General features: G+C 40.8%; 1 protein-coding gene and 3 long non-coding RNA genes across 10 annotated transcripts; 2 read left to right on the top strand and 2 right to left on the bottom strand.

Moving 5' to 3' along the window:
• Window positions 1-24,007: 24,007 nt before the first annotated feature.
• LOC149864703 (uncharacterized) lies at window positions 24,008-30,525 on the top strand. The gene is made up of 3 exons (XR_016442604.1): window positions 24,008-24,331; window positions 27,957-28,027; window positions 29,510-30,525. It is a non-coding gene; the product is annotated as an uncharacterized LOC149864703 (long non-coding RNA).
• Window positions 30,526-51,878: 21,353 nt separating this feature from the next.
• LOC149864704 (uncharacterized) lies at window positions 51,879-97,115 on the bottom strand. Its single transcript, XR_016442237.1, has 3 exons — window positions 96,983-97,115; window positions 60,280-60,355; window positions 51,879-57,208 (listed from the first exon to the last, which is right to left on the bottom strand). It is a non-coding gene; the product is annotated as an uncharacterized LOC149864704 (long non-coding RNA).
• Window positions 97,116-97,417: 302 nt separating this feature from the next.
• Window positions 97,418-207,369, top strand: SATB1 (SATB homeobox 1). 7 transcript variants are annotated; one of them, XM_090046582.1, is made up of 12 exons: window positions 97,418-97,551; window positions 118,976-119,211; window positions 123,030-123,206; window positions 123,897-124,023; window positions 124,752-124,875; window positions 150,089-150,200; window positions 152,777-153,231; window positions 163,350-163,562; window positions 173,754-173,909; window positions 202,671-202,874; window positions 203,384-203,479; window positions 205,650-207,369. In XM_090046582.1, the coding sequence occupies exons 2-12, from the start codon at window positions 119,001-119,003 to the stop codon at window positions 206,142-206,144; spliced, it is 2,370 nt and encodes a 789-aa protein (XP_089902708.1). In that variant the 5' UTR covers window positions 97,418-97,551; window positions 118,976-119,000; the 3' UTR covers window positions 206,145-207,369. The 7 variants fall into 7 exon arrangements, with proteins under 7 accessions (XP_089902708.1, XP_089902711.1, XP_089902709.1 ...); XM_090046583.1 differs by lacking the exon at window positions 97,418-97,551 and adding an exon at window positions 115,733-116,331 and having other exon boundaries at window positions 205,653-207,369; XM_090046581.1 differs by lacking the exon at window positions 97,418-97,551 and adding an exon at window positions 115,736-116,331.
• Window positions 111,549-115,530, bottom strand: LOC149864706 (uncharacterized). Its single transcript, XR_016442236.1, has 2 exons — window positions 114,577-115,530; window positions 111,549-114,042 (listed from the first exon to the last, which is right to left on the bottom strand). It is a non-coding gene; the product is annotated as an uncharacterized LOC149864706 (long non-coding RNA).
• Window positions 207,370-288,358: the final 80,989 nt, after the last annotated feature.

A 288,358-nucleotide genomic window follows, 5' to 3' on the forward strand; every position in this document is an offset into this window, starting at 1 on the left:
TCGTGGGGTTGTCTAGGTAGCGGTTCTGGCTGGGTGCTGCTAAGGGTAGGACAAAGTGTAGCCCACGGTGCTGCAGCAGTAGAACTCATTTCTGAGCCTGTGGACAGAGAAACCAGAGGAACCAGAATGCTGGCTCCACTGCTGCCACTGTATAGTGGGGAAAAAGAAAAAGCAGGAGAAAGAACTGTGGATCCACTGCAAGGGAAGGCAATAGAAAATATAGGAGAAAGCAGACCTCTTTCTCCTCTTCTCTTCCACCCCAGTAGGAGGTGCATGGAGGTGCACGTGCACCCCCTGAAAGTGTTGGTGTCAGCCAGCATTCCCAGGCAGAGGGGACGGGCGAGAGCACTGGTGTCCCCCCTGAGAGCACCGGCCAGGGAGTGGGGCTCTTCTGGAAGTGCCAGTGCTCTGCCGGAAGTGCCAGCAGTTTGCCCAGAAGTGCCAGCGGCACACCACTGCCACATGTGGGTCAGTGGGATCAGCTGCGGGGGTACTCCTCCCAGTCAGCAGGATCAGCCCAGGGGGGACTCCCCAGCCAGTGACTGGCCACTAAGGAGGCAAGCGGCCTCCCTGACTCAGGAGGCACCAGTTGCCCATGCCCTTCCTCATCTTTTCTCTATTAGTCCCTCTCATGTCCTAGAATCAACCTGCTACAGAACAGGCTGAATTTGTGTAGAGCTTTTCGTCTAATCACATTGCAACCCACCTTAGGCTTATATCTGCAGGGTAAGAAACATTACCGTAAATCTCCTCAGCAGAGTGACATTTCTCATATGTGGCTGCTGGTCTGCTTCTCCACTACCTTATCTGAATTTTTTTCCTCTCCAGGAAGAACATGAGCCCTCCCACCATTTCGTTCCCCACCCCCAAATGATGCTTTAACAAAAGTAAAAATGGACCCAGTCAAAAACTGAAAAAAAGCTAGCAAACATTCATTTAAATAAAAATTCTAGATTTATTTTAGCAGTTGTTTGGACCCTCTTTGTGCATTTTCTGTGACTATATGTATGAGCAAATTTCTGTTTGTAGGAATGTCCACAGAGAACTAAAGCACTATGAATAACCACCTGAATGTGTTTAAGGGACAGAAACCATAAAGAACATCAATTATACAGCATGAACATTGAATTGTGTAAACAATTTTCACCTGGATTTTACTTGGGTATAAATGACCACAGAAGGGTTAAAGCAGCTCACTGATTCCCACATTTTTTTCTGGTTTATAGTACGACAGATTCACTTAACTCAAGGGTTAATCAGTAATAAAGAAAATGACACCAGCCATTTTCCCTCATGCTTTGTCCATTATACACATGACATTTAATCTTCTATGTAACATTAGCCATCAAACAGAAGGGACAGGGTAACCTGGCTAATATAAAACCAGTCTTTTCTGGCATCTTCTTTTCTCTGGTAACAGGATTAAATTAATTGACTGGTGGTGTCTCTTGTGCAATATGTCCAATCTCTAGAGGGTGTTACTGTTTATACAATGGGTGTTGTCCCATAAATATGACCCATTATAATGGTATACTTTAGTTATTTGGTATGCTAAGGTGTCAGCTAGCCAGTCAGGAATTAGAATACTACTCTCTAGATCCTTAGCTGATATATGTCATTGCTACAAATTAATGGAGTTATACCAGCTTGTCCCATCTGGGGATTTGCCCTCAGTGAAAAGCAAAAGGAGGGAAAGATTCACCAAGGAAAAGACAAAATAGGATTGCCAACCAAGAAAATGAGTAGTCAGAGAATGAACAAACAGACAGATATGGTTCCAACTACATCACACCCATAAGATAGTTTCCAGGATTCCTGGCCTCATACCTCAGGCATCTACTGACCGGTCCTACCAGTATATGCATACACAAATCACTGTTCAGGTACTCCAGGGCCCTAACTTTGAAGATTGGCATAAACAATATTCAAGCTACAAGCTACAAAGACAGTTTGAGACCATCAGAAGTCCGTATGAAAAAGTCTCAGCTAGATCAGGGCCTGTTCCACAAATGGACACTACTAAGCCTACAACAATGCCATCACAGACCTGTGACTTCCCTCCAGCAATAATCTCACTAAATCCTCATGAATTATATAAACTCATATTTAGGTGAGAATCATCTGGGCATTGGCAAATATAGTACAGAGTAGAGGCCTGCTCTCCTTCAAACTTCCTAACATGAACAAACTCTCCAGGACAAGGACTCACCAGTGATTTTACAGCTATAACCCAGTGTGGCAGTGACCCTTGATATTTCAAGGTACCATCTCTAGCCACTCTTCTGGCTTCCCTTTAGAAGAGTGAGTCAAAATGTCTAAGTACTACTGGGGCAGACAGTCCCTTGCTCTGTTTCATCTTTCTCACTTTAAAACGTTGCAAGTCAAGTAGCTTAGAGCAGTGAGTGTTTGTGAACCAGTGGAAGCAGACAGAGTCCTTTGCTGTTCCTTTTCTTTTTGTTTTTCCTTCCCTCCACAAAGTACCAGTGCTGGTGTTGGTGGCTATTGCACAGAACAGCTGCCTGAGTGATATCACATTCAAAAGGAATTTAATCCCTGCCTAAACAACCATTCTTGTTCTTCCAGTTCTCCTTTCACACTGCTTCTTTTTTACCTCCACCCCCTTGGAAAAATTTTAGTTTTCAAGGTGGGAGCTTAGTATAACGAACAGGTTTTTCTTCCCAGCTTATTCATTATTCCATATGTAAATGCCAGGTTTTGGGTGAAGTTGTTCTATACAGCTGTAAACATCAGGGAGCCTGGCCTCTGAAAGTCTGCCATTTTTGGACACAAAATCATTTCCACGTAGACCCTGCCTGAGCAGTGGTCTTGGGCAGCCCAGCATTGTCCCCCAAGACCTACATTAAGGACCCAACTATAGAAGTGCAACCAGCAAAATAACCGCAACTACTCTTAAAATGAAATTAGATAGCATTCCATTAGGTAGTATGAAATACAGAGCCAAAAGTTCATAATAGCTAATGTATGAGTTCATTGATATCTATAATTGCCATGCTAAATGCATGGATGGAGGGTGAGTCAGCCTCCATGTTAACTCACCCTACCTCTGTGACGAGACTGGTCAGAAGATGTCAGCTGTGATGGACACCATCCTCTGGGAACTGGACTGAGACAAACTCCTCTCACTATAGGTTCTGAGATAGCGTTGATCTTCCATCCCTGGCTACCGACTGACCTGAATTGAATCTGAACTACTGAATTAGAGGTGAAAGAGTGTTCTTTACAAACCTCCCAAACCGTGCAGTAAGAGAAGATTTTTTTGTTCATAACTTTAATTTCAGAAACCCCCTTTTTAAGGCATGCCTACTGACTACCCAGTGATGCTGAATTATTCTGTAAACATGTTTTTAAACATCCCATTCCCTCTCCATCACCACCTCATTCTTGCTCTTGGGAATGAAGGATCTTTTCTCTGACATTTTAAAGCATTAAAGAAGCTCCAGGGCTGAAGAAAACATTTTTCATGTAATCTTTGAAAACTTTAGTTGTCAAGGAGACTGAGACCTCAGCGACCAGGTAAGGAGGTCTATGCAGCATATTAAGCCTTGTGAAAAGAAGGCACAGGGATGCCAGTTATACCTGGAGGCAAACATGCTAGGTGAGTCAAAAGCACCCCGCTTCCTGGCATACCCTTTATTATGCAATTAAACAGCAACATTATTTGCTTCTCTTTGGATGGTGCCATCTATTGAGTAAAACATTATTAAAGCACCTCATTCAGATGCTATATTACCTTAATCAATCACCAGATTGAGGTGCACTCTGGAAATGCCATTCATAGGAATGCTGCTTCTCAGGGAACAAAGGGTCCAAGAGCATATTTGATATAATTATGGGGAAAAAATGACAGCCAATAAGCAAAACACACAAAAAAAGGTGCTCTCCTCAATTCCAGGTGAAAAGGATAGCATGAAATGAGTCTCCCCTCTCAGGTACTATTTCTGTTGCCAGAACAGAAGGCCTTGTACAATACATAGATCCCCCTGTGGCTGGTCGCTGAGCCAGGGGAGTGCCGGGAGGTCCCCCAACATGCTCCCTGGCAGACCCTGAAGTTGACCAGAGTAATTCTGGTCCACTTCCGGGTTCACCGCTGAGCACATGGAGGGCCCCCCACACTCCTGTGGGATGGTCCATGTGTCCCAGCATTGCAGCATGCACAAGCCGTGCCTGCTACCTCAAGGTATGTAGAAAAAACTTTTAAAGCTCTGTCTATGTCTGAAATGCTGATTCTCCAAATCAGCATCGAATCTTCAGATTCGGATTCAGCCGAATTGAATCAGGGACAGTGATCCAAATCAAGTAATCGAACCACTGTCCCTGATTCAGGCCAAATCCGAATTGAACAGGGCCTGTTTCACACACCCCTACTGAATATATACTAGTCACAATCTAACAAACCATTAAAATGGCACCAATTCACTGAACTAGAATTTAGAACACCCAATCTAAAATTAGTAAAGCAGGCCTCAAACAGCAGTGGTCTCTTGATTTTGAAAGGACCCTGTCAAATACTGTGTTATAGGTTTTTAGCTTTCTCTTCTCCATTGTTTATAACACCCTCTCCAAGGCTTGCAAAATCGTTTTTTCTCTTAACATTGATTTTTTTTCCCCTTGTGTGTTAAATGGAGTTGAAATTAACATGGCCGTTTTTGTTTAACAACTAGAAATTCAACTTGTGAAGTGCATTATCATGCCAAAATATCTCTGTTTGTGCACCAGCATCGATTGATGTCAGCGCAACACTAAGAGTGAAGAGTGTTCAATAATAGCTTTGGAAAAGGCTGCAAGGGAAACACAAAATACTGTTCCTGCACCCCTGGCCCCCTGGCCCTTCCCTCACCTTCCAGACCTACAGAAATTTGGTTATTTAAAAACATGCACATATTTTGTTGGAATGTCTACCACCCAGAAAAAGGGGGGAAAAATGGATTGTTAAGAAATGACACTGCCCAAATAGTGTGCGGTGTTTTTTGAAATAACGCCGTTTTCCCCTTCTTGCTCAGCACATTTCTCTGACACCGTCTTCATGTGCTCTCTACCTCATCAGCCCATAGTTCTGAGATCTCTTTTTAAGCATAGTCTATGGTGAAAATCTTTGAGCCAATTATAATTTCTACCTCACTAGGTGTGTCTGCCTAGCAACAAACAATTACAAGGGTGGACAAACTCATACTCTCTGGGAGAGCAGAGGTAAATAACCAAAAAGTTGGCTAGAGCAATGATGAGGGGAACTGTGGTGCAGGAAATGTCAGCGGTATTAATATCTGTTCCTAAATTAGACCAGAAAACCTCATGGGGAGAAGAAAAAGGGAGAACAAACAAATCTTATCAGTCAAAAGGCGATTGCTGATCCATTTTGAACCCAAAAGGATGGTCCAGACTTCTGGAGAAAGCCAAGTTTTTTAGTGATACCAAAGCTTATCCAATAAAATGGCCAATGACATGTAATCCTTCTCACTTTGGAGATTCCAACTATTTATCATTGTGCCCTTCTGTAAGTGCTCGAATTGCATTGCCTATATTTGCCTTCAAGCAATTCCAAGTGATTTTATATTTAAACTTCAATATCTACATCTCAGCTTCACAGGTGACAGCTTTCATGGAGTTGTTTTGAAGACATAACTGTAGACTGTAAAATTGCCTATGTTTCTTCCATTTATAAGCTTTTAGAGTCACATTTTCTTTCTTCTTTTCTTTTTTTTGCTCATCATTTAAATAGTTAAAGGATTCTAACTGACAAGCCAACCTCTGCTACCAGGCCTACCAGTTATGGATATTGCTGTGGTCCATATATATATATATATATATATATATATATATATAAAATATGTGTGCATATTCATTCTTCATCAGCTGTCTTAGCAAACTACAAGCTACACTACCTGAAATAGTGTCTGACTTCTGGCGTTCCTGTACTGCATTTGCAAATTGGGCCAAGTTCTGATCCTAGTTACCTCTGTGCTACTGGACTGCTTGGGTGTAACTGAGAGATGCGTTGGTCCCCCATAACTTTCATAACTCCATCATTTTAGCTTCATTCTGCTATTCTCATCCACACTGAGGAGCTGGAACTGAACTATGGCACTTAGGGCAAGTGCCATAAGGAGAGGAGGAGTGTGAGTAAATGTAATACCCTAATGGGGTGAGTGCGGGCTGCAATGATTACACCAGCATAAAATCAGGGATACGTTTTATATTTTTACTCTTGCTGACAGAAGTGGACCAAACTCTATCATGTTCCCAATTTCAGCAGTGTAGCTCAATGAAATAGAAATTGTTGTCCCAAATAAAATCTCCACACTCCCCAGCATATTTGTTTAATTAAGAACAATATTTATTATGCTTTCATTTATTGTTACTCAGCAATGTTTCTACTCAAGAGGTCTACCTATGGCCCATATATGAATATATCCAAAAGGTTTCCTTAAAATACTTTTCTGACCATTGATATAATCTCCTGTGCAACCTCTGTCAAATCCACTTACTCATCTGCTACTTGTTCCTCTTCTTCAGAGATGGGTCTGGTGAGACATAAGTTATTTTGACTGACACTTTCATTTTGTACTGAAATACAGATATCTAATTGGTAAAATATTGCGGAACTAAGAGGACGTCATTTGAGATTTTCTTGTACAGTGATGGCCAATCCACAGCGTATGTGCCACAAATAGCATAAGCAGCCTGTCTGTGTGGCAAAAGGCAAATCAGGGAGGGAGCAGGGAACATAGGGCACATCTGTACGTGCTAATAATGCAGGATAAATTTACTCTGCGGTAAATTTAGAGTAATCTGACCCATGCATACGTCTACACATGCAGAGACTTGGGAGATTTGCTGCTCATGGCAGCAATCTGTTCCAGCCCCTGCTGGTCCTGCACTGGCCCCCTGCAGCAGCCAGGAGAAGCTCTAGGCTCCCACTAGGTGCTAGCTCAGGGGCTGGCAGGGAGCTTGGGGCCAGGAGACAGCTGTCTCCTGGCAGGGGCTGGGACACTGATCCCTGCCCTAGGGAGATGCCTGCTGCTGTGGTGGGCTCTAACACCAGAGCCTGGGTGGTGACAATTTACCCTGTCCCGGCAGCAAGGAGCTCCCAGCTGCAGGGCCCTGGCTGGGAAATAAGGATCTCTCAGCCCAAGCCCTGTGGCTGCAGAGCCTGGGTTGGGAGATAAGGTCTCCCAGCCCAGGCCCCATGACTGTGGGGCCAAGGCAGGGAGATAAGGATCTTCCAGTGCCCACTCCATGATTGCAAAGTCGGGGCTAGGAGCTCCCTGCTGCCAGGGCAGGGGGACACAGTCCCCATCTGGGCTCTGGTGGTGGAGCCTGGCTCACCAGCAAGCAGCTCCCAGGGGCAAGGAGCAATCTCCCACCCTCTGCTGCCCAGCTGACCAGGTGTACATTTGCTCTCGGTCAGCCATCTACATGTGCAATACTGCAAGGTAATTAATTGAGAGAAAATTTGCTACTTGTATTTACAGGTAGCAAATTTACTGGTGATTAAAGCAAATTACTGCACAGTAAGCATCTGCACATGTAGACAGTGATGCTTACTGTGCAGTAATTAGCTCTAATCTCAAGTAAAGCACCTTGTGTAGACGTGCCTACAGTAACAGATACAGCTAAGAGCAGAGCCGCAAGTCAAGCAAGGAACACAGGACAGAGAGAAGAAAGCAGAACAATAGATTAGTCTGAAGAAGGGGATCAGAGTGGTCCTCAGGGTGGGTATCTGTCTTACCTTTGTAGTACGCCTGACAAAAAAGTTGCTCTCCCACTTGTCTATTACTTTCCATTTCAGCTATATATAAAGTGTACAATTCTAATAAGAATATTACTGTAACTGTAAATTATTTTTTGAAGATAGCAAGCTGAGAAAAGACTATGTTTAAGATTTGAGGTCTTTCCCATAAAACTTAACACCACAAAATGCCCCATGTAGTTTCATATATTCTAGGGTTGGAAGGGACCTGAGTAGATCATCTAGTCTGACCCCCTGCCATGGCAGGAAAGAGTACTGGGATCAAACGACCCCAGCAAGGTGTTCATCTAACCTCCTCTTAAAAACCCCCAGGGTAGGAGCCTGCACCGCTTCTCTTGGAAGCTGGTTCCAGATCCTAGCTGCCCTGACCGTGAAGTAGCGCCTCCTGATATCTAACCTAAACCTACCCTCTGCCAGCTTGTGACCGTTATTCCTGGTCACTCCTGGCAGTGCTCGGAGGAACAGTGACTCCCCCAATGCCTGCTGATCCCCCCCTAGTTTATAACAGGCCACTAGATCCCCCCTCAGCCTTCTCTTGTGGAGGCTGAACAGGTTCAGGTCCTGTAGCCTCTCCTCATAGGGCCTGCCTGATCATACGAGTGGCCCTCCTCTGGACCCTCTCCATGCTGTCCACATCCCTCTTGAAGTGTGGCGCCCAGAACTGGACGCAGTACTCCAACTGTGGCCTGACCAGTGCCGCATAGAGGGGGAGGATCACCTCTTTGGACCTGCTTGAGATGCATCTGTGGATGCATGAGAAGGTACAGTTGGCCTTCCTGACTGCCTCCCCACACTGCTGGCCCATGTTCATCTTGGAGTCAATGATGACTCCAAGATCCTTTTCTGCCTCTGTGCTGACAAGAGGGGAGTTCCCCAACCTATAGGTATGGTGCCGGTCGTTCCTCCCGAGGTGCATCACTTTGCACTTGTCTGTGCTGAATCCCATCCTATTCTCATCCACCCACCCTTGTAACCTGTCTAGGTCTGATTGTAGCCTGTTGCTTCCTTCTAGTGTGCCCACATCCCCCCACATCTTAGTGTCATCAGCAAATTTGAACAGGGTGCTTTTTACCCCCTCGTCCAAGTCACTGATGAAGATGTTGAACAGTGCAGGCCCAAGGACCAAGCCCTGCTGAACCCCACTGCCCACGTCCTTCCAGGTTGAGAAGGACCCATCTACTACCACCCTCTGGGTACGGCCCTGCAGCCAGTTGGCAACCCATTTCACTGTGTGGGTGTCAACACCACAGTCCCCCAGTTTCTTAATGAGAACGGGGTGAGAGACAGTGTTGAAAGCCTTCTGGAAGTCCAGGAAGACTATGTCTACTGCTACCCCTGCATCTAATGATTTGGTGATCTGATCGTAAAAGGCCACCAGGTTGGTTGACAGGACCTGCCACTGATGAACCCGTGTTGGTTGCCCCTAAGCATGCGGTCCCCTGCTGGCCCCTCATTGATGTGTGCCAGAATAATTTTCTCAAACAGCTTGCCTGGGATTGAGGTAAGACTAACCGGCCTATAGTTTCCCAGGCCCTCCTTCTTCCCCTTTTTGAAGATGGGAACCATGTTGGCCCTCTTCCAGTCCTCCAGCACCACACCAGAGCACCACGAGTACTTGTAAAGCCATGCCAGGGGTCCTGCAATGACCTCGGCCAATTCCTTAGAACTCTAGGGTGGAGATCGTCTGGACTGGCTGACTTGAATACATCCAGTCCCTCCAGAAGTTCCCTAACTAGTTCCTCACTAACCCTTGGCCCAGGTGTGCCTCCCCTGGGGCCCGAGGGGGGCCCTGCAGGGAGGTGACTGTTCTGGTCCCTACTTAGGAAGACGGAGGCAAAGAAATCATTAAACATGTTAGCTTTGTCATCTGGTGTGACGACCAAATTTCCCAACGCGTCCTGCAGGGGCCCGGAACCTTCTTTTTACCCCTTATGTATTTAAAGAAGGACTTCTTATTGTCCTTAATCTGGGAAGCTAGTCCCAGTTCCATCTCTGCCTTGGCCTTCTTGACTGCCCCTTACATCCCTGAGCGACTGCAGTATAGTCATCCCTGGTGATGTCCCCTTCTTTCCATTGGGTGTACGCCTCCCTTTTAGCAAGGATACATTCCCAGATGCTTTTGGTGAGCCATGGAGGCTTGTGTGCCCTCCTGCTCCCTTTGATCCTCATTGGGATTACCTTTCTTTGGGCTTGGAGGATCGTCTCCTTAAGGAGTGACCACTGTCCTTGGACACCTGGCTCCCCTCCCCTCTGGGACCTCAGCGCTTCCCCAACTATCCTCCTTAGCTCATTGAAGTTTGCCCTCCTGAAATCTAGGGCTGCTGCCTTACTGCAGGCCTTTGCCACCTTGTGCTGGATGGTGAATTCCAGCAGGCAATGATCACTGTCGCCCAGGTGGTCAAGTGCCCGCAGCCCACTCACCAGGTCATCACCCGTGGCCAGCACTAGGTCCAACAAGGTGTCTCCCCTAGTGGGGCTGTGCACCTCCTGGGTTAGATGGAGGTCCTGCACTCTGTCTAAGAACGTACGTGAGTGGTCAGACCTGGCTGACTGCTCTTCCCAGGAGATGTCCAGGAAGTTCAGGTCCCCCATGACTACCACATCCTTAGACTTCACTACCTCTGTGAGCTGGCCTAAGAATTCCTGGTCAAGCTCTTCTCACTGGTTGGGAGGTCTGTAGTAGACCCTCACCGTTAAGTCCCTTTCCCCTCGACTGCCTTGTACTCTAACCCAAAGCACTTCAGTAGTTTTTATAACTTTTAGAACTGAGGATTGATATTCACTTGAATAAGAATGTAGGGGGACTGGAACAGAATAGTGCAGGGGTGGGCAATTATTTGGGCCTGAGGGCCACACAGGGAGTTTTGATGTGGTGTCATGGGCTGGGTTAGCACAACTCACCAAAGCTCCCTATGGGGCTGTGGGTGGGCAGGGAGCCCCACCTGTGGGGGGAGGCATGGGAGTGTGTGTGCAGGGTAGGGGACTGTTTGGATGCTAGGTCCCATAGAGCTGGCCAGGGGTGAGGGGAGGGATGGGGGCTGGGGGCACATGCAGCAGAGCTCACCTAGGTGGTAAGATTCTTGGCTTCCCTCCTAGTTGTCCGAATGGGATTGAGACGTACCTGCTCCCACTGGGGCAGCCCATGCCACTCTTGTGCCCATGCCACCAGCCCAGCCCCAACCAGTGTACAGCTTCTGGCAGGGCTGTTCCTGGTGCGTCTGCAGCTGGCCAGATGCTGCTCTGCTCCCCTTGACTCCAGCAGCTTCCTTGGTCTTGCCCCTGCTGCAGTGCTCTGAGCATGGGGCGGGGATCTTTATCCAGGCCACTCCAGGCTTCATCCAGGCCATGTGTGGGGCTCTGGCTCCAGCTCCTGAGCACCTTCCACCCACTCTGCTCATTTGGCACAATGAGCAACCAACTGCAGCCAGGCAAAGCAAGTGGAAAGCAGCCAGGAGTTGGAGGCAGAGCACAGGATCCACCTGGTTAAAGCTCCCCCACAACCACACAGAGCAAGCAGCGCAGGAGCAGGAGGAGGAGTTGCTTCTGGAGGCGAGGGGAACACAGTAGCACCCAGCTCTCTGCAGCCACACCAGGAACAGCCTCACCAGAAGCTGCATGCTGGCCAGGGATGGGGATGGGCCGTGGCATGGGCCGGAGCATAGCATGGGCTGTCCCAATAGAATCGGGTGGGGCATAGCCCCATGTGGAGCACCATGGAGGCAGCCATGCATTGGATCCAGTCAATTGATGGGCCAAATCTGGCCCACAGGCTGCATTTTGCCCACCCCTGGTAAGTGTTACCTTTCATGGTAAAGAATGGTTTCTGTTACATGACTTTCCAGTCTCCCTACAAAGTTAAAAAATGGTATTTTAATCACGTCTCTACTTAATTTTTCTCCTCCCTTTGGGGTGCTAAAGGTGATACTGTTTCCTGATTCTTGTTAATTATTCTTCTTTTTTCTAGCCCAAATCAATGAAAGCATCATAGCAGCTTTCATATTAATTATTAGATTTTTCTCCTGACTTGGTTTAGACATCTATATTAGAAATATGATTGATATATTAACATCATTAATTACTTATTTGACCCATTAATTCTGTATATCAGTACAGACCTAATTGAAACAGCCTACACTTAATCCAGGATCTCATTTAACCAATCAAAAATTAATTTTTGAAAACTCTTGATTGCTGAGCTTGTGTGATAGAGAAAAACATTGTTCCCACTTTTTACATCTGTTTAATGTTCCCGGCCCTCTTTCAGGTTCCAGATAGACCCTCAATTCAATGCTCAAAAGGTTTGCATCAGACCTGTTTTTCCCTCCTAATGCTGGCAACTCTTTGCAATTCTTATTTACCCCAGGTACAGCCAGTTAGTTATCAATATGAACAAGAGAAGGGAACAAAATAGGAAAGAGACAAAAATGGGAGAAAAGACACCCATTAGAAAAATGAACCTTAAATAAAATAAAAATAAACCAAATACATTTCTTCAATTTCAAGCAAAAGAGAATTTTAATTTAATTTTTCTACGTTTTAAAATAAAACAAACGTTCTTCATCCTTACCAAATATATTCTGCACAAACAGAATTCTATTTTGAAACAGCCCTAGTTCTGAAGGAAATGTACTTTCTAAAATAGAAGCTAAATATGGTTAACATTATTTCAGGTACTTACAGTTTAATTCTGATTCAAATTTAAAATATGCACTCAAAATGCTTTTCAAATTATAAATTTATACTGTAGTTGTTCCCTACTATGAGTAAAGCCAATCATTATAAAATCCGACTACTATAAATAATGTTTATTCATGCTTTCATTTTTTTTTCCTAAAGGCATGACATTGAATTCTTTAGACCAACACTAACTTCAAAAGACAGAATTAAGGAGTACTTTTACCTTGTACCATCATGGATATGTTCACTACTGACATGTTATATATATATATAAGATCTCATAATGCATTACTTATGGACTTGTGAGAAGAGCTGTCACCAGGGAGGAATAGCTTAATGAAATGACATGTTCTGTCGAGGCATCTAAAGTGCCTGCCAATCCTTTTGTCCTATATACTCTAATTAGGAAAAGTTCTTTGGCAATTTAACTGTTTACTGTGATGGGTCTAAGTTCTGACTCATACTGACTGGCTAGAACATGCTGAGTATCACAATCCTAGCCAATCAGTTCAGATGAGGGCTCTATCCTCTTACAAGTGTCTTCCAAAGACCATGACAGAGACAGACAAAAAAGAGGAAAAGCTGCAGAACTGCTTAAAAATGCTGAGGGTCATAGTCACTGCAGGTGTATATAGCCACACAACTTCATTAATGCCAAATGCCAAGGTTATTTCCCATTCATCCTCTACACCAGGACAGTGTTTTCATCTTCTTCTCTCAGATTATTACTTCTAACCAGTCATTACCCTGGATGAGAACGTCTGTATTGAGCACACCCAGATGGTATCCCCTGGATATTAGACCCGAGCTATAAAAGGTAGAGCATCCAAAAAACAGGTCATCTAAAATGAGTGGACACAACTATAAAGTTTACCTACTGCCATGATCATCCATGCTGCTCTGCCCTAGCAAACCCCGCTTCACAGAGGCCCATTGTCTTCAAAGGTAGAGGCAGGTTCAGGTATCCACCTGAAAGATCTGATTCAAACCTGCACCTTGTTGTCTCTTTTCAGTTTTCTGAAAAATTCATCTCCAAAGAACCTCAGAAACCAGGTTGTGTTTTTGCAGATTTGACATCTATTGTTCATCATGTGGGATGGAGAGAGAAATAGGGCCTTGCTTTCAGCTCTTCACTGTACCAACCAACTACAATCAGGGGTGTCTGCAATATGTGATCTGCAATTCCACTAAGTCCCTTTAGAAAGGGATCTTGCAATCTCTCTTTAAGGAAAGTCTTCAACTTTTTACTGACCTCTACTCAGACTAGTGACTTGATGCCACCAGCTGGCCTACATGGGCTTGTCTACACCACTTCAAACTGTGCTATGGAGGGCTGCCATGAAAACACACCAGATGAACTTACTCTCATTCTGTGCTTCCTAAATACCCAAGAACAGTATCATAACTGCTCAGTCCTGGGCACCTGTCAAAAATCACACTGAAAAGTAGCACTGAGTGCTCTCTGGATGCACACTGAACAATGGCTACGTGATATTTTTCATAATTTGGCACAGAGAGAGAAAGAAGGTGAGAGAAAGAAAGTGGGCAGGGCATGTTTTCAGTTATGCTCCCTAGGAGATTTGAGCAGTGCCATACTTAGACTCCTGGCTTCCCTAGGTGAACTTTTAGTATTGGGCCCCTCTTCGCTAGAGATAATGATAATAATCATCATAAAATTACCATTTTCAGGCCCCCTTTCTGTCCAGGCCCTGGGCAGCTACCCAGTTCACCCATACCTGCATCAAGTCCTGTATTTGAGGACAGCCTAGATTTTGTCCTTAAGAGTGGGAAGCACTGGATTCAGAGTTTAGGATCAGATGAACCAGACCTGCATTTTTTTTTTCATATGACAAGTTAGCTTGACCTCTTGCATAATGTAGGCCAGAGAAGATAGTCAGTACTTTGTTCATCAGACCCATAACCTCTGTATGTTTACAGCATAGCTCCTAGTAGGAAGGCTCTCACTTCAGTGTGTTGCTATGTTCTAATTTTTTGTCACAGGGCGCTTATGCCGTGCAATGAATATCTGGTCTGTGCTTCATCCTGTTCCAGTGCGTAGCTTAGCACTGAGCAGAAGTATAACAAATGAAGGTGTAAGAAGGTCATGTCACTTTACAAAACACCCAAACTCTTTGCCTTTTTTGAAAGTAATTAATGACAATGCTTACATTTTCATCTTCCCCATGATCTTGCAGTTATATAACTCTCCTCCAGCCTAGTGTTTGCCACGGGTGTTTGTTTGTGTTGGAATAGAATAGCAGGCGCACACTATGAAGTGACACTTGTACATAAAAGCACTTTCAGGCATTTATAATATTTACTGTAGGTCATCAAATATATCCCCTGCTGTGAAAGAGTGCCTTTGTTGTTCTTAGACTCTTCTTTCTCTTGTTTCATCTTTCACAAAAAGAAATACCCTTATCTGTGCTTAACCACTCTAACAGAAACTGTAATCTTCAGCTTTTATCTGTATTGTTCTTGGGGAAAAAATACATCATTCCATATGAGCAGAGATAAATCCAAGAAAAATATGTTACAAATGCATTAATCTACAACAGTGCGGCTCTTAAACATGTTTTGTGCAGGTTTCAAATCTCTCCATTGTTTGTCAGAGCCAAAAACAGAGTATAGTCTTATAAAGATCACAATGTGGCTTTTTTTTTTTTTAAAGGTAGATTAATAAGTATGCTTTTAATGCAGTCAATTTTCTATCTTGACACTTTAAGGAATATTCTGGGTAAAGACAAAAACAGAAAGAAAACAGGTGTTATTAGGTTCTCAATCTGTAACTGTGCAGCCACAAAGTGTGTACATCTTAAAGCTACAGAGAATTGTCACACTTAGTAAGGTAACTGTATTCCTAACTGGCAGGAAACATCACCTAGTATTCACAGGAGTGAACTGGCACAAGCACATGGCTGCAAAGATGGTTCTGTACCACCTAAAAATGGTAGAGGAACAGTATTCCTGTAGCAACTTAACTAGCTTTATACCTCCAGAAATAGTGTAAACCAGCCATAACAAGACCAGGAATTTGGATCATACCTCTATAATTAATAATTTGCTATAGATCTTGTCCATGATTTAAAGGAAATGAGTGCATACCATTAGAGTGAGATTTAGATGAGTCATATGCTCACCTGAAGGAACAGTGGAAATTGATAGATACTATCTACTTTTAAAACACTGACCACATCTTCAGGGCCCTTTAAGGTAGTTGAGCTGTCTTCAGATGCTTGCTGAAACTGTGAATGCTGAGCATGTTGAGAATCTGGGCCTAAATCCTTTTTAGTTACCAGAATCATGGTTTATAAACATCCCTTTGGACACCTATTTTTGAAAATCCTGGCTTTTTCCCCCTTTTAAAAAATATTTATTGAGCTCCTAATTTTTTATAAAAGTATTCGAGTACAGAATTACCTTATCATTTATATGGCCCTTTCAAACTTTTGAATCCAGCTTTTCCTCTTTGGTCATTTAAAAAAACAGTTTTTACATTTTTACTTCTTATTATTAAGTAAAGCGTTTTTACTCCAAAATAAAAACAAACAAATAGTTTGGCACAGCATTTGCATGATTTATAAAAAGCATCACCTCAGTGCCTGTTTATCTAATCAGAACACATACACGGTAAATAATAGAAAGGAGGACCTCTCCTGATCTTTCACAAACAAAGCTTAATATTTTATCACCCAATCATGTCCCTCTTCTCAATTTATGGGGCCTACTAATGGAGCAGAAGATTATTTACAAAATCATTCAAATGATCACTGGGCATGTCTACACATTCATTAATGCACTGTAATTACAGCGCATTCCACTTAGTACCTGTAATAACAGGTACTAAATTAATGCTCTGTAACTGGCACTATTGCGCAGCAGTACCAGCACATATTTTTTTTGTGATTTTAATGCGCAGTAGACAAATTCTACTGTGCATTAGCTCACTAGCATAGTTTTTGCCTGCTGTGCTAACGCTCAGTAGAATTACTCTACTGCGCATTTAGCATCTCATGTAGATGTGCTTACTGAGTCTGAATAATAAATTCCGTGGAAATGGGAAACCCCGAGAAGATTTTGTGGAAATCCATCACAGCCAAGAAGTGCTAAAAAGCAGAGTAGAATAGAAGCAAAGGAATGCTGACCTGGCATTGGGAAAAGGTTTCAGTGCAGATTGGAGATAACATCCTTATTACTCTCTTTGAAGAATACAGAGGAGCAGCTTCTGGTGCCCTTACCCATTTTCAAGAACACTTTACTCCACAAGAATTTGCACCAGCTTCAGTAAGACCAATTGTTGCATAAAGTATTATACAACATGGTGTCCAAATCTGGTGAGCTAGATAGACAAAGCAAAGAAACTGGCACTTTTAATAGCACTTCTATAAATATCTAATAAAATAAAAACAGGACTGTAAACATGATAATATTACTGCCATCATATTATGAATCATATTTTTTTAGAAAGTACTTGGTGCCAAAGTAGTTACCTAATGTTCTGCTGCTGGTGATCCAGTAAAATCATGATCATTATTATAATGTTCATGGTTATTACATCAAACGCGTTCAGTTCTGTAAGAAACTAAAAAAAATCCCAACAAACCATGGTATCAATACATTATTTTTTCACACAATAGATTAAATTAGCCCTTGGTTACTTTTATATAACCTCAGCATTACACAAATCAAACTGACAGCAAAATAGGACCCACTTAGCATATCTATTTCTGCATATATTCTATTGAGCTAACCATGTCGGACTAGATTTTGCGTATTCAGAAATTCTTTGTATTGTAAAAGTATGTTTTTTCCTGCCCCCTGCTTCAGTCCCTTTGGGGGGGAAAAAGATGAAGCAAGTAGAAACAATGTTAATTATGTTTTGCATGCAGTTTAAGAATGGGCAGGAGGATGGGGAGGCATGGAAAACAAGTCCCTACAGAAAATGTGTTGGGGGTGGCAGCGGAGGGGGGAAACAAAGTTTTCCTGAGATGGATAGAACTTTCTGTTCTACAGCCTTCCAAATGAATGGTTCAGATGTTGTGAACACAATGGATAGTAATGATGATTACTTTTGCCAATGCCTATGGTGATGCTATAAGCTAATTATATTAGTCATTTACGCAAAGGCAAAGATGCATTTGATAGCTACTATTTGGAGCAACAATTCAGCTTGTTGAGTCACTATTAAGTCACTCCTGGAGCCAGATGCTGATACCCAAGAGTAAATCTGGATCAACTGCTTTAAAAAGCAGCTCATTTACTCCATGCTTACACACCTATAATAGATATTAGAATGTATCCAAGTTTGTTTTTGAGCAATTTTAATAGGTAAACGAAGTCAAACTGGATGAAATTAAGCTAATGTACCAGCTGTATTTCACAAGATACATGTAAAGTTCTTGAAGTCATTGGTCCCATTTTGTTTCATCTATACTGATACATTAGCTAGGAGTGTACTTGGTAGCCGTGTTGGTCAGAGACAAGAAGATATAAAAAAAACTAGAACTCTTGGTTCCAAAATGATACCTATTAGACCAACTGGGAAACAGTAGGAAAATTGTCCTTTTCTGCTGATGCATTAATTACAAATTTTGTTTGATCTATATTTGCATATTAACTACACAATACTGAAGTTAGTGACCTTATAATAGATGACCTGTAAACCAGATGCATAGTTCAGAATGGAAAGGAGATGCCAAGCAGTCATTTGGGACTTTTAATGAGGAGATTCTTTTTTAATCCTTACTGAGTTACCTAAATGACCAGCAACTCCCACTGTCCACAACAGGAGCAAGGAAGGGATCAGACATCCTTCTATCCTGTGAATTTGCTAAGTAACTGTAGTGGTAACTTTTCAGGCAGTAGCTTTTCACACAATGAAAATTAATACTGGATTAATTTAAATACATCTTCCCAAGACCTTGCTAGAGTTCTTATTCTTAAGCAAAACCACAGTGTTCAGGGGAGGGGAGGGAAAATGGGCTAGCATTGTGATGACCTGGCATCCCGTGTCTGGGTTGGATAGTCTAAGTTAGACAAGATTTGCAAGTCACAGAAAAGAGAATCAGGGAGCTGAGTATAGATCCCTGACTCCAAGGCTCCAAGCAGCTGCTCCAGCCTATAGAATGCTGAATGAACCCTGTTCCAATGGAAGGCAAGCTCTGTTCCCCCATGCCCTTTCCTCACCATGATAAAACCCCACCATCCTCAACATAAACTGTATGAGCTACCTCTGTGAGCTATACACCAACAATTTCTCTGACAGTAATAATGCCTGATAGGCAGAATTCATTCCTTGTATAGTGCCTGAGTGGTGCAAAGAGTTAGATCTCAAAAGGGAATCTCTCCCTTTATATCCACATTATATTTATCTGACATAAACTACTTCTAATGCTAGAGTAGAATAGGGCACCAATAATAAAAGAATGAAATTCTGGAAGGCTCCTGGACCACTGTAATTCAACTTCTGCAACCTAAATTCATCTCTTAATTTTCCATCCAAAGAGCAGTACAGACCACGAGTCCTTCATGATTGACTTTCCCAATGGTATAAGTGCAGAACCATCTATTCAAAACTACCAAGCCCCAGCATCTTACCACTCCGAAACTAAATCCTGATATATAGCATCTCTGTGTCTCCAGGATGTCTGAGATAATTTACCCAGTCTTGAATTTGATTTTTCAGTATTATTTAATAGAGTTACTAGTCTCAGACAAATTAGGATTATGCCCATTAAGAGTTCTCTCTTCCTTTTCAAAATTTCTCTTACCTTTCCTGACATCTTGACCCAAGTCTTTCAAACTACAGGCAACCTGAAAGTCCCAGCAAAAGAACAAGACCGATATTTATACACACAATAAATAAAGTCATTGTTAAAATAAAAATCTATTTTAATCTCTGGAAGCACCAGCATCACTGACCATTCAACATTTGTTGCTTCGGAAACTACTATACATCATTGCCTGTTTTCTACCGTTCGGTTCTGCCCTATAACCCTAATTCCACTGCTACTTTTCCTGGAAGGGTCGGTTTAGCTGCTTGATTCCTTTGAACTCTGGCTGACACTAAATGTTTAGAGGTGGATGAGTAGTGACAATAACATAACACACCTTTTCTAAAGGAATTACGTTTTCAAGGTCAGTTCCAGGAGCTTGAGTTTGAAATGCTATCTATGTGAATACAGATTAGAGGATAGGACTTGATTCTTGACCTGTGGGCTTTTTGTGTCTGCTAATTTTAAAAGACACTTTAAAGTTTCTCCTGGAGGATCTTTCTTGTTGTAGTACCTTTTATCTGAAAAAGCATTTGATGTCACTTTTGCTTCAGAGAAATCACTTTTTGAGTTTGAAAGTAGGAAGAAGATCCCTCTGTTGGATTGCTTTGTTGCTGGGTCTTTGTGAGTAAGGAACTTTCAAAAACTAACTGTTCATATTTGTAAATCCCATCTGTTAGACAAGGCTGTTAGGTGTTTTTTGAGTGGCCATTATGATGTGAAATTCTATCTAACACTTGCCTGTATGACACTAGCACCCAGTAGTGCTCTTACAGTTTGAGGTCCATCAACATTTTAATCAAAAATCTAGTCTTTCCTCTGTGTCAAGATTCAGTCTCATTCAGACATACTATATACTATTTAAACAGTCTCTCTGACACCACTGATACTTTTATTTAAAAGTAAAATATACAAAGTTAAAACAAACACAAAATGTATACCCTTTTTTGCACCTTGGAAAATAGTCTGTTCTCCACCCTGAGCCTGCAAAAGCCCAAATGCAGCATTTTGTGTGTAATAAAGACAACCTGCAATGATAAGCACAAATATTATCCATGCAAGAAATTTTAAATGCCATAGGATTCATACAGTTAATATAAGTGATTCCTACTTCGTGACTCTTTATTTCTTATGTCAATTTTCAAGCATGAAGTGGGGACAAGCATCAAATTTATAGGGACCCTGGGTTATTTTGAACCTATAATGAGGAACAATTAACAGGTGGGCCTAGCTCTGTTCAGTTTTGAGTTTAAGATATTACTTCAGATCCATTTTTATTTCAACGATATTTAAATAATAAAATACAACACTCAGAACTGTCTTCCCATACTGAGGGTGTGTCTACACAAGATGTTTACTGCGGAGTGGACTAGTTAGCTCCACAGTAGATGCCTTGTGTCTACATATGTGGCCCAATTAGGCCACAGGAAACTAATTAACTCCTCAGCAGGCTAGCACTTGTAAATACAAGTACTACCCTGGTGCTTATTTTTTTCATGCACAGCAGTGCACACTTAGATGCTGATGGGGCTGGCTGGAGCATAAAAGTGCTCCAGTGTGGGAGCTGCCTGCCAGCTAGCCCTGCACTGGAGCACCCTCATGCCCCAGCCAGCCTCTCTGCAGCACATTGAGCTGGGTTGGAACAACCCCAGGCTGGCAGAGTGACCCCCGCCCCCTGCAGCTGCTCTAACCCAGCTCAACATGCTGTGGTCTCAGGTGCATGTTCAAATGGCACACCCAGGAACAATAAACTCTGAAATTATATGCGCCAGTGTTTATTGCTGCCATGCTAATAACACATACAGACACTCCCTGAGTTCCCTAATAAAGACTTACTTGTGAATCTCTTATTGATGAGAAGTTACTCATCTGAATAGTCTCACTGATACTTGCTCAAGTAAAGAATAAATACAAATGGATGAAAGTATCAGGAATTGGCTCTGTCAAATGCCTAAATATTAAACAGCTCAGAAGAGGGGAAATTTATTTTGTACCATTCACACTCAGTGGATGCTGAAAAAATTGTTAGTAACAGCACAACATGATTGGTTTCATAGATTTCATAGACATTAGGGCTGGAAGGGACCTTGGGAGATCACTGAGTCCAGCCCCCCCACCCAAAGGGCAGGAAGTCAGCTGGGGTCATAGGATCCCAGCAAGATAAGCATCCAATTTACTCTTGAAGGTGTTCAATGTAGGTGCTTGAACCACTTCCACTGGCAGACTGTTCCAGACCTTGGGGGCTCAGACAGTAAAGAAATTCTTCCTTATGTCCAGCCTGAAACGGTCTTGCAGGAGTTTGTGACCGTTCGACCTCGTCATCCCTTGGGACGCTCTGGTGAACAGACGTTCCCCCAGATCCTGGTGTTCACCCCTGATAAACTTATAGGTGGCCATCAGATCACCCCTGAGCCTGCGCTTTTCCAGGCTAAAAAGTCCTGTGGCTCTCAGCCTATCATTGTAAGATCTGTTTTCCTGACCTCTGATCATGCGCGTGGCTCTCCTCTGGACTCTCTCAAGCTTCTCCACATCCTTTTTGAATTGTGGAGCCCAAAACTGGATGCAGTACTCCAGCTGCGGCCTCACCAAGGCCGAGTACAAGGGGAGAATGACGTCCCGGAATTTGCTCGAGAAGCATCTATGGATGCACGCCAGCATTTTGGTCACTTTACTAGCCGCCGCATCGCATTGCAGGCTCATGTTCATCTTGTGGTCAATGATGACCCCCAAGTCTCTTTCTTCTGTAGTGCTAACCAACGTATCACTGCCGAGCCTATAAGGGTGCTGCAGGTTTTTCCTCCCAAGGTGGAGAACCTTGCATTTATCGGTGTTAAACACCATGAGGTTCTCATCTGCCCATTTGCTGAGCTTGTCCAGGTCAGCCTGGATCACCTGCCTATCTTCTGGCGTGGATGCTTTGCCCCAAAGTTTGGTGTCATCGGCAAACTTGGCCAGTCCACTCCTGACTCCAATGTCCACATCGTTAATGAAGATGTTGAACAGTATGGGTCCCAGGACAGAGCCTTGAGGAACCCCACTGGTCACAGGGCACCATGATGAGTGACTGCCATCAATCCCAACCCTCTGGGTCCGACCACAAAGCCAATTTCCCAGCCAGCGGATCGCGGTGGAGCCAAGGCCACAACTGGGCAGTTTGGCCAAGAGGTGATCATGGGATACCAGATCAAAAGCTTTTTTGAAGTCAAGATATATGACATCAATCTCTTCTCCCTTGTCCAGGTGATAGGTCACCTGGTCATAGAAGGAAATGAGATTGGTCAAACAAGACCTACCCGCAACAAACCCATGCTGGCTGTCCCTTAGAATGTTAGCCTGGGCCAGTCCATCAAGGATGGCCTCCTTAATAAACTTTTCTAGGATCTTCCCCAGGATAGAAGTCAGGCTAATGGGCCTGTAGTTAGCCGGATCCACTCTCCTCCTTTTCTTGAAGATCAGCACCACATTGGCCTTCTTCCAGTCTTCGGGCACTACACCAGAGCGCCAGGAGTTTTCAAAGATCCATGCCAGGGGCTGGGCTATGATGCTCGCCAGCTCCTTGAGTACCCTGGGGTGCAGATTGTCAGGGCCAGCTGACTTGAAGGTATCCAGCTTCTCAAGGTGTTCCTTCACGAGGTCAGCATTGATGGAGGGTAGGGGATCCCCCTCACCCAGATTTCCCTGTCCCATAGCAGGCATGAGCATCCTGTGTGACTGATGAAAGACTGACGCAAAGTACCTATTTAATAGGTTGGCTTTTTCCTGGGCTTCAGTTGTCAGTTGCCCCATCTGGTTTAGCAGGGGTCCAACATTGCCCTTGCTTTTCCTCCAGCTCCCCACATATCTGAAAAAGGACTTTTTGTTGTCCTTGATGCCTGAAGCTAGTTGGAGTTCAGTTGCAGCCTTGGCTTTCCTGGTTTGGTCCCTGCAGGACCGGACCAGCGTGGAGTAATCTTCCTTGGAGGTGAATCCCGTCCTCCATCCTTTGTAGGCTTTCCTTTTTAGCCACAGTAGGTCCCCTGGGTCTCTGGAGTGCCAGGGGGGCTGCTGTGCCTTCTTGCTGCCTTTCCTCCGTGTTGGAATAGATTTAGCTTGTGCACTGAGGATCGCTTCCTTGAGAAGCAACCACTCTTCTTGAACTCCCATCTCCCTGGGGTCACGGTCCCTGAGGGCCTGACCGACTAGCCTCTTGAGCTTATCAAAGTCGGCTTTTCTGAAGTCAAACAAGGAAATTCAGAACCTGATGCAGAGCTTGTTGCATCTGACCAATTATGGTGATTTTGGTGAGTTTTGGATCAGGGCCAGACAGAAAAAACTACCTACAAAATCTAGCCCTTCACAAGAAGAACTTTTGCTAGTGGTTGTAGCATCAGTCTTCAGTATTTCAATGCTGGGATACATGACTTTTTTATTATTCTGTGGGAAAAAAGATCATTATACAAAAACTCTGGGAATAGAACACATTAAAATCAGTTAGTTTTATTTAAAACAAATTTGTAATAACTAATCAAAAAATACAAATGGGTGAGAGAGGTTAACTGGCTCTGAAACATTTATTCCACAAGTAATTTTATTACTATTGAATCCTTGCCAGCCAGAAAACACCTAGAGGCTCATGTTTCACACCCAGTTTTGTAGAGGTGAAAAGGTAGAACATTCTGCCTTAACAAGTATGCAAAGAGCAACTTCAAGTGGAAACATGTTCAGCACCCAACCCCAACTGGCTCAGGCACAGGGAGACTCTTTATAAAAACTGACTTGCTAGAGCAGCCCCTGAGATTCTCAGCTGAGATCTAAGCAAGAACCCTGTTGTTCTGTAAGCAGGACACAGATATAGAAAACTTCAGTTGTTGCATGAAGGACTCTACTAACTGGCTAAGTGCTTTGCGTGGCAAATCTGCTAAAAAAACAAAGCATTCATAGAAACAGTTGACAGATCTATATTTTAATCATTTGGGATAAAACTATCCTTTCCTAAAAATTCTATGGTACAATAACAGTTGATCTTTTACAAAGCAAACCTTATCATGATCAGTCTTCGCCAGGGGAAGGGGCTGCTTCGAATGGAGAGGATACTTCACCAGCATGCAGTGTGACAAGAGGAAGGGAAGCCCAGGTAAGCAACAACGTCCAGTGATCAGGAGGCCACAACTGTCTTGGGAGTGGGAGGGAGATACATGCACCCTCAGGAGGCCTCAGGTGCCTCTATACTAATGCTCATAGTATGGGGAGTAAGCAGGAGGAACTGTGCCTCCTGATTGCAAGTAAGAACCCACACTTAGTAGGGCTTACAGAAACCTGGTGGGACCCTACCTACAGCTGGGCGGTGGGCATTTGGGGATACACCCTATATAAAAGAGACAGGACAGAGAGAAAAGGTGGCGGGGGTTATGCTGTATGTCAAAGAGCACCTCACATAATCAAGAATTAGCTTTGGGGTAGAGGAGGGGTGAACAGAGACACTATGGGTCAAACTACAAGGGGGGCATAGTGAAAGGGACCTTATGGTGGGTGCCTACTACAGACCACCCAACCAGGGGGAAGAGCTGGACCAGGACTTCTCCAGTCAGCTTATGGAGGTGGTTAGGTCAAGGGATGTTATTGTCATGGGTCATCTAAACTACCCAGTCATTTGCTGGGAGGAGCAGACAGCCAGGTCTGACCACTCGCGTAGGTTCCTGGCTGTATTACAGGACCTTCACCTTATCCAGGAAGTGCACAGCCCCACTAGGGGTAACGCCTTGCTGGACCTTGTCCTGGTTATGGGGGATGACCTGGTGAGGGGATGCAGGTCCTTGACCACCTAGGCAATAGCGATCATCACCTGCTGGATTTCATTATCCAACACAGGGCATCAAGGGCTCATGCCAAGGCTAAAGCCCTTGACTTCAGAAGGGCCAACTTCAATGAGCTTAGGAGACTAGTGGAGGAGGCACTGAGGGCCCAGAAGGTAGAGGAGATGGGAGTCCATGAGGGATGGTCATACCTTAAGGGGCAATCCTCCAGGCCCAAAGGATAAAAGTGCCTGAGAGAAGCAAAGGGGGTAAGAGTGCTCAGAAACCCCCTTGACTCAGCAAGGGCATTCAGGAATGCCTGAGGACTAAAAGGGTGGCGTATAACCAGTGTAAGGGAGGAGCTATCACCAAGGAGGAGTACTCCTCCTCAGCCCATGAGTGTAGGAGGGCTATTAGAAAGGCCAAAGCAGAGATGGAACTCAGGCTAACATCCAGGATTAAGGACAACAAAAAGTCCTTTTTCAAGTACATTGGGAGCAAGAAGAGGGCCCCAGGCAATGTAGGCCCCCTGCAAGATACAAACGGTAATCTTGTGGCTACTCCAGACAAGAAAGCTGATATTTTTAACAGTTTATTTGCCTCTGTTTTCTTGAACAGGGACCAGGATATCCCACCTACGAGAGGTAGGGACAATCTTGGGGATAGCTCTGTCAGGCCTTTGGTCAGCGCAGATGTAGTTAGGGATCTTCTGGAAGGGCTAGACATTTTTAAATCTTCAAGTCCAGATGCCCTCCATCATGAAGCCCTTGGCCTGGCTATATGAGCACTCATGATCATCTGGCCAGGTGCCGAAGGATTGGAAACTGGCTAATGTGGTCCCAATTTTTAAGAAAGGGAGGAAGGAGGACCCAAGGAACTATCGGCCTGTAAGCCTCACCTCGGTGCTTGGGAAGATCTTGGAGAGAATCATCAAGGAGCACATCTGTGGGAGGCCAGCACAGAAGATCATGCTCAGGGGCAATCAGCATGGGTTCATCCAAGGCAGGTCCTGCCTGACCAACCTGATTGTCTTTTATGACCAAGTTGCTAAATCCTTGGATGATGGTGTCACTGTGGACGTAGTCTTTCTGGACTTTAAGAAGGCCCTTGACACTCTCTCTCACCCCATCCTCATCAATAAATTAAGCGACTGTGGCATTGTTGCCTGTACAGTTGGATGGGTAAAAAATTGGCTGATGGAGCGCACCCAGAGAGTAGTGGTGGATGAGTTGTACTCAACCTGGCAAGCTGTGAGCAGTGGGGTCCCCCAGGGCCCACACTATTTAACATCTTCATCAGCGACTTGGACAATGGGGTGGAAAGCACACTGTCCAAGTTTGCTGATGACACTAAGATGTGGGGTGAGGTGGACACACTTGAAAGGAGAGAAAGGCTGCAACTAGATTTAGATAGACTACAAAAGCAGGCAGATGAGAATAGGATGGGGTTCAACGTAGAAAAATTCAGGGTGTTGCACCCTGGGAGAAGGAATCCACAGCATACATACAGGCTGGGGAGTTCCCTTCTTGAAAGCACAGAGGCGGAAAGGGATCTTGGAGTCATTGTTGACTCCAAGATGAACATGAGCCGCCAATGCGAGACCACAGCCAGCAAGCATACCTTGTCATGCATCCAAGGGTGCATCTCGAGCTGGTTCAGAGAGGTGATACTCCCCCTCTATGCGACTTTGGTCAGGCCACAGTTGGAGTACTGGGTGCCACCCTACAAAAGGGATGTAGCCAGCCTGGAGACGGTTCAGAGGAGGGACACCCGCTTGGCAAGAGGGCAGCAGGAAAGGCCCTATGAGGAGAGACGGAGGGACCGTAACCTGTTTAGCCTCAGCAAGAGGAGGCTGAGGCGGGACCTGGTGGCTGCCTACAAACTCATCAGGGGAGATTAACAGCAAATAGGTAGAGCCCTTTTCTCCCCAGCACCACCTGAAGTGACAAGGAACATTGGTAATAAGCTGATGGAGAATAGGTTTAAGTTAGAGATCAGAAGGCAATATTTTAGTTAGGATGGCCAAAATCTGGAACCAGCTTCCCAGGGAAGTGGTCCTCACCCTTACCTTGGGCAAATTCAAGAGGAGGTTGGATGATCCCCTGTCTGGGGTCTTGTGAAGCCAGCATTCATTCCTGCCTGTGGCAGGGGGTCAGACTAGATGACCTGTTCAGGTCCCTCCTGACCCTAGCTACTGTGAAACTATGAAACTATATGTCACCCACATACAATCATGCTGATCAGATGACCAAGGAGGAGCACCTAGTAATTCTTGTTGTGCTTGTCTGAAATGACTGCTGTTTCCTTGGAGTAGATTGGCAGGTTTTGAGACAATCAAAGAGCTTATCTTGTTCTATTACAATGACAAAACTGTTTGGATGCTGCTCTGTTAGGGCGCAAACAAGCATTTGCAAGACCGGGCTCAAGTTTAGGCAGCTTAGTTTAAGCCACCTAAACCTGAACTGGGAGTGACATGTGCAGGTGTTTGCTGGGAGACATGCGAGCATGCCAGAGGTAAGTTCGGTACTGGCTAGTCTAGGGAGAACCAGTGTATGTATGGTGGGGTGGCAGGTCAGTGGGGGGAGGAGGGGTAACTCAATCCAGGGGTTGTAGTCAGCAGGGAGCAGAAATAGCCCTGTCAGAACTGGGGAGGAGGGGAGGATAAGAGTAGCACAGCCTCAGAGCTGTGCTGTAAACACATGCAAGCATTCATTAGGTCAGGTTAACTCTTACTAGATTGAGTTAAGACTTTATCTGAAGTTGATTCACTTCTAAAGTGAACTAACTTTAGATTGGGGGTGCCATTTTTAGGCCAACCTAGATCCTGTGAGCATTTGTAAGCTGGGGCGTTTAGATGATCCTAACCTTGGTTAGGATCTAAATGTAATATTTGTAAATACCCTTAGCTTCTTCCACATATGTGTAGAGGTACACTAAATTTTTTTTTGGTTTCCTTTCTCCCTGTAGTTATGCCTCTTGATTATTGTGTTGGATGATGACTAATCAAGCTGGATACAATTCTAATGACCAAGGCTTAAGTAAGCAATCAGAGAAGCTCTTGAGATATTACCTGAATTCTGGGCATGTCTACACGAGACACTTAACCATGGAGTAATGTAGTTTACTGCACAGTAAGCATGTGCCTCTGCATAGTAAAAATGCTTAATTGTGAGTAAATTTGCTTTTTGCAAATGCAGGTAGCAAATTTACATGCAATTAGTTACTGCACAGTTATGCACATGTAGAAGCACTCTGGGAGCAAGTTTGCTTCTGGATCAGCCCTGTCACTAGGGGGCCAGCCTGAGGATAACCCCAGGACTCTGCACTGGCATTCCCTCCTGCCCCAGGGCTGGGCTGTCTCTATGACAACCCATGCCTGCAGGCACTCAGAGCCCTGGGGAACACCAGCAGGGAGACTGAGGCTACTCCAGGCCCCTGTGTACCTTGAGTAGGCCACAGGACAGCTTCTCTAGCCTGCCTGCACCTTGGCACCACTGCCTGGCACTGCACTGCTATGTGGTTGCCAGGCCCACACTGTCCTAGCCTGCAGGTTGCTCCAGGCTGCTGCAGGCTCCAGCCAGGCTTGCCAGCCCCCAAGTCTAGCTGCAGGTAGCTTCTGGCTTCTGGGGCCAGCTCCACCTGCCCATAGACCACACCCAGAAGTTTGCCCTGAGTTCGTAGGTGCTGTGCAGCATTGCCTGTGCCACACAGCTGCCAGTCTTGAGCCAGGTCCCTCCGCTAGGCACTGCAGGCGCTCCCCATCCCTGTCCCTGCCCCTGCCCCTGCCCCCGCTTCCCACCTGGCCCACCCACACTCCCCTGGCCCTGGGTTCTGCCCCTCCCACAGCATTCAGGGAGGCAGAAGACAGTGCCAAATTTTATTGAGTAACCCATGCCCCTGTAGTGAGGCAGGCACAGGCCTCACACATCGAGGAACGCATTAATGCTGGCAGCAACATCCTCCTCAGATGTGGCAGACAAGGATGTGTAGTGTAGCTACAGATAGCCCTCCAGGCAGTGGCAGAGGTTGCGGGGCAGTCCAGGCTTGCCCCAACACCATCATAGCTCAGGGTCCCATACCAGGTGCACAGGTGTGCCCTAGGCCCCATGGCCACGAGCAGCAGCAAGGCATAATGGGTACAGCACCCCTCAGTTCACACAAACAGCTCCTCATGCACCACCCAGGGCATGTGCAGCAGGGGCACACTTGGGGTGCAGCAGCAATGTGGGAGGAGGCTGGACACAGGTCACCTCCCTGGAGAAGACTACTGCAAGGATGGTGGGGGCATGGGCAGCCAGGACCCAGTGGCCCACCAGCCCCAGGTGAATGAGTGGGGATGGAGGACTTGGCCAGCAGCCACCTACGCCCAGGTCTGCCAGGCCAACTTACCATGGGCCCTAGTCACCTGTACATGTCCAACCCCCAATCTGAGACCAGCACTGTACAGCCCCGGTACAAAGTATCTTATCTCTGAAATGTTGCAAACTCTTACAAACAGCTTCTGGCTCATGTTTCTACAGGGCCTCCAGCTGTGCACGGGGGAGAGGCTACCCTTGGCATCCAGGATGCAGCCTTAGGGTCACCACCACCCATAGTTAAGGCCTTGTGGATGCACCAGCTCTGTCAGAGAAGGACTCTGGACAAGACCCTTCTTGTGGACTGCTTGGTCACAGCATCAGACTGGTTGGTCGATGCTCAGGCCTGTCTGGTAGAGGATGTGCTGTGCCAAGACAGGTGGAAGGCAGAGGACATCACCCACAAGGAGGCACAGGACCAGTGCAAGAAGATGTGGGACCAGATGGATTAGGAGTTCCAGGTGCAGCTCCTGGCCCTGGAACATGAGCAGGTGAAGGTCCTACAGGAACAAAACACCATCCTGGCCTGCGCAATGCAGGCCCCAGACAATGACCAACAGGGGCTGGACACTGTTCTGGCCCTGGCAGTCACTGTGCTATCCACTGTCCCGTCCCCAAACCTAGCCCCACTTGCTTGCTGGCAGCCACCCACTGCCCATCAGCAGGCCCCAACCTGGGCCTCGGAGGAAGTCCTATGCTGCCTCCAGCAGCTAGAAGCCCTTGTCCTGGCCTCCACTCCAGGTCCCCCACTGCCCAGATTCCTCACCTGGGCCCAGCCCTACCACTCACCCCACCTCCATAAGGGTCAATCAGAGCCAGAGCAATCTGCAGTGGGGCCAGGACCACACATTAGTCACGACCTGCCAGAGGGGAAGCCACCCATGCTGAGGGAACATCAGCCATTGTTGCCCTTGGGTGAGTTCCCCCCCTGCTGCATTCGTTGCAGTGTGTGCACCCATGAGGGTGCAGCCAGAGGCTCGGGTGCTAGCCACCTGTCCCTGGGCTCTGCCCCCTAGTTGCCCCTATCCCATGGCCCCCCACTGCAAGACAGCATGCAAAGGACATTGAAAAAAGTTTTCACAGAGAAAAAAGTGTTTTATTGTTGGTGGGTGGGGTGGATAGTGGAGGGGTTCTGTTTGTTTAGGGAGGCTCTGTTTGTTGGAGAGGAAGGGAGGCGCTGTTTTTTGGAGAGGGGAGCAGGGGTCTGTTTAATGTGAGGGAAATTAAAACTTGATTTTCTGAGACATGTCTTCTGAGCACAGTGCTGGGGGTGGGGGGTCCATGGGAGGCAATACAAGAGGGCTAGAGCCAAGAGAGCTGGAGGAGTGGTCAGCCTGCACCTCCCACACCTGGTGCCCTGGCCTCTGCTGGTGGGTGCATGGCTCTTCTGGGGGCTTTGTAGGGGAGGGGGCAGGGTGGGGGCTTCACTGTCACGGTTGCCACAGGAAGTGCTCCTGCTGCCAGGCATCCTTTGAGCACCATGCCTCCTCCACCCACACCTCATGGATGAGCTCTCTCACAGATGTTTTGCAGCACACAGGCTGCGATGATGACCCAAGGCAGGTTATCCTCAACTTGAGGCAGGTGGTAAGGGTGCGCCAGCAGCCCTTAAGGCAGCTGAAGGTGTACTCCACCAGCGAGTGGGTCCTGCCCAGGCAGTGGTTAAAGTGGACCTGGCAGAGGTCCAGGTGGCCAGTGTAGGGCTGCATTACATACGGTAGGAGCGCTTAGGCAGTGTCCCCAATGAGGAGGGGTGGGACTACCATGGCACCAATCTGCAGGTCTGGCACCCCCAGCATGAAGTGCCCACTTTCCACCAGGCCCGGGAGTCTGGAGTTCCTAAAGATGCGGGTGTCATGGGGGCTGCCCACTCAGCTCACATGGTGGTCCACGATGGCCTGGAGCACCACCGAGTGTAACCCCCCTCCAAGTGTAGTAGGGGTGAATATCATGGGGCAGGCAGGTGATGGGGATGTGGGTCCCATCCTGGACTCTAATGCATTGGGGGAATCACAGGCACAGAACCCACAGCCACTGCCAGGGGTCACGCACACGAAGCACGGTGTCCCCCAGCACATCCTGGAGGGCACTGCACACCTCCAGAATGGCCTCCCTGGCGGTGGCCTTGCCCACACCAAACATAATGCAAGCTGGCAGGTGTAGCCAGCTTGAGCAGGGTGAGGCCCAGGGAGCTGTTCACAGGGAGGGGCACCTATAAGGTGGTGTGCTGCCACTCCAGGTTGGGCTGAAGCTACTGGAGGAGGTCCCAGAAGTTGGCCTGGATTATGCAGATGGCCTCCAGCCACTGCTCATTGTCCCAGGTGAGCTGGGCAACATGCGACTACCAGTCATGGTTGGCCTGCCAGGCCCAGAGGTGGTGGGGCTGGAGGCCCAGAAGGGCAACAGCAGCCCCCACAGTGGTATCCTGGAGCCCATCATCAGCATCCCTGCCAGGTCCAACCAGGCTGACAGCATGGAGGTGGCAGGTGCATGGTGGTGGCCCTAGCGTGGCACACAGTGGGCAGGCAGGCAGTTGCTGCATGTCGTGGAGCTGGAAGTGGTGAGATGGCCATGGGCCCGATGGCAGTTGGCATGGCAGGCCAGCAGGGCCAGTAGGAGTGCAGGGTGCTGGTTGTTGCTACCAGGACCAGGGACAGGAGCAGCCATAGAGCAGGGAGGCAGAGGCAGAGGAGAGCACTGCCACGTGCTGTCCCTGTACTGCACACACTGCTCCTGGCCAGAGAGCAGTGAGTGGGGCTGACTTTTCAAGAGGACAGCCAGCTGCTGCTGGAGGCTGGAGTTGCCCCCGGTGGTGACAGGGGCCCACTGCAGGGCCCTGGCAAGTGGAAGCAGACTGGCAGCAAATCCCTGCATACGTAGACATTATTTACTTGTGAGTAAACTGGTGCCACAGGAAATGCATGTCGACATGCCCACTGGTCAAATCCCTGACTCCCTTTCTTCTATAGGGTTCCAGCCACAGTTTTCTCTTCCTGTCTAGAACCAAACCTATACTAACACTAGAAATTATAATTAGAGCTTACCAATAATGGTGACAGAAAAACGTACAGCCATGAATTATGTGTATATAATTGAAATATTACTATAATGTTCCTAATCTTACCATCACCATTAAACATACCACAGCCATGCTACTAACGAAGTTAAAAATATTGGCATCACACATTTTTCCTCACACTTCTTCCTGGCTAGTTCCTTGAAGTGGAATGATCACCTATTGAACACGACTGATGTGATCTAGAAAGAAAAAGATTTTCAAGTCACAAAAATATACCATATTTCCCTCACTCAGGCTCCATCTACACACACAAACTGTTCCAGCCCTGTGTCTGAGAAAGATCACCAAAGCTAAGACTGGTCATCTTCTTCATATATGTTGCTACATTCAATCAGAGAACAGAAACAGAAGGTGACCAATCACACAACAAAATTCTTGAACCCTGAGGCTTAAATGCATTTGCAGGACATATTTATTGTATAATTTTAAATTGTGAACAAATTAAAAAAAAAAGGATGAGCAAATAATTCACAAGACAGTAAAGGGTAAAATCCATTGAAAAAACTGCTGTAAGTAGTTCATCCAGACTGTAAATGGTTCATACGTGTACATCATGCATTATTTATATACAGATGTGTGAGTATGCATTATGTATAACATATATAATTTGTACCATACAGCAAGATGGAGCCTAATTCTCCATTGTTTTACACCCTGTGAATTGATTTGCACTTGTGCAAAGTGAGCATAACTTGATTTCAGATTTCATCAGATTATCAGATTTTGGCAGTCACGCTGGTGCATTTAAGATCCATTATACACAGGTACAACTGGCCTAAGCACATTGTCATACAGTTCACATTGTCAGTTTCCTTTACTTGAGTATTCATGATCAGACAAAGGATATAGTCAAAATTAATGTTTAAGCTATAAATAGGAAGTGGAGAGAAAAATCAAGCTGTGACTTATTATGATAAAGAGATTTTAATATTATAGAGAGAGATAGTTTATTCTTTGTAATCATTTGTTAGCACTCTGGACACATCATTTTTCATCATGTTCTTTGAATGAAAGAAAAATACATTTTATAAGAATCCTCTATGCTTATATTATAGCTTCATTCTCTCTTTATAACCTTCTGGCTATCCACACGCTTCATAGTAGAAATTATCTGCCAAAATCACTTAATGTTGGAGACATCTTGGGACTGCAGGAAAAGTCCATTTTATAGTCTGTCTTTATTTCTTCCTCAATTTCTTTATTTTTCTATCAAATCTCAACAGCAGATTCCTCAATAGTGCCCTTGAGAATCCACACGAAAAAAGCAGGATTTCCATTGACTGTATCTCAGGCAAATGTTTCAAACATACTCTGAGGATCTTGTAAAGCTTCTCTAATGCAGTGTGGATCATGCAGGTCTCAAAATGTTTAATATAATCTCTCCAACTGTCCACCCTGGAGACCCAAAAAACCCAGGGATGTAGCCCTCCCCTAATTTTTGGAATTCTGTAAATGTCAGGGCTAAGCTTAAATTCATGGGGGGGGGAGGATTTTAAGCAAGTTTCTTGACCTTTTGTTGCACAGAGATTTTGATTGATTTGAATCAATCATTTGAAAAGTTTATCATCATAATATGTCCTGGATTATTCATAGTTTCTTGCCTATAGTCACCCAGCTTTGACCTTTAAAACTGGTAAAAAGCTGTGGCTTCAATCTCTATTACTGATATGACCCAAGACAAGTTCGAAGAAAGTGAATGGGTGCCTCTTAGCTTTAGTGCTACTGGCTGCAGCCTAAGAGGCCACACCTGCCAAGTAATAACAACAACCCATACTTGTCTTGGCGCACCTTTAATCAGCAGATCTCACAGCACTGTGCAAAGGGAAATACATATCATCATTTTCATTTTTCAGAAGAGGAAACCGAGGCACAAGGTGAGCAGTGACACTTCCAAAAGTCATCCAGAGGCCCTGTAGCAGAGCTGGGACACAAACACAAGTTTCCTGAAACCTGGTCATGTGGTCTTAACTACAGATCATATAATCCGGCCACACAAATGAGTTACTGTTGTTTTATTTAGTCAGTGGGTAAATCAATAAACTGAAAGTAAGGTATTCATCCATTTTAATTTTGGCTTTGACAGTAACTCCATTTGTGGCCTTGGTCAAGAATTTTTTCATAATAAGCTAATGACAGACCTTTCTATTTGGAGTGCAATTTTTGCAATTTGTTTCCTCATTTTCATGCCCGACCAGGTTTTGCCAATCTAATATTTGTCTTTCTAATTACCAGGGATCCTAGTTTTCTCTGTTTAAAAATCCCAAATTCTGTGATAAAAAAAAATCCAAAATTCTTTCATTTAAAAACCCCAAATTCAGGTTCTTTCATGATTAAAATGAAACACTACTATAGAGAGACATTAATTGAACACAATGTTTTATTAATATATTTACCATTTTAAAGCCATTTGGAAACCTACCAGTGCCTAAATCATTATAATATAATAAATTCTAAACACCTATATACTTTGGTGTTTGATTTTTTTTTATCATGGAAAATCAGAGCTCCCCGTCCCCTTCGTTCACTAGGACGCAGGTCCAGCTGCGGCTGTCCCCACCAGTGCTTTGTGGTCCTGAGCAGCCTTGATATGCTGATATCCTGCCCCTGCCCTTTCCCCTCACTCCAAGCCACAGCCTCCCCAGCCCTGCTGACCCACAATGCCCTGCTCCCCCCAGCCCTGCCGGAGAGGGCCCCAAGCTGTCCCTCGCTCCCCCTTTCTCTGCCAGGACTCACAGGATGGTGGGCTGTGGGGACACAGTGGGGATGGCCTCCAACATGAGGTACATGCAGCACACCTCATGCAGAATTCTGAAAAGAAAACCCAAATGCTGAAGCCAGAACAGATTTTCAGTAGCATGTGGTTTCTTCAGTATACTTCTATGGCCCAAACACAGAGCTTATTTCACTTTCCTTCTAACTGGATACTTACACACTTGGAGGCCTATCTAAAGCACACTAAAGTCAATAAAAACGCTCCCCTATGATCTTTGGGACAGCAGCACTCTAGATCACATGATACCATAACTGAATCTATTTCTTACTGCAATTTCATACCTTCTTTTTGATCCTCAAAAAGCACTTGACCAGTAAGCTATTAATTCCAGAAAGGGTCATCTTCATGATGTTTCTTCCTCAAATATTCTTCCATATTCAAGTATTCTTCAAAGAAATGAACCTAACATACAGATAGATGAACCAGAATGAAATGTTTTAGATGCCCTATAATTGTAGCCAAATATCATAGAATCGTAGAAGTAGGGCCGGAAGGGATTTTATAGATCTTCAAGTCCGATCCCCTGCCAGGGCAGGAGAAAAAAAACTGGGCTCAAATGATCCCAGCTAGGTAGGCATCAAGCCTCCTCTTAAAGACCCCCAGGGTAGGAGCCAGCACCACTTCCCTTGGAAGTTGGTTCCAGATCCTAGCTGCCCTAACTGTGAAGTATTTCTTACGGATGTCTAATCTAAACCTACTTTCCAACAACTTATGGCTGTTATTCCTTGTTATGCCAGGGGGCGCTAGGGGAAACAAGGTCTTTCCTGAACCCTTCTGGTCCCCCCCTAGTGAGTTTACAGACTGTCACCAGGTCCCCCCTCAGCCTTCTCTAGTGAAGGCTGAACAGGTTCAGGTCCCGCAGTCTCTCATTGTAGGGTCTGCCCTGTAGTCCCCGGATCATGCGGGTGGCCCTCCTCTGGACCCTCTCAATGTTGTCCACATCCCTCCTGAAGTGGGGCGCACAGAACTGGACGCAGTACTCCAGCTGTGGCCTGACCAGTGTCACATAGAGGGGGAGGATCACCTCCTTGGCCCTGCTTGAGATGCACCTGTGGATGCACGACAAGGTGCAGTTAGCCCTTCCAATCGTGACCTTGCATTGTTGGCCCATGTTCATCTTGGAGTCAATGATGACTCCAAGATCCCTTTCTGCCTCTGTGCTCTCAAGAAGGGCATTTCCCATCTTATAAGTGTGCTGCTGGTTACTACTGCACTTGTCAGTATTGAAGCGCATCCTGTTTTTGCTAGCCCACCCCTGTAACCTATCCAAGTCTTGCTGCAGTCTTTCCCTCCCTACTAGCGTGCTCACCTCACCCCAAATGTTGGTATCATCAGTAAATTTAAACAGGGTGCTTTTCACCCCGTCATCCAAAACGCTGATAAAGAAATTGAACAGCGCGGGCCAAAGGACCGAGCCCTGGGGGACTCGCTGCCCACTTCCCCCCAGTTCGAATATGACCCATCCACCACCACACTCTGAGTGCGACCCTTCAGCCAATCTGCAATCCATCTGACTGTGTAGGCATCCAATTTCTTAATGAGGATGGGGTAGGAGACCATGTCAAAGCCCTTGCTGAAGTCCAGAAAGACTACGTCCACAGCGACACCTGCATCCAAGGCAATCAGGTTGGTCTAACATGACCTGCCCCTAATGAAACCATGCTGGTTGCCCTTGAGCATCATCTCTGAGGGCAGCCCATCACAGATGTGCTCCATGATGATCTTCTCAAAGAGTTTCCCTAGGACTGAGGTAAGACTGACAGGCCTATAGTTGCCTGGGTCCTCTCTCCCCCCTTTTTTAAAGATGGAGACCATGTTGGCTACCTTCCAATCATCCAGCACCTGGCCCAAGCACCATGAGCGCTCATAAAGCTGTGCCATGGGCCCTGCAATAACCCCTGCTAGCTCCCTTAACACCCTGGGGTGGAGAGCATCTGGACCCGCTGATTTGAACACATCCAGCCCCTCCAGAAGCTCTCTAACCCGGTCCTCCCCAACCTGAGGTCTGGAGGCGTTCCCCTCGAGTCCGTCTTGCATCACTGTGGGGAAGTCTCAGTCCCTGCACAAGAAAACAGAGGTGAAGAATTGGTTAAAAAGGTCTGCTTTTTCCTCTGGTGCAACCACCAGATTGCCCAGAGGATCTTGCAGGGGGCCCACATTTCCCAGTGCTTCCTTCATCCTCCCTATATATTTGAGAAAGGACTTTTTGTTATCTTTGATTTTGGATGCAAGTCATAGCTCTATGTCTGCCTTAGCTTTTCTGACAGTCCCCTACAGGCCCGAGCAGAGGAGGTATACTCCTCTTTGGAGATAGCACGCCACCTTTTTGGCAATCACCACATAAAGAACATAAATATATCACCACATAAAGAACATTCCCAAATGGGATGGGAGGACTTGGAATTCTACATTTAATAGTTTTTATTAGATTTCATAGACATTAGGTTTGGAAGGGAGCCAAAGGGCAGGAAGTCAGCTGGGGTTAAATGATCCCATCAAGACAGGCATCCAAGTGTTTCTTAAAAGTAGAGTAGTTTCTCTTGAGTGTTTCTCAAGAGTAGATGCTTGCACAACTTCTGAGGGGAGTCTATTCCAGGCTTTGAGGACTGGGATGGTAAAGAAGTTTTTTCTTATGTCCAGCCTAAAACGGTCTTCCTGGACTTTATGACCATTAGACTTTGTCTTCCGTAGGGGTACCCTGGTGAACAGACATTCTCCCAGTTCCTAATGCACACTCTTTATATTCTTATAGGCTCCCACCAAGTCTCCCCTCAGCTTCTCCTCATAAGGCCTGCTCTCTTGACCTCTGATCATGCATGTGGCTCTCCTCTGGACTCTCTCAAGCTTCTCCACATCCTTTCTAAAGTACAGAGCCCAGAACCGGATGCAGTACTCCAGCTGCAGCCTCACCAAGGCTGAGTAAAGTGGGAGGATGACTTCCTGGATCTTGCTTGAGATGCATTGGTAGATGCAAGCCAGGGTTTTGTTTGCTTTGCTGGCTACAGAATCGCATTGGTGGCTCATGTTCATCTGATGGTCAATCATGACCCCCAAGTCTCTTTTGGTCATGGTGCTAGTCAGCTTAGCACTGCCGAGCCTATAAGCATGTGGATCTTTTTCCCTGAGGTGGAGCACCTTGCATTTCTCCATGTTGAATGCCATCAGGTTTTGATCTGCCTACCTTGCAAGCCTGTCCAGGTTGGTCTGAATTGCCAGCCTATCCTGTAGTGTGACTACAGTTCTCCATAATTTCATGTCATTAGCAAACTTAGCCAGTCCACTTCTGATACCTGAATTCAGATAGTTAATAAATATATCAAAGTGCACTGGTTCAAGTACGGAGCTGTGGGGGATGCCGCTTGTCACCATGCACCATGTTGACACAGTTCCATCAATTATCCCTCTTTGGGTCCAACCACAGAGCCAGTTCCCAAGCCATCAGACCATAAGGTTGTTGAGGTGGCAGTTCCCCAGTTTAAGCAGGAGGACTTCATGGGAGACCAATCCAAAGGCTTTTTTGAAGTCCAAATAAATATCAACCTCTTCTCCTTTGTCCAAGTGATACATCACCTGGTTATAGAAGGAAATGAGGTTGATCAGGCAAGACCTACCTGCAATGAAGACATGTTGGCTATCTTTCAGAATGTTGCATTCCATTAGCCTATTGTTAATGATTTATTTAATGATTTTTTCACTATCTTACCAGGGATTGAGGTCAAACTGATTGGCCTGTAGTTCCCTGGATCTTCCTTCCTTCCTTTCTTGAAGATAGGCACCACATTGGCACCCTTCCAATCACATTCCTCCAACAAGGATCAGGTCAGGTTGATTACATATGACTGGCATTTGATACCACAATCCTAATCCTTTCAAAACTCCATGGAATTTTCAAATAATAGTGATATCTCATTATTTCTACTGATTGTGCCTAAAAGAGTATGTTAGAAACAGCTTTTCAAATACACACAGCAATGTAACATCTAAAAACTGATTGCATCATTGCTTATATGCCCTGGCTAGACATAGCACAAACTACTTACTAAATAAAACCTCTAAGAAATACTGCCCAATCAATCCTTGGAATAAGCTGATTATAGACTGAACCAATACACCCCTCAGATTCCCATTATTATCATTTTGGGTGGACTACACCCACAATTTGTGGACAGTTCAGAAAAATCTCAGCTACAACTACAGCTTATCTCCTTCATAAAAATGTGTGTAAATGTACATACAGGAACAAACCCTTATGTAAAGAAGCACAGACTGTTTAAAGGAAAATACCTTTAGCACTAGTGAAGCTTGCCAGTGTTCCTACATGTATTGTATTATATCCTAAGTTACTAACACTAAGCAACCACTCTGCACAGGTGTAATAGTGAACATGAGTGCCACTGAGAACTGTGAAGTTTCTTGATACTGTATATCACCACACAGAAACACCTGTGTTAAAAATAGATTCATGCTAATCCACTGTGAAGTGTTCCTTAGTCTTTAAAATGTTTCATTTCTTACCTGGAGCTGGTTTAATGGCTACATTTTATTTTGCTGTAAAGAAATGGCATCAAAATGCCTTAACTTTTTTTTTTTTTTTTCACTCCTATGACAAGATACAGTACATCTGCTTAATTACATACCCCTGTATATCTGCTTTTCTGTATCCCTGTAAAGGCACACTTAAAATGAAACAAAATTATAATAAAAATGTCTTCAGATATGAGTGCACACTGGTACATCACTGGCCCCTGGCAGATGTTAAAATAATGGCAATACTGGGAACTGAGGAATGCTATGCCCCATCCCAAAAATCCACCTCCTACAATGCCAGATGTGATGTCAGGATATGTGATGTTTGGGATGAGGCATAAAATTCCTCATATCCAAAGTGCATGACTGCCAGGGCAGAACTAGGACCCAGGGCTGCCCCCAGTCCAATGCCATGAATTGTGTAAGGGATGGCTTTGTCCCAGACCAAAAGGCTGACCAATATTCAGTGGAAATCAGGCTGGGGTAACCCCAGGACCCAGAACTGTCCCAGGCCTGATGCCAACAATCAAGTGATTCTTGACATTAGTCCCAAAGAGCTCTGGGTCTGGACATGCCACATGTTCAATTTAAGGCACCATGCAAACCAGCTACAAAGATGTTCTACATTGTGTGTGTATTATTTTGTGGGTTGGTTTGCCATTTTATGGCACCATAAAATGGCTGGATGTGTGACGTGCTGTAATTTATTGCATGATTAATATGTTGACCACACCATGAATGTAATGTCTGTTTTTTAACAGAACTTGCGTGTGATTCTGCCCTCTAATGACAATGGTTACAGGGCTGCATAAGTTTGTGTGATCATGTTGCTCACTCAAATCAGTAGGAACAGAGCATGCTTAGGTCTTCACTGGAGACACTCAGCACCACTATGAACTGGATTGTAACCCAATGACAGAATGGGAGAATAGATTTACTGATAATTGTAACAAGCTCAATAGTGCTCATTAACAGGTCTCCAAACGTCCTCAAACCAAGGTGAGAAAGACTTCTGAAAAATGTGAAATTGGTCCAAATGCATTTAAATCCATCTCAGTTTCCAGAACTTTTAGTAGCAAGATGTATTCTTTAATCTCAATGCAATCCAAGCTAATCTGTCACTGGGACTGATTCTCTGCCATTCTCTTGGTCCTTTGTGATGGGTGAGTGGTCCAAAGGAACTGGGATCTTGCTGCAGTTGCCCAAATTGGTATTTCTCCATCAGGGGAGAATTCACTGCTGATGTAAAATCCAGTTAGCCCTTCCATTAAACGTCTACTTCCACAGCATCACAGTGGACACATTTGGGGAAGAAAGAGACATAAAGAAGTGTGGAGGGGGTAGAGTCACCAAATTATGGATGCCCTGTGGTCCTCTAGGGACTTGAGTGGATGTCATAATTTAGAGAAGCCCAGGATATTTGGATATTTGACAATAACCTTGTATCAAACATCTTGTATTAAATGGAGTGAGGAGAGAGCACCTGGGTGACTGTAAATGAGCCTGGGTTAACTTGAGAATCAGAGAACTGGCTATAGTTCCTTCTCTATCCTTTGTGCTGGGTGGATCTCAGCACAGAAGAGAATCTGACCCACATAGTTTTTCCTCTGTGTATAATAAAACATCTCTCTCTGCATATGCAATACCATCTTAGACCAAAGAAAAGCTATCAACAATCTTTCTCCTATGAATAGCACATTCTTGATCCTCATTCACTACTTTATCCACCAGCTGTTTTAACTGATTAGTCAAAGGCACACTCCTTGTTGACATCAAATATGTGGCAAAAACAAGTGTATAAATGAATAATTATTTCTAACACTTGCAATGAGATTAAGTGCTTATTGGATTAGGAAAATAACAGGATTTAATGGGGTCATTTATGCTATGACTCTAGCATAAAGATGTACAGTGCATGCATACACATCAGATTAATATTTCTATTTCCATGCCCATATAGCTATAGCCATTTAAATATTTTATCTATTGAGCACTAATAGATTTCTGTCTCTTTCTTTTTAATATGCTGAAGATAAATGTTCCTGTGTGTCTGTGCAGTGAATATCATGTGCATATTACAGAGTCATGCTACTGACACAATTGTTACTGGCACTGCTAAAAAGACACTTTTCATTATAAGGCCCTATTTTCAGTGACTTATAACTTTTCCAAAGCCTTTGTGGCTGCCCTTTTTATGCATCTGTCAGAAAGAGAGGATATATGCCTCTCTCTCTGCTTTTTTCTACTACATTCATTTTGAGCCATCATGTGATCTAACTGCCCTTATGAATGTCAGTATGATTTTATAAACTCTCTGTATGTTTCTACCCTGACTAGCTTTGTATCGGGTGCTGGGAGCGCCTGCCATTATTTTAACATCTGCCAGGGGCCACTGATGTAGCACTATGTGTTTGTATTTGAAGATACTTTCATTCTAATTTTGTTCCATTTAAGGCATGCCTTTGCGGGTGTACAGAAAAGCAGACATACAGAGGTATGTAATTAAGCAGATGTACTGTATCTTGTCGTAAGAATAGAAAAAAAAGTTAAGGCATTCTTACGCCACTTACAGACAGGGTGCCTATCTGTAAATGAGATGGCAACCCATCACCAATTAAACAAGACTTAATAGAATATGGCAATATGATGGGGTGGCTGTAGCCTAATAAAACCATTTTTTCCCCCAACTCAGGATTCCAAAAGAATCATAAGCAAAAGATCATCCAATAGTGGACCTTGATCGTTTGGCAGGGGATGGGTTGTGGAAATGGCAAAGGGGACTGAAAGATAGTGGGGCTCACAGAAACATGGTGGGACCCAATGCACGACTGGACGGTGAATATCAAGGGCTATAGGCTGTACAAGAGGGACAGGTCAGGGAGGAAAGGTGGGGGTGTGGTGCTCTATGTCAAGGAGGAATACACATCCTCATCAAGTAGCACAAGGTCAGAGGAGGGGCACATTGAAGTGCTCTGGGTTAGAATACAAGGAAGTTGAGAGGAAAGGGACTTAACGGTGGGGATCTACAGACCACCCAACCAAGGGGAAGAGCTAGACTGGGATTTCTTAAGTCAGCTCATGGAGGTAGTTAGGTCAAAAGACGTGGTCATCATAGGTGACCTGAACTTCCCAGACATCTGCTGGGAAGAGCAGTCAGCCAGGTCTGACCACTCACGTAGGTTCCTAGCCGAAATACAGGACCTCCATCTAACCCAGGAGGTGCACAGCCCCACCAGGGGAGACGCCTTGTTGGACCTGGTGCCGGCCACGGGTGATGACCTGGTGAGTGGGCTGCGGGTGCTCGACCACCTGGGCGACAATGATCATCGCCTGCTGGAATTCACCATCCAGCGCAAGGTGGACTTCAGGAAGGCGGACTTCAATGAGGTAAGGAGAATAGTTGTGGAAGCACTGAGGTCCCAGAGGGGAGGGGAGTCGAGTGTCCAAGAAGAATGGTCATTCCTTAAGGAGACGATCCTCCAAGCCCAAAGAGAGGTAATCGCAACACGGATGAAAGGGGGCAAGAGGGCACAAAAGCCCCCGTGGCTCACCAAAAGCATCCGGGAACGTCTCCTAACTAAAAGGGAGGCGTACACTCAATGGAAGGGAGGGACCATCACCAGGGAGGACTATACCTTGGTTCCTCAGGGCTGCAGGGGGGCGGCCAGGAAGGCCAAGGCAGAGATGGAACTGGGATTAGCTACCCGGATCAAGGGCAACAAGAAGTCCTTTTTTAAATACATAGGGGGCAAAAAGAAGGTACCAGGTAAAGTGGGGCCTCTGCAAGACATGTTAGGAGATCTGGTCATCACACCAGATGGCAAAGCTAACCTATTTAACAATTTCTTTGCCTCCATTTTCCTGAGCAGGGACTGGATCAGCCCCACCCCCCCACTGGGACCCCCGCAGGCCCCAGGGGTGGTGCACCCGGGTCTAGGGTCAGTGACAATCTAGTTACGGAACTTCTGGAGGGACTGGACACTTTTAAATCAGCTGGTCCTCACAATCTCCACCCCAGAAGGCTGAGGGAATTAGCAGAGGTCATTGCGGGACCCCTGGCATGGCTTTACAAGCACTCATGGTGCTCTGGTGTGGTGCCAGAGGACTGGAAAAGGGCCAATGTGGTTCCCATTTTCAAAAAAGGGAGGAAGGAGGACCCAGGAAACTATAGGCCAGTTAGTCTTACCTCGATCCTGGGTAAGCTTTTTGACAGAATTATCCTGGCACATGTCCACAAGGGGCCAGCGGGGGATGTTGTGCTTAGGGGCAACCAACATGGGTTTATTACAGGCAGGTCCTGTCAAACCAAGCTGGTGGCCTTCTATGACGAGGTCAGAAAATCCTTAGAAGCAGGGGTAGCAGTGGACATCGTCTTTCTGGACTTTAGGAAGGGCTTTGACACTGTCTCTCACCCCATTCTCATTAAAAAACTAGGGGACTGTGGCATTGACACCTAAACAGTCAAATGAGTTGCTAACTAGCTGGAGGGCTGCACCCAGAGAGTGGTGGTGGATGGGTCATTTTCAACCTGGAGGGATGTGGGCAGTGGGGTCCCCCAGGGCTCGATCCTCAGACCCACACTATTTAACATCTTCATCAGTGACTTGGACGAGGGGGTAAAAAGCACCCTGTTTAAATTTGCAGACGACACTAAGATGTGGGGGGATGTGAGCACGCTAGAAGGGAGGAATAAGCTGCAATTGGACCTAGACAGGCTACAGGGGTGGGCGGATGAGAACAGGATGGGTTTCAACACTGACAAGTGCAAGGCACTGCACCTGTGGGGGGGAAGAACCAGCAGCATACCTACAGGCTGGGGAACTCCCTTCTTGTCAGTGCAGAGGCAGAAAAGGATCTTGGGATCATTATTGATGCCAAAATGAACATGGGCTGACCGTGTGGGGTTGCAGTCAGAAAGGCCATCCATACCTTGTCATGCATCCACAGACGCATCTCGAGCAGGTCCAAGGAGGTGATCCTCCCCCTCTATGCGACATTGGTCAGGCTGCAGTTGGGAGTATTGCGTCCAGTTCTGGGCACCGCACTTCAAGACGGATGTGGACAACATGAAGAGGGTCCAGAGGAGGGCCACTCGCATGATCGGGGGGCAGGAGGGCAGGCCCTACGAGGAGAGGTTCAGGGACCTGAACCTGTTCAGCCTCCACAAGAGAAGGCTGAGGGAGGCTGTTTACAAACTAGTCAAAGGGGACCAGCAGGCACTGGGGGAGTCCGTGTTCCCCCGAGCACTGCCAGGAGTGAGTAGAAATAATGGTCACAAGCTGGCAGAGGGTAGATTCAGACTAGACATCAGGAGGCACTGCTTCACAGTCAGGGCGGCTAGGATCTGGAACCAACTTCCAAGAGAAGTGGTGCTGGCTCCTACCCTGGGGGTCTTGAAGAGGAAGCTAGATGAATACCTTGCTGGGATCATTTGACCCCAGTACTTTTTCCTGCCATGGCAGGGGGTTGGACTTGATGATCTCTTCTGACCCTACCAACTATGAAACTATATAAAAGGCTCACGAGCCTGCTTGAGCAGTCCTCTCTCACGGGCCAAAACAGAAGCATGAGCTAGAGAAGTGAAGGCAAGAGAGGAGACTTGAAACCCCAAAAAGGAACTGACCAAATCCCAAAGGATATCCAGGAGTGATGAGGCAACTGAAGAGGGGAATGGTGAACGGGTGTTCCACACTAGCATAGATCTGCATAGTTCTTGTGTAGCTAAAGTAAAATGTGTTTGATTTAGAAAATTCTCTAGAGCCTGTGTTTCCTAGGTTTTAATTATCACATGTTCTTGGAGAGAGGAACTAAACTAAGTCTGCAACTGTCACTGAAAAAGTCTAGGCTGAAAGACCTGGCTGGGGTCTAACCTGGGAACTGGAGGAAATGTTTAAACTCTAAAGTCTAAAAGGAGTGAATGGAAATGAGAAGCTTGAGAAAAGCCCGGATGGGAGATGCTCATCTTTTGGAACCTTGTAGAGATCCTCAAGATGGTAAATGTCAACCAGGCTGCACCATCACATCACTAGACAGAAACAATGAGCTAAACACTGGTTTTATGGACTCCATCTTAAAGTCATTATTTAAAAGAAAAAAGAAAAACATGTCAATGAAGCTTAAGGGATTTGGTCCTATCACTTTAAAAACAGAATTATAACATTTACTTTACAATATTTATTTTAGCTTTCTAAGGGAAAAATCTGTGAACAAGAAAGATGAATAATCAGCCATCCTATGTGGAATAGCTATTACCAGAATAAGAGAATGAGGCCTAATTTACCTCCTTGCTGTTAGCACAAGAGTGTACTTCATATAATAACATGAATGTATATGAACAAACTCTTCCATGGTTATGGATGACAGAACTCTGTTCTTTAAAATTTATATCCAACTTCCTTTCAGCTTTTGCACAGAGCTGAAGGATTCTCTCTTTTGTTTGCATCCTAGAGCCCTGATTCAGCACAGCACGTAAGTACTGATATGTGCTTAACTTTTTTAAGTGAATGAGAAATCTGATGAGGACTATTCACATGTTTAAAATAAGCATGTGCTTAAACAATTTGCTGAACCATGGTCTAAATAGATTCATGTATCACATGTATAATTTCTGTCAATTTGTATTGCAGGTCCTACTCTTCCCCCCACTGAAGTTAGAGGTAAGTTTTCCATAGACTACAGAATACATCTTCTGGTGCTTGTACATCACTAAGCATATCATTAGCTTACACAAAATAATAGTAGTTTGATCAAAGGCAATTAATTTCAAACATTTCAAGTCTTTCCTTATCAGAACTCAAGAAGTTTCAGCTCATGAAAGATCTGCCATTAAAAATGACCATTTTTTCCTGATAATAAAAAAAAGATGTCAGACACAAAACAACACCAAACGAAACTGTAGGGGCTTTTTCTCCACCACAGCACATGTCTGCTATATACAATGAAATGAAGTATGTGAGCTGCTGGTGTACAGTATAAGACTATATAAAAAAGAAAATGTTACACTGCTCGTGTAACCTTTGACAGTAAGTTTCCTTACAGCTACCATTGTGTGGTATTTAAGGTTTGGCCTTTATTTGCAGATAGAAGGAGAAATTTCTGGCAAGAGCAAAGCCAGTCCATGCAGCTGTTTTATGAGTTTTCCTCACAAAGCCCCGCTGTTCATATACTTCAGGAAAATTTCTTGGGTGTTTGTTATGTTCTCAGATAAATCAAAAATATCTTACAGCAAAACTTCAAGATAGGCATGTACTCATGTGAAACAATTAAACACATATGCATATATAGATATATCTGTTCATCCTTCGAACTCTCCCCACACCCATTAGATCATTTTATGCCTTGCTTAATCATTTGAATGCTCCCACCTTAAAGATAATATCACAAGGGGACTGGCATGTCTGAAAAAGTATATCCTACCCAACTCCAGCACAATACATTAAAAAACATGCTCAAATTATTATTAGTGACAGCAAGTGATGTGTTCACCACACTCTGAGACTGCCATTTAATCTGAACAAAGACAATTGCGTGCAGTCAAATATGTAACTTTATTTCTTCCTTTTTTGATTTTTTTATTTACATTTTCTCCCTCTTTCTTATTAAAATAAAAACTAATATAAAATTATAGACTAATGAAAAATGTTATATAACTGACATTTTGAATGAACAGATGTTGGGAAATGCATAGATTTCCCATAGCGAACATGACCCAGCCATGGTATAGAGAAAAACTAAAATTAGTGTACTATACAACAACACAAAATACTGTGTACTGTGGGATTAATAAAAGTTGCTGAGGATGCACAAATTAGAATTCTTGACTTTGTGTATTTAAAATCTTATCTAAGATGTTGAGTTAAAGCGTTCTTTTTCATCTTGCCTACATATACCATTTTTACAGGCTTTCCCTCAAACTCAAAGATGCAGCCATTATGAAAATCTGTGAAATCTCTGTTTTATATGCTGTTTCATTACTGTGTGTATGATAAACAAATAATGTAGATATTAAGTAAACACATGCATCGAAGTGAAAAATAACTAGGTTGGTATGCTCTCATTCTGGACCAGAATGAACCTAAAAATATTCTTCCTTTCTCATCCTGTGGTACAACTAAATTGAAAACTTCTTCCAAGTTGCAATTAGCCTATGATGCTGGGACACTCCACTTTCAGCTCTCCTTTTCTTACAAAAAAGGTAGCTAAATAAAAACATTCATAAAATATGAATAAATATAAATACAATTATCTAATGTAGCTTTTCTTCTTTTCATTCTTCCATGTTTCTGTTTAGTTCTTTCACCCCCATACCTTTCTATTTTTCGTTCTATAATTTTTCTCTAAATATTTGCCTCTCTCTTCCTTCCTTGCATTATCACTTCCTTTGCCAAGCTTTCCGTATGTGCTCTCTCCAATATGCTACCCACCTTCTTCCTCAAGCCACTTATAAAAAACACTCATTAAGTCATATGTAGCATACCATAACAGACTGCTGGGCAGAAGGAAATATTCTCACCATCACCAGTTCAGTGGCATTTCCCTTCTCCACAGCAGCTACCCACAAATCATGAAGATCTGGTGCAAAGTCTGAGTGTTTACTTGGATTCTTCACATATATTCCTCCAGATATTCAAATATTGGCCATAACAATCAGAAATGTTTCTACCCAGGGCTATCTAACTTAGATTTAGTCACAGAAACTCATTCATTCATGACTACTAGCCTTCAGTAGGGTTGGAGTGTTGTAGCTGTGATGCTCCAGGCAATGTACAAAGGGCAAGGATTTTTTGTGCTTTTATTAGATCAAATGTATAATTAAGAGAGCTGTTGGGCAAGCTTCCTAGCTTCAAGTACCTTTCCTTAGCAGATCTGAGGAAGGGCACTTGATTCCCAAATTTTGTCTGACAGCTCTTCCAGTTACACGGTTGCTCCAGTAAAAGATACCACAAAAATCTTTTTCTCCAGGTTGCATTAGTTACACTTAATATGTGAAGAACTGAAAATAACCAGCCTCAGGAACGCTGGTTTAGATCACAGCAACCCAGCCACTGAGCCATCGCCCCATTGCTCAGTAGTCTATACTTACTTCCTGTTGAAAGGTTAAACTTAAACTTTGGCCCTTATCTGCACTGCCATATACAGGATTGACTCAAGTTAAATGTGTGATTACCTCATTCTCCTTGACTACAATCTTTCATGTTGGTCATTTTCCATGATAAAAATGGAACTGCCAGTGTCAAAACTGAAACTTGTAAGTGCAAGGGCAGGGCTTTTGTGATGGCTAGCCTTCCTACCAGGAATTCATTTTCAGATGAATTCAGGAATACCAAAGACTTCACTAATATCAGAGCAAATCACAAACCCTGCCTCTTCAGCTGAGGCTTTTGAAAATAAAATATTTGCAAAATGAACAAAATGTCATGTCCACCAAATGGAAAGTGAGACAGAAAACAACATGTGTATACTGTAAGTTTGGGAGGCATTACATGACACTCTGATGAAGACTATATAAGAATTTGTAATAGAGAAACAGACTGACAGACAATTATTATAACATATTCACATTTATTGCCAACAGCATAGATGCTGCAAGTTGCTCAATCTCATTAATCATAATGTTTAACAGAAATGTGTCCATGATCAGGAAAAAAGTGAATATGTTAGATGACTCAAACCTCTGGCTCAGATTTCCTGTTTTAAATATGTACAAAATCCACACAGACCCACGCTTGTGCAAATCAGTCACATGCAGGCCAATCACAAAAACCCTCATATGGATCATTCTCCCTCCTATATGTCAGTCAATGAGTGCTCTGACTGATTTTTAAAAAAAAAAGCAAACCATAAACACTGCTTAAGTACAAGTTATTTGTGTGACTCAAAAGGTATGGGGATCAGATACTAGATTTGCATAGATACTATTTTCCTTAATGCCTTAATGATTCATAATTATTTATTCATTTTAGTAGTACAAAAATTCATTTTAGTAGTACAAAAAGTAAAACCTATGAGCCAGTCAATAAAGGAATGTTTGGTTGTAATTAGGGGGTCAGATTTCAGATTCAGGATTTGCTTTGGTTTTGGTTTAGCTTGAACAAATTGAGGTTAAGTGACAAGTGATGTCACAGAGCTGAAAGACATGATGTATGATTTGATACAATCATAGACCTCAAAAAACACTTTAAAATGGAAGCTTCAGCTTCAGATTATTTTTTCAATACCCCAGGGCATCTACAACCTCCATTTACGAGAAGGTTAGCATTTGGAGGGGTTCTGTACCTCTTGGAATCAGGTCCCTAAAATTTTGGTGCCATGAGAATAGAGCATGTCCTAAAACAAGGGTGGGCAAAATGGCAGCAGCCAGACTCCATCTCTAAGCAGCCCCTGTCTGCATAGCTGGGGCTCGTCTCCATGGAGATCCCAGCCACAAGGCTGAGGTTGCCATGGAGACCAGCCCCAGCTGTGCTGGCAGGGCAGGGGGCTGCTCTGGAGCTGCTGGGATCTTGCAGTGGGGGAAGCTTGGTCCGGGGCCATGGCAGAGCCATGATCTGCAGCCTACACACTCCAGGCTCCCACCATCCGCTGCCTGTGCACCCCTGCCTGGAGCATGCAGGCTGCAGATCATGGCTCTGCCATGGTCCCAGACCAAGTTGCCCCCACCTCAAGATCCAGGAGGCTCCAGAGCAGCCCTCTGCTTTACCCTGCCTTGCACCCTGGCAGCGCAGTTAAGGCCAGTCTCCATGGCAACCCCAGCCTTCAGCTGTCAGGTGCAGCTGTGGCTGGGGGCTCCATGGAGATTGGCCTCAGCCATGTGGGCAGGGGCTGCTGGGAAATGGAGTCCACTGCTGGCCAGATCCGGCCCATGGGCCAGACTTTGCCCACCCCTATCCTTAGAGATCTTCTCCTTGTCTAAGTGCATACAGTCAAAAAGCCAGAGGCTGGATTGATTCAATCTATGCAGGTTAGTCTATGCTGTGTAGATCGAACCAATAAGCAAGTGAATAGACATTCACTTTTGATTCAGAAAATGCAGCCACATGCCTGCAGTGGCTCAAACTAGAAGCAGGGGGGTACTAGAGCATACCTCTCTGCTTGGTTAGAGTAGACAGCTTGGGCCAAGGCTAGCCTGCTCACCCTGAGAGGGGGAGCCTATGGGGGAGGTGCAAAGCATCCTAGGATGCTGGGGGACTGTGAGTTAACTTGAATCTGGAGGGGAACTCAGACAGAAGTTCAATAAACAAATTAATCAAATAAGTCTGATACCACATCCATCCAGGTTTATGGATGTAGTACTTAACTACTGTCTGCACTCAAACCAGTTTGGGCCATTTTGAAAGCGGTTTATGTGCACTGAACTTCTGTTGTGTTACAGTTTTGAATCGATTTCCAGTTGCCTATACCAGCTTATGTGTAATTTCCGTCCCGAGGCCCTTCAGACAGAGGTTATTGTTTTAATCCTTATGATTCACCTGACACATCTGTTAATGAAATGTCTTATATATTGTATGCAGCTAAGAAATTAACAAGCCAAGAATAGAATGCATCTGATGTCAACTGTGGAAATCTTTAACATTTGTCAAGCATGCAGATGTTGAAGAGCATTTCTTTGTTTTATATTAAGGCTGCAATCATGCAAGCCTGAATCACATAAAGGCTGACGAATCAGAAACCTTCTCCCCAATCCCTTTGATGGGATGGTGCAAATCTAAATGAAAGGTCATGTTTGTGCTACTAGGGTTGGAAGTATGGCTAAGCCCTAGGGTAAACCTTTCATTTTTGTCAGCCCCTTCTCTGGCTTCTGTTCAAAATGCTGCACCCAAATGAATCTTCCACTCTTGCTATCATTAAGTAAGGCCACTGCTCTTGGATACTGTCCCCAAGAAACTGGCAGAATGTACTGAGACAAACCTGGATGATGCAAACCTAACACCTGGCTAATGATTTCAGCTACCAAACTCCATCTAAAAAAGCAGGCTCTTTATTTTAAAAAGATACCCAATTCTTTCTTTAGTATTTCAGCAAAAGTGGGAATATATTAGGTATTAGGTTTGAAAGAACTACATTATATTATTATATCATTTATTTTGAATACAGATACAATAGTGGTGGAGAGGAAAGCTTACATTTGTGCAGAGAGGAGAAAGAAAGACTGCAAGGGAAAAGCAGAAGTCCTTTAATTAACGCCAATCTCTGTGAAGCTAAGATACCTTAGTCAAAAATAAAACAGCAAAACAGACTAGGGTATCAATCTGATTAGATACAGATACATAAACTACCCATACTTGCTACTTGCCTCTTGGAAATCAGTAAAACTAATGGAATTGTTACAATTACTAATGTGAACAGGATTAGAGAACCAAAGTATTGTCACTTTAAACTCAGGAATCAGGGCGTGGAGCTGTTTCTCTGGTGAACTGTTTCTTGTCAGATCTATACTTTGGATGATTCGTTGCTTGAATAAAGTAAACTGATAGTGGGAATATGAATCCTTAATCTCAAAGGCAGCTGTATTTTAAAATATTTTTTAGCACTTCATGATGTATTTGCTTGTATCAGGAGATTTTGCAGTATTTAAATATTTAAGCAGGGTGAGAAAGTTCATTTCAACCTCAATGACAGTCAAACCCCATGATATGCCCCTTTTGTAATGCAAGCAGAATCTTCTGTCTAGAAGTAGTTTGTGTCACAGGGGTGAGACAAAAAAAGAGTTTGATTCTGACTTTCCAAGCCCATAAAATCTTTGCAATATCTCTTATTTAGGTTCTTAGTCACCCCACCCATTTTCTACTATTAAACATTTATTTTGCAAACTAAGCCACAAGTATATTTGCTTACAAACTAATCAGCCATTTCTGTGTTTAAAATCTATGCAGCTGCCGATATTTATCTCACTTCATGAGGCTAAAGGATGTTTAGTCTGATCACAGGCCTAAATCTAATTGCAGTTTCAGCTAATGTCTTCCTTTTTCCTGGGTACAGCTTTTAAATTTGCTGTAGGGGTGTGTCTGTTCTTCAGTAAAAGAGAGAATGAACAAGCTCCTATAAAATGTGACAGAACAAGAAACACCAATTTGTTTTCTCACCTCTTGCAGCCTCTGGGAATTCAGTTTATGCTCGGGTCATTTTGCACTGAGCCATCTTGTGGCACATAAAAAGAATGACAAGCAGATGTAAAACAGCAGATGAAGACTCATTTTTTACACTTCACACACTTAATTTTTTAAATTTGCTACTTTTTATACTGTTACCCCTTTTCTGTGATATCCTTCTAAAGCAGCAGGCCCTTTCATTTATGAAGAGACATAATCATCACACCTCTTAATCTTTCCCACCACTCAATATTTACAATCTATTTTGCTTACCCATTTGTGATGTTCTCACATGTACCAAATATTTGACAAAAGCTTGAGGCAAAATCAGTGATGGTGCACATTAACTTAAGCTTCTGCACCTAAAATACTGAATGGAAAATAAGGGCAGAAAAATACAGCAGAAAAAAACTTTTATTTGGGCAGTGTAAAATAAGGTCACTTTCTACTTAACTTAATTGGCCTATACTGTGGCTTTTTAGCCACAATCCTTGGGAAAATGGGCAGCACAGACCTACCACAAGAAGGTCTCTTTTACAAGACTCTTCCTTATGAATGCAATTGTTTGTTAGTGTACTAGCTTCACTCTGCGTGACACTTCAGAAGGAAGGGAGCAGTCCAGGACCTGACCCATTCCCAGTCCCATTTTCTCTCCCAAACAAGAGCACTGGGTTTGCTAAGGAAATCTTCCTTTCCTTTCCACCAGTCATATAGGGGCTACTCATACTGTGCCTTATAGCAATGTGAGTTTTGCCAAGCAAGACCTGCCCGAAGGAAAATAATATTTCCAAGAGGATATAATTTCATGCTCAGCCAGGTAAGCAGACAAGATGGCAACACATATTGCATATATGCTTCATATTTAAAATACTGACAAACAGTTTTATGGATAGATAACAGAGCTAAATCCAGAATGGGGGAAATGAAGTCAAACAGAGTTTTATCTGCATAAAAGTGGTGTGATTTGGCTTTGTTTTCTTGATCCGAAATGGCAAATAATTGTATGTAGGTCATGTGGTATGTGCAGGTGAGTAGGGACATATGCAGGAGGGCAGTGCCTGGATCTTCTCTACTTGTGTCTGATTTCAAGGGGTCCACTCCATAACCTATTAAAAAAACCATGCAAAAAGGAAACAGAAACCAACCTATTCTCTCCAACCTGCTCTCTATGAATTTCCCCAGAATGTTTGCAGTCAGCTTCTTTGTTTGCAGAAGCTAAGAGCTCAAGGAAATGGGAAATTCATATTACTTGCTCTTCCAGTGTCAAAGTCAAGTACCCAGAAGAACCTGCTTTTCCAGTATCAAGTGTGACAGATGACTCTTTGAACAAGCAAAGTTAAAACAAAGATTCTCCGTGAAGCAACTCCAGTGAGCTTGAGGAGGGTGGCTGAAACTGGCATATAACTAGTAAATTGAAATGTTAGCTTCCTCCTCCTCCTTTCTATACATAACATACATGTAATATTTCAAGATATACATTCCATTTTACAAAGTGAGGCAGACTTGTGACTGTCCCTAGCACAGACTTGCAGAGAAGTAAGGCCCTTTCCCTCTGCCCCTCTCTCTCCTTTACCTCTCCCTTACGTTGTAGTAGGGAAAAGCAGACCCTGCCTACCAAAGCTCCAGCTCCCCAAATAGGCGAGAAAGGAGACGATGAAAACAGAACGGAGCTTTATTTCCTTGCCCCCTCCTCCCTACACTTTAGTCAGCATGGCTGAGTTAGCGCAAGTGGGAAATACTCTGAACTGTCTTCAAGGCTATGGTTAATGGGTTGGGTAGTTCGGCTTTTATAGCTGTAGTGTACAAGGAGCAGTCCAGGCCCTGACTCCACCTCCTCTCTGTCCCATTTTCAGAGTCCTTCCTGAAATGAGTCAGGTGTGTCCTGCAAGGTTCAGGTCTTGGCCCCGTGCTGTTCAACATCTTTATCAAAGATTTACCAGTCTGGCCAAGTTTGCAGATGATACTAAGTTATGGGGAAAAGTGGTCACACTAGGGCATAGACTGAGGATCTAAGCAGACCTGGACAAACTGGAAAGGTGGGTGGAGCGGAATCGGATGCAGTTCAATAAAAATAAATACAGAGTGCTTCATCTGGGGAGAAGTAACCAGCAAAATGAATATAGGTTAGGAGGAGATGTCCTGGCCAGCACAGTGTCTGAAAGGGACTTTGGTGATGGTTGATCACAGGATGAACACAAGCTACCAGTGCAATGCTGTAGTCAATAGAGTTAAGAGCATACTGAGATGCATTAGCCGATGTGTCACAAGCAGGGCTGAGGAAGTGATATTTCCTTTCTACTAAGCGGAGACCCCAGCTGGACCTTTTGAGGTCCCTTCCTGCCCTTAATTTCTATGATTCTATGTTTCTATGATTCATGCCAGTCTTTGGTGTTCCTGATTAGGAGTGAGGAGGCAGGGGTTATTTAGTCTGGGGTGGTTAGGGTTCAGAGGGAGACCAGGTAGACATGCCCTTTGTTTCTCTGTGCCTCAGTTCTCTATCTGTAAAATGGACCCAAAAGCACTCTCCTGCCTAAAGCCTGATCTCATATTAATTCATACTTCTCTTTGCAACATCCATTATCCTGATATAAAATTGTACAATTTATAGTCAATTCTACTGTAGAAATGTTCATGGAGACTAAATTCATAAATTATAATAACAAACCAGCTCCTGTCTGCATACTGTGGAAAAGGGGGAGGTGGGGAAAGATGAGAAAATCCCTTTTGGGTTTCCCAAGAGATCATCATAGGGGCTGAGCAAACTCAAAGCTCGCTAACCTCTGATGAAGTAGGCTGTAACATATGAAAGGTCATCCTTTTCTGAACAAATTATTCTACAAGGTGCCACCTTCCCTTGCCTTCTCCCTATCTTACATCATTATTATAGCTTACAGAATTCAGCAAATTAGTTTGGATTTGCATACCGTTTTTCTGCATTTTGAAGTTCTCTTTTCTCTAAAACAGAACTAAGTCTGTGAGATGGTGATGGGAAAATAGCTCCAGATCTCTGTCCTAGAAAATATACCAGCTAGGTCTCTCTACAACATGTAGGCAGTCCTGTTTCATTAGGCTATTTCCTTTTTCTTGTCTCTACATCATTTATCATATTGTACTCAAATCTGTTTTCCCATATTGCTTTCTCTCTCTGCTCCATTCCTTGCCTTTTAATGATTGGGCTTTATACTTGCTGTTTCTTTTTCAGTCTTTCCAATGCAGACCAAGAAGCAAATAGTATTTCACAATTTAAAATGATGTTTGAATGGGTCTGTAATTAGGTAAAATGAGTTCACCCATCCCTAGTTGTTTTACATATAACATTTTCTTAATTGTGAGACATACCTTGACAGAATCCCCTTAATTAAAATGTTCAGCAAATGGAGCTGATGATATCTAGCTCTGTGAATCTACACAGCACTGTGTATACAGTGGTTGGGTAAAAATTAGAGATAAGTTGGTAAAAATTACCTTTTCAGCTACAAAGTAGTATGCTACACTGTACTTGGCTGCCTTCTGATGTACTCAGATACTCTTAGGCTCACTTAATTATCCAGAATTACTTTGATTCACAGTCACTTACTAATGTGTGACTTGGGGTACTATCCTGTTACACACATTCTCTAAATATGGTTCATTGTCTTTAAAAATTTTAATTTCCCTTTGATACCATGACTTGCATTCACAGACTTCTTGTGGGTTATAGAAATTACCTAAGGAAGACTGCAAATATCTTGGTAATATTATTCAGCTATAGAGGCAAATAATATATCTTTTTTTTATACGGGCAACCACTTTAGTAAGCACCAGTGGGTTTTGCAACCTGTTTCCTGACATGTTTCTTTAAAATCCAGACATTATCTAAACAAAAATCCAATGGAATTATACTCTGCTATTGCAGAGTCTCTACTCAGACATTTTGATTTAATAAAAAAGTATCAATGGAAAAAGCAATCATGCAATAATTAAAAGTTTACATTATTATGTCAATGGCCTCTAACCACAGATAATCTGAACTTCTTGGGAAAACTTTGCTTAACTGACACTAAACATGCCAGTTGCACAATCCTGACAAATTTATATCAGCCATTCTTAATAAACATGAAAAGACAATTAGCACATCAAGAAAGGAAAAACATCTTTGGTGTAAAACTTTCTGTGAACTTCTCTGTAGCTGTAGCAGTTCCTCTTCCCATTTTTTGAATGGGTGCAATGGACAACTTAGAAGGTACCACATCTAGAATGAATGGTGCAGCTGTTTGGAGCTGCAAGCAGCAGCTGGGCTGGGTTCAACTGAGTTCGTTGATCAAAAATCCTGAAATGACTTATTCCTGGAGGTTTACTTTAATTTCGCTGTTTGAAAAAGTTCCATCTTGAGCTTATGAGACAGGAACTGGTAGTCATTTCTGTGATAGAAGAGAAGTTTACAGTTTGCTCAGCAAAAGGTTTAGGCACTGATGTATCTGAATAATATTGGTCACCTCAGTACTTAAGAACCCACTATTGTTCAGTTCTTTTAGTTCTGTGGAACTGAAATTAATATTAATCTTGAAGCATCAGAGTCTTGGATTCCATTTTTTGGTAACACTTAGAAGCCCTGATCAGAACCTTAATAAAAAGACATTTCCCTGACACAAAGGTCTCACACAATCTACCTATTTTTGCAAATAACCTCTCGGTGCACAGGCCTTCCCTTGAGAAGTTATCAATCTAAAGACCTGATCCAAAGCCTGCTGGAGCCAATGCAAAAGACTTCCATGGACTTCCATGTACTTTGGATCAAGCCCTGATTTCAGACACGCTGCAATAGTGAGTTGCAACAAAACAAAACCTGGTCATGGTGATTTTGGATAATTTAAAAGATTAATCTTCCCTCCAGGTTACGTTGAATTTTATAAACTGCAGGCTTTAAAATCAGCAAAAATATAAGTCTACGTTCATATGCTCAAGAACTAATTTCAAGTGTGAATAAGATAGTTCCTCCTACCCACTTTTCATCTGTTGATGCCCATAGAACACGCATACAGAGAAATTCGTTCATTTTATGTGAAGAAAACCTGATGCATTTCTCTTTGTAGCAGCCCAGTGAGTTATTGACTTCCGGTTTCTTATACTCTGCTACTTTGTCCCTATTATTTTGCCTGTGCCTGATTTTTCTTAACCTGCAGGTGTCTAAACTTTGTATTTGTATTCAAGAATTAGGGATCTTTGCTTGCTTTCACAATCCTGAGACAGATTCTCTACAGTGTACCCTTCTCACCCATTTCCTCCTTCCCCTATTTGATAGTAAATGTAGGTAAAGCAATGCAATGTGCTGAACTCATACAACAGAACGTTAGCCTAATTCTAGGCAGTACCACAATGACAATAATAGTTCCATGAAAGGTATATGGGAAAAGCTATTTTAAAAAAATGTTTTATGCTTGATTATTGCAGTTCAGTTTGGAACATTCTTATGAAGTTGTGTAGATGTTGTTTCTGTAAACTCATGCTGTAAGTTAAGCATATACATATGTGTTTGCAGGAACTGGGCTCTGAAGAGTTCCCCAAACATTCTTGAAATTCTGCCTTTTATTGATAAAGAATTAAGTTATGTATTTGTACATTACTTTCCCATGGAGAAGCAAAATATAGAGACGCCATTATTTCCTGATATGTCTACACAGATCAATGCAGTTGTTTCTCAACAAGTGAGTTCCAATAATACAGTGGTGTTAGTGTAAAATTCAGCCAGGGCTAATTTAATCTGCTTCTCAGCAAAGGTAGCTTGCCAGAAACTAGTTTCAGCATCTCTCTGTGGCCCTGCATTGTACTATTGAGATATACTCTTATTACCAAGATGGTTCAGCTGCAGGAAGAAACCCGACTGTCACTATTAGTTTAGGAAATTCAAGTTTCACCTACATTTACAACCTGAAGTTTTCATTTGAATGTCAACAAGTTTGTTATTTCTTTAAGAGGGAATTTATTTCATGCCATATTTATACGAAAAATTAATTATTTCTGTCTTAGACTACTTCTAAATGGATGCAGTAAAAGGTTTAAAGTACCCAGAGATCTCAAGTCATACCATGATTATAAAAATACCAGCCTCTCGGAGAGATACTGTAGTAACCAACTCTTTATGCCCATTATGTGTATTAAATAGGGTCCCAAAGGATATATTTTCAGCTACGTCACAGGGATTTAGTCATTTGGTTCCCATTACTGCTATAATGGATGTTGCTTGGTTAAATAACTCTTGTGCATTCTACTCTAAATTCAGTCTTTGAACAGTCACAAAAGGCAAACAATAGTTAAACTGAAACCTGAGATATGGAAACCCTTAAGGTACATCTCCACTGCAAAGCTGGCTTAGGTAATCAGTAGGTTAGCCTATAAAGGCGTGAGCAGCCACACTGCAAAGTTTTACCAAAGTCGCTTTACATCCACTCGGGGGGGGGGGGGGCGTGCGTGTGTGCGTGTCTGTCCTTCTTGGTTGTTTGTGCCCTGTGGTTCTTTGTGTTGCAGGAAGATTAGCTGCTCTGTGGTTCTTTCCCAGTAACTAATGAGAGAACTTGTTTATCTTTCTGGGCACGTGGAGAGGGGGATTGTGAGAAAGCATCAGAAGACTAGCAGCATTTGTGTGATTTAGTCTACATCTTCACTTCGAAGTGGGCAGGCGGCCTGAAGGCAAGTAAAACCCAGACTTTGAATCATGCCTCCCTGCTAGCTGAACTCACCCAGGTTGAAAGCATCAGTAAATTTAGGTGGGATACTGTGTATGGATGACTCACTGAAGGGATACCACCCAAGCACGAGTTTAGATAAACCCTGTGTAGTGGCATCTCTCTACTTCTGTCCTTTCACTTCTTCATAAGCAAGCATGTCAGAATTTGTTCTTCATTGAAGTAAACATGTAAAAGACATAATTACAACACAGGTTTAGTCCTGACCTGCAACTGATTCTATAGATGAAGCAGGAAAATGATGATATAAAATAAATGTACACCTTCCTTTTGAAAATTCTGAATGGCAAAAATGCTTAGTGTTTCAAATAATTTTATTTGTACCAGATCACTAAAAAGGTTTATCAACCATATCCAGAAGATTAAAAGTTCCTGAACCAACATGCAATTGTATTTTATTGTGTATTTTGTTCTCTAATTTATAAGTACACAATGAGCAGCTGCTTACTGCTAGAGCTGGCCCATTAATTTAGTTTAACTTCTTGATCAGGCCCCCAAAAGGATTCTGTTGTTGCAGAAAACATCAACAAAGAATGAGAGAGTTTACCTCAAAAGTAGCTCAATTCACAAAGCTCCTCCTTCCTTATCAAGTTGATCCAAATGCTGAATTTCCAAAAAAATATATCAACAATCTTCCCTCATCATTTTACAAAACAAAAGACAGAAATTGTTTTAGTACACCTATCTCCACCTATGAATGCATGTCTGTACACATCTTCGTAAGTCATAAGCCATTCCTATTTTTTTACCTGACTATCCTAAGGCTTAAGTATGATCCTTCTGGAGACTTTGGAGATCATTTTTCATCCTTCTCATAAAACGATTCTAAAATAAATAAAACAAAAGTGATTAACCATCTTATCAGAGAATGCACTACAATTAAACCAAACGTGCATTCTGCTGCTTCAATTCATAGATTTTTAAAGTCAGGAGGGACCATTATGAAGAGGATTTCAAGTTTGTGGAGAATAAGTGAATTAGGCTTTGAGTGAGAAGTAAAAAACTGACATTATATTGACAGGATCCTAAAAGTGCGAGACTGCTTATTTTATAAAAAAGAGGAGAGACTATCTTAATTCTGAGAACGTATCAAAGCTGTCTCTACATTGCTCAAAAATTTCTAAATAACAGAAATGCAAGTGCGCATCACATACAAGTGAGATAAGCAACTCATGGAAGGAAGTAGATTATCTACTGATAAATGTCTGTATAACTGCTTTGCAGGAATGGTTGTCAAAGTCAATCCTCAATGCTATCCAAAATAGAATAGATAAGAGGTCATGTGACAGTTACTTCAGTAAAATATTGGATAATGCTAAAACGTGTATATAAAAGATGTAACTTGGTCACTTTCACAATATTGCATGTTGCGCCACTGATGCTAGGAATAATTTCTTAAAGTACAGACAGAAGTGACAATTTCCACCTGATCTGGCCACAGAATGTAATTTATAGCTGTGAGCAAACACAAGCGCATAGCTGTAAACATCTTAAAAAAATGGCTGACTGGGTGAAAAATCTGACTCTTCATTGCAGATGCAGGGGGATACAGTTGTGATATAACTCTTTAATGAAACTTCTCTTCAACCTTTGTAATTCAGGAAGCTTCGGGCTTATTTTATCATTTTTCCCTTTACATCACAATCTGTTTATCTAGACATCTCTCCCTGCTCTGCTCTTGGCTAAAAGAGAGCCATCATCACTGCCATTCCTATTTTTTTCCTATGTTGTTTTCTAGCAGTGTCTGCATGCAGGTGAAAAATGTTGCCCCTGAAGAGTTCTTCATGGAAATGGTATGTGGCAGGGATTTGTTTGGTTCCACCAATGGTCTGTTACAACAGGAGTAACAAAACAATTAGTACCGGGAAAACTTCAAACTACTACAAGCCCTAGATGAAGCTGAAAAGTTTTATCCCTATCTGAACTTTACTCTGTTATACCCACACCTTCCTCCTCTTCTCCCTCGATCTATAGTCGTTATTCTTGCCCTATCCTTAACCCAACCTTTGTTTCTCTTCGTTTCCAATTTTCTTTGGCCTACTGCTGAAAAAGTCACTTTGGCATGATTGTGATGTCGAGATTTATCCTCAGGCCCAATATGTTCTGTTGGGTTCCAGCCCAAAGTTCTGTCGAAGTCTTATGTGATAAGATAGTAAAAACATAAGAAAGGAGAACTCAAATAAGGATCTGTTTTACATGAGGTTACAATTGATCTTGTGGTTTTTTAAAAAAAATATAAGAAGGTCTAGTTTTATAGCAGGTTTATGTTTAATCTGGTATAATTCTCTTCAGGTCATGGTGATGGTTCAAAAAAAGTCAAAGGGAAAACATTTTTTTTAAATCTGAAGACAGTTTTTTTCCTTAAAACTGTTTGTAAAGTCCATGTAATCACTGAATACTGCTTTATAATGCACCTGAAATGAAACCTTTTTGGCTTGACAGTGTACTCACTGTCTAGTAATGCGCACCCCATTGTGATTTACAATTGGTTTTGGATTAGAGCGCATACATCTAAATAGGAAATAGTGGATTCTGGCTAGCTCAGCCAAAGACTTCTCAGCAGGGTTAATTAGACTGCATGGAACTCCATGCCACTGCAAATTTGTACAATGCACTGTTGTATGCAGTATAGATGTATCCTTACTTTGACAAACCTGACAGAGTTATCCCAAAAAGTGACAGTTAGCGACAGAGATTTTTTTCTAAATTACATTAAGATTATTGGCATACTGAGCTTATCAGTATGGCTAACTAGACAAACGCTGGACAAGTGGTGATCCAATTCCTCCAATGTGATCTCTACTGGCAGACCCTGCTAGCTAGTGGAGGCTCCCACTGACTTCATGAGCCTTCCACACTGAGTTTACAGTTTGCCAACATGGATCAGATTGCAAGGTCAGGCTACCCTACTGAGATGTTTCAGAGCTGCATTACTTTTGGATGTTAGATACTATAACATAGGGAAATATTTGAGTGTTACGGGCCCAGCCCATTCATTCAAGCAGATGCACATGAGCTGTTGTCTTAGAGAATGGGAGATACTGCCCCCACCTCCCTATTACAATCACTCCTAATGGAAAAAGGACATAACAATGGGGAGACCACGTATAATGTTGGGTCTAGGTGTCTAGGTTTCTTTAATCCATCCTAGTCTCTCATATACCACATCAAATCAGCATGGTGCAAGGTACCAATGGAGTCCCGCAGGACTCAGTGCTTTAGCCAGTACCCTTCAGTATCTTCATTAATGATCTGGATCTTTACAATCTGATCTTTATGAGCACTCATGGCGCTCTAGCCAGGAGCCAGATGACTGGAAGAAAACCAACATGGTCCCCATCTTTAAAAAGGGGATGAGGGAAGACCCAGGCAACTATAGGCCCATTAGTCTTACTTCAATCCTGGGGAAACTCTTTGAGAAGATTATCAAGGAGTACATCTGTGATGGGCCAGCAGCAGGGATGATGCTCAAGGGCAACCAGCACAGTTTCATTAGGGGCAGGTCCCGTCAAACCAATCTGATTGCCTTCTACGATCAGGTCACAAAAGATTGGACACAGGTGTTGTGGTGGATGTAGTCTTTTTGGACTTCAGGAAGGCCTTTGACACTGTCTCCCATCCATTCTCATTAAAAAACTAGGTGACTATGGCATTGATGCCTACACAGTCAGATGACTGCAAATGGGCTGAAGGGTTGGACTCAGAGGGTAGTGATGGACGAGTCTTTTTCGACCTAGAGGGAAATGGTCAGCGGAGTTTCCCCAGGGCTCAGTCCTTGGGCCTGCACTGTTCAATTTCTTTATTAGTGACTTGGACGACGGGGTGAAAAGCACCCCATTTAAATTTGCTGACGATACCAAGATTTGGGGTGAGGTGGGCACGCTAGTACGGAAGGACAGATTACAGCAGGACCTGGACAGGTTACAGAGAGAACAAAAATAGGATGCGTTTCAATACTGACAAGTGCAGGGTGCTGCACTTGGGCAGTAGGAACCAGCAGCGCACTTATAAGATGGGAAACTCCCTTCTCAAGAGCACGGTGGCAGAAAGAGGTCTTGGAGTCGTTATTGACTCCAAGATGAACATGGGCCAACAATGTGAGAACATGGTCAGTAGGGCTAACCGTACCTTGTCCTGCATCCACAGATGCATCACAAGCAGGGCCAAGGAGATGATCCTCCCCCTCTATGTGACACTGGTCAGGCTGCAGCTGGAGCACTATGTTCAGTTCTGGGCGCTGCACTTCAGGAGGAATATGGAGAGGGTACAAAGGAGGGCCACCCGCTTGATCCAGGGACAGCAGGGCAGACCCTATAAAGAGAGACTACAGGACCTTAACCTGTTCAGCCTGCACAACAGAAGGCTGAGGAGGGATCTGGTGACTGTCTATAAACTCACTGGGGGGGACCAGCAGGATTTGGGAGAGACCTTGTTTCCCCTAGCGCCCCCTGGGGTAACGAGAAATAACAGCCACACCTGGTTAGAGAGTAGGTTTAGACTAGACATCTGAAGGCACTACTTCAGTCAGGGCAGCTAGGAGCTGGAACCAACTTCCAAGGGAAGTGGTGCTGGGTCCTACCCTGGGGGTCTTTAAGAGGAGGCTCGACATCTACCTGGCTGGGGTCATTTGAACCTGGTTTTCTCTCCTACCCAGGGCAGGGGGTCAGACAAGGTCCCTTCCGACCCTATTTCTGTGAATTTATGGATTCGGGCATCAGATCCGACTGGCAAAGTTTGCAGACAACACTAAACTATGTAGGAAGGCAGTCACACTGGAGGACAGGCTAGGGATACAGGCCAACCTGGACATGCTTGCAAAGTGGGCAGACCAAAACTTGATGGCATCCAACATAGAGAAATGTAAGGTACTCCACCTTGGGAGAAAAAAAAACAGCATTATACTTACAGGCTCGGTGGTGCTACTCTAGCTAGCACCTCAGCCAAGAGACTTGGGGGTCTTGACTGACCACAAGATGAACATGAGCCACTAATGCGATGCCGTGGCTGGCAAGCAAACCAAACTCTGGCATGCATCCACTGATGCATCTCAAGCAAAACCAAGGATGTCATTCTTCCGCTTTACTCATCCTCAGTGAGGCCACAGCTGGAGTACTGCGTCCAGTTTTGGGGTCCCCACTTCAGGAGGGATGGGGATAAACTCGAGAGAGTCCAGAGGACAGCCACCCACATGATGAAAGGCCAAGAGAGCAAGACTTACAAGGAGAGGCTGAGGGATATAGGACTCTTCAGCCTGGCAAAGAGGAGGCTCAGGGAGGACTTGGTGGCTACTTATAAGTACATAAGGGGGGTGCACCAGGATCTGGGAGAACACTTGTTCACCAGGGCTCCCCAAGGGATAACTAGGTCTAACATTCACAAACCTCTAGAAGACCAATTCAGACTCAACATAAGGAAAAACTTCTTTACAGTCAGAGTGTCCAAGGTCTGGAACAGACTCTCCCCAGAGGTGGTGCAAACACCTATATGGACTCTTTCAAAAGGCATTTGATGTTTATCTTGCTGGGATCATTTGATCCCTGAAGACTTCCTGCCTCTGACAGGGGATCTGGACTCGATGATCTCACAAAGTCCCTACCAGCATCCAAGGTCTATGAAATCTATGAAATCTCATGTCTCTGGTCCAACAAGTACCTGTTTATATAAATCTGAACACCTCCAAACAGGAAAGACAGAAGACCACCTCAAAATATACGTGATCTTGATGACCTTTGGACACAGAGCTAACACATTCCAGTTTCTGGTCAGAATAGAGACTTGAAACTGGACACATCCCAGGCAGTTGTTATAACAATATGTGGGCAAGTGGCTTTTCTAGATTTTCCTTAAATGCTTTGTCATGTTTTTGTCTTGTCCTGATGCAGAATGGGGAAATTTTTAAACTGATCTTTTTCTGTGGGATAGGAAAACCGCCTGCTCTAATCACAGTGCAGTGAGGCTCTCTCCCTGGGAAGTGAGCATCTGCTCCCACCTCCAGATATGGGCCAGCAACACAGTCCGGTAAGCAGGGCTGATCAGTCTGAGGCCTCTCCTCCTTCTCACAGTTTTTTCAACATTGTGCTTCCCAAGGCACAGTAAAGGCACAAACTTTTCATGAAGACCTTTGTGCTTTCTTGTACTACTTGCCTGCACTTGCAGGGCCAGTCATAAATTGGTCCTCTATGTATAAACCCGTACTCTGGCATTCTGATTTTAACTGTATACATGACATTATCATGACAGTGAAGTATGTGATATCTTATTATCATAGTCCATGCTTCACAATGTTTCTTTTTCACTGGGAGGGACTCTTTTTTTTTTTTTTTTAAACTATGGTCCCTGTGTACTCTGCACAAAGGCCAGAAATAACATGCAGTGTGCAGCAGAGAATTCCATGACTCAGGCACTTTGATACCTCAGACACCCATGAATTAACCTACACATGCCCCTTCTTAAGTCCTGGCAAGGCTGGGAGTATGTTCTGTACAACACAAAGTGCCTGTAGGCAATTCACATTGGGTTGCTATAACTTAGAGCAGCTCTCTGTGCTACCTAACTTATACTATTTCAGCCCCTACCCCTTCCCACAATTTAATCCTAAGGCCCCAAAGCATATCATAGCCACAATTGGCTTACTATCCTAAAACTCTGTGGGGGGTATGCTGTGCCTCCTAGAGGCACAGACCAGAATCTCACTTTTTGGAGGGAGGGCAGGAAGATGGAGAAAATTAAATACATTTTGATAATACTCATGAAAACCAGAAAGATAATGACTACTCTAGACAGTGCTGGCAGTCATTGTACAAACTTCCCCACGCAACATTGCCAATCTATCTCACTCCTGACTGTGACACACCTGCTTGCTAAGAGCTGTGCTTCAGTTTGCATTATATTATTGGCTGCCTATTGTACCAAATGCTTGTTACTGTGCTATTTTATATTCTGAACTGAAATGTGCTGTGGAGTGGAATCAAACCACCACATTCCCTTCACTTGCAAATATAAACAGCCAGATTGAGACCTGTGGCTCCAAATGTAAAGGACTAATGCATTAAGCTGTGGTTTAACTCCTTCATTGTTCTTCTACATATTAAATAAAAAACCTGAAGATACACACTTCTCCTCTTGTAACCCCAGAAGTGATTTAAAGAACAACATCAAGAGTATAATGGTAGAAGAATTCAGTTAGAAAATGGACTGTAAGCAAATATTTTATTTTAGTATTACTATGCAATAAATGTTTACATAAACAGTGATCAAACAGTATAATTTAAAAGAACAAAAACAGCAGACCCATTGTTGTAGGAAGGTTTTGATGGCCTAAAATTAAAACAATATCCCATGCCATGACAATTTATGGTTTCATTTATAAAACCACTCTTCTTATTAACTTTCAATCTTATTTACTGGGGGTAAGCAGGAACATACCAAACAGGAAAAAAAAAAGCATACAAAATCATGTCCTGTGGACCTCAGGATTATGGCCCAAGGGACACATTTATTACTATTGTTGTAGAGCACGTGATAGGTTTAAAATGGTCCCATATTTCAAGAGCGATGGGGAGGGTAAGACAAGACTACTTAACATGACTGCAGTTCCTAATGTAAAAGTGTCAGTGTGCTGAGTATATTCATAATGTGTTTATTCTCATTACAGTTTTCAATTTGTCAGTACTTTACTGGCATGCAACCACAAAGCATGGACTGCTGTTGCTGGTTAACCTTGTTATTGCAGACAAGTTACAAGTCCTGACAAGAGTTTGATAACTGTGCCTACTTATTGTAAGCCATAGATGAGGAAAGGGTAGGAGGTTCAAAGTAAGCCATGCTTTCCTGTATAAGTTCCCATATAATCATTCAAAATTACCGTAAATATAATAGCAGAAGTGCTTGACTGTCATTTTGTTATTATAACATGAGGTGAGAAGGTAATAAAAATTGAATCAGATGTGATGCTGCAGTATAATATAGGGTATTTAGGTCCTGCAAATGTATAAACACATATGTGGCTTTCTTCAAGTGTTTGCAGGATCAAGACTCATTTATTCATAGTTTCATAGTTTCTAGGGTCGGAAGGGACCTGAGCAGATCATCTAGTCCGACCCCCTGCCATGGCAGGAAAGATTACTGGGGTCAAACGACCCCAGCAAGATGTTGATCTAACTTCCTCTTAAACACCCCCAGGGTAGGAGCCTGCACCACTTCTCTTGGAAGCTGGTTCCAGACCCTAGCTGCCCTGACTGTGAAATAGCCCCTCCTGATATCTAACCTAAACCTACCCTCTGCCGGCTTGTGACTCTTATTCCTGGTCCTGGCGGTGCTCGGAGGAACAGCGACTCCCCCAATGCCTGCTGATCCTCCTGACTAGTTTATAACAGGCCACAAGATCCCCCCTCAGCCTTCTCTTGTGGTGGCTGAACAGGTTCAGGTCCCATAGCCTCTCCTCATAGGGCCTGCCCTGTTGTCCCCTGATCATACGAGGGTCCCTCCTCTGGACCCTCTCCATGCTGTCGACATCCCTCTTGAAGTGTGGCGCCCAGAACTGGATGCAGTACTCCAGCTGCGGCCTGACCAGTGCCGCATAGAGGGGGAGGATCACCTCTTTGGACCTGCTCGAGATGCATCTGTGGATGCATGTCAAGGTGCGGTTGGCCTTCCTAAATTCATATAATATTTCCTGGAAATGTCCAGAACATGACCATCTGATAACAAGTTGGCAGGTGGGGAGTATGCAAAAAATCTTTACTCCTCTTACTCACTGCCTGTTTCTTTTTTCCAATCCACCTTTTGCATCCTGTCCTGAACTTGCATTGTAAATCTCTGGGACATCACTTCTTTTTTCATTAATTTTTCTTATTTAAAAAAAGACAGCGATGAAGTTCTGATTTTCCACTGAGGTCAGAAGCAACTATAATGTAAACATTATTTGACTAAAAGCTTTAAAAAGTTTAAAAATACAAGAAAAGAAGGTAAGTGGTTTAGTCTATTCCTTTTGAGCAGGCTATATGCACTTTAATACAATGCTCACCACTTATTGGGCTTACTGGACAGTTGTCAAAATGATAAGAACTACTGAGTCTGCATGACATAGACAATGTACATGTCATAGCAGAAACACTGACTGTGCTTGAATTATCATTCAGAAGTATGGAGATTGAAGTAATCAGCCATATTTGCTGGAGATAAATGGCTCTTTGCATTAGGGGTCTGCAAATAAAGCACAAAGGGCAACACTTTGAAATGTAGAAAGATAGCCCCCTCAAAAGACACGTCCTGATTTCCAGAGGTGTTGAGCACTAATAGTTCTCATTTATCTTAAGAACTGTGACAGCACTTCAAATACAGTATAAATTTTCCTAATTTTTGAGAGTATAATGTTTGCCGTCCAAGTTTTAAAATGTTGACTATAACCAAATTATTTTAGGTCCCAGTAATTGCCAGTGAAATGCAAAGAGTGCAAGATCAGCCCTCAACTACCTCCTGCAAAAGATCATTTGTGCATCATTTCCAGGTTCAATCAGGGTACTGAGAGAAGCAGTGTAGCCATATGCTGAGCTAGGTAGTGTGATCTTGCTTATTACTATAGACCTATACTCATTATTGCCTCCCTAACATGAAAAGTGAGCATATGGGAGGTAGATGGTCAGGGTTCCCATTCTAATGCAGCTATTTTTCCATATGTTTGAAGCTCCTGCCCCTTCACCCCAAGACAAACAACTACTCCCATGAAGTTTGCTGGACAGATACAACATGTTATCCATTGATTTTGGAGAGTATTATGATCAATGATACCAAACAACAGAATGAGAGTTAGCTGATAAAAGGCAGGGGGCTTCGGACTCTCCTGAAAGAAATAAAAACTTATTCTCACACATCCTTATTGTTCCATATAGAGGAGAGAGACAGTGAATTCCTCTCTCACTTCACACTGAAAAAACTGATTTACAAAAGAGCAAATGCCTATATTATCAGATATTTATAGGGTTTTAGTCATGAGATTTGATATTAAGTCAATGGACGCTACCCAGTTAACAAGTTTTAATACTCATTAGAATGGTTTAAAAGGATAAATATCTAGTGTGATGATATTTATGAGACTAGCCCCTTTCTTTAGTTGTACAAAGAAATTTAAATCTATATTTACAAATCAGCCAATTAGAATTAAGTCACTTCCTCCTCACAAATCTATTTTAACCATCTATTTTTAAACTTATAATATAATCAAAGTTTCCCAACTTGATGATCTTTATTTCTGCACCTATGCAATGCAGTTCTATGAGTAGGGCAAACATCCAATGACTTCAGAATTTTACTTGTGAAGACCTATTGTATCAATTCTTACGTTTTTAAAATGGCAGAAAATTTAGTACTGCAACTAAGGTTGGAACATACAGAAGGGGTGCAAAAATGGTGGCAACTGCTACTGCTGTTGGTCTGACCTAGCCTGGCTACTGCCACTGCTGCCACCTTGATTGTTATGTCTCTGAATAAAATCCTCTCCTGTTTCTAAAATTTAGTTTATGATAAAAAAAAGCCATCTAAATTGAGATGTTTACTACCAATATACTGTTTTTTATAGCTGAGTGACAAACCCCCTAATGAGAGCTCTGGATTAGGAGCCCTGTAACAGCATTTATAGTAACAAGAATGTGTACATCAGTTTCAGATGCTGACCTTGTAACTAACACATTTTCTGGGAAAATCAAATGCTTTTCATTATTACATCTAATTTCTGCCCCACATTCAAACCATTTCTAAACTCGACTTATGGAGGCTTACGTTCATGTGTAAACAGAATATTTCTTTATGAATCATACAAGGATGTCGGCACCTTGAGTCTTGTGTAAAGTTCACAGACTTGAGAAAATTAAACCTTAAGGGACTTTTTGTTGGGGCTTTAAGAGCACAGTGACATGTTTAAATTGATTTCATTTATGCCTTATGCACAAGGAGACTTATTTTTACTCTCCAATATGCCTCAGTATCAGAGGTGAAACTTTCAGAGCAATCAGCAATGAATATGAGCCATGTACATTCTACCATAAGAAATACACTTCAGTAAATAATCACCACCCTTTAGTAAATAATCACCACCAAGCACTGAACAAAGCTAATTCTTCTTTCAGTTAAGTGGCTTACCATTCATAGCAGCTTCATCAACTTCACTGCACTACTCTAGACTCAAGGTCTATGCAACTGAAACTAGTCTTTGGGCTGACAGACTTATGTATAAAGTGTATGGACAGGGAAAAAAAGTAGTTAAGATTTATTAAAGCAACGGGTATAGTGGAACTTAATAAGATAGGAGCGTTTTTGTGCAGTACAGTGCAACATGATCCAGCATATTTTCCATTCGCTTTCAGTGGTTCTGGCTGAAAACCATACTTGAAAAAGGACAGCTGTGCTTTCATCTCAATCAACAGAAACTGACAGTCAGGAAGACAGACACAGGACTGGAACCCATGATCCTTCATAGCTCCTAGGAGTGAAAAAATAATCATGTATTTTCATGGTACAGTATCTAGTTATGATCTTTGTAACTCTCCTCAAATAATCAAGATCACTGCTTGTGTATAAGCTACAACTTTCCAATGTAAATGGAAAGTCTGAGATGTCAGACTGACTATGCATCTTACATCTTGCAAGTGACTGTGCCATGCAGAGTGACAAAAATTGTATCCAGGGACTTAGCCATGCAAAGAATTGGGAAGCACTGGCAAAAAGATAATCCTCTCCCAACCATGCCAACTGGCTGATACCAATCCGATAGCCAATATGCAGCCTGGCAGCTTGCAGATCAGCGTCTGGTGAGTAAGTCTGCACAGGGGAAGGGGCATGGGGAAGGAAAGGGGCATGCGCGGGCAGATACAGACCCCCATGGTGAGGGAGGGGTTGGGGATGGGGCTGAGGCAGGTGCTGCCCAGCCAGGGCGGGGCAAAGTGTGGGATGGAGCTGTGGGCAGTTCATTCATGGGGCACTGAGGGGTGGGAAGGGGGGGTGGCTCCCACTGTTGTACACAGCCTTGGGAGTGATATGTATCATTATTACATCTAATTTCTGCCCCACATTCAAACCATTTCTAAACTCAACTTGTGGCAGTGCTGGGACGGGGAATATAGTGGGGTTCAGGGAATTTTGGGGTGGCTGTAGCCCACCCCATAGCCCCCCTTCCCAGTGCTGCCACTGCCTGCCCCACCCCGGCACATCCTGACCACAGCCCCAGACCAGTCCCCCTGCTAGGAAGACTGGTGCAACCCATGGCCCCAAGTCTGCAGTGGGCAACCTGCCCTTACCCTGTGTACAGATCTGGAGGGCACATGACTCTCCCATACCTCCCTTGAGGTTGCAAACAGCAGTAGGGAGCTGTCCCCCATCTCCCTGCCCCCTCCAGATGAGCCACCTGCAGCTCTGTCTTGCACCCTGTCCCAGCTGGGCAGCACCAGCACCTGTACCTGCCCCACTCTCTTCACCATGGGGGCCTTGATCTGACCACTCCCCCTTCACCCACAGACTTACCAACCAGATGCTAGTCTGCAAGATGCTGGTCTGCATTCCTGGCTGTGTGTATGCTGCATCTGTGTGCCTGCATGCAGCATTTATTGGTGACATTATCAGCTACACTGGCCAAAAAAAAAGCTAATTGCTGATTATATCAATTTTCCTTTTACTGGTGCCAGTCTGATATGGACCAATATACTGGTGTGCCTCTAGTTTTCAGAGGCTTTGAACTGTGAAACACCCACCTTTCTACGAGATTAAAATGACGACTATCCTTTTGCTCGAGGAAAGAAGTAGCATAAAACACTGTTGAAAAAAAATCATTCCATATTTACAAGTCTCATAGATCTGCAAAGACTGAAGGAAAAACCATAAATTCAAGAAAGAAGAGATAAGTAAAAATTTGCCTAAATAGTTTACATTCCTCTTTTATAATCAACACCTCATGGAGGTGAGTGAGGGTGAAGTGGGATAATGTAGACAGTAAGCTGGAAGAAGGGAAGACTCTAATAGATAAACCAGAGAACTAGAAATCTGGAGAAGTGCAGTCTGGTCTCATCAGTGGTTGACCTGCTGAGATTATGTTATAGGTGTTTTACATGTGCTTTGGAGAGGTGGGGGAGGTCTTTAATTACAGTGGCTCTGAGAACCACTCTAATTAAAACGCCTGCAGCATCTCATGCATCAGTGTCCCCGTGCTTCATGTGACAAGATTTAGTTAAAGCACCACTGCCACCATTGTGAAGCACGGGGACACCGGTACACGAGATCCAGAGACTGCTGGTGGTAGGCTAACTAGCACGCTCCAACAGCCTCAATTAATGAAATCTGCTTCAACACGCAAAGAATCAAAGAAGCCTCCCTACATATCTACAGACACCCTACAGTTCCTTTTTACATTTAGTGCTAAGTCTTGTTTAAGTAACATGTGCTATAGCATTATACATTTTCCTACTTTTGATGAATAGGATTGCAAAGGAAATGCAGTTAATAACCATGACCCGAGGGTAAACTAATGCAGCAATGCCTTCCAGCATTTGCAAAGAGCCTGCCCCATTTACTTCAATAAGCTGTTACCCAAGATAGTCCATCAGGATATTTTAAAGGGCAACATTGCTAGCAATATCATTGCTGACAAAAGCATATAAGAAGAGGGTTATTAAAAGTGGCACAAGTACATTATTTCCCTGACTGAAAGTAGCTGAGAGCAATAGGAATAAAGCTGCTGATGCTAGAATACTAGGAATAACATCATTAGAGCATGTGATTTATCAGTCAACTCTTCAACTGAGCCCAAACATTGGCGGTTCTAAAAAAGGAGCAGTAGCGTGTTTTTAAAAAAAATCTATTGCTTCTGTAATTATTTTTTAAAATCCAGATCACAAAGAAGAAACATTAAAATACTAAGAGAAATGTGTAGCCTTATTGAGTTGGATGGAAAAAAGAACTAAGAAATTTACAAAGAAAAGGTTTTTGAAAGTTTTTGCAAAACAAATAGGTTGTAAGGAACATGCATTCAGAGGACTATTGATGAACATTTGAGATTTTGCTCAGTATCTATTAGTATATTGGTTAGGGCCTGATCCTGCACCCACTATAGTCAATAATATTTCTGTGTCACACATCTGGGGACTCAATTTTGCTCCACTGAAGACAATGGAAACTTTGTAACCAATTTAAATGGGAGCAGCATCTGCACCCAGATGTAGAAACAAAATTAAAATGAAGCTCCTTCGTTCATTTTTATCATGATAACATAATTCCCAAGGATGTCAATAAGTCCCCCCTCCGCCCCCCTTTTTTAAAAACTGCTTCATCTCTCAAATACATGGGAACAAAGTCTGCCCTCAGATATGTCCTTCTATCCACTGGTGTAAATCAACAAAAATTCCCCTGATGCTTAGAGAGTTATGATGGTGAGAGTGCAGAATTAGGTCCACAGTTATTGCAACATTTCAGCCAAGCTGCATCTTTGAGGCACAATCCATGGTAGGATGACATGTAAAGGCATGCAACACCAGTGGGAGCTCTTGTAGGTCAATACTGAGACCACTTTTTAATGGCATTGCAGCTAATCTCTGCTCCAGCCTAAAGCTTCCCTGGGAATATTTCCAGCGTAAAGTGTCCAGAGGTGACAGTGGCTGCCCAGTCAGGCCGAGGATAATTCTTTCACTACAGGAAGTATGCAAGGAGGGAGGGAAGAGTACTATTAGTCATTTCTACTCTTGTTCTCTTTCCCCTAGCTTTTACAAGCCTCTGAATCCAAGGCAACACTCGTAAAATAGTTTTTTAGACTATTCTGAACATTCAGGGGCCAACAAGGACCCAAGAAATCTCAAGATTGGGAGACAAACTGTCTCTTTGGGTGTGGATTTATAGTACCTTAAACAATGTCCTGAGCTACAAACTCCTAGAACAGATTCCCAAAAGATGCACTAAGGCACACTAGTGTGCTGCGAGATCGATATTTCATCTAAGGACAAAGACAGCCAAGGTTCTTTGGGTAAACGTGATATCTTTTATTAGGCCAACTAAATCGTTGGAAAAATTGTTCTTTACAAGGTTTTGGGCACAAGCACCCTTCTTTAATCATTTTGTGCCTGAAAGCTTGCAAAAACCCATTTTTCCAACTATTTAGGTGGTCTAATAAAAGATATCACATTTACCCAAAGAACCTTGTCTGCCAGTGAGATCAAGGGAAGCATACTGTAAGACACCCTTATGTGAGGAGATAAATGCTCTGCTCCCCCATCTGGTATGCTGTGCCTGCCCCAGCTACTCCAGCAATGTCTGTGGCTGCTCCTCTGGGGACTACCACCACTGCTTCTGCCTTCTCCAGCCCCAGGCATCCCTTGTGCTGACCACACCCCACTCCATGCTCCCAGCAGTACCCTGTGCTGCAAGCCGGCAGACACACAGGTAGAGCCAAGCTTTGCTGCCAAGCTTGCCTGCTCCGGTCCTCCCACCCTCCCAGGGCCAACAGAAGGGGCCATGGAGGTGGTTTCTGGCATGTAAGACTCTTCTGGAGCAGCCTCAGCAGCAGGGATGCCCTTGCCCTAAGGTACAGCCCAGGGGTCAGGTAGAGACAAACAGTGGAAAAAGCAAGGCACAACAGGGTGAAATCCTACCCCTGCTATGCCTGACACTAGCTAGATTAGCAATTCTCAACTTTTTTTTTTAGCTTCAAGGCTCCCTTCCATAACTTCTTTGAATTTAGATCAAGTGATTTTCAAATATCTATCTTAGAATCATAAAAAATTAGGGTTGGAAGGGACCTCAGGAGGTCACCTAGTCCACCCCGCTGCTCAAAGCAGGACCATACCCAACTAGATCATCCCAGCCAAAGCTTTGTCTAGCCGGGTTTTAAAAATTTCTAAGGATGAAGATTTCATCACCTCTCTGGGTAACCTATTCCAGTGTTGAACTACCTTCCTAGTGAGAAAATTCTTCCTAATATCCAACCTAAACTTCCCTGCTGCAACTTGAGACCATTGCTCCTTCTTCTGTCATCTGCCACCACTGAGAACAGTCTAGCTCCATCCTCTTTCAAACCCCGCTTCAGGTAGTTGAAGGCTGCTATTAAATCTCCTATCAGTCTCCTCTTCTCTAGACTAAATAAGCCCAGTTCCCTTGGTCCTTCCTCAGAAGTCATGTCCCCCAGCCCTTGAACCATTTTTGTTGCCCTCCATTGGATCTTCTCTAGTTTGTCCACATCCTTTCTGTAGTGAGGGGGCCCAAAACTGAACACAGTACTCCAGATGTGGCCTTACCAGTGCTAAATAGAGAAGAATAATCACTTCCCTTGACCTGCTGGCAACACTCCTATGCCATTAACCTTCTTTGCAACAAGGACACACTATTGCCTCATATTTAGCTTACTGTCCACTGTAACCCCTAGGTCCTTTTCTGCAGAGCTGAGGTCCAGCCAGTCAGCCCCTAGCCTGTGCTGGTGCATGGGATTGTTCTGTCCTAAGTGCAGGATTTTGCACTTGTCCTTGTTGAACCTCATGAGATTTCTTTTGGTTCTATCTATACACAAACACACACTTGTTAGGGGTGTGCAAACAGGGTCCTATTCAATTCAGATTCAGGCAGAATCAGGGACAGTGATTCGATTTGTTGATTCAGATCACTGTCCCCAATTCCATTCGGCCAAATCTGAATCTGAAGATTCCATGCTGATTCACAGAATCAGCGATTCGGACACAGCTTTATAAGTTTTTTCTACATATCTTGAGGTAGCAGGCATGGCTCATGATCACTGCAATGCTGAGACACCTGAAGCATCCCACAGGAGCACGAGGGCCCTCCACATGCTCAGCAGCAAACCCAGAAATGGACCAAAAGTACTTCCAGTCCACTTCCGGGTCTGCCGGGGAGTGTGCTGAGCCCTCCCCCCCGCATGCCTCTCCAGCTCAGTGATCAGCCACAGGGGGTTTCCAGGTGCCCCACAGACCTAGGAGGCACCAGTCACTGAGCTGGGGGGTGCAGGGAGTCCCCCCGGTGTGCTCCCTGGTAGACCTGAAAGCGGACCAGAAATAGTTCTGGTCCACTTCCGGGTCTTCCTTGAGGGCACTGGGGAGCGCCCCCATACTTCTGTGGGACACTCCAAGTGCCCCAGCATCGCAACATTCGTGAGCCCCTGCTACCTAGAGGCATGTAAAAAAACATTTAAAACTGTCTCTGTCTGAATCTCAGAATCTTTCCGAATCGATTCTGAGGGTTCCAATTCGATTCAGAGAGATTAAAGGGTCCTCCGATTCGGAGATTCAGCCACCAAATTGGGCCAAATCTCCTCCAAAATCGAATCAGGGACCAAAGCTTTGCACAGCCCCAATATTTCTGTGTGTGTTTTGTGTATGTATAGGCATGTCTATATATTACACACACACACACACACACACACACCTTTTTGTCTATAAGAGTTGTGTGCAACCAATTTTAATCCAGAGAAAAAAGTGCGCCCCCAGGTCTCAAAAGTTTGGAAAACACAGTCCTAGAGTCATGTCATTGTATCCCAATATTTGTTTTTATTTTTAAGGGAAAATTTGAAATTTGCAAATGTATCACCAGTACAACCAATGCAGTGTCCTCCATATGAATCTGCAGACAGTCTGAAACAATGGAGTAGTATGCATCTCAGAATATTAATGGAATGGAATAAAATAATATAATAACCCCCCTTTTCTGCACTTTAGCTTAACTTTGAAGAGACTAGGGTTCCATATTTTCAGGCATGTATTTTGGAAAGGAGTATACAGAGTCAAAACCAGGACTATGAATGATGTGTGAATGTTGTGCTAAAACTGTATATTTTCTTTACACGAATGTGTGTTGTAATAGCAGAAGAAAGACTTTTGTCTAAACCTGTGTAGCAAGAAGCAGATGTTTCAGATCTTTGCAGGACTGTGGTGTTCTCTTTGCAGTAACCTTTATTTTGAAGAACAATGCCTCTTCAAACAGCTATTTATGACCATGCTGCCTATGCTCTAGCTGATCAAAAAAATGGCACACTTTGAAGTAAAAACCACAGCAAACATCAGTGCAACTTGTTTTTAGTTCAGCAACCCATTTTAAATTAGGTGGTTTTGGAACCACCCAGATACAAATGATCCAGGTTCTACTGTATGCTAAAAAGACTGAAGTTCGGTATTAGGCATAGCTTGCAGACAGATTCAAAGAGGCAGTACCATATAATAAACAAAATATTTACATTTAACATAAACCAAGCCTTGATTGAACTATTTCTTAAGTAACTCTTAAACTAAGGGCTATTAAAGAGTAAATCTGCCACTGGTTCTTGCTACACGGGTTTGGACAAAAAGTCTGTCTCCTGCTATTACAACACACATTCATGTAAAGAAAATATATAGTTTTAACATAACATTCACACTTCATTCGTACTCGCATTCTTCCCCCACAATCTTTTTTTTAGCGATGATTCCTCATGGGCTGTCTAGGTGGGGAAAGTCAACCAGCAAAGCTATTTTGCAATAGGTCCCCATGGACACGCTATTGCAATATAAAAGTGACTCTATTTGGAATAATTACTTTGCTGTGCAACTTGAATAATTATTCCAGAACAAGATCTGTTACATTCTGGAACAGGGTGCTCACCCAGGAAAATTATTCTAGAAAAGTAAAGTAGGTATAGCAAAATGGTTATTTCTGTATGGCTACTCTGGTCAATTTCCACACACACAGAGAAAAGTGTCAGGCTGCCATGTGGCCTTACACAGAACGTGCATCACTTGCATTCTCCAGAATTTGAAAACAACACTCCAGTCCAAAAGCCAAACTCTTGTCTTATAAGCAGACAACAGACTGATGGTTCCTTCTATCAAGTAATATTCCAGTCCTTCATCTAGAAGGCAGTTGCCCTTCTCATGTTATGCGAGTAGGTAGGAAATATTCATCTTGGAGCTAAAAAGTTATAGGTTTTCTTTTGTGGCATCAAGTTATAAAAATTCAATGAACTGATATTTTTCTAGGGTTCTCACCTGTTCCCTATACTTTCCAATGAATTAGATCACAGTTTGCAAACCCTCATCTAATTGTGCTTTGCCTCTGTCTTCTCTTTAATTGAGAAAACCACAGTTAAGCAGTTAGGTAACCAATAAATTACCTTCCATCTACTATGTTACTGACAGGAAGACCACAATGGATCACAAATATTTTTGCATAAGGAAAGGTTTTCACCAGCAGCCAAAGAGTTAACAAGTTTTGAAATCTGGTTCAACTGCAGACACCTCTCCCAGTCTTGCATCACTATTCTTCCAAGTCCACTTATGCATTCCTAACTCTATTTATGACTTCCTCTTCTCTTGAGTTCTGATTTGTTCAGTTCTCAAGCTGTGGGTGATGGCAAAAAATGTAGCATTACCTGCCCATGATGGCATATCTTTATACAACTTCAAGAAAATCTACTAAGCAAGATCCATAGTTGCCACACCTTTCAATCCCTCCGGATATTTCTAGGTGTTTCCTGATGAATTCTTGTGCTCTACTTCTGTGAAGAGACAGATAATAGATAAACAAATGCATTCCTCCTCCACACTACTGATCCCATTCTCTTTAGGACTTTAAAATCTTGCTACAAGGCATAATGATAACATCAACTTCATGGCCCACTGTGCTGTGGGGTGGATGACTCTCCCACAACAGAGTAGGCTCATAGGAAAGTAGGGCTTGAAGGGTCATCTAGTCTATCCTGATGAAGGCAGGATCATCCCTGACTAAAGCATCTCAGTCAAGTCTTTGTCTAACCTGCTCCTGAAAGTTTCCAGGATGGAGATTCTACAACTTCTCTAGACAGCCTGTTTCAATGCTACTCTAATGCTAGAGTTTGGCTCATCCAACCAAGCAGATGAAGCATCATGAATCTCCTGGTACATCACCTGTGCACTTCTAGGGAGACAGAGGGATAGGACGAGAGTGTCACTGATCCTACTTGTATGCAAGGCAAGTCTCTGCTACTGCTAGAGTAAGCCAGGGTAGGAGTAAGCCAGGGGACCCCTCTACTTAGCAACCCAGGTCCCCAAGTCTTGGTCCTACCAAGACCTTAAACCAAGCTTAGTAATAGCACAAAGAGGAAACCATTTAATGGCTGCAATGTGTATTCTTACCTGTGCAGGTGAGGTGAGGCAAGCACCTCAAATGGGAATATGGCTCCTCCTTGTTTTCTTACAAAAGACTAACTCTGGTTATGTATTAATCACATGCAGTCTCGAAGCTTCCCAGCCTTTGCACATCCCGATCCTTCTTTCCACTCTCATGTCCTGCTTTTTTCTTTTAGCACTTTTAACATAGATCTGGTAGCAAATGCTGTTTAGACACAGATTGTATATTTGGCACTGATAACAGTGATAATATAGTCAAGTAGAAATACTTGTAGCATTCTGGGAACCTTGACTTGTTAAATTTAACTGGCTCCATTATGAATCAGGTTTATGTAGAAAAAAATTACCAGGTAAGGCACAAACAGGAAATACTGCTCTTGAATCTTTGCACACTGGCATTTTTTCATAATTTCTAACCATTCTGTATTATCTTTTAGAAATGGATTAACTCCATCTGCTGTTTAAATAACACCACATAAAATGGCAAATACCAATAGCATTTATCAGGGAAATAACACAAGGTATAATACTTCCACACTTACTTCAAACATGAAAAAACTTCACACACGCACACACATACACACTTAAATTGCAGGAGATGAAGCTCAAAATATTCCTTTTCATTTCTCTCCAATGCAGCTTTCAACATTTTAATTAGTATCTATTATTGTGAATACCATTTTAGATTTGTTTAAACTTGTTCAAAACTTCCAGAAAAGAAACTGATTCTTATTTGTTTTATATTCTCTCCCCCTTCAAGTTTAGATGTGCAATGCCAAACCCTCTCCCCCCACCTGCATTTAAGAAATGAGCTTAGATTTTAAATCAGCTCAAATGAGATGGATGGATAGTAGGTTAAAATTTCTCTTAGCTCTTTATATTAATTACCAAATAAAAAAGTTAATTTGGCAACATTAAGATAAATGATCAGAAAATAATGAAAACAGTCCTGGATAGGTAGCAAGTAAAGCTATAAAAAGAGCCAATCCTTCAATTCTTACCCAAGCAAAACTACTATATACTTTGATGTTAGTGGGAGTTTTTTGTCCTTCCAAATTTTGGGCTCTTCATCTATTGATGTCTGAAATTAAGATTTTAATAAACCACATGGGGGAATGGACTGATCTGCTCTCATTAGCATCATAGTTTAAACTGAAGTTGCTATCTGCAGATCAGTCTTTGAGGGCGAATACAGTACTCTCCCCCTCAGTGAAAATATGCAGACACATGGACAAAAATGAATGTAAACTAGCTTAAAACCAATCAGTTCCATCTCTGTTTACAATGGTCTCCAACAGCCCAACTGCTGTATCACAGCACTATATGGAAAGGAAAATCTTGATCTGTTAAAAGTAACTGTCTCAATCATAAAGCAGGTTTATGTGCAGAAAAAGGCAGTTTTCCAGCTCTGTGGGGCACCTGAAAACTATTTTAACTCAGCCATCTATTTAAAATGAAAACAGAATGTATTTGGTACAGAGCAAAAAAAATAAGAAAGAAAGAAAAACATCCGTATTATATAGAATCTAAATACAGCTAGATTAAATCATAATCAATATAATGAAGTCTAGCTAGGCTCTAAGCTTAGTTACCAAGAGTAGTGATTAAGCAGAATGAAAATTCTGAGTCAACTGCCCTGCCACATTTACTTGTCCAAAAGTGTTCCAGCAAACCATGGGGCTGTTGCTTTACAGTGCCACTCTTCTTTCTGAATCTTCTGGTTTGTATGTGCATCTAAGTTTCAGATTTGGGGGCTAGCCCTTTAAGTTCTACTCACATGAGTCAGAAGATTTTTACTGGTGTAACTGAGGTCAAATTCTGGCCATTTGTGTCTGAGCACATATTCTGTTTGCATCAATTTCTAGCAGCATGTTTAGGATCATTTCACTCTAGGGTCTTTATCCAATTCCAAATGTAGGTCCTCTGTGCTGTTCCATTAGCACAAAGGGATTGTAATGCTGCCCTATGAGCCTAAACCAATATTCATTAAGTCAGTGAGAGTTTTTCCATCAACTTCAATAGGATTTAGATCAGACTCTAGGGCTAGAGACACAAATTAGACATAAACTGGTATAAGTGATTGGAAACCGGCTCAAATAAGTAATACAACAGAAGTTCCATGCACATAAACCTGTTTCAAAATGGTCAAAACTGGTTTAAGATAAACCTACGCAGTTTAGCTTGCTCAGCTCCCCTGGCACAGGAGAGCCCTAGCTCTGTGTCAGGAAAGGGAAACCATACTACAGTCAAGCAATCCCTGCTTCAAGGTGGGCATTGAAGCTAGATGCAATTGAGAGGAACTAGAGCAGAAGTGGAAAAGGCCATTTCATGTGGTCTACTCTCACCTCCAGCTCTGGCAAGGCAAATTCTGGCATGGTCTAGGAACTGCATGTAGGACATTACATAGTTGAACACAGACATATCACTCTGTTTTCCTAGGTGTAGTGTAACATAGTAGTTGGTATAATGCATGTCAGACAACTAGTCCATCAATGATGGACTTCAGGGCTCAGTAGCTCCAGCTCTCCCCAGGTCAGTAATTCTGAGTGACTGAATTAAACTGCTATTCAGTTCAACTTAAAGCATACAGCAGTCTGCATTGAAAAATGTATACACACTTGTGGCCTCTGTTGCCAGTCTTAGAAAAGCAATGGAAAACTAAACACACCAGGGAATTATTCTCCTCAAGGTTATTTTAGACTCAGTGTGGAACTACAGCACTGGTGTGGCCAACACTGTACCTATTTTTCTGCTGTTAAAGGCTTTAAGCCTCTAGGACTGCCTAGCCCATGCCCTTAATGAGAACTATATTCACCTAAACTTAATACAGCATGCTATAAAGTTTGAGATATCTGTATCCTTGTCTCAAACATACGTATTTCCTACAAGCATTACTGTTAGCATAAACATTTAGAGAAAGAAAACTATGTTCCTAGATATTTATTATCTGTTGGTAAAATTGCTTACAAAAACTCACTCATTCTGAAGATCTGTTAGAACACTCCCTTGCTCCCAAGTTCATTATAGCTACTAATATTATTACTGTAAATCTTTCTAATGCCTCAAATGTTTGGCTCTAAAGAACATTTTTATAAAAAGGGTGAGGCAAGAAAAACTTCCCCCTCCCAACCACCTAATACATTGCTGAATTATATTTGAAAGTTCAAATGCCAAAATGATGAAATCACAATATTACATATTGGGTTTCATTTGATTATTTTGTTGGTGTGTCAGAGAAATTATCTATAAAATGACATGAAAAGTGAAGTTACAGAGCTTTAGGGGTTTTCCAGAACTTCTCTGCACACATCAATTTTACTGTTTGACTATCCTGAAAGATTTATGCTTTGTGTTTTGAGGGCCAGGTTTTAAATGGCTTCACAGAATAAAAAAAATTAAAATTTAAATATAACTTTTAAAACGTGTGTTGGACCTTTGTGCCTTCCAAAGAGGTCAAGTTCAAGACATTTATAAAAAGACCATTCCCAGAGAGACTGCATGGGAAAGCCTATTAACATTGCTGCTATCCTTTTATTTCCCCTTTGATCATAAAACAAGGTTATGGGTGGCAAGTACTGCAATGGTGGGAAGATCCCGATTGGGACAGTGTGACTTAACTTAGCAAAAGAAAAGAAGAAGAAAGGAAAAGGAAAACTACCAGCTTAAAAAGCAAGAAGCCTTGAAAAAGAAAAAGATAATGTACAAACTCAGCAGGGGGTTAAGATAAAAAAAAAACAAAGCAAAACAATGTATTCCACTATTTTTATTTTCTTAATCTATTTTTATTCATACTATAACATATGTTAACTTCTATGCAAAGGGATTGTAAGAATTTATTGAACAAGGACAAGATCAACACTTAGCATGAGAGAGAAACAGGCCAATTTTATCTTTGTATTGCAGAAACACACCTAAAGATCTTGTAATTCCTTAAAAAGCAAATCTAGTCTCTCTTCTCTACCAGTTCTGCTGCCCTTGGGATGGAGGCAACTGTTGAAAAAATGGGCAGAGAAAGTACACAGGGGCGCACATTTACTCCTTTTACCAAATATCTTGCACATATGGCATAAAGTATCTATTATTATACTCAGTATAGTCAAAGTGCCAATTACAGCTCTCAGTCATACCATATAAAACCAGGAAAAAAAAATGATGTGGCCTGATTTTCATTTATACTATGGCCCATTTATACCACGTGCAATATAAAGGAAGCTTTCGGTAAGTGAGAATCCAGTGAGAATGTTGTAACTCAGAGTTGTCCAACTTCTAGTTGGCTGGAGGCTGAACACCCCATGGGTGCACACGTCTGCAGGCCTCACTAGTACGAGTCATGCTCCTACCCCCCAGGCTGCACATCTTCTCCCTGCTCCACTGCATGGCACTGGGCTCAGTCTTAGCTCCACAGGCCATACCACACTGCCCCCAAGGCAAGGACAGGGACCAGAACCAGGAGGAGCCCAGAAACTTTGGCTGCTGCTGCAGCCAGAGCGATAGAGGAAGTGATGGCTGGGCAGGAGCTGCCAGTTGAACAGCCCTGCTGTAAGAGAAACATGGCTTTGATGGACTTACGCCACATTTAGATCAGTATAACTGAAAGCAGGACTTGGCTCTTTGAATACCTTCACTAGAAACATCTTATTGTCATGAATATCTTAAGCATAGTATTTCTAAATTAACACTGTAAAAAGGAGAGGAAGCTGGAAATTCTGATAAAGCTGTAATTTATCTCTTATGAGTCAAATAAGAAGCAAAGATTAACATAGCTATCAGTAAGTCTTCATGAAAGACTATGAACTACTGAGAAACCAAACCAGAAGGCATTATTTGCATAAGCACTCCAATTGGTTTACGTCAGTCTCAATTGCAGTACTTTTTACCTGACTCTGAATGTTTCCAGGATTCTCGTCTGGTATGTAAACAACCTCACTTGCACAAATACGTGGCTTAGGAAAGATAATTCACATAGATAATCTGCATGGTTTTAGTGGTTTTTCTGCATGAAAAGGAGAGGTTTTCTACAGACATTCCCTATTATAAAGTCATAATCTGCAACACCCTGCCCTCTTGTATGAATACCACCGACAGATACCAACGTTGTCCTACCATATCTCAAACAAGGTCAGTGGTAACAATGATGCAGTGGTATGACTGTGTTTAACATTTCTCCTAGAGCTGTATTCACATTAATTACTTTTAGTCTTGGTTATTAAAGTACATTGCTACAAGGTATCAACTTACCTACTATGTGGTTATGATGCCTTCTGTTGATAAAGGAGGGTTCTTGGTTGGCTCAAATACATAATTATGTGAACTCTAAAAACTTTGGCTATTACTGGGTTTCATGGAATTTGTTAGTAGTCCTAAGAATTACTTTTCTTTGTACCCTAAACAAAGTAGTTTAGGTTTGAATCGGCACAGAGGTTGAAATTTCTAACATCTCAGACCCAATTTCTCTGGAAACATGGCTAAAGGCAGGTCAGTATAGAGCAGCTTATAATGCTGCTACCCTTTTCTGTGGATAAATTGCTATCCCAGACATCTCATCACAGTCTTCAATCTGAAACACTGGATTTCAGAGAAAAATAAATACTTTTAAAATATGGAATGCTATTTTAGATATTTCTCTCTATATATTATCATGTAGTATTGCAAAAGGCCTTGAATGCCACTGCAGAATGGCACAAATCAAAATGTACATATTAATAGCCACTGTTGAATGCTTTTCTGGAGAATGAAATGATTCTGTTTAGCTCTAAAGAACCAGTGAGTATTTAATAAAGTTAAACAATCGGATTATTTTAATCACTTTGCGTGGTTCACTGTATGGTCTATTCTTAAGTATGACTTTGATGCGACTATTATAACAGCCAGTATCTTTGCAAGGAACTGGCACAAGAGAGACTTCATCTTGCAGAAATACTGATAATTATGTTTGCTGTGCTCAAGATGGAAGTTATATTAGACGTTAGTACAGAGTAAGCTTATTTCTGCTGAACTTCCATGACTGTAAACGTGCCATTATGGTGTACAAAGTTCTGCATGATGTGGTCAGAGAAACAATTACTGAGCACAGGATTTCCAGCATTGTGCTTTTAGAGCCTCATAACTGCGATAGTTTAACATGTGATATGATCCCTGCAAATGCACCAGATCAGGTATTCCATGATAGTATTTTCCTTTGTCAGAAGGTTTACTCAATTAAAATGTGGGCTTTTTTTAAACCACCATTTATAATTGATCCATTTATAATGAATAGTAGGGGCTAACAGTACTATATGTAGATGAAGCATCTGATCACAGTAATTCTGATAATAATTTAGATCCCTATGGCAAGAGATGGAAAATTCAAAACAAGTATTCCAAGAAAAATAACATCTACCAACCAGGCCTTTGTCCTTGTGCTGAATCTTGCTCTAATATGATTCTTGTCATGATGAATTGCATTCAATATAAAACTAAAGAGTAAAGAGTTTTCCACATCAGCGATGATCCACATTGGCTAGATTTTCAGAAGTATGCGAATATGTATACATATGCACAAATTGTGTACAATACAAAGTAAAAAAAGGAGTGTATTACAATTTTCTAATACTTGCATACGTTTAAAAATGCGTCTCAGGTGGTTAGAAAAAGTAACAGTTATATCCGTTATGAAAGACTACAATTCCAAACTTCTTTACAAATTCTGCTGTAATAAAAAACAAACCTCTGTCTGCACTACAGATAAAGTCCTGGACAGCTCCAGCAGATCAGGGGGCCAACCAGTTAGTCCACTTTCACTTCATATTTATCTCTGTTTTGCTCTGTTCAGCTAAATTCCCTGCTAGTAAAGGTCGTCCAGTTCAATTGATTTGAGTGAAGTTCGGTCATTTATAACAAATATGGCTTTAGGACTAGAGGATGTAAATCATTAAAGGTGAACTACAAGTAGTGGTTTAAAAATTACGTTTGCCAACATTTTTTTTGAGAAATTCCCAAAAGGAGTGTATCTACATCCATTGTTTTAAGAATTGCTACATGATAAATCTTAAGATTCTGGGGAACCTTAGCTGCAGACTTCCTAGTTTCTCTGCAAAAATGAAGAATGCCACAGCTGCCATGAGCGAAGCTTAGGACAAGTCTGTCTGTTCTAAACTCTAATTCCTCTTGTTTATGGTAGGTAGTTGCCTGTCAGAGAAACCAGAAAGTCTACAGTTCAAATTTTTCAGGATCATAAGGACTTTTCTAAATCAAGCTGCAGATGCTAATTAGGGTTCAAATCTGTATCCCAATGCATAGCCAGAACGGCCAGCTTGTTTACTGGGGAGAGTCCAGGGGATTTAAAGTATTCCCTACTCTTGATGGCAGAATGCGAGTGGGATAGCTCTATAGCAACTTTTGCAGCCTTGTAGATAAAACACCCTCCTTTCCTGTGGTATCAGCAGGGGCTAGGGCAGACCTGAGTCCATAATAAACTAGCTCCACCCACCTTCCCTGCTCCTTCTAACATGGTGCTGAGAGTTGCTACAGAGTATTAGTGGAGATTTTAAACAGCCTCCTCCTCTCATCCCTGGTTTAGGAACTGATTAGGGTAAATCCATATTCAGTCTAAATTAGTAATGCTCTTAATATTTTTTTATGTATACGTTTTTCCCATCTTTTGGAAATTTACAAAAAATATTTAATTTTTAGCAAAAAAAAAGTCTTTAACATTGGGGTTAGAGTAGCAATGAATCTCATTTTTAGACACTCTATCTAGCTGGACTCAAATTAAGATAAGGATTGTGACATGCAATCCACTGAAATACAGAACTCAGATCATATATTATTTAAAAATGAATATTCTTGAACTGTACTGTGTGGTGCTGCTCTTAAGATGCTTCAAATTTAATGTAAAAGTAAGCCATTTACAGTACAATACAAGCATTGAAAGGAAAAGTCAGGTGTTTTGATTATCATATATGAAACAAATACACATTTTGTACCATTTTGGAGCAGCATGTGCAGATCCCTTTTGACCACAGTTAATTTTGTAAAGAATAATGTGACCCTTTTATTTTAAAGCAGGAAAACAATGAGAGACTTTCTGAGGAAGAAATAAAAAGCCTACTGGTAAGTCACAACACAGGTAAGGTTGAGAAAGCTGTTAATTCCAATACAGTAAATTTATAGATGAACACACCAAAACATTGGCCAGGTAAAACATAAAATGGTCAGACATGCACACAAGCACACCTCTCTCACTGGACATCTGGAATGTCACCTGCTGACCAATGATCAATTGAAAAAAGATTCATGACCCTCATCTTTGGGAACAGAAAGAAGGAAAGGGATGAATGGCTTAAACTTGACTTAGGAAAGCTTAATTTGAATGATACAAAGTTTCACATATTCTACAGAGAAGGAGACATTCATAGCAGACCTAGTTTTCATTTAGTGAGTGTTATGAATAAACATAATATGACTGTCAAAATGGAAGGCCAGAACCAATCAAGGACTCATGAACCTAAAACTTAGGTACTGTAGTGCCCAATTCCTATGAAACTAGACATTTAAATTTTGTGCTTAGGCTCCCCATGCAGCACAGGGGGAGAGCTAGGTGCCTCAGAGGGGCAATTCAAGACAGGAAGCAGGGAGCCACTTTTAGCACATAGCTGCCCAGAACTAGCTAATAGGGAACAATGAAGTCCAAAGCACAACCCTCTCACAGAGCTTAGGTATCTTTGGGTTGCTGGGAGATACACTTATCTACCCAGGAACCACAGCCTTAATACTTTCCTGGGGACCAGTACCTATGACCTTTCATTCAAAGAATAAACAGAGCTTGCTTGTTTTTTCTTTTAAAACACAGCATAGGGAGGAGATGCCACCTCTTATCACTTTACCTACGAGTTTAGTAGATAGAGCACTCATCCAGGTGAGAGATCCAGGTTCAGTTTTCCTTTCTACCTAAGAAACCAAATTCACAGCTCCTACTTCTTAAGAGAGTGCTTTAAACTACTAGACTGTTCCTGATGAAACTGCTCCAGGAAAAAAAAAAAAAAAGATGAATTGGGTAAGAAATCAAAAAAAGTGCGTGGGGGGCTGACTCTGTAGCCTAGTGGTTATGGCACTAACCTAACAGGGCACCTGTCCTGCGTGCCACTGTTTGCTCCCAGGTGATTTTTGTGTTTTGCATTAAGTAGTCATTGGATAAAACAAAACAAACCTGGAGAGCAGGCACTATCACATTTTAAATTAAGTAGTAGCCACTATTGCATTTTGTGAGAGTCTAGTCATAACAGTATTTTATAGATGTGCTCTGAGAATGGCCACTGGATCAAGACCCCTCTCCCCCTCCCCCCCCCACCTCCAAGGGACTTAAGCAGAGGAACACCTGTTTGTTTACTGGGGAGAGTCTACATGGCTCTGCATGGGCTGAGGTGTGATCTAGGTGCTGACCTGCTCTGCGCTGTTGAAAATGAGGTGTAAAAGAACTGAAGGTGCCTAGGGAATTTCAAGGTCACAAACTGTGCCACCTGTGCAGTTTACATGCCCCCCAAAGTAGGGCAACAGCTGAGTGGGGGTTTTCAGTAACACAATTCTGGACTCAAGTCCCACTTTACGCAACCAGCTCCTTTGGATCCCTCTTATTCACTGAGAAGCAAGCATTGCTGGAAGCATGTGTGTTCATCACAATATGTCCCTGTTTTTATTCATTTACAAATGCATCATAGGTTGTTTTATAATGAATGTTATTTAAAATATATACACACAACCTGTTGATCAATCTCATTATTGAAGTACTCAAGATACTGTATACCACGGTATAATTAACTCCTGAAGCTGAGCTGATGATCAATAAACTCACACTCTGGTGAATGAATGGCTAGGATGTACACTATTGAACTAAGGCCTCACATTAAAAATCTCCCATCTATTAAAGGAGGAATTGTGCTAAATCCTCTATTTTCACTTCACAGTGTCACCAAGGTGAAAAACATAATTGCAGAAGTAAAATGCTTATTTTTATATTGTGACTAATTTCTTCCCTTTGTCTGGTAGAAAAAATACAGGTCTTGCTGATTAAGTTATGTTGACCGGGTCTTCTATATAAAACCCTTTAATCTGGAGCAGATAATGTATGCTGATGTTATAAGAACATAGTAAGTACCATACTGGGTCAGACCATAGGCCCCTCTCACCCAGTACCCTGTATTTTACAGTGGTAGAATGAATGCTATAAGGAACGAGTATATATGCAGTCCCTTTCTCTTCTTCACTTACTGCTTTAATGCTCTATGAAATACTAATGTAGAGGTTGCACCCCTAACTATCATGTCTCTAGACAGCTCCCAGAAATGATATAGGTGTCTGTATTATTGACACATAGGGCAACAATAGCCATTCTGGCTCTCAGGACTTTGTAAGTATGGTAGAGAAGCTGATATTCTAGTATTTCTTCTCTCCCAAACATTTTTGAAATTCTAGTGACACACCCAATGCCATCTTACTTAATAAGAATCAAAATACATACATGAGATATGTATCACTTGCAAAACACAAACCTTTTTGTGCAAGCATTGTATAAGTCAAAATAGATGATTACGGAATGCACATAAATGTAAAGCTGGCATTTACTGCGCATATCTTACATCTGTAAAGGTGTGGTGTTTGCTTGGTTTCTGTATTGATTTGATTGGGCAGTCCATCACTGAAAGCAACAGGACATCTTAATGCAACCAAGACAGAGCAGACATGCAAAAGAGAAAAGAAAAAACAGTTGACAGCAAGAAGAGATATTATACAAACAGAAATGCAACTTTCTGAATATTCAAACTGAATGCAGGCTGAAGGGAAAAGGAAAAGAAAAAAAAAAAAATCAGGAAAAATAGAAAAAAAATATTGGTACTCTTTGCAATTGCAGTAGGTTGATCTGCCCTCCTTTCCACACAGCAAATGAAAGGCTGTCTCCAAGGCAGGACTGACTTCCAAAGATAACCAAAAGTCTCTTCTGTAGTGATGTTTACTAGAAGGCAAGTATTGTTTAGAACAGTGGGGACCAACCTTTTTGTCCTGCAAAATTAGTCCTACATTTTCCTCAAGCGCCATTCTGATCCCCTTCTCCTGTCTGATCGTCTGCTTTGCTTTCTGCTTCCAACCCTGTGCTCCCTGCCCAATTTGCTACTTTGCTTTCAACTTTCTACCCTATCTGCTGCTGTGCTGCCTGTCCCCTCCCTCATCTACTGCGCTACACACAAAGGCTGCCCATTCTGCTTGCGGCACCTGTCCCACAGATTGACTACCCTGGTTTACGAAGACTGTTGAAGGGACCGAGACGATGTGGAGGATCAGGGAGAAAAATATGGCCTTTCTAGAAAGTAACAATTAGGAGAAAGAGTCTGTTTGAAGGAATGACAACTGAACCTATTACTGAAGGTGTGTTAGGGATCTCAGCGAATGAAACTTTCAGGAAAGACGTATCATTCTCACTGAGGCTAATCTCCATCATCTTACTTCTAAAGATGGCATTAAGTCTAGAACAATCAGCCCAGGATGATGTAGGGTAGTTGAAAGACCACAGTGAGAGCAGTAATCTCCTTCAAAAGGAGTCATTTAAATTTCCTTCTACAGATATACTAGTGTAAAGAAAGAATCTGGAGGCACAAACATTAAGTAGACAAGGATAAAACTGTCAAATAAACTTAAACTAAAATAGATAACCATTTTATGTGAAACCATAGTTATGAAGTCGTGTGTGTATGTGTGTGTGCGCGCGCGCGCGCGCACGCAATCCTGATGGCAACTTGAGGGTTACAATCTTCTCATGTCATTACCCTACTAACACAGCTATAAGCAAGTCTTGGTTCTGAACAGTATTTTGACTGCTTTAGCAGCATTACAGTGTGAAATGATTATAAAGGCTTTGAATTGATTATAAAGTTGTTTTTGGGTGTAAAGGGAAAAGGCCTGACACATGATATTATTTTTGGTTTCTGGCTTGCTAAGTTTAGATCAACCGTAGTGAAAGCAACAAATCATAAAAACGATTAATTATTGTGAACATCTCATTGCTGTTGCTTTAGTCATATGCTAGCAGCCAGGAAAAAAGCAAGATTCATACTAGAAACAAATTGCTTGGGAACGATTTAAGTAATTCAACATATTAACTTTATTAAGAGGTTTTGTCATTTAGAGAGACTTGCTCTGCGCTACTGTCGGGCAGAACATGAATCCAAGTTACAGATGTTTAATGTAAGTGTAAGTCTAGGCAAAAATGTGGCCTTCTGTATCATCCAGAGTTCAGTATTATATCAACTTCACATACCTACTGAAGTACTGTGTTATCTTGTGAACAACTGCCCCTAAATAAGGTAAACACCTTATTCTTGGAAGGCAGAATGTAGGAAAAAAATTTTTTTCCAGGGTCATGGCCGACTGTATGCCATAGCAAGTCCTCCAGGGAAGAAAGAGTGTCCGGGAAGAGTAGCACCACGAACTTTCTAGTGTGGCAGCTTGTCTTCTGCCATGCCACACTTCCTAGACACTGTGGCTGCTTGCAGACATTACAAAAACCAAACCAAAACAGTGCTTTATTTTAAAACTTGGCACGTTCCAGCACATGCCCAGAAGAGGCAGCACGTTAGTTGGACCTGGCTCATCCAACATCTGTATAGATTGGGTGCTTCAGGGCTTTTATCTAATAGCTGATAGAATCAGCTTTAGCTAAAAGTGCCAAAAAGCCCTGCTGAAGCACCCAATCTACACAGATGTTGTGGAGCCAGGTTGTAGTAACACGCTGCTTCCAGTAACATGTTTTTTTCCGGCTTCTGGGTTGGTTTTTTTTTAAAAAACATCTGCAAGCAGCATATATTTCCAGGACTTACTTTAGGTCACACAAGGTTAGGTCCCAGGCCCTTGCAAAAGGCAGTAGCAAGGCTATTACTTCTTCATGGTAATTAGTTTGTTTTTATAAGTTCCTGTAAATAAAGTGTTCTTTCTACATCACCAATCTCAAAGTACTACCAGTAGCTCATTTGCTGCTTCAGGCACTAGTTACATCTGTGAGAGGGTTAACACAAGAGTCCCCGCCTTCAGTTTGCCAAGTACACAAACTGCAGCCATCTTGGCAGCTGCATAGCATGCACAGTCTTTCCAGGCAGGCTCCTTTTTCAGCAAAGGAAACAGCTCAACTGCTTAAAACATGAGCCCTAATTTTAAGGGGCTGAGTTTGGGAGGAGGTGCATGTTGTATGTGAGAAAATATGGCATCTCTTCTAGCTCATTTGGCTGTCTCACTTCAGACCTGAGGCCGAAGAAGAGGTGGAGGTGCAGGAAGGGGACCGCATGGATGCGCATGCCCAGATTCTACTCTCATTTTCTCCCTGGCTTTATTTATACGTGCATCTAAGTATCTGACAGCAGCCTGTACACACTTAACTGAGGATCTACTGGTTTATCTGATCTAAAATGGCATGCTTATATCTGTATGTCCTCAGATTTGTTGTAACAGAGTACCAAGACAGGGTACAGACTGACCTAAAGTACTTTGGCAAACGCATGCTATTATGCACTACCCCTTCTGAAAAATAGAATTAAAGAAAAATATTTTGTTAAGTTCCTTCTGACTCGAATAATTTCTACTTAGTCTCCATCAGATGGGTGATCAATAGGAAACTTTCTGAATACACGTATTTATACACATCTTTCATGGAAAAAAAAATCCCATAACATTCAGGGGTATTGTGGATTTCTGACAGTCCCCAGAGAACTCTGAATCCATAAACTAATGAATGGATTACTATGATTCATAAGCCATTTTCATCTGTGACAGATAATCTTGCTCCAATACTATTAGTATTATTTAAACCAGAACTGCACCCCTTTCCCTCAAATCAGCAGTTTGAAATTTCAAAAGATAAAATGTGGCTGTGAACATGAATAAACTGATAAATATATATGAACATCTGATTTGTGCTGTCTTGAAATTCCAGACTTCAGGGATGAGCAAAATGAGTAGAATATTCTGGTAGTTTTTACAGGACACTTGGCAGGCAAACATTGGAAAATGGACACTGAAATTTCCTTTTGCAGCATGTATAAAAGCAACATGTCAGTGAAATGAAAGTTATATCGTACACCTGCTTTTTAGGCATGCCATCTGTGCTCTGTCATATCATAATATAACAGTGTAATGGCACAGCCTCGATGACATGCCACAGATAAAGAGAATGCAACGTACCTCTTGCTCCATTGATGTGAATGACAACTGTAAAGGTTGCTTCCTAATATTGCAAAGAATAATATTCAAATATATTATACAGTGTTGGCCTTCTGTTTTTCATTATTTACCACATTATAAATATCATAATATCTTCAGCATCAAATGATTAGGTTGCTTCTACAGGATCTCTAACCTGCTATACAGGTCAAATTAGTACATGCCTCTTACAGACCACAGGATGATTTTGCAAACCTATTCGTACTCAAGTTATACTCAAGCTGACAATCTAACCAATTACATTTTATTGGTCCATATGTCTGTCACGATAGTAGAAATTGTTTAGGATAATTCAAGGTTCATACACTCTTTGGATCAGCAGACCAGGTTTTCAAATGTTGAAAATCTCAACATTTCTTGCAAACCAAAAGGCATCCTTATCAACCTTTTAATTGAAGCTGAATGCCAGTTCAATCCTTGTACCAGTTAGTTATCTTGGCCTACAAACCACCAGTCATCTGCAGACCACACTTTGGGAACCACTGCAATAATTAACAAAAAGTTCAGTTTGAAATGATATGAAAGATAAATCTTTCAGAACAAATCCTAGTAAGCATCAGATAACGCTTTTCCCACCTTTGTTTTTTGTCAAGTAAGAGAATCACCATCTCAGTGGTTCTCAAGCTTTTTAGACTCAAAGTACCCCTCAGAAAAATGTCAGCTCTTAGTTTTCACTCAGTTTCGTGACTATAGAAAAATAATACAGCAATTCTTCTGCTGCAGAGAACTTGGAGCAGAACAGCTCCCATCGGATTCCTATTTGCAATCTCGAGGTTTATCTTGTGAATTATGTTTGCACCTAACAATGCTAAAGCTGCACAGCTCCCCACAGCACCCTTGAAAGGATTTCACAGCACACCTGTGGAAAATCATTCCACTAATCCTTTCTGTATGTTGAAGACACCTAGAATGAAAAGTACTTAAAATCTTACACAAAGAGCAAGGTAACAATGAGCTTCTGACATGTTCATCTGCAAGTGCTTTCACAGCTATATGTGGCCAAAATATACTTGGACATACCTGCTCATGAAAGTGGAAACATCTTGGAGCAAGTCTGTACCATTACAGCACAGATGTAAATGTTGGTAAGTGATTTCTTGTTTCAAAAGCAAACTGTCTGGCTACAGTGTTGGGGGTCTGTTGTAAAAGCCACCCAGTTTAATTTTACATAGTTATCAATAACATGTGTACACGGACACAAGCTCTAAAGATCCTCTTGTTTTCACACATACACACCTTTGCTACTAAAATAATGAGAAAATGTGTATATCACAACTCTCTCTTAAGATAATGCTCAGGGGGAAGTCAAATCTAAACTAGGAATCAGTCAACTCCTTAATTCTAATCTCTGCATCTGACTCAGTCTATGGCTGCAGACAAATAGCTTATGCTTTCTGTTCCACTTCCTTCACGTGTGCATTTGGTGGATAGGTCAATGGGAAGTTACATGGATTAATTATTTGATTACCAGTATTCTGAAGATATGAAACGCTATCATCATGCGGATCCTCTGACACTGGTTAACGCAAGTGAAGGAGATTAATAAAGAGAAAATGTGCCACACATGGAGCGCTTAATCGGACAATCATCCAAATGAGTCTATAGAAGTGCAAAAATGGTCTCTTTGCTTTGGCTCTCTTTATATTATCCTGTAAGGTAATAAGAGATTTCAAAAGCCAAGTTTCCAAGGTAAAAAATAGGGGGGGGAGAAAACAGATCTTACATTTAAAGTGAAGATAATGGGATAACTTCAGCCCTAGTTTATGTCCTGTATGCATAGAAATCTCCAATAGTAACTTTTACTAATTATTACTACTATTGTGTAATCTTTGGGCTATGTGTTCTCTCCAGATTAATGATCATTTACTAGTGGTGTTACAAGCTTATAGCTTCTCTGAGCAATAAGCAGGACTGGTAACAAGTCAGTGTGGCAGGGACTTGTTAGGGAAAGGCGCCTCTGTGTAAACATGATGGTCTCTGTCATTTTGGAGACTTTCCCTATGCCCAAAGAAGGGCGTCTGTGCCCAAAAGCATGCCAAGAGCAATTTCTCTTTAGTTGGTCAAATAAAAGATTGCACATCTACCCAAAGACCCTTGTCTGCCTATTTCAGAGATGGCATAGTTCCGTTGGTTTCCGAGCTGAAAGATCAAACTGTTCACCAAGTAAAAATAAAGGAAGCGAATAGATTTGAGGTTCATGTCCCCCAGCACGCTCTTTTCACAAGCTTCTAGAGTAAAAGACACGTGTTTCAGCTTTCAGGAAAGCCTGAATTCACTGCCAGCTTCACTTTCCGGGAACTTGACTTACAAAGGGTGCATCAGCTAAGAAGGGAAGGAAGGTGGCGGGGGAAGAAAAGTCTCTCTCCAGGCAGCAGTTGCATGGATGAAGACATTCAGACACCAAAAGTTAGTTCAGGGCACTCTGTGCAAGCTCAAACACCACATAAAAGACGGGGAGAATGAGAAGCGGCTGCAAAATCGCTTCAGCAGGCTTAGAGTTGCAGAGCTGCAGCTCGCGGCAAGAGCCTAACAAGTAAAATCTTTGCAAGGAGAGGACAGAAAACAACAAAAAACCCACAGAAAACAACAAAACCCACGAGCAAGCAAACAAACAGCAACAAAATCCGAGACGCATGCCCCCGCCCCTCTCCCCCCGCACTCAAAGGAAGCAGGGAGCTGCCAGCTGTCGGGTCCATCCACGCAGGTTTCCGAGCCGTCCCCGGGCGGCCGCTTCCCGCACAAGTTTCCCGGCCCCGGCCCGGATCCTCCCAGTATCGATCACCTTTGTCACGGCCCTTTCGGAGCCTGCTCCGCTCGCTCCTCCCGCCCGGGGTTGGGAGGGGGGGAAGCAGCTGACAGCCGAGCATGTGGTGGATAAATATTGAAAGAAACTGCGCCGGAGGGAGGGAGAAAGTGCAGCGGAAGGGGGGGAGCAGAGAGAAGCGGGGGAGCTGGGGCGCTGCTGGGAGCGAGCAGGGCGGGAGGAGAAGGGAAGGGGGGAATAATAGCATGAAACCCCATCGCCACCAGCCCAACAACAACAGTGATTAGCTCCTACCCACCTCGCCGGGGCTGGGAGGGGATTGTGTGTGTCTCTCACCTGACTTCCTACTTCACGGGGAGGGAAGAGGGCGGGGGGGGAGAGGCAGAGCCGCGCACACCCGCCGCTCTCCCCAAGTCAGCCCCCAAAACACGCCGGGCAGGAAGCCGGGGGGAGGGGAGGGCCGGGCGGGCGAGCACCAACCCTCCTGCTCCTGCTGCTGCTCCTGCTCCGGCCGAGCCCGGCTCTGGCTGCGGCCGCGCGCGGAGGGAGGGCAGCGGCGGCGGCTCCGGCTCCGGCAGCCTCCGCCAGGGGGAGAGGCGAAGCGAGGCGAGGTGCAGTGCGGAGCCCCCGGCGCCCGGGGCTCTCGGCCCCCGCCCCGGGGCCGCATCCAGCCGGGCAGCCGGCGGCTCCTCCTGCGCGGCGGGCGGTGCAGCAGCGGGGGCGGGGGCGTGCGGCTCCCCCCCCCCCCCTTCCTCCTCCTCCTCTCTCCCCCGCTCGCCTTCCTTTAAACGCCCACTGCGGATGGGTGCGAAGCCAACTTGAACTTCAGTGCAATTAAGTTCGCCGGCGCCCGGGAAGCCGACGGTGTCGCCCAGCCTGGCCCGCGCCGCGCCGCGCTCCCATGAGTGAGTGGCTCGAGCCCTTCCCCGGGCGGGGCAGGGCGGGGTTGGGGTCGGGCCGGAGGGCATCCCGCACCTGCCGGGCTGCAGGCGCCGGGCCGGGGGGGAGACGCGACTTGCCTCCAAAGTTTGGCAAAGTTGTCGGGGAGGGCGCGGGCCGGGCAGCGGGGTGGTCCCGGGGGCAGCCGTCAACTTGCCGCCGGCGGCCCCGTGGCAAACCCCCCCTCCAGCATCCCTCGTCCTCCGGCTCCCCTGCGCCTCGGGGGATTTTTGTTTTGTTTTGTTTTCTCTGTGCCCCTCCTAAAACATATATTTAAAAAGGAGTAGGCGATGCTTTGTTCCCACCGGCCGCTTTGGGAGCGAAGCCTTTGCTGAGTGGCCGCGGGGGGGGTCCTGCCCGGTGCCTCCCAAGTTTTCCGAGCCTGGCCCCTGCGAGTGCTGGGGGAGAGCCTTGAACCGCCCCGCAAACTTGGCCCCCAGCTCGTCAGTGGCAAGGAGCTGCCGAGGGGGTGGGGGCAAGAATGAGCAGTCAGCTTCATTCAGTCCATCTGCTGGGAAAGGGATCCACCATAGTTTGAGATCCCAGGACTTTCAAGGTGCAGGTAGGTGGGAGAGGAGCAGCCCTGCTTTAGGCTGCTCTATATGGGGGGTGGGGGTGGAGGGATTTTTTAGCAGCGGTTCTTTCCACTTTCTGTTCTTTGGGTCTAGGCAGGTTCATCAACTTGTCTGCTCCAGGCTGCTGGCAAACATTGGCGTGCAAGCTTACTTTTTTTTTTTATTATTATTTTTATTTTTTTTTGACAAATGTGCAGACAAGACTAGCAGGAATAGGCATCTGAAATATTAAACAACCTAAGCATCTGTTGTGAAACAAATTTAATGTATTTACTCTGTTTTTTTCCTCGCGTGGTTGGGAAAGGTTACAAGAAGCGTTAAAATTGAAACCAGAGTTGAAGGGAATGGGTTGCATGTTTCAGGATCTCCTTAAGGGTTTCACACAGTCACCAGAGATAAAGGTGTTAACTCAGATGCCTTATTTCAAAACACAGCTTGAAACAGGCTGCATTCGGCGCAAAGGCAGGAATATAGTATAGCGCCTATCATTTGTATCGTACTGTTACTATTACTCCGCCGTGTTCTTGTGGATGAGGTTATTTGTGTGACAGTCCTAAATTGCTATATACAGTTGCATTTTTTTTAATGTTAGCGTATCTCTTTATAGTTCTCATGCTTATTAGTTTGCTTACCAAGTGGAAGCAACGTCTCATTATCTATTGGCTATGACTATGTAAGTAAAAAGCAAGCAACAAGATAATGCCTGCATGCATGTTTATATACATACAAACAAACAGCATGCATATGGATATAAAATAAGGTGATGTAACAAAAATAAAATCATTGTCTACATTTGTACCCACTCGTGAATACATTAGCTAATGAAAGAGAAATCACTGACTCCAAGGAATTCCTCTTTTCCCTGTAATAAGAGTAGTCTAAGTTAAAGAAGAACACAGAAGCATAAAGTCTCCAGAAAGCCTGTATAGTTATTTTGGGAATCAATGCATTCCTTCTCTTTTTCCCACAAGTTCAAATATGTAATAAATAATAGTTCTTTGTATGCAAAATGAGTTTACTGAGGCAAAAATATTTAAATGGAATGCATATTGTCCATACACTCTCAAGAAGTAACAGTTCCTTTCTATATTCTTTGTTATTGCTTTTTAAATAGCAAAGTAACTATCTAAAAGAGTTTCCCCTGTTCTTCTCTTGTCATTTTAGCTACTAAAAAAAAGTCCTTAAATACTGCTTTTTTCTGAGACAGAAATATGAAACAGGTGAAGTGAGCCTGTGATTCCCTGATAGCACATAGTGCTTTGCAAGAATAGGGAAAAGGGAGAATCTGCCAAATTAGCCAAAGCATGTATTTGAATGATATAGAAATCATTTTGGTCTGACAGATCATGGTTTGCAGTGTAGGCCCTGGAGGTCAGCTGACAAACACCTGTCCTTATTATTATAGAGATCCTTTGGTTACAGATAGTATTAAACTAAAGACAGTGTGCTCTCTTCAAAGCACCATAGTGATTCTGTAATGTAAACTCCCAAGTGGGATGTAGGCAGGTGCACCTTTTCAAACCAGAGAAGTGTCCGTCTTCTGTGCAGTTAAATCTTAAATAACCACTAACTTCCATTACGTTACTATTTCAGTTGGAAAAGGGGTTGAATTCATATGACTTCGGTTCATTCCATCTTGAATTAATATCCAGTATTCTTCAAAAAAAATATATTTTTAATTATATGAACTAGTTGTTTCTTAAAAATATCCTGTTGACCCAGTTTCTTAACTGAAAACAATAAGTTTTAACTCGCAGCCCTCCTTAGGCACTTTAGTTATATTTGGAGAATTAGTCAAAGAGGTTACTGTGTTTTAATAAAACTAATATATGTATATAAAAATATAACCATCTGAATCTGCACTAAAGAAAAAACTGTAATTGGAGGTATACTTTTGAATAAAAAATCACGAAAAAGTGTGATTTTCCCCCCCCCCCCCAAAAAAAAAAGAATTTAGTCCTGTTTCCAGGGACGATACTAGATACTGCTAGCACAGATACTACTGCAGCATTTTATCACCCTCTTGTGCATACCTGGCATTGCTCTCTAGATATATTTAATAAATATCCACTGGAACCACAACTTTCCATCTAGAACAGTTTTAAACATAACTAGAGCATTTTACTTTCTTATAATTTACGTTAATAGATGATGAGTGTATGTACAATCTCCTTAGAAATCATTTTTTTTTCCAAAGGGGATATTTTATTTTCAGTTGGGGACTAGATTTATAAGAACAAAATAACTCAAAGCATAGGCAATTCTATATATCATTTTATTTTTTATTATATTATGACGATTATATGATGCCTTCATTAAGAGCAATGGGATAAAGAAATTACAGATGAGCGGGTGTGTTTTACTTGAAACATTTAAAGTTTAGGGATGCTAAAATAAATGTTTTTGGTAAGGTGGTTTGATTATCTAGTATTTTTCATAGAATTTTGGCAAACTAATTTTAATAGAAAAGTGCAAATCATTTAGTATGGGAGGACATATTTTTCAGGTAGAATGGAAGTTCTGTTCTTGCCATTATGGGCATCAGGCATCAGTAATCTGCTTCTCTTGTGGAATGAACACTTCCTACTTAAAGCTATCATGCACCTACTGTTTATTTACGCTGCATTAAACTGACAGCACAGCAATCACAGGAAAAATATTACTTACTTTCCTGAAGTAAATACCAGTTTATAGGTTAGTACATGTATTTATATTCCTGTCGCCACTAAATAATGGCTCTGTCTCCGTTTTAATATCTACCTGTGGTGTTATCCAGGGCAGCTGACTCTCCCTTGTTTGGGGAGGGGGGGAAAAAGTTTTATTTTCGTGCCACACAAAGAGTAACTTTAAAGAAAGATGATTCCATATTCATTTTTGTGGCAGGCAGAAGCCAGCATTAAAGAAACAGCATTTAGTTTTACTGGGCATATTTAAGCTTAAATAGTGAAAATATATTTCCTTAAGAGGATATGCCTCCCCAAACCACTTAAATTGTATATTCAGACAACAGCAGATAAGGGCAGAAGAATTTTATTAATAACTGAAAGCACATATGTGTGTGTGATGAAAAATGTGTTGAAAATCTGTCACTATATAGTCTAGTGCATTTTTTTTAAACTTTGCCATGAAGTTGCTATAGTTTATTTAAAAAAACCCAACCTGACACAAATGTATCTTTGACTGTTAAACAACTATAGTGCTTATTGCCTTGTTATACTTAAATTTTGCAAGTTTTGCAAAGCTACTTGCCACTTACGCTATTTTTTAATCTTTGCTTCATTGCCTTTTGATGATAGTTTTAGTGAAAATAGCTCATTTTTTGAAAAGTGCGTAATGGCATTCTCTATCAGACCATTTTGATTATGTTCCTTGATAATGAGGCCAACTTTTTTTTTCATTTACCAAAATTATTAGGTCATATGTCCATTTCCATAAGAATGGTACTAGCAAGATTAATTCCCACCAACATGACCACAGTCTGTAATTGTTATAAGGAGGTCACTTCTGGAAAAAAAAAAACTAGGGGGTTTCCAACATTTACCATCCTGTGGTATGCAAGATTACCACAGTTATCACTGTTACTTCGGTCCTTGATCAGTATCGGTTTGCTGTTTGGCAGGTGTTGACTTTCTAATGGCTTCTACAACATACTGCCTTCTGTGTGTGGAGATCTCAACATCCATAACTGAAGCTATCCACAAAGGTTAAGTGTCCATGTAGCATATCTGTATTTAGATCAGTTTTAGAAGTAATTCACTTCAGAATTCATATAGTATAGTAACATGTCACTTGTTATTGAATGTTTTGAATGATAAATATTTCTCTTTAAACTTGTTGGGCCTGACTCTTCCCTCCAGCATACTGATGAAATAAGGAATAACTGTATTAAAGTCAATGAAGCCACATTTATGTAGAGCAGGTGAGAGATCAACATTGGGTCTTCATAAGGGTTGAATGAGATACAAACACACATTACTTAGTGCTTTTGAATTTCTGCCAATTATGCCTTTTTTGCTTGAGATCATTTTTCCATTCCTGAGCAAATAGCATAACATTTTTAGTATGTAGGCCTATTTAGTTCCCTTATGTTATTCTATAGTACCTTACCTTTTTGATAACACAGTTTTATATAACTGCAGCTTCATAAAATAACCCATCTTCACCTGTGTCAATGATTTTATTTCATGAACTGCAGTTCAGTTAGACAGTGGGATCTGATTGTTTGCAAAACTGGACCTGGAGGCACCAGTAACGTTCTGTCGGAAAGATGGTAGTATGTGCTTCATGCACCAGCTGAGTTGGACTGTTACAGCTCCCAGCTGCTGCCTGCTCCACCTCTTTCCCTTAGCTTATTATAAAATGACCTGAGGAATAGAAGATGCTTTAAATCCAGAACGCATCTCATCCTCTCAGCATCAGGATGTTGCTCTGGCAGCAAGAACTTGGCCAGCAGCGTTTGTGTGTAATTCCTCTTGTTATTCACTGTAGCAGTGGTGACACATCTAACCACAGGGACTGTCTTAAGGATAACTCCTTAATCCTCTCCTAGTACTTAAGAGTACCAAAACGAGGGCCAGACCTTATTCCACCAATGAGGCATCTAAGAAGCACTTAACACATTTTAGGCAATCCTGTGCCATCCTGCCAAAGTCCCTGAAGAGATGCTTTTGTAAGGTGTAGCCTTAAGACTAAGTCACGAAAAGCAATGAAGATCCATCCACCCCTTGTGTTAACAATTTTTCAGGGACTAGAACAGGGTGGAATAGAATTGCGCTTAGAACCTGCATAGATGGAATAGTCTGGTGCTGAATTCTGTTCCCAACTCTGGCATTGACCAAAAGCATTACCTTGGGCAAGTCACTATAGCAACATATTCAACATGCCTTTACACAATGCACACAGAATATGATTTTCATAAGTGCTGAGTCTTCACAAATCCAGTTGAAATCATGGAAGGCAAAGCTGCTTAACATCTCAAGTCAGATGTATACTAAAGTCCTGTTTTTCGTATCTGCAGAATAGATATAATAGTACCTACTCATCTCTTAGGGATGTCGTGAGGTTTAATTAATTTCTTTATTTTTGTAAAGGACTCTGAAATCCTTGAATGAAAATGCTATACTGTAAAAATGCAAATTAGTAGTGGTAGTCTGGAATTATACCCAACAGTAAAGATTTTACTTGAAATTGAGACTGCTTTTCAGTAAGTATATGTTGAAATTATCTGTCCATTTTTAAGAGCCAAATTAATGGAACTACTTGCAGTGAACAAACTAGAAGATCAAACACGAACACGTTTTAGCATTGTGTGTGTGTACGCACACATCCCCCCCCTTGCAAATAAAGGCAAATGAAATTTCAACCCAAGACTAAAATTATAATAAAAATGTAAATGAATAGGATTTTTTGATAGCGAACAGCTGAAAGTTTTTCTTTCTTTCTGTTTTTGACTGTGAAATTCTTTTTATTTATTTATCGTAGCTGAGTCTTTTTGTTAAGTGTAAAAGGTCCTAGGGACAATTAAAAGCATTTTAAAAGTTGAAAAATGATAGTTTTAGCTTTTAAGGATTCATTGTATCATAATAATACTGCATGCTTATTAATGTTACTTGTACGCTAGACATTTAATTACAGTCTTTGTGAGACATGTTATCTGTGTATTAACCATCGCATAAAAAGAATGATATATACTCTTACATACAAGCTCTTGCTTGCCAGTCTTCTTTTTTAAGATTATAGATTCAGGTCTATAATCCAGAGTTTTCACGTCTTTAGTCAGATCAGCTCAATTTCATACATTTTTTCTGTAGGAACAAGGCATTTGCTGTAAAGATTTTTCTATTTCAAGTTGATTTCTTTCTACAGTAGTGTTTAAATTGTCATCTGTCAGATTTTTTTTTTTATCACTGCACCTGGAAACACATCCAATATGTTTCCATCAATTCAAATTAAACTTGACCTTTCAGGACAAGTTCAGAACTTTTTAAAAAACATTTTTTGTTGCATGTATAGTAAGTGTCAGAAAGTAATCTATTTGTATAGTGGAGTGGGGCTTTTTTCTGCATACATAACTTGACATTAGGGGGACATTTGGTACCTTCCTTTCCATAAATAATATTAGCATCTGAAATATATTCTGTATCATAAATACAAATGTGATTAGTGATTTGGACTACAAACTACTGTAGGAAGGTGACCATCTTTGTAAGCAAGATAACATATTGACTTACAGCCAGATTTTCCTTCAACTGTGTGGGCAAGTACCACTTATGATGATCCTGAAATGTTAAATGTTCCATAAACGTAACTCTTATTACTGTCAGTGTTTTGCACTGAGGTCACTTACAGGATCAGGTACAATGAGAACTGTACATGATTATCTGAGGCAACAGTTGAGAATATTGATATGATCTAAGCCTCTACTCTACTCTTTAAAAAAAAAACAAAACAAAAATCAACTGAACTTTACAGGATTAGACTTGGATACTACAGTGTTGCTGTTGGGGCCCATATCAATAATCTGTGCAAGTCTTCCATTAAGTAAGTCTCTGTCCTATTACCCTTTTTATTTTTTTTTTATTTTTTTTATTTTGCTTGGCTCGCCAAATGCCGTAATCTTTTTGGCCAGTCCTGTAGAATACTGTTATACTATAAAGGCAAAGGATGTGGCCCTTTATAACAATATCATCTATTGAATTTGAATCTCATTACCTGCTGAACTTGAGTTATTTATCTTGTGAGAAAACAGCTTCTATATTACATGTTCCAATGACAGCTAAATTAATAGGATAGTCATAAGAATGCTTATTAATTTGTGGCTATTCTGAAAAATGCTTTCTAGATAAAGTTATACCAGCAGAATTGATATTTTTTATGTATTTGTTCTATAGTTAAATAGAGTTATTTGTGTGGCACAAGGAAATATATTCCTCAGAAGCATTATGTTGTTTGACATACTGTATTTTCAAGCAGTATTTCATATAAGTTCTGTCTCTTTAAAAATGCAGTCTCCTCTATTTGCCCTATTAATTGTTGATATGTTGCCATCCAGGAGACAAAAATTAGAGCTGTAATTAAATAATCATGTGATGCTCCTTAGTGCCAGTGAGAGCAAACTCATTTTTCCAGGCCCTGATGGTCACTGATTATTGTATTACTACTGGCTTGCTTTATTTTTTTAATAGTTCTATATCACTAGGTTACTTAACCACTGCACTCCTTCATATTCTTCAATTTCCTTTAATTTTAGAAGTCAGTTAATTGGCTAGTAGTCCACAGGGATGTAAGGTAGACATACCTATTCTGCTTTTAGTCACCCGATTGGTTCTTTTGGGAGAACTACAACAGTGGTGTGGTTGTGTGCCATTTAATTTACACTGGTGTTTTGGCTGGGATGGATGCATATGGGGAATGCCAGGAGAATTACAAAAGGAGCAGGGTATTAAAATTCAGAAATGATTAAAATTGAAATAAAAGGATGCTGCTTCTTTGCCAGTACCCTGGCAGTCATAATGACACATAGAGATTAGTTTCCACCTTCATCTTTTCCTTCTTTCTCATTTCCTCTTGTTTATTGTTGACACATTTTCCTTATGTCTTTGCTTCTCATCTCTCTGTATCTCCCTCTTTCAATGTTACATGTTCCTACTTTTCTCCTTCCTTAAGCATAGAGAAGCTTACTTAACCTTATTATAACAATAACTGAATAGGTTATTAATATTTAATACACACATGATTAAAATTCTTCTCTTAAACATAGGTCAACTCTATTATTAACTGACATGTTATTTTTCATTTTTAAAAATCTTTATTCTGCCCTTACTGTTTCTCAAACACCCTTTACTTTGTTGGTGATTTAATGCATAATGTTTGGAAAACTGTACTAGGCTAGTGAAAAAAGAACTTACCAGTCATGGATAATCAATTATGCATGAATTCAGATATAACAGATGGAAACTGGTGAGTTAAAGTTTCTCTTTAGCTTCAAGATTTTTTTGTTTTGTTTTTGTGACACCTGTCTCTTATGTATAGATAAACATCTAACATAGCATACTGCTTTTTATGCATCTTTGTGGGTTTTTTTCCTAAGCATAAACTCATTTTTCCCCTGTTCTTAACTTATTGTTCTTAATTTGTTTGACTGCAGGGGTTTCTATGCTGACTCTGGGGTTAAATTATCCTCTGATGAAACTGGCGTTTTAACTTGTGATAAATTATACAATGCCATTTAATCTAAAAATTGGGTGGCAGCATGATATCTTAAATTGTAGAAGCCCAGTTCTGCCTTCTACTACACCTGTGGCCTACACTGAGATGGCATTGGAGCAATAGGGTAGAATCTCGCTATGCATATGTATTTATGTATGCATAGACAGCCATTCTTATGATGATGATTGTATAGGCATACACTTCAGAGGCATTAATTAAATTTCTTTCAGTCATTCGACAATACAGCAGATTGTTTTAATTCCTTATATTCAGAAGTTAAATCTAGACTAGAGGTAACATTTCCTTGGTGTGTGGAAAGATTTAAACAGATCTAAATAAAATGGAAGACAATAACCATTTGCCACATTCCCACAACAGCAAAACTGGTGGCAACTGAAAGAACAAATGAGATAAAATGTTCTTTTTATCCCTCTCCCTCCCCCAAAAATGATTTTAAACCAAAAGAAGATAAAAAAGAGCCGTACATGTTGGTGTTGCATGTGATATGATAGTCTTGAAGTGTAGATCAATAACAGCAACATATTGGTGGGGTAGCATACAGTGTACTACAGTATGTGGCATTTTGGGTGACATGGAAGTAGAACATAGGTAACTTGGCATTTAAGTTACTTCTTTATGACTGCGGTAATCTACACCAGTTTTCAGATATTTGAAATATTACCTTCAATTGAAAAAGTACCTTTTCTTACCTGGCTCCATACACATATGAAACTGTATGTCCCGGAAGTGTCGAACAAAGAGATTTCCCGTCAGTATACCTACAAGATGACAATGTACTCAAATAATACAAAAGTAGACTATGGATTTTTTTTTTTTAACAAAGTATTTTTAAAAATCTAATGAATATGCTGAACTTCTAACATCTTTCACACATTCTTTACATTGTTTTACATAGAAAACAATACCATAGGAAGGTGTTTTTGAAACAATGGAACACAAAGCACATGATGCATTTTGCTGTATACTATAGAGATAGATGTAGGTACTGTGAAAATTTCTTGTTTCTTTCTTGTATAGCAACTGATATCTGAGGGTGGAAGCTCTGGTGCATTCAGCAGGCTTCCACCACATTTCTTCAGAACTATAACTTTACCAACTAAAATATAGGGGATTTTTCGAAATTTTGGATTTGCCACGAGGAATATTTATTTTATTATAATTTGGGATTTTTTTTTCTTGTGCCAAGACCTTGGTACAAACTGTCATCTACTACTCTTGCTCAAGGACTCTAAAAATCTTTGCTTGTGAGGGGGGATCCCACCTTTAATAATATCGATTTGGATTAATTTCTACTTTTTAGTTATTACTTGAATTAATTACTCAACAACAGTTATGCTTGGGTTTGTTAGCAGGAAACTAAGAAGCAGTGATCAATTTAGTGACTGACAACATTGTGTGTGTTAAGAACGCTTTTCTTTGATTACTGACCTAAGATTTGATGCTATTGTTATATTCATTCATTCCATTTTAATCAGATTTTTTTAAAGGATTCCGAAGTGGTTTGAATATTTATAAAGCACTAGACGTAAATTTTTGAGCTCTCTTGACTTTTGTGCTGAGTTACTTGATTGCTTTCATATTAGGTTCCTTTGCTTTTGAATTAGGCTCCTGAGCACTTAAATGGGATGTTTTGACATTGGATGTCTAAAAATTCTTTATTTTAGTACTTAAATATGGCCAGAGTTTGTTGTGGGTGCTTTTTCTCCATCTGCACCCCTGCTTCTCCCCCAAGATAGCTGTGCAAAACTCATTACTTTTTACTTGCATGGAATCTTATGACATCTGAACTTTCTGGAACGAATCCTTAAATTCAAACCAATTTTGGTCCATACCACCAAATTCTAATTGGTTTTTACCCCAAAACAGTATGTTTCACATGTATTTGATGTGAAACACATATTGACTCTTACAAAGATTGGTCAGAAGTAGATATGCCATTTAGGTTAGGTCTTTTGAACCTCAGAAAAAGTGTGGCAGGACCTGGGCAGAGTTCTGACTTAGTGATGAAACTGGAAACAGGACATTTCATGTGGTTTTGGGGTTTCATAATGAAAGTTTGACATAGTTCAGATCATCAATCAGTTCTAACCATTTGCTTAAACCTAAAGTTTTCCCCTTTTTTGAGCTTATAACAACTATCAATAGATTTTCGAGGAAGTGATTCTATTGTACTACCTGCTTCAAGAAAAGAACGGTTGTCTCATTGAGGACTACTGTGTAAGAAGTCACTGCCATTTTAACTCATTAGAAGAAGTGTCTAGTCGTATGTAGCTGACTGGTTCTTATGTAGCAATAGCAATAGCTGTGTTGGCCCAGGCTTTTTGCACAGTAACCTTCAGTTTTGCTTGGACTATGTGACAATACCATCCTTGATCAAAATGTTGTCTTAAAACTGTTTGGAAGCCTCATGCTTTATATTAGTTCAAAGTTTTCTTTGAGGAAAGACATTCTGTAGTTTTGGTTAGAGGATGTCACTTGAATACACTGCAGACCAATATGGCTAAACTCTGGCTGTTGTAAATAGGGTGTTTTTTGGTGGGGAGGTAGTGCTTGTTGGTAATAGCTTACATCTGTGATATTAAGCTGCTCAGTACAATGTTTTCAGTATCTCGGCAAGCTCAAAAATTAATACAGGTGCCGCTTGAACATGTCCCTGAAATAACACTGCTTATTAACCAAATCCTTTGACATAACAGTTTGCAATTCCAACCCTCCACCCCCATCCCTTGCCTACTAATTATCTAGTGCCTTGGAAAGTCAGAGTTTTAACAGAGATAACCCCTCAAAATTAAGTATCTTCCCACAGATGTACTTTAAAATGATATCTTAAGCACCCATCTACCAAAGTGTAACCTGAGGGCTGTTAGTGGTCTGTAGAACACTTGTGTGACATAGGAGACGTGGCTGACTACATAAAGCTGACTTTTTTTCTCCTCACTTCAAGTTCCTGAATTGTTTTAAACATGAAGTATAACCTCCTCTTACAAATTTTCTTCGTAAGTGATTGCTGGAGTTGGCACATGGAATTTGAATCGGCAAGGGGTGGTCTGTACCACCAAGAATGGAGGAGGCCCACATAAATCCTCTTTCAAGATGAAGTTCATTCTTTAAGTGGTTCGCAGATCCCATACCTTAAAGTCTGTCTTGTCTCTGTTACAACTGGCACAAAAACACTGTGACGTCCTTAGGAAAGAAACTGTTCTTCTACAGAGCAGGAGCAAAACGGGCAAAAGCAATGTGAGCTGTCCCTCATTGCTCCAGTGAAGTGCCTCAAAGCTACCTCTATGATGTTCAGCTCCTATGCCCATATTTCTGATGAGATTTCTCCACTGAGACTTTCATCAAGGGCACTAATTGATGCTAATTATTGTCAGAATTTGGGGGCTGTAGACACTTTCCTGTTAGTTTTTAAGCTAACTTGGATTTGCATTGACATTGCAAAAGTAAAAGATTCTCTATTTTTTATTATGAATCTGTATAGCCCTTCAGTTGCTATCCCTTATGAAGTTTGTCTTGCTTTTGCTTCATTATTTTGGATATTTAATTTACCTTGGTGTGACTTGTTTGGCAGCAAGAGGTGAACTAAAATAACCATCCTGGTTAAATCAGCAGATAAATGTATTTTTCCCCAATAATAAAATTGTCTTAGTCAAGAGAGATGCACTTGTCACACTGATTTATGCAGAATGGGTGTGGTAATCTGACAAAAAGTTGTTTATCTTGTATTGAATTTGCACACTCCTACCTAAATCTGTCTTGTAGGAAGGTTCTTTTAATGATTGAAATATATTGCAGAAACAGTTTCTGAGACTATCCTCAGATATGTAGTCAGTAGAAAGGTGTCCGTTTGGTATGTGAGCGTACACATCTGTAAACTAAATGGCACATCCCAATATAAAATACAACACTATGGGACATAATCTCGATATCTGATATTTCCTAGGGGATTCTTGGTCTGTAAACTAAGGAGTGCATTACATGTAGCCATGTTGTAGGTTTTTCACCTCTGACAGATACAGTAAGGATAATTTACTTCGCTTAATAAGCAATTAAGTAAAGTTTAGTACAGCTGACTATTACAAGTTAAATATTCATTTTATGTAACCGTTTCGGATCATCATATATGAAAGAACGCAAATGAATCAAAATTGCTTATGAAAATGCGAGAGGAGACAACGGCTTATCTAGTATGCCTTTTTCACAAGCAGACTAGCGAGGCCGGGGCAGGTGTCAATCCAAAAACTAGCTTGCTATATACCTTCCCGTTTGCTGAGATGAATGTCACAGAATGTTGCAATGTGTATTGGCCACACATAGAATTCCTGGGTTATAATTAATTTGTGATTGTCACAGTCCGGTTGGCTAAGCTGTTTGGACTATAGTTCTAGATAAGAATTTTTCAAGGTTACATCCAGTGAAGAAATAACTAGGAAGTCAATTCTATATTGAAGTACCAGTCTGGGAAACATGTTAAATAAAGGTACAAAGTATGCATGGGTGTAGACGTGGGTTTGATTGTGTCTAACGTTGCACTGATCCACGAGGAGAGAAGGATGTGAAGTACAGATAGGGATAAACCCCGCCAGGAGTGAAGCCACTGTGGTGCTACTGGCCGTGTACGTTAACTTCTTGAAAGGTACTGGTTAGTAGTCTCCTTTTCCCCAGTGACCAGCAAACTGACCTGATACCCTCTTTTCTGTATGCTTCATTTGATGAAACAGAGCGCTGCTGTTCTGTTGTAACACTCTCTAGGAACCAGTCAGAATTTCCCTCTAGAGATTCCTGCTGAACTGTAGCCTGTCTGCATCACCTCCCACACAGGCCGTTACTTAAGACTTAACGCTGATGGCCACATGTCAGAAATAAAAATGTGCAAAACCCAATCACGACATGATCTCTGCACACAAATCTGATAGAGCACTCTAGTGCCAATTCTGTTGTGGTTTCAGGTCATATCCTACTTGCACTACATATGAATCATCCCACTGACTTCAGGACTTGGCCCACAATGCCCACCAACTTAGTTAACAATAAGGGAAAGTGTTGAGGCAACATCCACTTCTGGTATGCATTCTGTAACCCAGCTAGTGAGAGAGGCACTAACTAGATTCAGCAAGAGCCATCTCATCCCAGGGTTTAGAAACTGGACACACACAAACTTTCTTCTACTAGTATGTCCTTTTAGGAACACCTAATCTAGTCCAAAATGTATTTATTTCTAAGATTGTGGTGGTTTTTAGTAAATTTCATATTTGTCTTTTCAACTATTTTCTGTTTATTTTTCTAAATAAATACGAATAGTTGCTTTATTTCCCACGGGCTATCCTATTATTAAAGTTGATGCACGTGAATGTAAGCAGGCATAAAAGTCAGTTGGTAAGCCTGTTAGCAAATTTTCACTATAAAGATCAAGTATTAGTATTTTGAATCAGTGAACTACATTTCAACAAACTGTATATTGATCAGAAAAATGCGATTATTTCAAATTCATAATTGCAGGCACAATAGTTTCTAATAACTTTTGTTTTCTATCCTAAGCAAAGTTTTTGGGGTTTTGTTTTTTGCTTTTGTTTTTTGTTTTGTTTTTTTTACACTGATCAGTGTGCAATCTATAACAAACAACAGAAGTAGGTGATTGTAAAACATTTTAAGTTAATCAGTGTAGTATGCAGCTTATAGAATACATATAGTTTCAATAGCAGTTATTTTTCATAACCATTTATCTTGAGCATAGGAAGCATATGCATGATTATATAATTAACAGAATATTTGTTTGTCAGTGTTTGCTTAGCATGCATAATAATATCATTATTAGGCCTCCTGTGCTCCAGTATTATCAGCTTTTTATCTCCCCACTCTTGTAATTTACACTCTGCTTTTTAGATTAATCACTTTCTGTTTTCACTTGAGCATTTTAAGTCACTTGGACTAATATAGGATTGTACTTTTAGAACATGTATTTAAACGTTCTTTGTTGCAGCTATAAGCCTTGTTAGATGTCTTGTTTTTTTAGATATTCTGTCGTCAAACTAAGGGCATCTCCCCCTAATATTCTGTACTTTCTTTAATCTCCCCCATATGCATTGCCACTTCCTTTTGGCATTTTCCTTCTTTCCTTCAGTTTAATTTGGTGGTCAGCATTTTTTTCATCTGACAAAGTTTAGTGCAACAGGCTAGTTAGAAAAGATTAAGTATGATACAGTGTTGACCATCTCCATGATTTCCACCAAGTTCGTGTTGAGCTATTTGTTTCACGGTTTGTTTGTTCTTTTAATCATTTGAATATAATAGTAAATGATTCTATCTTTGAATTCTATTGAGTGCATCTGTTGGAAAAAGATCCGTTTCTCAGTAAACAACCTGCTAGACAGCTATCCCTTGATCATGAGCTAAAGAAAATGTCATTTACGTTTTCCCCTTGTTTTTTCTTTATAAAGCATGTTTCTTATTTTTCTTTGTAAAGCATACACCCTTTCAGTAACAATTTTACTAATCTTTTGCAGCACAGAAATACAGCTTTTAGTGTTTCCACTGTATTCTACCTTCACTTACACTTCTTAGAATAACAGTATTTTAAAACATTATATCCATTTTCAAGCTTTGCTTCTGAGATCATGATCTATTTTGTGCATTGCTGAATATGATAAATATTTTATGCATTTCACCCTATTACCATTTTCTTCTTTTTGCAGGCCCTGCATGATGTTTGTGTTTATTTCAGTAGATGTCAGCTCGTGTTTCTTTTACCTAATTTTAATACACTGCTTTTGGTTATAGTAATACATACATGATGATATGCTTACTCATCGAAGCATGTATTGGTTTACTTTTTGTGTTTAGAGGTCATAGCGGGCTTTGTGTATTGTACATTATTATCTCCCTGTTACCTACTTGAAAACTTGTTCTAGTTTTGTATTACAGTTCCTGGTGACATTTTCTTCATGTTCTCACTTGGAATTATTTTGGGTACATGAGTTTGACATCCATCACTTAGCCTCTTTCTTCTTAGGAAGTCCTTATAATACAGCATGTCCACACTTATGCATTTTGTCAATAAAGGGGTTTTTCTCTCATCTCTTAGCTTGGGCAAACTTGTTGCTTTCAAGTCCATTCGGTTCACTTGGTCCTTTTTCCAGTGCATTATGGGGAAGAAATGGTCTAGCCTATGCCCATTTTTTGTGAACATTTTACCACCTTGTTCACTTTTACTGGATGGTTTTTACCCTGCTCTATAGAACAGAGGCAGCTACAACTGTCAGGCCTGGCATTTTGGTGAGGAACTGATTATTACATCCCCCCCCCCCCTTTTTTTTTTCTGGTAATGACATGAGTGATGCATCGCTGTTCAGGGTGTCAGTGACCTGAGCACGCCTGACCTTTGTTTACACGTGCGCAACAACCCTCCTCGCTGCACCAACTCTCTACTGCACATCATCCCCGGAAAAGGCCTACTCTTCCCTGTGCAACTTGCCACGGGGCTCCCGATTCCAGCCTCCTGTCCTTCTTGTGCCGCAGGGTCTCTGAAAACGGCGCCTCCTTGTTTCTCACTTGCCCCCCAAAATGCCGGATGGAAGACCCTCCTTTCTTTACCCCTGTGCGGTTGGGTGTGCAGGGCAGATGAACTGGGTTGTCTTGTGCCACCTGCAAGTCCTTCTGGGAGAGAGGTGGGGAACAGCATTACAAGTCGGTCCTAGAGTTGCCCCTTCATCCCTGGCAGCCAGGAACTTGTGTTGCCCCTGCAGGTGCCCGAGTGGGAAAGCACTGGGCCTTCCCAGGGGGAATACTGGGCTGCGGGCTGGGGCCTGGCCCCGGAGCTGCACCTGCACCTGCCGGGCAGGCGGCGAGGGCCCACCACCCCCGCGGCGCAGGATCGTGCCCGCCCGCCCAGATCCGCCTGGCGCCCCGCGGCGCCCTGTTATTCTGGGTATTGTGTGTGCAATAAACGCCGAGCCGCCTCACTCCAATCAAGCTGATTACAAATTCTTGCGCGTCCTGTGCCGGAAACCGCACACCCCTCCCTTCCCCCCCCCCCCCCCCGCTACACTCACCTCCTCGGGCGGGCAGGGCTTTCACCCCCACCCCCCCCCCCGCGCTTCACCTCACCCCACCCCAGAGCGGCTCCTTCCACCCCGCCGTGCACTCCAGCCCCGTCCCCCCCTCCTCGTCCTCCTCCTCCTCCTCTTCCACCTCCTCCTCCTCTTCTGCCACTTTCTCTCTCTCTCCCAGGACGCGTCGGATGATCCGGGGCCGCCGGGGAAGGGCTCCGGGCAGCAGCAGGGAGGCTGCGTCGTCGTCGTCGTCGTCCTCCTCCTCCTCCTCCTCCTGCTGCTGCCGCTGCCGCTGCTATCTCGGGCTGTAAAAAAAAAAAAAAAAAAAAGCCGGTGGCCTCGGTGTTATTTTGTATTAAAATGAGGAGGAGGAAGAAGCAGCAGCGGCGGCAGCAGAGGCAGCGGCGGCAGCAGGCAGCGCTGGCGGAGAGGAGAGGAGGAGAGCAGGATCTGAGCAGGGGACGGCGGCGGCAGCAGCAGGAGGAGGAGGAGTGATGAGTCAACTAATAATTTAATGGGGACAGAAACAGGGAGAGGGAGGGGAGGGGAGGGGAGGGGGGGAGCGAAGCGAAGCAGAGCAGCTCCGTCCGGGGACACACGCACACACACAAACATGTCCCTGTAACATCCAGCAACAACCACCCCACTGGCCTAAATAACCATCCTGCTCGGCCAGGCAGGGGCAGCAAGAATTAGAGCCTGGGATTTTGTTGTTGTTGTTGTTGGTTGCTGTTTTTTTGGTTTTTGTTTTGTTTTTTGGCAACCTTTTTCCTTTCCCTTCCCCCCACCTCCTTTTTTTTATTATTACTATTTATTTGGAGTAACTCTTCCTGGAGTTCTCTATTCCTTTTTTTTTTTTTCCTTTTTTTTTTTTTCTTTTTTTTTTTTTTTTTTTTGGTTAATCTAGAGAGAGGAAGAGCTATAGATAGAAAACTTCTTTTTGAATGATAATTTCTCCCCCTCCTTTTTGGACTGGGAGGGAGTGAAATCATTTTACTTTTTGGTGGTGGTGGTAGTGGTGTGCCTTGTGTGCGCGTGTTTCCTTCCTCCTCTCCTCCTCCTTGCTTTCTCTCTCGAAACAGCCCCGGTAAATGAGAAGAGACAGGTCTTCTCTGCCAATTTTTTTCTTTTTTTTTTTTTTTCCTTCTTTTTTACAGATCAGCAAGGTGAAATTAAAAGTGGCATTTTAGTGCCTTTTTTCCTGCAGTTTTTTTTTTCTCTCCCCAATAGAGATCTTTGGGGCTAAGGTTTAGGCAGAAAGTTTGGGGGCTTGTTAGTATTTGTGGGGGGGAGGGGAGCACATTCATTTTTTGTGTGTATGTGCTGTTCTGCTGTAGGCTTATTGGAGAATAACAGTGTAAGTGACAGCCTAGAAGTAGACTTTCTGCTCTTCACGCTGGATAGAAAAGCTTTTTTGCCCACCTTGTCACTTGCTCTTGTACGCATTGATTTTATTTTTGAAAGGACAGCCAGGCTTAAGCTGTCTCCGGCTCAATTAAAAGCTGTAACTTTTTTTCATTTTTAGTACTACACTTGTCTGGTCAATTTGATCTTCATTTCCTTTTTCCATTCCTAAAGCTTGAAAGGGTATTCTTAGTATTTTTTGTCGCTAGCTATTTTGCTCATGGCTCCTTTTTTTCTCACTATTTATTTTTGCCCCTCCCCTGCTTAGAGGAAAATAACAAAAAAGAAAGATAATAGAATTTTAAAGGAAGTAGCCTTTAGGTCTGCTGGCTTTTTGTTTGGGGTTTTTTTTTTCCCTTTTTTTAAAAAAAAAAAAAAAAAAAAAGGACCTAGAAAACATCAGTCTTGAACTTCTTCCTCTTCAAGAGCTCGAGCTGCAAAGGAAACCTCCTTTGTTTTTGTTATTTATATGCTGTCAAGTTTTGAAGTGGTGAGTTTCGGGTCGGTTTTGCTAATTTCACTCAGAAAACTGCAGTGTTTCTGTTTCTAGATAGTACTTTGCTTCTTTGTCTCTTTAAAAGGTCACAGGGAAAGCTTGGCCTGGATTGTGAAAGCCATATGGAACGGATAAGAGAAGAGCCTCTCTTAAATGTGATTAGGGTTTTTAGAGGAGGGAGGGCGGGGAGGAAAGAGGAGGGGAAAATGCAGGGGAGGGGGTTATTTAATGAGAAGTTAAAGAAATGCTGTAATACTATTATATTTCAACAATAGAAGCTAATATGCTGAAGTTCATTCAAAACGTGGTCCCTGTGTGTCCATGAGTACAATCTCTGAAACTATACCTGGAAATTCTGACCTTATATAAATGGCTTAGGTAGAAACTTGTAGCTATAAAAGATGTTTAACAAGAGCCCTGAAGAAACTCTTGGCCTGGCATAGGTACAGAAAAAATAGTTAATCTGTAGCACTGTCTTGCTGGGCAGGCCATGCTGATTTGTTGCTCATCACTATTTCAAACCTGAGGTTTTGGTGAACTTTAGCCTTGGGCATGGAGTTTAAATGAGTAAATTAGGTGTTTTATGTGCATGCAATTTAACTTTGTAACATAAGGCTTTTTCTAAGATGACTAAGTGGTTAAAACATGCCTATGGATAGGTATTCCAAGGCCAATTTAGAATGACCTGTTTGGTGGTTTGGTAGTAGTCAATATGTTAACTAAATTGTGATCCATCACTCCTTTCCACTGTACATAATATAGTGCCATTTTGACTCAAGATGACTAGATACTTCTTGTAACAATGTTGGTACCCAACTGTACTTTTAAGTTACCGAAAGTGACTGGGATTTTCTTCTTTATAGCTTTATTTAAGTTAATCCTTTTATTCTCAAGAGAGAGACTAGTTTCAGAAAAGCAGCCTTAATAGTACCACAGCATCCTAAGGAAATGCTGCTAGACATTAATCAGTGAACCTCTTCGTGTTTTCATTAGACTGAAGTTAATGCAACAAAAAAAGTAATTTCAATTTCAAAAGTGGCTAAAAGAGGCACGTTTATTTGTTAATTGGACCTATAACCAAGACCGCAATTAACGTTAAACCTTTGGTTCTTCGTGTGTTATCTCGAGCGTAAGGATAAGACACCATTATTTTCTCAACTTTAGTCACTCGGTACCATTCTTAAGGTTGCTTGTAAACATCCAGATTAATACAGATTCTTCTTGGCTGGGTTGGACAAATCAGCCTATGTTCAAATAAGAAAAAATTGTTTATAGAATTACTGATGTACATACCAACATTACAGAATGTATGGTAGCTCCCAAGGTATCCATACCTAAATAGCTTTGCAGTGAAACATGTACAAAATGTGTTGAATTACTAGGCAACAGAAAGTAAGTAGCAATTACCCGATTCATGCAAATCTTTGTAAATATGACTCCCCTAGTATTAGTATTTGTATTCAGTAATGTAAATATTACTTCATAAAATGAATATCTAATCACCTGTCCTTAGTGATTATACTATATGCATGACAAAATAGACAGCGTGGTCATACCTCAATCAGAAAAGGGCAGAAGATTCTAATAAAACTTGAATAATGATAAATGAATCCCAACCAGGTACATGCACACTTATTTTCAGTAACTGACTGTTTTCATGGTTATTCAAATAGATTCTTTGTGAATAAAATCTTTTTTAAAATCATTCTATATGTTTTGGGCTAGGGATTTATAAGAGGGAGACAAACTAGGAACAGGAATTCTAGTTAAGTTGTTAACAGGAAATATAAGCATGCCAAGATGCACCTTTTCTTAATTTGATACTGAAATTGCTTCCGTTGTTTTGGTTTCAAACATCTGTGCCAGTACCTAACTTTGCATCACCAGGAGTCTGTGTGCTGAGCTACCCTAAATTTCTATAGAAATTGTAGTTCTTCTGCATGAGATTTATAGAGTGTTTCTCCTCTTTTTCTCTTTATCCCTCTCTTTTTTTCAGGACCTCATATTTGACTTATCCTGAAAGCTTAACTGCATCTTAATTATCATGTCTATAACTTAAGTTTTTAAAAGTTAGTAAACACTTCATGTAAAATAGCTTAGAAGAATGTAAAAACGAACCCCATCCAATCAAATTTGCTAAGAAATCAATATGCTCCTCTAAAGTTATGATGTTCTCTTTTATTTATGAGAAGAGAACAATTTAGTTAGAAAATATATATATTTTTAAATAAAAGCATCTGTGATATTTGTAGCAATGAGTATTTTGGAATATATACTTTGAAAATCACCCTCACCTATTTAATTCCCACTCTAATGAATTCATGAGAGGAAAATGCCTTTTCCTAGGCTGCCCATTTGTTCTAGCATACTTTAGTTAGCTTTAACAAAATCCTTGAATCATGCAATCTTCTAGTAATTTGGAGAATGAAGTTTATTTTTTGAAGACAAATTTATTACCTTTTTATAGAGACCTCTTTTGAATACTTGAAATCTTCATTTATGCTTACTTATGAGCTTACTATACATACATGCTCTACACATGTGTAAACTGTGTACATACACGTATATGCACACGTGTACAACATTTCTTTCTTTTTTTTTTTTTCTTTTTTTTTTTTTTTTTTTTGAATCATGGCAGGTGATCTTTAGAGGCGGGACTGAGCATGGATCATTTGAACGAGGCAACTCAGGGGAAAGAACATTCAGAAATGTCTAACAATGTAAGCGATCCGAAGGGTCCACCAGCCAAAATTGTGCGCTTGGAACAGAATGGGAGCCCATTAGGAAGAGGAAGACTTGGAAGTACAGGAACTAAAATGCAAGGAGTGCCTTTAAAACACTCTGGACACCTGATGAGAACTAATATTAGAAAAGGTAATATTTTTAATAATTCTGCACTGGAAAAATAATTATATTCAGTGGCATTTAGGGTAAAAACATACTTTTAGTACGCTTATAGTTCCGTGCTGAATATTTATTCTAAAAATATTTTATTCCCAGCTCTGATGTAAATCACATTTGGGAAATAGAAGCTTCATGCTTGGGTGGAGCATCTTGCTTTGCAGGGTGGAGTCTGACTCTCTTTTTTGTTTGTTAAGGTAAAGGCTAACTTAACGGTAGCTCCCATAATTAAACCTATTTTTTGTATTTAAAGAGAACTGATTATAATAAACTTACCCTTTGAGCAAGTTTTTGCTAAGCAACAGCAAACTTTATAAAAAGACGCGTAGGACCTCAAAAACTTTAATTCTTGCCTTTGCTCCCACTGATGCTCCAAGCTTAGAAAGGTCAGCAGTATTTCCATTACAGTTCCAAGTAGGTTTAAATGAGAGTACGTAAATCTTTAGGTATCACACTGGAAAAGTCATTTATGATGTCAATCTTTGCAGTTTGTTTTCTTAAGTACAATTCATTATTGAACAATGAACAACTTGGGTGTCATATTTTTCAGTGACTGGTTTGCTGTAATTAGACCTTCTCGCAAGGAAAAAACGGATTTAGAATCATTGATGGATGGCTTTTGTTTGCATTAGAATACTTTAAAATTAACTACAGTGTATGTGTATCTGTCTATATAGATAGATAGATACCCACACATCACTTTGACCATGTATTGCAGGCTTGTTAATTTAAATCAAAACATGCTGTATGGAATTTGGCATTTGTTTTAAAACGGCTTCTACATTTTTCTTAGTATAATTGGTATATGTTTATAATTCAGATTTTTCTTGCATTTGCTAAGCAAAGGATAAAATGCAACCGAGACTATTAAACACACAAAGTTAGAAGGCAGTGGAATTTCATTGTGTCTGATGCATAACATTTATCATACAATCATTTATTTTTTCCTCGGTTTGGCGAAAACAAAGAATATATTGATCCTCAAATGAACAGACACAGCAGTCCGTATTGTTAGATCTTTATCTATTAAAAATGGAAAAACAGCACTTCAGCAAATTCTTTGGCCTCTGCTCATGATTACCCTATTTATTGATTGTTTGCCAAGAATGTATGCATCTTAAGAAAGCCAGGGTAAGAGCATTAAAAATATAATTTATTACGGCTTTTCAAACAGAGTGCATTAATATTGTACAGTGAAGCACTGGGGCTATATAAAAAGGACTTTCTGACGCCTGCAAACATATATAAGTTCCATAAATTCCTAAATAGGAGATTTCAGCTGTCTCTGGTATTATGTGATATTTGCACAGCAAACTTTAATGCCAGGACAGTTTTAGACAAGGATTCTACAGACTTCACTGCTTCTTATGGCAGACATGATGTTTACACAGACTCGTAAACCTTCAGCAAAAGCTCTAACACTGCCTTCAGGTTTAAATCATGTTGTATTTTTAGCACTGAACACTGACCAATGCTCTCCCCTCTAATACTAGAAGGTTATAAAGTTGCTGCACTTGGAGGTCTTGCCAAGTGCTAGCAAGAGTGATCAGCCAGCTGAGATTGTGCTCTACTGTATAACATTTTTCACATTAACAGAAGGACACTAGTGACAGTTTGCTAAAAGATTTAGCAGCTTGATTTGTAGTCAGATGATACCTTTATCACACTACGAGGGATCCACCTTTCATATCCACAATATACATCAAAATCTGGTCAAGAGGTCGTCTTGGTTTTTAAAAGTTGTTTGTTTTTGTGTTGTGTAATTTATAGGACAACATAATATGTTTTTGTTTGTTGCATAAAATGAAATACCAGTGCATGGTGCATGTAGTAATCCTAAATGTAGCCAATGGTGGTTGGGGGGGGGGCATGGAGATGGAGGAATAAAGAAACCAAATACAGCATTTTGCACCCTCTTTAACTCTTTTTTTATGTGCAGGGCTAATACTGCATATGAAACTAAAGTGCTGTATACATTTTGCCTACAGATATCCAACAGTGACACCACTATATGACTTTGATCTCCCTCTTTCAGTCAGGTAGTGCTCTGGGAGTTTAGGAAAAATACTGCTTATAAGCCGTGTGTGTGTGTGTGTGTGTGTGTGCGCATTTTGGAAAGCTCTCCAAAGTTTAATTAAAACCAATGAAAAAATTGCTAGTTTACATGTTCTATTTTTGCTCTGGTCTTTTCTGTCTTCCGAGTGGTCTAACTAGAAGATGATGTAAAAAAAAAAAAAAAAAAATATGACGCGCACAAAATAAAAATCCTCCTGAACTAAATCAATATTGGCAAGTCTTTAGCCTTGTCTTTCATGTAGAGCCTATTGGGCAAACTGGAGTTAGTGTGAGCTTTTCCAAGCAACTCTGAAGGGGCTCGTTTGCCAGCGATTGACTCTTTGAACAGATACAGTTTAAATATATGCTCTTAAAAGGTATCTTTTTATTATAATTTATTGTTATATGCAACAGTACTAATTAAAAGGGGGATAGAAGCATTTATATTTCTTATCAGCAATAAATAATCTTATCGGTCTATGGAACATCTTGTGCACCTTTACAGGTTAGAGGGTTTCTGTAAGACTAGAGGGCAGTGCTTATATAGAGGCATTAACATTGTAGGACTAATTGGAGATCCTGGGTGCCCTGTTAAAATAACCCTTGTCATCATTTATGCTAAAGATGATACCCCTCTGGCAGTCTGCCATAAGACAGTTCAGTGCATTTGCTTTTAACCCTTTTTGTTGTCATCGTGGAGCTTGATCCTACACTACTGAAGGCAGTGGAGGTTTTGTTGCTAACTTTGACTTCTTAATGGGATTGAGGCCTAACACTGCAGTTGTCTTGGAGTTCTGTGTGTGTGTCTCTCTCTCAACTAAGTTCAATTTTTAAGAAATTCACAAATGTGATTTCTAGAAAAATTCCTCTTCCCAGCAGTAAGAATTGTTTGGGTTTTCGTCCAAAAGATTGTACTGAATCAGAAAAAGACATGGGGAAATACTTTCAGATAGTAAAATGTGAAGTAGAAATAAAATAAATTAAAATGACTTTAAGATGCATCTCCCGTCTATAATCTGATTCTGAATGTATATTGTAAGGTAACTATATACCTTACTGTTTCAATAATGTATAAACTGCAAGTAATTTTAAAATCATATTTAAATGACCATTTTTATTCCTTAATATGATGCAAGTCTTTAGAATTACAATTTACTGATTTGGTTACACTCAGATAGTGAAGGCAGTAAGTTGGCATAAGTTTTGTTTTGTTTCCTTATACCTTCTTAATTTTAGTACGACCAAATGACAAAACGAAAAGGTGCTTTTTTTTTTTTTAGTTTAAGATAATTACGACTTCCTTAGCTATGCCAAAAATATTTTATGTTAATGGGCAAAATGATATAGATGGCACTTAAATGGCTTATGATCAGGATCTCTGCAGTATATTTGTAGTTTCTCTTACTACATGTTACATGCAACAAATCTGGACATAACAGAGAGTACTGACTTATTTCTCTTCAGTCAACCTTAATTCTGTAATCTATAGCAGAAAAAAGCATCTGTTTACAGAAATAGTAAGATATATTTGTATTCATGCCTTTCCACAATAATATTTTTATTTTGCAGAACTTTCTTTTGTTGGGTAGGAGAGTAGGGATGATCTCAAATACTTGGATATCCCTTGACACTTATTTACCAGTTCACAGGAATGTTATCTATTTATCTGTTGGTAAGCCTACTATCACAAGAATTAATATTGTATATTTTCTTCTTTTTTTTTTTTCTTTTAATAGGAAGTATGCTTCCAGTTTTCTGTGTAGTGGAACATTATGAAAATGCCATTGAGTATGATTCTAAGGAGGAGCATGCAGAATTTGTGTTGGTGAGGAAGGACATGCTTTTCAATCAGCTGATTGAAATGGCATTGCTATCACTTGGATATTCTCATAGCTCTGCTGCCCAAGCAAAAGGTAAATGTAACTGCTAAAGTGCACGGTAACTTGTGTTTATTGTCTGGGGGAAGAAATTCCTAGGATATCTTTTCAGAAATGTAATGCAGGTGGGCTTTCTACTCTTTGTAGATTGTCTCTAAACCTTTGTTTAGTTAACGCACATTTTGCTTCTGTGGAATGTTGAGGTAGATGATTATTTAAAAAAAAATGACTTGAAGTGAATCATTAGTATGCTTATTGACCTTAATAATCTGCTCCACTGAGGATCCACAAGGAAGTGTAAAGCATATTTGAGCAGATGGACTGTTGAGAGTCAACTTGCATTTATGACTGAATATCCAGCTCTGCTTCTTTTACTCTGTTCCTGATGGTTTTATGGACTATAAAGTATTTTTCAGTATTGAGTTCCTGCATTATTAAATCCTATATAATTAGTAACAGGGTTTATGAATTATTATATCTTGTCTTGGTGCATTCAGTAACTTAAGAAAAATTGGTTCTATACATAATATTTTAAAGATGCTTGTTGTAATGTATTTATGTAATTTCATAGTACTTGTAGCAATTTTTTTGTCTCCATCCTCAAACGAACATGGTAGCAAGGACTGTTTTATATGACTTAATTTCAGATTTTCTTTCTGCCCCTTGCCCCATACATTGCAAGGTAAGCTATTTTAATGAATACGTATATATTTTTGTGTGTCATAGGGCTAATCCAGGTTGGAAAGTGGAATCCTGTTCCGCTCTCCTATGTGACAGATGCCCCTGATGCCACAGTAGCAGACATGTTACAAGATGTGTATCATGTAGTCACACTGAAAATCCAGTTACACAGGTGAGTTACGTACCCACGTTGGGACACAAACTGCCATATGGCCACTATTATGACTAATAATAATATCCCTAGTTTTAATTCCCACTGTGCTGTGCCCAAAGCACAGAGGCTTATCTAATTTACTTTTAAGTTACTGTAATTCTTCTTAAGTTACAACATACCGTTGCAGAAAACTTTTATAGCTCTGATGCATAGATTTTCTTTGGATATCTCATTACAAGAATATTGCATTTTAGTCAATTAAATGATGCATTACAAGAAGGCATTTTACATAAAGTTTACTTAAGAGAAAAATATTTTTGCATATCATGAACAGTACCATCTGTGTGCGTTTTGTAAAAGAATGACTTGCTCACACTTATTGTTGCTGTCTAAGTTCTTAAATTTCACAGTAACAAAAAAGAAAAAATGGTTAATATATTAATGCTTTTCATGATCAGTCGTGAGAAAGCATTACACCTTAAATTGTTTTACCAAGCGCATCAGAGCAGGAAGGTAGAAGTAACATGAAAAAATAGTCGCCACATGCAGCTGATGTATAATTCATGCATCAATACAGCAGATGTGTTGTATAAAGTAATTAACTAATCGGAACAATCAGGAGACCGAGAGCAATCTCCAGATGCATCTGCTTGATGCGCAAAATGAAATCTGTCTGTCTTAAAGGAATGTTCTGCAGCAGGATGCAATCTTGTAATAATCCCTTTCCTAATCTATGTTTCAAATAGTTGCCCTAAACTAGAAGACTTGCCTCCTGAACAATGGTCTCACACAACAGTAAGAAATGCTCTGAAGGACTTACTGAAGGATATGAACCAGAGTTCATTGGCCAAGGAATGTCCCCTTTCACAGGTACTTAGCATAACATGTAATAAATAATAAAGCAGTATAGGCAATGCTGATGTGAGATTTGAGACTTCCTCAGACTGTAGCAAGGGTATGTGAAGAGTGGATCTGCCAAAATGCAGATTCATTTGACCACTTACAATCGCTCTTAAAATGCTCGATTCATTTTGAACATAGTTTTACAGAATTTTCCCTTAGGGAGCTGTGAATGACTGTTTCCACTGCACTAGATAAGACTAGAATTATGTCACACCAAACTGGATTGTAACTGGTTTAGTCTTCAGTCTTTGAACTGCTTTGATGTAACTGCCTTTTTTTCAGGCGTGTGTTGAAGTTGTTAAAAGGCTCCCTACTTACTGCTGTCAAAAGTACTATTGAATTTGACTGCTTGTTAGATAACCTACACTAGTTTTAAATGCTAATTCATAAAAGTAGACAGTCTATTTTGGCATACCATATGAGTGGGGGGAGAAAAACAGAATAAAGGTTCTTAATATGTTTGTTGTTAAAAACAACCAAAAGAAAATCAGTCATTTATTTTAACTAATCAAAATATATTTAACAGGAATAAAACCTTATATTATCCATTGCTAAACACTGAACTGCAGCTTTCCTTAAGGCTTTGTTGCATTGTTCTTTTTGTCAATTATTTAAACTGGCATGAAGGGAGATACTTATTTTCCTGTGCTGTGCAGCGAGTGTCCAGTGATATTGAGGTGGGAGCCACAGATTTATTGTTCTATTTTTTAAATGTATTTTGCTGTGCTGCATTTGAGATTTTAAGACAGAAATTGTGGTATAAATAAGTGATTCTGGTCATAGTTAGATGGGGAGGGGAAAAGAAACCCAGATTTTATTTATTTATTTATTTATTTCCCTTCCTCAGCCTACTTAAGTCCTTCAGAAGCAGAGCCATCGGTTGGTTTAAACAAGATGGCTATATCTAGCAGATACTTTAGCAAAGGTTGTTTTCCTCTCACTATATTTTTTTCCTATGGTTAGATTGCTTTCAGTGATTTGGCTTCAGTCTAGGAATTTTTGGAGTGGAAATAATCAAAATTATCTTCACTGGTTGCAAACCATTCCAGTAATATTTTTGCAAAACTATCTTGTATGTACCTACTGTACAAGCATGTCAGCTCTTGCACTGCTGGCTTATGGAGATTGCAGATAGTTTAGGATTTGCTCCACCTTAGTCTACCAGCTTTACTTTCCATCAATATATTAAAAAAAGTAGTACGTTGTTTGGCAACAGATTATCCAGCTGATTTTTTGGCATAGTGTCTTACGTTGCAAATTGTCTATATGTACTCATGATGCAATGACAAAACAGTAAAGCTAAAGGAATGCGTCTTTAGATTCCGCATGTACTTTTTGGTGGAAAATAAATAAATTCTACCTCTAAGTACTATTTAGTGAACACTGAATTGCCTTCCTCTAATTTTAAAAGGACTGTCACTTAATATTTAACAAGACCATCCAGGATCCCATGCAGGGATCCTGGTTTTCTCTGATTTTTGAAAGAACCCCCAATTTTTCAGTTAAAAAAGTAACCCCAAATCCATATTCTTCCACAATGGAAATGAAATATCGCTATGTGTATATCTATCTATCTGTCTATTAGTGGTGTTTCATTTAAGTCGCAGAAAAATGTGGATTTGGGGTTACTTTTTTAAACTAAAAGGATTTTTGTATATCGGAGAAAACCAGGATTCCTGATAATTGCTTGTGAGAGTAGTAAAATAAATGGTTACAAAATCCTAAAATTTGCTGTGCTATTTTATGGGTAACTTTTCCTTTCCCAAGTTTAAAGAATGCATTCTTTTTGTTTTTTACAGGTTGTTCTGGTTTTATTTCAATAGCGAATCTTTCTTTTCTTAGCTCCTTATCTAGCCAGGTACTGAAATATTTGGATTGCAAGTTAAAAATATCTTGAAGAAATTTGATCCCTTCGTGAATTTTTTTTTTTTTTTTTTATATCACACATGCTTACTCATGCATACATGCACACTACAAATTTCAGGAAAAATACATATTTTAGGACAAATGTGTGTAAAAAAAATGAACGTTTTTTTTTATATGGGCTGATCAAAGGTCCATTAAAACCGATGTAATTTTTTTCCTCTGACTTCAGGGAGTGGGTTTTTTTTTCTTTAAACAAGCCATCAGTATTTAAAACTTTGACCTAATCATGTCCTTTTAAATTGGCTAAATAAGATTAAATTGTTTCAGACCGAACAATGACTAATAGACTATATCCCTAAATACATTACTCTTTCATATGAAAGGCACTCTTTTGAGTCTATTTCCTAAACACTTTGAAATTTGCTCTGGAATGCATGTATTCTCAGTCCAGAGATCAGGAATAAGAACAAGTAACAAGCTTAAGGGCATCTTCTTCCTATCAGATCACGTAAGCACTGGTCTTTGCTCTGAGAAGAAGAGGTACTCATGGTTTATGCTTTTGTAGACATAGGTGCAGGTATGTTGTATTCCATCATAAAAATAAACCATCATAGTGACTTTATCATAGCTTTTATATGTTGTTATTGATGTAATTTTATTAATTGACAAATGCTTCAGACCAGAATCAAGGACATCTACCACCATCCTGGTTTAGGGAGAGAAGAGTTTTTGTAAAATAATATAAGCTGGTTTAATGTATGAACAGCATTGTTAATGCACAATTTGAGAGTGGGAAGTTAGAGAATGATAGCCTAAATTTAGAATTTGTCTACTCTGTCAGTTTTTTTTTGTGTGTGTCCAAAATAGTAATATTTCTGCACTGTAGAAATCAACTAAAATATATCTAGTAGGATTTGCTAGTATAGTTGTTAATGGGCAGTTAAAGCCATATAGACAAATATAATCTGTCCTTGTGATCAGGATTATCTGTCTAAATTATGCTTCTAAAATCATTGGGATGTATCTTTTGACTTTGCTACCTTTCCTATTTTGTCATTCGTTTTCTTTAACTTACTGTCATTGAAACTTCAGAGTATTGTGGTGTGTACTTTTGTCCACCACTCTTTTTTTTCCCTATGCTTTCCTCTAGCAAAATGCTATTTTGGCACTCTTGCACTGGTAAAAGGGGTGGAATACACAGCCTCTTCCAAGATTATTGTAGCTAACTTGTTCTGAGAATGTTGTGGCAACTCGCATTTTTCTTTTCCCCCTGAAGCCAAGTTTATCACTTGCCATGCTGGCCTTGATCACCAGGAATTCCCAGTGAAACAAATCTGAACCCAGTGAATAGACTGGAGGTACTATATAGCTCTAAATTACTGTGCAAACTTAAGAAGTCCAGAGGTTATTCTTAAATTCTGGCTGCAAGCAAGCAAGCTAAAAAGACAGCGACTAACTTCAAAAGATAATTTCGAACTCTTTTGAATTTTATAAGCTACAGGACATTTTGCATATTGGTGATTCCAATGTTAGCAAAAGATGTAAATGCAACATAAGGAACTTTCCATGTTTGTTTTATCCATTTTGGCTCCATTTGTGTCCTCCCTTATTATCTGTTGCTGGGAAGGAGACTGTCTTTTTAAATTCCATCTCCTGGGAGTTATGAATCGGAGCATTTACATGGTGTCCTTGGCCTTGCTTTCTACCCACTTTTGGCTATACCACTTCTAAGAAAACTGTAGACAAACTACCATAAATTCTTGGCCCCAGCTACACGCACCCAAGCTTTGAATTGCACAAAGTTACTATAACTTCTCTTCAGGCTCCCCTTGTATTTACTTGGATTTCAGTATTTAAAGATTAAAGATTAATTCTACCTCTGAACTTCCATTGATACTTTGGATTATATAGTACATGTTCTTAATAAATGAATACTAAGAAATTGGTCTATTTATTCACACTTGCACACAATCTGATATATTAGAGTAACAGCTCAGGCTGCTGGCCTGAGAATGGACTGGAAGTCTGAACCCAGAATTGTATCCATAGTTCTGGAACCAACTAATTGCATGCCCCCAGCTCATTGACTATATCCTTTATTTTAGTGTTCTCTTCTGTAAAACGGAAAGTTGATACCCTCTAAAAGAGGTGGCAGCGTGAGATTACTCACCCTCCTCTAAAAAGGGGCAGCAATGACCATTTGTTGAGCATCCCTGATCGCAGTCCCTGACCTCTTTTATAAAACCACTCCTAGCAAGCTGCTACCCACCCCCAGAAGCTGACTTTTTAATCTATCAAAATATGCTTATGAAAAGTAGTCATCAGAAAGGTTTACTGTTTCATTCCCTTTTTTTCCTTCATTCCCCTCCCCCCCCACCTTAAACATGATCCCAAACATTCAGATTATACTGACCTAAGGTTCAGGGTAGGCAGTATCCATTCCTGGTGTCAGTGACAGATTAAAGGCCTTGCTATGTTGTAACCTGTCAGGGCTTTAAAAAAGAGCTTTCTGTCCTTGGGGAGGGAAGCAGGGCAATGGAGGGAGAAGGCATTTTTTCCAGTTTTGAAATGGGTGTACAGCAGTCACCTGTAGCTCTCAAAAAGCCTGTGATATTTTTGGACTCCAGGATTTTATGCATAGTAATGTTATGTGAGGTATTTTTTTAGGATGTGTTACTTCTGATTTTCTTCCTCCCCCCGGCCCTCGTTCTGCTTTTCAGTGGGGTTTAAGGCTGTGCTCATGATACTGAGGAAGAGAATAGTTTTTTAGGTGAAGGGGAAACATATATTCTGCACATATGTCACAATGATGAATGCATGTATAGTACTAAGGTTTTAATAGCTTCATACTTGTGATTAGCGCACCCATCCCAAATGCATTCTGATCAGACTTAAGTAAACGGCATGCATTATGTATATAACATTTCCCTCCTCTTTCAAATATCAGTCCCTGAATCAGCAAATTGTTGTGTGTGTGGGGACCCTCCAAAACAGAGTTTGTGGGTGTCAAGATATGACGACATAGAACAAGTATTTTATGCACTTCACCTGACCTAGTAAATCTGCGTTAAAGAAGTAGGAATTCTGGCCACTATAGTAAATGATCAGCCTATTTAAAAGCTTCACTCTTTATTCAGCTGAATAAAATAGTTAAACTTTTTTTTTTTTTAAAGGGAGAAACCTTTGAGTTGCAGTTAATTAAGGATCATAATCTAATCCAATGGAAGCCATTAGGAGACCTTTTTTTTTTTCTCCCCTCCATTGGAACCAGAATTTGAGTTTACACATGTTTGGTAGATTCAAAATTGTTTTTAACAACAAGCTAAAAAGTGCTTTCCCACACCCACCAGCTTTTAATTTTACCTGCCCAGACCTGACCTGAAGTCCTTGGATTTTTGTATGTTGGTGGGGGGGTGGAGAAAACTCCCCACAACTAATAGCAACCATAACATCTAAAATTTAAGACGGAGTTGCATTCCTTATGCTGCTTTGGTTTTAAATATGTCATCAATTATTGCAGGGGAAATGCAGAACCTTGAGGGCCTTGCTCAGGTTTTGGCAAGTCAGCAACGGAAGAACTGACTTTTTAGAATATTTTTACTATTATACAGATTCACTCTCCTTAAGTCTGTACTTGTTGATGTGGTGCCTTTTTTATATAAAAGAATTTCTTTCAGCTTGCTGTGAAATCTAAAAGCATTTAACTATGTTTTTGCTTTATTAATGAAGATAGGCCAGGCAGTTGTAATAAGATGCAAAGCCTCTAGCTGCCAGGACAGTAATAACTGAAAGTTAATATCAGGATATCAGTAGATGAAGTAAAACATGTCCTGCCCTGTCTAGTTTCTGGTGGACAGGTGTCAGTATCGCAAGAGCCATTGTCACAGTTGTCAATCCTTTAACAGCCTCAACAAGAAAGTAGGCATGAAAATGGAGGGTGGCTTTTACTTGAGGTAAATCTTACAAGTCATTATTTTAAGCACATGTATGGGATAGCTTGAGGCTGTTTGTGCAGTTCCTTGTGTTGTACCTCCTCTGTGGAGAAGCAGAAGTAATTTTCAGTCTTTGGTACCATCTAGCTGCAACAATCCATTAAGAAATAGTTTAATAATGTGGCTATCTGACTTGTGTTAACTCAAGTCGCAAAATTGCAAACTGTGTAAGGCTAATTTTCCCTCCTTGACTCATGCTGCTGTTCTCTCTTTCACCTCTTAGTTGAAGATAGTCCCCTTTTAATTTAGGTAGTAGTTTTTGTCAGTTTGTCAGACTTCTAATGCAGCCAAATGTATTTTAATATTTAAAACAATTTTCTGTGACCTGAAAATGTATCAAAAGAAAAATAAACTTCTAATAAAGAGCTAGAAAACAGATGCATGTGAAACTCAGAACTGGAGACCAAAAATCATTGTCCCTGAGATTTCCTGGTTAATTCATTATTGAGTGTAGTGTGCATCTCAAACAAATGCAGTCTCTAACCTTAAAGGGTCTTGTTAGCACATGAATTCATTTCTGGGGGGTTAGTGAATCTGATCACACAATTTTCTTACAATGCATGAATTTAAGTCTGATAACACATGATGCTTGACACATCCTGTATGATGGTGTTTTTTTCTGAGTCAGTTATGCGAAAATGGCCTCAATTGTAGAGCCCCAGATTTATGCATTTCAGGGGAATACATGTATTTCAGGGACACTGCTCCCTACTTTCTATGTATTGGCTCATTTTGTTTATAATGGTGACTTTTTTTTTTTCCAGTCCCTCATCATGTGAATGTCTGTATCATATGGCTTTGAAATTTTAGGGAAGTGACAGGAATAAAACAAGGAACACAATGAAAATTACAGAAACAAAAAGTATCTATTATAAAAGCCAAACACTGTTTTAGTTCACTTTTCACTGTAATTATGATTCTGCTAGAAGCTATATAAAATAGCTAGTATTTAAAATGCTCAATGCAGTACCCTTCATATGCTACATGCTATGTATTTTCTACATATTTAGTGCCAGTAAAACAATAACCTATTTGTTAAGTATGAGGGATTTTTGTATCTTTTAATGCATCAGTCAGGTATTGTACCTGAGTTTTTAACGCCAGATTTTACTAAGACTTTACTAGAAGGTTAACAAGCCACTTCTCAGTTTTCTTTAAAGCAGGGTCTGCAAATAACAGGCTTATATTTTTTCTTTTATTGGAAAATGGTTGATTGTAGGGTACTGTAAGAGTATAAACAACATAAGAGATCCTTTAACATAACATAAGAGAGCCTTTAGTCGCTTTGCTTCCTAGCTTTGGAACTCATTGCCAATTGAAATAAGGAACGCTCTGACTGCTGGGACTTTTAAATCTAGACTTAAAAGTTATTTGTTCTGTTTAGCATTTTTAAAATGAATCTATTAGGAATTGTATGTGCTTCAGTTTTAATTTTAACTCATAATGATTGTAAAGCACCTTGGGATGCTTGCATGAAGGGCGCTACAGAAAACCAAGATTGTATTGTACTGTGTTGTAATGTATTGTATTATTACATGGTGCTGGAGCTGGACCACGGACAATTTGTATAGAAAGCATTTGAATACTTAGCTAAAGATAAGGAGTGGGGGCTAGAGCTGTCTCTTCTTACTTGTTTCCCCCTTTTCTATGTCAGTTATTTTATTAAACTAAATTAACATGGCAGTTATTCCCTAAGAAATGCCAACATAATTTACTGTCTGCAAAGGGGCTCAGAATGTAAACCAGATGACAAACTAAAAATAAAAAAGTCCACATTAAGATTTAATTGCACTTCCCTTTCTATATTGCGTTCTTATGTAAAATACATTACAAACAGTATTTTCTTTATCACTTCCTTCACTTTTTAACTGAATTTCATTAGCAGTAAAGAAATATATTGTCTCTGATACAGTAATGTCACTCGACAGTTACTCCCTTTTGCTTGATGTACATGTCTCTTAGAAATCTTTTTTTATAACGAATATGATAGCGGGAGCGGCAGCCAAGTGTTGCACAATCTTATGATTTGCAAGTTTCCCAGTTCACAGCTTTGGTGTAGGTCAGTTAACACCTGCCTAACTAATGCCGTTCTGGTCCTCATATCAGTTTTTCACAGTGATTCTCAGAGGTGTAGATTTTGTATTCCCTCCCTACCTAAAAAAAAAAAAACAAAACAAAACAAAAAACGGTGGTAGACTTGTATATTCTGAGATGCGTTTGTAATAATTAAATTAACTTTATTTCTGTCCATTTGAAGATCTCCTCTTTAAGAGCCAATTAAGTCTTCCCTTAAAAAAAACAAGCCAGTAGATGAGCTCGACTTCCTAGATGGTGATCTTTTTTGTCTTTTGGAACCCTTGTTTCATGCAGTATCCACCATAATTGTTCTGCTTTCATCACAAGTGGACGTGACCTGTTTGTGACCTGATTTTTTTCTGACCATTTGTATTCCTTGCAGAATGTCACCAGCACAGTGAAAAAGGTGCCAAAGTAACCCATGTGTTTTAATTGTGTGTCCTGTCCTATTATAGTGTTGAGTTATTCTGTCTATGATAGGTATGTCTATGCTGTAATCACTGCTGTAATTCAAACTCACATAGACCTTCCTGAACTAGCTTGGGTATTGCTTGCAATCTGGCTGTAGTAGTACAGACCTTCATGTGGGCTTCAAGGCTCTGCTGAGAAGCAGAATAAATATTTGGGTGGTAAGCTTGGAATGAGGTAGATGCAGCTAAACCAGTTGCTACATTAGACCAAAGTCACTGTATTAGATTATTATGGGGTGGGACCATGGGCAATCCTTTATAGAAAACATTTTAAACACTTGGTGAATACGAGGAGTAGGGTCAGAACATTAATTACTGAAATGAAGACTCACTTTGGCTTTAACTGTTTTCCACAGATGGGAATGAAAACAGTGTGACTGACTAGTTAGAATTTCTTCTTGTGTTGATGGGACAAATTACTCTCCTTTCTCAGATTGATCTCAACCCTAACTTGACTCCTCTGTGAGGATTGTTTGAGAAAAGACATGAAAAAAATTAAAGGTCCTGAAATATGTGAGTCAGCTCTCACAAAGTTTAACAAAAAATGGCATGTATCATTTCCTCTTCACTTTCTACCTTGGCCTCCTGCAGAGGAATCCGAAGGGAAGGGTGAAATCTGTCTGCTTCCTTCATTGCCTCCTTGATGGAAAAACTAGTATCAGATTCCTCTGATGCTTTGCAGCATGTATAGGACACAAATTTTAGTCATGAGCAGTGCAGCCTCAGACCTGTCTTGCTCCAGATATTGAAATAAACAAACTAAAAAGAACAATATCCATTCCCAAAGGCTGAGAAGACATAAAAGAAAACTCTCTTCACATATGCAAGGCTGGGGAAAATACCCAATTGTAATGAGTCACAAAACATTTTTAAGCTCTGTGCTTTAGTGTGACCTGGACATATAGCTTAGGTTTTTATTTATTTAGATAGTTTTAATCTTTTAGAAGGCTCTGTGACTCTGAAAGAGAATATCCATGTAAAAGAAGTCTGTGAAGCTTCTCTTAAAGACTTCTATACTAACATTTTTTCTAGGATGATAGGAAGTTTTTGGAGATAAAAAGCTCTCAATTTCCCAGGTGTCTAAAAAGGCTGACTTTGTTTGAAATAGGTTGTCCAAACTATAGCTTTCTCTCAGAACTGTATAATCCCACTTCTCAAAATGTCTTCTCAAAGTATAATATCAAAACACAGGTCTCACTTATTAAAAAAAGCATTAGGAGCCCTAAAAGTTCTCAGATACTCCCTATTCATTAAGCAAAAAGAGGAGCAGTCATACCATATCACGCTGCTTGCTTACCCCAAAAATCCGTTAATCATAACAAAAGGTCTTCACATTGAAGACACTCTTCTGGTAGTAATTGTAAATGTAGCATCATGGGGTTTCTTCTTCAGAAAGTGTATTCTTATTGCAAGCAGACTGAAATTTATCTTAGAATGTATCTAGTAACATCCAGTTTTGACCTCTTCCATTCTGTTTCCTCAGTGGGTAGATTCCTTGCAAAAATTCCTTTCTTTGCCTTGATTGATAGAAACACTGAAGTTTATATGCAATGTACGTCTTGCCCAGCCTAGATAAATGATTAAAGCTTCATCTACTTATCAAATTCCCTAATGACATTTCAGACACCTTTTTAAATTCTCAAGTTTGCAATGATTGAACAAGTTTGAATCCAAATGTCTAGTATAATGAGTTCGGGAGTCCTCTAGTGGGATTTATGACTCCTTTCTAAGGCGGGGTGTGTTTGAGTTTTTTTCAAAGAGAGCTTAATCTCCCTACAGTCTATAGTAAGGGGGGCGTCATTCAGAAGTGATGTTGTTTGTTATCTTTTAGTGTTCACCCTGTAGTAGGAGGGCTACATTTTGTACTTGGCTATACTAACAAGGAATGGGGAGGAAATGTCACCTTGATTCCAGTAATTAGACTCCTATGGAAATATTGTGTTCCATTCTCGTGTGTGTGTGTGTGTGTGTGTGTGTATATATGTTTAAAAAATTGGCGAGAGTACAGAGAAGAGTCTCCAAAATGATTTTGGTTCTGGTAAGCTCTCCTTACAATGAAAAACTTAAGTAGCCTTCTAGTTAATTTCTTTGAAGGTAATGAGGTACCTTTCTTTGAAGGATAAGGGGTAACGTGGTCACAGTTTATACATACCTACATATGGCAAATGTAGGGCACTAAAGGACCTTTTAATCAAGCCAGTCAAAGCAATATAATAGGATCCAGTGGCTGGAAACCAGTCACTGAAGTTCTAGCTAGAAACAAAATTCACATTTTTAACAGTGAGGTATTATTGGGTGGAACCAGACTAGACAATGAGTGTGGTAAATTCTCCAACTCTCGAAGACTGGATCTCTTCCTCAGAGAGACACTCGTTCAACCACGGACTGCTGGGCTACATGCAGAAATCTCTGGGTGATATTCTATGGCTTATGTAGGCATCCAGATCCAATCAAAAGGGCCCCTTCTGGCTTTTAAAATCTATTAAAAATATGTAGGAGAGGAGATCAAAGAAAGATCTGTTCCTGAACACCAGAAGAAATTTAGTAAGGCAACGGTTAGTGCTACTAAGTCTAAAGACTTCTTGTCTGGACATTGTGCCTTGGGGCTTAAATTTGTGCCAGACATCTGATATTTGCATAGCAGAACAGTGGAATCCGAGAAAAGACGTGCTTTTTCAGCAAGCCCTACTTCCCAGCAAGGAAATCTTACTTAAGTTGGTGGACAATTCTGTGCAATTTTAAGGAGTCCCTTTACAGGAACCAAACTGGAGAATTACCACAACAGATGGTTGAAGGCTTGTGTGTCATCACAATCTGTAAACGGAAAACAAGAGTCTTGCTGTAAAAAGAAATACTCTTTGCTCCGAACAGCATCTATTTCACTATTATTTCTAAGTTTAGTCTGTTCCACAAATCGATTGCACTGGTAAAATATTTGTTCACATCGTACCCTCATGGGAGACTTGATTGAGAATGTAAACAAGGAAACCTGAAGGATCCTTATCTAGCCAGAACAGAATTGTTGGAAGTAAATGTAGTTCATGTAGCAGAAAGAAAACATAACCAAAAATTGCTAAGAAAAAAGGATGAATTCTGGTATTTTGCTAAACTCATTTGAGGCCTGCCCTGGCCTTAAGTACCCTAAAACTTCTGCCTCTGTAAGTTTCAGTTGATTACTTCTCCATGGAATTTGAATACTAAAGTAACATTTCCCAGGTGGATATTCTTGGGATGAGGGATGGCTTCAAGAGATGAAATCCACCTGATGATGGGGGAAGAGCATCTTTGGGTGTTGTCTGGCCATCTACCCACTTTTTTGTTTAAGTTTTGTGGCCTCTGGGGATAGATAGTCTGGTATCTTGGGCAGCAGGAGTGTTTTTGTCCTGGTGCTCTCATCGTGGCATATCCTGTCTGACCACCTGTTCCTCACACCCTGCCTGGAGCTGAATTCAAGATACCAGAGTGTGCCAAAACTCATCCATCCTTTGAACCACTACCCCTTCCTGCTTCCTGTACTTAGGCACTGATACTGCCAGGAATGATACTGGCCAGATCAGAGGAGACTATGAGGCTCTTGGCAGAAGGATTAAGGAGCTTGAAGCACAAGTGATGTTCTTATTAATCGTTCCTGTGGCAGGAAAGGGTCCAGGTCATATCCTGAAAGTGACCACTTGCTTGAGATGGCGTTGACATGAAGGCTTCAGTTTCTTTGACAGCAGGTGGATATTCTTGGGATGAGGGATGGCTTCAAGATATGAAATCCACCTGATGATGGGGAAGAGCATCTTTGGGTGATTGGCCAACCTAGTAAAGAGCAGAACCAGATAAGGCAATGAGTGTGGTATGTTTAAAAAATTGGCAACTAGTTTTCAAGAAGGATGGTGCTCAAAATCCTCCAACAGAGCACACATTCCAGAGGGGAAAGGACTTAGAGAAGCAGATCAGCTTTGGGTAAGGGCCAAAGAGGTACAAGCTTGCAAAAAGTGACACAAAAAGGAAGCAAGGAGGTCAAAAGGACAAATGCATCTGTTGCATGTATACAAATGCAAGAAGTATAGTGAATAAACAAGGTGAGTTAGAAGCTACAGACTATGAAAAGAACTATGATCTGATTGACATCACTGATACTTGGTGGGACAGCTTCTATGACCGTAATGTGAACATTGAGGGTTACAGTGTTTCAGGAAGACAGGACTGGGAGAAAAGGTGGTGGTGTTGCCTTGTATGTCAAAAAACAAAACAAAAACAAACAAAAACCACATGTTCACTGTTTCAGGAGATAGAAGATGGCAAAGCAAAATGCATTTGGGTGAAGATGAAAGGTGAAGGGTGCAGCACTGATATGGTGGGAATTTGTTATAGACCACCAAGGACGAGAAGGTGGATGAGGCACTCTTAAAGCAGGTGATAAATCTATCCAAAAGCTGTAGGATGGTACTGATGAGAGACTTCAGTTTTTCAGACATCTCCTGGAAGAACAATGCAACCAAACATAAAATGTAAAGCCACTGCCTAACTTGTGTGGAAGATAACTTTCTCTTCCAGAAAGAAGACGATACAGCTAGCAGATTATCTATGTTGGGTCTTGTCCTGACCAACAGGGAAGAGTTGGGGGAGGATGTGAAGGTGAGGAGTAACTTGGGAGGAAGTGATCACAATGCAGTAGATTTCCAGAACCTGAGATGGAGAACGCATGAGATCAGCAAAATTAGGATGCTAGATTTCATTAAGGCAGAATTCATTTGCTTCAAGAGCATAGTGTCATGGGTGGATAGATTGAAGGATAAAGGTGTGCAGGAGGGCTGGGAGCTTCTAAGGGGCACAGTATCAGAAGCCCAACAAGAATCTCCTGACACAGTGGAAGCACAAGAAGAATGGCAAGAGACGAATGTGGCTGCACAGGGAGCTTCTAAAATGCTTCAAATACAAAAGGGATGTAGGTTGTAGCTGTGTTGGTCTGAGGACATAGGCAGAATGTCTTTCTCTAAAAAGGAAAGCATACGGGCAATGGAAGAATGGGCAGGTCACCAAGGATGTTTACCAGGAAATAGCATCTAGAGGGACAAAACCAGGAAGGCAGAGATAAAGAATGAGTTGCACCTGGTAAAGGAGATTAACAACAGCAAAAAGAGTTTTTATATAAGTATGTTGGCCAGAAAAGAAGGACCAAAGAAGCTGTGGGTCCTCTGTTTTAAAAGCCAGCAGGAATTCCTAACTGGAAGATACAGAGAAGGCAAAGCTACTTACTAGTTATTTTTGCCTCACTTTTCACAAAAAAAATTAAGCTGCCAGACACCTAATAAGCATTATCTGGATAAGGAAGGGGACAGCTGAGGGAGGAGATAACAAAAGAGACTGTTAGAGAGCTTTTGTTGAGTCTGAATGAATTCAAGGCAGCAAGGCCAGATGAGTTTCATCTCATGGTCCTGAAGCAACTAGCACAGGTTATCTCTGAGCCCTTGGCAATGATCCTCTGGTACCCAGGAGATGAGCCAGAGGACTGGAAAAGTGCTAATGTAGTACCCCTTTTTAAAAATACAAGGAGGACCCAGGGAACTAAAAACCAGATAGCCTCATCTCAGTATGTGGGAAGTTACTGGAGCATATCCTGAGGAAGGCCATTTGCAAGCACCTGGAGGAGGAAATGCTGATCACAAGCAGTCAGTGTGGATTTCTGAAAAATAGTGTCAAACAAACCTGATCTCCTCTTTTTGACAAAATAAGTTCTTGGGTATATGAAGGGAATACTGTAAGTATAGTGTATCTAGACTTCAGCAAGGCTTTTAACCAGGTCCTGCACCATCGTCTCATAAATAATTTGGAGAAATGTGGGCTCTTACTACAAGGTGAATCGATAACTGACTCAGTGGCTGTAAGCAAAGGATAATTATTAACAGGTCCATGTCAGAATAGCAGGAGGTTTCAAGTGGGGCCCCATAGGGGTCTTTCTTTAATTTGGTGCTGTTTAACTGTTTATTAATCATTTGGATGCTGACCTAGAAAGATTCTTGAGAGAGTTTGTGGATGGCATGAAACTGGGAAGGATTGTGAACATGTTGGTGAATGCAAGTGCAATTCAGAAGGATCTTGACAGTTTGGAAAGTTTGGCTAGTTAACGGGACATAGTTTAATGCAGACAAATGCAAAGTGCTACACCTCACAGGAATAATTAAAAACTTAAATACAAAATAGGGAACACTTGGCTGGATGGTGGCTCTATGGTCAAGGACTTGATAGACCACAGACTCGATATGAGTCTGCAGTGTAGTTCAGTTTTGAACTGTATCAGTAAAAATATTGGATGCAAGATACAGGAAGCGATAGTGCCTCTATTTGGCACTGGTTAAGCCTCCTCTGGAATACTTAGTGCAGTTCTGAGCTACACATTTTACAAAGGACATTGAGAAGTTAGGGCCAGGAGGCAGACACCAAAGATGACCAAGAGCTTAAAAGACAAGTTATGAAGAGACTGAAGGAAGTAGGCATCTTCAGCTGGCAGAAAAGGTGCTTAAGAGGGGACATGATAGAAGTCTTCAAATACTTAAAGAGTTGCCATTAAAGAAGAGAAAAAGTACCTTTTCTCTCTTGCTGCAGAGAGGAGGATGCGGGCCAGTAACTTGAAGTTGCAGCAAAACGAGCTTAGATTGGATATCTGGAAAAACTGAGAATAATTGGGTAGCAGAATAGACTGCTTAGGGAAGTTGTAGACTCTCCATTACTGGAGGTCAGTAAGAGGTTGGACAGCTGCTGGTCGGGGATGATCTAGGCATAGCTATGCCTATTTTCAACCATGAGTATTTTCCATGCGTCTTGGCTTTGGTTGCTTCCACCTCCCCACAGGCATTGGTATTGGCGACCAGCTAAGACTGGACACTAACTGGGGTGTGCCAATTCTCTTGCTAGAAGCAAAGTCAGAGGTTGCTGGCCAAAGAGTCTTGCCCCTCCACTTGGGGTCAGTCTGATTGCTGTATTTGGGATCAGGAAGAAATTTTAACCCATGGTCAGATTGGTATGGACTGTGGAGGTTTTTGTCTTCCCCTGTAAGAGGGGGCATGGCCCTTCTACCTCAGACCTCTTCAGCATATATTGACAGCATTTTATAGAAGCAGACCACTGGCTGCTCTGGTTCCCTTACTTTACCTGTGGCAGATTAGGGTGTTAGGTTTATTGTGTCAGGATTGAAGATAGTTTTATGCAGAATTATGGCTGTGTGGGATGGCTTGGATAAGGATGATCCTGCCTCAGGCAAGAGATTTGGACTAGATGTCTGTTGGAGGTCCCTTTCAGCCCCACTAGTCTCTGACACCCACCTTTTCTTTTCATTTGTCATGTTTTGAGAAGAGCACAAAAGCAAAATATTAAATATAATCTTAATCCCTACAGAATTGTCTTTGAAAACACAGCTGCCTGATGCAAGTTGGTCAAGAACCTTTCCTTACCCATAGACACCTTTCTGGGACCCCATGCTGGTGTGCCATGCTGCATACTAAAAGGTTCACCTCATGCTATTAGAAGATGAACAAAGAAGAATCTTATGTTCTAGAATGGTGTATTATAGATTTTAGGGGCAGAATTCTGTTTTGGTTTGTGCATCTAAGTAGCACCTCTTTACCTATATAAGTTGCATTTCTGGCACTTGCACACAGATACCGATTCACTTCCCCTGTAGTATGGACCTGTAAGTGTCTGTTGTGGGGGCAGATGGAATAGGCTATTGGGAAACTGTTATCCTTATTCTGCACCTATAAGTACATCCAGATCAGGAAAATGTAGGTGGCTAGAAACCCATGTTCGAAACACACCAATAGGTGTTGGAGGAAAGAGGCTGCAATGTTTTAGCCCAAGAGTCAGAGGAGCTAGGGCCACTTGGGTTCTCACCCAGAGGGAATTTGAAGCTTCATTTCTCTGACTTCTCATTCTAGTGCTCTAACCTCAGTACCACTGGTTAGGTGTCACTTAGTCCCCTTTCCAGTGTTCCCTTTGAAGCTGGTCACCTGGGAAGCCAAGACAGAATATATATGAAGTCAGGAAGAAGTAAGCAAGCTGCAGTGTGTGTGGCTTTGTGAAAGGGCTGCTCCACAACAAGGAAGGAGGGTCTGGGTTCTAGCATGCAGCATTGCCCAGGTACAGGCAATACTTCCTGACTGAACTACCTTCTATCCATTTCCCCCTCGAATTCAAGGGATGGTGTCCCAGCTTCAAAAGAAACATTAATTAAGAGTTTAGGGATTGTTAACCTGTGGTGCAGTGGTTAGAGCCTTAAACTTGTTGGGAAGTCAGATATGTAGGTTCAAACCACCTCTGGGCAAAGAGGCCTAAAATCTGGGTCTTGTATTTCTTGGGCAAATGTCCTAACTATAGGCAGATCCAGGGTTTTGGAAAGAGAGTATACAAATAATGTAGTCCATCATTTCGTATAACACAGCACATTTTTCTCCAGGTAGAAAGACACTAGAAGCTTTACTAATGTTAGAGACCTAGGGCTATATTAATTAGTTTAGGGTTAAAGCAAAAACTAATACAATTTTGTTGGAATGTGCATTAGTTCACTATATCGTATTGTATACAGAGCAACACAACAAAGTGGGGAAAAATAATCAAAATATGTTGTTTCTTTAGTCCTGTAGTCCTTATAGTTAAATGTACGTGTCTTTCAGATCCACAAAACAGAATCAAGCCTGACTGAGCATCTTGACTGTGCAATCCAACGTTTTACTGAAAGCTATTCCCCCACCTGAGTTAATGTTTACATGCGGCAATGTTTCTTCATCTGAATTAACATTTTTAGCTGGACTTGAAAACAGTCTGCAGGGCTATGAAATAGGAGCTACATTATCAGGAGCATCTAACAGACAGCTGAATTGCAGAAGGAAGAATAGCTTGACTGGTGGAACATCAAGACTTTTTAAAAGGAGAGGGTTCATTAATGCCTGTGGAATGAAGAGTTTACAAGGAGTGAGGTAGATTTTATAATGAGCCATGAAGTCCAGTGATTCTCTCACTGCTGCCTGACTAGAAATGTTGCCACTGCCAGGCATTTTGATTCCCGTCCACCCAAAGTTTAAAAACAAAGGGGAGTGAGATGCAGCTGCACTACTGCACCCCCTGCCACCCTCCCTTAAGGGCTAAAGCATGGGAAGGTTTAGGCCAGGAAGTATGCACGTATGTGCCAGTCCAGTGCATAGTCAGCTGAGTTTGCTTGTCCACGTGCTCATACTTACACATCCACAGGTACGGCTAGGGCCTGCAAGCAAGTACATGGCTAGGAAACTTACTTAGGCACATACAGGAAAATGGGAGTTCTGGCTCTGATAACACAGGGCTGTTTTCATTCATTGCAATCAAGCTGGGAATCTGTCCTGTAACTTTATTTTAGATTTTATCCAAACTGCTTTCAGAAAAGATTTAAGATTGTTCCTGACTCCATCCTAAGCCTTTTCTGCTGCAGCCATTATAGGACCTTCAGATAATACAGAAAGCTTAAGGAACTAGTGATCTTTTTCTCAATTTTGGGTGCTCAGCTTGACACATTAAAGATTGATGTGTTGAGGGTTTTTTTCCTCTTAAATAGTGAGCACCTACCACTTTCTAAAAATTAGTTGTCTACACTCACTCAAATTGGGCATTTAACAACTAAGACAAAAAATCATGAGTCACTTAAAAATGTTTTTTTTCTTTAAATTTAGGGAAGTATTGAATCAAGACAGTTTGTAGAGCAATTTATTCCTCCTTGAATACTGAATTAACATTTCCCACCCACCCACCCACCTTTATCTTTTTGAGCTTTTTAGCCTCTGTGGATAAAAGTCTAGTATCTTGGAAAGCAGCTTTTTATTTGGGCTGTATTTATATCCATCAGGAGAGTGGGAGAGATTGCTACACTGTCATGTAAATTTCCAGTCCTTGCATTACAAGCTGACAAAGTAGTACAAGGATCTGTTGGTTCTTGAACTGAATTTTCCCTTCAATATTTCAAATAAGAAATTGTAATAAGGGCCATGACCATTGCCCCTATCTAAATCCAAACCTTTAGAAGCAACAAGGAAACAACAGAAGAGACGAATGTCTTAATTACCTAGAGAACAAGGAAAGAACAAGGATGGTGTTTGTGTTGGAAAACCCTTATATGATCACTTTAAAATGGCCAGTAGGCAGTTTTTAACTTATATGACCAGCACTTACCCTACAGGTGATCATCAGTTCTCATGACCTTGGCAACAGTGTAGGGGTCACATCTTCATCCAAGTGTATCGCCAAAGGCACAAACTGACTTTTCTTCATCAGAACTATGTCCTCCCTGCCCATCTGCTTCCTCCTCTCCCCCTTACGTATTTGTGCTGGGCATGATGAAGATATTCCTGTGCATCTCTCAGTATTTCAAGGTAATGGCAGAAAGAGTCTTGTATGACTTGTGTGTATTTGTTAACTGATACGTTTTAAGGTTCCATTATGTTAAAAATAACTCATGGCATCCGGATGATTTGCAGCCATGCATCTACTTTTAGTGCAAGTGGTAAATAATGATTCTCTGCCATGTCCATGCATGAGGCACCAAAATTTGGTCTGGTTGAGTCTCAAATTATACAAAGACTTTGGGATAGCAGCTGCTTCTTATACATACCTAATTGGCTTTTACCTGTGGCAAAGTTCCTTTGAATAAAATATATCAAGAATATGCTGTCTCTCTTCTGTTTTGTAAAAAAGAACTTCCCCATCTATAGCCATACTCTGTTCTGTAAATTCAACACTATTTAAACTTTATCTAGAGATTAATGGAGAGATTTCATTTATTTATGTTTTTATAAATAAATGGTGAAATAAATGAATATGAAACCATCATAGTAGTGTTATCCCTTCCTGCCAGATACAAAGGAATCTAAGGTGGAGGATTGACTGAAGTAAAAATAGGTAGAAGCCATGTCTACACAAGACACTTACTGCACAGTATCTTGTTACTACTGTACAGTAGCATCCTCAGTCATGAACCGTGATGTGACGCTACTGCGCAGTAAGTGTCACTAGACAACCATGCTGGGACTCTACTGCGCAGTAATGCCAGTTACTGCAGAGTTGTTTAGTACTTGGCAAGTACTAAATGACTGTGCAGTAACAACTACAGAGTCAACGTCTCATGTAGATGTGTCCAGGGAATCTTAAAAGTTTGGTTTAAAAAAAAACCCAAAGCCAGTAGTTTGCCAGATTGTTCAGTAAACATTCATTTTATTGAGAATTATAAAAAAAGGTGCTTAACACACTGTGTGCCATTAATATAATACATTAAAAGGTTACTGTCAAGATTAGTGTTTCAGTTCTGAAAATTGACTGTAGGGGTTTATAGGCAGCACTGTTCATATTCTGCTTGGAGGATAAGGAATCTTCTACTTACCACTCGATAAAATCATTACATTGTTAAGTCTTCATGTTGAAGAGCCTGATAAATGGTAAAATAGAAATAAATTCTCATTTGGAAATGCAAAGAATTATACTTGCCCTATTTATGGTTAACCAAATTTAACAAATGCAGATATGCAAGACAGGGGTATGAAAATAGCCAGTGTCAAAATAGTGCAAAATTTAACTTCCGTGTTCTGTTTCCAATGTCTGTTTTTGCTACAGTACTCCATTTCAAAAGCATACCTTCCTTCCTACAGGAAAAAAAATTAGATTCCGTAGTTGAAATTAATTAGCATTCAGAAACCAGATAGCATGTTTTTGGGTATTCATGAGATCTCTGTTTGAAAAAAATGTTTTTAACTTGTAGAAATGTGTTGCAACACACAGATGGGAAGAAAAAGAAAAAAACCTCTTTAGCAAGCACTGTGTGTAAAAGGAATATTACATTTTGCACGCTCCTGATTACCCTGTGTAAACAGTTTTTGACATCTGTCTTTATAGTTTTTGAGGAGAGGAAGACTTTGTTAAAAGAACCATTTTTATATAGCAGTCACCATTTCAGTCTTGCTTTACCTGTATTATGAAAGCAGATGGTCTGCATGTCTTTTGAATATTTATAACTATCAAAAACAATCTCTTGCTATTCACCCTTAGGCTTATGAGATGTCAGGACTGTTCTGGTTGAAAAAAAAAATCATCTTGGGTGTTTACAGAAAGAGGATTACATTAAGCTGAAATGACTATACATTTTCCAGTTTAATATTTGTCCATCAGCTGTTTAATCGTATTTAGATAATTGTGTAAATAAGTTGTTGCAGCCCTTGCCCCCTCCACTGATGGAGCTTGAAAGCTTTAAACACCAGTGAACCAGTTTCAAAAATGCTTGTTTTTATTTTCCCATGTCAAACACTCAGGCCTAAATAAGTTTTAGTTGTGATGTCTCTGAGGGGAAAATTTCACACAAAAATCCCTAATGCCTAACAACTGATTTCTGTGAGGGGAACTGTTGTCTCTGGTACCGTCAGCTAAGTCTGCTAGCACGTATTTATTCTGTGTCAATACTGCAGCCCAAATACCCCTAGATGAGGTTGTTTTCTTTGCTTCATTCTGACTATATAAGAGTAATTTTAAGGTTGCTTGGGAGAAGTTTTGGGACTTTGGGGGTTAAGTGATTTTTGACTGGAAGCTGAGCAATCACTGATAACAGATTTTGCTGTGGTTGGTTGATTTGGCAGAAAAGCATGAACAGTTTTGGTTTAGATGATTGAATTAACCCGATTAACATTGTTTTTGTTGTTTTGCAAAAAGGACAATAATGTACTCTTAGTCATAATCTAACAACTTTTTACTCTGGTAGATAAACAGTCTTAGAGAAAATAGTTTTAAATGATTTTCTACCAAGTATCTACATGGGCTGATGGATGGACCAGGTAGAATCAAACATGGAATTCCTTCACTTGTCTAGTGAGATGCAATGCATCTTGGCCTCTGACACAATGTACAAGGTGGCTGATGCCACTGTTGGTTTTTTTTTGGTTTTTTTTTAAGTGATGGGCATCTATAAATCATCTGTAGTTTAACATGCTTCCTATACAGCATTTCAAACTTTTCAAGGAAAAACTACTTATACCTAGTTTTCAAGTCTGTGATATTTAACCTTTTTGTGAAAAGGGAATTAAATTTAAAACTAAATTTCTAGGCAAACCTTAGCTGGCACTTCAGAACAGATTCTATCCTATTCCCACACAATTATGGAAGACCTCATTATAATTATTTGCTCTGAAAAAGAGAGCTTGGTCTGTGGCAGATGGTATCATTCCAGAGTAGCGGGGTTTCTGTGAAGGTGGCACCATTTCAGATCAGATCTTCAGACTCTCAAAACGGAACTACAAGTACTGTACTTGAAGGAAGAGAGAGAGAGAGAGAGTGTGCGTGTGTGTGTGTGCGCGCGTGCGTGTGCACGTACATGTGTGTGCGTGACAGGGGGAAGAGGAATTTGATCTTAAAAGCTTGCAACTTGGTCCCAAAGATAAAAATGTAGTGGGGTATGCTAACATTTTATGCCAGCTATCATTTTTCTTTCACGGAAAGCATGAAAGCTGTAGTCAGGTTATGGATGAGTAATGTGCTGCCTGTATAAATCTCAGATGCATTCAAATACATCAGACTGTGCTAGTTCATCTTCCTTGTAGAACTATAGCTTGCACATAGGGTATGCCTGGATATAGTGTGCTACAGTCTAGATATAAACCTTGCATACTGTATTGATCATGGTTGAACATGAAGCAGCCAAGAGCACGCAGTGGTTGGGGGCTTTTTGCATGTACTGAGTTGTGATCACAAAAGAAAAAACCTCAGTATGTGGGAATATATTACAGTCAAATCCCACCCCCTCCCCCACCCCACCCTCAAAAAAAAAATCAAAACCTCCCAAGCAGTTGGGTTTCTTCTATCCTTGGAGCCAAGATTTTTAAAATTGTATTGACAGAAAAAAGCATTACACTCATGCACATAAAGGGTATCTGCCTTATTGAAAGCTGTGAGCATCCTCCTTTCTAAAAAGGTATTCTGTCAGTCTTTGTGGTGGGTTATACCCTTGGACTGGCATGGGACCATAAGTTCCTGACAACAGTATAATAGATAAATCAAAGCCAGAAATTATGAGAACTTGATTTTGTGAGGATATTTTCTGGGTTATCAGAATAATAACATTGTCTGGAAATGCAACATTTTGCCTTCAGTGAATTATCAAATGAACTACTGAATTTTTTTGTAATGAGAACTTTTAGCTGAAGCACTTTGGTTTGGGCATTTGCAATATTTTCAAAGAATACCCTAGTAAAGTGGTGGGGTTTTTTTCTTTCAGACTGGGAAAACTGGCCAAGATTTCACTCCAAATAACTCAGAATAAGTAAAAGTGGCAGTGGAAAGCATTACAATTTAAGGCACCTCTGTGTATATTTTACATATAATCTTGGCCCTATTAAAGTCTGTTCAGTTTCTCCCTTTCACTTAAAAGTAGAGTGACCATCCATCCGACCATCCATCCTGGGCGTCCCAGCTGGTTGGTCAAAGGTCCTAGAGTGAAGTGGCGTGGTATGCCAGGCAGGCACCAGCAGCTGCAGTGCCTGGCCACCTGCCTGGCACACGATGCCACTCTGCATCCCTGCTGGACTCTGCTCTGGGATTTTTGACCAACTGTCTGGGACCAGACTACCAAAGCTGGGAGTGTTCAGGTTTGCCCGGGGCAAATGGTTACCATAATTAAAAGGAATCGGAATTTTACCAGTGGGGTTTAAACAAAGTTTTCATTCAGACCATTTATTCCTCTTGTTTGGTCCTATGGTGTTGTCATAAACTTAATTTCTGACATTGTCTTTAGTAACAGATTCTGATGGCTACATAGGACCCTAACTCCATTGTAAACTGAAGCAGAAAAGCATTTGAATAGAGAGGAGAAATAGGGAATTTTAGATGAGCTTACTCAAGATACACTATCTTAGAATTATTAGCAATGGACAGCGAAGCAGATTTTCAAAAACTGAAACCTAAATTGTACCTGCATGTGCATATGTACATAGGCAGTTTTTGCACATGTAAATGGTGGTGTTTCCTGCACAACAACCTATTCATGCATTCTTATTTTGCAGATGCAATTTATATAATGGCTTTTAAATGTAGCTTGATGTGTACCAACTATCTATTGGCAATGGCCAGATCTGTAATGGAGCCTAGAAATATAATTGTATTAATATATTAATACAATTCATAATCATACGGTCTTGTGTACTTGAGATTGAAATTGGGTTCAATTAAGCTTAGTTCATGTAGTTAAGGATAAAGTTATGGTAGTCAAAATTTCTTTCCTTTGACTGTCCTTGAGAATGAGCTTCTAGTTAGTTTGAAAAGCATGGTATTAATGTCAATGTTTAAAGCCATGAAAATGGCTAAAAGGTAGTAACTTTCTAAAACATGTGCAACAAGGTTTCTATACTAGGTGATCAGTTTTGCTTAAATACTAATAGTGTATACTTCCAACATTTGTTCTGGGATCCAAGAAATAGCATGTTACTGAACAACGTGTTGTAAAATAGACGCTTATAATGGACTTCACTAGAATCAATAAACAAGATGATGCTACTTTAGATCAGGAATAGCTTTATAATAGACAGTCTTATAGTAATATTTATCGCTTTTGTCCCCAAACTGGCTCTTCTAGTGGTTATTACAATTTATAAAACAAAGGCCCCATGCTGTACATTGATTTTACCATAGCACAAAATAACTAAATGTTATATGCAAGATAGCAAAGGAAATATAATAATCAAGGCTTTGTCTTCTTCGCTGTAATTGTTTTCTAAATATCCTGGACAATTCCTTTAGTTAAGCTAATAGAAGCCACTTTCCACATAAATATCCAAATGCATTGAAGTTCAGTCTATTGGAATTACATTTACTGATTCTGTTAATCACGCATCCTATACTGATCGTATTTTTCAACCTGAAACAGTGTATCATTTTGCAAGACTTATTCTTGATTGATTTTGTGTGGGGGAGGAGGGGACACATATTATTGGAAGCTTTTATACGTTGTTAATTTCATTGTATTGGTTAAAATTGAGCTGAAGGCACTTATTGCTGTCTAGCCAGCTTTGTTTTCAAGATATCCTTGAGTAAGTTTAATAATTAAAAATATGTCTGATTTTATATTTTAGTACATTTTATGACTAATTTGCATTCTAGAGTTAGCCTCTTAGAGTTAGAGTTACGCAATGAGATTTTTGTTTCTGAAAGTTGTTCTTTATGAACAGTTTATTAGATCCTGGAATAAACTGTAGGTTAGATCTTGCTATAAACCATGCTACTATAGCCCAGAGTAGTTTGTCTCAAATTGTTTGGCTGTATGAGCCTCTGGGCTTCATATCATACACTGGTGGTATATGGGGAAAGGGTGAGGATACGTTATTGCCATTTTATAGAGTGAGAAATAAATTAATCTAGTGTTTGGATGCTTGAGAGGTCAATTTCAGTTTGAAGCAGAAGTAGTAATAATAAATGATACTTTCAGAATTAACGCCCTTTGAGAATCCTTATCCTACCTTCACTGCTCTGAAGTTTTTGATTGATAATCTAATTCTTCTCATAGTGAATGTGTCTGGGTTTTTTGTTTGTTTGTTACCATGTATGTTATATTTGAGAAGATTTTAAGCTTGATTTAATGGATTTTAAAAAGTTAAAGGCTCTGGACTAAAAGATTAAAAATGTAGCATGGTGCTCAAACTCTAAAAATATTTATGGTTTCAACAATCAAAATGATTTCTGTGTTTCAACTTGTGCTGCTATGTATTACAGATAATTTTTTTTCTTCCTCTTTTCACGCAGAGTATGATTTCTTCCATTGTGAACAGCACTTACTATGCAAATGTCTCAGCAGCAAAATGTCAGGAATTTGGAAGGTGGTATAAACATTTCAAGAAGGCAAAAGATATGATGGGTAAGCAAAAAAAAATTGCTGTCACGGTAGTAGCCACATACCATTATTGTGTCATGTTGAGGTTTGTCACAGTTGTATAAGATGGCATGCTTTTTATGAATGTGTATAATAAAAGAATTAATTGTACTAAGTGTTTGCTATTAAACTAGCTAAACTGATTTGGGTTATCTGACAAGCTAGAAGTCATGGAATAAGATGTAAAGCTGTCATTTTGCAGAACTAGGGACCTACCACCAGTCTTAGTTAATTATGTTAAAAAGACTTGTCTAGGAACTGTGGATGATTCCAAATGTTTTGCAATTTTTTAATAGCAATTTTATGATTTAAAAAACAAGCTTCCCTGTCCTCATCACTCTCCAACAAAAAGCTTATGAATTAGCAAATAAACCATAATTTACTCTAACTTCTAGGGATGTGGCTTCAGCTTATTATGAGGTTCTTCTCATAACTAACTGGACAAGTTTGTACTTGTTATAGAAGACTGCAATGCATATACATTATAGAATTACAATAAATTGATTTATGGGGTATATTAATTCCTTAAATGAAAAGACGTACCAGGTTTTTCCTTTAAAAAAATATGGTCGTTCTAGGTCTGTATATTTTATATCAACTTCTGCATACTTTTCCAATAATTTTTAGAAGGAAGAAATTGAGTCTAATTTGGAAAAAAAAAACTTGAACATGTTAATTTAGTTTCAGTTTTTAAAATAAAATCATTCATCTACTAAAACAGGTTCCTTGCCTTTTATAGCTTAAGGCTGTAATGAAGACAATGCATCACTTTTGTGATAATTGCTTGAATTACTATTCCAAGTGAATGGCCCACTTGGGTTGATCTCTGCTTTCAGTTAGTGGAAATAGAAGGCTTCTTTCCTTAATCTTGTTTGTTGCTTCTGTGCAATGTCAGGCATTTCTGTAAGTCTGAATGTTGTATTACACTTTCTGAATCTGGGTTAGGGCTGGATCCAAAGCCCATTGAATTTGGTGGTAATTGGTGCCTGTGTGCCTGATCCATGTGCAAATATTCCTATCACCTGAAAAAGAGGATGAAGGCAGCCGTAATCATCTCCACATACTGCCTTCTCTTCTATCCCAGCCATGATCTTGCTGTAAGTGCTGGGCATGGTCCAAGGAAAGCAGTTAGAGCATACACAAGCTGACGGCACAGGAGTCACATTCCTTGAAATGGTAATGCCAGACCCCTGGTTCACCACCCTATACCTCCTGTGTCTTTTGAAAGGTTGTTGAAGCCAATATATATTGGCGAGGAGAGTAGCTGTGATTCCATGCCAACAGGGAACTGTGTAACCCTTACGAGGAACTAGAGATAGAGGCCCTGGCATGCCTGCAAATTAAGTAGAAAACCCCTTCTTTAGTTGCCCGTTGACAGGATAGTATTAGGGAGAAACGTATGCGAGGGAATCCACATGCAATTTCTTTCTACAGAGAAGGCGCTTTTTTTTTTTTTTTAATCTGCTAAATAATGCTCTTTGGAGAGCATTAATTATTTTAAAAGCATAGATTGTTCTTTCCCAACCCCTTCTCATATATTTCTACTTATTTCTTCTACTGACAGACCCACCACCAACTTCGTGAAATCCAGCTCTTTCCCTGCAGTGTTTTCAAGTTACAAATTGTTAAAAATGCGAAAGTGAAATTTGAGTAGAATCAGGCATGCATTTAGATGGGGTAGGTAAGGTGACATAAAACACCTTTACCCCAACTTAAAACTATATATGTAACTGTCATCATTTAATAAAAAATGTCAGCTGTGTTGCAAATCATTGGGGAAAAAGGTGGTGATTTATAAGATAAAAAGCCCATTCCCCCAGTTCTGTGTTTGTGTTTCTTTGGTTGTGTTTTAACACCTGATCTTGAACCAGCTCTGTATAAATATGGTCTGAGTATATAATTTCATATGTTTAATCAGTTTCTGACTGTCCTGTAGGGTTGACGCAACAACCAGGAATTGAGGCAGGTGGATGCTCACATCACATCTTGCTTGTTTTCTCCCTCCACCAGCTGAACTATAAGTCTTTTGAGGGGGGAGTCTCCAGGGGTTACAGAGGCAAGTAGCTGCTGGACCCCCATCACAGAATAGGGCCGTTCCTTTGTGATGGCACTTCCTAATTTTTGTACATGTGTTCTTAGAGTTGTTTGGACTCACAGAAGGACTTTGGTGTATGGGAAGCTGCTTCCCATTCACCATTCTCTTCATTGTTTGGTTTCCTTCTCTTGATTAGGGGAGATCTGAGCCTTAGTATACTAACATTTGAACAAGGGATCTTCCCTTATGATCCTTGTTCTTAAGAAAGAGGGTTTTAATTCCAGGTTGGTCATCCTCCGTACTATGACAAATGTGGTCTTTGTTCTATATGCCATCCTTGGAAAGCAAGACATGTAAAATTACATAAAAGGAGTTTATGCAGGGATATACAGTAAGCAAGAACCTAAATGCAGTGGTTTTGTATTAGAGAAAGAGAAAAGGTGATGTATTAAAACTTGTGAAGAACATCAAGTTATAGTATTTTCAGTTCAGCTCTCATCTAACTAAATATTCTTTTCCACTCTAGTTGAAATGGATAGCATTTCCGAACTACCCCAACAAGGTGCCAACCACGTCAACTTTGGTCAGCAGCCAGTCCCAGGGAATACAGCCGAACAGCCTCCATCCCCTGTTCAGCTTTCTCATGGTAGTCAACCATCTGTTCGGACCCCACTTCCAAACCTGCACCCTGGACTCGTATCTACTCCCATTAGCCCTCAGCTGGTAAATCAGCAGCTGGTAATGGCCCAGTTGCTGAACCAGCAGTATGCAGTGAATAGACTTCTAGCCCAGCAGTCCTTAAACCAACAGTACTTGAACCACCCTCCTCCTGTCAGTAGGTCCATGAACAAGCCGTTGGAGCAGCAAGTTTCAACTAACACAGAGGTGTCTTCCGAAATCTACCAGTGGGTACGCGATGAATTGAAACGAGCAGGAATCTCACAGGCAGTATTTGCACGTGTGGCTTTTAACAGAACTCAGGTCAGTCTCACTGATACTCCTCCCCCACCCCTTCCCTTCTCACCCCTGAAATATTAGGTTTCCATCTGTTTTTGTACTTAGCACCTTTTCCATCTCACCTTGTTCCTCTCCTCTCCATTTTTTTTTGGTTAAAGTGGAGTTTTAATCACGAGTTTGCATGAGTACACCTGTGTATAAACTGACATGCACAAATCTTAAGCATCCTACAAATTTCTGAAAATTTTCACTATTCTTAAATTTACTTACCATTTTCCAGTGGCTACTATGGTGTGTTTTGACTGCTATGGGGAAAGAAAACTAGCAGCTGTAGGAAGAGCCAAGCTCAAAGCTGCACACCTTCTGTGCAGTAAAGATACAGCTGTGTAATACTGTCTCAGGCTTACATAATGTCCATGTGTATTCTAGAGGAACTAATAGCAAGACGGTACAGACTGTGCTTGTCCTGCATCCTATGTATATTTCAATACTCAGTTTTATCATAGGTTATACATTAACTGGCTTTTATTATTTTCTTTCCTGCTGAGTTTTTCATTTTGATTACTAGTACCATTTTAAAAAATGCCTCCACTAAAAAGAATGCTTTAGAGGAGTATTTAAACTTTCTTTCTATGTGTTTGCCTGTGTTTAAAGTTCAGTGTTAAAATAGATTATTCCCACTGCTCTTGTCCAGACCAAAATATACACTCTGAAATGATGATAAAACTAAAATGCATCATTTTTAGCCCAGTGTTAAAAGTTAACCCCATTCATAACTTATTCCCTGTTATGAATGTAACTTAATGCCATGTTAGTTAAATTTACCAAAAATTACAGTATGTGTAAAATGTCAATCTAAATACAAAAATAGTTTTAATACTAAAAGAACTCAAAACTTTAACCCAGTATATTTACATGATTGTTAATGAGAAGTAAGAAAAAGCATACTTAAATTTGACTTGGGCAAGTATGTGTCCACTGTAGAATCTGACAATGCTTATGGTCCAACTAAAAGATATAGCTTCCCATTTTGATTTGATTTTTAATTGTCCTTCTTTTACAGTTTAAGATGGAAAAACATATGCTCAAAATGCACTAACTAATATTCGGTTTGCACCAACATGCCATGTTCCATCATTTTGAATTAATGTCAAACATGTTTTAAAATGTCTCCCTTCTTTGGATGAGAGCAAATAGAGCCTTTGTGGTGGCATGATTCAGAGAATAACTTATTTACTATATTTTGCCTTTTCGATCTCAGTTGTTCCAGGGCAGTTTTTTTTTCTCCCCCTTCCCCCTTCCGGTTCCTTCAGAATTCATAATTTGCCACTGATTTTGGCATACTATTTTTGGTCTGTACGTGGACTATTTATTCTCAGCATTTCATATTTGATATTCAAATTTGGTTAGTTTTGATGTCTAGCTTGCAGGATATCATGTTTCTGCATTAAAATTACATTCATCCGATCTTTGGTTTCCCATACAAATACTCTCTTTCTATTTTCTTACCACAAATATTATCCAACATTTGTTTAAAATTAATTGCTTCCACAAATATTGCTGCCAATCAGTTCAATAAAATATGTTCAAAGTTAGTCCAAATTAGAAGAAAACACACGCAATGAATTTCTTTAAAAAGTCAAGTGAAGAGACGTGGAAATCTTTTTCTTTCCCCCCTTAATATTCACCCAACTGAACAAACAAAAGTAGCCCTTAATCTTACAAATTGCATTGGTTAATTAAATAAGTATTTGTGGATAAATTAACTGAATATTTGTAGTATTTATGTCATTTGGTATAGCAAAAGTAGGGAGCAAAAAAGAAAAGACTGCAAATGTAAGCACAGAGGCAACCATAGGCCCCAGTCTTGCAGACATGCACACAAGCCCAATTTTGTAGTGATAAGCATCCTTATTAAAGTCTGTGGGGCTTCATAAAGGGGCACTCCTTTGTTCGCAGGATTGGGGCCTTGGTCATTTATCTTAACTTAAATTGGTAAGTTTAAGTGTCAGTTGCATCATGTCAACATTGTGTATAATAAATCTGGAGAGTATTTGTAACCATGCATTTAGAAACCTAGATTTTATACAAAAGCAGGTTATTTGGTTTTTGAACACCATATTTTAACATTTTAATGCAGTTTATTCAAGACATTTCCCCTAAACTAGAATTAAAGGGAACACTTTAGAATGAATTGTGCCTTTCAAAGAGATTTTTTTAATACTGTAATAGCAATATACATTTATTTCAGGAGACCAAAGTGGAAATGTTTGTTTAAATTCAGCTACTATTTTCTGAGATCAAAGCTATCTCAGGCTTAACACTGACATTTTTAAAACTGTCATAAGCATATTTGAGCCTTGTTCTGAAAATGTCCAGGGATCATATCATGTCATCAGTTTTGAAGTCAAAGACCTTACTGAAATGTTAGGAGTTCTGTGTAAAAACTGATGCATGATATAGCCCCAGATGAAGCAAAAGATTCATTCTTCAGTTTAAAGTTAAGGAAGGAAGTGATTTATAGACTGACAACAATGTGGCTTAGCATGCCAACATTCAAGGTGGACTTGAATTTTGGTTATACTTGATGTTGTAGGTCAACATCAGTTCTCACCTTGGATACCTTAACTTTGCCATCACTACATTTGTATTATGGATAGAGGTATACCTTAGGGAAAGAATTCCTAATACCTTAAAATGGCAGTTTCACACTAGCTTCATGGTTAGGGAATTTTTCTTTCAATAGGAAAAATTGTTTAAACTGGAAATGGTTGTGTTTTGTTCCCAGGCTAAAGGAAAGAAATATGGTAAAATTATTTTTCACAATTGGAAAAAAAAATGTATTCTGAGCATCATTTTACAATAGAGGTATATTTTAGGTGATTTACATCTCAAAATGGAAGAGTTTCTAATTTTTTCTTGGATAATCCAAAACTACTTTTTCACACTGGAAAAGTGGTTTAAAAAAAAATCACACTTAACGGGTGCATCTACACATGCACCCCACTGTGCAGTTGGTACTGTGCAGTCATTTAGTACTTTGCTTTAGCAAGTGGCAGCACCACGGTTAATGCCCGCTGACACTGCACTGCTGTAGCTCATCACTACAGCAACGTAACATCTCAGGTAGATGTGCCAAATAATTGGTAAATAATGACTTAGTATGTAGTTTTAAAGAATATTTGGTTTCACCAAGTTAAGCTGGTTGAAAAGTTGTATGCGAGGAAGCTTAGCATCTGTGTATGTGCAATACAGGGTTTGCCTTGCTAATCCAAAGTAGCCTCTCTTCTCTGATCCTAAAACATCTCTGCGAGTGGTGCTTCCTGAGTCTGGGGCATCACCTGCAGAAGCTGGTGGTGGCAGCAGGGACGGGGCTGCCAAGCACCCGCAGTAGCCGCTGGCGGTGTCGGCAGCAGGGACGGGGCTGCCGAGCACCCGCAGTAGCCGCTGGCGGTGTCGGCAGCAGGGACGGGGCTGCCGAGCACCCGCAGTAGCCGCTGGCGGTGTCGGCAGCAGGGACGGGGCTGCCGAGCACCCGCAGTAGCCGCTGGCGGTGTCGGCAGCAGGGACGGGGCTGCCGAGCACCCGCAGTAGCCGCTGGCGGTGTCGGCAGCAGGGACGGGGCTGCCGAGCACCCGCAGTAGCCGCTGGCGGTGTCGGCAGTGGGGACGGCCCTTTCATGGGGCACATGCTCCCCCAGGTTCCCTTTACCGGTTGTCTGTGTCTCTGGTGCTAGAAATTCATAGTAATCCTGCGAGGAGAGCTTCAGTGTACAGTGGACCTGAGGTTTAGAATTTTCCTTTATAAGGCAATATTCTCCCACTGCCTGCAGAGAGAGAGAGAGAGATATTTCATCCCTTTGGTCCATTTGTAGTGCCCCATAAAAAAAGATAATATTAATTTACCTAGGATTTGATGGGCATTTTATCCCAATCATGGCTGTCTAGATGTTGTTGGGATATTTGCACTAAAATAAAAATAGTTTTGTTTCAGTTGCTAGCAGGTTGAATGAATGTTTTAAAGATTTTATTCAAGTGCAATATGGTGATGTGTGCATGCACAGTTTGAACATCCAGTGAAGTACATAGGCTAGGCTCTGTCTTTTTGTCATCTGTCTTCAACGGAGATGGAGGAGCAACAGAGAAGCCACTTGTGGTTCCTTGAACCCTGCCAGGACTTATTATAATTTAGAGCAGCAGCTCCCAATCTGTGGTACATATACCATGAGTGGTACACCAACAACCTGTCAGTGGTACGCATTAACAGATTTATTATAATTACTTTGTGACAAAAATGTGCTGGTGATACTTAAGGCTGTATTATTTTAAATTGGTGGTGTGCAAGCTGTCAGTTTGGGAACCACTGGTTTAGAGCTCACTTAGGGCTAAGATAGTCTAGCCATACCTTTTATGTTAAAAGGAAGGATAGGATAGAGTAGCGTTTTATCGCCTTTTGTTAGATGGAAACCTTTTTACCTCATTTTCTTCTTTCTGTATACCCACCTCAGGGCCAATCTTGAGAGTCACTATGCAGTCATTTACATTTTTTTTCAGTTTTACTGTAACCATTCATGTGTTTGCAAACAAACACCCAAGTCAAGCAATTCAAAGCTCAGTTTTGCACAAACCAGTCTGCCGTTTCACTTCAAGGCATAAGTTTAACCCTGTATATAGTACAGTAGTAAATACTGTACAAGTCGTGTGTTACGATTCTAACCACTGCTGTGACTAATAACTTTGAATTGCCTCTCTCTCTCTATGTATACTGGCAACAGTAGCATACATTGCATAAGCCCTGATTTTTGCAGTGCTGAGGTGAATGCAAAGTGCACACATTCTTCTCATCTATTAGAAGTTATTTGCCTAAAGAGGGAGGCATGCTTTTCTGCTTTGGCCATATCTGAATGTATATTTTCTATAGGGTGACAATCTGATTTTTGAACATATCTGAATGTCTTTTTGCTGGAAGTCCTTACCTCCATTCCACCCATATATGGTTTTATTTAAAATATCAGCCCTTTATATGCCATTCGTTCATTACTTTTTTTTTATGTGAAAACTTCTAGATATTTAAGACTATGCACATACTAATTCTTGACAATTACAGTTTTAAGGAAGAATATTTGGATGCAGTAAACTGCATACTGTAATTTTAAAGCTCGATTTGAGTTTACACTGATCACCTTGCTAGGCTGCTTTTTTTTTTTTAACATTTTGTCTTTGGCATGCTTTTATTTTCCAGTAAAATGAAGAATGAAGATGGATTATTCAAAATTGATAACAGTAATGGACCATCATGTAATGTTTTATTGAATTTGAGTTCTGTAAATTATGTGGTGGAGGGAAATTTGCCTGCTTAAGTATAACAGAAATTGCCACTGTGTTCATATAATTCTTCGCAGTGTAATTTAAGAAAAAGCACACTATCCATATCACTATTGAATAAAAGGTAAAAAGGTGCTATTACACTATCATGACAGCTCTCCGCTTACTACTAAGCAACATAGATAAATGTGTCTGCTTATAACTTACTTGGCAGGGATCCAAACTTGTGGGAGGAGCTTGCAAATAATCTTCCACCTGGATATGTGATTTAAGCACACTGCAGTTGAGACAGATAGCATACAAGGATGTTCTGCATATTTTGGGGAGGTTTCAGCAAATCAAACTTTTCTTCAGGGAGCTTTGAAGTTCCGTGAGGCTGATAAAATCTATTTGAATCAGTGATTACATTCAAAGAGGAGACTAACTGGGGGCCAGACAGGCAATTTTTTTTTCATATTGGCAGACACTTTCATTTATCTCCCGTTTTAAAGAATTCATAATTAGCTTTTGAAAGCACAGATAATATTTATTGAAAATTTTTGTGCAATTAGCAATGAATTATACTTGTGATGACTTGTAAACTCTTTTTTTTTTTCCTTTTGTAAACTCGGTAATATCTAAAAATTCATCTTCTCTGTAAGAGAAAAATGGTACTTTCAGGGTAACCAACGTAAGTTAGGCATGAAAAACTGCATTTAGTGTTCAGACAGACTTAACTATGCTGTCAGGAGAGCACACCAAGAATTGCATCTTGACAAAGTATTTAAAATATGTTAGATTAATGGTAACCCTCTGTCAAAGTGCTGGGTTTGATGCACATTTCTGGATTTTGCTGGTTAAAATTCAGCTAAAAAGGATATGACAAAATTTTGAAGTGCTCAGAAAAGAAAAATACTAGTAACACAAGCTAAAGCCATGTATTATGGAGTCAGGCTGTGGGACAGTGCTCCCCTCTTCTCTTCCCCCCACCCTGCCCCCCACACATGCACATACACACTGTTAATATGTCTGTATTCATATGACCTGAGGCTGGAAATTCCTGGACACCTGTGTTAACTGGTGTCTTCACAACCAATGCTAAAGACATATACTTAAAAACCTATGCTTACCAGTTTTAACAGTTCAATAGTATTGAGTGAGAGAGAGAGAGAGAGAGTGTGTGTGTGTCTGTGTGTGTTGGGTTTTTTGATCCTTTTTTTTATAACCACTCAGAGTCTTCATGAAGAAACTTTTTTATTGACTAAAGGCTCTGTTTGTATAGCTTATTTTGGTAGAAAGCAGGGTAGATTTGCACCTTATAGACTAAATTAGAGATGCTTAAGCTTTTGTAAACAGCATCTTACTTCATCAGATGGTATGAGGAGACTTCAGGAAGCATAAGGTATCGTAAGTTTTGCCAGCAATAGTCATTCTTCAGCTAGTATAAGCTGCAGCTATGCCAGGAGAGTTTACCAGTATAGCTATGTGAACAAATATTTTCTTGGCTAGATTATGCCTAAAAATTTCAGTTTATGATACTTATTGCCTCAGAAGATACAACTTCTGTAGTAATATGACTGACCCTTTGTTGACAAGGAATTGTCAGCTGCAAGTTTTGTGTCGTACTCCTGGCTAATTCACTAATATCACGCTTTATTTATCATGCGTATGCTCCTTTTCAGGGCAGTTGCAGAAAGCATATATGAGCATCTCAAGCACACTTTGTGTGCTGAAAATGGCTGTATCTAGATAAACAACAATAGCAACTAAACCTTTTTTAAAAATCCTTCAAGTACTGGGGAGGGGACCCACTGCTAACAGGCATTCAGAGCAGTGGGGTTTTTTGGTTTTGTTTCGTTTTCAAAGAATCCAGTGATTTTTAGCAAATTGACAAATGGAAAGTTCTTACACTTTTAGCAAAGGGTGTTCTTGAGTCCAAACATCAAAAATAATATTCCTATAACCTGGCCAAAATCATTGCCCATAATTTGACTTTCTACCTTAGTGGTAGACCAGAGGTTCCCAAACTTTTTCTTAGTGTGTTCCTGCTTCCAGATTTACCAGGTGCCCATGTACCACTACCAGCATACATTTTATATTTTAAGCCCTGAATGCCAATTATTATAATGAAAATTAAATCTACCATTACATAACTTCTCCTGTGTACCCCCCAGAGATGTCTTGCATACCCCCAGGGGTACATGTACCACAGTTTTGGGAACCCCAGTGGTAGACGCTGCCAAATTTTTACAAACCCCCCCCCCCACACACGCACACACACACTCCAAAGCCTGTGGGGTGAAAGGGTCAGGGATGAGAGAAATTCTACATGGTGTTCTTTGGGGTTGGGAGCTGTTGAGGATCAACTCCAAGGCTAGGGACCAGACATTCAAAAAGCCTGAGCCTGAGTTGATTCAATCTTTGCAGATTAGTCAAACCTGTTTAGATTGAATCAGTTTGCAACTGTACAGACATTCCCTCTGGATTGAGGAAATACAGGCACATGCCTGAAGTGGCTCAGGCTAGATGCTAGGGGATACTAGAGCAGCCCGCCCTCTACTTCCACAGTGGTGAGCTGAGGTGGGGCATGGCCAGGCCCTGGCAGGACCTCTGATTAGGGAGAGGTTTAAACCCCCACCCTGTGTGCACCGTCCCAGTCTTTTCCCCTCTCTCTGCTGAAGGTCCAAAGTGTTACCAGCCCCCAGCTAGCACTCTGAGGCAAAAGTGATGTGTGCATTGTATGCATCTGTTGATGATGCTGAGCTTTTCAATCTCAGTCTCTCTGCTGCTTCATGCTGTCTGCAAACCTGACAAGTGAGGGAGCCAACAGGGAGATAACACATTGTTTATCAGCCCATCAACAAAACAAAATCCTGTCATTAATTCAAGCTCTTCTTAAACAGCTTTTTCCAAGGAAGGAGGGGACAGTGCCAGCTGACCTGCTGATTAGCTCTAAAAAGCTTAAGTGGACACTGTTCTGTCTTCCTATCTCAATGAAATTGGACACGCGTGTGTGCGTGCGCGCACACACACACACACACCCTCTACTTCTCTCAGCATTAGATAGCATACCGCATGCCTAGAGTCTGTGGGGTTGGAGCCTGTGCTGTAGGATATGGTGGGGGTGGGGATCCCTACTTTAGTGGCGAGGAGGGGGCCAGGCAGGGGGAGCCAGGCAGACCCTACTGTGCCTGCAGTCTGTCAGCTCTGGCTAGGGAGCAGAGGGGTGGGGCCAGCCCTGTTCTCTGGAGTAGACAACACAGCCCAGTGCAGCCCAGCCCAGGGCTACAAAACGATCCTGGAGGACTCTGGTTTAACTTAAACCAGGAAGGGGTGTGAGACCGACATTGCATAAACTGGTTTAACCCAAATCAGTTAAGTCTGATACTATATTCAACCAGGTTTATCTTAAACCAGTTTCTGCCATTTTGAAACTGGTTTATGTGCACTGAACTTATGTTCCGTTACAGATTTAAACCAGTTTCTGATCACTTAAACTGTTTTGTGTGTAATGTCTGTCCCTAGCACAAATTGCTTTACTGGAACCAGTGTGTTGTCAGTTGAGCTAGTGGCTGGAAATCTTATCACTGCTCCCACAGTCTGCTTCCTACCTATCCTTGAGCTTTCCATCACCTTCCTATTTTACATCCCCTGTATTGCTTTTGTCCTTTCGTCTAAAATCTCACCTTAAGACATTAAATTTCTTAGGCTCTAATGTCATATGTCTGATGAACTTTGAAAACTAAGACACGGAAGCACTGGTTGATACTATTGGTGGATTGAGCAGATCGAACCCAAATGCTGAAGCTGTTTGATGAAACGGTTGCATAGGTGACCATAAGACACTAATAAATCAGACACCTTTTGGAAGCAGTCTGATCTTCCATTAAGAAGATATGGGTCAGAGGATTAGGGAAGAAAAAGAGACGTTGCTTTTCCTAACATTGACAATGGTAGCAAAGCTAGCAATGTGTGCACCAACAGACCCTCATCTCGCTTAGTTTGTCAGTTGCACTGCAAGCACTCAGGAAAGTTTCCTCATCCTCAGTGCAATCCACATACCACATGCTGTTTTAAACAACCACTACAAAACTCCTCACACAACCATGCCCACCTTAGCCTCCCTTAATGCTAAAACATTTCTCCAGGAAATTTCTCCTTTCTTCACTAAAGTTCTGAAAGGATCATGGTTTCAACAATACCTACTGCACATAGTAGACTTCCGTTAGTTCATTTTTCCATATATTAAATCGAAAAGTCCACTTTATGGGGGTTTTTTATTATTTGGGAGGGAAATGTTGACATATAATAAACTATGAATCTTCATCAGTAACCAATACTTTAGAAGCATTATTTGTTAATCCATTGAGATTAGTTTTCAAATATCACTGTCTTTCAAAGCATTGCCTGAGTTTCTAGAAGTAGCTTTCCATTGCTCTAGAGTGAACTGCAGTCTTTGTCTAGCTGGCATGAGAACTACATAATCTAATGCCATTGCTCTATGTGAATTTCACTTATTCTTAACTTCTTGTGATTGTCTGACTGTGAAAGATTTCATGGCAAGTTAAGCTAGTAAAAGGAAAGAGACCAATTAAGCAGATTCCGTTTATGTTGTATGTAAAGCAGATGCTTAATAAAATTAAGAATACAATTGAGGCTCTCTTCTCCACTACCTAAATTGTCATTAATATATTCCTATGCAGAGCAGATACATTTGACTGGATGTTTTAAACTCAGTGGAAAGTAAAAAAGGAAAGATTTAAGAATGGCTTTGCAGAGCACATTTTTCCGAAGCTCGCACAGGCTAACTCTTCAGCATCTGTCTTCCCACCCCCACAGGGCTTGCTTTCAGAAATCCTCCGAAAGGAAGAGGATCCCAAGACTGCCTCGCAGTCCTTACTGGTAAACCTTCGGGCTATGCAGAACTTCTTGCAGCTGCCAGAAGCTGAACGAGATCGAATTTACCAGGACGAAAGGGAAAGGAGCTTGAATGCAGCCTCTGCCATGGGCCCAGCACCTCTCATAAGCACACCGCCTAACCGTCCTCCACAAGTAAACTGCTTTCTATGTCTGTTCATTGTGCTTCTCAGTATCCCACTGCCTGTCCCTTTAAAAAAAAAAGTGCTGCTCAGTGCAATTTATTTTTTAAAAATGCAATTGAATAATTCATTTTAGTGCACGTCACAAATTAAATTTTGGAAAAATATATCTAACAATATTTATTTCTTAACCCCTATTTAAAATTTCAGAGAATTACATTATTTCTCCTAATTTTAAAATGAGTATTAGTAATGTGCTCATAGGTAAATTGTAATTTCTCTGGTTATTTTAGTGCAGCATGAGCTTAATATGCCCCTGGATTATTCTAACTTTTATCTGTGTTGCTTTTATAAATTTTGGACTGTAGTGAATATTACAGGTACTGCAAAGGACCTGACTTCAGCGGGAGCAGCAGTAGGCCTGTAGTTCCTGCCCTGCTGAGCACGTAGTATTGTGCTACAAAACCAGAAATGAGTAAAACAAAACTGAAAAATTGGGAGAGAGATTTCCTGTGGAAATTCTCTTTATAGGTCAAAATATTAATTTTTTCCAACTTCCTGCAGAAGTAAGTCCTTGTGGTATCTGTTCATTGACTCCACATGGACATAAAGGTCTTCTTCACAATATCCCTTCTGAAGGATTGGTGCTTATGGTAACATCATGAAGCCCTTACTCAACCCCTAGTAAACTCGTATTGATTTTTAAATGAAATCCTGTGGGACTGCTTGTTTGAGTAAGTGCTCCTCACATAATGAAGGGTTTGTCTGATGGGTCTCCAGAGGCTTTTTTTTTTTTTTTTCCACCTGTCAAACAAACATTAAAAAGTGGTGGTTTGGGAGCGCAAGGAGTATAGTGTAGGGTCATAGGATTGCACTGGTTTCCACAAGGAAGAAAAGCCCCTGCAAGATGAAATACTACTAAAACGGTGTCTGCTGAAATGTCCTCTACTGCTGTAACTCAAAGTTTATACCACTGCTAGAATAAGAAAAACATAGTTACAAACAAATATATGTAGTGCCAAACTTGTTGTATATAGAGAATCAATTAATTATATGGAAGGAAGCTTTGGGGTCATGAGAATTGTGGCCAAATGCATGAGCACTGAGTACCACTGACTGATCTGACTCATTCACGTGGATTTCTACATATTGTACCCATTTTCGGTATAGTACGCTATCAGCAGACTCTGATTTTGTAATTTTTTTTAGATAACGAATGCAGAAGATCCTGCTCAAAGTGGTAAATAACAAATCTGTGTGTGAGAGAGAAGGAAGACAGGAGATAGCTTCTGATCTGCTGCAATACATTGCACGAGAAGAGGAAATTTCTGTAGCAGAAGGGAACAGACTGTGCTAATGGTCTAGTTTTGTTATCATAAATGGAGTTTAGTCTGTGAAGTCCACTATAGATAGTTGTCAAGATAAAGGGATGAGGGTCTATTTACATAGTGATGTTTTAGTGGAAGAATAGTTAAATACAGATAACTGTTAAAATAACATTTGAGTGTGGTTTTAACATCCATAGCTACCCCCAAAAAGTAGGCAATTCAGAGGTATGTTAGAATTGAGTCTTATCTCCTTCGGCCAAGGTAATGCTTCTTTCTGTCTCAAGTGGTCTTGGGCCACTTGATTTCAGAAACACGTTAACTTCAGTACCTACAGGTAGAATGTTAAATCAAACAGCCTCAGGCTTAACTCGCCTTTTCTGATTTAAACTGTTATAGGTACTTCACTGCCTTCAAAAGACTTGTATTTTTTTCCTTTTAAAAAGTGAATATAGTTCTGTGCACACATTACATACTGCAAGTCTAAAGTACAGTCATTTACCAAGGTATTCTTGTTACCATATTCAGTACCTACCTATACTGTCTTGAAAATGCTTGCATATTAACGTTCATTGGGAATTGGTGGTACAAATAACCTAGTCATTTTAAAGGAGCAGATTTTTAAAAAAAGCAGCAATACACTATATAAAAAGGGAAACTGCTCATGGGTTGTCTGTGCCTCATATAATAAAATAAATCAGCAGCTATGTTTCCAACTGTAAAATTCAACTGTATCCTACTACAAAACAGATTTTTAGTTTTAGCTATGAGAGAGCTCTGGTCTAGTGCCCAGGATACAGTAATGTCTCAGTTGTAATTCTGAGTGCTATTTGCCTCCTCTTTGATCTTGGGTCACTTTCACACTATGCCTCAGTTCGTCATCTGTAAGCATGCATAACATTTACTAACTGCCTCATAGGGATGTTGCCATCCCTCACTTCAAAAATGAAAAGTCTTATGTTTGCAGGAAACAGTATTATTCCTGTTGCTAGAAATGCTGATAAAATTACCCTGGTAATTGTACTGGAAAATATAAATCCTGTAAGTTGTGTTAAAAATAATATTACTGAAGAATTGTGATGCTCTTACCAGATGCAACACACCAGTAACAACATTATTTCTCATTTAAATTTTTTTTGTCCAGTTTTACTGAGTTTTGGTTATTAAATAAAGCACATTTCAGTTAATATCCTTTCTAACGATAAGAAATTTAACTCTAACAAAAAAGAAATCGCTATACAATGACAAAGTTAATATTTTGCTGATTCAGTAGTGAACTTTTGAGTTATTGTTTAAAAATAAAATGGCCATCTAGCCTGACAATAGAATTTACACAAAAGGGAAACATTTGACGCTAATCTTGAAACCAGTAAGATCTGAAACAATTAAGATATGAAACCATGAAAAATGGGAACTAATATGCCACACATGAAGGATTATTTTGCAATTGCAAGTTATCAGTTTCGGAAGGATGTGAAAATAAACATCCTGAAAGGGATCTATTTTGCATTTTTGTATTGCCAACTGGTGGCCAGACAAAGCAAACTTAACCAATTAGTGGCTGGGCTTGTTGAGTGTGAATTATGCATAGCACTGCATGTGAAAATCAAAGCATAACCCTGCAAGTCTAATAGGATACTAAGAACTCGCCAAGTATAAACTCTTGTGCCTGAGCTAGGAGGAACTATGCTGAATTTTTCTTATTTTGACTAGTTACTACTTGAGCTGTTGTATCTGGATTGTTTCCAACTCTTTCTTGAACAATTTTAACGAGCTTTCATCCCCCTCACCCTTTTTCCCCTTTCTGAGAAACAAGAAAAAAAAATACGATATTCAAAATCATGAGTCTGCATTCTAATGCCTGATGTAAAAGAATACACCTGTGGCACTCTAAGCTGGACAAGCTGGCCATGTCTACATGAGACACTGACAGCACAGTAGTTCATGACTACTGCACAGTAACATCATGCGGCAGGACGTGCAATGCAATGCTACTGCACAGTAGTCACGAGTTACTGTGCAGTCAGCATCACAAAAAAGCCATTCAGCAGTGCTACTGTGCAGTAACTCTGGTTACTGCACAGTCATTTAGTACTTGCTTATACTAATAAATACAAACTAATATACTTGTTTATGCAATAAGCTAGTAGAAGGCAAAATTCTGAGCGACAGCCAGCACGGTTTTCTCACGGGTAGGTCATGACTGACTAACCTCACCTCCTTCTACGACCAGGTTACTCACCACCTGGATAAGGGAAACGAGGTTGACATTATTTACTTGGACTTTAGGAAGGCCTTTGACTTGGTGTCCCATGAGACTCTCAAGGTTAAACTAGGGGATTTATGGGCTCAACAATTCAGTGGTCAGATGGGTGGAAAATTGACTGCAGGGTCAGACCCAGAGAATACTAATACATGGATCTGTGTCGACCTGGTGAAAGGTAGCCAGTGGGGTCCCCCAGGGTTCAGCAGTTGGACCAGTACTTTTTAATATCTTCATCAATGATCTGGATGTGCGGGTGAAAAGCACACTGGCAAAGTTTGCCAATTACACTAAGCTGTGGGGAAGTGCAGTCACACATCAGGGTAGGATGACGATCCACATGGACCTAGACAGATTAGTTAGATGGGCGGACCAGAACCAGATGCTGTTCAACAGTGAGAAACGTAAAGTGTTCCATCTAAGGAGGAAAAGTTCATGAAAACTTGCAGGCTTTTGCGATGCTAGCTAGCACCACATCTGAAAGGGACCTAGGGCTCATAATTAACCGTAAAATGAATATGAGCCACCAGTGTGATGCTACAGTTAGCAGAGCAAACAGTATGCTGGCATGCATCAACTGATGCCTCTCAAGCAAAACTAAGGAAGTTATTCTCCCACTCTCCTCAGCATTGGTGAGGCTGCAGCTGGAGTACAGCATCCAGTTCTGGGCACCACACTTCAAGAAGGATGTGGAGAAGCTTGAGAGAGTCCAGAGAAGAGCCAGTTGTATGATTAGAGGCCTGAAGAGCAAGCCATATGAGGAAAGGGTGATGGATGTGGGACTGTTCAGCCTAGAAAAGAGAAGACTTAGGGGGGATTTGGTGGCAGCTTACAAATACATCAGGGGTGAGCATCAGGGGCTAGGTGAACAACTATTCACCAAAGCGCCCCAGGAGAAAATCAGGAGCAATGGTCATAAACACCTGGACAAAGGATTCAGACTGGATAGAAGGAAAAACGTCTTCGTGGTTCATGTGACTAGACTCTAGAATAGACTCCCAGCAGGGAGAAGGGGAGTGCAGGCACAGAAGGAGATTGGACACACACCTTGCTGGGGTTATTTGACCCCAGCAGTCTTTCATGCCCAGAGCAGGGAGGCTGGGTCCAATGATCTCACTAGGTCCCTTCCAGCCCTAAACTTCTGAGTCCGTGACTGCAGAGTAACAACTGTACAGTCAGTGTCTCGTGTAGATGTGGCCGCTCTGTAAGGCAGTTTGAAACAAAGGAGATGATACACATAAGAGTTTGCAATACACATAAGAGTTTGCAATTGAAAATTGTTCAACTTACTGCTGACTGGGGTAGAAATATACACAATAAGTTCTATCAAGGGGTGTAGTATTAAGGTTATCTTATCACTGTAATGCTTAAAAGGCTGCCTAGCTTAGGACTTCCCTGACCAGAAGATCTTACAATAAAATATTAAGAGGGGAAATGAAGCCCAGGAAATTAAAGTGCTCAAGATCAAGAAGCAGATCACTGGCAGAGCTGGGAGTAAACCCTGTGCAAAGCCAGTGTCCTGTATGACTTCATCCATTCACGTACATGCTCCAGATAAATTCCTTTTTTCCTCCTCTGTGCTTTCTATTCAGACCTGTTCATTCCATACACATTCTGCATAAAAATCTCCCCAGCAGGGTCCCACATAGTTTATGGGCAGTTCTAAACTGACATAAAGGATGAGTATATACCATTTACTTGGATATAGGTTGCAACAAATGAACCCACTCTGACCAACTTAATTTACCTTCTGGTGCTGGGGAAGAACTCTCCTTCCATCCATGTGTGTAGCATTATGCATACGGGTGGGTTCTTCTTTGTTGGAACTTTCTTGAATGGGTCCCACTTTCCCATCCCCTTGTTCTATAAGAGAATTCTCTCTAGAATTTAGATTCCTTTGGTGCCTCTCTGAAATCAGGACTGAGAAGTAGCAAGACATGAAATGACCCTTGTAAAGTTATTCCTCATTTGACTTAAATGCGTGCATGTCTGGCTAATCTAAGCTGCAGATTTTCCATTTCAGAATATTCTGATCAAGTTTTAGGTGCCTCCAATAATCCTAATAGAGTGAGTGCCTCCCTCTCCAAAGACAGAGTAATCTCCAGTACTGCAGAGCCCTAGAAGCACCACCCCCCCGCACCCCCCAAAAAAAAATATATCTTTTCAGGCCTTCTATCACTATCTGCCTCCAGATCTCGAATGTCTCACTGTTCTGGATGGTTTACTTAAAAATATCCTTATGCTTGGTTTTCAGAAATACTGAGCATTCCTGGACTCCCTTTGATTTCAGCTGAGGTTGGGATTCCTTCATGCTTCTGAAAATCAAGTAAAAGCTGTCTCAACTTTAGCACAAAAAATCAGAGGCCCCTCCTGAATTTTTGGTCAGAACAGGACATAGTTTTGCTGGTTCTTAAAGATGGACGAACCCATGATTCCCATTTTACCTATTGGGTACTTAGCATTCTTTAAAAACAAAACAAAACCAAAAAAAATCCACACTTGAACTTGTTTAGCTACCAGTAAAAATTCACAGTTTTTGGTCTGTCTTGAAATTAAAAAAAAATGGTGGATCTGATTTATATTGATAGTCTATATGCCTAGTTTCATGAAACTCAAAATGGACGAAATATTAAATGTAGCCCTCCACCCTTAAGAAAACCACTGTGGAGGAGAGTTAATGGAAACACTGACACTTAACTATAACTGTTCTCCCAGGTGCCAGTGTAATAATGGAGTAGTAAACCTTGTCCTGATAAAAGCAGTTCTGAAAGCAACAGCATTTATTATACCTCCTGTGCTATTTGCAGAGCAGAACTGAAAAGTAGTTTGTTTTGCCTGGAATGAACTACTTTATGAATTTTAATGTACAATGTAATATTAAAAGCTAAACCAGGATTAAAGAAGATTTTTGTTCCTAAGCTAAAACAGTACTTATGAGAATGTGTTATAAAAGATTTTTGTTTCGATTTTTGCCTAGGAAAAATATGAGCTTCCCTGTTTGTAAAAACCTGTTCAGATTGGTTATTCCTTCATCAACAGCTTGTGCTTTGTTTAGGAAGAATGAATGATTCCAGAACTTCTCATCCATCTTGCATGATGAGCTATATATCTGGGCAGACTAGCTGGGAAGGGTGAGATTAATTTCCCCAAATATTTATGAAATGACTCAAAGATGCAGGGGAAGTTTATTCTCATGATACTAAATGTAGTGGTGTCTCCTTAAAGTTGTTGCCCTTCCCCAGTTTAAAATTATGAAGAGATATTTAGTTACATGTCAATCTTGATTTTCTTGTAAGTGAAAAATATAGATAGGTTTTTTTGTCTTATTTTTAAAAAGAACCCTTTTCCAAAAGAGATTTTTTCCCCCTCCAGGATGAAGTTTAGTTTTGCATCGAATCCAATTCCAACTATAGTATGAGATGTGTCTCTCAAAAAAGAACTGAACCTAATAAAATCTTTTTCTGAATAGATTTATAAGTGTCACACTCCAACAAAAGACAAGAAGCTTGCTGTACAAATTATGAAATATTTCATATGAATATCCTCCAAAAGGTTAATTAGTAGTGTTACATAATATTCATCAGGCCAGAGCAAACCAATGGCCCATCTAATCCAGCCCTAGCTACAACTGATGTTTAAGAGAAATGGTTAGAGAAGCCAGGGAACTTTTTTTGCATTTGGTCAACTATGCAATGTTTTTTGGAGGAATGGGCTTTGATGGGACTAAAATGTGTTTGAGCAACAGGATCTACTTTAGACCACAAAATAGTGTCCTCAAGTATCCAGTTGGGTTTTGAATTAGTCCAATAGTGAACATCTGCACCACCAATACAAAGGTCGGCATAGTAGCTATTGTTTATCAAATAGTTGCATTAAGTATATCCCCTTATTTGCGCATATATTTAACAAGCGGGCTAGAAAAGGGTATTCATTATATTTTTTTTCTTAAGTTTTGTGTGTGTGTGAGTGCGCATGCATTGTCCTCTTAAAAAATGTGCAATGTAGTTTTAATGTAAAATAATCAGGACTGCTTTTACCCCCTTTTTTTTTTTTTTTTTTTTTTTTTTTTGTGAAGACTCCCCACATCGTGGACTTAATGGGTGCATCTACATAAGACGCTAACTATGCAGTAGCTGAATAATACTGCACAGTAGCGCATCATAGTACAAACAGTACTAAGATGCTATTGCACAGTATTATTAGGCTACTGTGCAGTAGCATCACTAAAAAGACGTTGGCCAGTGATACTGCACAGTAACTGATTATACAAATACTAAATAAATGCACAGTAGCATCTCGTGTAGATGCATCCAGTGAAACTCAGCTGATAACTCAGAAGCGTGAGGGCTGACTCTGCTCTAATAAGAACTGAACCTGTAGTTCTAGGGAAACCTAGTAGTTAAGCCCAGATGCTTAGACCACAAAAAGCTCCCTCCTAAGTTTCTGATTCATAAGTCAGCTTGAGTTTGCAGACTGTAAACTAAACAATAATGCACACTGTTATCAGTTTTTCATGGCCTTTCAATAAGTACCCTTTGTTCCAAAATTAAACTTGATTAGGGTTTTCATAGTTTTCACATAATTTTACTGCGTACTATTCAGAACATGCATGTGTTCTTGCTGCCGAATGCTAGTTCTGTGCGAATGCCTCACAGGACATGTGTTTTCCCTTGCTGCAATGTGAGGCATGAATATCCATGCTGTGCTCATGCTGCCCATTGCCAGGCATCTCCAACATTTATTAGCAGCTGCTGTTATAACCTGATCATCATTTGCTGTACTCTCAATACATGTAATGTGCTACTGAAAAGAAAGCAATACTCTACTTCTCAATCTGTCACCCTATAGGTACAGATTAATTTAGGCCTTTTACCTTATTTCCCTTTTCACTTTTGTACTTGATAATCTGGTATTGTGAATGCTGAGAAAAGCTCAGTAGGAGGCAAGTACCTCCCAGTAAAAGGCAAGTAGAAGCACATGTGTGTCTCACTCTCGCTGGGGCATGCTCCTGAACTACTTAGCAGCAGTATCTCCAGTTACAGCCAATATGCACGTGTTTGCACTGCCACCGAAAAGCCTGATAGGCGGATCTTCACTGAGAGTGTTCACCAGTTACAGCATCTGGACCAGAATGTCTTTAAAATACTCTGGAAGGGATAAATTATGGATTGTTCACAAAACTTGCCCTCTGGAAAAAAAAAAATTGAGCCCAAGTTGCATTATCCCTCTGTGTCCCAGCCCTTTGACTCGTACATCTGAGGCCCTGCAGCATTTGAGAGCTCATGCAGCATGGGATCAAAAGGGCATTTTTTCATGTTATCATCCCCTTCTTTACCCTGATCTGTAAAATCCCCACGGGTGTAATGCTGGCTGGCTCTGTTCCTCCTGTGAGCTGATGCAACTGAACAGACTTCTTGTGACTACACAGACTGTCACTGACTTCAGTGGGAGATAGTATGAGTGAAAGGGTATGTGTTTCCTTATCTACTTGGAGGTTTTTGGCTTCAGTCCAAATCAAATTTCTCATGTACTCCAAGACCATTAAATGGCAGGAAAAAATTGGAAGCTCCTCAGGGGCTTGAACTGTCCTTAGGTAGTGAGGCTAGATTTCTTTGCGCTTCTTACAATATCAGAAGACTTCAAATAGCATCCCCCACAGCCTGTACCTCAAAGGGGTGCTACAAGCAATCTTACCCTTGAAGGATGATCAACAATGATATTCTACTTTCAACCCTTCTACATGTTTTATTCATAAGGAAAAGATGATGTTGCCCTATACAAATAGTTGTTATCAATATATATTTTATGACTGCCTTAAATGCACAAATGAAGGAAAAACAGGAGTAGTAACATGGAAATTTCTTTTTTTGTCCTGTTTGTTTATACATATATATATATATATATATACACACACACACACATGCTACACAGTAATTTTTATATCTGGACTACAAAAAAGATGAAGTAATTGGGGGGGGAAAAAGACAGTTTTAAACGTACACAAATAAAGTATGGCTAGCCTTTCTGATAGTCAGAGAAGGTCCTATCCTGGTTCCATGGATAAGTAGATTTGAATTGCCTTTTTTTTTTTTAATTAAAAAATAATTAAACAGTTAAGGAGAAACATAAGAAGAAGGTTAAATCTAAAGTGACAACTGCATTACACTCTTCATGCAATTGACTGTACTGGACATAGAGCACCAATCAAGAGACAGCTGCCTTTTGATTTCATTAGTAATTCTTTTATACTGAAGTTACAATTTTGCTTTAATTGAGAGAAGCAAAGCGCTCGCAAGTCCCTTTGAAGCTATTTGTCAGGTTTCAACTAACTTGTTTTAGGACATTGTAATTCATAGTGGTCAGCTGACAGTGACTGAAATATTTCTGAAACATTCACCTGTTCCCATATGCTGGATTTTCTTAATTCCCAGTTACCTGAACCATAGACAATTTATAATGTTGAATCACTGAAATGTTGAAATGAAAAGGTATCATGAAAGGAAATATAAAGAAGTCTGAATGAAAGGGTCCAGTGGAGAGAGATCATTACTTAAAAAAAAATGTATGTAACCTTAACCTAAAGAAAAATAACAGTTGCATAAATTATATTTTCTAGGTCAAAACAGCTACCATTGCAACAGAGAGGAATGTAAAAACAGAAAATAATACCATGAACATCAATGCTTCCATTTATGATGAGATTCAGCAGGAAATGAAGAGAGCTAAAGTGTCTCAAGCACTATTTGCAAAGGTTGCGGCAACCAAAAGCCAGGTAAGGACTGAAAAGTCATTGGTAGTTTCACTTTTAATACATGTTTTTTGCATTTTTTTTTTCTGTTTTCTATATGAATTCAGTGGTTGTTTGTGTTAGTATGGCAACACATGAATAATATAACCATTTACATGAATTGTATGACAATCTACACCTAATTACCGAGTCCTAAGGTAAACTTATGGCCATGTTTTTTTTCTGCCAGAATTGAAAAAACAGCTACATAAAACATATTGGCCATGTCCAGACAAGTGCAGTGATGTGGTATGTGGCACCGCAGACATGTCTATGGCGTCACATACCACATGTTCAGTTCTCCCCACTGCAGGCAAGCAGTGTGGAAGGGTTTTTTAACCCCTGGATATCCAGGGATTAGAAAACCCTGCAGAAAAAAAAATGGAGCAGCGCACACTGTGGCAGATTAGCCAGGCATGCACACATTTAAGTCAAGTGAGGAATAACCTTACAAGGCTGTGTCATGTCTTGCTAATACTCAGACCTGATTTCAGAGAGGCACCAAAGGCATCTAAATTCTAGAGATAATTCTCTTATAGAACAAGGGGACAGGGAAGTGGAACCCATTCAAGAAAGTTCCAACAAGGAAGAACCCACCCGTATGCATAACACTACACTCAAATGGATGGAGGAGAGTTCTTCCCCAGCACCAGAAGGTAAATTAAGTTGGTCAAAGTGGATTTGTTGCAAGCCCCTGTATCGAAGTAAATCAGCGGTGGGGAAAACACGGTGCATGGGCCAGATTCGGCCTGTGGAGGGGCTTTGTCCAGTCCATGGCAGGTCCCTTGATCCTGCCTGGTCCAGGCATCATCCTGTGGTGATGTGTCCTGCCACCCCCTGGCACACGAGGGGCTAGGACAGTTCTGTGCTGAACTGCCTTTAAAGGCAGCCCAGGAGACAGCAACTGTTGGCCCCAGCCCTGCTGTACTGGCAGGGACCCATGCACTACCCCAACCTGCCCCATGCCTGCTGCAGACTTGTCTGCTCACATTGAACAGCTGTAGCAACAGCAGCACCAGTGGGGCAGAAGTGTGCTTGGCATGGCAGAACAGCAGCCCCTCCCTCAGCACTGACCTGCATCTCCTCTGCACTGCCCCCATTGCCCTTTGGGGCAGCCTAGAGGCAACAGAGAGAGCTCAGTGCAGCCTAGTGCAGGCTCTGCACGGCTGCCGCAGGAAGTACCAGGCAGCCTAGAAAGGGAGTCCAGCGTGGAACCACTGCAGCCCCACTGCATGCCCGGGGGGGCAGGACTTGCCACAGGCAGGCTGTGAGGAGCAGGTGGGGAGCTGGGTCAGGGCTGTGCACATGTGTGGCTGATCCATTCCTGCTGGGGTCAGTCTGGAGCAGGCACAGGGTGCGCTGGGGCTGCATGCTGCTGGCAGTCATGGAGAGTTGCTGCAGGCCACACAGGCTCTAGGCTGTTGTGGGGCAGGGGCAGGTGCTGACCGACTGTGGGGGGATGCATGCTGGGGGCTCCCATGCACACCCCACCATACCCACAAACCCCCCTCCACAACCACACTCCCTGACACAGTCACACACCTCACAAACACCACATCCTCACACGCACCTTCCCACGCACACACCCCATGGGTCTCTGGGGGGAGCCCCGCTCACTACTACCAGGACAAAGCCCACCATACCCACAACCCCCCACACACACCTGCAGTCACCCTCCCCTTCCACACTGCCCACAAAACACATACCCATCCACATCCACACATACCTTCACACCCACCACGCCATAATATACTAGCATAAGACTTCATTTTGAGCTGTTATGCAATCACCTCTATATACACGATGCAAACACATACAAATCAGGAAAAAACATCTTTTAAGAATAATATTAACCTGTGTTATTTTGGATGTTAGAATTTTAGTATATGATTTGGGGCTTTTTTTCCTTTTTTTTTCTTGGGTCCAAGATGGCAAACCCCCTTCCCAAAAGGAGTACTTCTGGGGCAAGGGCAGGGACTTCCGGTGACAAAAGTCAGGGGTTTGGGGTGAGATATCAAGCACCAAGATGGTGAGGTGGGGGGGGGCGCACCTATAAAGGAGCAGGGCTACCCTTTCAGCCCTCAACAGCTCACCAAAACTCATGAAGCAGCCCTCTAGCTGAAATAATTGCCTGCCCTCAAGTAAATGGTATATATTAAGATCAATTTAGAACTGCCCATAAATTATGTGGGACCCCGCTGGGGATATTTTTATGCAGAATGTGTATGGAGTGAACAGGTCTAAATAGAAAGCACAGAATAGGAAAGAAGGTATTTATCTGGAGCATGTATGTGAATGAATGAAGTCATATGGGACACTGGCTTTGCACTGGGTTTACTCCCAGCACTGCCACTGACCTGCTTTTTGATCTTGAGCACTTAAATTTTTTAGATTTCATTTCCCCTTTTATTATTTTATTGTAAGATCTTCTGGATAGGGAAGTCTTAGGCTAGATACCCCTTTAAGCCTGGCTAGCTGGAGCTGAATTCCAATGCTGGCCAAGGTCCATGCAACAGTATTGCCACTGCTGCAACTGCGGGAGCCCCCAGGACCCCAGTTAAGGCTGCTGGGGCCAGCCCAATGCTGGTCCCAGCCTCCCCTACCCCACCCGGGGTAACTTGTCATGCACCAGAGCACTCATGGCATGGGCATTTCCCGGGGACAAGTAGCGGCAGCACAAGGTGCGCCATCGCTGTTTGGACCTGGGGAACCAAACTTCCATGCATGTCTGGACATGGCCACTATGCCCATCAATGAGATGTCCTTGTCTACCAAAAGGTCTGAACCTACCAGGCTCAAAAAATATCAGTTCCACTAATTCATAGCTGTTGTGAATGAGTAAATGCTGTGAGCTATATATAATGCTGCAGCACTGTGTGGCTTTAGTTTTGATAATAACAGGTTCTTTAACTAGAGAAGTCAGGATTTCATTTTTGGAGGATGGTTAGTCCAGACCTTTCAGCTGCTAAAGAAGTGTCAGAAATGAACCTTTGGGAAACAGGCATGCAACTGTGTGGTACAGATTCTTTTTTGTTTTGTTTTTTTAAGCAGAAAATAGCAAATGAAGAAACCCATATTTCTAAAGCAAAATGAAGGTTGCTTATTTCAGAGCAATAAGGTAGCAAATTTCACTATGTAAGTTCAAGCAGGCTTCTTTCAAACTGCTTTAGTGTATTCAGAACCAAAATTCAAATGACGGTGTACCCAGTAAACAACACTGCAGATGTAAAATGAGTGTAGCGCTGTCCTGTTGCCAACCTTCCAAAGAAATGTAAAGAGAAGATATAGATGTATCTCATCCCAGTATGTCAGATTTTTTTTATTGTATTTTATTTAAGTCTGCTGTTCTTTTTTTTAATTATTATATTGCTGATAAAATAGGGTAAGATTTATGAATGATTATTTGAGTTATCAATATTGCAGTGCAACTTCTTTTAAAATGTTTGAACTTTGACAGTGTTTACATTCAGGACTTGCTATGTTTCATTGTAAAGAAAGGATGTTCTCTCTTAAGTTACATGCTTTAAAGAATACTTAAAGGGATATTTTGGAAATGTTTTATCAAAATGATTAAACTCAAGCTGTGGACTGTAAAAATTATAGCTTTATAGGCCACATGCCTGCCTACCCTTCAATCACTGTCAAAGTGATAATTTCTACAATAATATGTTTCTTTTATTGTGGGATTCTAAACACCAAGTGCTGTTTAAACATTAAACTGAATTGTTTATGTTAGCACTGTACTCAGTGCGTCATACATCAGGCCACTATAATCTCCCATGGAATGTAAAATTCTGTCATGAATCATGGCTTGTATATCGGAAATTACTGTAATTTTGATTGGAAATTACAGGGCTCTTGAAATGTTTCTAATTATGATAGAATGTTACAGAAGCTTCAAACCTGTGTGCTTCTTCAGATGTCTTTATTTACATGTCAAGACTGTGTTAGACAGAAATGTCCGCTTTCCATACCTTTTCTGTTCTGTTATATTATCAACAGAATTATGGTATGATTCTAATTTATAAGCCCATTTACCTCCCCTTCCCTCTTTTTTGTTTTCACATTTGTAGCATGTATTTTTGCTTAAATACATAGTAAAAAATTTCAGGTAAGACAGGCCTTTAAATGCTTAATTAAAAACATCACTGGTGACCAAAAGGAAATCACAGCAGACTGAGTCAAAAATGGGTGTTGACTTCTTTTTTCATTTTAAACTAACACGAATTTAAAATTTAGTCTCGGACAGAAAACACTGAATGTACAAAACATGAAGAGACCCAAGGTATGAGCCTTCACTCATATTATGGAGCTGCATCTTTTTCTCTGCAGAGGAGAAATGTCTAGCAGGGCAAAATACTTCGAAACAAAAAGTGATTGGAAATTGTTGGTGAGGAGGTTTGTTGCTTTTGTGGCATTAGTAATATTGCAATCCCATTCTTCCCTGGAGAGCTAGAACAAGAAATCACACTATCGCAGGCATGGCCAAAATGTGGCCTGCCAGGCCATTGTCTGGTCTGTGGGGCCCCTAAAAATTTTTAAAAATTTAATATTTATATGCCCCTGGCTGCCTGTCATGTGGCCCTTGGTGGCTTGCCAAAACTCAGAAAGTGGCTCTCCGCCTGAAATGATTGCCTGCCCCCGCGTTATCACTTTCCATCAAATGGAGTGACCAGGAGTATTCTCCCCTTTTGTCACCTATACTAACAAGCTTGTATGGGGGGGGAGAGCAGGGTTATATGGCTAAAGTTCAAAGCTTGCTCTTTTATTTTGCTCTTGAAAGCTATACAGGCTGGAGTAACCTCTAGGTATAAGCTGGGACCCATTGAAATTGCAATTTTGTGGATTTGGGGGGAAACATGAAATCTGGCATTGCCCACAAAAGCGGGCAATGTCCATGAAATCCATGGGGAAAAAAAAAGAAAACTTACTGAAAATAAAATGGCTCCCCAGACCTGAGCCAGCAGTCTTTACAGTGCTATGGCCTGGCCATGCAGGCGGGGTTTAGGAGCCGCTGGCGCACAAGGGAGTCCAGGATGGCTGCTGCCCCCACCCCTCGCTGCTGATTGGCTAAGAATGTTGCCTGTCATGTGGCCCCACCCCTCTCCATTCATTGGTGGCAAGGGGCCAGGCCACCGGAGCCTCTTGGGCAGTCAGAGGTACGGGAGAATCCAGCCATGATATGCTCTCAAAGGTAGCAGCCAGCCCCATAATCTGCCTGCAAAATCAGCCAGCTGCCTTCTCAAGTTGGGTAGACCCTTAGGTATAACACAGGTAGTTGAGTACCTGTGGAAGGGAGCTCCTTTATACCATTTCTCCTTCTCCAGGTAGCTCCACCAATGGACAAGCAGAATTCATTATTGAAAAGCCCTTTGTGAGAAGTTAACTTTTCCTTCCCTTTATGAGACTGTATTGACGAGTAGCCAGCATCTCTAGGGCTGTGGGGTTGACATGGACCAGAAGATTGCAAATGTATATTTGCCAGAGAGCGCTTTGAACAGAACATCTGTTTAACTGATGCAATAGAGGAGGTTTCATTTAGACAAAATTAAGATAAAATTTAAATATTGACTACATTGTATCATGGCTCCTGGAAGCAGTTGCTTAATTTTTGTAACACTATATGAGTCTGGCACTTTACAAAATAGATAAAGATGGAAGTTCTCATCAATAGAGTTTGACTTATAAATGTAAGCCAAGGAAAGAATGACAGACAGAAGCAGGAAGAGATTAAGGTGACAGTAATAAGATCATATGATATCCACATTTTAGTAATTCACAGGATATTTTGTTGTGGTTTTATTTATCTTTTAACTGTTCATGAGCACTCCTGCTGAAGAAATGAGTCTTTGGCATGCAGGACTGAATTATTATAGGGATTTGATAGGGAGGTTAAGTGTTTGGAGAATCTTCCTAATTTGAGTCCTTTTGCAAACATAGGTATCTATGTCTTGAGATTTTTTTGATGGTGCCGTTCTATAAAGGTATTAGATACTAAAGTCAGAAAATACATTGTTTTAAAAAATGTTCCTCAGTATTTATACTGAGGATTTGAATAAGACATTTAGCTATCTTGTTATTCTACCACAGCAACTTACTTCATTTTTAAACGGTAGCTATCTTGGAAAAATATATACACTATTATACTAACTAAAATACTCAGTAATAAAAATCTTACTAAAATAAAGCTTTTAGAAAATTCTGTCCAGATGCAAGAAACAAGTTTGTTTTAACTGATATATACATCCTTTTCCCTTCCCCCAGGTTAAATGCATTGTTTGCTAAAATGTAAACAGACAAGCACCAAAACAGGTCAAAATAGACAGAATTTGTGTATACATATATTTTGAAAGACAGATATTTTTGCGAGTGGTATCTTTTATTGGATCAACTACAGGATAAAATTAGACAGGCTTTTGACTGCAAGGCATTATTAATCAAGTGATATATAAATATGAGAGCAGTGTAATACACATATACATGTGCGTGTACACGCACATAGATACACATACATACTTTTCCACTTTATATATACACCATTTCCACTACACACACACGGACAATATTGCATTCTGAAAAATGCTTTTTTAATTTAATCAAATTGGGTTTTTATTAAATTTATAATATGGCAGTGTGATTCCAATAATTATGAAAGCACAATTCTTAATTTCATTGTTTCAAAAAAAGTTGATTTGGGTAATAATCATTAAGGTATCATGGTTCAGTTAACTGTTCATTCATTACAATGTTTTCATGTGGGAGCAAGAGATGAAATTTTTTCTTGACAGTGGCAGATGTTGAAATTTGGTTTTATTGCATGCACGCACGCGCACACACACGCACATTCTCAGAAAGAAGAAAAATCTGAGAGTTCTGAGACTTTAAGGTGTGTGTCTATCAAGTGGATAATAGTAATGTTCTAGGATATATATGTTTGTTGTACATGATGTTACATTTATTTTAATGAACTTGCCTAAAAAATGCTGATGTAGAGTTAGAAAGAAGGAAAAAATTTGGAGAAAATCTTATGAGGCTTTTTCCTTTGGGGAAATGCAGTATGAAAGACTTAAGTAACAGGAGTACTTTACTTCTAGTGTTTCTCTCAGTTACTATAAATTCCTAATGTACTATAATGTCATGCTGTTAGTGTGTCTGATTCTTTCTAAATATGATGCCTTAGAAACAGAGCAATAAATATAAATAAAATTATTATTTTTCTGTGGGCTCGAGTCTACAGAGTACTGTACATTCTCTTTGAGGGATGGCATGTCCTCCAGTCTCACAGAGTAATAATAATAACACCTCGGTCACGAAGATGGTGGAAGTTGAGAACAGTCAGCACCTGGCAGAATTGAACTCTGATTTGCTACACTTAATTTTGGGAATAAAAGTAACAAAGTACCCTATGTACTTCAAAAAACTTGACAGAGTTAGAGATCATTTTGATCCTTTTCTTTATACTGTGTTGTACTGTATTGCCTAATTTCCTGTCCTTCTATCTTTGTCATTCCAGTTGGTTAGGCAGTTACCCCTTTTAAATGAATAGGTTTGCATGCATAAACGTTGAGGTGAATCAGTGGTTAAGGGCATACTATAAATTCTATTTTTGGGTATAACGTGAGTATTTTGTGCAGTGGTATTTCATTAGATGTGTCCAAATTCTTTCCTTTGTGACAACTCGGAGCTTCCTCTTTTTTAAACTATTCATATTAAGGAGCACTGAGTAGGGTGAATATAGTAACTTAGAGAGCATGTCATAGATTACAAGTGAGGTGGACTTTGAAGGAGTTAAATGGGAAGGGTATGCTAAACATTGGCACTTAAATAGTTTTGGCATGCAAATACCATGCTTTTCCTGATATAAATATTTTCAGAATAGGCCATTAGAGTTCAGGTATATAAAACCTTGTTTTTACTGGGAATGCTAATGTTGTAGCAAACCTAGAAATTTATAGTGAAAAATTGATGTCTGTTATCTCACTTTTTTTATCTTTTTAAGCAGCAGTTTTATAAATGCTGTATCTTTGATCTGGCTTTTTCCATTCAAAGGCTAAGCTATATACTCAAATAGTAAAGTCATTTCTAAATAGTTTCTCACATTGAACAAGCACTTTATTGTAGATCTGGCAAAAAATGAACATGGCATTACTGCAGATATATAATGATCTACTTGAATGTTTTCTAAGGGGAAAGTAACCTTTTTATCATCAAGAGACATTCTCTTTTGCAAATATGGGATAACGGTGCTTGAAAAATATCTGTCATTATTGAAATTTATTTCAAGAATGATGTCCTCTTTAAGTCTTCCATTCTAAATATTGGTGTCTCCTCTGTCCAGACTGTGAGTCTCCAGAATGGGAGTTGATCTTTAAATTGCCATACCCCTTCTATTTGGAATTTTCTCCCTTCTTTGTTTCCCTCAGAGCAGCTGAGTCACTTCCTGGTTTTAAATCTTGGCTTAAGACCTCTCTTTTCTCCCTCTCTCTTTGGCTTACAATGGATTCTCTGTGAACTGTGTAGGAATACTGTGTAAAGGACACTTGGTAAAAATAAAATATACTATTGCATCTTTCATCATTTTGAGGTTCTACTCTCAAATCTTTTCCTCTGTGGGGAGCTATTTACAGTGGTTAGAAATGTTAGAAGCAGAAACACATCATATAGCAAGTCTCGCTTTTTTTTTTTTGGACTGCCCTACTGTGATTACTCTGGCAGTTGAAGACTTGCCATGAACAGCAGGAGTCAGGACAGGATCAGGTGTCAAAAGACATGGGAGGGGGAAAAAGTGCAAACTGGGAGTGTGTGATGGGCTTCTGTCTGTGATCAAGAATTGCCCCATAAAAACTGTATGTCATTCAGTGACACTGTGAAACTTGGCAGATAAAGCAGATTTCTTTCTTTCACAAAATATCACATTGCATGTCCTAGGGTTCTTTTTAATAAGGGTCCAAGGAAGAAAGATTTTTATATTCTGGAGAATGAAAACAAATAGAAGCACTGAGGTGCTCAAGACTTTTCTTTTACTTGAAATCTTGCTTTTGCAATTTCTCCTCTCGGAAGTAAGAATAAAGACTATGAGATAACTGAAAAAAAGGAAGTCCAGGTTTTTCTGGAAAGACCAAGTATAATAGATTAAGGTCAAAATGACTCAATTTTTCTTTTAAACTCTGGAGAACTTGGGGTATCTTTGTCCTGGCCATATTCTTGTGTGACCTTGATCAGATTTCTTGATTTTTGTGTGCCTCTTTCTATCAGTAGAACAGAAATTATACTGTTTCCTTTTATCAACATAGAAACATTGAGTATAAACTCCCTAATGTCTCTGGGGTGCTCGTCTATTATAACAGTGGTTTTACTAGAAAAAAAAACTTTAATAATAAAAGTGAAAGTATTTCAGTGTTGTTTAAATGAAAGAAAAAGGTGCAAGTGAAAATGGAAAGCATTTCAGTACATCTAGCTGCTTATTAGCATTTCACAGCCTGGAATGGAAACAAAGCAGTTAAATTACTCTATCCATTTAAAAAAAAACCTCTCTAAAAATCAGGACTAGATTGGCTACTCAACCTTCAAACAAATAATGAAGACTGGTGTTTCTGAAACACTGACTAAAAAAAAGATGTTTCCTGGACATAAGACTTGAAGCTGATGCAGAGTTATTTCCAGGATGGATGGAGGCATAAACATTTTAAATACTGTTACAAAATAGCTATCCCATTATGTACTGGAATATATTAGACCAAACTGGTTTTAAGTATTTGCAACAGATTCAGGAAACACTGTGCTCAAAACCTAAAGGAGAAGTGCCTTGAGGAATAGACTGTACACCTGTCATAGGTTATTCATAAGTTAATCTTTTCACAGTTTTTCAGAGCTGGTCCCACAATTATCCATAGAGGTCAAGATAAGTTGAGAGCACTCAGCACCTGGAAGTATAAGCCCTTCATTAGCATTCCACAGACTGGCATGGAAGGAATAAAGTCTGGTGGCTACTTGAATGACTTAGCCCATTAAAAAAAAAAAACCTTTGAAAATTAGATTTCAAGTCTGAAAGAATAAGGAAAAGGTGTTCTGTATAGAAAGCTCTTTATAAAATGGAATGTCATATTAGAGAATATAGAAGGATTTCCAAGTGCAAGAAGTGTTCAGCATATGCTACTGAAATTGAAGAAACCAGAGTATCAGGTGAAATTAGCATAAGCCACAATTTTATTGGGTTCATACTAATATAACGATAATCAGATTGATTTAACAGTAATTTAGGAATTTCAGTATGTTTTCCTGTTAAGAAAAAAGAGTAGTCAAATTACTTTTTTTTTAAAGGCATGTTTCAGATAAACATTGTGTGCACACTATTCCATAACCCACCAGGCTTCAGTGTTGCCTCAGTACCTCTGATTCAGTAAATCAGATCATAGGCAGCATGCTGTCATATAATAAGGTGTCTGATCCTTATTACCAGTTTGTTGATGCACAGACTCCTTCAAATTGACCATTGCAACACATGGTTTCCCCTGAAACTAGCTGTGATAATTAGCGTGGCTCTAATGAGACAGAATGTCACTGATCTTGTGCTGAACTGTCGAGTATCGACGCTACGGATGGGAACTGTCAAAGCCTGCCATCTGTGACAGAGCTTGGCATATTCCATTTGCAAGGTAGAGCATGCTCAATAGACTGTTTTTAAACAAATGGTCCATTTCTTAAACAGGGCTCTGTGTTCTGTTAAAGCAGAAGACTTTGTTACAGTTTAACTTTTTTTTTGCACTAGTAATCCTGTTATGAAAACCAAAATGTTACTAATTTAGAAACCAGTGGTGTATGTTCTTTTTATCATTTATTTTCCCCTTAATTATTTAACCTAGTAATTTAAAAGCTAACAGTTGACGATGCTCTTTTTCTGATTTTAAGCAGTGAAGGTTGTAGACAGTAGTTTTCTTTTGGAATAATAAGGGGGGGAAAGGAGAGAAACAAAGGTTTGAGATTATTTGAAGTAAGGGCATGTATAAGTTGGACGAAAAAACTGAAATGGTCGAGAGAGAAGGATTTCTAGACTCCAGAGATCAGTCCTGCAAAATGCTGTGCTAAAAGTCCAGCACTGCTTATCATTCCAAAAAATGCTTTGTTGCTTTTTATTTCCTCCTTCTCTGGCAGACCACACAGGGCTTGTTCTGAAGAACATTTTCACTAATCTGATCAGGCAGCCAAATACGCCGGGAAAACTGCTTTAATGATCCCACTAATTACCTCAAGTCAATATGAACTGTATTATTAGACTGAGGGAAAATATTCCATTAGGTCTCCCCCTTGGGAGTTTCTCCGCTTTGTGATGTCACTGAAGCCTTCGCCCTCTCGCTTGTAATTAATTTTATTTACACACGCAGGCACGCACAAGGTCACACCTGCACAACCGGAGCTGGCCAGGGAGCTAGTGGCACTCAGGCTTAATCAGATCTGTCATAATTACCATTCTGCATGTTTCTGACACACGCTGTGAAATATTTCAATTTAACTGCCGCTACCAGCACAACCAGATGTAGTGTGAGTGTGGCTGCATTGGAAATATTATTCCTCAGGATAAACTCTCTCCTCCTCCTTTTTCCTCCCACCCCCTCTCCCTTTTACAGCTAATGTGGCACAGAAGCTGATGTATCCTGTAAATCTTGAATGCAGCGCTAGATTGATAACAGCAGATTAGACAGTTTAACCACAAACAGCTTGTTCATTTTTCACAAATGAAAACCACATGTGGTGTAACTAAAATTTCAGGCCTTTTTTTTTTTTGGATGTTGTTTCCTTTTTGGGTGTGTGTGTGGGGGGGGTGTAGGTAGATATGCTTTTCATTATAGGGAATGCAAAATCACAGTCTGTATATGTAGGAAAACACAAACATTGTTTCTTTTTGGGGGATCATTTTCGTTATGGCTTTTTTCCCTGGGACTTCTACTGGAAACATGTCTTGCCTGTGCACAAACATCAGACATTCAGGTGTTGTTTTTCTGATTATTTTTTTTCTAAGTTACACAGATGAATTATGGTAGCACAATTCAACTTCTAAAATAAAGTTACTTAGAAACACCCCCGCCCACCCTCCAAGAATTTGACAGAAATGAAAATGTTTATGTTCAAGGTTTCAGTGTGAATTTTTGACTTCACCAAAAACAAAACAAAAAGCCAAATGAAAGTATTTTGTGTTTTTGCACTGAAGCCTTTTTTTTTTTTTAAGGGCTGTGGGGGGGGGAAGAGTTACACAAAAAATTAAAGATGGCAAATGAAAAACAAAAACATCACCAAATGCAATGATTTTAGGGCAGTGAAAAACTGTCTGCAAATAATTTTATTCTGTTGAAAACCCGGTTTCAGGTAATTGTTTTAATCTCTACTATGTAAAGTTTTTATCATTTCAAGATAAGGCTTTTCAAACCAGCAACTTTTTACTAGGTCACTTTAGCTAATTACTTTTCCCCACAACAAAATTTCTCTTCTGGAACTTAGATTAGAAGGTTGCTTATACAGATTTGAACAAATTAACTAGAAATGCCTAAGTGGCTGCAAAGTAATTGAACAGACTCATTGATTACTTGTGACTGGTAGATGTAGTTATGGGTTAGTGGCATTGGACATGCGATACAATTTATGAAATCTAGTCTTAGGCATAGCATCCAAGGAAAGTGAAAATTTTTCTTCAATAGAAGGTTCATTTGTATTGCATCCCTTGCCAATCACTTTGTTGGATAATGGTAATTTTGGAAATGCAGCAGCTGTGGCACTAAAATTGAAATATTTAAGTGCACCAAGGAGGTGAGTGGAAGAGGAGAAATTTTTAGTGACTACTAAGGACACAATGGACCAGAATCTGGGGTCTAGCTAAGCTGCACAAAACACAGGTGTTGGGTGGTACAAAAGTGGTGTAAAACTCATGTTTGTGTCATCTGATTCTGCAGTTACTGATTGCAGGGCCATCTCTCTGTGCTGAGCTAAAGGAGCTGGCAGGCTGAACTACAGCACAGGCTAGGAGTTGCAGTGGTTTGAAACCCACCTAGGGGGCAGTATGTGTCTGAGCCACATTCCCTTATTCCACCAAGACCCTCTTACCTTGATAACAGGTATAGAAGCTTGCCTTCTGTCTGCTAATTCTCTAGCATTATCCCCCGTGGGTATGCTAGCTAGCAGTATTGCTAAAATCTGTAAGAGGGCTATAGCAGAAAGGCTGCACCAGTAGACGACCTAGTGAAGAACTACTCAATGTGCTAGCACTGTAGAGGATTCAGAATTAACTCTATGGCAAAAGAAAGGGGAGGACAGGGAAAGGTTCAAGCGAAAAGACAAGTGGCAGAAATGGAAACATCTATCATCTCTGCAAGGATCCAGAAATCCACCTCCAGTCCTCACAAAAATCTTTGAAATCTCTGTGGTCTGGAACACTAATGCCAATAAGTGTGACACCTTCACGTCTCTCTTCTTCCAATCTTTTATTTTTAATTTTTCCTTCTTAGGTAGTAAGGTGTTTTGGCTCCTGCTCTCCAGATGCGTGAATCAGCTCTTCCTGAGGCAGCACCTGCTGTCTGACTAACAAGAGGTGCTGTTTCTGGCAGGATGGATTTTCTTAATCCCTCTTCCTGTTTTCTGCATACTCACCTTCTGTTTAGTTTCCTTGTTTTTGCCCTTGTCTAATTGTCCTCATTATATCTATCCTTTTAGCACTCTCTAGACTTTTTGTCTTTTCATATTTTTCTGTCTCTCTTTCAGATACTTTCCCCAAAAAATCTTTCAGTTCATCTCTCTCTGTCTCTCCCATCCTCCTTTTTGCCACCTCTTGGCACACCAGAGGGCATGCATTCATTTTGTGCAAGCATCCTGTAACTTCACAATTGCTTCTAATTGACATGCTGCTAAATATACATGAATTGGTTATGGAAGGGGATAAGTCCTAATCAGAGGGGTCATTAGATTCATAAAAAGACAGGTTGATGCCATTCTCATGTTTAGAGGTGGACAACAGGACACAGCAACTGCTGTTCTGCTCTAGAAAGAATATCCCTATTGCATTTCATTTAGACCCATGTTGGCCATGCATTAATAATTTAGGAAATTCATAAGGAGGCAATAGGGCAATACATTCCTGTTGTAACAAGATGAGGTAAAAGAAACTAGACAAAGTCTGGGTAAAGCACAGTGGTATTAATAAGTTACTGAATTTGATAAGAATAGAATTAAGATGTAACTGGTATCCGTCACTGGAAGAGATAATGTACTAGATAAACTGTAGAGAAAAAAATATGGCGGTAGAGTACACAGTTAGAAGGGGAAATAGTGATTGGGGCAGACTTGTTTCTGAAAGACTAAGTTGACTACACAACTGCATTATTTCAAAAGGAGAAGCAATTTCCATGAAAGTCCCAATATATCAGGAGCATTGCTTAAATGGCAAGTTTGAGAAGCAATTTGGTAGAGCATTAACAGAGTAAAATTAAACCAAGTATCGTTGCAGTGGGCAGAAAGCTGAGGATTATAGACGTTTCCTATCAAGTTTAAACTATGTAGCCTCAAACATTTGATTGTTGCAGGATTCATAAACGTAAGTGAAAAAGGAGACAAGATTTTGTTTCAGATTACCTGAATTTCAAGAAATTGAAGACTTTCATTGTGCCCATTTTTGCTTTTACTCAAATTTAACCTAGCCAAACTTCAGAATTTTGGATATGGTTAAAGACTGTGAAGTCTTTAATGGATAGACAATACAAGATGCAGCTAATAAGTGAGGGGGAAAAACCCAATTTACAGATATCTATGAAAATGCAAATCAGTCAGATTTTTATCAAAAGCCAAGTTATTATTCAGTGATTGGATTGTCTTTATTCCTTCACAGTGTAATCTTGCCTCACTTTTTCAGTTTGCTTATGGTTAACATTTGAGAGGCAAATTAAAAATAAGGATGGTGAACTATATAGACTAAATACTAAGGGAATCTAGCATCTGGCCTGTGAGCCACATTACCCTGCAGAGCTGCTTATTGCTTCCCACTGGGCTATCAAGCAGGCTACCAGAAGTTGGGGGCATTGCTGCAGGGTGTGGCCTGCCACCAAATCCAGGGCTCTTGGACCCTGGGAGACATGGCAGTTCATAGGAGGAGAGCCAGGAAGGGTTTTGTGACGGGCCAATCACAATATCAGCCTGCCTACTTGTCTGGGGCAGTTGAGGCTCTCTACCCCTCTCTGGAGTCACTACTCTACTTCCTCACTGGGGCTGCTGGGCCTTATGCCCCTTAGGCCTCAGGTGTCTTTTGACTTGCCTGGACCTCAGTCTCTTCCAGGCCTCTCACTAGGCCTCACTCATTCAGGCCTTGGGCCTGAGGCCCTCCTGGCCTCCCTGATCTTGCCCAAGCCTAGTGCTTTTCTCTAAGGGTGTGCTGACTTAGCCTTTCCCCTCCACAAGGTCACCCGCAAGACAGCAGGGGCTGAGGCTTTCCAGTGCCCCATATTCATCGTTCATTAAGGAACCACTGGTACAGCATTTCCTGAGGACTGCCCCACCACTGGCAGCCCCACCACCACCATCCTCCCCAGCAGGGTGTAGTTTTAAGTCATTCCCTAAAACAAATGCAGGCCTACCTGCCCTGGTGTCATTCTCACTGGGCTCCTATATATTGTAGCTGGACTGCTGTCTCTTGGGCCATCTATTGCAGCCTCCATCTGCTGGCTTCCTCTCATCAGGCCCCAACTTTCCAGATACCTCATCAGATGCCTCCCATCCAAAAGCTGTGTTTCAACTTCCTTCATCACAGCCTACTGTCCAGCTGAGCCTGTCATCCCTTTGGCAGTAATGTCTTCCCCAATCAAAGGGACCTTCAGCCTCCTTAGGCTTTGGCCCCACTTTCAGACCAGACAGGGTGCCAGTAGTGTGCTGCAACCCTGGCTTGCCCCTTGTGGTAGGCTTAGTTGCCCTTTAGCCTTCTGGCCCTGGTCCCCTTGCTTTGACCAGCCGGGAGTCTCTGGCCTCAGTGCAACAACAGCTGACCCTCTTCTTCCATGGGAGTCCCTCTCTGGGCCCCACCATAAGCAGCCATCTCTCACTGGGCTTGTCTGGAGTAAGAAAGATCTTGCATGAGGCATCCCTTCACTCAGCTGGGCTCACCCAAGCCCCTGGCCTCACCCCTACCAGTTCTAATCAGGGTCTTGCCTAGCCCCTGTGTAGGACCACAACTCTAAGCTCCTTCCATAGGCTGGCCTAGCTCTCCTTAGGGGCTTGGGACCCCACTGGGTCCCAGGAACCTTCTCCATCCCCATAGCTCCTACCCTGACCCTCTAGGAGTTCCTGGGAGCAGAGGAACTCCTGCTATACAATGTTAACTCAGCAGCATCCCTGCAGCAGCTGCCCCTTTGCCTCTCAGGGCCTGCTTTTATGCTGAGGCTCTGCAACCTAGCTCCAATCAGGCAGCTTGCTGGCTGTCATGTGACCGCCTGATTGGCTTTGCAGTCACCTCCAGGCTGCCTCACAGCCTGTTCAGGCCCTTAAAGTGGCAGGCACCAAAGTTGCTCTGGCACACACTTCCCCCCTTGAAATGGCTACCATGGAGGGAGGGTGTCTCTACCACTCCTCATGCAGGTTCTTCTGAAGCCTGCATCAACCCTTTAAGTAGCAGGCACCCCAGTGGTGCTTCCCCACAAGTTTATGCAGCCCCTGTCACCTTCTGGCCACCAGGTCTGTCTGTCTCCACCCCATGCTGGAACTGCTGCTGCTACCACATGCCCTTTGCCAGAGCTAGAGGTGCTGCTGCAACATGGGACAGTAATGGCAGCAATTTCACCTCCAGCACAGGGCACACAGTGGGTACTGGACCTGCCTTCTCTGCCACACGCCATGTGTCAGAACTGGAGCTGTCACCACTGCATGTCCTGGCTCACAAGAAATCCTGCAGTCCAGATCTGGCCTGGGGTGTAAGATGAGCTTTACACCCCTGAACTAAATCGTCTCTAGGGTCATTTGTACACATGCACCACAGTGCTGGGTGCTTTTAGAAGTGCCCAGTGCTGCAGCGTATGTAGTTGTATAAGCAGAGAAATGCACATCAACATGCATAAAATGGCAGTAGCACGCTTTTCAAAAGCGTGCCACCACCATTTTCTGCACGCTGATGCGCATTTTACCACATACAACTGCACGTGAGGCAGCACAGTGTGCATCAGCTCATGTGCAAAGCAGACTCGATTAATCAAGTCTGCTTCAACGTGCCAGATCTCCAGCACATTGTGGGGTGAACAGATATGTGTATAAATGCCCTAGAAGAATTCTCTACAGTCTTAGGCCCTAGTTTGGCAAGGTATTTAAACATTTCTGTAACTTTAGTGGGATTACTTGCATACTTAGTGAGGTACATGCTTGAGTGTCTTATTGAATCAGGGTTTAATCTCTGACATGTAATATGTAATGGGATATTTGCAAACCCAGGCTCTCTTTTCATCAACACACAGCTGTAGTTATAAAAAAGGAACTATGAAGGGCTCAAACAGTTTTTTCTTTTGTTCTACTTGCAATTAATTTGTGGCAGAAGAATGCATATTCACCTTGATAGGTTCAAAGACACATGGCCTAGCTGCTTTTGACTTTGACATATTACCAGATAGTAGTAATACAGCTATCCAAATAGGTGTCATTTGGGAAGAGATAGAGACATAAGGAAGGAAGTATGTTTTGCTTATTATGATCAGCTGAATTAATAGTTGGTATTTTATTTGTGAAGATTTCCAGAAGCTACAGTACTACTGGCTGGTCATCAGGCTTTAAGGACCATCAGAGCTTGATTATAGTCCATGAAACAATTTCTACAGCATTTCCCTACCTTGGCTACTTAGAAAAGAAGAGAATACAGTCTCTCTCTCTCTCTCTCTCAGTTCAGCTTTCCATTGTCTTTATACCCTACCCCAAGACAGGGAGCTGTTAACCCTTAGCAGACTTAGGCTATGCACAGACATTCTAAAAGCCCAAGGGGGAACTGATCTAAGTTGCACTGTAAGTGGTGGTGTTTAGCTCAGTAACAAACAGAACATACATTCACCCTTTTCTTGTGGGGAGGGGCATAGGCAAATCTTAGACCAGGTTCTGCTATTTTTAAACCAGTCTGTACACCAAACTTCTGTTGTGTTATAGTTTCATGTGCAGAACTTCTGTTCTGTTCTGTTTTACCTGTAGAAAAGTCTCTAATCACTTAAACCAGGAAAAGTATATGTCAGTACCTGACCCTTATTGCCTTCATCTTACAGTGAAGGGAGATAGTTCCTGTCACTCCCTCCTCTGTTTGCAGCCCCCCCCTCCCCCCCCCCACACACACACACTTTATCAGGTGTGAGTTTTAAAGAGGGTTTAAAGGGTGCCGAGACAAGGGATATTGCTAAATTCTCTGACTTCTGTAATATGATTTTGCAGCAGAACCTGTAGGAGGGAGTTAGGGGAAATTTTTTTTCTTCCTTTTTTAAACTTTTCCCAGCTACATTGCTGCCACATTTTAATAGCATTAAACATCTTTGATTAAGAATTTGAGAACCACTGAATCTATCTTATTGTAGAGGGGTTGTAGGGATTCAAGAATATGGAAACGTCGAAATAGATACACAGGCATACCTCAGAGATATTGCGGGTTCGGTTCCAGACCACTGCAATAAAGCGAGTCACACGAATTTTTTGGTTTCCCAGTGCATATAAAAGTTATGTTTACACTATACTGTAGTCTATTAAGTGTGCAATAGCATTATGTCTAAAAAAAAATGTACATACCTTAATTAAAATTACTTTATTGCTAAAAAATGCTAACCGATAGAAAAATGGCGCCGATAGACTTGCCCGACACGGGGTTGCCACAAACCTTCAATTTGTAAAAAACGCAATATCTGGGAAGCGCAATAAAACGAGGTATGCCTGTATGTGGTTTTCGAGAAATTGAAACTTGAACCAAAAATAGGGAAGGTGATAAATGAAAAGGATCCAGTCATGCACTCGGTGCATGTACACCAATTTACTGGAATGTTACTCCATGCAAAATGTACTTCATTATTATTATATGTTTTGTGAAAGTTATATAAATAAATCTAGATTATTTTCAATAAATGAGCCTTTTCTTTGATCAAGAATGAATTCTTGATCCTAAGACATGAATTAAAGAAAAAAATCACTGTAATACTAAGATCTGCTTTAAAATCAGTGAGATGATCTAGGCCTGTGTGAGGTATAGTATATGAAAAGCAGTTTTTCTGGAGCAAATTTCTGTTTATTATCCAAAGAAGGATTAAACTTCTGTAAATAACTAACATTTGCTGTTACCTTGTGAACTGTCAGTCATAAAACGTTTGAAAAATTGACAGTCCCCTTTCAATAAAGGCCCTGCCTAACTAAACTGTATGTTAATACTTGCTGTAGAAAAAATGATTACACATTTAAAAGTTACTAAGCATGTTGGTAGTTACTAAATATGAAGTTACTAAGCATATTGTCAGTTGGTTTATATATTTGTTTCTGCATGTAAAGGATTGCTGTTGCACTGAAATAAGTCTCATCTATATATACTTCTCTTCAGCTTGATAAGCGATAAGGGGAAGTATTCTTTCCAGTCACCCTCTGTGAAACCTAGTGACCCATTTTATAGCCTTACACCGTAAAGGGTAATGTACCAGACTCGCTGACTTTATTAAATAATTGGCAGTTGTTTTTTCTTGTTTTGATTTTTAAGTATGGTTGTGTCTGTCTTACTCTGCCATTTATGTTCTGTGTGTGAAAGAATGAATGTGATGGCAAAGAAGGGAGAATAAAGCTTCACTGATTTATTTATTTTTAAATCCATTTTCCCCTTTTTGTCTTTTTACATATGAATGTAGTTGAATTTTATGTATGATTTGCAAAATAATATGTATTATATTTTTGATTAAGGCTTGTGCATATCATTGCTATTTGTATGGAAGTCAAGATGCTATAAGAAATATATATATGAAAGTGGAGGACATCAAGTGAGAGGAAAATACATTTGGAGAAGTACATAGTTTAGTGCAGTCTGAATTGAATGATTCAGTTTTTAGTTGGCTACAAAATGAGGGGTTTGCTTCAGGTTGTTTGTTTTTAACATGAACTGGACTTTTTTTTTTTTAGTATATGTATGCATGGGATTTACATGTCTAGTAGAGATTAGAGCTCTGATTCTGCAAGCTGGTTCACACCAGTGGAGCCTAACTGCCTTTTCAGTAGTTCTAAGTACAGACCAATGTTTCTTTGCACAGATAACAGAGGATTGAGGTAATATGTAGCAGACTAGATCATTTACTTTTGGTCCTCAACTGCTGATTGTAATGATTGTCCAAGTCAGTTTGACTTTTATTAAATAGATTATTTTGTTTGGTTTTCATAATTTTTTTATTCATAGAAATACAGATATTTATTGAATTCAGGCTTTGAGTACATTTCAAATGGGACAGTAGTCAAAATAAAAACACTGAAGGTTAGGTATTTTTTATGAAGAATACCATGAAAAAGTGCACATAACAACATGTACCTCTACTAGCTGTATTTTCTCACATCACAGGGAATGCCTAGTAACAGACTAGGACTGCAAGATGATGTGCTGGTTAATGGATTAAATATGATACTTGAAGAAACAAGAACATCAATATCTTCATTCTTCACTAGCAGAAAAAAATGAATCTCTTATCTTTTGAAGTTTACCTATCTTCCAACAAACCCTAGAAGTTCTTTTATACTAATTACCATCTGTTGTACCAGCAGCTACATCTTTATTTATTTATTTAAAATCACATCTGATCACATCTGGGCTCCCCTGATCCTCTACAGCAAAAGCCAGTAATAGATAAGCCAGCCTTTTCACAGAAATATCACTGACAGTGTGAAAACTGAGGTTGGGGCAACTGAAAAGATATGCATGGACAACACTTTTAGTGTTAATTATTTTATCAAACTAAAAAAATAAGTGCACTCATCTTATTAATAGTTTTTGATTAGTAGTTTCAAATTTCCTAATTTCAGGATAGGAAAATCCCAATAACTGGTGCAAAAAACTGAATCTTCCTATGAAAAATAGAAAAAAAGTAGGTGATGATTTAATAGCAGAGTACAAATCCAAAGATTTGCTTGCAATTAAGAAACAAAAAGGTCATTTGTAAGGTCGGTTTTGTGCAACAGTTCTCATCACTGATGCGTTTGGGGCCTAACCAAAAGAGGAGGCATAAAGTTACTGTTTCACAAGATCAATTAATATAGTATTAATATGCTTTAAAGTGGTCTCTGTTTATTGAATGACTGGACAGAAGCTCCACTGGGTTAGAACTAGAAGTGGGCAAAATGGATGGAGGTTTCACTTACTATGACGATTAAAGGTATACAAAAAACAGTTTCTAAGCTCTGATACTATGAAAAAATCATTTCCAAAGCTATATTTCATAGCAAAACCATGTCAGGTCATGACCACTTTTACCTATTACCACCTTAGTTTTTTGTATACCTTAAAAATTCACACTAAGTGAAACCTAACCATTCTTAGTTTCTAGTTTTTATCCATTCTTAGTATTTTAGAGTACAATAATTTAGAAGAGCTAGAAACATTCCACAATAACAGGGTGAATTTAAGTCGTCATTATATAATATTGTATTATAATTTAAACCAAGCTACTGAATATGTGAAGAGTAGAACCATGGGCTGCCTATAGACATGCTCTGACACATTCTAATTAAAATGCTCCAATATCACCGCAGTGTCACAAGTATTAACCCCACCCCTGCATTTCAGAATGGCTGCGGAGGCACTTTAAAGGTCAAAACCATGTTAAGTCAAGTTAATCGGTGGCCAAGTTTCAGCTCTAGTCAGCAGATAATTGTTCAAAACAAATTGCATGAGCCTTAAAATTCTTGGGTAGAATCATATTGAGGGAGGAGAAGCTGGTTAAGGTGGTATCCAACCACACAGGTGAGCCAAATCTGTTGTTCCTAATTCCCACGTAGAGCAAAATACCTGTAAGTCCTCTGTAGAGCAAGAATTCTTCTCATTCCGGTAGTGGCAACTGTCATATTTTAGTTTAAAGACTCAAAATGCCAAAGGAAAACCCAGAACAGGAAGATTGTCTCCAGTTTCCTTTCCAGCTTGTACTATATAACAGTAGCTGGGCCCACTCCTCTTTAAGAATAAGCTCGCAATTGTCAGAAAATTCTAAAAGTAGAATAATATATTTTAAGGTCAGAACAAATAGTTTTCATCACCTCATTTGTCCCCTTTGTGTAGGCCCATCTAATTCACAATATGAATACAATTTAAACAGTCTTTGCCCAGTTTAAAATCGGGAACAACTGAATGTTGACCCCTTGTTCTTGATCTCTCTGATTTTTTTTTTTTTTTACATAATACAAAATGTAATAAAATTGATTTTTAATATCATTTCATATATATTATATATGTTTACAAGTTTACTGTACTGTTTCTGTTGGAGCTGTGTGTTTAATTGGAAGCACACTTTTCCTCAAAATAACATGTGCGTTGTTTGCCTCTTCCGACTCTCTCAGTTTCTAGGTCTTGTTGTACATAGTGAGAAATCACAGTTGAAGGGTTTAATGCATTTTCTAATCAATGTGCAAAGGAAATTTATCCTTATCAGTTTAAATGTGGGGGATTTTTTCATTGTATTACGGAAGAATCTTCACTAGCAAAGATTATTCTTAAGAACTTCATAACATTTAAAGGTTAATATGTTAGGTAAAGAACAATATCTTAAGACAAACATTTTTATTATAGGACATGAAGGAATAGTTCTGATTAAATTATATGATTATTTGAATGGGAAAGAAGACAAAGTGCATCATTTCTTGCCCTCAACTTTAATGCCCTTAATCAAATAATGACCTTCTGGAAATAGTTAATTTTAAGCATTTGGAAAGATCAATACCACTTTGCCACCAAAAAATGGCCCAGATGATGAAATTTGATGTATTTAAAGTACCATTTCACCCTTTTAACCTAGTAAATAATTTAAAATGCTTTCAGTACTCCTTTGCCACCATTATGTATCTCATTGTTCAAAGTATTATGACTTCTTGTTCCAAAAGCAACCTTTCTGCACAGTGAACAGCTTACAAGCCTAAGAACTGAAGAAAATGTACTTATATATACTGTAACAGTGATTTCCACCTTGTATGTCCTTACTCCTGTACCTGGATTCTGCCCTCCTAGCTCCATAAAACAGAAGCGTCAGTGATAATGAACAAAGCCATTGGAATAAAAATGAAATTTGTAAAACATTGAATGGTTTTTGAAGAGTGAAAGTCAATATTTAAAGTTTATTTTTCTAGTTCGTCTTTTGTTTTCTCTCTTAAGTCTTTGTGTTAAAGGTGAAGGATTTGGTGGTTCAGACAACTAAAAGCCCATTTTACCCAGTTTATAGAACATTGATATGAAATTACACTTGAGTGCCTTCAGCTTTGTAAATAAAAAAAATTGCCCTCTATTAGCATGTTTGTGGGCAGATTAAAAACAGTCTTCATTAGCATAAGTAACACTTACAGATTCTTTTAAAAGTAGAAAATTATTTGCTGAATGATAAATTGCTAGCTTTATAGTTAGTTGTTGAAAATGTGCTCATTCAAAATGCCTACTTTAGTTTAGTTTAGTCTACAATGCTGATTTTTTTTTGAGTTAGAAGTACTGTTTAATGGATTATGTACTTAATCTTTGTTCATAGTAGCTGCTGAAATGTAATTCATGCTTTCCACTAAAATGTTTGTATCAAATACCTCCCTATTTAGACTGATTTCTTCTAATACCATATATTTTTATTACACTGTATGCCCCAGAGATTGGAACAAAATACTCCTGCATATAATATATAAAAGAAAACTCCCTTATATATTCACATACCAACTATAAAATGTTTTGCCTTTTAGAATTCAAATTACAGCTCTTTTTTAAAAATATGTTTGATTCCTTGCTGGTTATGCAGTAAGACATACTTGTCATTTGATGATAGTTACCACTAACAGATCTACCATAGTTTAACTGCTCTATCCCAAAGTCCTTCCCTGGTAGACTTGTTCTGTTTGGCAGAGGTGAACCTCCTGATATAGTCATTGCTCTGGAAGGATTTGCCTAACACATTTTAAAAGATATAGTAGTAGTTTTTCTTGATTCAGTTAGAATTGATGTTGAACCCGTTAATGTTGAATAGATCTGCATCAGCTTGTGTGTTTAAAAAAGGGGGGGGAATTACGTGGAAACCAGAGATTGTTGTGTCTAGGTGCTGAGAATAGGAAAGGTCAGGAATTTAATTGTAGCACAATTAAAATTTTCAAAAGAAAATGGTTGGGATGTTGAGTTAAGACCTGCTGAGTTTTTCTTTAAAATAAGCTTACTTGTGTATGTCTTATGGACTAAAAAATTTGTCATTGTTATCTTCTTTGTGCTTTATCTGCAAGAGTCTGGCACTTGCTCTGTTTTCGCAGGTTTTTTTCTCCTAATGTCTTATGTTTCTTTAATAACTCCCTATCAGAAAATGAGTCAAAAGACTCTTATTTATTTTAAATATCTTAGGTTTAGCATCTTCCTTCACCATTTTCTTGCTTACTGTAGCAAGACCTTTGCAGATGGTACTTGGTTACTTGAAAGTGCATAACAGTATTTCCTTTGTGGCAGATGGATTTAAGACTTTTAGTTCTCAATAAATGTAGGTTTACAATACATAACTTTACAGGATTTGTGTTGTATATAACAGGTTTGAACATATTATCTCAGAATTCATCTGCATGGCATTTTCAGCTTATCCAGGGCCCATGCCAGTATTTTAAGTAATAGGGAGAACATAGTGATTGATAGCAGCTAAAGGCGTGATTTTGAATAGAAACAAAGGTTTTAGAACAGAAGGTGTCAAATTAAACTTTGGCAGTTTGAAAAGTAGTAACATCCTGAAAGTTCTACAAACATATTTACATGTGGCTAATGTTTGTATTTTGCCTTGTACCCTCTTTATATTCAGTGTAATGTTGCTTGGCAAATTTACTATGTTTGAAGTTTAGGTTGTTCCCAGTATCATTTTAGCTTTTTACTCTTTGCTGTATATGGCATCAGCCTAATTATTTTCAGGCTGTTTCTCCACTGTGTGGTGTACACACTATTCAAAATAGTTGTGATCTAATTTGGGTACTGACGGGTTGTTGTGTTTTTTCCTTTCTTTACAGTCTTAGAATTTTTAGAAGACTACAAAGTTGTGAACTATGGGACAAATCCGCCTTAATTGCATAAATTAGGAATTTACGTGATCGAGTTATAATGGCATAAATTAGGAATAATTTATCGGAAGGCAGTAGAATTGCTCTAGACTTTCTTAAGCATAAGATGGCAGAAATGGGTCCAATAAAATTTATTTCTAAATTAAAAATCTATACTAATTACAGCTTTTTATGTTGCTCCCCAAGTAAACATAAATTCAAACCAAACAATGGCATGATTTTTTAAGTCCATCCAAATATTTAGCGGGGTTTCTCCTAAATATTACAGTCATTTCATATTTCTTGATTTGTTACATTGGTGATTGAGGCACTGTCTGGTACAGAACCCTGAACTCAAACTATGAAGAATATGCAATCAATTAATCATTTATTCGATCCAGAAGAAGTTATAGTGGTATGTAATTTTGGTCTCCTGTGGAAGTTAAACCATACAGCTCCTATTCATGCTTGTTCATCCTCTACTATGTGCTTAGACATTAATAAAATCAGCCTTTGTGCAAGTACTCAGAAATAGATAGGAAAGCCAGTAAATTCTTTCTACTCTTGGATTTTTCTAAAATTACAATTGGCTAGTTCCTTGTTGCCACATAGAACCTGCACCAAAATACCCGTCTGCTCCTTTTAAAATGTGAAGAATAAAATGGAAGAATAGACATTTTTGTTAGAATAGCTGTCTACAGCTGCAGGTTTTAAATATTTTGTCAGAAGCATCTGATTTCAGTCTCTTAAAATCACTATCTCCTTGCAAGGCTAACACAGAATGTTCCAACTTACGATTTGTCAAATTATTTTTAGATAAAGGATTAGACATACTATTTCAGGGCAAAGGTTAATAGCAAATTACTGGAAATGTTATGTTAGTCATGGATAATTAATAAAAATAAGGCTTAATCAAGTAGTATAAAAACTCAAAAGTAAACAATATAAGAAAAAATATTTGTTAGTGAATCAAAGCTATTTTTCCAAAATATTTTTTAAATCAACATACATATACTTATTTAGGAAGTATTCTAAGACATTTTTAAATATCTTAAATAGCTGTCTTTTCTCAAGGATCTCTGTGGTTCACTGGGGTATACTTACATTTTAAATGGACAGTGTGATATGAAAAAAGCAAATGTTCTTACTGATGGTTTAGATTTCTGCAGTTTGGGTATTTTTTACTTTTCTTCTCTCTCTTACTTGCCTGCTCTGATATGAATAAACTAGTCAGTTTTGCTTTCTGTTTCACAAATATCAGTATAATGCTGCATATTTTAGATGGGAAGCGGTACCAACTACAAACATGTAAAAAAAACCCAGTTTTCACTGTTTCCAAATTAACATTTTTATGACGATATTTTCAGTTAAATGTCCTACCTTTCTTTCAAAATAATCTGTTATTTGATTTTTGCCCTTTTAACTGTTTTGCGCAAAGAGGAAAAACATGCTGCTGAATCCCTTTCTCTGCACATAGATTCATGTTAGAGGGACTGAAGGAACAATATAATTCTGAGTTTCTCTGTCGTCCTTATACTAATCTACAAGCATAAAGCAGGACATTTTAGGTTGGGTTGTGAAAACACACAGTTAGGTGTCCTCGGCTGCTTTAAAATGAAAAGTGTTAGGGCAGCTGTACATCGTAGTATTTCTGCTAAGGGGCCGGTTAGCTTATTAGCTTACTACACCTCATGCGCTGTTACAGTGGCAAGCACAATAGGGAGTCCTGTTGGTAGTATTGTGTGAAGCAGCAAGTTGGTCTTCTGTAAGGTTGCAGCATCTGGGACTCTATACCATATTCATTTTCCAAGGCATGAAGCATCAAGCAAGGCTTCATCCAATTTTAAGATTTGGATTCTCAACTGTACTGTCATCATATTTCTAACATTTGTTTTAATTTACGTAACTAAGGCATTTCCTGTACTGTTCATTGTTTAAGAGGTCTCCTATATCCAAGGGCATATATTTGACATTTTTAGCTCCCTCCTAAATATTTTCATTAGCACAAAGATGTGCTAAGATTATTTGTTTACTTCCATTGTTTTTTCTTCATGTTGCAATGATATTTTAAAACTCCTGGATAAAGATGGATAAGTCCTTAAGAAACCTACCTTTTTTTTTTTCTTGTACTTAAAGAAAATGTAGTAAACTTATCTGGCTGAACCACTTCAGAGCAATAGTACCTATGCCTGACGAATAAGTCTAAAAGCATCGGAACTTGCATGTTGTTTGTTAGTCAAGAAAGTAGCACATCATTTTCCATATAGTATTAAAAAGTAAAATTTATAGAGCTAGTAAATGTCTAAGTATTTTTATATACAAAGAAATGTGCTGCTAATGCATGCTATACTTGCTGTTTTGAGTTTCTTAAAACTTTCAATATGAAGCCAAGAAACACGCCAGGATTTGATTTTACAGTATCTGAAGTGAGCAATTGCTAAATATTCAAGATGTAACTGCTGGTCTATTTTAGAAGCAAATTAGTAATCACTACAGTTCTCCTAGGATAGTCTTTTGGCATCATGCTTACTCAGTTTGCATTTTCAGATATTTTGCATGTACTGTGATATAGGAATGGTATAAAAAGTAGATCATAAATCCCTTCATTAATCCATAATGTCATGCATAAAAGTGTGAGTCTAACAGAAAACACCTGTTTTAAAAAAGAAATGCTGAAACAAATTAACAAGATGAGTTTATTCTCAGAGCCACTTCTGCACATAGCGCTGATGAAGAAGGCATAACTCCTCAATGGTTATGCAAAGGCCTTTTTTTTTTTTAAAGGACATTTGGGAATTTCTCTGTCATTATGGCAGCTCTACAGTCAAGACAGATATCTGAAATATTCTTTCCAAATAAGAAAAATTGTAGTACTAGGACTTTAAAATAAATAACTAAAAGACATAATCTACTAGCTATTGAAATATAGGTTTTGTTTCCTTAAGTACAACAAAGAAAGAGGTAAGTTTTCATAAGGACTTACCTGTCTTTATCCCGGAGTTTTATAATACCCATTGCAATATAAAGAAAATGAATGGCAGTAAACAAATAATCTTAGCTCATCTTTGTGCTTAATGCTTTCCAATGGATGTAGGCTTAAATACAAAATAGAAAAGTAGAGGATAGAACATGGAGTTTTATGAAGTAGTGTTCTACTTTGTGGCAAGATGCTGTCTTGATCAGGTATTTTGTTTCTAAAAAGTACAGCATTTGTATAAAACTACAGAGATGTGCTACCCAAAAAGCTCATATTCTGTGACAGCTTTGTAGAATAATATGGCAGACTTCTGACAGGATCGTATTTGCTTTGAATTTCAGTGTAGGGATCCAGAATTTAACATGAAAGTAATTTTTATCCAAGAAGTATATGAAGGAATAAGCAATGTTGTGTCTTCTGTCCTCATACATCACACTTTTTAAAACACTTTTGATTTAAAGGAGATGTAACTGAGGGTAGAAATTGTCTATTATTAAGTGTGGAAAACTAATTTTGATGATGTTATCTTCAAGGGTTGGCTCTGTGAACTGTTACGTTGGAAAGAAGATCCCTCACCAGAAAACAGGACCTTATGGGAGAATCTGTCAATGATCCGAAGGTTCCTCAGTCTTCCTCAGCCTGAACGAGATGCCATTTATGAACAAGAAAGCAATGCAGTTCATCACCATGGTGACAGGCCTTCCCACATTATCCATGTTCCTGCAGAGCAGATTCAGGTTAGTTTACCTTGGCCAATCCAATATTGCACTAAGTAAATAAAGCCTTAAACATAGCAAAGGAAATTAGTGTCTCTCTTCTTACTGCCAGACTAAACAGAGGCTTTTTAGTAAGAGATAACAGTACACTGCCATCTTGCTTCAGTCTGTACAAGGAGTGTGTGAACATATGCACTCTTTTTTAAAACTGAGAAAGACTTTGAATTGAACTGAATATTTTGCTAGGAGGAGGAATAATCCGTTATCTTAGCTACTTAGGCACACACAGTTTGGTAGAATTGAGGATTAAAATATGGCACTACTTACTATTTTTTCCTGAGTATTTGGGAGGAAATTCTTATTTTTAAGTGCTGCTTTTTAAAATTCCGTAGAGTAGCTTCAGATCCTCAGCACCAGTGATTCCAGTGATTCACCTGGAATGGAGGGAGGGGGACTCAGCCTGATTCTTCATCCCATTTAACTCCAGTTGAAATTTGGGATGAGTCAATGTTTGTTTGTTTTTCCTTTAGAGCCCCTCTCCCACCACCCATGTGAAGGAAGAGCATAGAAGTGCTTTCTTACCAGGCTTGCTGACCACTGGACCTTGGCTGGGTGCTACTCCTCAGGTGAGCTGGCACAAGTTAATGTGTCAGGGAGAGAAATGAGGGGTTTCAAGACCCACTGCCAGATAAGAGGAATAGCTTCTTCATATACTTAAAAAGCTACATTCTGAATTGTCCATGGTAGGTCTTAACATTAATCTGGGGAGATAGTATTCATTCTGCTCATACTATTTCCCTTACCTTTGAACTAGATACAACAGTAGCCTCTGAATATAGAAGCATTATAATGCTCAAATTGTAGGATGGCACTATAATATGGATCACTCTCAGACTGAACTGTTGAAGCTATGTAACTCATATTTATTAAAGATCTTGGGGTCAGCTTTTAACTGCATCCCACAAAGGGCAGAAAATACCCATAGTTCCAGACCCAAATGACTAGTGAAACTTAGTGGATTGTTTATATTACCTATATGAAAAATATATTTACAAAGCTAGGAAGAATAAATGTATCCAGCAGCCAAAAACAACATGCATGTGTATTAAAGATAAAACAAACTGAACAAGACAATCCCTTAGGATATCGAGTGCTAAAATAATTGTGAAAGCCTGGAAATTTACTGTTTGATTTAGCAAAAAGAGAGAGAGAGAGAGAGATCTATATTAAGTAATAAAACAGCACTTGTTTGAAAATGTACATTGTTTTTAATAAAATCACTTCTTAGGGGGATAAAAGGAAAAGCTTCTGCACAATATAAGCATTTTAATATTATGCTACTTCCTTAGATCCATTTGTCTTGTTGATAAAAATTGTGTGTTTGATCTTGCAAACATTACTAACATAACTAGTTGCATTATAATTACTTTATATGACTTAAGAGTTGCAGGACTGTGCTAAAGTACTCTGTCACTGTTATACATTGCAACTGTTTGTAGATATATAAATTATGTAGTTAATACACATCCTGATATTCAAAATACACACAGGGACCTGATCTTGCAGAGGTTTTAGGCACCTTCTTAACTTCATGCACTAGGAGTGGGAACATACAGCTTTGGGACTTCTATCTAGAACAAGACTACTCAAAGAGTGTAAAAACATGCATGTGCACAAGTATTACCAGGTTGAGAGTCCTAACTCTACTGTTATCTCTATCTCAATATATCAGTTATGAGTCCACTTAATAGGGGACATAGAATACCTGTTACATCATCTTATGACAATGAACATTTGCTGATCCAAGAAAAAAACTTGCTAGTGCTTTCTGCGCTGTAAAGGAAGAGAATTCTCAACAAAAGCAGTAACTGACAAATTTGCTTTTGATGTAAACGTGCTCTTATAATGTGTCATGCTTTAGCCAGTAGATGAGAAAAACATTCCTGTCCCCAGGGCTCAGTGCCTCACCTTTTTAAAATGACTCTAAATTCCTTGCTTCCAAATTTTCATTTGAAATGCTTGTTAATTATTTACATCATGATTTGCTTATCTTACTCTTCTGATGTATATGCTGGCTCATTTTATTGCTTGAATTCTTTGAATGCTGCTCATTGACTTCTAATAATAATAATGCAACTTACTTAGAGCTTTGTACCTTAGCACTTTATAAATTACTTAATCCTCCTCATAGCACTGAACTAGGTAAGTATGTTTATTACCAGTTTCCATGTTGGGATACTGGACCCTAGGCAGGATGAGCAATATCCAAGGCTACTGAGAGAACAAGAGACTGTCAGAGCCAGAACTCTTAGTTTCCTGTTCTTAATTCATGATCTTAGTCCAGCATAGGTTTTAACAATCATAAGAGAACAAATTATCTAATGATGCTCTAACATATTTTCAAGTGTGTATAGACTTCAAAACATGGTAAACTGGTTTAACTAGTTTATCATGCGTAAAAAGGCAGCGTGCATTCTCTGCGCTTGAGTGAAAATATTCTAGCTAGCATATGGTAAACTAGACACGGCCTGAGTATGTTGTACCATCTTCCATCCTTTTTTTTAATTACTTCCCTATTCCTTGCTCCCATTTTTCTTTCTTGTTCTTGCAGACGTCCATTCGCGGAGGCTCGCTCATTCATATTTTAAAACTGGTTCCTTTGATAGTCAGTAATATTCTCCTCCCCCCCCCCCCCCCCCGAGTCTTTAGTTCTACCTTGGTAAATTGTTCTCTATATTTTTGGGATGATAAAAATATCAGCAAAAATACATTAAACATGTTTGCTTTGCCTTGCAGCAGCAACAGCAACAGCAACAACAGCAGCAGCAGCAGCAGCAACAGCAGCAACAACAACAACCAGGTCCCAGACTACCCCCACGACAGCCTACAGTTGCGTCACCAGCTGAATCTGAGGATGAAAATCGTCAGAAACCCCGACCTAGAACAAAGATTTCTGTTGAAGCCCTGGGAATCCTACAGAGTTTCATACAAGACGTAGGCCTATATCCAGATGAAGAAGCAATTCAGACTCTCTCCGCTCAGCTTGACCTACCCAAGTACACCATTATCAAGTTCTTTCAGAACCAGCGATATTATCTCAAGCACCATGGGAAGCTGAAGGACAATTCTGGTTTAGAGGTGGATGTTGCGGAATACAAGGAAGAGGAGCTGCTTAATGATTTAGAAGACAGCATCCAAGACAAAAATGCAAACACGCTTTTTTCAGTTAAACTAGAAGAAGAATTATCAGTAGAAGGGAACACAGAGCTTAATGCTGAGTTGAAAGACTGATTTTAAAAGTATTATTTTCATTCAACAGTGCCACTGGTATTTACTAATGAAATGAAAATTCCATCATGCATTCTGTCAAAAACCTTTTATTATTCATTGTTTGGCCAATGAATCTTCCAAAACTTGCACAAAAGTTGAAAAAAGGATAATGCAGACTGCACTAGATGTTTTACTCTGTTTTACAAACTGCTTTGCAGCTACAGGTGAAGCGTTGAGGATTGTTTGATATTAATTTGTGTTCACTGGTACGCTGTGTGAGTGTACCCAATAAGCATGATACCAGTGATTTTGATTCTGGAGCCTTCAGACAAGCATTACAACTTTTGTGATTTATTGTTTCATTTTTTTTAAATGATTACTGTAACACTCCACACTTGATCTTTGAAACTCACGTTTATTTAAAAAAAAGAGTTTGTTACTCTTGCTCTATTGTATGTTACAAAAGAACTATAGACTGTGGAATGCAGTTTAAAGATAACATATGCCAACAAATGCCTTGTATTATATGGCACTGCCGTAATTCAGATTTGTTTTCTTTTGGAAATAAAGGTCACTGTATTTTTTTTTCCATTCTCATTGTTACATGATTTTTAAAAAAATGAAAAGAAAATGTGAAACACAATTTAGTCCTCATTATTTATTTGTAGATCCTGCAGCATCATGTTGTAATTAATTTTTTTGGAAGTTTCCGTTAAATGTAATATTGCTTCTCTTGTTATCATACTGATTTTTTTTTTCTATTTATAAATGTATTTTGATGGGCAGTAAAACAAAGTGTCTTAAAAGTTTTAAATAGAGAAAATGTGCTTTACACAGTTGCCTATAAAAAGTGCTCTATGTTATCCAAGCAATTCATACTATAAGCTTCACTCTAATTGTTGTATGCAATTTTTACTATCATGCAAATAAGCTTAGGTAAATAAAACTAATAGATCACCTTAGAAACTTATGCAATTAATGTGAAAATAATTGATGTTTGCAATGTGTCTTCCTTTGGTTTACAATCAATTTTAAAGCTATAGCTGTATAAATTTTCTGTATAAAGGTGTATTTCTTTTTTATGAGTTTATTGCTATGAAAACACCAGTTATTTTGTTACAGCTGGCTGTTTTTATAAGTGTATCACAATTTTCTTTATGCAGAAATGTTCTGACTAGGAGTGGTTATTGACTGTAACTACACAATTAAAATTGTTTGTATGGTATGATATGGCAGGGTTTGTCTGCGTATGTGTGTATCTGGGAGGAGTAGCTGTGCTCTAAGTGCACATCCTTACCACCGTTTTGAAAATGATTTTTCAATTGTTCTCTTTTAGAACCACACAGATTTTTTTTTAAATTATCTTCTTTAAATTTGGATTTAGCCAACGTAGTTGAAAAAGAAACATCATTTGGCTATGAAAATCATAACCTGTCTTTTCTTGGTTTAAAAACTTGCCTGTCCAACAGAGATAGCAGGATATTATTGAGTCAAAAGGCTATCAGGCAAAAACATGTTTACAATTCCTGGCAGTAATGCACTTATAATGGATACAGCTAGTTTTATTTTGCACTAGAATAATGGTAACACTATTCCTTACACTAATGTATAAACATTAAGGAGGCCATTAATAGTCAAAGTAAATAGAAAAGATGGGAGTTTTGTACAACAATCTCTTACCAAGTAAGATTATTTTAATGATCATTAATAAAGTGGTTGATAAAGCCAGAATAATTAGTGAGCTTTGAATTTATCTAAAATTCATGTCTAGGCTAGCAAGAATAGTACTAAAGCAGTGAAAAAAACTGCAGTGAAAGTTGTAGAACAATCATGGGCAGTTTATTGGTTAAATGAAAAAAGCTTCAAAATCCCCGCTGAGTTCCATTTTTTACATGAGCTTTTGAAATTCAGGGCAATTATTCTTGATATTCTGTAAAATTTTAGCAATTTATCAGGGATATTTTGAAAGGCACAAGTGACTGAAGTGCTATTTTGAAAATCCTTTTCCATCTCTCCCTCCCCCAACTTCCATAACTGCATTAGTTAAAGAGAAACAACATAGGCAAGAAAACCATGTTTTTTCACTCTGGCAACAAGTGAGAACAGCATGTGTAATTCTGGGCTTTTGTCAGACCTTTTAGGGTACTACATAAGGGGTTTACCACAAGTAAAGCTAGTGGTGAACAGCAATTAGTCAGTCTGGTTGCCATTGTACAAAACATTAGTCAGGTTCATGCAAGTCGCTTTGCTTCAGTGGATCTTACCTTGGTCTCAAGCAGACCCAAGTATTAGCAATTTAAATAGCTACAAAGTAGGTTGGCATAAGGATGGGTCCCTGTTGTAGATACCTGCCTCTTACTATCACTGTGGCCACCATAATATGGCTGTTTAATTTAAAATTTCATGGTAGTTGAGATTTTATTAAGCACGGGCATGTGTTGGTTAAGGGGGAAAGGGACACATCTCACTGCAAACTAACCCAGGAGCATATAAAATGCTCTGATAAAGAAGGCAGATGCTATACTATAATAGAATAAGAACTAGTACAGAAAATCTTTATAAACGGTGTTTCTCTACTGTTATGCCACCTCCTTTTCTTTGTTGTTTTAATGTCTCACCTGGATGTCAGTGAAGGCATCCAAATATCTCTAAAACTCAGCCCACTTGATACATATTTCAAGTAGCTGAGTTGCTTTAATGTTTACTGCAAACATGAATTTGAGAGTGTATCAACCAAAATGCTCCTAATCACCTGGGCTTCAGAAGTTAAATTTCTTAGCTACTAAAAAGTGACTGTGGTGCTGTCTCATTAACATGTATTAAAGAAACAGTGGGGCTTTTTTTACAACATAAATGTTATTTGCAATAAAATCAAATGTCTGGAGAATACAGGAAGCAGAGAGAAAAGTTTGATAGTGCTAGGTGGGAAAGATAGGCCTAACAGCTTTGGCAGTGTAGCTCAACTTGAGTATTTCCTTAAAGAAATAAAGAGGAAAACAAAATATGGAATGTCTTTATTACCTACTTCCTGATGGCACCCATGTTAAAAGGCCTAGAAATCCAATGGGAACATGGCCTTGGGGCAATCAGCATCCACAATCACATATTCCAAAGTTGATTACGAAGTTAAGGTCTCCCTTTCCTATTAAAAAGGATTGCTAAGTTTGTGGTTGAATAAATGTTCTTTTAAGTTTGTGGGCTGATGCAAAAACTAACTTAAAATGATAAGGTGTTTACAAAAAGTTTATCTGTTTAATTTGGTCCTTGAACTAGAAGGCTGTGACAAGGGGGGAAAGTAATGGCCCCCATCTCATGGACAGCCTGATGACTTGCATATTGAAGTTCTGACTTAATATTAAGTTTGTGTACTGGGGCAGCATCAACTGCTGCTACCAGTCCTTTGTTCCACTGTGAAATTCCCAAACTTAACAGTAACCACTAAATTAGGTGCCAAGAAAATCCAACTCAAGCATCAAGTATTAAAGACTATTTAATATACTCCATTATGTCAAAGTATTGCAGAAACTGAACACTTTAAGATCTTACTTAATGTTGATTATATTGTACTGTTGGGTCACAGACCACTGATGGAGAAGCAACAGAAATATACTCTAGGGCCACAGATGTTACATTGGAGTAGCTATAGTTTGTCCTACAGTACTGTACATTCACACACAATCTTTCATGAAAGCAAATTGTTTGGTGTCTTAGTCTGCAATAAGTAATCGTCCTTGGGACAGGAATAGCTCCGCTTGGCAGTGAATGTCTTTGCTTTGAGGTTCATGTGGACACACTCCCAACTACTTTGTCATTGGCAGTCTTCCCACTCCTGTCCTGCAGCATTGTTCTGTGTTATGGCTTGACATAGCTGTGTGCCCTTCCTTGCTGTGGGTCATCTTGCCCAAATGCTATATTCCCTATTTAAATGCCAGCACTTAGCCATGCAAACTGCATCTTGGAACCAGGCACAGGTGAGTTCATATACCATTAAAGCACCCATGACTGACTCGGCTTCTGCAGAAGACCTCTGCAAAACTCTGGACTGGGCTCCCCTCGGAGTAGCTGCACATCCAGTTCCATTTGGAAAAGAGTTATCAACAAGAAAGAGACGTACCTGGGGCTGGTCACAGTCCTGAGCTAAAGAAAAGAGGGAGATGTGCCCAGAGACAAGGAGCAATGACAAAAACTAATAATGTTCACACTATTTGCCCATGTTATGAGGAACCGAGTCGTATTGTTCTTGGTGCTGCCATCACACTGGACTACTGATAAAGTATTCAGGATCCCACAGGTAGTTCCTATGACCTCCCATGCATATCACAGTATCCAGTCAGGAGATTGTTTTTGTCTTGGCAGCCAAGGGCTGTACAATGTAGTAAGTTTAGAACTTACACAAGAACCCGTGAACACGGCCACAATACAACTTGTAGAGGGAAGCTCTACCAGCAGTCTCAATGAAACTGCTTCAGAGGAGCCATCCCAATAAAGTATTACATCAATTGTAACCATACAAGTGCATAAGAGAACGTAAACATCTTTTTTTTCCGGGTTTAAGCTGTGCTCAGTTGAGCAAAGCTTGAAGCCTCTATCCAGCTTTTAATCTCTCCCCTCCCCAATTAAATGGTAACTGTCTATGCTAGAGACTTAAAGCAGTGCTGCTTTTATTTTTCTGCAGTATCAAATCCTACAGCCATAAGCCATCTCTGCAGCCTTCCCCCTCTTGGAAGTGCACTTTCTGTCTCTTTCTGCATGCCACAGATCACCCCAGACTCAATGATCAAGATGTCAACACCACAGAAGCACTAAAAAGTCAAACTCATTGTGTAGCAGATATGTTTATTGTAATGGCAGGTACAGAAAGAGGGAAAGCAATAGTAACAATACACTGTGCTCAAAGTTTTATAATCTCAGTTTTTCCCTAACAAAGTAGGTTTTCTGAAGTTGATTGACAAAACTTCAGGTTTCTACCTCTTTTGCAGTGCATTTCATGTGGGGTTTGTCAGTGTCACAAAACAGGATTCAAAGCAAAAATAATACTATACTGTGGTGCGCATTGCAAAAGAAAGCAGCCTTCCTGGGGCCACCTGTATAGCTTGTTTTTCACGTCCAGTTCTGCATTAACTGCTAAACAGGCATGCTACATCTCTTCATAGTTTACTCCTTGCCTTTCCAAACAAAAGCCTTCTATAGCTTTTGCATTCAGCTGTAGGTAGGTCTCCAGCATCTAGAATGTCTGATGAGGTGCCCGTGCATTTACTAACCTACTTTGTGGCTGCCCCACCCAGCATCCTAACTGGCCCCACCTGGCCAGGGGTTTTTACAGAAGAGAGAAAATGTCTTTGTATCTCAAAGCAAACCTATAGCAGGGAGTAATCTGAGCCGGCTCAGATTACTCCCTGCTACACATGCAGCATGCTCTTGCCATCCAGCGCCATCCAGCACCATCCCACCCCAGGAGCACAAGCAGGAAGCAGAAGCAGGAGGGTGGAAAGGGAGCCAAGTCACTCTGGCTACCTATGCTGTGGAGCTGTGGGGGCAGGAGTCCAGGAGCCAAATGTTAATCCCTAAGGGGTCACATGTGGCCCATGGGCCACTAATTGGACAGTCCTGATCTATCCCCATCCTTTTCACAAGTGCCCTTCAAACATCTAGGCTGTTATCAAATCCCCCTTAAATCTGCTCTACACTAAATACTCCTATGAGAAAGGAGTATTGAAAGGTTCTTTCAACCTTTCCTGAATACTGCTAGTAGCCTCTCTTCAATCTGATTTTATAGAAATGGCAGTCCCCTTTAGCCAGTTCCTTATCCACCTTAAAATTTTAATGTTAATCCTCATTTTTGCCATCTTAGATAGTAATTTCCCATAATGCACAGTACCAAATGCTCTGCTTAAATCTAGATAGATTAGTTCCACTGCATTGCCCTTATCTAAGAAGTCCGTTACCTATCATAAAAGGATGTTAAATTCATCTGACATGATCTTCCTTGGATAAAGCCAGGCTGCATTTTGTCCCATTTTCCATCTTCCATGTCCCTCTTTAGTTTTTCCTTACAAAGCTATTCTATTGGAAAAGAGAAGGAAAGGAGAAAGGCCCATAACCTTTCTTGTCTTTATGTGATCAGAAAAAAAAAAACCCCAAAATATTCTGTGAAAAAAACCAAGCAGAATGAAGAACATTCCAGGAAAAAGTGTCTAGCATTTTTTTTGCTTTCACTTGCATTTTTCACTGTCATAACTTTAAACTTAGTGCAATGTAGCATCATTGTCTTTTAAAAGTTTTCATATGAAAATATTACGTTTCACAGAATCTATGACATAATATGGTGAAAATTATCCAGGTGCACATCTGCGAGGGGCATGCAGGGGGAGTGTATGCTTAGGGGCAACCAACATGGGCTCCTTAGAGGCAGGTCCTGTCAGACCAACCTGGTGGCCTTCTATGACCAGGTCACAAAATCCTTGGATGCAGGTGTCACAGTGGTTGTAGTCTTCCTGGACTTTAGGAAGGCCTTTGACACTGTCTCTCACCCCATTCTCATTAAAAAATTAGGAGATTGTGGTGTCAGTGCCTACACAGTCAGATGGGTCACCAATTGGCTAGAGGGCAGCACCCAGAGAGTGGTGGTAGATGGGTCATTTTCAACCTGGAGGGATGTGGGGTCCCACAGGGCGCAGTCCTCGGGCCCACACTATTCAACATCTTCATCAGTGATTTGGATGAGGGGGTGAAAAGCACCTTGTTTAAATCTGAAGATGATACTAAGATATCAGTGGGGAGAAGTGGGCACACTAGAAGGGAGGGGCAGGCTGCAATTGGATATGGACAGGTTACGGGTGGGCGGATGAGAATAAGATGGGATTCAATACTGACAAGTGCAGGGTACTGCACCTAGGGAGAAAGAACCAGCAGCACACCTACAGGCTGGGGAGCTCCCTTCTCATCAGCACAGAGGCAGAAAAGGATCTTGGAGTCATTATAGACTCCAAGATGAACATGGACCGCCAATGTGGGGACGCAGTCAGGAAGGCTAACCGCACCTTGCCATACATCCACAGATGCATCACGACCAGGTCCAAAGAGGTGATCCTCCCCCTCTATATGACACTGGTCAGGTCGCAGTTGGAGTACTGTGTCCAGTTCTGGGCACCGCACTTCAGGAGGGATGTGGACAACATGGAGAGGGTCCAGAGGAGGGCCACTTGCATGACCAGGGAGCAGCAGGGCAGGCCCTATGAGGAGAGGCTAGGAGACCTGAACCTGTTCAGCCTCCACCAGAGAAGGCTGAGAGGGGATCTGGTGGCCAGCTATAAACTGGCAAGGGAGACCAGCAGGCAATGGGAGAGTCCCTGTTCCCCTGAGCACTACTGGAAGTCACAAGGAATAACAGCCATAAGATGACAGAGAGTAGATTCAGGCTAGACATCAGGAGGCACTACTTCACAGTCATGGTGGCTATGATCTGGAACCAAGTTCCAAGGGAAGTGGTGCTCGCTTCTACCCTGGGGGTCTTCAAAAAAAGGCTAGACAGCCACCTTGCCTGGGTCTTTTGACCCCAGCATTCTTTCCTGCCCATGGCAGCGGGTTGGACTTGATGATCTGCTCAGGTCCTTTCCGACCCTAGCAACTATGACACTATGATATATATCAATAATCTTGATAGGTCCCTGCAGTCTATCTAGGTATCAGATATGGGGGGAAGTGGGCACGCTAGAAGGGAGGAATAGGCTGCAATTGGACCTAGACAGGTTACAGGGGTGCATGGATGAGAACAGGATGGGTTGCAACACTGACAAGTGCAAGGTAGTGCACCCGGGGAGGAGGAACCAGCAAAATACCTACAGGCTGGGGAACTCCCTTCCCATCAGGGCAGAGACAGAAAAGGATCTTGAAGTCATTATGGATGCCAAAATGAACATGGGATGACACTGTGGGGACGTGGTCAGGAAGGCCAACCGTACCTTGTCATGCATCCACAGATGCATCTCAAGCAGGTCCAAGGAGGTGATCCTCCCCGTCTATGTGTCACTGGTCAGGCTGCAGTTGGAGTACTGCATCCACTTCTGGGCACTGCACTTCACGAGCGATGTGGACAACATGGAGAGGGTCCAGAGGAGGGCCACTCGCATGACCAGGGAGCAGCAGGGCAGGCCCTATGAGGGACCTGAACCTGTTCAGCCTCCACAAGAGAAGGCTGAGGGGGGATCTAGTGGCCATTTACAAACTAGTCAGAGCGGACCAGCAGGCATTGGGGGAGCACTACCAGGAGTGACTAGAAATAATGGTCACAAGCTGTTAGAGGGTAGATTCAGACTAGACATAGGAGGCACTACTTCACTGTCAGGGTGGCTAGGATCTGGAACCAACTTCCAAGAGAAGTGGTGCTGGCTCCTACCCTGGGGGTATTTAAGAGGAGGCTGGATGAACACCTTGTTTGACCACAGTACTCTTTCCTGCCATGGCAGTGGGGTCAGACTTGATGATCTGCTCAGGTCCCTTCTGACCCTACCAACTATGAAACTATCAGTAAGAGATCCTATACTGCACTACCTAATGCCACTCTAATGCCTATCCAATGCAATATTTTCTCAATCTCAGAATTCCTTTAGAAGGTGTACAGTCTAAACACATCTCCTGTACTAGCTATAGATCTGTGCATGTTTTACCTAAAACAGGGAGCTGTTACTGTTCACAGGGTAAATAAGTATTTTTGCATTCTATTTTGGAAATTAATTTAATTATTTACCTGCACTATTGTCCTAAAAGCCAAAAAAATATTGATAAAACAATGCTTTTCTAAGAATGGCAATAAAAGTGTACACCTGCACCAAGTCCTAGCATGCCATATTTTCAGATTAGTCTGTTAAAAACCTTTCAAGAGGAAATAGCTGTGCAAATGTGCTGCTGCAATAGAAATAAATGGCAGTTATGGTGATCCCTTTCTAGTTTCCCCAAGATGTTGACATGCTCGGGTGTGCAATGTGCCACCCAACTCCAGTTACTCAGCACAGGCAAGAGGGTGTGACCATTCCAATCAGCTGATCCTTGGCTGCTGAAATAAACCCTTGGGGGATCAGGGACAGCCAAGTATAAATTGAAACAACCTTCAGGATGCTGTAATTTATACTAATTTTCAGCTGCCTCTGGGACTGGGGTTGGGCAAAGATGGTTAGGCCATTTTACCTCTGGTTCTGCTCCAAGCACAGCTCAGCTGCTTCAGAGAATCTGCCCTGATGTGTGTTATGGCTACAAATTCATAATTATGAAATGTAGCCATGAAAGCTTTTTTGCATTGCTAATTAAGAGATTTTTGCAATATCCAATACACCTTTAAAAGCCTTACTTCTTCTGCAAACAGATATAGCACTTGTGCTTTATTCAACTGTTTTTGTTCTCTGTACCCCTCAGGTTGAACTCAGAGTAGGGTGGGGGGGAACAGCAGGCTTTTCTGGTCTATTCCAGGAGACCAGAAATTGCTGTATAGGGCTCTTCCTCTGGAATTTTCTCCTCCTTTGGATCTGCTAAATCCAGCTTGGTGATTTCTTAGGGTGAAATGCAAGAAACAGATGAGAATTTGCAGTAAGTTGTCCTAAATTGCATATTCTCCATATATTCTTAAGTTGTGTCAAAGGCACTTGCCAGGAGAGAGAAAGAGCATGTATTTGTGTGTATGATTGTCTTTCTACCATGCTATAATAAGCTTCTCTGTGTGTATATGTGCACAAAAAATGTAGAAGGACAACAAAATAGCAAAAACACAATGGAGAAAACAAATGCAGGTTGAAAGGAATTCCATGGAACAGATAGCAAAAAAACAGAAGGAAGTAAAGAGAAGGGGGGGAAAGACAGAAATCATAAACAGATGACTGAATATACAATACTCCAATACAATAATGGTAGTATAGGATCATAGGAACATACAGCTGAAAGGGATCTCACAAGATCATTAAGTCCACTTGCTCAAGGCAGTTTCATCCCTGACTAAACCATGCCATCCCAGTGATGGTCTATTCTGGTCTAGAAAATTTCCAAGGATAGAAATTCCACAACTTGTCTAGGTAGTTTGTTCCAATGCTTAACCACCCTTAGAATCAGAAAGTTCCTCCTAATGTCCAAATTAAATTCCCTCCACTAAATTCAAGACCATTGTTTCTAGTCCTGTCCACTAAAGCAGGGGTTTTCAACTCTTTTTGTCCCCCAGTGGCCAGTCAATGAGCCTTCCCAAGTACTCCCAGGGGTACTCATACCCCTGGTTGACAACCCCTGTACTAAAGCAACACAAAATAAGTCTGTCTCCACCCTCTTTATAATTGCTCTTCAGGTATTTGAAAACCGTTACCAAATTGCCTTAATATTCTTTTCTCTAAACCAAATAATCCTAATTTTTTCAGCCTTTCACCATGAGATATTCTTCCCATCCTTGTAATCAGTGTTGTCCCTTTCCACTGGACACAGTAGTTCAGATGAAGCATCACCAGTCCAAATAGAGCTGAAAAACCACTTCCCTTGATTTGCAAGAGACACTCCTGTTAATTCAACCTGGTATACTGTTGACTTTTTTTTACAATGAGAGAACACTATTGGCTCATAGTCATCTGCCCACTGTAACCCCCAGGCCCTTTTCTGCAATACTGCAGCCTAACTAGCCATTCTCCAGTCTGTATTTGTGCATGAAATTATTCCATCCCAAGTGCAGGACTTTGCATTGGATTTTCCTCACTGAATTTCGGCTCATTTTTTCAGTTTGTCCATGTAATTTCTGTCTGGATCCTAAACTTACCCTCCAAAGTGTCTGCAAGTCCACTGAAGTTGATGTCATCTGCAAATTTCTAAGTGTACAAACAATCCCATCATCCAAATTATTCATGTTAAACAATAGTGGCCCCAGGACATATCCCTGGGGAATCCCACTTGATATCTCCTCCCAAACAGATATAGGCCAATGACAACTACTCATTAAATATAATGATGCAACCAGTTTTGTACCACCTTACAGTAGTTCCATATTATACTTTCATATACTATCCCACTTCAACATGCAAATTATTGTTCTAAATATTCCCCTTCATCCCATGAAGATTTGCCAGTTCTTCATTCAACGGGTATATCAGCTTCTGAGAATGGGCAGAAGGAAGATTGTGACAGCTGAAATTATGTCTGTGTGATAAAGGTGCTTGCTGAAGGCTCTGTGAAGATTAGACCAAGTGCTTTTCTGTATTTGTTTAGATATTAAACTGTATGTTGTTGCTAAGAGCCTAATTAAAGTTTAAGATGTAGTAAGGCCTTGTATAAAGTAAGGCCTTGTAAATTTAGCAAAGCCTTGTAGTAAGACCCTGTGGCATAGTTAAAATTAACCTAATCAAAGGAATGCAAGACTTGTACTTCTATTGGTCAGTCTAAGGACAGTTGAAGTAAAAAGAATCTGAGTGGTTGTACATTATCAGTACCATTCAGAAGCTATAAATTGGCTGGAATATCCAGAAATCATTCTGAAGGAAGATACAGCTCTGTGAAAAGGATTAGTTAGTTGTTGGCCTGGATCACTGGGCCCATGGACCTCGAGGAGCCCAAGAACTGTATTCCAGGGTCCTTCCCGGTACCTCTCAGACAGCACTGCTCAGGGATGCCTGACTTCGCTCAACTTTGTGGAAAGAGAAACTTGCTGTACATCAGGCATCAGAGGGGACTGCCGATAACTTGCCGACGTGAATTGTTCTTGTCTGTCATTGTTGGTCTTGTTACTACACGTAGTTGTGTTTTTGTTAAATTAATAAACCTTTCTTACCTTTCTACCCCCAAGCATACTCTCAATCCCGAACCCTCTGCAGGCGGCTGGGACAGAAGATAAGAGTGAATCCAAAAGGCATCCACTGCTGGAAACTTACTTCTTTTAGTTTTTGTATTATGCATCCAAATATAAGGAGGTTGAGCATGATATAAATAAATAAACACTTTGCCAAAATATTTCATTTTTTATAGGTAGGATACCTTCAATTCCAGAAAAATACATGCATTTGAAAGACTTTCAATTGCAATGCTCTGTCCCATTGTTGTCAACAAGGTCAGGAGGCCAAAAAGAGCTTGTTGTGTTTCCCCACAAATTAGGCAGAAAGTAATCAAAACACTATTGACCAGTGTCAACACCCCCTTTCTGATAAACTGTAGAAATGTTCATATACTTGGCAACATTGTTTTTTTGCTCTAATTACTATATCCATCTGCTCTATAAGATTGATTATGCTGTAAGGATGTTTGTTCTCTTGTCTCCTAAATGATGGGCCTCTTCTTGGTGTAGAACTCATCCTGCAACATCTTTACACAAAGATGGATGTGCGATTAAAAACAAAACAAGCCCATATTCATCTGAAATGAACTTGAGCCAAAGTTCCCTAAAGGAATTAATAACCAAATATTACCTGAAACGTGGATGGACAGTATACTGTAAAACTACTGTTCTTGTCCAGATGAAACTGGTTCCTTTCTTATGCCTAGACTCCTGCGAACAGCCCCAATCCAGCACAAGATACCACTAAAGACCTTGAAACTCATGAATGCTTGACAATGCAACTGATTTCAAGTTCTACCATCACCTGCAGAAGTCAAATCCAATCTTAAGAAAGTTAACATTTAAAGCTAACATTAAATATACACAGTATCTATGGCAAGTGACAAAATAGATTTGATAAAAAATTATGCTATTGCATTACATTGCAATAGGTTTGGGGAACAAGGTGAGGGACATGTTACCTTTGTATCCTGGCAGTGGGGCAGCTCCACCCAGAAACAGAGGAAACAGATTGCCAGCCTGCCTTTTGAACCATGGGGAGCAAATGTCCAGTGAGTCTGGGAAAGGGCATGATAATACACCATATCACAATCCTCTGGGACCTGGCACCTCTGCATCAGCCTGCTGTCCCCTTCCCAATAAGTCCTCCCCTCCCTCAGTCCCATACTGGTTGCACTGAAAGGAGGCACAATTTTAGCAGGTGAGGGGCACACTGGGAAAAATCTCTGGAAAATGCTGCTGGTGTTTGTGGTGGTGGTCCAGAGTAATGTTTGTGGAATTAAGTGCCCAAAAGGACAGCTTAGTACTTCCTTGTTTTGCAATCTGAAGGGGTTAATGGTGACTATCACCCACCACCACACATCAGGCAGCAAGAAAGCTATGGATCCGTTCTTCCCTCCCATTCCATGCCCTCTCAATGGTGGCAGAGCAGGGGCTATGGTGGGTGGTGACATCACAAACAGCACTGCACCACTGCCAAGTGGTTGTGCCAACCACGCAGCTGTGGCCAGCATTGCAAGGTCCCTGTGGCACCTTTGGTGCCTGCCACTTTAAGGACAGAAAACAGGCAGCAGGCTGCTGAGGGCAGCTGTTTTGGACCCAAGGATATAAGCTGGGCTGCAGTTTGCTCCTGGGGGAAGGAGGTAACTTCAGGCTGAGAGGCTGCTCTGAGAATATCAGGTGGTAAGGGTAGAGGTGGAGGTGGCCCTTTTGTCCTGGTAAGATGTAAAACGACACCTAGCCAGGGTAAGGTGGTCTGGTGGCATTTTTAGTGGCACAGAAGCCCCCAGGAGATGCCAGGCCAGTTACCTCCCTGGTGAAAGGCAGGTCAGGGCTCCTTAATAACCCCAACCCCACATCCCTGGTGGTATTCTCATGAGCAGGGGGAGCCCAGGCTCGGTAAGGAGCCCTGAGGCAGAGCTCAGGCTGGAGGAGGGACCTGGGGCTGTGTGGGGCTGACTATGACTAGTAGTGAGACCCTGAGTGAGAGGGGTGACTAACAGAGCAGCCCCAGAAGTGTGAGCAAGTGAAGAGGCCCAGTGGGGGCATAGTGTCCCAGTGAGAGGCCAGGAGCAAAATAGGCCTACAGTTGTAGAATCACTCAGTCAACACTTGGGTGAGGGTAACAAAAGACACCCAGGAGACTGCGCCAGGGCTGACTGAGGCAAGGAGACCTAAGTCCAAAGCTGGGTGAGGCCAGGCAGGATGAGTGTGGCTCTGAGAGAGGGCACTATGAAAGAGGCTGGGTGAGGGCCAGCAAAGTAAATGAGACCCTGGTAAGAGGCGGGGGGGCATGTGAGTGGCCCTCTGGCACTGTAGAGGAGAGCTACAACTGTGTGCCCAGTTTGCTTCAGCCATAGGCTGGAGAAGTAACACACACAGTAACATCTGCGAGGCATGGGACCCATGGAGGGAAGGCTGGAGCAGTTATTAAGGCCCTTGTAAGTAGGCAAGTAATGGGTAGCCTCCTGCCTTGGTAACGACGCTCACATTTTTCTATCAAGGTGTGGCAGGGGAGCAAAGTGGAAGGTTAGTCCAAGAGCAGGGTGGCCAGTGGAGACCTGACGAAGATACCACCCTGTTACAGACCCCCATCCTTCACTTCAGGCATTCCCAACTATGCCTCCCTGGTCTCACCAGCCAGGCAGTGCCTTAAGCAAAGGAAAGCCAGGTGATAAAGTAAAACCACAAGTAAATACTTGACTTGCATCATCTGTTACCTTTTGTAAGGCCACTTCTCACCAGTAGAGGCTGCCTTTCAGAATATAGACACCAACTCCCTCCCCTGCCATTCAGTAGGCAGAAAGTCACAAATAAGTACCTGGACCCTTTTCACCCAGTTGTCACATTCTACTTTCCCACACCAAACTCCTCCCTTGATTAAGGGAAAGCATGCCCATGGAGGGGAAGACCAAGGTAAAGCTTTTATTTGCTAATGATGGCAATCTCAGGCAATGCAATGGCCAGGGTAGGAGATGGGAAAACAGTAACAAGAATAAGTGATCACCAGAAGACCACAGGCCTTCTTCCATGGCCAATCCCTAGCCATAGATGACTATAGTTAAGAACAGGGTGAAAAATTTCAGAAGGAGCTGAACAGAGGATCAATTTTGCTCAGCACACAGCAGTAACACACTGAGTCCTGTGAACCTCATTAGCATATCTTATGGTGTATAAGTCGACACATTGTATAAGTTGACCCCATGTTTCTATAAAAAAGTTGTGTAAGTCAACCCTTCTGTGTGCAAGGAGCTGGAAGCCCAGGCAGGCTTGTGGGACAGGCTCCTGGGAAGTTGGATCAGGTCCCTGGGAGCTTGGGCAGCCCATGGCCAGTCCAGGGGTGGGGGGGGACTCTGCCACTGTGAAGGGAAGGACCAGGCCCCCTGCAGTTCAGGAGCTGCCTGGCCTGGCAGCAGCTTGCCCCCCAGTCACAGGGAAGGTGAGGAGGCTCTGCCGAAAGCACAGTCAGGCACCTTGTCATTTCTGCCTTTATCAGGAGCTGGTGGCTGGCAGGATGCCTGGCCACCCAGGAAGGGGCTGATCCTGCCCAACACCCTTAGCCTTCCCCTCCACCCCCCACCCCTGCCTGACACCCTGAGCTGCCTCTGGGGCAAGCCAGCCCCTTCCCAGGTGGCACCAGGTGTCCTACTGGCTAAAGGCAGAAGCAGCAAGGGGCCCAATCCTGTTTTCAGCAGGGCTAGATATCAGGAAGCGCTACTTCACGGTCAGGGTGGCTAGGATCTGGAACCAACTTCCAAGAGAAGTGGTCCAGGCTCCGACCCTGTGGGTTTTTAAGAGAAGGTTAGATGAACACCTTGCTGGGGTTGTTTGACACCAGTACTCTTTCCTGCCATGGCAGGGGGTCGGACTAGATGATCTGCTCAGGTCCCTTCCGACCCTAGAAACTATGAAACTATGAAACTAGGGCTGGGCAGCCCCTGAGCTGCAGGGGGGGCAAGTTCTTCCCTCTACTGTGACAGCACCCCCTAGGGATGGCTCAGCAGGCTGCCAGTGGGCCGTGTGCTGCCCGAGCTCCCAGGGAAGTCCAGATAACGCCGCTTGCAGGGGACAGTGTATAAGTCAAGCTTGATTTTTTAAAGACAAATTGGGCTTCAAAAATCAACTTATACACCAGAAATACAGTAACCATATTCCCTGATCAGTTTCCCACACACTCCCACATCACTGGGATCAGGTAACAGGAGAAAGGATGGGTATGAGGTGATTTGCATTTCTCACAGTACAAAACACAGTCCCATGGGCAATCCTTGTAGCGATCACTTGCTCACTGAAATGGTTTCAAATGTCCTGGGAACAGTTTCTTGGCTGCAGCTCAAGTCAGCTTCCATCCAGGAGACAGAAGGTGAGCACCTGTGGATTAGTTGCAGTGCCTGGTGTCCAATGGCATGGGGTCTGAGCCAGGAAGAAGCAACAGGCTGGTTCAAGACCAAATCTCTATTCAACCTAGCTTTGCAAGGGTGGCAAACTAGGTTCTCTAGATGTTTGCAGACATTATGGGAATGCTGCTTGTTCTCTCCTTGGGGGGTTGCTGCTCTCCCTAGGTCAGGAAGGAGTAAACAACATTCTTTAATCACCTCTCACATACTGGAATGCCTTCTGGAGGTATTTGATCAACTGGGACCTCCATGTTGAAAGGAAACCCTCTTCTTTTCATAGACCTACTAAAACAGGCTTGCCATCGCCAGAGGCAAGATCATCATCTCCTCCAGCAACAGAAGAACATATGGATGGACTGTCCTCAGCTACCTTAAACTTCACCTGGCATCCATGACCACTGTAATGGATTTCAGTCTGCAAAACAAGGGGAGACACTAGAGAGAATCTGGAGTGAGGATCCTGAATAACTAACCACAGATGTGGGGAGTTCACAGCTTTTTCCTTCACATCACACAAATTGAAAGGGCACTTGTTTCCCTGCTGTCATTTCAGGGTCAGCACCAGCTGCAAGCAGAGCTCTCAGAGTAGTAGGCATAGATATATTAAGGCCTTAGCATGAAACCATGGTTCAAAGGGTAGCATGGCATCAAAGGTTGAAGCAAGGATGAGATTTTGGCTGACCAAGTGTTGTTATCAGAAAGGAAGGATGCTGCTGCAGAGGAACTGAGGGCCAGGATAGAGGTGAAACAAGGACTATTGGGCTGACCTGGTGATGTGTTTATCAAAAGTTTATCCATGTGGTGCATGGATGTGCCTAAGGCCATCATCAAAAGAGTGGGCATAGCAAGGTAAACTGTGGATATATGGTGTACACTCTCTAGGTTCAGAGAGACTGCTAGCAGACTCTCAACCACACTTAGCAAGCAGATGGCCACCTAAGATGGCCACACTTAGCAGGCAGAGTTGCTCCCTCTCCCATGACCAGGTCTCTCCTCTATAGCCTCCCATTTTACTCCCTCTGGTCTTGGGCAGCATTATACTGAACAGGTCAGGTTTACCTGCAGCAAACTCTGCCAGGGGAAATACAGTCAGGGTTATCCTCGTAAGCCTGGACTGGCAATTCACCAGGGTCATGATTTTCCTTGACTCCTACATGATGTACTATGGGATAAGTTTTGCTTCGCAAGCCAGGGATTCCAGAAGTAGCTTCCATCAGGTCCTTGCTGGGGTCAGGGCTGTTGACACTGGATTTGGACCCAGCACCTATACCTTTGTTACAGGTGAGCACAACCCTCAGACCAAACACACCACCTGCCAGTTGATAATAGGTGAATTTATTGATACAGAGTAAGAACAGAAAAGCAACAATACAAACAATCAAGCAAATTCTAAATCTGCGAATCCTAGGGCTGTCATTAGAGTCAAAGTACATCTGGTCAGGATGCAGGCTCCATTCTGAGGCTCTTTCTCTTATGTGTCAGCAGTCTGGGGGTGGGATGCAGAGGACCACAGCCCCCCTCTAGAGGGGTGCATGAGACTGGTTACTGGTATGCCCTCAGTCTGTGGGGGACAGCTCTCAGGGAGCAAAACAGGGAGAGACCTTTGTTTCTGCTTTTGAATTCTTCTTCCCCCTTGATGACTCTTCATCTGTGGCTATCTGTGGCTGGCCATCTGTCTGTGGTCAGATGTCCACATAGGTTTCCGGTCCCTCTCCTAATTTGGTCTGTTCCCCCAAAACTGGGACTTAGTCCTCCCTTCTCTCTGAGGCCTTGTTGCTGGTGTCACTTATCTTGTGTTATGGGCCAGTATGATACATACTTCTTTGGTTCCCAGCCTGTGTGTCCTTGTTGTGCTAGATAGCCCATCTGCTTTCAGGGCCATGAGAAACTGTGTGCATCTCCCAAGCTCTTTAGAAATCCATTTAACTCCTGATGTCCATCTTGACCCCTTATAATACATATATCTATACCTATAAGCCAATTCCCAAAAAACAGGCCTTTACATACCATTTCTAAGCCAACAGGGGGTACCAGGAGAAGCTCTACAGAATGATGCCCCAACCTAAGGGCTCTCCTCAACAACACTGAGAAACAACCCCTTCCTCCCCCAGTGGGCCCTACCAAACCCACCATTTGAGAATCCTTTCATTGCCCTAGGGTTACTGTAGCAAGTCAGGGTCCTGGGGTGGCCATGGTGCCCCCTGGTGGCTCTGCAACTGTGTCCTGCTTTGCCCCAAGGGCATCTTCCTACCTCACCTGCCACACCTTGATGATAAATGTAAATAAATATAAAGGGAGGCTGCCCACAGACCTCTGTTAGGCCCCCGTCATACTGGCCCCAAATCCCTGGCTGGGCTTCTGTATTCCACTGTGCCCAGCTGGGCACACAAAGCCTTATCAGCTGATTACATGGCTTTATCATACCCCATTCCTCACAGATGTTACTGGTATATTCCCTCTGTTGGAACCTCAGCTTCTGCCCCTTTAATGTAGCCAGTAGGCCTTCTAGCATAGGCCCACTAAATAGGACCTGGCTTCAAGGCACTAGCTTCCCTTGTCCCTTCTAGGTACTGGGTCCCTGACTATCACTCCCCCCCACCATGACTACTTCCTCACTTGCACTGGGCACCTGTCCCCTCTGTGGTTCACTAACTGTTCAAACCCTGAGCCTGTCCTAGGCTATAAAATAAATAACAACATGTTATTTCCACCCCTTCAAGAGTATAAACTTTCACTAACTCAGCATCCTGGGCTCCCCTGGGCAGGAGCTCCATCCCTGCTAGCTCCATCCCTGAGCTTATATGCTCTCCTGGTCCTGCCTGCATCTGGTCATCTGACTGCCTGCAGATGCTGGCTAATTATTCCATTAGCCAGCTACCCTGGTGACCTGCAGCTCCTGCCCCCTGCCTATCTGCAGAGCTCTCTGGCTGGGCTGCTTTTTCTCTGTTACAGTTACCCGCAGCAGTATCGCCAAACCCCACCCCAAGAGTAACACTTGATGATCTCCAGGTGCCTTCCAATGCCCTTCACCATACTGTGATGTATGACAGAAGTTCACTTGGTGATCATGCACCAGCTGCTCAGTTGGTAATTAAACAGTTTCTCCCTAGCATTCAAATACCCAGTATAAGGCTTCCGGAGAAGGAGGGTACCTAAGTGGAAGTTTCTCCTTCCACCTTGATGTTGGCATTACCATAGGCAAACTCCTCCTGCATTATCAGTGGCACCAGATACCTCACTCAACCAGCTAGTACTCATATATGGGTAAGATATCTATATGGGTAAACTGACCCTGGTGGTCTACAATGGCCTACAACATGATGGAGAAGTATTAACTCTGGTTGGTATACTCTGAGTTGTGATGGACAGGACACAGAATGGTGATGTGGATACTATCAATGGCTCCAATTAAGTTCAGGAGGTCTATGAAGGCAAATCCAGTGATGACCTCCTGTGGTTGGTAAGGTGGAGGAACTGCAACAGAAACATCCTTTGGAAGGCATGGCCTACCTTTCAGATAGCTGCTCTCCATGAAAGTGGTACAGCTCATCTTAAGGTTCTGCTGCCACTACTTATCTCATGTCCCCAGACTTTGCACTCCACCATTCACTGCTCATCTCCCTAGCCCATAAGTATGGTCTGCAAGTTGTCCCAGAGAAGGCTGTCCTCTATGGTGACTTGTAGGCCATCAGCCTGTTATAGTCTGCAGTGAAGAGTATATCTCAAGGAGGTGCTTTTCTAGTGCCTCAGTCATGATGCCCTGTTGCTCTGGTGTCCCAAGCTGCCATGCTGTTTCCTGCTTGCTGGCAGATGAGTTGGAAGAGGATGGAAAACATTCCTGACTCTATGGGTGACAGTGCCACTCTTGTAACTGATGAGGTGTCCCAAAGTAAAAACTGACCAAGCCTGAAGTAGCACTGAACTCCCAGGATAAGCTGGGGGGTAAACAGATCATGGTTTTTCTCCTCCTCACTCTCACCCATCCTGAAAGTTATTTTAGGATCTCTACTCTCCAGCTCCCTAGCTGTAACACTCCATAATAGCAAGGCTGTTCAACTGGGAGGGGCCTGTATGTCTGTACAATTGTGAAATTCTCCAAATGTTAAGTACTACTTAGTATACCAGGATTTGAAATGCTTCAGAAGAACATCTTTGCATATTCATACACATGCTATGAGTCCCCCTTTTCCCCTTCACCCTTTCCTCTGGCTCCTGACAGATCCTTCCTTTTCTGAGATCACACATCACAATTGCAGTCCGCTCCTTCCAACACCCCATGTACCCCAAACCCAATGTAATATTCTCTGAGTCTCTTGTCCCCACAATACATCCCAATGCCCTCTCCTTCCTTCCAGTCACCTAGCACTTCTAACCAATGCTCCCTCCATGCCTGCATCAGAGGGCTATACAGGTTTCATCCATTTTGACTCCTCTTTAATAAAACCTGTTCAAGTTTGGGTGACAGACACTTTTAAAAGAGAACACACATTAAATGAGAAAGCTATACAAGAGACAGACAAAGAGAGTGAAGAGATTCCAGAACTGCAAAATCGTTACCCTGTGTTGAAATACAACCAAACCCCTGACTGAGCTGCAGAAGGAAAACAACCTGCCATTAAGTTAGCTGAAGTGAGTGACTCAATTCCATTGGATCTCCATTAGGTTCAAACATCATCTGGAACTGCAGGCAGCTGGAGTTTGCATGTGGTGATAGGCAAGGCTGGTGCTGAACTAACCCAAACATTTGGCAGGCAACCTGTATACCTATTTGAAGTCAAGTCTGAGGAAAACATATGCAATCAACTAGACGAAGCCATAAATCAGATTTGTACATGCAACTCTGGAATAAACTCAAGCCCAGTTTGAAAAATGAAAGGCGTCCTGCTGTAGTAACACTGGCAGAAGACACAGCTCTTAAGCTGTCCAAAGACTGCAGGATAAGAGAAATATTTTGGAGAGAAAAGTATTTGCTGCCAGCAGCAACAACAACACTGCTTGACCCACAAATAAAAGACAAAATGAAAGAAATATCACAGTCTGTCTTAGCAACAGCCCATAACCAGGATTTTAAAAAGTGATTGGGTATTTTTTATGATAAGCATGTAGTCTCCCAAACATATTAGAAATTTGCATCTTTGAAGCAGCTATGTGTTTATTAATTCTACACTACATTTCTACAAACATACTTGAAATCAAGGAATAAGGGTCTGGTAAAAATTCTGAGACTCCCATTGGTTTCACTGACCTTTCAATCTTTTATATTCATTTTTAAAAGTAATCTTTGAACTATTTCTAAAGCACCTGAAAAAAAAATATTCAGTGGCTATAAACACCTTTTTTCAAATTCAAATATCTCCAAAATGGCTAAATGGACAAATATATTTTTGATCTAACCATGAGAAACAATGGTAAAGAGAAAGAACCATGAGCTTCATAAAAATTATGTAATTGATATTATCAAAAAGTTAGCTAAGAAAAGCAGAGGCCTCTGGGAAACAGTGGTTAAGATTCTAAGGTAGATCCTCAGTCACTGGGAAGCTCAACAGCACAAAATGAAATGAAAGCTCCTTTAACCGATCTGCTGTTGCATGTACTCTTTGAGCAGGAGGCTTTCCCAGTGTGTATAAAACAAGCTTAAGGACTCTCTTGATATTCCCTCACCATCTTAAAAGAGGACTGAGTAACTGCGAATCAAACCCGTTGTTTTTGGCTCTCAGTAGACTCAGGCACACAACTGTACTGTAAGCTGCCTAAATGTGGTAATATTTTCAGACTCTTTACAGTCAAAAAGCTGCAATCATTTGACTTTTAAAAATGAACTTTGACTCTACAGGATCACTCTGCCACCAGTAGCAAATTCTGTCTACAAAATTCTGGAGTATTTGAGGGATCCTACTTTACTAGACCAGAATTGCCTTCTTAACCATTCAGCACTGCTGTTGTACCATGTCACCACAATAATTGTAAATGAAGAGCTTTTAATGCATTGATAAAAGCAGAAGGCCAGAATGGCTGGCAAGCTGTAATGTAGCTTATTATTGTACAGCTAATTTGTCTACTGTATTAAGGTTTTATTTCAGAGCACTTGTACCATAGGGGAGTGTTATCAACACAACACCTAACCACAGAAATTCATGGGAAGAATGAATGTTAGTAAGATGCCACTAACTTAAAAAAAAAAGGTCCGTATTATTGATGGCAAAAACTATGAACACGTAATAAAAAGTCAGTCCTATCCCTACCACTCCACCATCTGTATAAAATATGATTATCCAGTTGGAATGCAACAAGAAAACCTTGGTTAAACCGTGTCTCATTTAAAATCTCATAGCATTTTAAATGATTGTAAGTGGTCAAGAAAAGATTTTATCTCTTGTGCAAGTGACAGCCTTTCCATAAACACACAGCAATCTGCAGCATTAAGACCAAATTGTGGCTGGATCTTGCAAAGGCACAGTTGGCTTAAGAAACCTTGTATTCTTCCCTCTCCAAATTCCCTGAATCTGTCCCCCTCCCACTGCAGGTGCCAGACACTATTATACTCCCTGAACTTTCTAATGTACAAGGACTATATTCTCCTGGTACTCCCAAGACACAAGATGCCCCAAAAGGGAGTGAGAAGAATATGGCTGCATTCACATTACCTAAATGAACTGGAGAGATGAAGAGAGAGTTTGGGTGTAGACATGGATACAGATAGGGGTCAATGCAGGAGACAGAGGCCTGTAACCTATAGCTGGACTGAAGTGGATCCACTAGGATAACAATGGCCATAATCTGCATGGGTCTTTGGGCTTTTGCTGTAATTACCAAGAATATATTTAACTTTCCTAAAAGTCTTTGTAAATTCAATGGGATAAAGAATTCTTCATGTTTTGTTGCTCTGTTCTATTTAGGGTCATGTCCTATCACCCAACATAACCTTTCAGCCTCAAATGTGGCCGCACATTAGGGAACTGATGTGCACACTCCATCATTCTAAAGTACAAAATCTTCTAGTACTCCCCTTGGTGAAACACAGATCTTTACTACTTCCTGATGCTTTGGGAGTGGGGAGGAAAGATACATCGCAAACTGTTTTGTTAGGAAATTTCACAAATATTTCTGCTTATTTCTGTGCTTGTGAAAAGTAAGCATGCTCAGTCAATCTCTGGCAGTTTGAGGGCCAGACTTAGCACCTATACTGCAGTTCAGAAAGGTTATTTATCCTAATTCACAGAAGCCTAAAATTCTTCTGCAAGCTCACTATGTGTTAAAGAGAATTACAAACCTGTGAGTTTTGCTTCTGTATTGTGTCTGGCCAGACAAATTGATCTTCCAACTGCCAGGAAAAAACACAAAGCCCTTGTTTTCTTTCAAACACAATGCAAGCCACTCAGCAGCAGGTACAGTCTGTTTCTTTTTCCTGTTCATTAAAATATTGCTGTTATAAAGCTTGCTTACATTTCGTAGTAGCACAGGACTCCACTCGTTAAAAACAGTTTATAACTACAGTTCACAATTGATTTGTAAAAGCACTAATTGCCTCAGGTATTAATGTCACATTTATAGTGGTTGACATCAGAAAAATGACTGCAATCCCCCAGAGTTCAAGCCTTGGCTAGCACAAGAGGACAATGTGGAATTTAAAATAGCCTGCTAGGCCACCTGGTGGCACAGTGTGGTGGGCCTGAGACTGAAGGATTCATAGCCTGTCAAAGTCCTGACAGCTATGGGTCTTTGAAGCACAAACTTCTTTTTTCCTTCCCTTTAGACAGAGGCTGCCACCCCAGAATTCAGAGGAAAAAGAAAGCAATGCTCAGCCCTAACTATCCCTAGTTCAAATACAAAAGGCACCCAGTAAGTACTCTTTCCTGCCATGGCTGGGGGTCAGACTTGATGATCTGTTCAGGTCCCTTCTGACCCTACTAACCATGAAACTATAATCTGACACACATCTTTTTTACAGAAGAGGCAGTTTGGGGTCAAATTCTCCTTTATATTCTTTGGCTTCTGCTCCAGTACATACTGATGAGCTTTGAAGCAAAGGGCTGCCAAATACAGCGGGCGCACTGCATGCCAAGCTGGTCTAGGAGGCAATGAGTATGAACCGTAATGCCAACCAGATCCCACACTGGGGTAGAAAGCTCCACAATGTCCCTCATTCAGGACAATTCCTACAAAGTACCATCAGGGCAATAAAAATGGAATGCTGTTATCCCTGCAGTCTGGGTGGAAGGCTAATGTTCAGTATATACAACCCTTCCAGGAGATGGGCAATTTCTAACAGATCGGACATGACCAAAAAACAGCACATGAAGGGGAGCACTGGTGGCAGACTATCTCCCCAGGCAAATGCTTATAAGCTCAGCATGACCTATTCTCAGGATGACATATTTCTCTAACAGGAACCTATCCGCACAGCATTAGACATAGCTAGCCAGAGGCAACCTGAGCTCCTTAGCATAGTTTAATGTTTAGTGTTTAAAGTTGCACCAATGCTGACTCCTTCTAAATTGTTCTAGATTTATACAGACTGAGTCTCACTGACCAACTCACAACCTCACTTTCTCAGCAATTCTGAATTTGGCCCACTCAGTCTACAGAAGTCTAATTTGGTTTAACACACAGAGCGCAAGTGTAGGAAAGAAGCACATGGGGGAAAAAAACAGCTGTTTGGAGAGAATAAAAAGATGGAAGCCCAAGAAGTTTAAGTAGGCCACTCCTACTTTCACCTATTGTGTTACACCAAACTGAACTACACTGCACATCAGCAAGCAGGTGCAAGCAGGTCTATGGTTCTTTCACAGTGTAAGTGTAAGGAAGACTGCATGATTTCCAGAAAGCTTAAATGAGTCTCATGAAGTCTAGATTTCTGTATTGGCCACAAATACAATGATAGAGAATACTCTTGTGAAATCAAGATGAGAAGCATTATGGCCATTCCTTGCCTGTTCATGTTACATGTCTGTATGTAAGAGGAAGAGTTATAGTACTGAAAAATCTATGGCAAAAACATGGGATAAGGGTTCTAATTTTGATTTACAGAGTTTGATAACTATACTGCATTCCAACCTGTTCTCCAAATCTTGAAATAAAATGCCCAAAGGCATCACAAGCATGAATATCAGCCAGGGAGTAAACTCCAGCAGTTGATATCTATGATAAGTCAAACATTGATTGCACTACTTATTAAAGAGTTTAATTCATAATAAATATATTGCATGTTTGCACAAAGGTGCTGTCATTAACGGGCATTATACATTGTATTAAACAATGAATAATTTCTTAATCTTAGATATGAGTAAACAACAAGGTAGTGACAATTACATACCTAGTTTTAAGCAGATGCTGAAAGGTAAAACTATAACAAGTCTTACTTAGCTTCAGCATGAGGTTAAGCACCTTTAGCTCAAAAAGCAGATTTTCTTGGTAACAGTTGCTATGTGAAATGTTATGAAATAGAAATTGCTGTCATAATTAATAATAAGTAAAGGTTTTACCCCTGATATACTAAATTCCATGTTGTTTGATTGAGATTTAGTGATTGTAGTTATCAATATAACTTTCTGTGTTGTCCCATTAGTGCTCTTGCTATTCTGGAATTTAGCTGGGTGGCTGTTTTTACAGTAATCTGTCAGCACAGTTCCCATTTTCCATCCTAATTCTGATCTATTTCCAGCAAAACATTCCTTCTTAATAAAAGTAATACGTGCATTTTAAAGCTAAAAGGAAATGATAAATATGATTTTAAAAGACTGGCCAAGATTTTTAAAAATGAGTGTCTAGAATTAAGCATCTAAATCAGTAATTCTCAACCAAAGTGCCATGGCACCCTGGAGTGCCACCAGATCCCTTCAAAGGTGCCCCAAGGTGTGAAGAGATAAGCGAGGCATGAGGAGAGAAGCGGATAAGTGCAGACTCAGGCTTGTTCCTGCCTGGCCAATCCCCTACCTTCCCTGCCCAGCCCCTCTGCAAGGAAGTAGGTACTGTAATATATAAATTTGTGTTTGAAATTGGATGCTGCTCAATTCACAAAAGTGATGCAATGGGTGCCTCGATTTCAGTGAGGGGTGCCTCAAGTCCGAAAAAGGTTGAGAACCACTGATCTAAATCATGATTTAGGCACCAGTGACTTTCTTTACAAAACTGGCAGGCAACCACAAACTCACAGGGCACATCTACATGAGATGCTTTACTGTGCAGTAAACTTTGCTAATTGCAAGTAAATTTGCTACCTGCAAATGCAAGTAGCAAATTTACTTTCAGTTAGTAACAATACAATAGCGCTCATGTGGACACCTGACTGGGAGAAAATCTGCTCCCAATCAGCTGGCCACCAGGGTGCAGGCAGCTCCAAACCCCTGCTCCAAGATCATGATCAGGGAGTGGGCCCTGGGAGATCCTTATCTCCCAGGCCCCACTTTGCCATCACAATCAGGGAGTGGCGGGGGCTACTCTTATCTCCCAGCACCAGTTCCACAGTCACAGGGCCGGTGCTGGAAGATCCTTATCTCTAAGAGACCCTTATTTCCTAGTACCAGCTCTGTGGTCACAGGGCCGGTGCTGGAAGATCCTTATCTCCCAGCCTGAGCTCTACAGTTGTGGGGCTCAGGCTGAGAAACCCTTATCTCCCAGCACCAGTTCCACAGTCATGGGGCTGGAGCTGGGAGATCCTTATCTTCCCAGCCTGTTCCTCACCCAGATCCATGCTCATGGAGCTTAGTGGGGAACAGGATCCACAGCCTCCTCCCTGCAATCATGGAGCAGAGGCTGGGAACTGTCCTGGTCAGGGGCAAGTCCCAACCCTGTGCCCCAATCAGGTGATCAAGGCATGGGACTTGGAAAGAGCTACAGGAGTGGGGTAGGTCCCAGCCCGCTGCCCCAATCCACCAGTGGGCAACTAACAGTGAGCTAGCTGCCCCACTGGCAGATCAGGGCAGGGGACTGGGACCTGCCCCTCCCCTGCAGCTCTTTCCAAGTCCCCTGCCCCTGATCAGGGGGGCAGGGCCAGGAGCTCTCTGTTGCCAGGGCAGGGGACATTGTTCTTGCCTCAGCAGGAGGCGGCCCCCAGGGGCAGGTGTAACGTCCCAGCCCCAGCCAGAGGACAGCTGTCTCCTGGCTCAGTGCTCACTGCCAGCCCTTGGGCTAACACCAGGGAGAGCCTAGATGTGGTGGGGTCCTATTGCAGGGCCCCAGGAAGCAGAAGCAGTTTGCTGCCATCAGCAGCAAATCTACTCCCACTTCCCTGCATGTGTAGATGCCTGCCCAGGAGTGTTTATCTGAGAGTAGTTAACTCACGAGTAAACTGATCCTGAATCAAATGGATGTGTAAATGTGCCCATAGCGAACAAAATGAAACAGAAAATAAGGCCAAATAGTCAGGTGCCACAGTAAAGATTTACAAACTTTAGGCACCTTTTTTCAAAATCCTGAAGTATATGCCAAGCCTACATTACCTTTTATATCACTTTGCTGCTTTACTTAAGTTGGTATTATTGATTATTATTCATTTCTACATTTAGCTTTAAACAGAAGACTTGAGACTGGAGAACAAATGTAGGAGAATTACCCTAGCAAAGTCATACATGGACAGTATCAACCTGCTTCCTATGTCTGCTCTTCAGAGTTAGCAGCTTTCCTGAAGCTGAGTTAAGGGTCTGATAATACCAGACTTACTCTCATAGAAAACTACTGGATAAATATGATGGATTTCTAACTAGGAACAAATAATCAAATTGTTTTTGTTGGGTTTTTCTTTCAGCGCAAAAGAAAACCCCCCAACAACTCACACACCACTGGTTATGACATATCACCCTTCCCTCGAACCTGTACAGAAAATCCTCAAACAATTGCAACCCATACTAGAAAGAGACCCTATTCTTAAATAGATATTCCCAGAGCTACCCATCCTAGCCTTCAAACAAGCACTGAACCTCGCTAACCTCATCACCAGAAGCAAACTTCCCCAGGCCCAGAACACAACGAATGTATCCAGACCACGCCATGACAAGACATGCAAAACCTGCCAACACATCTCCACCACCCCCACAATTACTGTACCCCACAACAGAGCCATCACCATTCCTGCATCTTACAGCTGCACCTCCAGAAATATAATACAGTAAAAGTTCTGTTATCCGGCATCCTCCGGGAATGGGGGATGCCGGTTAATCAAATATGCTGGTTAATCAAATGTGCACTGTCTGGTGCACTGCCTGGTGTCAGTGTGCCAGGCGACAGGGAGGGGAGCCCCACATAGGCTGCTTTGCCCTGGGCTGTAGGCTGAAGAAGTGAAGAAGAACCCTGCTCGCAGTGGCAAAGCCAGTTTCGCTTTTGCCGCATCCCTTGGATACCAGTTAGTGGAGATTTCTGGTTGACAAAGTGCCGGATAAAACAGCTTTTGCTCATCCAATGGCACCAAATGCCCTGATGGAAAATACATAGGAGAGATCAAACAAAACTGTGCACCAGAATGAACGCACACTGGAAATCTATCAAAGACAAGAATACTCAATTACTGGTGGGGGGCACATTTCCCACAAGAAAACCAGTCTCTCTCCAGTCTCTCAGTTCTCATCTTCTAAGGGAGTTTACAAAACACTTCTCAGAGATAAGCTTATGAACTTCACTTCATCAACCTCCTGGATACAAAAAATCATGAACTAAATATAGACAGTAGATTTATGACACAATATAACCTGCCTGACATCTGACTCCCCAGGTACCTCTCCACTATTTAACTGATACATTCATCCTCCTTCTCCCCCCCACCCAGCCTGTCTCTCATCCACTGTCCTCAATTTACATCTTCACTGACTGCCTATCTTGTATGCATACCAGCCCAGCCTCTGGCTTCTTGACTCTTCATTCCATCCAGGAAGAGCACACACCAACTGCAGATGTTTCCTCAGCGTGATGAAGGGTTTTTAAACCAGAAAGCTTGCTAAAAAAAATTTTTTCCAATTATTTAAGTTGGTCTAATAAAAGATATCAGATTCCCCCAAAGTGCCTTGTCTGATTAGCCTAAAAGAAGTTGACAAAGAAAAAGAAAATGCCAGGAACAATAATTATATCTAGACTTGCAAGTCACTAATTAATTAATCAAAACAGATACATTCCCTGGCTGGAGAAGGATCTGTGACATTCTATTCAACAACTTCAGAAAAAACACATAATCGAAAAAAGTGAAATATCAAAAATATTGCACATTCAACAGGAAAAATTCTATATTTCAAGTCTTCTTAGAGAGAACTAATAGAAACTTAAAGCGAATCAAGATAATTAATACTTTTATATATTAATTTTAATGTTAATAAATTTTGTGGAGATCATCATTAACCAAAGGAAGACTACAATGTAACCCAGGATGTCCTTTTTAAATATAGGTCATACACCTGTACTGCAGCAAACACACAGACACAGAACTAGGTGGAAATTGCTGTGAAATAAACTAACTATGCAATAAAGCACTTATTCTCAAATTAACCTAATCACTTAACAAGGAACACTAAATTATGTACAGTGATTTAGTGAACATGAAAAATGAAACAAGTTCAAGAAGTCTAAGTGGAAGACCCGAAAAATATTCTTTAATGTATCTGGTTTACTTAATTACTAGTAGGCAAGTTAGACTGATTTGCCTAACAGTGGTTAGTTCTTATAAAAAGATACCAGCAGGATCCGCTATCACAAAATATCCTTACTGAAAAACATGCTTAAAGATCGTTGGAGTCCAAATGTGGTTCACAATGGAACCTTGTTATGCAACACATGAATCCAGCTGCTGTGATCAGTAACAGGAAGATTAAAATCCTTCCATATATGAGGAAATATTTTTCTCTCCAAAGAAATTTTTCAGAAACGGAAGCAAATTCCTTTAGATGAGGAAGCTGTTGGGCTGTTTAAGGAAGTCCAAAAAAGGCAGTCTGCTGGACCCAGGTTAAGCTAACTTGGAAACAGAAGGGAAGAGAAGAATGTTTATTTTCCCGTCTTTGCAGTGGCTTGCTATGTTTGGCTTTGATACAAATAGCAAAGCTCTGATGGGCATTGAAAGGGGGGGAAGGTGATCATTTTACCAGCCTGAGAGGAGAAGAACCTGGGGGATTCATTCTTATTATGTAGATCCTTTGTTTTTGGCCTGATAGTAAAAGACCAAAGAACATTTAAAGCCTGCACTTTTTCATACAGCATTTTTTTTGTCAACTGACACAAAGCTGGCCAATTTATTGCTCTGACTGACAGCAGCTGATCAAGTGTTCCCACAGCTACCATCACAGTGTGAAACATTGGGTTCAAATGGTGATGGGTTCATTTACTGTAATTCTAAATGGGCCAGGACCCAAAGCAGGATCCCAGTTCCCTTGAACTCTGGCTGTTTAAAATTCTGATCCATATCAAAAACCCTGCGGCTCGAGCCTATCTCTACTTAATTCACCGAGGCCGTTACAGGCACAGTATTTTATTCTGGCTGTGTTAGCTGTTCTTCACATGGCAGCCGTGATAAACTATACACCTAAGAATGCAACACTATCTAAACTGATTGACCCATCCAAGTGCACTGATATCGTTCACTAAGTTACAGTAGAGTTAGTGGAGGGACAGAATTTCACCTAAATTTCCCCTACATGCAAATGAAGCATATTCCCTTTAGAAAGTACCATGTATTCCATGGCTGTGACACCTTCTTAAAGGCCTTGAGGCGGCAGCAGCTTTTGATACTACTGATAATGTAACTTTTGTGGATCTTAGCACAGTTGGATGACATTTCTCTTGAATAGCTCAGATATTGGTGAGCAATGTCTCTTCCGGCCTTCTTATGCAAGGGACCCCACTGCACCTATTTTCCCATCCCTCTTGTTCAAATGTGTTTATGAAGCTGCTGAGACAGTTAGTAAAGATACAAGGTCTTGATTCATTAGGCTGATGTCACAGGTGTTGTGTACCATCACCTCTGATCCAGATGGCGCAGTAGAATAAATGTCTTGGGGACCAGATGAGCCCAGAGGCTGAAGGCCTGTGACACACCAAGGCTCAGACACAAAACAAACTTAATGCTGGCAGCTGGAAAAGAAAGCCAGAGGCGCTGGTAGAACTTACATCTTAGCTGTAAACAGAGCCAGTGTGGCTCCATTTGTAACACAGGCACTAACACAGGTGTATTGTTATTGCTGGCAGCAGAAGACCAGAGTGCTTCCTTTTTCAGATTCCACTTTATGAAAAGACAAGACCCTGCTACAATTATCCAGGCCTTGTCACCTCAAGATTATACCGCTGTGGTATGTTCTACCTCCGGACCATTCAGGAACTGACTCTAATGCAGAATGCCATCCTGTTTATTCATTGAACTTCACACTGGAGTTTATTCATTGAACTTCCATTACAGCTGTACTTCCAGATCTGCATGCTTTTGGTTGGAATTTCTGGTGTTTTTATCCTGTAACAGTCTAAATGGCTTGGCACTTGGTTACATGAAGGACTCTTTTCCCTTCCAGTCCATACTGCTATAGATGAACGTTCTCAAGCTGCAGTTTCTTGGATACAAATGAGGGGAAGAGCCAGGTCAGTGTTTATATGCAAGAGATTGTCATCTTTGGAAATGCTAGCAGCCCTCTCCTCTCAGTCCATCTAAGCTCAAATCTCTTCACCCTCTGGCTGTGTCTACATGAGACACTGGCTGCGCAGTTGTTACTATGCAGTCATTTAGTTTATACAAGTACTAAATGACTGCACAGGAACCCATGCTAGTGTACAGTAGTGCCAAGAAATGGCTTTTTTGTGAGACTACTGCATAGTAGAATTGCATCATGGTTTCTGCCATGCAGACTACTTGGACTAATGCGCAGTCAGCATCTCATGTAGATGCAGCCTCTGAGCACCTGACAACATTCACCTTTTTTCCCATGGGCTAGAAAGGGGTAGGGGGAAAGCTGGGGAGTTTCGGTTGTCTGCTGAGAGCATATTAGTAGTTTCGTTGCTGTTACATATTTTATGTAAAGGTAATCTATTATATTCCACATTTTATGGAGAAGTAAAATTGACATGATGTTCATTTTGGCTGGGGCACCTTTTTACTTTTCTGTGGTAACTGTGCCTATTTGCTTTGCAGGGGTGGGTGTGTGGAGTCTACAACACCTCCTCCACCCTTTACGCACTGCTCACATGCCCTGTCCCATGGATTGCAGAACATAGCCCTAGGAGACTGCCACTCAGGTATGACTTTGTTAGCTCAGGTTGTTAGGAAGAGGTTCTTTTTCGCTGTTGGAGGCAAATCTCTGAGTTCAACTAGCTTCCATTCTTAATGTGGTTCCTGTAGACTAGCTTTTGGATTGTCCCAAGATGGGTATAGAAGATGCGTGTGTGTGGGAGTCTTTCCTTCTTTGCATACGTGAAGGCCAGGCAGATTTGTAACTCCTTTGCCCTCACTCCCTACTGTCTTGGAGACAAATGCTTCTACAGGAGCAAGCAGGGCATGCCACTCACAGAAACATCTCTGCTGTACAATGCACAGTCCAGCAGAGCTAGCAGGTCATATGGGAAAGAGTAAATCCTATCCTACAGTAGCTAGGATACAATATAGCCAAGCTGTGTGTTCTGCAGGAGCTCAGTCTCTCAAGGACATGGCTTCCCATGCCTTCCTTAGGGCAGAGCATCTGTGTACCGACCTTTGCTATAGGCTGTCACTAAATGATACAACCTTTAGTCTGTGGATTTTAGTCTTAAGTTTGAGGCATCAAGCCTACACCATGAGTAATATGTTACATATGGCACATAATATGCATTATTCCACTGATAGCCAGTATGTGATATGTAAGTAAAATGAAGTAACAGGTATATTTTTCCTGTTAATTACAATCCCATTTTTCTATTAAAGTGTACAAGCCGACAGAATCTCACCAAACTCTTTCAAGCTATTACTAGAGGATAAAGAATTCTACCAAAGTATTAATATTAACATCATTAAGAGAGTTTCATCAAGTGAGCCTTTATCTCCAGATTGCAAACAATAGCAGCCTGAAGCAGGGAAATGCCCTTGAGTATTGTGGTATGAAAACCAACAGCAGTTTTAGAGCCACATAAAGTCTTCTTGTGGCTTCAAAAATAGGGAGAAAAAATCTTGGAGCCACAATTATAAGAAGTAATAGAGTAAATGAATCTATTTTTCATCACCTTGGGCTCTGAAAAGAAAACATTTGAGAATTATATTGATAAGAGAAAGAGCTGAAATATTCAAATGCATTTAATGTTGTTTTAATTGATTAAACTAGATCAGGAGCATTTGAAAATGCATAAAGGAGTTGTTTCTGCATAAATATTCAAAATATCTGCTTCAGAAGATAGTTGCTGCTTCATACACTTGTGTGATACAGAGTCTAAAGCTTTTCCCTAGATGTGATAATTTCTTAGATATTCCTCAAAATCTAGAATATAAACAATCTGATTTTTTATTGCTCCCTTGTGGTGACTCAGACTTCTTTTCATCTTTCTTTTGACAAGCTATTTAGTGACATCACATAACTTTTCCTTCTCCTTCCCCCTTCTGTCAGTGTGATCCAGTAAGTAGGACATTAAACATAGGATCCAGTTGCAGATTCTAGTTTGCCAACTAAGCAAAGACCTGATCCAACCTCTATTTGAGTCAATAGGTTTTAGATCAAGATACTGAGCAAATCACCTAACTCCTTTATATCTCCTTATCCCTATCTCAGATATTCAAAACAGCTTACCTCCCAGGTACCTAGGTTCTGAGGGCCACTGATCCTGTTCAAAGAGCTCACTAGTTTCCCAATGTGGCCAAGGGTTAGATTAGGGATCAGCAATGTTTTGGGGCCAGCAATGTTTTGGGGCAGAGTGCCAAAAACACCTGCAACCTCGACTTGTAAGATGTTGGAGTGCCAGGGGCAGATGGTTGGGAAGCTGTGAGGGGCCCAATCCTTGTTGTGGCAGTACAACCCCAGCCCCAGCCCCTTTCCGGCTTTCCACCACGAGTCATGTGTTTCCAAGCAAAATGCCTTCATATGCCATGCTCTGGCACCCCGGGCTAGATTCTGATTAAATAAACTTCAGGTCACAAAAGCCTGTGCTGCATGTGTGTGTGTATCTATGTATGTAACATATACTTTAGTTAGACTATAAAGTACAAATCTACCCTGCTTTTCAAGGCCTAGATTGACAAACAGTCAAACTCAAGTAGAGTTTTTCTTTTTGTGCCAAAACCTTTGTGTCAACATCTTTTTATCCATAAATACTTGAACTCACTTTTATTTATTTTATTTTATTTGCATTTTATGCATAGTGGGGTCACAGGGCCTACTTATATATGTTTACAGAACCAGGTCCTATATTAATTCCTGGGAAGCTTGAAGCACACAGCTCTGATTCCTTAATGTCACTCACCATTTTGTTTTGGTAGAATTGACATGAATTCTGGGATTTATTTTAGCAGAATTTGGGGGTGGGGGGAGCAAGGCAGGGGAGTGGAGGAGGAGGGAGACACAAAGATCGGTTACATTTGGGCCCTATATTATTATTATTTCTGATCTTGAAAAAGTGTCATTAAACTTTTCTCCATTTTTCAGTTATAAACTCAGAATACTTCCCTTAGCTCTATCACTGCAACACAGTTCTAAGTTGAGGAAAATGTAAGAATATTGTACTGTAGATGTCTGTCTCCCAGCTGCATTGAGTGATGAGGTTCTCTCTTCCCTCTATGTTCATAAGAGGTAATTTCTTCTAGAGTCTCTCCATAAAAAACTCCTTACAGGGGGCCTGCCATTAATCTTGAGCACAGTATTAGCCAACATGGTAAAAAAGAACATTAAAAAAAATCTTGTCCCTAAGCTATGGAGGTCTAAATAATGACAGTAACAGCATAATCTCACTCACACACACAAAGTTGTAACTGACAAAAATAGAGGGTTTGTGTAAGGCAGAATGTACAATCAGCACAGAAAAGCACAGCTTTCTGTAATAATTCCCAAATAAATACCAACACTGAATATATTGCCTTTAAGTGCGTCATTTATTTTAAAGAAATACTTCTAAAAAGAAGTGTTCCTATGTCAGACCATGAAGAGCACTTTATAAAAGGATATTAATTATATCCTGAAAGTTACAAGTGTCATTGAGTAAGAGTACTGCTGTATAAAATACCAATATACCATCTTACTGATCTACTAATTCAGGCTAGTCCTGATCCTGAATTTCCAGCTGAGAACTGGAATTATTTAGCAATTATTTAGCTGAGCATAAATATTTAGAGACAGTTTCTGCTAACAAATCTTGCCTCTAGGAGCCAGGCCCATAACAATATTCTTGGCACAAATTTTCATCATATAAATCAAGCCTATAACTTCACACCTTCCTTATTTCATTTTTACAATTTTGTATAATATCCAGTCTTGTTTATTTATGTGCTCTACTTCTGAGATTCTATACATGATGGCTGTTATTAGATCTAATTCAGGCTACCTCATGGCCTTTAATACCAATCAGGCAGTATGTTGTCAAACAGGGAATTGTGGTATTTTCAAAATACTGATGGTAAGAAACACTGACATTTTCCAGTAGAAGAAAGCACTTTAAAAAGAAAATAAATCAACCTCCTTCCTCTGGTCCTCCTCAGCTGGGCCCAACCCCCTAAATCACTGGGAAGAACTCGTTTGCCCTGCATGAGCACCAATCGGCTCCATTTCACAGCTCACTTGATCCTCTTCTTGGGACCCTGCAGAAACTGGCATCCATACGATGGAGAAAGAGCTTGATAAATGCAGGCTTCATGTTGCAAAGAGTGGTAGGCAGCTGTGGCTGAGAGATTTCACAACATTGTACACCAGCCCTTCTAAGAAAGATCATGAAGACCAGTAGTGTAGTTAGCTCAAAATGTTAAAGTCCTACTGAACTGTGCTGTCACGGAGCTGAAGAGAAACAAAGGAACCTCAGGAGCCTGTGCAAAGTTGCCACATATGGGCCTTGTGCGATTTATAGGATGGGGGCTTGGAGTTCTGGCTCACTCCAGAGAGGGCAGGCAAACAGCTGCCTACCCCTGTGCTGTTGAGTCACACGAGTTTAGTGAAGTATATTATAGCAATGCAAAGTATATTATTTAACCTACCCTGGTAAGTAAACATTTGGCATTTTTTAAAAACAGTTCAAACAGATCATTAAAAGCACAGATTCCCTTTAGATTAATAGCACAGGGTAAAGAATTGAAGACCTTGCATTAGTTTTAGCAAGTTCTTTGTGAAACATGGGCATTTTCCCTTCACAGGAGTTCACGTGGAGGTTTCCCTGCCCTAAAGTCTGTATTTAGATTAAATCAAAATGAAATTAATACCACAAATATTTGTTTTTTTCTACATACATTGCACTTTTTCATATACAGGAATAAGAGGCATTGCACAGGTAGGTACAAGATACAATCCCAGTTTTGCAGATGAGGTAATTTAGGCGTAGAAATTATGTGATTTTTGATTGCAGTGTGTTTGACTACCTGAGTGCTCAGCTTCAGGTATGTTGGGGAAAAAGTGGCCCAAGACTGCATCTTTCAGATTCATATGCAAATTGTCCTGTCCTGCCTGGTAACAGAGGCGAGCCAACCCCAGAACTATTTTCTTGACCCAAAAAGAAGCCTTTTTTGAAGGTGTGGACCTAGTGGCCAGCCCAAAACTACACTGTAAAGTCAGTGGGGGACACTAAAAAGACTCCTGGGCTACGTACAGACAGTCAAAAAGCCCCAAACTGTCTTTGCAGTAGTCTAAACTGCAGAGATTAAATTGAAATAGAAGTGAACAAACATTCAGGAAATGCAGCCACATGCCTGGAGTGGTTTAGGCCAGAAGCTGGAGGGTGCTAGAGCACAGCTCTCTGGCACATTGAGTATGGGCTCTGTGTTTGCTTCCTCTTCCTGCTGCCCCAAAGGTCTCTGGGATTTGTAATCCAAAATCACAGCAGCAGGACTCTTCAGGGTTGCTCCTCACTTCCTCTTCCTGCTTCCAGGTGCCTCTGGGATATGTAGTCCACAGTCACAGCCAGCAGTACATTTGAGTAGGGGAGGGGGTGTTTAATCCCCATCCCTGGCCCCAGGCCCCAGCTGGGGTTTGCCTAGAAGGGCAGTCCCACCCCCCATAGACTGGGCTCCATCCAGCCAGGCTTGCTCCCCTCCTCCCCTCGTCAATCAGCCCTCACTGATCCAGTTAGGGAACACAGGGGCAAGGCCAGCCCTGCTCTCTGGAGCAGACAGCACAGCCCAGCCCAGGGCTGCAAAACATGCTGGGATGCCAGTGGACTCCAATTTAACTTGAACCAGGAAGGGATCTGGGACAGAAGTTTCATAAACTGGTTTGACCCAAATTAGTTAAATCTACGCTCAGCCAGATTCATCTTAAGCCAGTTTCAACCATTTTGAAACTGGTTAACATGCACTGAGCTCTGTTCTGTTACAGGTTTAAATCAATTTCTGATCACTTAAACTGGTTTATGTGTAGCTTCTGTCTCTAACCCTGAGGTTTCATTCTTTGCTCCTAATGATATCTACTTGGCATCTCCTGTGCTTTCCCTCCAGAATCAGTTAAGGCTGGGACTCTTACAAGAAACAGAATAACCTGAATCCATCAATGCTCCAGCCAACCAGGTCTGCAAGGAGTAGCGCAGGGCAAGTGGAGGGCTGTGACACCAGTGAAATCACCCTGCATGACTGGCATTTCACAGTAGCTAAAAAAGATGAAGTTACTGCCTTTTTATGGCCCTGAAGTGACTTAAAGAGGCCAGATCCTAGAAGACAATTTGCCTCCATTCCTCTGAACTTCCGGCACAGTGCTCAGCATGCTAGGCCATAGCTGGTCCTTAACAGTTCTTCCAGTTGACAAATGCAGTGTAGCGTTGATCAGAAAACATAGCCAGACAAGAATGGATCAACCTTAGGCCTAGCTGTTCCTGAAAGATTTGCCTACTGCAGTGATCTAGGAGGGTTTTGAATTCATAACAAAACACAAAGCTAGGTGCTCCTGTACATGTTTCCATGGTTCATTGGCATTTCACACAGTTTTAACTTTAGTCTTGTGCTTCCTGCTGACTTTAATTCTTGGAAAACATGCCTCTTCAAAGAGTTTACCAGTTTTTGTAACTTTAAATGCAGAGGGAAAAACCACAGCCACAGCATCGCAGCTGAGTTCTCTATGGATGATAAATAAATCATGGGAACAACAATCCCCAATTTCACATGAGTTGTTTGGAAATCTCTACAACATCAAACATTTTGTTAAAACTCTCAAAAAAAGTAAGTGTAGCTCTGTTGTTGTTTTTGTTGTTGTTTTGCTTTAAAACGATTTGTTTTAAATACAGCCTAACATGCAGATGACTGGTTTGAGGCTAGAGTATCTCTACAAGGCAGAAAAAGCAATAGTGGTTTGCACAGGGATGTCAGCATAGCAACTGTTTAATAACTAAAGCACTTGGGAGAATATCCTTTCAACCAGGCTGGGAGAGACAAGCAAAGAGAGTGTGGCACATGGCTTCCACAAGTTTTCACTTGAAATTTAACAAATTGGTATATTAATTAAATCGGATTTCTCTCAGTTACTAAGTTACCTTGAAAAAGTGTGCTAAAAAAGAGCAATCATTGAGAAGTTAAGCTGGAAAAGGCTTTTTAGCCCATCTAGCCTTTTTCCTTGGGCAATGCAGAATGTTTTATGGCGGGGGGGAGTTGTTTGTTTTTAACAGTACACCATCTAGTGCTTTGTAGGTCCTCAGCTGGAGTGCCCCATACAATGGCATTTCCACTTATTCCCTTGGGAAACTGTTTCCTAGCTTTATACAGCTGACTCCCCATGAGTTTTCTTGATTTTCATATCTTAATTTTTTTAAGTTATTTTATCCGTGACTACCAACTTGAATAATTCCCCTCTGCAACCCTGGTGATTGTCTACATTATTCAAAGGTGTTGTTGCTTTACAATGATTTGTTCCAAATACAGCTTAACATGACTCGTTTGAGACTAGAGTATCTCCTTAAGACTCTCTTCAAGCAATAATGGTTTGTATAGAGACATTAGCACAGAGACCATAATGTGGGTCATTCAAAACTGCCCCATATTACAGTAGTCTCCTAGTCTCCAACCATATTTTTATAGACAGAGAATGTGTATGTATATAAATTCCACTCTTCTCTGATACACCATATTAAATTCTTCAGTGTCATGATTTTGTTCCCCAACCTTCGCTCTTTATTCCCTTCAATTTCATAGTGTTTTTCTGCCAGTATGTTGCTTCAAAAAGAACAGAAATTCTAGGTGTAGTTTCTCAAGAACTGCTACCTCTCTGGCTCATGACATGATATCTCTGCATATACAGCCCAATATTGCACTGGCCCTTTTTTGCTGATATGTTCACTATTCAAGCACATAACTAATGTATTGTCTAGTATCAAAGCATCTCCAATGTGTCCTTCCAACATGATTGCTTTCCTATTGAATATCAGTGTCTGGATTAGTTTTCACTCCAGAATAAGTTATATTAACTAGCTTCCCCCAACCCCTTCCTCCCCACCTGCTGAATCTCATTATGCTTTTCTTTTCCTCTGAGGGGAGAGTCTAGTCTCTCTCTGATCCTTTGTATTATTGCTGCCCTCACTCTCACTCATTCTTTGCAAATTCTCCTGAACAATAAGGCAGCATATAAATCTCATAAATAAAATACATCTAATATTGGATCATCTGACAGAATTTCATAGATATGCCACTTATTTCCTATGCCACAAAATGCTTCCCATGCAGCTGGACACACTGCCCTTCCTCAGCACCAGTGTCCAGCATCCTAACAGTCACCCAATCTTTAATAGTATAGTGCCTTCCAGGGTAGGGCTTTATAGCCCGCTACCTCCCAAGATGCTTTGCAACCCAGGAAACAAAAGCAGATAATCATACCTTTCCTGTAAAGTGATATTTAACCCTACAAATAGTCTCATTTTAACTTTTCCATCTATGTATTTGACAGCCAAGTGAAAATAAATAGAGACAAATACACTTTAGTCAGTTCTGCTGAGTCACTGCCCTCCCACCCTCCTTTGAACATGCTCCATCATTATGCCTTTGAAGCAGGCTCACCGTTTGAAGTAATTATGGAAACAACATCAGCACGGGCTAGGATGCTTCCTGGGGCTACAAATGGTTGCTTGGTAGGGTGGCCGTCACAGAAGACAGTCTGGTTGTCCTCCCTCCTTTATTGATATGAAACCAGACGCCTTTATGTCCTCTATTTTTGTCTTGAAGAGAAAAATAAAGGACATAAGGGTGTTGGGTTTCATATTAACAGAGGACAGAGTAGCGGAAAACCGGAAGATCTTCTATGATGACCACCCTATTGCTTGGTCATATTACCCTAGCGATAGAAAGCATTTTCCTATACAGAGGTGTAGAATAAACAATGTATTTCCCTTAAATGGGGGATTTAAGTTACAGCCAAAGCCCCTCCCTCCTATCCCCCCTTCCAGAAGTCTTCCAGTATAGGTATTTTAGATGAAGAAGAACTACAGTTTCAGGTCAAACAAAAAGGCAAACCCCAGAAAAAAAAAGCACTGGCAACCTAGCTATGTGCTCCCTTTTTGGAGAAGTCAAGCATAAAATCAGTGACTTATGAGTGAACCCTTCCCCAAGTCAGCCATCAGTGCAAGACAGCAGCTTCCCAAATGGGAGGGTTTCACTGTGACTAAGATATGGAGTTCCATAGCATTTTAAATCTTTATGAGAGAATATTAAAGATTCACAGTTATTAAAGTATCTGCCATCTGAGCCACACTCTAGTAGTTGTGAAGTGTCTTTTTCTCAGAGGTTTCAAACCCATTTTAACCTGCTGCAGGATAAAACACTTCTGCCAAATTTCTCTTCACACGTGAAAACATGCATGTCCACCATTATCATGTAATGGAGTGAGAAAGAATGACATTCAGCCTTCATGTCATCCCGGAGATTTAGAAGTATGCATCTTGCCCTCCTTCCCATCCCTCATTTCCATCTTGGTAGAAAAGCTCAAAGCTAACACTGTAGGGAATGTATTTACTACATCTACCCCGGAAATCACCACCAACAAAAAAACAAAGGAGATTTTTAAAAAATCTCTAATTGATAACAATGCATTTCTCCCTCATTATAAGTCTGCTTGCAAAACTACTCTGTGACATGAGCCAACTGTATCTTGGCTGCCAGTTGCATACAATAATGTATGGCCCCAAAGTGGATAGAAGACTGTAATTCACTTGAGGGACTCTGCTGATGTCATAAAGCGCTTGAGCAGTTTATGAACAGCAGCAGAGCCTTGAGAGTGAATTACAGCCTTGCATTCACTCCTAGGACATCTGTTGTTGTTCAATATAGAGTATACTTTTTGTAAATTAAAAAAAAAACCCTCTACTCCTTCACCAAGTCTTCACTTTCTACAAATCTTCTCCCCCCTCCCACCACTTCATCTGAAATCAAACTGATCCATGAGGAAGCTGAAGTCTTCTATAGCATTATCTTGCCAAAGTGGCCATTAACATTGTAATATTCCCTTTCAGAGCCATCATTTAAAGGAGGCAGACACTTTTGTGATATTGTGAAAAAATTATTTCAGTTTCACACCTACCCATGAGGAGTGCTGCTACAAGTTCACATTCAGATATTGACTACAGAGGGTAAAATTCTGCCCTCATGCCCTCAGGCATGCAAACTTTGCCAAAGACTTTGCTTTTCAAGGATTATGCCTTCCAATCATTTTTCTTGTATTTTGTCTAGTCTAAATGTGCAAGTCCCGCATGACATAGCTTTCTTTATTTTCCATGGGAGACAGTTACATTGAGATTAGTCTGGAAAGATCTGTTGTACTCATCTCTCTGCCAGCGTAATTGCTTCAAATCAATGAAGTTGCTCCAATGTTACATTGGTGTAAATTTGGCCTAGATTCTCTAGCTCATGCATATGATATCAAAGAGATCTTTATGAAAAACTTTATGAAACATTCTATTTAGAAACATTTCTGCTCATTTGTCATATTTTTCTGTGTTTTTTTTTCTTCCTTGTAGTTTATTAGTAGGGACATTTGCCTGAAAATAGACTATTTGTTACTTAGCAAGTTCATTTGCCCCTGCTGCTTATTCCTCACTTGAAGTCACTCCTGTAATTGTGGCATCATAATTAGTTGCTCTGGAGATGATTATGATGTCACAGAGGACTGTGTGTTATATAGCTTCAAGTGATGAATAAGCAGCAGGAGCAGATGATCTCTCAGGCAATAAAGACCACGTCTTTATGAAAGTATCTCTAGTAACAAAAAGGCTGAAATTATATATTATAGTACTAGAATAATTTCCAGCATGTCAACACTTTCCACAAAAGATCAGGGTGGTTTTGGTCAGTTTTATAAAGCACATTTTTAAAAACTGCTCTTCAAATGCTTGTCTTCCATGTATGATGTTATGAATTATGAAGAGGATAATTTCTAAAAATAAACGGATGAAACATTGCAGGAAACATAAAAATGGCAGTTTACATATGGGTGACAAATAATCTCCTTTTTCAAATTTAAACCATCCTGAGAGATGATATTTTTTCTTTGTATTCAGTTCAAACTCAGTTGAAACCTAACACAACTAAATAAGCTTGGTCAAGGTGGGCTCCACACTATGGAAATGTGAAATCTAAACACCCAAAGACCATGGACCAGAAGCAAAGTGGGTCATGCTACCCAGCAGTCTGTCAAAAATACTGACCCTAGGAACATATCTGTCCCTCTTACCATCTTACCCTCTGAAGGTCTCTAGTGTCATCTTGTTGTCCTAACCTTACTCATATTCCAGTGTATAATTCCCCCAGCCCTACTTTGCTCCAGCAATACTTCACACCCCAAACTTTCCTTGCATCCACTCTCATTCTCACACCTCTCTTCTTCCATGTATCAAGAGTTGATTTAGATCTAGTTACAGGAAAACTTACAAGATATAAAGAGTGAGCTCTTACAGGTATAGGAGCAGTAGGAGTGACCTCCTTACAAGTATAAGGAATCACCTTATTTTCTCTTTAGCTCTTTAGTTTTGACCCACTATTTCATTATTGTTACTCTCAGAAATCCCCTAAAACCTTTTGATCTAATCACCAGATAACAATTTATCTACAAGCCACTTCCACAGCATTTTAGTCCTTCCAAATATCAGAACTAATGAATTAAGCATTCCTAAAAAAGAAGGTTTTAATTTATCGTTTAATACATTCAGAGTTGCTCTATTTATCTGATTGGTTAATCTAACTTAACCTAGTGGGACAAAAAAAATCTGCTTGGCACCACAGAATGCAAGAGAGTGCTTTTCCTATTTTGACTACAAAGCTTGCTGTTTAATTGTACAAATATTTGTGGATTTGGCTCAGGTGAACACTAATTTGTTATTTTAGCAAAAAGCTTCAAATCATTTTGGGTGTGCTGAGAAAATATTCACTGCCTTTATGCAAACATCGACATGCTAAATATTTAAGAGAAACCACCATGCAACTGAGAGGACTTTGCAAGTAAATGCTTGTAAAGACAATATAAGCAACATTTTCAGTGGTTATTTTCTGCTATGTTGAAAAATACAGCTTGCAAGGACCTGTCTGGTAGACAAACATACTCACTATAATTCTATTTAAAAATACATACCTCTGATTTTCCTTCAAAATGTTTTGCTTTTTCAGAATTTGAGAAGAAAAGGCCTTCTTGGTGCCTTAAATGATAGGGCTGGAAGTAAGGATTTTTGTTTGTGCTAGTGACTATTTGCATGATCCTCTCCATCAGGTGAATCTGAGTCAGAGGAACAAAAGTTAGGACAGGGTTAGGATGTGATAGATACTGTTACACCATGCCCTATTCTGGAGTAGACCTACAGAAGGTCTGAGGGATACATTTGCACCCCCCTTGGACTGTGGGGAACATGACTGAGCTCTGTGCTTACTAGCTTGTTAGCCCAATTCCTACTGCTTTGGTGGGGCTCAAGAACCAGGTGTGAACGCTGCTGCTGCTGCTTGCCCCTCTCCCTTTTCCCTGCCACTGAATTTAGTATAATGAGCAATGGGGTAGGGAAGGTGGTGAGATCAGGGCCTTACCTATCTCCCGAGACTGTGCCTAACTCACTTTTGCCGCAACGGTAGAGAAAATAAACAATAGCAACAGAGAGAAGCAATGGGAAGAATCCAAAACCAAAACAATAATGTATTTTTTAGAGTTCTTGGTTGTAGCCATGACATGGGCAGACAAGGTTCTTTGGGTAGATGTGATATCTTTTATTAGACCAACTAAATAGTTGGGAAAATTGTTCTTTGCAACTTTTGGACACAAGCAGCCTTCTTCAGACAATAAAGAGAGTCTGTTGGTGTTTGTGGGCTCTTCTGGTTTCTATTCTATCCAGGCCCTTTACATTAGTTGTCTCACTGGGCTCCAGGATCCCCTACATGAGACTGCAGCCAGCAGGAGAGACTCCCCTCCCCCCCAGCAAGGATCTGAGCAGCAACCTGAGAGGTTCCCAGCTCTGCTTCCAGCTCCCCCAATCAGAGGCCAGGCAGCTCAACATGAGGCTGGGACTCCAGGAAGCTCAAGACCCCTAGCAGGTTAGAGCAGTGCTAGCAATGGTGGCAGTGTGGCAGTGTTTTCCTCCCTACCACATGGGAGAGCTGGGTTCAAGTCCCAGCTGAGGTGACTTGGGATGAATGAGCTGACAAAAAGCAAATCTTCTTACAGTGGAAAGGGGCCATTGTGTTTTCCCCCTTTCTTCCCCTCCAGGTACCAACGCCCTACATTCCTTGTAATTTGACATTTTGCATTTTGTGCCTTTTTATATTTCACCAACCCGTACTGTTTGTTCTGCTGTTTGTGTTTTATATTTTGTTAACCCTGTTTTTTGTCAGTGATTGTAAATGTCTAACCTTTGTTGAATCCTGCCCCCTTGGGATGTTGTAGTGTCCACTATACCCTCTGATTTATGCCTGTTATGTTCCCAGTATTAAAAGGTATGTGGTTACGTCCCCATTGGTGGGCTGGCTCTGCTCTATAGGGGGAGGAGAATCCCTACACCTCCCACAGTGCTCGTGCACCTGCTTTGATCCCTTCAATTGGAGGGGGGGTACCTCTTGGAGTACCGCCCAGGTTACATTAGAATTGAAATCTTATAGGTAGGGGGGTCTACCTAACTCAAGGAGGCAGCCAGGAAGATTGCAGGACTGACTGCCATTTTTGAGGGCTTATTGTGGCTGCCCTTTTTGGCTGAGGGGCCCTGGTGGCCCCTCCCCAGCCACTGATTGGCTGAGAGGGCTGTCTGTCCTACAGTCCAGCCTCTTGCTGTTGATTGGTGGAGAGGGGCAGGACTACAGGACAGGCAGCCTTTACAGCCAGTCGGCTATGAGGCAGAGGTAGCGGTTATCTTGCCTTCATGCTGGTAGTTTCCCTTCGCTCTTCTCCTAGCTAGGCTGTGTGGTTGGAAGGACTGCTGGCTCCCATTGGGGAGCCAGCATTGTATTTTTAGTAAGTGTTTTTTTTTTTTCCCCCCTCCCTGTATATTTTGCAGAGATTGCAGATTTCACAACGATTGGACACAACTGGAAGTTCAGGAGGTCCCTGTTTATAGGGGTTGGGTTCTGCAGTTCCGGTTCAGCTTAAGAGAATCTACTTCAAAGCATTTCCATAAGCTACCATCTTTTGCTCATGTAAGAGTTGCTGCATCATCCACCCTGTATCTAATGCTGTTGATTTCTGTAAATGTCCCTACTGTTGGTGCTGTAATTACAGCTGACATTCAGCATCTGTCCTAGCTCTTGTTCTGTGGCAGGGTGATTCTTCCCATTCGTCTTCTTCTCCTGCTCCACGTTTGACCTAGGTCTCCGCTTTCAAAAAATCACTGTGTAAAGACGCGTAATACCTGTGTTTCTGCCCATCTCCCTTCTGAAAGATTGTTCTTTATTGTCCAGTTTGAAGCAGACCTCTCTATTTTCCCGATGTGGAAATAGGATGTAGTGACAAAGAGCCAAAATGAGTGGCACCAAAATATTTAAAATTAATCATTCTAGTGTAAATAATTTCAAAAAGTAAAAGCGTAAGGATTAAAAGAAGTAACTACTTTTTAAATGAAGGGCATATATGAGGTAGGTTTTCCAAGATACTGCTCAGCCTATTTTTATATATTCCAAGCGATGAGGTTTCCAACCTATTCCTTGAGTTATTATGCCACAGCTGAATATCATCAGAAAATGTTTCCTTTCTTATGTTTATCTGGTAATTCTTAATTACACTTGTATCACCCTAACGAATTCATCTGTCTATACCCTCATCAGATATATGGGAACTGTTATCATATCCCAACATAACTATCTTTTCTTCCTCAGATTCTCCTGTGAGGGAAAAATATTAATAAAACAAATGATTTTTTTTATCATTTCCCTTAAAACTTTAATAAAAAGAGAGAGAAAAAGGATAGCTAGGAGGCAGACAAAGATTCTTACTATTTCTAGCACTTTTTGTACAACTTTTAGCTTTTCCTCCATGTCTGTAAAAGCTATGGGATTCTTTCCCCCAGTTCTCACAATCTTCAGGAAGAATGCTTCTGGCATTACATGGATTTATTAACTTGGCTCTGCAAAAAGCATTGAAATGATCAACATTTACTCAACAGGTGCTGCTCAGTAGTTAGGAGGACACCACATGGAACAGTCATGGGAGAAGACAAGGTAAGTGTATCATGTTCTCTTCTGATATGTATAACAATCCAATATGTGGAATAGCTTTTATTTCAGCGAATCCTCCCACCCACATGTTATCAGTCTGAAGTAGCAGGCAGCTGTAAGCAGGAAGGAGTCATCAATACAAGTTGAAATGATCGCCTATAAATGTGGGTGAATAGATGGATGAAATGGGTCAAAATTCTCTTGTTCTTTTTTTTTTCACTTGATCAATTGGCCTTATAAATTGATACATACATGGATAAGTTCCCAGAAGAGCCTGTAAAACTACCCCTCTTTTTTACCTGTCTCAGTTTTATCTCGCCTTTGCTAGGTCATACAAGTTGTTAAATGTTTGACTTAAAAGAATGATAATTACTATTGAAGCTGGCAAATGAGAAGTTATGAAAAGTTAGATTTAGATTTCTTTGGAGTCAAAGGTATTTAAGGATAATCTAGGCACAGTTTTGAAATACAACATAGCACCAGATGAAAATTATTTTTCTTGCAGCAATTACTATGGTAGTCCCAAGAGATGGTTGTTACACTAAAATGGTACTGGGTCTCAAGAACTGTTAACAGGTGGGTTTTTTCAGGATGCTTTGAAGAGCTTGTTGTTTGCTTTCATTGGCAAGCATGATCTATACATTTATTTTATTCTTTTCTTACTTCACATGTGAATCGTGTGTGAGAGATTACTATCAAGATTTATGAACCTATAAATTTATGTTTACCTATAAGTTGGGCATGTCCAAACATGCTATTAATTCAAAGGAGTCTCCAGGGACCAAAAAACCTGTGAGGAAATGAAATAGAGATGCGCACTCTTGGGCCACACGCACCACAGAGCCAGTTGGCCAGAGCCATGCTGTGGTTGCCAGCCAGGCTCCATCTTGCCACAGCTGCAGACCCGGGAGGTCCCCATGACCCCAGGTAAGGTTGCTGGGGCCAAGACAGTGCTGGCCCCAGCATAACTTGCCATGCTCCAAAGCAGAGGTGGCAGAGGTGTTCTCCAGGAGCACCCCTGCTACTTGTCCCTGGGGGGCCACATGTCCGTGTGTCTGGACCCTGCTTTGCCCCCTGCAGCAGCCAGGGGGAGCTCCGGGCTCCCCCTGTGTGCTAGCCCAGGGGCTGGCAGGGATCACAGGGCCAGGAGACAGCTGGTCCCGTACACATCGGGTGGGATCATGATGTGCACAAAGTGGGAGAGCTGCTGCTGCAGAGCTCTCCCACCCCGTGCGCATGGGGACAAGCCCTGTGTCCAGCAGGGCTTCCCTGCATAGCCTGGGGCTGGCTGCAACCTGTTCTGGGCTGGGTGGGGACCCTTCTGGTGCAGGGAGCTCCTGGCTCCAGCCCCACAATTAATCAGGGGGCTGGGAGATTGCTTCCTGCCCCTGGGAGCAGGGTGGGCTCTGAGGGCAGAGCCGGGCTGAGACAGTGTGCTCCTGGCCCTGGCTCTGTGATCAGAGCAGAGACTGAGAGATTGTTCCCTATGCCCAGGAGCTGCCTGCTGCTGGGGTGGGCCCTGAGCATGAAGCCCAGGCTGGGACAATGTCCCCCTGTCCCAGCAGCAGGCAGCTCCCAGCTCTGGCTCTGTGATCATAGTCGGGACAGGAGATTGCTCCCCATCCCTGAGAGCTGCCTACTGCCGAGGTGGGCTCTAAGCACAGAGCCTGGGCTGGAACAATGTCCCCCCACCTGGGCAGCAGGCAGCTCTTGGCCCTGGCTCCACAGTCAGCTGCCTACGCTTGGGCTACTGTGCAGTCACTATGGTGCAGTTAATTTGCTACCTGCACTTGCAGTAGCAAATTAACCATGCAGTTGATTAATTGACTGTGCAGTAAGTGTCTGCACGTGTACATGGTGACTCTTTACAGCTCAGTCAATTAGTCAACTGCATGGTGAAGTGTCTCATGTAGAACTGCCCATTAATTACTAATGGAGAGTCTGATCTCAAGCTCATTGTGGTCAATGGAAAGTTGACACAGTGTCTTTGAATATCTGGCCACTTTTATTGAGGTGCTAAACTAAAGAATGAAATGACCTATGTTAAGCACCCAAGACTGAAATTTTTTTATCATACTTATTTTTTAGAGACAAGACAAAAGTTACTGCCTCTGTTTTTCATTCTCTTCAGTGGCCTTTTTAAGCAGAAACTTTGTTTGATTGAACTTGTGTATTAAAATCATATGTAGCCAAAGGTTATCCCACAGATCTGGCCCAAAACCAGTTTTCCCTGGAAGGATTTATGAAACCATTCTTTCAATGATTCTGAACAGTATGTAAGCTAATTCTCTGACCTAGTAATCCTGCTGTGGTGTGTATTGCTCCTAATTTGTTTACTTTGGTGAACATAAAGAATGCAAAACAGATATCACTACCTCATTTGCCAGTAAAAGATGAGACAGAGGCCCATAGAGGCCCACAAGGAAGGGGTCCAATACACAAGGAACAGCACATATGGTACAATGTGGAAATAATCTTCACTTGTTTTCCACACCTTACCCTATGCATCAGCAGCAGGGTAATAGGAAGTAAACAAAGAAAAGCCCTTATAAAGAACTTATATTGATGGTGAATATCTCTGTCTTTTTTTTTTTTTTTAAGTGAAGGCTTAGCACAGTAAAAACAACAAAAAAACCCCCAAAAACTAAGCAAGCAGCTGAATACATGTAATTAGATGAATGACTTGGCTATAGGAGATAGGAACCTCATAAGTAAAACAATTCCAGGCTTCCAGGAGGATTTGCATATAGCATAAGGAGGGACCTTCAGCAGATGTCTAGGATACTATGTCTTTATGGAACTGAGTGATTGGAGTAGCAAGCAAATACAATTAAAAACAAAAAACACTTTACAAAATTTTACAAATGCACCTATTTGGTTGTGGATATTTACTTTTCATGCTTGACTCAGACTAGGTTGGGCCTTGCCTCAGTAAGTATCTCATCTCCAGCTTTATTTATGAGAGTAAGTAATGACGTGCTGCTGTAGTGTAAGCATCCTTGAGAGGGAGAGAGATCTGAGGCTATGAACTGAGACTCGGGTTCTGTGAGTTCTGTTTTTGCATCTGCTACCATCATCAGAAGTAACCCTGGATAAATCACTTAATCCATCTCTGCCTCTGTTCCCTCAGTGTCTCAATTGTAAAATGGAGAAGAGAAGACTTTGTCTGTCGTGTCTGTTTAAACTGTAAGATCTTCAGAGCAGGGTTTTTTCCCTCCACTTTGTATATACAGTACCTGGCACAATAGGGTTCCCCTATCACTTGCAGCCAGGTGATACTGTAATACAAATAACAATAGCAACTTCTGGGCAGTGATTTCTCATTGTATTATATTTTATTTTTTAGACAGTCTATCACTGCAATGCAAAAGAGAGAGAGTTTTCTTCCATGTTCATTATTATCCTTTTGGGAGGACACAAGGATACGAAAGAAACTTTCAGTTGACAAGATGTTACCAAATGTGCATGTGGTACTTCTGTGTTCATTTGTTACTTTGGTATTATAAAAGACAAGCATCTTCACAGCACACAACTCAGGAACAGTTTGTAAACCAACTAGATGGGTATCTCACATCCATATTTCAGGTGCAAACTACTACCATCAAAACCTTGTCACTGCTTAATTTTTTTTAATCTCATCAAGGTCTCATTGTTCCAGCCCATTGCCCAGAGCCTGCCACCATGGCTACTGATCTGAAACAAAGCTCTCAAACATACTGAAAGTTGGCAAGAAAGCATGCAAAACAAAACAATACAAAACAAAAACAGCCGCCATTAATTACAGAGTAGTGAAAAGAGAGAACTATACGCATGAACTTCTAGTTTTGATCTTTTACTTCCTCTGCTAATTTTGTGGGGTGGTTATCCTCTCAGCAACTACTGCTCTCAGGTTCTCAAAAGGAAGGAGGCCTTTGTGGCTGGACCCCTGAAACGTGGTGCTTCTAGGACTGTGGGAGAATTCAGTCCTCAGCCTCTATTCTAGCTGTTGTACATGGCTAGGGGACACAAGGCACCCAGAAGGCAATCCTCAGGGCAGCCCTGGCTTCTTTCTTGTACTTCCTGAACCCCAGCTATCTGCACGTCTCATCACATAGAAGGCTTGGCAGGAGTGGGGAGTCTATTTTCTGAGTACAAAGCACTCGGCCACATCTAAGGTAATAGTGGATGGCTGCAGCTGGCATAACTTGGAGCAGCCCTAAGATTGCTCTAAGTCGCACTGGTATTTATGTCAGGTGTAAGCTGATGCAGCTAGAGGTAGAACCTGTACTATTAAAGTATTTTAAAAAATTACTATTCAAATCTGTTCTGACAAGGTAATGCTCATAGGAATAAATACAGCCAAGATAGGAGTGGACTTCCAGTTTTTAATCAGGGAAGAAAGACTGAGAGCAGTTTGTAACTTATCAGCTGGCTTCTGCACAATCCTTTGATCTGAGTTACCCACTCTATTGTTAACACCTGTGCAATGTTCAATAAAACAATCCCACAAGCCCTGTTTGGTATCTCCAATGTGCAGTCTGTTATATTTCCTGTCGATGATGCAGTACATAACTCATTTAGAGGGGCATGTGAAGTGTTCATGAATGACAAATTAAGATTTAGTTCAAACATCCCTGATGGGGTCTTGGTGCATTTAGTAGGTTTATAGATCTGTTTCTTGGGAATGTACCTTATAAAGTTGCATTTGTGTGTTGTTTAGTCAATGAATAAAGTGATCCATTATGTTTTTGTCACTGTTTTAGACATGAATGGAGGGTAGGGAAATAATTGCTGTAAATAGCTCTTCTTTCCAATTTTCACGAGAGTGAAAGTTGAAGTACAGCAAATAGAATAATCTACTTGGTTTCACAAGCTGCCATACACAACGTGGTCAAATACATTGAATATTTTTTCCACATTTTCCATCACAGAATTTCAGCAACATGTAGATACTAGAATCTTAGGGTCAGTAAGGTGTTAAGATAAAATACAACATAAACCCGGCATTAAGTAAGAAATGTTCATGTGGGGCTTAAATATATATTATTTACCTTTTTTCCATTTTTTTCATACATTTATAGGTTTGTGTACTGTATGATTTGACCAGTGAAGAAGATCAAATGACTAAGTACAAAGTAATTACTAAGTACAAATTTGACTGCTTAATGTCAAAAGTAAAACAAGAAGTTAAGGATAACAAAAAACAAAAAACAGAAAATTGTTTTTCAGATATATAGGGAGTAAAAGGAAGGCCCAGGGTGGAATAGGACCGCTACTAAATGGGCAAAAGCAATTGGTGACAGGCAGGGAGGACAAGGCTGAACTCCTCAATGAGTTCTTTGCCACAGTCTTCCTAAACAAGGGGCAAGACAAGTCTCACATGGTAGCGAGGCAACAGCTTGGCACCAGACTACCAAGTGTTGACCCTGAGATGTTGCAGAGTCACTTAGAAGGACTGGATGTGTTTAAGTTGGCAGGCCCAAATGAGCTCCGTCCAAGGGTACTGAAGGCACTGGCTGATATCATTGCACAGCCACTGGCAAAAATATTTGAGCACTCGTGGTGCATGGGACAGGTCCCAGAGGACTGGAAAAGGGCCAGTGTGGTTCCTATTTTCAAGAAGGGGAGGAAGGAGGATCCAGGCAACTATAGGCCAGCCAGTCTCACCTCCATCCTTGGCAAAGTCTTTGAAAAGATTATTAAGGCTCATATATGTGAGGGCCCAGCAGGAAAAATTATGCTGAAGGGAAACCGGCATGGGTTCGTAGCAGGTAGATCATGCCTGACTAATCTAGTCTCCTTTTATGACCAGGTTACAAAACACCTCAACACAGGAGTAGGGGTTGATATCATTTACTTAGACTTCTGGAAGGCCTTCGATATGGTATCCCACCCCAAACTGGTGAACAAGTTAAGAGGCTATAACTTGGATGATTACACAGTCTGGTGGGTGGCAAATTGGCTAGAGGGTCGTACTCAGAGAGTGGTAGTGGATGGGTCGGTATCAACCGGAAAGGGAGTGGGTAGTGGTGTCCCGCAGGGCTCGGTCATTGGACTGATACTCTTCAATGTCTTCATCAGTGACTTGGACGAGGGAGTGAAGTGTACTGTATCCAAGTTTGCGGATGATACAAAACTGTGGGGGAGAAGTGGACACACCGGAAGGCAGGGAACAACTACAGGCAGACCTGGACAGATTGGACAAATGGGCAGAAAACAATAGAATGCGATTTAACAAGGAGAAATACAAAGTGCTGCACCTACGGAGGAAAAACGTCCAGCACACCTACTGCCTAGGAAATGACCTGCTCAGTAGCATGGAAGTGGAAAGGGATCTTGGAGTCCTAGTGGACTCCAAGATGAACATGAGTCATCAGTGTGACGAAGTCATCAGCAAAGCTAACTGTACTTTATCGTGCATTGGCAGATGCATGACAAACAGAACCAAGGAAGTGATACTTCCCCTCTATTGGGCGCTGGTCAGACCGCAGTTGGAATACTGCATGCAGTTTTGGGTGCCACACTTCAAGAGGGATGTGGATAACCTGGAGAGGGTCCGGAGAAGGGCCACTCGTATGGTTAAGGGCTTGCGGGCCAAGCCCTACGAGGAGAGACTAAGGCACCTGGACTTCTTCAGCCTCCGCAAGAGAAGGTTGAGAGGCGACTTTGTGGCTGCCTATAAATTCATCATAGGGGTGCAGAAGGGAATTGGTGAGGCTCTACTCACCAAGGCGCCCCTGGGGGTCACAAGAAATAATGGCCATAAACTAGCAGAGAGCAGATTTAGACTGGACATTAGAAGGAACTTCTTCACAGTTACAGTGGCCAAGCTCTGGAATAGGCTCCCAAGGGAGGTGGTGCTCTCCCCTACCCTAGGGGTCTTCAAGAGGAGGTTGGATGGGCATCTGGCTTTGGTCATCTGAACCCAGCACTCTTTCCTGTCTATGCAGGGGGTCGGACTCGATGATCTATCGAGGTCCCTTCCGACCCTAACATCTATGAATCTATAAGTACTGGGAGGCTCATAAAAGAATCCTGTACTTGTAAGACTCAAGGTTTGAATTACAGAGGAGCTCGCCCCCTGTAAGATTTGAAAATCATAACCGGGAAAGGGAGTGTCTGATTTTATTAGGCCATTGTGATGGGCAGCCCAGTTGTTTTTGCAGAGCCCCCAAAGCCTCAAAGTGTAATTCAAACACTGGTAAGACTCCTCTTTCAAATCAAATAGATTTGGATAATTTGCCTGTGGTCTGTATAAGCATCCAAATCCTTTGAGTTTTGCCCTTCACAAGTGAGAACTGTATGTAAAGACAATATTACAGCAAGTCCACTTGAGGACAAACTTTGTGTGTGCTAGGTATGATATGAAATTATCTGATTTGGTTCATAGCACTGCATCTTAGGTACAATCACCATTTGCAGAATTGTAGTGCTGTGTACCATGCTAGAGAGGAAAGAATAATAATAAACCTTTGCCTTTTTTTATCACAGGTTGCAACATGTGTTTCCCAGTACCACTCTAATGTCTTATCAGAGTTCTTAGGTTTTGCCTGCTCTGAAACCAAACAATGCGCAAAAAGATGAGCATAGGGGGCATATCTACACATGCATTAATGCACTGTTACTGTGCATTAAGTTTAGTACCTGTAATAACAGTTAGTAACTGAATGCCTGGTAACTGGTGCTACTGTGCAGTAGTGCCAGCACACACCTTTTTAGTGACGCTAATGCTCAGTAGACTAATTCTACTGAACATTAGCACAATAACACAGCTTGTGCTGTGATGTGCTAATGCGCAATAGAATTTGTCTACTGCATATCTAGTGTCTCGTTTAATTGTGTCCAGTGAGTTGTGACTCTGTCTTTTCTTTATATAGAACTGTCCAGGTGGTGACCCATGGGCTTTATCTGGCCACTGTGGAGTTAACCTGCAGCCCCTGAGCTCCCAGTCCAGGTGCCATTCCATTCACTGCTCCAGCTGCTGCTAATGCTGGAATCTCTGGGCTTCCTCCAGCTTCCAATTCTAGCCCCTGGGGGTGCAATAGGGAAGGCAGCACAGTCTAAAGGGCCAAAGGAGCCTGCAGCTGAGTGGCTTAGTGGGACCTGGGGACATTATATGGTGTGATGTAGGGTACTGGCACAGTACAGAGGAGGGGGGAGTGCTGCATGGTGGGTTTGTGGCTGCAGCCTCAGAAAGTGGACAGGCCCAGATTTTACAATCAAGGAAGATCTAATCTTCAACCTGAAAAGGTGGGTCACTTCCCACATCCCACAGAAACGGGAATACAGGCAGTCCTTGGACTTACAACACAATTGGTTTTTGAAAAACGTGTCTTAAGTTGAAACATTGTAACTCGGAACTGATTTTCCCATAGGAACAATGTTATAAATGGAGTGCTGGGTTCAGAGGACCAAAGCCAGATGCCCATCCAACCTCCTCTTGAAGACCCCTAGGGTAGGGGACCACCTCCCTTGGGAGCCTATTCCAGAGCTTGGCCACTCTAACTGTGAAGAAGTTCCTTCTAATGTCCAGTCTAAATCTGCTCTCTGCTAGTTTATGGCCATTATTTCTTGTGACCCCCAGGGGTCCATTCATAACCCCCCATTCCAGACTCAGGTACCAGAGGAGAGTAGAAGGGACAGCAGTGTTAGCAGCCCCAACCAAGGGCCAACAGCAGGAGAAGTCTTTAGCCCGGGGCAGCCTGCAATCTTCATAAAGTCCACAGGCTGACCATGCTCCCTCCACCTATTCATAGAAGATGCTATGGTCCTAATGCTCAGTACTCACTGAAAAGTACTGAAGGATTTGCATCAGGAAGTCATGTGTGTTTTCCCCCCGTCATTTGGGCAAGTACATTAAAGTTCCTGAAGTTTCTATCAGAATTTTCATTTCTTTTTTCTTTGGTCTTTCCCTATTGCAAGGACGCGTAGAGGGGCTTACAAGAAAATCATGGTACAATAGTTTCCATTTGGGCAGTGAGAGAGGAAACTTGCTCTTACTGAACTCAATACCTCACCAAGGAGTGGTGCCTATATGTAGAAAGCAAACAGGGGTTTTGAACAGTAAGGGTGGTCTGTGTGGCCACTGCCCTGAAACTCAGGAAGGAGGCCTTTTTATCGCATACTTACAGACAGAATCCTTTTAAAATGCTGGATTTTCAGAAACAGATTGTTAAACTTCTGCTTTTATCTTGGGGTAACTGTAGCCAATAAATCATGAAACTGGAATTACAGAGATCTTGTCTTGGGGTAAAATCAAAACTGGAATTAAACACTTCCCTTTCAGGAGCTAAACCTCTAATCCAAGACCATAGGGTCAGGCAGCAGCAGCGAACAAAAATGTTGCTGCATATATCCAGTGTTGAAAATGAAAGAAAAATTAAGTAGCCCCTTTGAGATGCAAATTCTCTCTTTTGTGCCACTACTCCCATTAGCCCCCATAACAACATGGGTTTGCTACTGTACTCCACTTTTCCTCTCCTGATCTAGAAGTTGGTCTAATATATCCCAGGGCTGAAACCAGCATAGAACTGGTGCTCCAGTCAAAGAGCTGGGACTGGAGAGAGTAAAATAATTTAACTAAAATAATTTAACTGAATAATTTCTGTTGAAATTCAAATCACTGCTTCAATGTGTGCATACCCTTGTTTGCCTAGGAGAAAAGCAAATACAGTAAGGGCAGAATCCTATTTCACTTTGTGTGCCACATCACTGCTGGTTTTGGCATTTACGCATGGTTAGTGATCCTGTTCCACATGCAGTGTGCTCATGCATGCAGCTGAACATCTACTGAGCATGCTTAGTTGGCTGTGCTGTGGCCAAGCAAACTAGCAATTCCATACACGTGTATCTGTCCAACTGCAAGCCTGGAAATTGTAGCCAGGCAAAAACCTCTAACTAGCAAGGAATACAAGCCAAAGAAGGGTCTTATCTGAGTGGCCCATTGACCTAGATGTAGGAGACCCAGATTCGAATTCCCACTGACCTGAAAGGGCTATAAGCCTGCTTTCCTCTGACTTCTGGGCACAGTACCCTAAGCACCATGCCATGGACATTAGGCATTATATGGTTCCCTCTCCAATCTTCCTCTTGAAATTGAGACACTTGAACTTAATATTCACTGGTGAAAATGGGAACAGAAAGAACAGTTTCTGCATCACTGGGAGCAAGGGCCTAAGCTAGAACCAAGGGACCTATCTCATCACTAAACCACACAGCCTTTAGTTTTTTCTTGCCTCCTGACCCAGGGGGCCAGCTTAAAGAGGAAGACTGAAGAGGGGGAACAAATAATACTTAACCTGTAGCATAGTGATTAGAGCACTATGATGGGAAGTCAGAAGGGTACAGAGTCATGAATGAATGGATCCAGAATTTCATAAAGTGGGTTGCAGAAGCAGTGATGTGTTTTTGGCAGTGGCTACACCCTCTCCCCCTCCCCACACACACACCAGGGTGGGCAGACTGCACCGCAGTAGCAGGAGCCTTTTTAAGTCACTCAAGCAGATAAAATCTTCCCTTCTCCCCCTTCCCCTCTGTGCTCAGCAACACATTGACTTTTCTACCCTTTCTTCCTATAGCCATTGCTGTATATGCCACCATCCCCAGATAACCCGGGGGCAGGAGTGCAGGCAAGCTCCAGAGCCCCACTGGACTGCATGTGTAGTCAGGCTTGGCTAGAGGTAGTAGCAGCAGTTGGTGGCTTCCCTTTAACTGTGCCTGCTCCCAGGCTGGAAGGGAACACCTTGGGGCATCAGGCAGGGAGGAAGAACCTGCCTGCTGCTGCTGCTGCCACTGTCCCTGGCTGAGTCCAACTCAATGCAGAGCCCAGATAGAGCAGGCAGGAGTGGCTATGGAGCTCCCCCTGCCCCTGCGAGTGGCAGTAGTGAGCAAGGGAGGGGTGTGAGGAAAGGAGAGGGCTGCTAATCACAGAGGGGCAGGGACAGGGGGTTCTTACTTGCTTTGGGGACTTAGAAAAGGGGGCCTAGATCTGTGTCTCCTGTGTCTGGGATGAATACTTTTAACCACTAAAGTGCTGCCTAAAACATGAGTGGGTCACCCTCTTCTATCCAATACCTGCTAGCCATGGGCTTTTTATTCAGCTATAGTTTTGACATTTATGCTCAGGGTAGTATGTGTAAAAGGAGTTCTGTTACCTGCCTAGCCAGAACACAGCTTACTGTACATGCTTAGTAACCATGTGAATGCCTGTGCATCCACACTGCATATGGAATCGGATTATTGTCTGTACATGCCATATATGGCAATTATTGAAGCTAAGTGCCATTTGGGCATATAAAGTGAAATGGGATTCTTTTTCTATGAGATTACACAGAAAATAACAAGATTTCCTCCTCTGTGCATGGGTATAGGGCAGAGTATCCTACTATGGACATAATTTGTGACTTAAACAGAGATTTTAAAATTTAATTTCGCCCTGTTTTGCACAGTTGCAGGAAGCACCTGTCATCTCATTCTAACGGACCAAAGAAAAATATTTTCCATTCTCTCATAAGTTACATAACAGTCATAAAGTTCACTAACATACTACTTTATTCCACTGTATTAGAATGTGTTCTTATACTGGGGTACGAAATGCCCTCGGTGCAATTCGGATACACTATATTTTTCCAGGAGCTTTAGCAATTATTTAATACATTTGTCTGATTCTGAATCATAGACTGCTATATGGTAATCTGTTTTATGAAGAAGGAAAGAAATGTGAACTTTTTTATGGAAGGGATCATTTAGGCTTTACCATGATGGTTTCTAGAAGCAGAAATAAATAAACATAATAGTGAAAACATGTGCTACTGTTCATGACAAACAAACAGAATTACCAGTTCTTTAATAAAAATGAAATGAAAGAAAATTCCAAATGGCTCTGAATTTTGAGTTATGAATGTTCCATTCTGTTTTACAAGTATGGATCCTAAGAGTGTCAAGCCCTTGCAATATACTTACTACTTAAACAATTAAGAATAGTTATATCTGATAAGAGTTGTATGAGGTTCAAACTTCTTTCCTGCTGTAGAAAGATTGCTGAACATTTTACTAAATTATTCTCCTCTCTCTAACTGCAACTATTAGAGGTGATTCTTAAAGATATTTGGAGACTATAGTTTGTGTGTAAGGCAGACAGATTGCATTTATAACATTTAACACAAAAAAACAATAGTAAAACACACTGACGTGTGTTTTCTATGTAAACATTTCCTTCTGAAGATACAGCCAGTGAAATGTTTTGAGAACTTTGACATTTATAGCTGTATTTATAATCTCTTTTGGATCATTTCCTCGTGGAATCACGTTTGTGTATTTTAAATTCTCTGGAGAAATAAAAATGTTTAAACATAAAATAATGATGTGATAGGCATTTTTATGAATGTTTGTTCTTCATATGCACGTGTGTAAGCTATGCTGTAGTGATTCTTAAGCAAGAGGATGGGATTTTTATAAATGCTTAAGTTCCAAAGAAGGGCCTCAGTCCTAAAACAATTAGAAAGAGAAGAGAAAAGGAGTGTATCTTTCACAAGGTGGTTCTTATACTCTGACAGGGAGTGTGAATTTTTTTTGCACTAATTGTACTGATATTTTTAAATAATGGCTAATGCTTTTACCATGTACAGAAAAGATATAGATTCATAGATTGTTAGGGGCTGGAAGGGACCCTGCAGATCATCCGATCCAGCCCCTCCACTCTAGGCAGGAAGACAACTGGGGTTAGGTGACCTGTCTAGTCTCCTCTTGAAAACCCCCCAGGGTAGGTGACTGCACCACCTCTGGAGGGAGTTTATTCCACAGTCTGGACACCCTGACTGTGAAGAAGTTTTTTCTGGTATTAAGCCTGCAGTGCCCTTCCAGGAGTTTGTATCCATTGGTCCTGGTCTTCCCCAGGGGTGCCCTAGTGAACAGTTGTTCACTGAGTTCCTGATGCACTCCTCTGATATAGCAGTAAGCCACTATCACGTCCCCTCTCAACCGTCTCTTCTTTAAGCTAAAGAGGCCCAGGTTCCTCAGCCTTTCCTCATATGGCTTGCCTTGCAAGTCCCTGATCATACGAGTGGCTCTTTTCTGGACCCTCAAAGTTTTTCCAAGTCCTTATTGAAGGGAGGCACCCAGAACTGGACACAGTACTCCAACTGCAGTCTCACCAGTGCTGAGAACAGCAGGAGTATCACTTCCTTAGTTTTACACGAGATGCATCGGTTGATGCATGCCAGCGTGTTGTTTGCCCTGCTGACCACCGCCTCACACTGACGGCTCATATTCATACAATGGTCAGTCATTACCTCTAGGTCCCTTTCAGCCATGGTGCAAGTTAAGCTGTCACCATGAAGCCCATATGTTTGTTGAAGGTTGCATTCATACAAACAGACACACATACAAATTAATTTGTATACACGTGTGTGTGGATTTATATGCTCACTGTATTATTATTTCTGCCAAGTGAATAATTTACAACAGATATTTTATTTGACTTCTTTTTCTTCCTCAAGACGCATCTGTGAGCAGTGTATATTTCCTTGAACCACTCATCATTCAATAATAGTGGATAGTTTCTTTTTAATCAAGGAGGGGATTGCAAGAAATCTAATATAAGGATTTGATACTCAGTATTTAAAATTGTGTATATTGGTTAGCTAAGATTGGTCATTAGCGGTGATTGGTCACATAATCACATGGTATTGTTACTGTTCCTGTTCCTCTTTCAGAGTCAGGAGCTAATTGGGTTTTGAGTTTCTAAATCAAAAAATAAAGAATAGCTGATTAAGCAATTAAGAAATTGGGCCACATTGTCCTTACCCAAAGCAACATTAGACTGCAGTAAGTTTTGATGACTTAGTGTAAAGGTTTTATTTCATTGGGTCTCCTCACGCAAGGTAAATGAAGACGTGCTCAGTTTCACCTGTGAAGGGTACAATCATATTGTCATATGGTCATTTAATTGCCTCTGTGCCAGGGCTCTAGCAAGGTATTCTGTCATGCTCTGTGCAGCAGTGCCCCACATAAAATACTCTAATTATCCTTACTGGTCACTATCACACAATAAAGAAAAGTAGCCATACCAAAGCAAAGAAAAGTAGCCATACCAGAGCAACTGGGGTGCAAAAGGACATATTCAGACACAGGCAAACACAAGAAGCAAGGCCTAGCATTGTTCTCAGTAGAGCATCTTTATCACAACCTAGGATGGTTGACTTCAAGTAGGCAGGCATAGGAACTAAACTTCCTACTCTGTGAGCAGTCCTGTATCTCCATCACTCAAAAGTAATAACAACAATGGCACAAGCCACTAAGATAGAAAGTCATTTATAGATTGAAGTATGGATCCTTGCACACAATGCTCTGCAGTGTCCTCACAGCTTCACATTTTAGTTTTTTATATTTACACAGCACTATAAATGCGGTGTCATTATTTATAAAAAGAAAAGAAGCCATGAAGAATTTGCAATGCTTAGAAAATGCCTTCACTGTCAGCTTTCAAATTCTCACTAGAAACCTGATAGAATGATGTTTTATAACCAAAGTGGCTGGAAAATGTTCACTCTTGAAAGGCCTCATGCAATTTCCACTGAAGTTGAAGAAAAGATCACCACTACTATCATTGTTCACTGGATCAGCTTTTAACTTTATGAAGTGTGTTTCCCTGTCTACTAGTCCTATTTTAGGTCTGAAATAGTGAAAAGGACGCTTTTTATAATCCAAATGGTACGTTTCCAAGTGTAATAATGTGTATTTAACTTGGAGAGCCATTCATCTGTGTCTTTGAGACATTTCACAAACAAATACCTCTCACTCTTCCCCATGAACAAAGTTGGTAAAATGTGCTTTCTCCTTAACTTTTACCACTGGCTCCTGGCACAAAAAAACTGTTTCAACCTTTAGTATCTCCAAGCCCAAGAAAAGTGGGGTAGTAGGGAAAAATGAAGATGGGGGGAAAAAAACTGCTGGAAAATTTGCTTTAATCTAAGCTTGTGGATGGAGAAATGTTGACAAAAAAGTAGTTTAGATGGAGTGATTTAGGCAATGATCTCTGGGGAATGAAATGAAAGCAAAAGGTAGAAGTCTTGCCTATAACACACACACACACAAACAAAGCACTGACCTTTACTTTTGATACTCTTTTTCAAGTCCAACTTTCTCTCTTAAGTGAAAGTATACAAAGGTCGGAAGGGTGGTTTACATACCTGGGACTAGCGTAGGCCCACTGGACATCCCATGGGAAATAATTTGAAAGGTCATAATAGTCTCTGACTTTCTCTTAGGTCAGCAAAGTCATGTTCCCTGAAACTTTATTTGTATAGCGATTCCTTCCGATGACTGGAAGCTTCCATTTGCTGTGGATGCCCCTTCCTGACTTGTTTTTAACTCAGTTCTGGAGCATTTGATAGACCAGGAAATTATATATTAAACCCAAATTAGTAAGATGATAATTTTGGTAGCCTCAATTCAATTATGTCCTTGACCCTTTCTGGAATTAATCTATCCATCTAAGATCTGTTCTTGCACATGTCTATTCTTCCCTAAATTTCCCTAGTGCTTCTGAGCATACAGTTAGTTACAGGAATGCCCAAAGAATCTCCTCCCCAATGCTTAGTCTTTCCTCGTATTGGGCACTATCATTCCCCGTCCTTCCATCCCTCCTTCCCAGGCACTTTCTTTCACCCTTTCTTTTATTTCCCATACCTAAGCCTTAATTGACCTCTTCCTTTTCTTCTTTCCATACCTGATAAGTGGTTGGTCACAATGTTTAAGACATCAGTATAAAATGCCCTGTAAGCTGAAGTTAGAACTGTTGCTTTGTGCTTCTTCTAGCCATCAAGATGTTCATGCCACATCAACATGAGATTACAGAGGACTGAAGCACTGTCACTTAATTATTAGGGTATAAAATGATGCCCAGTTTTTTCTCCACCAATGTGCAATTTTTCAGAATTTCACACTTGAATCTCTACCCTCACCACTGACCAGCCAAGTATACTATCCTTTTTTAACCAGGATCTATCTACCCTAATTTAACATAAATGACTGAACTAAGTGAATCAATGAACAAAGGGTATTATTTTTTTATGGATGGAAAGAAATAATCGGTGGTAATATGATTGCTTTTTGTAGAAAATGGGTAAGGTATACAGCGCTATCATTGAGGTAGAGGCTGCATTAGTCACTGTCAATATTCTCAGAGTGTTCTACTCCTTGCGATGAAGCTTTATAAATCTTTGTCATGTCTTCAGTGCGAGAGAGTCACCCAAATCCACTTACATTCCAGGTAACACATTAACGTAGGTAGCCAAGTAGTAAACAAAAAACCTGACAATTTCCTCTTTCAAAAAATTGTTTCTTATTACTATGCGAGAGAGAATGCATTTTCTTCCATGTTTGCTATATTTTTTTGCCAATGAGCAACAAGTATGATGAAAAGGAATAAGTGTATTAATGGATTATAACCTAGCAGTTAGTAGCTTAAAATCCATAGCTGAGAGGCATTAAGGTATCTGATATATTTTAAAGAATTAAAACCCTTGTATTTTTTAAGATCATGGCCATTGTATACATTTAGGTGAGTTTTTTATTTGCCTTGATTCTAAAGGCCATAATTTGTTTAAAATTGGTCAAGCTCCATTGACTTTTGTCATTTTACACCTTTGTTCCCATCCAAAGCATTGGCATGATTAGATCTACCTTTTCATGTGCCTCAAATCTGATACTAAAGAAATATAAGATAAATAACTTCTCAGGTATGGGATAAAATATTTTCACTTTTGATGCATAATGTACAAACTCATTAGCAATTAGCAGCAGTCATAAGCTCTGTAACAAATCCGTTCACCAGCTATAACCAGTTCAGAATTCAAACTGGTCTATTCACTACCATTTGGCTTGTCGAGTCTAAAATCTCATCCTGAGCACTGCTAGCCATAATTTAATGTTTATGACAACATGAATATATTTCGTGATAAAAAGAAAGCCAGTTGGTCAGTATATCATAGCTCAGTTTATGGTCAGTTTATGGGATCAAGGTCTTTATCCCCAAATTCATTCTCATTTTTAAATTAGGATTTGAACTTGAGTCCCTAGAGGAAAAAGCATGAGCTTGCTGCATCCTCTGCAGTGCAATAGACAGAGACTACTGAATAATCTTGTTAAAACAAAAAAAAATTATAAGAGTTAAAGCACAATCTTGATAAACTTAGGATTCATCCTCTGAAAGGAAACATTTTTAAGCCTTTAATTTATGAGGCACATGAGGTAGGAAACAACAGTTTCACTAGACGATAAATACCCTGCATAACTGCCTACAGAGGCTGTGTGTCTATATGTGTGCGCAAAAAAAAGAAAGGGAAGGACAGCGTGTCTGTACAAACAATTATACTTATGCCCAAAAGTAATTACCATGTAGCCTGCACTCCAGGTTGGAGGACAAAAATAATCACATATTTCTCTATCATAATAATAATGTAATGATTATGTAAATACCATGTCAGTACATAGTAGTTATCATGGGCCAGATTCTGTTCCTTATTTGTGTTGAGTAGGGTGTTGCATTGAAATGGCCCAGTGACTTCGGTGCAACTATTTGTGAGTAACATGCTCAGCATGAGTAAAGGTGTCAGACTCTGGCTTTACATAATTACATGGTCAACAAGCAATTACTATATAAATACAGCCTAATAGAGCCTTGTAAAGAAGACGCCTCTGATTAGAGGAAGAAACATTACTAGATTCAACCTGCTCTACCTTCATATTGTCAGATGGAGCCTATGTACTGTAGCTCTGTTGTCTTTTCCCTATTCCCTACCCTTCCAGAATGTTTTTCTTGAAGTCAAAGAAGAATAGAAGAGGCGAAACAAAACAACATCATGTTCATCTTCACCTATCCATTCAGCAAAATGCTATCTTGGTGTGATGATCTCATGGCAAAGATTTTAAGCACACTGGAGAAGGGAGGGTATTCCAGCATGTAAGCAATTGATACTGGAAGCAAAAAGATTTAACTTCATTTCTTGTCTCAGATAGAGACTTTCTCTGTCATCCTCAGCAAGTCACTTAGGCCACCTTGTGCCTCAGTTTCCCATCTGTAAAATGAAGATATTAGGTTGCTTCTTCATAGGAAGGTTATCAGGTTAAAATCCATAAGGGATTGTGAGGCATTCAGATACCTGAGTAGTGATGATCATATAAGTAGATGGCCACCTTTTCTTTTTTTACCTTAGCCCATTCTGTACTGGTTTTGTTTTTTGTCACTCAGAATAAATAAAATGTCATTGCACTCTGTCAATCATCACTGAAAATCTAAAAGCACTTTGCAAAGCATTTATGATTAAAGAGTTTGCTCCTGCTCCTACTGAAAGTAATGGTAAGAACCCAATTGGCATTAGTAAGAGCACAATAAAGCCACAAACAACATCACATTTCAGGGAAGTAAGTATTGTTGTATCCACTTTACAGATGAGTACACTGAGTCCAGAAAGAATGCAGTTTTCAAAATGAGTAGCAGAGCCAAGGACACAACCCAGGAGTCATAACTTCTAAGGTCAAATTCCTGTTGGTCTAAAATGGCAGAACTCTGTTAAGGCCATACTTGGAATTTGATTCTGTCACTGTCAAAATAAACGGAATTCTACCCACTTGTGTTTGATCCCTAATCTCCTGCTCTATACACTTGACCATGTGGCAATGGTTAAAAGAGCAGATAAAATAAAAATGAACAATCACAAGACCAAAAAACCCTCAAAATCTAATAGAGATTCTAGTGTGTAATTACCAAACTGTCCTAAAAGGTGTTTTTGTTTTCTGAAGCATTCTGTCACAAGACCATTGTCAGACTCATTACAGATGTAACCCACCAGCATCTAATCAGTATTCCAATACCTTTGAGCTGTGACCTAGAAAGAAAGAGTGGAGCAGAAGAAAGTGATACAAAGAAATGCTTGTTGTGGTCCTAGAGTGGGAGGGCAAATGCTTGTTCCTATACTGTACATACATAAACAGCTCTTTCTCAGCTGCAATTTAATGTTGCTATACCTTCAATTGCAATCACACTGAATCACATTGCAACAAATCTTTGTAATGCCAATCTCATCTTTCCACCTCATTGACAGCTCTGGAGATGCATCTGAAATTCATAGTAGCCTCATAGCCTATGGCAAGAGAAATCCATGCTGCTAAATTTTTATTTTAGAATTCAAGCTGGTTTCTCTCTGTCTAGGACTCTCCATTTTTAATCTTTTGCTGCCTAGCACACTGTATCAAAATAACCAGCCAATATTGTTAAACTGTCAGGGGTATCTGCTGTCTCTGAATTTTATTGGTAAAAATAAATACTGTAACATAAGGAAAAATAATCTAACTAAATAGGATTTTTAACATTAATAGAATTAAGGCAAGGGAAAATGTGTATAAACTTTGATTTGAAGACTCCCTCCTCTTTTACAGAAAGAAAAGCCTTGAGTAGAATATTCTGCCTGATTTAGTACTCAGACTGATAGAGACTCTAGGCTGGATCCCAAATTTGAACAACGTTCAAAGGGAGAGAGATTTAAAAATCCCAGAAAAAGAGATATTTCCAAATTAATGGCATTGCCCGAATGCCTTGGCTCCTTGCACCCCACCAGGAAGGTTTATTATTTTCTGGTAAAATGTTGCTTGAATGGGGAGTGGTAGTCAGTGATGCGTCAGAGCTGCTCTTTGAAGACATTAAAAAGCTGAATGCACAACAAAGAACAGATGTTCCAGCATGCTTTATTTATGCACCCATCAGCAATCTTCCAATGACCACAAAACAGGCTTTTTTTTTTTTACTCTTCACAATATTATTTTCTGATCAACTCATGCTATATTTTTCCTACAGCTGAAGCCTTCAATGAATTTGTGTGTGTGTGTCTGTGTGTGCATGCACATATTTGTGTGTAAGCATATATATGCGAGCATTTGTGTGTGTTTTTGTGTGTGTGCATGCTTGAAAGTCTGCTTCCATCAAAAGCAGGCTTCTATTGAACTGTAGAACAGGTGTGGATTCTGCAATTAGATCACATTTCAGAGAGAGAGAGACACTGAGGGTAATAATGGCGGTGAATTCTTCACAGTCAAATGCAGCACCATAGCGACCAGTAACAATGAAGAATAATAGGTATTAGTATTAGGGTGATTATTTTTAGTTTATGGAATCATTTGATTGAATACTGCCATAAGGCACCGTTAACGTGTGCACAGCGCTTGCCAGCTGTAGAGCAAACTTGTTTTACTGGCGCTTATCTGAAATTCTCATCTTTCCCACCCTCTATGCTCACAATTGGAATGAAAGTACCGATTAGGAAGTGAGATGTAATGCAGATTAAATGTTATGATGGACCAAGATCCTGATAGTTTATTAAAACTCACTTGTATTTGGTGTTTTAAAGGCATAGCGCTTCCATATTTTTTAACCAGGCTGCCTCTTTTAAAAATTAAATAAAGGCACATTTTAAAAATCCATTCATAACCAGGAGGCTTTTTAAGACTAAGCTTCCAAATTTACGACCTTGCTGTGTGCGTTTTACACCTGCATGCTGTAAATATATATTAAGTATGAAAAAACTGTGTTACTGATATCTGTGGATCTGATGTAACTGAGGCAAGGCCTCAGACTCGTAATGGGCCAAATCCTCAGCTGATGTAAGATGGTACTGTAGTCGAAGAAACTACATAAAATTATATTATCTGAGCATCTGAAACTAAGGAAGAAGGACAGCCTTAACTTAGAAATTCCCTGCATTTGTTAATAAAAATCAGAAGCCTATCATTATCTTTGCATAATGTTCTAGACTTAGAGATGCTGATGATTTCTAAACTGGAGAGAATTGTTGGTTCATCTTTCCTCTTCCACTTTGCCCTTTCCCTGGTTTCTGGCTTGCATTCCAATAGATATAACTCACTAGAATAGTAGACAGTTGGCAAAATTCCTACCATAACTCCTTTAGCATGTCCTGATACAAGCATTTTTATAATCACTGTTATTCACTCTAGTATCCTTCTTGGTTAGTTGAGGAGAAAGAACAGGTTTCTGCTAGTGTCACTTCATGTTATGCAGATTTCTTTTGCCACCCTCAATTATTTGTAATAATGATTAGTAGTAGTAGTGGTGATAGTAGTACTTTGATACTGTTGAGAAGTGTACCAGAGGCTTCAAAGTGCAGATTAATTTTCTATTCTAATCTTTGTAGACTAAGTAAACTAAACCTAAGTCTTACTTCAGGACTTAACATGAACTCTGCAATAATTGTATTCATATTTAAATGCCTCTGTTCATTGTTTTTTAAAATGCTTCAGAAGGAATTATTTTTCAAAATGCAGTGCAATACAATTGGCTCTATCATTGTTTTATTTACATTTGGTTACCATTTCTCCTTGAAATTATGACCAGTGCTTTGCAGATGTTGCAATATCAATGTTTTATTATGATTTTATATTGCAATCTTACTATGCATTAACACACTGTTCCATTTATTCATCTGATTGAATACTGCCACCAGGCAGTGCTAACGTATGTTATACTTGCACAGTATGCATTGCCTGGTAGTGTTCTTCTCCTACAAAAGCCAGTAGCAAACCTAATAGTTCGTACATATTAAAATCTTGTGCTGATTTTGGCAAAGGTTGGTGTAAAAACACCTCCAAAGAACACATCCTGTATGTAAATCTTAGCAAGCATCATGAGTCACAAGAACAGCAACAGAACTTTGTACTATATCCATGCACACACAGTGTGTAGTAATACACAATCTATAATAAAAAGCACAGTAGAAAGAAACATTGCATGTGTGTGTGGTAGGTTCTTTCTATACCCAAACAAATCAGATATTTCTTTTACTGTTGTTACTTTATTAACAAGGCTACTGTTTTGAAAGGCACAAAGCTAAACACAACTGCTTTCTTGCTCTTCAATTTTACAAAAATAAGCCAAAATAATTACATTTTCTTTAAAAATGCAGAGTTGTTTTGAGATTTGCATTGCCGGAGTTTAACCCACTATACACAAGAATTACTCAGTTACTTATAGGCTTTTTTTAAATACAGTTTAGACTGGAATGCAGATTTGTCTTCTCAGAGAGAGATCATATACCACTCCATAGAAGAACTGCCCATGTCTTTGTAGTACTGCATCCTGAACTGATGCTGCCAGTCAGTGGGAGCATGCAACTATAGAGGCTACCTCCTTACTGAGGTCTTTAAAATAATGACCTCCATTACCATAATTAAAACTCACAAGAGCAGTGTAGACATCAGTGACATATTTTCCTGTAAGAATGTCAAATACTTCCCAATACACTGAAAAGAACATTTACCAACCAAGACTTGAGAGCCATTATTCTACTACATTCTGAAGGACTTGTTCACCAGAATGTATATCTGAGAAAGACCTTGTGTCTTCTTCTTTTCCTTTTATTTTTTTTTGAAGGGCCAAAAAACATACTTTTCCAATCAATAAAATCTATTCATATATGGTAGGCAACTTTAACAAAGACAAGTTTTGCAAAAAAAAAAGTAAAGAAAAAAGTGTAAACTTCTTCTTTTGTTTTTTAAAATCAAATACTTTGATGTTTGGTGCTTCTGAAATTAATTAATTAATGTCTAGGGGGTAAAGGTCCCTTGAAACCCAATGGACATTTCTTCATAGGTAAAATAAAGCTATTCATTTCACTAAAAAATACCCAAGTAGCTCCAATTCTGGTCAACCCAAAATGTTTTTATTTCAATTTTTTTTGCTTCAGCACCTGAACCAAAAATTCAGTGATCTTCATAACTCTACTTGTAATGCTTCCTAAATATGTGTGTTTGATTATGCAATGATTTGGCATATACAATATGACTTCTAGGAATGGCCAAGCCCTTGATACTATTGGTTGAGTGTGAATGTTGTTGTATTGGGACTGGCTGAACATCTGTGCCACTGATCTCCTATGCATACTTCAGTATAGATGTGATGCACTGAGAGAGAAGATAAGAAATTAGAGTTTCACTGTGAGCTCCATTATGAATGGTAACCAAGACTGTTCAGCCATCATAATGATATTGGTATTCTATTACTTAATTTTTCTTCAGTTTTTTTAAAATAATTCTAGCAAAGTAGGGGGTCAGAAAGGTAAACTAGCATTATTGAAGTAGAGCATATTTAGGCATGATCCAGCTTTCTATTCTCCAAAAATATTTGGGTATCATGATTTTTTCACTTATGAAAAGTGACCTCTGCATGGCGATCTTCACTGCCTTGATAGTGCCTAAAAAATTCATGCCCTCAAGCTCCTTAGCTGACCTCCAGTTGAACCTCTCTGTTGTCTCTCTTGAGTACCTTTTTCAGTTTTTAAGGGAGTCAACCATCCTTATTTATGCCAAATAATGCCTTATACTTCATGATGTCCCATCAAAAAATATTATTCAATGTGAATAATTGGTCTTAGTTGTTTTCAAGGAATACTATCTTTGCAGCTAAAAATATATATTTTTAGCTTTAAAATGGATTGGTGTCATCTGGGAATAGAAATATTAATAATTAGCTTAGTTAATTTCTTCTAAAAAGATGAAAAGATAGACAAACTCTTTAGGACAGAGGCTGTAATTTAATTTGAATATAACATGAAACGCATCCAGACTTAGAGCAGTAGTGAAGGGCTGGAGTAAGGCAAGATGGGATTACAGCAATACAGTCAGTTTATAAAATGGGGCCTAATTTTACCATCTTTATTCAGGCAAAACATTTGCCCACTGGTGTCACTTAAGGCAACAAGAAATTTTGAAGAGTATGAATGACAGAAATGGATACCTGGTGAAAACACTGTGAAAGTCAAATAATAGGGCATCTACGAAGAGTACGTTACAAAGCCAAATAAAAGAGTTCACTTATTTAAAGTCAGAGGTGTTAAGTAAATATACTCAACATTAGCATGATATGAAACTGCCCCAGAATACCTGGTAAACAGAAGATACCAACCACCTGGTTTCTACAAAGCTGTTATAATTATATTTATTTCATATTAATGATAGAACACATAGAAATGATCTATATCATTTAGTCTTATGAAAACAATGTGTTATAACCAAACAGGTCTTTCATCACCATATTATTTGATGCATAGTTTAAAATCCCCACATCTAATTGTTACCACATTTATTATTAATATAATCCTAAAATTACTGCCTCATAAATTGCCACAACCTATTTTATTTTTGTCAATTTAAGTGATATTATAGCCTTGTCACCATTTCCTCACCACCATCATATGCCCGGAAGTCACTTGCCAAGTTAATGTTCCATACCTGAGACACTGTGCATATACATTAGGGGTATGCAAAGCAGGCCCTATGCAAATTGGATTTGGCCTGAATCAGAGCCTGATTTGATTTGTTGATTTGGATTGCTGACCCTGATTCAATTTAGCCAAATCTGAATATGAAGATTCGATGCTAATCTGGAGAATTAGCAATTCAGACATAGACACAGCTTTAAATGTTTTTTCTACATACCTTGAGGTACCAGCGTGACTTGTGAATGCTGTGATGCTGCGGAGCATGGAGCGGCCAACAGGAGTGCAGGGGGGGCCCTCCACATACTCAGTAGTGAACCCGGAAGTGGACCAGAAGTACTTCCAGTCCACTTCCAGGTCCACTGGAGAGCACACTGCCCCCGCTGCACCCTTCCAGCTCAGTGATCAGCTGCAGGGGCACTCCATCTGCCCCACCATCACAGCATTCCCAAGCCACATCTGGTACCTAGAAGTATGTAGAAAAAACATTTAAAGCTGTGTATATGTCTAAATCGCTGAATCTCTCCAAATCGATTCAGAGGGTTCTGATTCGATTCAGAGAGATTAAAGGGCTCTTTGATTTGATTTGGATTTGGCGATTTGGCCACCAAATCAGGCCAAATCTCCGCCGAATAAAAACAGGGACTGAAGCTTTACACTGCCCTAATATACATACATACATGTCCTGTAGGAAAAGATTGAATCAAATCTATTATGAGGAAGTTAGAAAAGAGTGATTGCTATGGATTACAGGTAGCAAAATTTAATATTCACGTATAATGTGTGCTTTCTGTACATGACTAACAAAAATAAAACAAAGATGAATACTTTATGGATTAAAACTTTTGCAGAAGAAAAAACAATTGGCAACCTTCAAGGGCTATTTGTAGGCCATTTGTTTTTGAAGAGAGGCCAAATTATTAATACAATTCGCCATCCCCATCAGTAGGTTCAAAGTCAAATTTTATGCTACTTAAAGAAGCACATACGTTGACACACCAACTGATAAGAAAGTAACCTGAAATGCTTCCCCCCCCCGCAAAAAAAAGTGCAAAGTGTTTGTTGAGTACACAAAATGATGTCCCTAGAAAGTGTACCAATGACCCAAGCCCAAGTATCAGCTCTCATATAGTCCTAGCGTGAAGGTAGCAAATGGTAGTAATATGGAGAAGAAGTACGAAGATAGCAATGAAAGGAAATTAAAGGGCTGTGGACTCTACCAAATGAGTCTCTCCCTTTCTTTCCCACCCTCCTCCCCCTACCACTAACCCCATTCCTGCCCCTCCCAATGACAGCAACTGGCAGGTGCACTGTTAATCTGCAGATGGACCATAAGTGGCTCACATACAGTTATATATGTTTGGCACAAGTGAGTTTCTGTTTTAAAATAAATGCCAGCTAGCCAGTCAGTAGCTGAATTTGAAGGTTCATCCCCAACCATTGGTGTGCATGGAGAGGAACCAGTCCACTGGTAATACATCATTAACTCTTCCCCAAAACAGAATTTGTGTCTAAGCCAAGGCAATCATTGTCACTTCCTCCTACCCTTTGATTTTTCCTCTTTGTATCTCTTCCCTTCCTTATAACAGAAATGGAGACAGTTTTGTATAGGATTAAGTGAGCACGGGTGATTTTTGTAACACTTGCTAGCTCTAAACCTGACACCTGCTTCATGATGTTCTTCTATTCTTTTCATTTCTATAACAGCTCCTTTTGGTGTTTTTTGGTTGTTCAGAAGAAGAAAAAAGGAGAGCAAGGCTCTTATTGATTTTAAAAAAATCATAATTTTTTTATGTGTAAATTCTTTTACTCAAAGATGAGCCCAAATTCCTTTGGGAAAGGTCCAGGTTTTCTCACGAACTGACCCAGAGTAGATTTATGGAGTCATCTAAAGATGCAGCTAGGTATCTAGGTGGATATACAGAAACATATAAATATATAATCTGAATACAATTTCTGGTGTTTAGAAATGGAAATCAAAGTATGCGTCTGGGTGCATCTACATAAGAGGTTTACTGCAGAGTTGACTAATTAACTGTGCAGTAAATGACTCTGGCTATATTTGTGCCTCTATTAGGGCACACAAAACTAATAAATTCCACAGCAGGGTATTACTTGTAAACACAAATACTACCCTACTGCAGAGTTTTTTCATGCGCAGCAACACATGTGTAGATACTGGCCTGGCTGGCTGGGGCACAAGGGTGCTTCAGCGCAGGGGCTGCCTGATGGCTAGCCCCATGCCAAAGCACCCCCATGCCCCAGCCAGCTCCTTTGCAGCACAGTAAGCCCTGCTGGAACATCTCCAAGCTAGTAGGCTGACCCCCTGGACTCTCTGCCAGCTAGGGGTGTATCAGTCCAGCTCAATGTGTTGTGGTCTGGGCACATGTGTAAACAGCATAACCAGGGGCTTTCCAGGAGCAATAAACTGTATAGCAATAAGCTGTTCAGTTATTGCTGTGCATTAATGCCATGTGTAGACATGCCCTTTGACTGGGGATTAGGTATCTAATTTATTTGGGTGCTTTTGTAAATCTTAATCCCTACCTGCATCTTTAAGTGCTTAAGTACCTTTCCAAATCCAGCCCCAATTCACTATAGAGCAAGGCAATTTGTTGCTTGAAAGCATATGATTTAAATTTTTTATTTAAAAAATTGTCTATTTTTAGTTCATGAAAGCAATAGCGAAATGTTGATTAAGCCTCTTGACTACTACAATACACGAGCAATATCAAATCCCCTAACAATTCCCTGGGGCAACAGAAATTACTTGGCAGTAGAGGGCAAGTCAAACAGGTCTTTGCTTTCTTTTGACTGCTTCCTCCGTCCACCATGAGAGAGGTTGTGCCCAGGAAGACAGAGATTAGCAGGAGTACCTGGGGTCACAGCAGGTAGAAGCAAGTAAAACCAAATTCAGATAAAGCAAGGTATTTTGAAGCATTTACAAGAGATCAAGCTGGGCATGTCTACATGTGCATTTAGGCACACCTAAATTTAATGTGCATTAGCTTAATGCACATTTAGGCAATTTAGGCTCATTTCTATACATGCATGCATTAAGGCACATTAATGTCATGTGGGACAAAAGTTAGCCCCAAGTCAGTCCATACACAGCATTAATGCACCTTAACACAACTACAAGTGTGTTAATGTGCTTCAGGTATTTGTGCCTAAATTTGATGTGTGTTTTTGTAGGTATCAAATTTAGGAATAAAGAGCTTAAATCACCATTTTAAGGTGGATTAAGGGCACACAGGTGTAGATGCATGCCCTTAATGCACCTTAAGTTGTGCTAAAGTGCCTTAAATAGGCATGTGTAGATGCATCTGATGTATAGGAACACATCCCATTAAACCAAATCCTGAAAAACCTCAAACAGAAGAGATTTAGTCTAAGCCATCAACCACCATAGTCCAAAAAAGATACAAAAGTTTTACCATAATAATAATAAGAAGAAAACAGCAAAAATGTGGGTTCCTTTAAAATCTTGACATTTATCACACCATGGGATTTACTTTTACTGCAGTATTTAAAGGGTTTCCTACTCCTAGACTGGGGAATACTGCAAATAGCACAGTAAATTTAACTACTATGAGCAGTAAATGTCAAGATTTTAAAGGTGCCTACTGTATGCCATTTGGCTATGTAGCCATCCATGTGCATTTACATATAAGGCCTGATTCCCTTCTCAGTAAACCCAGAGAAAGTGCAATGAGATCAATTTAGTTAATAATGAGGGAAAATATTGTTGGTCTAAATTGTAAGGTATTTAGTCAGTTCTGACTCGAGCAAAATTCACCTTGTAACCATTGACTATACAGGGCGATAATATTTGGCCCACTGTTCTTACACAAATGCTTGGCATTTCACTACAGTTGAAACTGAGCTCTGTTTTGCTCCTCTATGGCCAGAAAACTCTACCCATATGAGCAGAGTTTATGTTGTCTCTCTCCTAGTTGCATGCAGACTGAAATACCAGCTGGGATGTCACAGAATGATTAGTAATAACTGAATTTCTATTGTATTGGAGGTCTTCTTTTTCCTTGCTTTCAGTTTTTAGCAGTGTAACCTACAATTTGCATTTTGTGCCTTGAGGAGGCTTCTTCACAGCCCTCCTGTCTGCAAGAAGGCACAAAGCCAGGGAGGGAGGAACTACAGAAAAATTTGAATTAGCCTATGTAACCATGACACCAAAGGGTGGGCATTAGTGGTAAAAGGAGTGGGCTTTTTTTCTTCTTCTTGCTTTCCTTTCCACCAGCTCCACCAGCTATGGAGGCACTCTTATTAGCCAGTTGGAAACTTACCCCTCAGCAAACTGAAACCAGTGACAGTTTCAAAACTAACAATTGCAGCAATACAAGAAGTGTATTTTTTACTCGTATTCATTCATTAAAAGCATGCTGTTTTGTAGATTGCTGGAGACAAAGAAATTCCTATTTAATTGCACTATGACTAGATCAAAATATGAGCAAATGAGAATGAAAAATATAAAAAAAATCTAATCCTGCCTGAAGGACTCCAATATCAGTGCCATATCTTCTACGCAAAAAAGAGCTTCAGTAGCAATAACAGTTCCTTCAGACCACCAGCCCAGCAAAAACTTGATCAACCTGGAAGACATCCTTTAACCACTGCCTAGTCCTACAGCATGGAACTGCACTGTAGAGAGCAAATTTGAAAATAACTTTGAAGTGTTTCAAACTCTAAAAGAAAGTTCAATTTGGAAATTAATATTTTGCATTTTTTCACTTTTGCATTTATGAATATAAGAAATGGATGCTAGGTAGCTTTATAATTTTGATATTTAATACTGATGTGAATTTTAGAGTTTTAGTATGACTGATCACATTTCCCCAGGGATGCCTTGGTTCCAATACTCTACAGAAAATTGTTTCAGACCCTCAGTTTCCAGCTTATCATATGCAAAGTATCCATCATTTTATGACACGTAGGGTGCATCTACACAAGACATTTACTGTGGAATTAGCTCTGCAGTAAACATCTCACATCTGGAGTAAACTAACCAACTCCACAGCAGAGTAATAGTTATAAATACAGGTACTATCCTGCTACAGAGGTTTTTTTACTTCATAGCTGTTCCCGTGCAGATGCTGACACAGCTTGCTGACCCCTTGGGCTTCTTGTCAGCTGGGGCTGCTCTAACCCAGCTCAACATGCTGCAGTCCCAGACACATGTGCAGATGTGGTACCCAGGAGAAATAAACTCCATCAATACTTGTAGATGCACCTGTAATACAGTATTGTACTGTATTTACTAAAATGCAAGATGAAGTTCCCCCCATTGGCATGCAGGGGAAAAGCCCCTCATCTTATAATTGCATATGAGGAAATCTCATTTAATACATTATCTATCATTAAACTGCTGCCAAAAGCAGCATGTGCCCAGCAATGAAAATCAACTATGAGGTTGATTATATGCAGCCAACACTAATCATAACAATAAGACACATGGCCTACAATGTGACAAACATGCCTATGGAAAACTTTTTGCTTTTTTCTGCGGCCCTAAAAAAAAACAACAGGCAGTTACTCCTCCAGTGGGGAATGAGAACTGGGCCTGGAGGTACTTTAATACCACGCCAGCATTTGGAGAGACTGGAGCAAGTTCTGACACCCTCCACGGTGCCAAAAATGCTGGTGGGAATCTACCACCAAGATAGACCAGTGCCACTCATCTAAATAATATATATGATAGTGCCTGTTAAGCACAGTCCCCATCACCATCAATTCTTTTTCAAGTCATGGTGAGCCACTGTACTGAATACATGTTGACTTCTTCATCTCACAGCTGACCTGTGCTTTTCTTTTCCATTTCCAATTATTTTTGTTTCTTCACCAGCTTTACATGCAAACATCCCCAAATGGGACCTTAAACAGTTCACCCAGAATCTCTGTCGCTCCCTCTCTCAGCCAGGTGCATATTATTAATGCAGCCCTGCCCTCCATAAGGTGGAGCTGCACCTCATCTTTGTATACATTTTTGGAGCATCCCAGGACTCATGACATGAACACTTGGTTGCTGTCACAAGTGGGGGGCTAATTAGCATACGGCTCCTTTGTGTGGGATATCTGGAGTACATCCAAAAACAGAAGTAATGAGCGATGGGGTCCCCATGGCTTGAAATCCTTTTGACTCTGGTGGGGCCCAGACCAATGAACTGTATGGTAAATCATGAGCCTTTGGCCTTGGACTAATGCCATGCATAGTTTGTACTATATCTAAGCAGATACAAAAGTGCTGCTCCAAAGTGTGTTTATGGAGTACCTGTGCTAACACTTGCAGTAGTTTAAAAAAAAACATGCATCAATTTTGGGTGAACTAAGTATATAAGTACTATAGGCAAATTGCTGTAGCTAAGTTCAGTTTCAAGCATTGTTTTTTTTTAATTTGCTTTTCACTTCTTTGTGCTTAGAGACACCAGGGTCCAATAGTAAGGGGTTGGGGAAGGGACTGCCAGGAGAAAAAAATGAGGGGAAGCTGTGAGCAATGGGGCTACCTCACCGCCCTGCTGTAGCAGTGGGAAAAGGAAAAATACAAGCAAAACTCCAATGCATATATATTCTGTACCTGGAAAATTATAACAAATTTATAAATATTCCATATCAAGAATGTAATTATTGAGGTGGGGCACTGTCTTATAATCGGGGCCATCTTCTATTCAAGTAAATATAGTATTATTGTTATATTAAGATAGCAATTATTAAACTTCATGTTTCAAAGTGATTACCTACTGCAATAAAGTAGCACATACAGGGCATGGCACAATAGGCTAGTTGCCTTATGAATCTTATTCACCTTTCTCAGATGCATTAGATACTGGTCACAGCCAGAAGCAAGATACAAGATTTAATGGATTAAAGGTCTGATCCATTATCACACATATTATGATTATACAAAAGCATAAGTCTTTGCAGCAATTAATCGGTGAAACATTACTGCATATTCCCACTGGGAAGATAGAACCTCTAAGAAATAAGTTTAGCTTGGTAATGCCATCAATTAGATATTGACTAATTATCTAAAACGTTTGTGCCTTTGGACACAAAAAGCCATTCTGCCTAGCCCTATGAAACGCAGAAACTATACACCTCTTTGATGGACCCCTCAATGGACTGGCTCTTGAAATGTCATTAGATAAATTTTGCTATGCCTGGGACGTTCCACACCAGATAACCAGGAACAGTATCAATCCCTTGCCTGTGCGTTTCCCTTTCCAATATGACTATTTCCTACCTTTTAATATATGTGAATTTGTCTTTGAGAAAAGATTCTTTGGACCTGTATGTGTTTCTGACTGTTCCTTTCTGATTAGCTCCTTTGAGAGTGTACCTTTTCAATATCAATTTTCATTCTGGTGAGAAGGGCTTTATGTGTTAGCAGGGAGTCAGTGTAAGGAAGTTGAGTGTATTGGAAATAGGTACTCCTTTTTCTTAAGTCAGCTCCACTTGCACGTTTTATGAATTGTAATCTTTGTAAGAAAAAGAGATCTGAACAGTTTCAGCTTAATGAGATTTTATGCACATATATATACGCACATAACCATTTCCTGCAACATATTTGGGCGTATGGAGAAGGGTATCGCATCACTCTTACTTTTCTTTTTATTTTGATCATCATGACGGTATGTAAAAGTGAGGGAGCTATTAAAGGATATGTACCATGAGCTAACAGACATCTGGGATGAGACTGTTAGAATGCTTGCATTAGATTGACATAAAGTATTACTATTTAGTATATAGTATGCTTGCCATGTTTTTAGAGAGCCTGTTAGAATACGTACATGTTTTTGGATATCTCATAGCTTCTTTATCCTTCGCGTAACTGAGTAAGACCTCACCTATTTTAGTTCATGATAAAAAATAGATCTTTAGCCGGTGTAAACTGGCATAGCTCCATTAAAGTCAATAAAATTGTTATGCTTAACAACAGTTGAGGATTTGCTCGATTGCCGAGACATCTATTGGGATTTCACTTGAGATTTCATATCTTATGTATAGATACATTTATAACAGGAAGAGAGCAAATAAAAAAATTATATGGAGAAGCAAAAGAAACTGGAGGCAATGGGAAGGTGCCTTTGACAGCTTGATTCTGACTGTCAAAAGTTTGATATTAAAAATAATGTTAAGCATGAAGGTTAGAATTATATAAGCCCTGCTTCTTTAAACTCGGATGCAACGTACACAGTGATCACATCTATACATTCATTAATGCACCTTAAATATGGCACATTTAGTTTAGTACTTCCTTAATATAGAACTAACTAACATGCAGTACCCAGAGTTACTGTACAGTAGCACTGGTGCATGGTTATATAGTGATGCTTACTGAGAATTAGCCTAATAACACTGTGCAATAGGCTATTAGCACGGTTTTTGCTGACACACTACTGCGCAGTGTTATTAGGCCAATGCGCAGTAAGCGTCTCATGTAGGCACACCCAGTGAGTCATATTCAGGTGAACACCACCAACCAGGAAAATTAATATACTTTAGACTAGAGGAAATGGCCTAAAGTACTTAGAACGTTATATGTTGACTTGGAAGTAAGACGTGGAGATTGTCAGTGTTATCTGTCAAAAGACCTTTCCAGAATATGCAGGAAGGAACTGACTGTTTACACAAAGGAACAGACAGAGTCCTGAATTTCTACAGGACAAAAAATTGGAGACTTCAACAGACTTTCATTTCAGGCAAGTGTGGCTGAATGATAGGGCTGGTCAACCAAAATCCATTGCAACCTTTTATTATAGTTTCTTGACAGAATCCCTTTTCTTCAAAAACGAATGCATCTTCCTAAAAAATGCCTTTTTTTCGATTTTTAGTTCTCTTTGTCTATCTAGGGCCTACTTCATAAAGGCATAGGCTGTCTATAAATGCCACTCATCTAATGAGATCCAAAAGTCACTAGTACAAATAGAGCAGAACTGAAGTTAGGAATAGAAGTTCACAGAACCACTGCAGATCATTGCCTCTGCACACTAAATCCAGAGCATCTGAATGAACTAAATTGGTAAAAAGAATCTGATAATCCTAAAGTGAAGCAGAAAGCCAGCTGTAGATCTGAACCTACTGTCAGATGCAGCCAAATCAGAATATTAGGTTCTAGCCCTGAAATTTGAGATTGGGAGCTACCTGTGGTCTACAGAATGCAGTTTCCAGTTAATGTTCTGCCTGTTAAATGTCTCTAGGATGTGGAGTACACAGGTTTTTAATTGGCACTGGCAAACACCCTCCAAGCGTGGAGAAACAAAAGCAACTGATAGAGTTAATTGTGATTTCCATCAATGTAAGTGTGACTACTGAAGCCTGTTCCAAAGCCTGCTGAACACAATGAAAGCCTTGTTATGCTCATTTCCATTGCATCAAGCAATCTCTTCTTCAACTCCCTCCTCTCAGATGTCTTTCCTTCCTTATTTCCCTCAGAACTCATTTCTTCTCTGTTACTTGAGCTATGGTGTTCCATGGACTGAGTTCAATGGAACAGAGGAAGTTTTACTCAATGTGTTCTCTAAAAAATATTTAATAACAATATTTTCCAATTCCTGGTCTTTCCTGGATGATTCCTACATAATCATTTTAAAGATTTTTATGAATGGTTTTTCCCTGCATTCCAGGCAAGATATTTTTGCTAATATTTTGTGTCAGCAATTAAGTGGAAGATATAGATTATGGCTGCTAAAAATAAAGAATAAAACAAAAAACACTAATTACTTGGATCAAAACAAAATCTGGAGAAGTGACTCATAACCCAGAAGAAATGCAAGACTTTCTTGCTTTTTGTTGAAAGAAAGCAACTGTCCAACTATAAAAAAAGCTAAATGCTGCTCTTCGTACACTTGGGATTATTATGATCTTAAAGGTTACCCCAACTACTGGTAGATCCTACTACAGTTCCAAGTCTACAATGCAGAAACACAAGATGACTAGTAAGACCAGAAAACCAGATTGCTTGACTTTTTCACGATGCAATAAATGCTAAATAAGTGCTTTAAAAAGTGCTAAATAAAATGTTTTAGTCAAAGCAGGGGTGTTCGTTGTAGCCGTGTTGGTCTAAGGACATAGGCAGACAAGGTCCTTTGGGAAAATTCAATGTCTGTTTGAATTTAACCAAAGAACCTTAGTCAAGGCGGAGAACACAAACTACTACTTTCTATGCAGAGTAAGTCGAATTGTACACCCTGTAGAGGGAGGCCTGCTTGTCGGAAGTGTCAGTTATCAGTCCATCTGACAGCTAGATAATTTGTAAATAAATACTTTTGTCCTTGGATGTTTCTAATTTTATAGAAAACTTTCTTTACCATGCTTGTATAAATATCCCTGAATTCATCCTTGATGTACTTCTATTCCAATGTAAGGAACAGGATTCTTCTCTGTCATTTTTTTAATTCAGTAACTTAAAGATTTAGGGAAAAGAGTATCATGAACTCCTTTCCCTCTCTTTCAGGGGAAGCTAGGCCTCAGGACTCTCTAAAAAACTTTGTCTGGTCTCCTTCCTCTTCGGCTAGTCCTGATGTAGCTTCTAGAGAGGCAAGCCTCTGGCTTTGAGATCCTGACTCTTCTTTAAAGGATGTGTATGGTTGGGGGGAGGCATGAGGGTAGAATGCTTACAGCCCAAACTGTACAGCAGACAGATCCACAGACCCGCTAAGTTACCTCTATTTGAATTTATTTAGGGGTCTGCAAATGAAAAAAGGTTGAAAACCATTGGTCTAGACTGTTATCTTCCCCTGCGTTGAAGAGAGCAACTAGCTGCCCTGCTATGAAATTATTGACAACAAAAAGTGCTCACGTTATGCCCTCCAAAGCATTTCCCATGAGCACTCCAGACCAGAACTCAGCCAACTAAACCTCTTTGGTCACAAGGGGTTTCTAGAAATGTTCATGAGGCAAATTAAAAGACAATTTAAAGAACAGTGTAAAAAGAAACACAAAGGACTTCCATATCTTACTTCTCCTTTTGCTTTTATTAATGTAAATATACCCTTGGTAATTTACCTTAGAGTTTACATTACACTGATTTAACTATGCAATTTATAACACTTTTAAGGACATTTGTGAATTTGGTTGTATCTGTATATATT

Source organism: Crocodylus siamensis, chromosome 5 (genome assembly GCF_052110815.1).
Source record: "Crocodylus siamensis isolate JL-2025a chromosome 5, ASM5211081v1, whole genome shotgun sequence".
In the NCBI taxonomy this organism is placed as follows: Eukaryota; Metazoa; Chordata; order Crocodylia; family Crocodylidae; genus Crocodylus; species Crocodylus siamensis.

Excerpts from the sequence above, each read along its gene's own strand:
- SATB1 (XM_090046582.1), top strand. The coding sequence starts at position 119,001 with ATGGATCATTTGAACGAGGCAACTCAGGGGAAAGAACATTCAGAAATG. Across the intron at positions 123,207-123,896 it reads CTCTGCTGCCCAAGCAAAAG|GGCTAATCCAGGTTGGAAAG; the intron begins GTAAATGTAACT and ends TGTGTGTCATAG. Across the intron at positions 203,480-205,649 it reads GGCTGGGTGCTACTCCTCAG|CAGCAACAGCAACAGCAACA; the intron begins GTGAGCTGGCAC and ends TTTGCCTTGCAG.